Raw genomic sequence first — 266,171 nt, 5'->3', positions numbered from 1 at the left:
GTTCAGTGGGAAAAGTTTCCGTTTTGCAAGATAACTAAGTTCTAGAGATTGGTTACCCATGGACATACTGGATCACAACACTGAACTGAACACTTTAAAAGGGTTAATATAGGAAATCAGTCCTGACTATTCATTGGAAGGACTGATGCTGACGCTGAAGCTCCAATACTTTGGCCACCTGATGCAAAGAACTGACTCACTGGAAAAGACTGTGATGCTGGGCAAGATTGAAGGCAAGAGGAGAAGGGGACGACAGAGGATGGTTGGATGGCATCATCGACTCGATGGACATGAGTGTGAGCAAGCTCCGGGAGTTGATGATGGACAGGGAAGGACAGGGAAGCCTGGTGTGCTGCAGTCCATGGGGTCACACAGAGTGGGACACAACTGACTGAACTGACTGATTGATAGTAAATTTTATGTTGCATGTATTAATATTTTACCACGTTAAAAAAATAAGTATGAGATAAAACCACTCACCAGGTAGGGTCCTTGAGAGGGTGTAATGAAGGGAGTTCTGGCTAAGATCTTAGGGTGCTGTCCTGTACGCAGGAGGGCGGGCTTCATGGGCCGGCCACCTGGGCAGCCACCCAGGGCCCCCGTGCTCAGACTGGCCCCTCACGTGGTTAATGCTGCTGTAGTTGTTCTGAAATTCCTAATAATTTTTGAACAAGAGTTGCCACATTTTCATTTTGCATTGAACCTCAAAATGACATAACTGAGAGTTCTGGCCCTCAGTCAATGAGAAGCTGGTGGTTCTTAGCAAAAAAGACACCGGGAAAGACTTTGTCTTCAACCTTGTTGGGATGAGCTGGGTGAAGGACGTGCCGTGTTCAGGGTGGAGAAGGGTGTGGAGGCCACATGAAGACAGCACCCCTGCCTGGGGGCGGGGGTGGGCAGCAGGCCCACCTGCCAAGGAAGCAGAGAGCCATAGATAGTAGAGGCTGGGAAGGGGCTGGGCCAGATCACCCCGAGATGGGGTCTTGACCCCACGGTGTTGTTCAGTCGCTGAGTCGTGTCTGACTCTGTGACTCTGTGGACTGCAGCACGCCAGGTTCCTCTGACCTTTACTATCTCCTGGAGTGTGCTCAAATTCATGTCCATCGAGTCACTGATGCTATCTAACCAGCTCATCCTCTGTCTCCCCCTTCTCCCCCCGCCCTCAATCTCTCCCAGAATCAAGGTCTTTTCCAATGAGTTGGCTCTTCACATCAGGTGGCCAAAGTATTGGAGCTGATCCCATTCCTTGCTGGTATTTCAAGACTCCCTTGGCGGAATATGACCCCGAGGAACCAGCCTCAGAAACCAGTCACTGCAGGGACGTCTCATCCAGGAGACAGTGTTTATTGAACACCTGCTACGAGCCAGCAGTAAGCACATCATCTGTGAACTTCTGGTTCTCATTACCTCCCGGGGTTAAGGGCTGAGGCGGGAACCGAGGCAGGAACCGAGGCGGAGCAGGGGCAGCAGCGGGGTGCATATTAACTCTGGCTCCACTAGATGGCGCCAAACATAAATGATGATGGACCCAAAGCACTCCCGGGCCTGGGCAAGGCGGTGCGGAGGCCTCCGGAAGCCTGCGAAGCTCACAGCATCACCTTGAAAGTGCACCCATCTCTCCGGGAGGTGGCTCTTTGCTTTTTGCTTTCAGGAGGCAGTAGTGTGAACCATCAGCCTTCGTAGGTTCAAATCCAGACTCTGCCACTTAAAAGTTCCACACATTTTCACAACTTAAAACTTTTATTTATTTCCCTGGCTTAATGTAAGTTTTATAGTCTCATTAGCTTTTCATTACTTTTTTAAAAATTCACAATTTTTAATTGATTAAATCAAAATAGAATAACAATTGAGATCTACAAATGAGACCAATGGATTTCTTTGGGGGCAGGAGGGGAGATAATTTCACTTATTTGGGGTACAAAGTTAGTGTGTTCGCTATCATCAAATCAGTTGCAAGTAGTCACAAGGAAACAGCATTCTTAGCTTTCTGGAGCAGGTGGTGGGCTGGATTTGACCGATTGTTTGCTGACTCTTGATTTTGTGTATTAACTGTGTTAATATAATAGGGAAGGACATTTTTGTATTCTATTACAAGTTAATCACTGAAGGAATGCTGCCTATAAACTTAAGTTATACATCATGGCCCATCTCTGGGGATCCTGCTCTCCCAGTAAAGAGTATTAAGCTAAAATGCCTTTGTTTAGCTCATAGGAAACCTCCTGACCAGGTCCACCTGTGAACGGTGGCAGGAGGGAGAAATTAACAAATCCCCTCTGGAGGCTGACAGAAGCCAAGAAGTGTTTGACTTTACTCCCTTCCCCTTTTGGTATAGGAGGAGTGTGAATTCTAACTCAGGCAAGATGGTTCTTTAGGACACGTGCCTACCATCTTCTTGGTTAGTCGGCTTTTTCAATAAAGTCATTATTCCTTGCTCCCAAAACCTGTCTCTCGGTGTATTGGGCTTGTTGGCCTGTCATGTGACAAGCAGTATGAGCTTAGACTCTGTTTCCTTGGCATTGTTTGCTTTTTCCAATTAAAGGTTTGTTTTCTGATGTCTAGACCTACGTGTGCACTAATTATAAGAAAGTGTTATAAGCAGTGAACTACTGCCGAATGATACACACGGCAGCTGCAGATTTGTGCCCTGTAATAATGATGTTGGTGATTAACAAATTCAGAAGAGTGACAAGCACTAATGCATTTTGCGTGTCATAAATAATGAGTTACTCTCTCAGGAAAAAATGCTAAAAGAAAGGTAAAAAAGAGAGAGAGACTGCAACAGCCCTATGCCCGGACACCTAGAACGTGACAGAGCAGGCTTGTAATTTGTTGCTCCTCTTCACGCTGCCTTCAAGGATATTTTCATGGCTGACAAATGTCTGGGGTACCTGCTGTTTTACTGTGTACGAATTCAACAAATATTTGAGCAACTAGTGTGTGCTATACAGAAGCACATTTTAGAATTCTTTTAAAACTAATCTTCCCAACAACCCTTCAATGTCGGTGCTATTGTCTCCATTTATGAATAAGAAACTGAGGCTCAGACAAGTGACATGACCTACCACAAGCCACAAAGCTAGTGCATTCTGGAGTGAGGATTCAATCTAGACCTGGCTTCAGTTTTAAATTTCTCACTAGCCTGGTTGCCTTTTCCTAACAGATGGAGATTTAAAACTTTTCATGCAAAGTTGGGGACAATGAAGGACAGAAACGGTTTGGACCTAACAGAAGCAGAAGATATTAAGAAGAGGTGGAAAGAATACACAGAAGAACTACACAAAAAAGATCTTCATGACCCAGATAACCACGATGGTGTGGTCACTCACCTAGAGCCAGACATCCTGAAATGTGAAGTCAAGTGGGCCTTAGAAAGCATCACTACGAACAAAGCTAGTGGAGGTGATGGAATTCCAGTTGAACTATTTCAAATTCTAAAAGATGATGCTGTGAAAGTGTTGCACTCAATGTGCCAGCAAATTTGGAAAACTCAGCAGGGGCCACAAGACTGGAAAAAGTCAGTTGTCATTCCAATCCCAGAAAGGCAATGCCAAAGAATGTTCAAACTACCGGATAATTGCACTCATCTCAAATGCTAGCAAAGTAATGCTCAAAATTCTCCAAGCCAGGCTTCAACAGTATGTGAACCATGAACTTCCAGATGTTCAAGCTGGATTTAGAAAAGGCAGAGGAACCAGAGATCAAATTGCCAATATCTGCTGGATCATCAAAATAGCAAGAGAGTTCCAGAAAAACATCTACTTCTGCTTTATTGACTACACCAAACCCTTTGTGTGGATCACAATAAACTGTGGAAAATTCTTCAAGAATGGGAATGCCACAGATCGGAATACCAGACCACCTTACGTGCTTCCTGAGAGATCTGTATGCAGATCAAGAAGCAACAGTTAAAACTGGATGTGGAACAACAGACTGTTTCCCAATTGGGAAAGGAGTATGTCAAGGTTTATATTGTTCCCTTGCTTATTTAACTTATATGCAGAGTATATCATGCAAAATGCCAGGCTGGATGAAGCACAAGCTGGAATCAAGATTTCCGGGAGAAATAGCAATAACCTCAGGTATGCAGATGACACCACCCTATGGCAGAAAGCGAAGAGCAACTAAAGAGCCTCTTGATGAGAGTGAAAGGGGAGAGTGAAAAAGCTGGCTTAAAATTCAACATTCAAAAAACTAAGATCGTGGTATCTTGTCCCATCACTTCATGGCAAATAGATGGAGAAACAATGGAAACAGTGACAGACTTTATTGTTTTAGGCTCCAACATCACTGCAGATGGTGACTGCAGCCATGAAATTAAAAGATGCTTGCTTCTTGGAAGAAAAGCTATGACCAACCTAGACAGCATATTAAAAAGCAGAGACATTACTTTGCCAACAAAGGTCCATCTAGTCAAAGCTATGGTTTTTCCAGTAATCATGTTTGGATGTAAGAGTTGAACCATAAAGAAAACTGAGAGCTGAAGAATTGATACCTTTGAACTGTGGTGTTGGAAAAGACCCTTGAGAGTCCCTTGGACTGCAAGGAGATCAACCCAGTCAATCCTAAAGGATGGAGTATATTCAGTCCTGAATATTCATTGGAAGGACTGATGCTGAAGCTGAAACTCTAATCCCTTGGCCACCTGATGCAAAGAACTGACTCCTTAGAAAAGACCCTGATGCTGGGAAAGACTGAAGGCGGGAGAAGGGGACGCGACAGAGGATGAGATGGTTGGATGGCATCACTGACTGGATGAACATGAGTTTGAGCAAGCTCCAGGAGTTGGTGATGGTCAGGGAAGCCTGGCGTGCTGCAGTCCATGGGGTCACAAAGAGTTGGACATGACTGACCAACTGAACTGAACTGAACAGAACAGGAGTTTTAAAAATCTAGTTTGAGGAATTATACCTGTCCCACGCTCAGGGAACACTTCATAAATGAGGTGACCTTTGAGTAGGTCACTTACTATTACTTGCTGATCGCAACTTGTATGTTATCCCTATGACAAACCCTACATAGTTGGTGCTATGAACAGTCCTAGTTTTACAGATACTGAAGCTGAGCAACAGAGGAGATGAAGAGAGGGACTAGAGCCCAGGGCTCCAGGCATCATACTGCTCTACTTGCCACTATCAGGCTGGATCCCAGGCCCCGATCCCTTGCAGTCTCATTTCTGGGCCCCTGAAGGTTGCAAGACCCCTGGGGATGGTGGCCTGGGTGGTTCCTCGCAGGACATCTCTCAGTTAGTTCAGTCGCTCAGTCGTGTCCAATTCTTTGCAACCCCATGGACTGAAGCACACCAGGCCTCCCTATCCCATAGCCAATTTCCAGAGTTCACTCAAACTCATGTCCATTGAGTCGGTGATGCCATCCAACCGTCTCATTCTCTGTCGTCCCCTTCTCCTCCCGCCTTCAGTCTTTCCCAGCATCAGGGTCTTTTCTAAGGAGTCAGTTCTTCGCATCAGGTGACCAAAGTATTGGAGTTTCAGCTTCAGCATCAGTCCTTCCAATGAATATTCAGGACTGATTTCCTTTAGGATTGACTGGGTTGATCTCCTTGCAGTCCAAGGAACTCTCAAGAATCTTCTCCAACGCTACAGTTCAAAAGCATCCATTCTTCGGCACTCAGCTTTCTTTACAGTCCAACTCTCACATCCGTACATGACTACCAGAAAAACCATAGCCTTGACTAGACGGACCTTTGTCGGCAAAGTAATGTCTCTGCTTTTTAAAATGCTGTCTAGGTTGGTCATAGCTTTTCTTCCAAGAAGCAAGCATCTTTTAATTTCATGGCTGCAGTCACCATCTGCAGTGGTTTTGGAACCCCACCCCAAATAAAGTCTGTCACTGTTTCCATTGTTTCCCCATCTATTTGCCATGAAGTGATGGGACCGGATGCCACGATCTGAGTTTTCTGGATGTTGAGTTTTACGTCAACCCCCGAGCGTAGCGAGCTGTGCAGGTTGGAGGCGCAGCTGCAGAAGAGGGGACAGTCTAACCCCGGAAGCAGTCGCGGCGCCGGCAACGCCGCGTCTCCGGTTGCCAGGGCGCCGCCCCGGAAGTAGAGCGCCACGGGTGGAGGGCCGGTCCGCGCCGGGTAAGCGGGCCGTGTCCTCCGGCGATTGCTGAGTGGGGCTGGAGGCGGGGCCGGGCCGTGGCGCGGGGCCGCCGTGCTCCGGGCTCCCGGGCGCTTCTCAGCGCTCTGCGCCCACAGGTGAGGCTCCGCCACTGGCGCCGCCGCCTCCGGGACCGAGGGTGTGGCCGTGCTGGGTGGGCCAGTGCGCATGCGCGAGCGGTTGTGGGCGCTGGTCTCCGCGGTTTAGATGCTGCCGGCCGGACTCGCTGTTCCTGGGGGAAATCCCGCGCTGACCACTGTGCTCCTTTTCTTCCTCCGAGTTCCTATGACTTGTGCCTCTCGATCCTTGTAATTGCATTCCTCTTATCAGTTATTCCAGAATTTAATTGTGCCTCGGCTTTTTCATTCATTTGCAATCTGTATTGTTTCTGTAGGCGTCTTGCAGGGCACAGTGTACCTGTGGCTAGCGCTCTGGACGGGAGACAGGAGATAAGTGTCCCCCCGCTCCGCTCGCCTCTCTGGGGATCTGAACGTCGGCGTTTCCCCTCTTTTCCCTCCCTGTTTTCCCATCATTAGAGGGGGTGGGGTAGACATAACCCCTTTCCAGTAGCCGATGCATAGGGGGATTCATTCTGGAACTAAAAGTATCTTATTGTTGTAAGCCGTTTGGGGTTTGCAGAGCGGTTTTTCTTAAAGGGAATTTTCAGAACCGTAATTGGGGGCTGGGTTGTGGCGGTACTAAAAAGATTGGCCCTGCCCTGCTCTCAGGGAGTTACATGCGCCGGTCAACACGTGCGAGCAGTGGGAATGAGACTGACCCGGCGACGCAACTGCAACCGGATGCACCGCGCCCATGTGAAGTCGGCGTTTCTATTATGGTTTTATTTCTAGGTGGCTCTTTTTTTTTTTTTTTTTTTCCCAAAAAAGACAAGCTAAAAAGGGATGCACATGTCCTGGGATCCTGGCGGAGCTGGGACTTTATTGAAACTCATAGTGATCAGACTGACTGGAAGAGTGGGATGAGAGCAGGGCAGAGAGTGCGTCCATGGTTCTATAGCTGGAAGAGCGAGATGACTCCCGCGAATGTGGGTTCTGCCCGCAATCTGCTGTTTCTCCTGAGAGGCTGTTCTGGCTTTTGTCCGGGAATAGTCAGTCGTAACTCCAAGAGGTAGAGGCCCCTTGGCAGAGTCCTGTCTTCCTGGGCACAGAGATTCCCCAAGACATTCCACTGTTCAGCGGAAATCAGCTGGACTTCCTCCCGGCCTCCTACTTCTCACCCGGATAAATCTGTAGAAGTGTTTACGGATGACCGTGTCTTGGGTGTCCCCCTGGGAGACTGATGGCCGCTGTAGGGCTAGGCCGCGCCTGCTTCGCTGCTTGGCACTTGTTTGCGTGTGGCAGGAATTCGTGCCTTTTTTTTTTTTTTTTTGGCCTCGCAGGGCCTTTTTGCAGCATGTGGGATCTTCAGCCTTCATGACGGCATTCGGGATCTTTAGTTGTGGCATGTTCGATCTCGTTCTCTGACCAGGGATAGAACGTGGGCCCCCTGCATTGGGAGCACAGAGCCTTAGCCACTGGCCCACCAGGGAAGGCCCTCATGTCTTTTGTTAAGTCATCAAATACTGACTGACAGCCTGCTGTTACCAGACGCTGTTCTGGGTGCTGGGGGTTCGGCAGAGATAAGATGGAGCAGCATTCCTGCTCCCATGGTGACATATATGTATTGAAGACAGGTGGTCGCCAAGGGACCAAACACGTGAACTACACCAGGTCTTTTCAAACTTGAGCACTCAGGAATGCCCTGAGAACTTAAAACACAGATTCCTGGGGCCCACCCCCAGAGATCTGAATGCATTATCCTACTGCGTGTGAGTGGGTTGGGGTGGAGGATTTGTGTTTCTGATAAGCACCAGGTCATGATGCCGATGCTGCGGGCTCACAGATCGTGCTTTGAGTCGGCACCAGATTAAATAGTCGTGTACGCCATGATCGCCATAGAGAAGTGACAACTTGGTAAATGGGGAGGACTGAGATGGGCTTGGGAAGGCTGCTGTGAGGGGTTGGCCTTTGAGAAAGGGCCAGATTTGGGGGACGAGCAAAGGCTTAAGAGTGGACGTCACTTGGTAGGTGAGAGGGCTGGAAAAGGCTGGAGCCTGGAGAGGGAAGGCGGGTGGAAGGATGCTGGGGGACAAGACCTGAGAGGCATGGGGGGGGCTGCAGGTGGACTGCGAGCTTTAATCTCAGCACAGCGGGCGGCTGCTTGCAGGCTCGTGAGCAGAGTGACAAGGTTTGCTTGTGTGTGTAAAAAGATCGGCCTGCTGCTGGGTGAAGGATGGCTGCAGTGGGGTGACAGTGGGACCAAGGAAGCTCGTCATCGGGCCTCCTGTGGGTGTCCCTGATTGTGGGGACACTGGGGAAGTCTCTGAACGTGGAATCTTTTGGGTAGAGTGGGCATGATTTGCCGCTGGCCTGGATTGATGGTCACTTTCTCCTCAGGACTACAGTTGAATTTTGTTGGGCTCTTAAAGCACTTTGAACACATTTCTTTTTTTTTTTTCTTTGGCTGTACCTTATGGCATGTGGGATCTTAGTTTCCTGACCAGGGATCTCACCATGCCCCCTGCATTGGCAGTGTGGCGTCTTAACCAGTGGACTGCTGGGCAAGTCCCTGAATGCATCTCTTGCCTCCTCTGGATTGGGACTGTCCGGGAGAACCTGGTCCCAGGCAGCTCTGTGTCTCTCGTCACCCGTCTGACACAGAGTGGCTGTCAATGCCAAGTGAAACCAGACAGATGAGAAGCTAGACTCTTGGTGGCCCGGACACCCAGGGGTGTCCCTGGGGGAAACCAGTTCTCAAGCTTGAGCACATCCTGCCCACTTGCCCCAGGAGCTGGACCCTTAAATAACCAGCAGCTCTCTGGATTCCGGATGGCCGACATACCTCAGCTGGTGACAGCCCACTCTGACTTCGAGCTGTGTTCAGCATGAGGGCTCTCTCATCAGTCTCTGCTTTTCCTGCTGAGGTTTTTATGGTGCTCAGTTTTGAAAGTAGCTGACCTCGTGGCTTGAAAGTCTGAGGCGTCAGTTCCTATGAACCAGTAGAGAGGTGAGGTGTCAAGTTCATTACACAATACCACTAATCCTGCTTGGCTTTTTTTTTTTTTTTTTTTTTTCTATTTTAGGAGGAAATCTCAGGAAAACAATCTGACAATCAGGTATTTATTTACTTTTCTAAGGAAAAGGATTTCTCAGGTTTGAGGAAATGGCAGCCCACTCCAGTATTCTTGCCTGGAGAATCCCATGGGCAGAGGAGCCTGGTGGGCTAGTCAGTCCATGGGGTCGCAGAGTCGGACACGACTGAGCAACTTCACTTCGCTTCACTGGCTTCTGTACTGCCGGGACTGGGCTGATGGCTCCTTTGTTCTAAGACGATTCCTGAGCCCCCTCACTGGCCGTGGCTGGGTGCTGGGGTGCCGGGGGCCAGCGTGAGGAACTCCGCCCATGGCAAAGTTCATAAGGAAGGAGGCCTGGCATACGCAAAGGCGTGATCAAGCCTCAGGAAACCCCCTGTTCCCGAGCATCTACCCCAAAACCAGAGTCTTATGCTCTCACCTACACCTCTGACTTTACGGGGGGCTCTCCCCCATAACTGTTTCTCTCGGAGAAGGAGTAAACGTGCAGCTTCAAGGCAATAAAAATTCTTGGGCGTGACAAGAGTGTTTCAGCTTACGGACTCCTCTGAAGGTTATCTAGCCCACCTGTATAGGTTCGTCCGGCCACATGTGATTGTTTACAGCCTCCCAATCTGAGAGGCAAGAGATGTTTTAGACTTACTAAAGGCAAATTCTTTTGGGGAGTTGGAAATTATTAGTATAGTGGGTTGGTTAGGAATTATACTGGTGAAGGGTTTTTCATTTGTTGTGCCAATAATTGCTGCTAATTCCCTGCCCTGGGTGTGACAAGGATGTCTTAGGTCAAACCTCTGCTGACAGACTAGCTTGTGTGACAGGATTATCCATACTCCTGCCACTACACACATGATTGTTTACTACCTCTTAACCATAAACAGCACAGAGAGTTTTGGCGTATTTTGAGAGTCTTAATTAGCATAGGGCTTTTCTCATTGTTGAGTCAATGATTGCCGCCAGGCCTCCATATCCTTAGGCACCTGGGACTATATTAATCAATGTATTGGGAATATAGAAAAGGAAATATAGTGGTTTTAAGGTTAGCGATACTAGACTTTTGAGTTAAGGAATTTTCTCTTTTGTTATAGATCACTGTACTTTGTCATAAATCACTGTGTCCTTGCTATGTAAAAATGTAACTTTATCACTATCTTAAGACTAAATAGATCTTAAGGGGAGCATTGGTGAAAGGATTTTCATTTGTTGGGCTGATGTTTGCTGCTAAATCTCCATATTCCCTATCCTTATAATGAATATAACTAACATACAGGAGAAATAAGTATTAGCCTTTAAGCATATAGGAGAAATAAGTATTAACCTTTAAGATTAATCATGTTAACCTTGGGTTAAATAAATTCCTTTCTTGATTGTAACTCACTACACCCTCACCCTATAGGAATGTAACTTTATTTGGAGGGTGGTGCCTGGTTTAAGAAAAAACACCCTTGGAAGAAATAAGTTTTTTGGTTATCAGAAAGAAAGGATCACAGAATGTCAGCAGGTCTCACTCATGGCCAGAAGATGATGTAAAATCCCTAAGATCTCTTTATGTGAAGCACCTGATTTTGATAAAGGTCAGGACGGCTGACCCCCACGTGACTCTGTATTCATCCCTATATGTAGCAAAAGGTATATAAGCAAACCCAAAAATAAAGAAATCGGATCAGTTTCCGGAAAGACTGATTCCCCCATGTCGTTTCTTTCTTGCTCCCCGTTTTTCTGGCTGAATTCCCATCTGGAGCATGGATGCTATTCCACGTAAACCAAGCTATTCAGCCTCTTTTTCTCCACTAATTTTCCTACTACACTCTCTGTTTCTAATCTCTCTATATATCTACAATTAAATATGTATTTTTCCAAGGACGCCGATGCTGTCCCCACCTTCGAATTCCCTGGATCCACCGGGGCTGGACCCCGGCAAGTGGCACCCGGAACAGGCTATTCAAAGGTAAGTTCCCCCAGCAATTGGGTCATCAGCCCTATTGCCACCCCCCTGGAGCAAGTAGGGTTATCAGCCCTATTGCTCTGGACAGCTAGGGTCATCAGCCCTGTTGTTCCCCCAGTGTAGAGTGTTCAGGGACAGATAGGACCCCACTTAGGGTGCTGCGGACCCCCCTGTAGGATAGACAAGGTGGGTAGGAGTGGGAAGTGTTGAAGGGTTTAAGAGAAACCTGGTTTTGTAGAGGCTGAAGGAAACCTGCTTTCTTAGGGTTGAAAAGAAAACCCCCCTTGCAAAGGTAAAACCTTTGTTGAGGCAGACTTTTCTATAAATCTTAATTTTCTGACATGGGTAACAGTGAGTCAAAAGAAAGACAGCTTTTATAAGAGTAATTTTGCAGTCATTAAGTAAGAGAGGAATTAAAGTTAAGAAATCCAATATTCAGTCATTTTTTCATTTGTACCAGACCAGTGTCCTTGGTTTCCGGAAGAAGGACACTGTGAACTTAGATACTTGGGTGAAGCTAAGGAAACAGCTAAAAACTTATTATACTTTACATGGGCCTGTAAATGCTTTTGCTCTGTGGAATAAGATTAGAAATGTTCTGGACCCCCGTCATGAGGCTGTTAGATAGACTATGGGAGAGGCTATAGCGGTGGATGGTAGTGGGGCTCCACCTTCTACGCAGATCATATTTTCTGCCATTGGTGAACAAAAGGAGGGACACTGTACCTCCCAAGGAAGGAGAGGACTTAAAGGACACTGTGGCTGGGCGCCCTGGCGAGCCCCCTCCCCCTCTACGCAAACCTTTAAAAATTTATCCAACATTTTCTGATTTAAGGCGACCACCCCACCTCCGCATATGCCTCCCAGTTCAGTTCAGTTCAGTTCAGTTCAAAAGCCTCCCAGAACATTGCCTAAGGTTGAAAAAGGTAGGGAAAATTTTTTAAAACAAAGGAGCATTTAAAGCAGAGCCTGCTCCTTGCAGAAAACCCCCTCAGGGGGTGCCTCACCCAAGCAAAAAAAAAAAGAGAGAGAAAACGAGAAAAAAAAAAAAGAGAAGGAAAAAAGAAAAGTAATCCTAACAAAAAGGATTCTAAAAATAAGAAGTGTTTCTCTTGTGGCCAAATGAGGCACTTTGTCGGCAGTGTCCTGCTAAACAGAGACAACAAGCCGTGCCAATCAACCCCAGGTAGCTCAGGCCTAGACCTCAGTTCCACCACCGCATCAATATTAACTCCTGTGGCGGTAAATCCGATTCCAATGGTCGTGGCTAGCCCCCTGCCTGAGGACATTCTGGACTTGTGCTAGGGCATAGCTCGATTTCTTTTCAAAGAATATCGGCCTGGTGTAGTAGATTCTGATTATACTGGGAAAATTAAAGTTTTGATCTCGCCGCCTACTAAAACTGTGCAAATTAATAAAGGCCAAAAAATAGCACAGCTTTTGCTTTCAGATAGGAAAAACCTTGACTTCTCAAGCCAGGAGCCCCAGAGGATTTGGATCTAGTAATCTAGCTTTTTGGGTGCAAAAAATTACGGCTTCTAGGCCTTTAACAGATCTTTACTGGCCCAGCTCCTGGCTCACCCATACTACTGAAAATGAGTTTAAAAAGTGGTATGCAGAGTGGAAGTGCTGCAGAGGAAAAGGTGAGGGAGAGTTTAAAACCTTGGAGAGTAGTGAGTTCCCCATTGTGGGAGATATTCAATCAAAGATTGGATGGTTGCTTGTCATCTAAAAAGCTATAGACCAGATTTAGGTTACAAAAGGATAACTGGAGAAGCTTATAAAGATATTGTGCAACACCTCTTTACTTGCTTCTCATATTCAGGTCTGCCAAAAATTTTAAAAACTGATAATGCCCCTTTAAAGCTGCGGAGAGGTTGTTTACTAACTTTAAATGATTTCCAGGGAATTCGAAGGTGGGGACGGCATCGGCGTCCTTGGAAAAATACATATTTAATTGTAGATATATAGAGAGATTAGAAACAGAGAGTGTAGTAGGAAAATTAGTGGAGAAAAAGAGGCTGAATAGCTTGGTTTACGTGGAATAGCATCCATGCTCCAGATGGGAATTCAGCCAGCAAAATGGGGAGCAAGAAAGAAACGACATGGGGGAATCAGTCTTTCCGGAAACTGATCCGATTTCTTTATTTTTGGGTTTGCTTATATACCTTTTGCTACATATAGGGATGAATACAGAGTCACGTGGGGGTCAGCCGTCCTGACCTTTATCAAAATCAGGTGCTTCACATAAAAAGGTCTTAGGGATTTTACATCATCTTCTGGCCATGAGTGAGACCTGCTGACATTCTGTGATCCTTTCTTTCTGATAACCAAAAAACTTATTTCTTCCAAGGGTGTTTTTTCTTAAACCAGGCACCACCCTCCAAATAAAGTTACATTCCTATAGGGTGAGGGTGTAGTGAGTTACAATCAAGAAAGGAATTTATTTAACCCAAGGTTAACATGATTAATCTTAAAGGTTAATACTTATTTCTCCTATATGCTTAAAGGTTAATACTTATTTCTCCTGTATGTTAGTTATATTCATTATAAGGATAGGGAATATGGAGATTTAGCAGCAAACATCAGCCCAACAAATGAAAATCCTTTCACCAGTGCTCCCCTTAAGATCTATTTAGTCTTAAGATAGTGATAAAGTTACATTTTTACATAGCAAGGACACAGTGATTTATAACAAAGTACAGTGATCTATTACAAAAGAGAAAATTCCTTAACTCAAAAGTCTAGTATCGCTAACCTTAAAACCACTATATTTCCTTTTCTATATTCCCAATACATTGATTAATATAGTCCCAGGTGCCTAAGGATATGGAGGCCTGGCGGCAATCATTGACTCAACAATGAGAAAAGCCCTATGCTAATTAAGACTCTCAAAATACGCCAAAACTCTCTGTGCTGTTTATGGTTGAGAGGTAGTAAACAATCATGTGCATAGTGGCAGGAGTATGGATAATCCTGTCACACAAGCTAGTCTGTCAGCAGAGAGGTTTGACCTAAGACATCCTTGTCACACCCAGGGCAGGGAATTAGCAGCAATTATTGGCACAACAAATGAAAAACCCTTCACCAGTATAATTCCTAACCAACCCACTATACTAATAATTTCCAACTCCCCAAAAGAATTTGCCTTTAGTAAGTCTAAAACATCTGTTGCCCCTCAGATTGGGAGGCTGTAAACAATCACATGTGGCCGGACGAACCTATACAGGTGGGCTAGATAACCTTTAGAGGAGTCTGTCAGCTGAAACACTCTTGTCACGCCCAAGAATTTTTATTGCCTTTGAGCTGCACGTTTACTCCTTCTCCAAGAGAAACGGTTATGGGGGAGAGCCTCCCGTAAAGTCAGAGGTGTAGGTGAGAGCATAAAACAGACTCTGGTTTTGGGGTAGATGCTCGGGAACAGGGGGTTTCCTGAGGCTTGATCACGCCTTTGCGTATGCCAGGCCTCCTTCCTCATGACCTTTGCCATGGACGGAGTTCCTCACACTGGCCCCCGGCACTGGGGGACCACCTGCTGCCTTGCGGGTGGTCGATGATGCCTGACAAGGGGGCTGCATGTAAACTGAGGGTTGACATCCCATGTGGGAGGGAGGCTGTGTGCGTTCCCTCTTACTCTCTGAGCCCCACTCTCCTGGCTGTAAGTGGGGACAGTACCTGCCTCCGGACGTCAGGTGAGCTGTAACGGCGTGCCCAGTAGACAAGGATCTGCACAGACTGCCCAGCCCGGAGCCCGGCGTGTCCTGGTCCTTCATGAGTGGTGGCTGTCATTTCAGTGATGACAGAGACATGTCATCACTTCCTGCGCGAGGCGGGCTGGTCTCCGGACCCCAGTGGCGGGAGTGTGCAGGGCCGAATCCGGGGCAGCTTCACGGGGAAACTCTTTCCGCCTGACGCACTTCGATTCAAACTCGGTTGACTGTTCGGAGAACCTGCCGTGTGCCAGGGCCACGCCCGCCTGACCTTGCGGTAATCCCTGCAGTGCCGCCGAGGGGCTGTCACTTTCTTTTTCCATTTATTTTACTGGGGAGGCTGAGGCCCCAAGGACTTGCCAGGATCCGTGGCTCAAGACGTTTCTGTGCAGGAGCGAACCGGGTGTCTGAGCCTCGGGTGTGGAGGGCGCCTCCATCCCGCCTCTCTTCACAAGGTGCCTTTGCATCAGCTTGGTGGTGGAGTCCACGTCGATTTGGTGTATTTCTGAAAAGAGGTTCTTTTAAAGGAGAGGGGGCCTTACTTCTTTCTTTCCCTTCTAACCACGAATGACTGTCTTCTTGCTCAGCACTTTATACCATGCTCTGCTTCCAAAATTCGTATGCATGCAGCTCCTTTTGTGTGTGAATTTCTTCTTCTTTTTCCCCTAGTGTTTAGGATGGTCATGTCTTGTGTTGGTTTCCTAGGCCTGCAGTGTCAAAGTGCCACAAACTGGGCAGCTCCGTGAGGCAGGAGCGTGGAATCAGCGGGGGTGGGGGTTGGCAGAGGTGTGCTCTCTTGAAGGATTCCAGGGGAGGGGGTCCTCGTGGCAGCCAGGTTCCGGGAGCCCCAGGCATCGTGGCAGCATAGCTCTATAACCTCCGCCTCCATCTTCCCACGGCCGCGTTCCCTCTGTGTCTGTCTGTGTGTCCCCTTGTCTTTGCAGGGTGTTGTCTGCCCCATGTGTGTCTGTGTCCAGCTTTCCATCTCGTGAGAGTATGTGGCGTTGGATTAAGGCTGACCTGAATGACCTCATCTTTTTTTGAGAACAGTTATTTATTTGGCTGGAAATTAAGCCCTTGTCAGCCACATGATTTGCAGTTATTTTTTCCCAGCCCGTAAGTTGTCTTTTCATTTTGTTTATGAGTTCCTCTGCTGTACGAAAGTTAATAAGTTGATTAGGTCCCGTTTGTTTATTCTTGCTTTTATTTCTGTTTCCTTGGGAGACTGACCTAAGAAAACCTTGGTACCGTTTACGTCAGGATGTTTTGGCTGTGTTCTCTTCTAGGGGTTTTATGGTGGTGTCTCTCGCATTTAAGTCTTTAAGGTGTTTTACCTTTGTGCATGGTGTGAGAGTGTGTTCTAACTCTGTTGGTTTAATCGTAACTGGCCAGCTTTCCCAGCACCACTTGCTGAAGCGACTGTCTTTTCACCATCGGACATTCTTCCCTCCTTTGTCAAAGATTAATTGGCTGTAGGCTGTGTGGGTTTATTTCCGGGCTCTCTGATCCTTGTATCTGTTTTTGTGCCAATCATTTGTGTATTCGTTTTGTTTTAGGTAAGAACCCGAGGCAAGAGTCAGGGAAACTGAAGAGAAATTGGATGTTCCTGTTGGCTCCATAAATACCTATGGTAGGTCAGGCGTGAGATGTTTCCCTTGGTGACCGCCTGTCCAGGTGGCCGAAGGAAAGGGCAGGGGGCCGGGAGGAAACTGCCCCTCCTTGGCGGCTCCACTTCCTGCTGTAAAGTGAGGATGGGGCTTCCCTGTAGCTCAGATGGTAAAGAATCTGCCTGCACTGTGGGAGACCTGGGTTCGATCCCTGGGTGGGGAAGATCCCCTGGAGAAGGGAATGGCAACCCACTCCAGTATTCTTGCCTGGAGAGTCCCCATGGACAGAGGAACCTGGCGGGCTACGGTGCATGGGGTCGCCAAGAGTCGGACACGAAAGAGCAGGTGACAGTACAGTGCAGTACTCAAGTGAGGGTGGGAGTATTTGCCCCATCCAGCTTCCTGGGTTTGGGGTCGTGCCCCTGGAAGCATCTTCTGCCTGTTTTGTGACTGGAGCACAGTGTGGATATAAAGCGCTGCCTGTGCAACTGCGTTATGTTTCTGCTCTTACTTCTGCGTCATCTCCAAGTGGACGTCTGTGACGGGGGTGAGGTCGCCCAGGAAGGCTGATGTTCAAAGTGCAGGGCGTGGGGTGTGGTGTGGGCCCTGCCTGGCTTCGGGGTTGATTCTCACCCAAATCCTGTGTCTGCAGTTGGACTCTAGGGGGCAGAGTCGGAACAGGATCCCTCAAGGAGGCAGGGCTGTTCAGGGTGAAGTCAGATTACAGGCTGGCCTCCCAAATACTGCAGATTCCTGCCCAGACTACCCCAGTGAAGTGACTGTTGCAAGAAAGCAAGTCAGATGAATGTTTGGCTTCCCTGGGGTATAATAGTTAACTTTATACCATACTACAGACTGTTCTAGGCATTAGCTACTTGTCTGAAACCGTGTTGTTGCTGCTGCTGCTGCTGCTAAGTCGCTTCAGTCTTGTCCAACTCTGTGCGACCCCATAGACGGCAGCCCACGAGGCTCCCCCATCCCTGGCATTCTCCAGGCAAGAACTGGACTGGGTTGCCATTTCCTTCTCCAATGCATGAAAGTGAAGTCTCTCAGTCGTGTCCAACTCTTAGCGACCCCGTGGACTGCAGTCCACCAGGCTCCTCCGTCCATGGGGTTTTCCAGGCAAGAGTACTGGGGTGGGGTGCCATTGCCTTCTCTGTAAAACCGTGGCCTTAATTAAAAAATGTTGCTGCTGCTGCTGAATTGCTTCAGTCATGTCTGATTCTTTGCGACCATATGGACTGCAGCCCGCCAGACTCCTCTGTCCATGGGATTCTCTAGGCAAGAATACTGCAGTGGGTTGCCGTGCCCTCCTCCAGGGGATCTTCCCAACCCAGGGATCGATCCCAGGTCTCCTGCATTGCAGGCAGATTCTTTACCACTGAGCCATCAGGAAAGCCCTAATTTAAAAATACCTTATTGCTAAAAGGCTTCCCTGGTAGCTCAGCTGGTAAAGAATCCGCCTGAGTGCAGGAGACCTGGGTTCAATCCCTAGGTTGGGAAGATCCCCTGGAGAAGGGAACGGCTACCCACTCCAGTATTCTTGACCTGGAGAATTCCATGGACTGTGTAGTCCACGGGTCCCAAAGAGCCGGACACAACTGAGTGACTTTCACCTTACTTCTAAAAAATGTTAATCACCACCTGAGCCTTCAGGGAGTCATGGTAGTAACACCAAAGATCACAGGTCACGGTAGCAAACAGACAATAACGAGGGACTTCTTGGCAGTCCAGTGGTTAAGACTCTGCACTTCCAGTGCAGGGGGCGCAGGTTCAATACCTGGTCAGGGAACTAAGACGCCACGTGCTTCATGGTAGGGTCAAAACAGATAAGTGAAAGGTGATAATGAAGACGTTAGAAATATGATAGGAATGCTGTGACACAGAGACAGGAAGTGAGCAGACGCTGTTGGAAAAATGGTGCTCATAGACTTGCCCCATGCAGGGTTGCCACAAGCCTTTGGTTTGTATAAAAAACAAAACAGTGCCTGCAAATTGCCTGTAGTAGAAAAGCACACCCCGCCCCCCCCAAGTCGGCCTCGACACCGCTGTGCGGGCCAGGCTGGTGGGGTTTGCTCCGGTGCGGACTGAGCTGCCAGCAGGTGGGGGCCTCGCGGAGCTTCTGGCGTCACCCCAAGGCAGTGGCTGCTGACCTTCAAGCGGACCATGGCTGATAGGTTAGCAGCCTCCCGTGGCAGTTACACGACACCTAACGTTTGCAGAGACCGGTTCCGTTTACCCCTCACTTTGACCTTGTGAGCGCTGGCGGCATCCTGAGGAAGCCACGTTCACAGAGGGAAGGGGTGATGGGCTGTGGAAGAAGCAGTGACGTTAGAGTAGGGTCACTCAAGCCACCATCGTGTCCTTTGGTCCTTTCTTACACCGGCTCTTAGGAGCCGCGGCTTCCTCATCCGTAAACAGGGATGACGACGTGATTCCTTCCGTGCCAGGCGCCCTTCTCAGTGCTTGACGCGTGTTCACTCGTTTACTTCTTACTTTCACCTGCGACGCAGGTCAATACTGTCGTCACCCCTGTTTCACAGATGAGGAAACAAGTTCAGAGAAGTCAGGTAACTTGCCCAGCGTCACACAGCGAGTGCGTGGCGGAGCTGGGCCTCGAGCTCCACAGGCTGAGCTTGCCCACAGCCGCGCCCTGCTGGGCGCCCTGCGGAGGGTGTGGCTGCCCCGTGTAGCAGCGCCCCGAGCTGCACCTGGTGGACACTCTCAGAGACTGCCTTCCCGTTTCCTCTCCCAGGCAGCGCATACCCGAGTCCCCACCTCCACATCCCATGCTTTTTTCTGCCTGGTGACGTTGCTCCACATGTGAAGCCATGACAAGGAGGATGTGCATCCTTCATAAAAGGCCCTCGACGTCCATAGGGCCCCAGGGCTTCGAGCCTGGGCTGGGAAAGCCCTTCCCCTCCTGTCTTCAGGAGTGTAACGAGGCAGACTTGGTCTGGTGGGAGCTGGGGGGAGCCTGGAACCCTGGGCTGCTTGAACAGCTCAAAACCCACAAATTCAGAGGTGGAACTAGGTGCAGAAAGGTCCCGTAACTTGCCTAGAGTCCCACGGTGGCACTGCCAGGCCTGGGACCACGGTCGCTCGTTCTCCCTGAAGTGATGGTCTGCCGCGTGCCAGGCATGTGCCAGGCCCTGGGCACGAAGTGGGGACAGAAAAGAGGCGACTCCTGCCCCCCAAGCAGGGACAGAACTGCAGGTGCCGAGGGGCGAGGCAGCTGGTCTGGAGAGTCAGAGAGGCTCTGCGGGAAGTGACACTCACTTCTGCCTGCAGACAAGCTGGCAGTAGCTTAACTGGGCAGAAGGGAGGCCGGAGTGCTGCAGGCAGAGCACGTGCCAAGGTCCTGAGGTAGACGGGAGTCCAGGGTGGCCAGAACAGTGGGTGAGTGAGACGGTGGCGCGTGACGCATCTGGAAAAGCAGGAGAGGAACAGGGCGCTGCACATTTTAGGGGCGGTGGGAGTCACGTTGGTTGTTGAACAGGAGCGATGTGGTCAGACAGACGCTGAGATCACCCACTGTGAAGGGGTGCACTGTGTAGGGCAGGGGGGCTGCAGGGAAAGTATAAGCAGGGCTTGAGGGGCCGGGTGAGGGGTGGTGCACGGATTAGAGCAGGTACTCTCATCTCTGCCCGTCAGAGTCAACTCCAGGGTCCCCTGCCCAGGATACCCGCCCACCCGCTGACCCAGCCCCCACTGCCCAGGCACGGCCCCTCGTGGCACCTGCCACAGCTGCCGTTCAACGTGTGTAGCCTTCATTTCCTGCTTGAGCAGACTCTCAGGCTCAGCACAGCTGGTATTTGGGACTGGGCGGTTTGCTGTGTGGGGGTGAGTAGGCATCCTGCACGTTGTGGGGTGTCAAGCAGCTTCTCTGGTCTCTGCCCATGAGGTGTCAGAGCCTCCCCTGAACCCCGGTTGGTCCTGACGAGCGAGATGCCTTCAGATGTGGCAGGATCCCCCAGGGGTGTGTTGGGGAGACCTCATCCAGGCTGAGAGCCTCTGTCGGGGAGACGGAGCTCGGCGCACAGAGGACTCCTTCGAGCGAGCGGAGGTGAGGCGTGGACATTCATGGCTCTCATGAGGCACTATCTTCCAGGATTATGGCAGGAAAAGTGAAGTGGGTCACTGACATCGAGAAGTCGGTGCTGATAAATAACTTTGAGAAGAGAGGATGGGTCCAAGTGACAGAAAACGAGGACTGGAATTTCTACTGGTGAGTATGGAAGGCAGGCTTCTCTTGCCTCCGAGCCCGTTCACGAGTGTGATGGCGGCGTGTCCCGGGGCAGTGTCCCGCGAAGGCCCCGCCGCGCCGTGTGCCGCCCCCGCTGCACGCACTCCCGTCCCGGGCCCTCTGTGCGCACGAGCAGGCGGCCCTGGGGTAGTGCACGTGCTCGAGTGACATGGCTATCAGGAGGCCCGGGGGGCATCTCAGCCCCACGAGTGTGGTTGCACAGTGTGCGTCTGGGTGAGAAACAGGAGCCCCCGGCCCCAGGGCCGGTGCTGCTCACAGAGGTGCCCTGTTGCCTGGACCTTGGGGTTCCCTCAGGGAAGTTAGCATCCTGTGGGGTGGCGTGGGGGGTGGGGCGGGCTGTGGGAGGGCTCCCTGCTCCCTTTCACTTGGTCATTAGGCCAGCAGGGTGCTGGCAGACTGAGAAATCCCGGAAGGGCCAGTTAGGCTGGAAAGGTAGCATTCCGACACTCAGTCCTGCGGAGTCTTCCCACTTCCTCTGGGTAAGCTCCCCTGTCCTGCTTGGTCCAGGCCTGGGCTGCTCCCTCCCTCGGGACAGCATCCACACACCTGGTGGGTTACTCACCAGAACGCTTCCCCAAGCTGCAGCAGCTCCTGCGTGCAGAGCGTGGGAGTGAGGCTTTGGGGGGACAGTGGGGGGCGGGTGGGGGAGCACGTCACAGCCTGCAGGGGCCTTTCCACCCTGGCTCTCCCCTACCGCCACCCAAGGCTCACTCCCCCTGCCGCTGCCCTGAGAGATGGTCCTCGGCCTCTCTCCAGCCCCTTCCCTTCTCTCCCACTGCCCCCCCCCCCCCCCCCCCCCCCGCCTCACCAGTGCAGCAGGCTGCGCGTTTTCCCCACTGACCCACTGAGAACACTGTCTTTCTTTTGCACTTTTGTACACGCTGTGCTTTCTGCCTCTGCTCAGCCTACCCTCCAGAGACAGCACACCCGGGTGTTAGACATCCAGACCCTGGAGCCCGAGCCATGTGTGGCTTCAGCCCTGGCTCCTTCACCCCACTGTTCACGGAGGCCTTGACCTGTCTTCCCAGGTTCGGTTGTTTGAGGTTTCAGGGAGCACGGAATGTGAGGTGGTGCTGGCATAGGGCAGGAGCCCCACCGGCACCTCCCTCATGCACCAGCGCATGTGCCCTGGAAGCCAGCTCTGCCCCGCAGGCCCTCCCGGGCTACCCTGCTCAGGTGGCAGCAAACGCCATGTCTGTGATTCCCCACCTGTCCCCTGTCGGTGTCCCTGCGAAGCCTGGAACATTGAGGACCCGGCCTGGCTTCTCTCAGCCTCCCCGGCGCGTGGCCGGGCCCCGGGCACAGTGGGCAACCCCCAGCCCCCAAGCTCCGGCAGTGGACGGAGGGATGACATGAGCTATGCTCCCGACAACTCTGAAGTCACCTGCTCTTTAAACCTGATTTGCCCCTGCAGGAGCGGGGCCGGCAGGCAGGGAGGGCGTTTGTGAAGTGGGTCAGCGTCTGTATATGGTTCACCTCTCGGAGGTAAAGTGACGTCATTTATCTAGAACCCTGCTTCACGGGAGCTCTGAAAGGAAGGCTGAGCGCGACAGCTTTTAGTACTTGCTGTCTCGTGTCCCGCTGCCTGGTGCCGTGGACCCAGCGGAACTCAGTGTGTGCTTTCGGCGTCTCATGCCGGGGTGGGGGGTGAGGGGGAGTTTGGTGCTGCCGTCTTCACGCTGAGAAGGGTTTTGGAGTGCTTTTATTTTTTTTAAACTTTTTATTTTGTATCAGAGCATAGCCCATTAACAGTGTTGTGACAGTTTCAGGTGAACAGTGAAGGGACTCAGCCTTATACGTGTATATATACTCAGCCATATACGTGTATCCGTTCTCCCCCAAACTCTCCTCCCATCCAGGCTGAGGATAGCACTGAGCGGGGTGGAGCTCTCCTGAACCCAAGAGTGAGAAGAGGGAAGGGCTGACCAGTTTAATAGGAGCTGGATATTTGGAGATGTTGAGAGCTCATGCTTTAAGCACTGAGTGTCCCGTCAGGTCTTGGAAATCGGTTAGAGAAAATTACTGAAAACAGCTAAATATTAACCGGTCGGGGAAAGGTAATAGAGTAACCAAGCAGATTAAAGTGCAGCCGTTAAAATACTGTGATGATCGTAAAACAGTTTGGGAAACTGAACAACAATAAATGAGAAGAAAAACATATTATGAAATTGTATTTGTATCCTGACAACAGCTGTGCAAAAACACCTTGCACGTGGGCAGGAAGTAGACGGAGCGTGAAACAGGTAAACAGTGGCCGTGCTGGAGGGAGTGCATGGATCATCCATTGCCAGACAGCGAGGAACAAGCGCCAGAAAACCTAGGGGCCTGGGGGCTTCCCTGGCGGTCCAGTGGCTAAGACTCTGTACTCCCAGTGCCAGGGGCCCAGGTTCGATCCCTGGTCAGGGAACTAGATCCCGCACGCCTCAACTAACTGTCCCAGACGCCGCAACGAATGTACGTGTGTCGTGTGTCACAACTAAGACCCAGCGCAGCCAAAGAAATAAATATTAAAAAACAAAACTTAGGGGCTCGAAACAACCACTTTCCGTTAACATGAGTTTGTCGGTTTGGCAGAGCGGTTCTCTTGGTCTCGCCTGCTCCACTGACCCTGCCTGGGCTCACGCAGCATCCGCTGTCACCTGGCGGGTCATCCGGGACCTGGCTGGTCTAGAATGCCCTTGGCCAGGACAACAGGGGCTCCTCTCCACAAAGCTCTCACATCCCTCCAGCCGGCTAGTCTGGGCTTGTGGGGTGTCAGGGACCCAAGAGAGAGGTGGCAGCTCTCAAGGCCATTAAGGGCCAGTCTCAGAAATGGCACGCCATCACTTCTGCCGTTCTTTTTGGCCAAAGAACTGCATTGACGTGAAGTGAAAGTCGCTCAGTTGTGTCCGATTCTTTGTGACCCCATGGACTATACAGTCCGTGGAATTCTCCAGGCCAGAATACTGGAGTGGGTAGCCGTTCCCTTCTCCAGGGGATCTTCCCAACGCAGGGGTCAAACCCAGGTCTCCCACATTGCAAGCAAATTCTTTACCAGCTGAGCCACAAGGGAAGCCCAAGAATACTGGGGTAGGTAGCCTATCCCTTCTCCAGTGGATCTTCCCGACCCACGAATCGAACCGGGGTCTCCTGCATTACAGGTGGATTCTTTACCAACTGAGCTATCAGGGAAACCCAAAGAACTGCATTGGGTTGGCTCAAATTCAAGGGGAAAGTTATTTCACTTCTCCAGAAGGGACTTGATACGAAATGACACAGGATATAGAACAAGGAGGGTGGAGCATTGGGACCCTTTAACAGTCAGGCTACTCAGTAGGTGAATGTTTCCCTTGCTCCTTGCAGAAGTGTCTGTCGCCAGGCCTCAGGAAGGCTTGTACAAGGTGAGCTCAGAGTAGCTTGTCTTACGGGAAAGCAAAAGACGTGGTCAAGGACTACTAGATTCACATTAAGAAGACTCAGAAGGCAACTTAGAGAGTTCCTTCTGCCCAAAATAAGGAGAACTAGAGCTTCAGTAAGAATTAACTGAAACAGATTGAAATTCATGATGCATGTTTGAATCTATGAGTTCATAAACATGCCCCCCAAAAGAACTGAAACCAAACACCATGCCTGCTGCTCAGTCGTATCCAACTCTTTGTGACTCCATGGACTGTAGCCCGCTAGGCTCCTCTGTCCATGGGATTCTCCAGGCAAGAATACTGGAGTGGGTTGCCATTTCCTTCTCCAGGGGATCTTCCTGACCCAGGGATCAAACCTGTGTCTCGCATCTCCTGCACTGGCAGGCAGATTCTTTACCACCCGCCTCATTTGTGACACATTTGAAATGGCCACAGTGGGGAGCTCCCTGGTTTCCTAGTGGTTAGGGCTCAGTGTTTTTCACTACTGTGATCCAGGTCCAGTCTCTGGCCGGGGAACTGAGATCTCGTAAGATATGCTGTGTAGCCTCGCCCCCCTCTACAAATAGCTGTGTTTTTGATACTACTTCCCTCTGGAGGTGGGAGGAGGGTCTTGTCCCCTTCTCCTGACCTTGGGTGGGCTCTGTAATTGCTTTGACGAGTGGGACATGGTCAGTGTGTTCTTTGTCGGGGCCCAGACCTTAAGAAGCCGGCAGCTTCTAGTTCCTGTGTGGGAAGCCCCAGCCGGAGCCTCAAGCTGTCAGATGAGAAGCCTGCCCGTCCCAGGACTGTCGTGTGGGGGAACCGCACCCCCGCAAGGTGCCAGCTGTGGACAAAGCCTGCTCGGGCTCCCAGACCAGCTGGCTGAATCCCCCTGAGTGACCTCAGTGCCGCGTGAGGCAGAGCGCTCAGCCACACCCTGCCCAAATTCTTGACCCCACAGAACCTAGAGATAGCATACCATGGTGGTTATCTTAGGTAGCGAACGTTGGGTCGTTTGTTCTGCAGTGATAGGGGCCCAGAACATAGCTCGTCACACATTCTTGGTCTGGGGGTGGGGGGCAGGGAGCCAGCTCACCGTTTGGAAAACTGATGCAGGAAAAAAGTCACTCAGTCTTCCCTGGAGAAACCCTTCACGGGCTGTCTGAATTGTCCATGAAGGAAAATTTCTCCTCATAGAAACATTCCTGCCAATAAATGAAGGAGGAATGAGAAAGGAGAATTTTCACCATTTTGTAACCCCTCACGAAATAAGGATCTACGTCTGTGCAGGACGGGAGCCGCTGACCACAGGGCGAGAGGGCACTTGCGTGTGACTGATGCAAACACAGGTGTATGTGCCCGAGTGGTGTACGCTGCCGTTTCCAGCTTGGAGAAACGAGTGTAAAGTCCCTCACCACTAATTTCTGTGTTGATTATATGTTGAGATGATAAGATGTGGAACTGTTGTTTGTTGTTCAGTCGTTGAGTCGTGTCCGACTCTGCAGCCCCGCGGACTGCAGCATGTGGCAGGCTTCCCTGTTCTTCACGGTCTCCCAGAGTTTGCCCCATTAAGTCGCTGATGCCATCCAACCATCTCATCGTCTGTCACCCCCTTCTCCTCCTCCTGCCCTCAAACTTTCCCAGCATCAGGGTCTTTTCCAATGAGTCAGATTAGAATTATTCTTGCCTCTTTAACTTCTGTTTTAATGTGCCCACTAGAAAATTCACCGTATGACTCAGCTGCGTGGGTCACATTGTATTTCTCTTGGGTGGAGCTGCTTAGTCACTGACATCCTGAGGGGAAAGGCTCCAGGATGGATGTGCCGGCCTGTGGGAGCGCGTGCTGCCCCGGCCACAGCTCTGCTCCCCGCCCACCTGCAGCTTGTTGGGCCTCCAGGTTTGACCGCCAGTTTATAGAAAGTGCAGGGCCCCGGGGAGCAGAGTAAACAAGGAAGCTGTGAGAACCCCTGCAGAACACGCAGCCAGTGTCTTCAACAAATAAATTGCCTAGAAAAAAAATTTAAGGAAGGTGGGGGAGAAAGTATAGATTTAAAGACGTGAGAGAGAGCAACTAATGAGAAGGCCTGGCTTCTCATTTGCAAAAGCTCTGAAAAGTATTTATCGGACTATCGGGGAGATTTGAACCCTGAATAACAATTGATAGTATTCAGGAATTAAGCTGCTTTTTTTTTTTTTCCTCTCGTTGTGGCAACAGTGTAAAATAGGATATTATATAACATAAAAAGGAGTTCTTGGGGGTCCAGTGGCTAAGACTCCATGTTCCCAATGCAAGGGGGATCCCTGGTCACTTTTAGGTTCGAAGGATTCATTAACAAAAGAAACATTATACACAAACAGTTTCAATATTTAGTAGAGGATTACTTGGCTTAATTTCAATATACAATCATTAAAAGAAGAAAAACAGAAACAGCAGAGGAAAGTAACGGCACGCGCATCTCCAAATTGGACCGACCAACTCCAGGCTTGACCAGCACTGGCACATCCCTTAGTATCTGGAGTCTCAGTTGGGAAAAGGTCCCGGAGGGCGTGCCCACCCCACAGGTGAGACTTCACGTTGCAGTTTGGGCGGCTGATGTTATCAACAGTTTGCGTAAACTTCAGAGATGCAGCTCTGGTTCCACTTTCACAATCCTGTTTGTCTCAAACCTTGTGAGATACAGGATTTTCCTGACCCAAGAGGGCTGGCCAGGCCTCCAGGGGCTCAGGAGAAAATCCAGGGTCCTCTCCCTCTCTTATCCAAAGTGCCGCTTGACTTGCTGGTAGCAGTTGGTGTGCTTGCAGGCAGGCGTGTAATCCAGGCGGGGCGAGGAGTCGGTCAGAGGCCTGCTGTCCGGCTTCTGAAGCCTGAACAAGACTGCTTCCATTTTGACGTCCCTGACAACCGTGAGGGAAGTCCCTGGGGCTTTGGTTTTAAGGGGTCCCTGTCCTTCCTGACTTGGGGTGCAGATATTGAGTCAGTGAATTTCTTTACTTCATAGTCAGAAAGGGTCTGGCTCGTGTAATATCAATAATCAGTGTTACTGTTAACCGAGAAACATTTATTGAGCATCTACTCTGTGCCAGAGAGCACAGCCAGTCAGGGCACAGACTCAGAGCAGCCCCCGCCCCAGACTGTTCAGGTATCGTCTCAGACACACATCCTGCTGCCGTAGGCTGGACCCCTCTGGGCTCCGGTGCCAGCTGGGGACAGGTAAGCTCTGAGGAACATGCTTCCTGGTCAGAGGTTCCTGGGCCTTAATGAGTCCTCCTTCCACGTGGACACACCCTGAGCTTTCGTCCCGCATGTCCCTTCTTCGCTTCTCTTTCAGGATGAGCGTGCAGACCATCCGCAATGTTTTTAGTGTCGAAACTGGCTACCGGCTCTCGGATGATCAAATAGTCAACCATTTCCCGAACCACTATGAGCTGACGCGGAAGGACCTGATGGTGAAAAACATCAAGAGATACAGGAAGGAGCTGGAGAAGGAAGGGAGCCCGCTGGCGGAGAAGGACGAAAGCGGGAAGTACCTCTACCTGGGTTCGTGTCTTTTCCGCCACTTCACCTTTTAAATAAATAGCCATGGCGTTTTTTCCCCCATCGGCACACGGCACGGGGATGGCAGCTGTTGGCTCTGAGGGATGAGTGTGTTTGTGCGAGTTGTGAGCACCTCTTTCTTTCCGAGTGTTTACGGGATACGGAGGAGCAGAGCAGGGGGCAGGGAGGGCTTCAGCTTTGGAATCTTGAGTTTGTGTCACTGCCTTGGAAATGTGCTCAGGAGGGTGGGGGCCACTCCATGGGCTGCAGACTGCCGGGAGCGGTAAATCCTGTGTCTGGGAAGGCCCAGAGAGAGCGGTGTGTCCATGCAGCATCCTGTAAGAGAAACTGGGCTGGCGGAAAGTTTCAGAATCCCTTTGCACACTTGGGGAAAATGATATGTGACATCTCTGGGCCTCAGTGTCCTTGTCTGATAAATGGGAATAATAACAATGCCGAGCTCAGAGGTTGCTGTGGGAATTAAATGGCACAGATTTACAAACTGGCACGCAGCCAAGAGAGAACTCGTTACAGGCAGACCTCGGAGAGATGGTAGGTTCAGTTCAAGAGCACCACGAGAACGCAAATTCCACCGTGGGAATTCACTGGCGGTCCAGTGGTTAGGACTCCATGCTTCCCCTGCCAGGGGCCTGGGTTCAATCCCTGGTCAGGGAACTAAAATCCCACAGGCCGTGCGGTGCCACCAAAAATAAATAAAAAGAACAAAATTATAAAAAATAAATGAAGCGAATATTGCTATAAAGCAAGTCACATGAATTTTTTTGGTTTCCCACTGCATGTAAAAGTTATCATTACACTAAACTGTGGTCTATCGAGTGTGCAGTAGCATTATGTCTTAAGAAAACAATGCACATACCTTCATTTAAAGATACTTTATTACTTAGAAATGCTAACCATCATCTGAACCTTCTGTGAGTTGTCATTCTTTTTTACTGTCGTATTGGCTTGGCCAGAAAGTTCCCTTGGGTTTTTCCGTAAGTCTCAGCCCACCCAGTAACATCAAGATTGCTTATCATAGTTCACCAAACATAATAGCAAACGTAATAATGAAAAAGTTGGCAATAGTGTGAGAATTACCCAAATGTAACACAGAAACACAAAGTGAGCCGATGCTGTTGGAAAAATAGCGCCAACAGACTTGCTCCACGCCGGGTTGCCACAAACCTTCATTTTGTCAAAAAACACATTATCTGTGAAGCCCAATAAAGCAAGACGTACCTGTCTCACATGGATTGAACAGCAGAAGTCCTCGCTGCATCAGATGCTGGGCAGGGGGCGCAGGGTAACGACACAGGCCCTGGAAAGGCAGTGGCGGTGTTTCTCTGCCGTGGCCCCTGTTGGGCTGACTCACCACTGTCCCCTCTCCCATATCCTCAGACTTTGTCCCCGTCACCTACATGCTGCCCGCCGACTACAACCTGTTTGTGGAGGAGTTCCGGAAAAGCCCCTCAAGTACGTGGATTATGAAACCCTGTGGCAAAGCCCAGGGAAAGGGCATCTTCCTGATCAACAAGCTCTCGCAGATCAAAAAGTGGTCCCGGGACAGCAAAACATCTTCGTAAGTGGACGGGCGTCCCGTGCGCGTTGCAGCAGCTGTCTTGTGTCGTTAGGTTTTCGGCCACGGGCTGGTGGGCTGGGCGGGGAATGGGGGGGTGCTTGCTTGCTTTCCCGGGTGTGCAGCAATTGTGCATGTATACACTTGGCGGCAGGGCAAGGCCTTGTGGCCACAGCAGCATCACCAGGCATAGAATCTCACCTGGAGAGAGGTGTGTAAAGCAGGGTAAGGTCACAGGAGCAGGGAGCCTTGCCAGCTGCTCTTTGTTCTGAAAGCTGGGGGGAGACCCGTCCAGTCCTGGTGCTTCTGAGGGGGCGAAGCACGTGCTTAACCCCTGGGTGCCTGGGCTTGCACTCCATCTGACACCCACCGCCTGAGTCAGTTTTGTTGTATGGACTCTTGGGTTTTTCATCCGGGTAAACTGGGGACACAGTGGCACCAGCCTCACGGGGGCGAGTTGGAGATGGACCCTAGCACCAGGCAGTGTGTGCAGCCAGGGTGAGAGAAGACCTGGGCACAGTCAGGTCAGGCCTCCTCCCTGGGTTGGGGGCTCCTTGGAGCAGAGGACCCCAGGAGATTTAGGCTGAGCCTCACTCCTTGACTCTGTGAGGTTCTTCACTGCTGGGGAATGCCTGGACCGTGGGTGCCGTCCTTTAGGGGTGGGCAGTGTCAGGATTTCCCAGGAATGTCAGGGACACCGCCTCGTGTCCTGCATTGAAGTCTGACCGCATGATGCCAGCCCCCGGGGGTTCCTCCATGGATATTGCCCCCAAACCCCAGCCCCTGTTTCCTCCCCACAAACCAGCCTCTCACTTGATGAGAGGCAGCAAGCTTGTCACCAGCCAACTAAAGATCTCTGGTCTTTAAAAATTTATTTTATTGAGGTAAGGCAGATTTATAATGTTAATTTCTACTGTTCAGCGAAGTGATTCAGTTATATATATATATTCTTTTTCATATTCTTTTCCATTATGGTTTATCACAGGATATTGACTACAGGTCCTGTGTACTACAGTAGGACCTTGTTTATCCATTCTGTATGTAATATTGATGCCACTGCTGATGCTAAACTCGCCATCCATCCCTCCCTGACCCCCTCCCCCTTGGCACACTCAGGTCTGTTCCCTGTTAAAGCCCTCTGGTGTTTACATCTAAGCTCAGCCTTCTCTATCGCACCCAGGTTCGTGACTCAGTCCACCAAGGAAGCCTACGTGATCTCTCTGTACATTAACAACCCGTTACTGATCGGCGGCAGGAAGTTTGACCTGCGCTTGTACGTTCTGGTGTCTACGTACCGCCCGCTGCGCTGCTACATGTAAGAGCTGGGGGATTGTTTCCATCCTTAAAACTGTGCTTTGGGAATTCCCTGACAGTCCCCTTCTTAGGACTCAGTGCTTCCACTGCAGGGGACCTGGGTTCGATCCCTGGTCAGGGATTAAGATCCTGCAAGCCACGAGGTGTGGCCAAAAAAAAAGACCAATTTGACGTGACGCCTCCTACTTCCTCAGGACCCTTGCAAGGGTTGTTAGGCTGGTCGTTGGTCAAGTTCCCCGAACTTGCGGTGCGTGGCACATGGTCCATGTTGAGTAAGATGATGACTTTGACAGTAATGTGAATCTTAAAACTAAGAAGCAACTCTTTGCAACCTTGCAAACATACTCAGAGAAAGAAACCAGACACAGAAGGCCACGTGTTGTACAATTCCATTTCTATAACATGCCCAGAATAGGCAGAACTGTAGGAACAGAAAGTAGCTTGGTGTTTGCCCGGCACTGGGATTGGGAAGTGACCGCTGATGGTCACAGGGCTTCCTTTTGGAGTGTGATGGTGATTGTTGCGCAACTCTGAATATACCCAAAACCGTTGAGTTGCACACTTTAAGTGGATGAGTTTTATGGCATATAAATTATATCTTAATAAACCCCTTATATAAAAAGAACCATAAAAATTTTACAAGGCAACTCTTCTGAAAGGTCAAAACAAAAAGTGACTCTTTTTTTTGCAATTTTTTTAATATGTTTATTTATTTTGAACTTTTTATTTTTATTGGGGTATAGCCAATTAATAATGCTGTAATGGTTTCAGGTAAACAGTGAAGGGACTCAGCCATACATATACATGTATCCATTCTCTCCCAAACATCCCTCCCATCCTGGCTACCATATAACATTTGAGCAGAGTCCCCTGTGCTAGACCGTAGGTCCTTACTGATGATCCATTTTAAATATAGCAACGTGTACATGTCCATCTGAAAACCCCTAACTGTCCCTTCCCCCATCCTTCCCCCGAGCCCTGACAATCATAAGTTGGTTCTCTTGAGTCTGTGAGTCTCTTTATGTTTTGTAAGTAAGTTCATTTGTACCATTTCTTTTCAGATTCCACATATAAGGGATGTCATATGATATTTCTCCTCTCTCTGACTTACTTCACTCAGTATGACCATCTCTAGGTACATCCATGTTGGCAGCTCTTTTAAGACAAGAAAGTGTGATATTTTGTTTATGCTTGTCCTCAGAGCATTGAGTTAATCCAAATTCCCACCTAGGTATAAACTTGGATTTTGCCGCTTCTGCACAGTGAAATACACCCCGAGCACCAGTGAGCTGGACAACATGTTTGTCCATCTGACCAATGTCGCCATTCAGAAACACGGGGTAAGTGTTTCTTTTCAACTAAGCTTAAGGAAACGGACTGATTTCATGGGTTTCTTTGTTTTTTCTCTTTGCAGGTCAGGGTGGGTGGGTAGAAGAGTTGGATTCAAGATGCCCTGGCACTGATGAGGGGGAGCCCCAGGTATCCAGTTTGGTTGCCCAAGCCGAGTGCCAGCCTGTGTCAGGGTGGGGCACTTGGAGAAAGAAAATCCCATGTCCAAGCCCTGTCTTTCTAGTTCTGTGACCTTGGGGGTAAGTTAACTGAGTGTCAGGGCCCCAGTCTCTCCAGTTGTGAAAGGAGATAATATTATCACCTTGTGGCAGTTGGGAGGATTATAGGAGAGGATTCAGGCATGGTCATTCACTCACTGAGCACCTCCCTGGGTTGGCCCCATGTTAAGGGCTACACTGTGGGCAGTATTCCCAGGCGGCTCGGGGTAAAGATTCCACCTGCCAATGAAGAAGATGCAAGACAGGCGGGTTTGATCCCTGGGCCCGGAAGATCCCCTGGAGAAGGAAATGGCAGCCCACTCCAGTATTCTTGCCTGGGAAATCCCGTGAACAGAGGAGCCTGGTGGGCTCCAGTCCATGGGGTTGCAGGAGTCAGACACAATTTAGCGACTAAACCCCAACCACCACCACCACCACCACCATCATCTCAACAAAATCCTAAACCTGTAGTTTGCCCACAGAGCTCCGGGTCTTACACAGCCACCAGTTGGCCTTGTCTCTGTACATTTCCCTGATGGCTCAAGCGGTAAAGAATTCGCCTGCAAGGCAGGAGATGCAGGAGATGTGAATCAAATCCTGTGGGTCAGGAAGATTCCCTGGAGGAGAAAATGGCACCCCACTCCAGTATTCTTGCCCGGAGAATCCCATGGACAGAGGAGCCTGGCGGGCTACAGTCCATGGGGTCGAAAAGAGTTGGACATGACTGAGCACACACACGCACAGTGATGGGAAGAAATTCCCTTGATCTCTGCGCTCATGGAGCCCAGAGCCTGCGGGGGAGATAGTTGTCCGGTAATCGTGTGGAGGAATGTGTCACAGTTTGCGTGCTCTGAAGGTAGAGACTCAGAGCTGGAGGAGCTTGGAATGAAGGATCCCAGAGGCCAGCTGGCCAGAGGCTGCTGTGCAGAAGCAGGCTTGAGCAGACACCTGAAGTCTGAGCCAGGAGTTCCCCAGGTGGAGATGCAGAAAGAACATTCTAGCAGAGGGCACAGCCCGTGTGGAAGGAACATTGCAGGAGCTGAAAGCAGTCAAGGCCGCTGGAGCCCCAAGCGAGGGTGCTGGTGAGAGAGGGCCCTGGAGTGGCCAGTGAAGGCTGGGACACCGGGAGCTATACCCAGGCTCTGACCCAGTCCTGGCAAACAAGTCCCAAAGGTCTCATGTCTCTATGAAAGACCCTCCTCTACTTGCATCTTGCTTGAATGGAAGCCTGAATACCCTGGTCTTTTTCTGTCATTGGAGCAGAAAGAGGGTAAATATGGATCGAAAGCAAGCTTTTCCGAGTAACCCCACTGAAGAATTTGGTCAGACCCGCTTGGGCTCAATCCGATGTCCATCACTCACCCGCTGTGTGACCTGGGCAAGTCACCCAGCCTCGCTCTCAAACAGCAGCCCTGGTTTCTACCTTGCTGGTCGTGGAATGATGTGACCATGGCCACCTGTCACTGGGGGTGGCAAGTGGCTTCCACGTGAGGCCGACCCCACGTCACCTGCCCGTCAGGTTTTTCTGAGAGCAGCATCGTTACAAGGTTCACAGTTAGAGGAGAAGGGGTGACGCGGCCAAGATGTCATACTCACAAGAAGGAGAAAGTAATCTTTCAGGTGACACAGCACAGAACTGACGAGCATTTGGGGAACAGCTAAGCAGCAACAGGCCCTTTGTGGCCAAGTTGCACGTTCCCTGAGGTCTGGACGGAGCTGGGGAGTGACGGTGACTGACCTCTTGTCCATTTCATGTCCTAGGACAGTGCACAGTGGTTGACCTACAAAGCCTCCTCGACCTGGGGGTGCCAGACTGAAATTGGGAGGGTGGTCTTATCTGAGGAGCCTTCTCAGGACATCAGTCACTAGGTCACCATTTCCATCAATAAGGGACAGAAATTATTCTTTTTTTTTTTTTCTTTTGGCTGCACCACCTGGCATGTGGGATCTTAGTTCCCTGACCAGGGGTCGAACCTGCATCCCTTGCGTTGGAAGCGCACAGTCTTAACCACTGGACTGCCAGGGAGGTCCCCAGAAACCATTCGTTTAAAATGGCAGAAGAGAGCGGAGGCAGTACAGTCAGTCTGGCGTCTCTCCACGTCCCAGACTCAGCAGTACTTGCCACATTGATCCTAATTGTCAGTGCTTTGCTTTTTAACGTAAAAAGTGCCTACTCCGAGAAACCTCAGTTTCAGCCTTGCGTGGCTCTAGTTTAGCCCTGCAGAGAGGACTGATGTTATATGGAACACAGAAAGGCTGTGAAGCAGTGTGACAGGCTGTCCACCGGGGGCCCCTGGGTGCAGAGTGCCACCCTGCACTCCGTACCAGGATGGCAAGACAGTCTCTGCTCTCGGGAGGCTCAAAATCCAGCCAGAGGGGCCAACTGCAAAGGACTGCCTGTAACTGAAGGTCAGGAGACCTCAGAGCTGCCCTGGGAGTGCCTGCCAGGAGGCTAGATTCATCCTGACTGCTGGAGGGTTTCCCACAGTGGAGGATGAGCAAGAGAAGGAGATCAGAGACCAGGGCCAGGTCCTGAAATGCACAGTCTTGCAAGTTGAGAGGAGAGCAGTGCTGTGAGATCATTCAGATAAAATAACGCTCCTACAGGCCTCCAAACGGACGTGTCCTCGTGTTTTATATATCTGCGCCTATGTCAGTGTTTTGCATAAAGCGTATACTTCATGCCTCTAGAGTTTTTTTTTTTAAGTAAGCACATTTTTCTCGATGGTAAAAAGAATCTGTGACTGGAAAAGGAGAGGTACTTCTGGACAGTTGGCCTAGTTTTTCCTATGATTTCTCTTAGGGATGTTGTTGTTAGTTGTGTCTGACTCTTTTCCACCCTATGGACTGTATAGCCCACCAGGCTCCTCTGTCCGGGGGATTTCCCAAGCAAGAATACTGGAGTATGTAGCCGTTTCCTTCTCCAGGGGGTCTTCCCAGGGACCAAATCCACGTCTCCTGCATTGGAAGGTGGACTCTTTACCCCTGAGCCACCAGGGAAGCCCGATGTGTGATCTAGGGGTGATTTAAAGGACACGGGAGATGGGGAGGATGTATGTAGGTTACACGCAAACACTGTGCCATTTCGTGTAAGGGATTTAGGCATCCAGGGATTTGGGACTCTGAGTGAGCCATGGAACCCATCCCCTGCGGATACCCAGGGATGACTGTATTTTAAGAACACACATCCCAGATCCCCAAGGGGCACAGCCCGCGTGCCTTGTCCCCATGTGCCCGCCCCCCACAGGGGAGGGCCCCAGGAAATGCTCAAGGGTGGGAACAAGCGCTGGGTCCCCTGGGTGCCTTGCCTGTCCCCCACCCCACCCCCTCATTTCCGTGACCAGGAGGACTACAACCACATCCACGGGGGCAAGTGGACCGTGAGCAACCTGCGGCTCTACCTGGAGAGCACCCGAGGCAAGGAGGTGACCGGCAAGCTGTTCGACGAGATCCACTGGATCATCGTGCAGTCCCTGAAGGCCGTGGCGGTGAGCCCTGAGCCCGGGGGTGGGCGGGAGCCCCGGGAGCAGAGGGAGCGGCGAGGCAGCGCAGACCCGGCAGTGGTTTGGGATTGGGCGGTGCTTGTGGCTCTTTTGCTAAAAACACTGGTTTTTACGGCCTTACCTCCTGCAGCCACGGCCTCGGGACCTCCACAGACGGGCCGGGTCCCCTTGACGTCCGTCACCCCTGGCTCTTCTGTGCCCCCTGAGTGGAGAGCGAGCCTTTGTCACAAGCTGAAGCTTTGGAGATAGACTTTTCGGCAGCCTCCTTGTTTTCAGGCCGCCTGCTCTGCTGTTTCATAGCCGTTTAGGGCGGGAGAGAGTCCGCTCTCTTTTTTCACTCATGTCTCCTATCTGTTGGCTGGTTTGCAGTTTTTGCTTTGTTTACTGTCCTAAAGCAGGTGCGCATCTGCTTTCCAAGGAAAAGTAAAGAATACACCTCGGAGCACCAGCACGCAGGCCGCTAGTTCTAGCGTAGAAGCCGGTGGGCAGACTGGAGTAGGCGCCCACTCACTGGGGGTTGAGGGGCCGGGGGCAGAGCTTCACTCCCCGGACTCAGAAACATGGGGAGGCGAGCTCTTAGAGGAAGTGTGATACAGGCTTGGCAGCGAGGTGGATGTGTGTAGAAATACATATGTGCAGTCTTCTCAGTGGAAGAGTAAGGTCTTCCTCGACCCCCTGTTCTTTTTTTTTTTTGGGCCAGGGCATAGGACCTGTGAGATCTTAGTTCTTCAGCCAGGGACTGAACCCAGGCCCATGGCCGTGAAAGCACCGAGTCCTTACCACTGGACCCCCAGAGAATTCCCTCTCTTATTTTTTTAAAGCAAAATATATCTGTTTGTCTGGGCTGGGTGTTAGTTGCATCATGCGAGATCTTTTAGTTGTGGCACATGGGCTCTCGTTCCCTGACTGAGGATCGATCCTGGGCCGCCTGCATTGGAAGCACCGCTGGACCATCAGGGAAGACCCCCAACTCCCATTTTATCTCGGAAAATGGCAGTTTATGCTCTTTCCCCTATGTGTGGAAAGCTTTGTTGAAAGAGCCTAGTAAAATTATGGATGGAAAAATGGCGCTTCTAGTGGACACCCTGGCTTTCCTGTGTCTTGAATCGAGCTGTTCCTGTTTCACCAAGCGCTCTGGAGCCCTGCCAGCTCCTCCAGTCTGCGTCTTGGGCTCACAGGGTGGACTCGACGGGAGAACGCAGGGTCTGGTTGGTCTAGTTAACTGTAAGAGAAAGGCGTCTCAGGGGCCACATTCCAAGTCTCTTACTCCATGGAAGCCACGTCTTGAACTTCAACACTTGGATGGGGTTCACGGTGGGGATGTGTGTGGAGTCCTGGACTCAGATTTCAAGCCAGGCTGTAACACGGGGGATGCGGGCGCCTTAGTGCCTGGTTAAACCAGCTCCCTCCACCTTCTTCCTGGCCGGCTTCAGTTCCCCTGGCTGGCAGAGCTCTGAGAAATCGTTGGCTGTCCAAGAACACCTGTACCCTGGCCCCAGCTGGTCAGCCGTCTTGAGGCCGGCTCCCCTGCCAGGTGCCTCTGAGGGTCTCCTCCTGCACTTTGGGCTCCAGAGCTGAAAAGTTGTGGCATTTCTAAGGCTCTGAGGGTTTGGGGAGCAGCAATTCATTTATTCCATTTTTATTCATTTAGGATGTCTCTTTGTTTTTACCAAGTGTGTTGCCTTCTGGGAATTTAGGGGAGAGATAGGGACAGGGGCGGCTGCAGTACCTTGTGAGAAGGGCGTGGTGCAGGGGCAAGGACCACGCAGGGGGACCCAGACCCAGGACATGGGACATGATGGAGAAGCTGGGAGCCACAGCTTGGGGGCAGGATGCTTGGAGGGCCAGAGACAGCGGGGCTGGGAGATGACAGAGGGTTGTGACTGCCTGTTCTGCAGAGGCATTTTGCGACTGTGGTGTGGGTGGTGTCCAGGTCAGGACACCAGAATTCAGTGTAAATGCAGTGGTTCCACTAGATTTCCATGTGATGATACAGCCCACCCTGCACGCTGGTTTTCCTCCAACAAGTGGGGCTGCACTGGGCTCCCCCCTCCTTAGGTGTTTCCTGTTCTGAATCCAGCGTACTAAGTAGAGTCCACGCACCCACTGCCGCATAAGAAGCCCTCACAGTCCTCACGGTCGTGTCTGTGTTTCTCCCTCGCTGTGCGGTGCAGAGACAACCCCAGGGAGCACCACTGTTTGCTGGCCTTCTCCCAGAGGGTCTTATTCAGGCAGCATGGAGTCTGTGTTGTAAGCAAGCAGCTGGTGGGTTTTTTATACACTTGGAGAATAGTTTATGAAGTGGAATTAAAAACTGAGAAGAGGATCCAAAAATCTTAAGTAAATGGATTTGACTTTTGTCACAGAGAACAGAGGTTCATAAGCTGCATCCCAAGGGGCCCGTGAAGGGACTGGCAGCCTAGTGGGCCCTGTGCGTGTGTGCATGTGTTTGTGCATGTGTGTGTCTGCATGCATGTGTGTATGTGTGTGTGCGTGCATGTATGTCTATGTGTGTATGTGTGTATGCATGTGTGTATGTGTGTGTGTGCGTGTATGTGTCTCTGTGTACGTGTGAGTATATGTGAGTTTGCATGCACGTATGTGTGTGCATGTGTGCATCTCTGTGTATGTGTGCATGTGAGTATATATGTGTATGTGTGTGCATGCATGTGTGTGTTTGTATGTGTATGTGTCTGTGTGTGCATGTATGTGTGTGTATGTCTGCATGTGTGTGTGCACGTGTGTATGTGTATGTATGTATGTGCTTGTATGTCTCTGTACGTGTGAGTATATGTGTGTTTGTATGCACGTGTGTATGTGTATGCGTCTGTACATCTGTGTGTACCTATGCGTGTACCTATGCGTGTATGTGTGTGCATGTGTCTGTGCATGTGTCTGTGTGTGCATGTATGTGTCTGTGTGCGCATGTGAGTATATGTGTGTATGCATGTGTATGTGTGTGTGCATGTGTGCATGTGTTTGTGCATGTGTGTGTCTGCATGCATATGTGTATGTGTGTGTGCATGCATGTGTGTATGTGTGTGCATGCATGTATGTGTGTGCGTGTGAGTATGTGTGTGCATGCATTTGTGCATGTGTTTGTGCGTGTGTGTGCCTGCATGCATGTGTGTGCATGTGTATGCAAGTGTGTGTGTGCACGTGTGTGTACATGTGTTTGTACGTGTGTGTGTGTGTGCATGCATGTGTGTGTGTGTGTGTGTGTGTGTGTCAGGACAGTCTTGTGCCGGTGGGGACCTTCACTGCTGGTTGTTGAACCTCTGATGAATGAGACGCAGTGGTTGCTTCCCGAACGCCCTATCTGAGGTTGAGGGGAGCGTCCACCCTGGAGCCCCACGGGAGGAGCAGGGAGAGGGAGCGGGGCGGGGGAGGGGGAGGCGGAGAGCCACTGGTCTCAGAAGTGAGACCCCCGCGCGGGGCCCTGCTGCCGTGACGCGCCGTGTGTCCACACACCAGGGGTCTCAGCGGGCCCCCCGACCCGGGCTCTAACCGCAGCCCTCTCCCCACAGCCCGTGATGAACAACGACAAGCACTGCTTCGAGTGCTACGGCTACGACATCATCATCGATGACAAGCTGAAGCCCTGGCTCATCGAGGTACCTGTGCCCTGCGACCTCGCGCCTGGCCACCCCACGGCCTCCCTGCGCTCCTGCCCGGCCCCGACTCTGAGGCCCCAGGCCGGGGTGGGCAGAGACGAGGGCGGAAGGATGAGGACAGATGATCAAGTCTGAGGGTTTGCTGATGCCTGAGAAATGTGCACACTGCCGTCAACCACCTCCTGCAAGCCCAGCCCACAGCGCCAGAGCCTGTGGTTCCACTTCGGTTTTGGGGTGTTTTTTTTTTTTTTTGACCATACTGTGGAGCTTGTGGGGATCTTCGTTCCCTGACCAGGGATTGAACCTGTGGAAGCTCGGAGTCCTAACCACTGGACCACCAGGGAATTCCCCAGAAGTACTTTTTTTTTAATTTTATTTTTCTCCCCCTTTCAGATGGGTCCTTCCGGGTGAGTCCAGCTCCGGAGGCCCCAAACATCCTCTTAGGGGACACTGTTCCCGTTCAGGAAGGGAGCTCACAGCCCCAGAAGTCCTGGGAGGCAACAGTGCTCTGTCCAGAGATCAGGAACACCATACTCTGGGGACAAAGGCATAGTCTGGAAGTGGACTTATCAGCCCATCTGAAGGCACAGACAGGGTGTAGTGATGCCTCTTCTGGAAAGGAGGGGGTGCATGTGCCCTTTTCCTGATGACAGCGGTGGTGGGGGAGGGGCTGGCATGTCCATCAAGGCCCAGACACAGAGCCCACCTTGCTGGGTGGTCCTGCTTCGCTCTGCTGCCGGGGAGAGGAGCATGGGGCCACGCGGGCAGTGAGAGGGCAGGCGTCCACTCTGCCCACTCATCTCCTTGTGTGAGCCTTGTGTGACCCACGAGGTGGGTGCAGCTCATGCCCTTTAGCTCAGTTTGTTTCCAGCCAAAACTGAGTCTCCAGAGCAAGTCACCATGAGTGGTCCTTGCAGGGAAAGTGAGGACCTCACGAGTAGCTGCCAGGAGAGCCACGTTATAGGAGAAAGTGGGGTGTGTGTGTGTGTGTGTGTGTGTGTGTGTATGTAGACATATGTACACGTAGAGAGACAGCTGGGCTTCCCAGGTGGCGCTGGTGGTAAAGATCTTGCCTGCCAATGCAGGAGACATAAGAGAGGTGGGTTTGATCCCTGGTTTGGGAAGATACCCTGGAGGAGGGCATGGCTACCCGCTCCAGTATTCTTGCCTGGAGAATCCCACGGACAGAAGAGCCTGGCGGGCTACAATACATGGGATCACAAAGAGTCGGACTGAGGCAGCTTAGCACATCTGCAGAAAAATAGCTAAGTCAGTCTTATCTACAGATATAAAATAATTTACATTTTCTTTTCCTCCATCTTCAGTTCAGTCGCTCAGTCGTATCCGACTCTTTGCAACCCCATGGACTGCAGCCTGCCAGGCTTCCCTATCCATCACCAACACCCTGAGCTTGCTCAAACTCATGTCCGTCAACATGAAGTTTCTCCATCTTATGTGACTTCAGTGGAAGTCAAGTTTTCCTTGATGAACTAGAATCTTAACTGTGAAGGTTATTGCTGAGATAATATAACAGATCTGAACTGTAGCATGTTTGTAATGAGGATCGCAGGATGGCCTGATAAAGCACAGTGGTAATTTCCAGGGCACCCGAGGTCCGCACCGCCCCTGCCACTGTGCACATCAGCTGCCTCGCTGGCAGCACAGACACACGGTCTGACTATTTGGGGGAGGAGCCTGAACGACTTTCAGATTTGCTGCCTCTTCCCTCCCAGGCCTGAGAAAGCAGCCCGCCAAGGTTGTTACAACTGTGCACAAAGTAAGAGTCAATAGGCGCTGACCAAGGGCCCGTGGGATTCTCTGCAGAGTGAACGTCTGTGCCTGGTGACTTTGCTTACCTTCCCAGAGGCCTCTGGGACTAACTTTCCACTTGCTGGATGGACTTCTCCTCTGCTCAGAATGTTGCTTTGCTGGGCAGGCAGCATACGAGTCTACTTCCTTTTACTTCAGACCACGATGCTGCTTGGTCAGGGTCACTGGGTCACCGATTCCAGCAAAGCTCTGGGCAGCTCTCCATGCTGAGGATGGAGCTCACCACACAGGTAGATGCTGAAGTTATCTTTGTGGTGGACGTTGACCTAAGATTTTTATTTGTGTGGTGACTGATTTGTAGGTTCTGTTCCTAATGCTGTCTTTAAATGATTATTATTATTATTATTTTTTTTGGCCGAGCTGCACAGCTTGTGGGATCTTAGTTCCCTGACCTGGGATCCCAGCTGTGAAAGTGCCAGGTCCTAACCACTGGACTGCCAAAGAATCCCCTAAGTTATACTTCACCTAAGGAAATAGATCAGAAAATGCTTCCTGAAGGTGTTAGGTATGACAGTGTAAAGCAACCACCTTACCTGCGCTGTGGGGTGGCCAGTGTTTGCTTCTGCCCTGCTCACCCGTGCTCCAGGGTGGGTAGGTGATCCAGCTGAAGGGCGTGGTCTGTCTCCTCTCTTGCAGGTAAATGCGTCCCCGTCCCTCACCTCCAGCACTGCCAACGACCGAATCCTTAAGTACAATCTGATCAATGACACGCTCAACATCGCGGTCCCTAACGGTGAAATTCCAGACTGTAAATGGAACAAGTCACCCCCAAGGGAAGTCCTCGGCAATTATGAAATCCTGTGAGTTTGTGGGTCTGTGCCACTGGCCGCGTGAATGTCAGATTGGGGCGGCGGGGGGTGGAGGGTGTGCCAGGGCCCAACTAGGATTTTCTAGGCGCATGTGAACTCGCCTTATTGGGTAGAGTATTTTGCCTTTTGATGTTATGGGAAAGATCTTGTTGCCAATGAGTATTGGGGGCTGAACCAGGCCTCTGTCTAGTCTCTGTCTAGTGCATGAGAAATATTAAAGCACTGGCCAGGTGAGCTGTCAGGGCGGAGCTAGTCACTCACCGTGGAGCAGTGACCAGCCACGCCGGGCCCACCCCTGAGACCTGTGTGACACCGGGGAGCTCAGTCTGCACACCTTTGAAAGCATTACTTGCTCAGTCTTTGAGACCCTGTAGACTGTAGGCCACCAGGCTCCTCTGTCCAGGGGATTCTCCAGGCAAGAATACTGGAGTGTTTTACCATTCCCTTCCCCAGGAGATCTTCCTTACGCACCATTTGAACCTGGGTCTCCTGCATTGCAGGGGGTTCTTTACTGCCTGAGCTGCAAGGGAACTCGGTGCACACCTTTTGATGGGGATAATACTGTTGAGAGGAAGGCAGACAGCATTTAGCGCCTGACACCTGTTGTTACAGCTCGTTTCCCCAGCAGCCTTGTGAGGTGAGGGTTGTCACTGGCTCCGTTTTACACATATGGGAACAAAGGCACGGAGGGTTATGTGGCACCCTGATAGTGACATAAAGCGGCGGAAAGTGAGAACCCATCAGAAGGGCAGTGGCTGAGCAGGTCTGACTCGAGCGGGTCTGACTCGTTCTCAAGGTGGAAGGGTGAGTGGACGTTGGAAGGACCGGGGTGGGGCTGTGCTGGGGGCTGCGAGGCGGGGGGAGGAGCTGCAGGAAGGGTGTGCAGTGTGATCCGTGTGACCCGGGCGGTGGTCGCCATGCCCCCTCCCCCAGTGTGGCCGGCATTTCTGCAGGTGGTGGCTGGTCCGAGAGTGGATGGGGCAGGAAGTGTGGGGGGACACTCCGTAGGGGTTGTCACGGGCACCACTGCTGCAGAAGGTGTGGGCTGGGGAAGGGGGCTAAGAAAAGAGGGAAGCAGCGCTCAAGCACAAGGACTGAAGCTGTTAGGGTCGCACTAGCTACTTGTGTAAGGTCTAAACGTACATTGAACAATTTCATTTCTTTAAGTTTTAAAAATGTTTGTATCTGCGTGTGGCTGTGCTGGATCCTCACTGCTGGGCGGGCTCTTCTCCAGCTGCACGTGGGGGCGACTCTCTAGCTGCAGGGTGCTCGGGCTTCGCACCGTGGTGGCTGCTCTTGTGGGGCACAGGCTCCAGGGTGCTCGGGATCCAGTAGTCGTGGCTCATGGGCCCAGTGGTCACAGCTCCCGCGCTCTAGAGCTCAGGCTCCGTGGTTGTGGCCCACGGGCTCACTTGCCCCGCAGCATGTGGGATCTCCCTGGAGCAGGGGTCGAACCCGGGTTCCCGGCATTGGCAGGCAGATTCTCCACCGCTAAGCCACCAGGGAAGCCCCTCACTTCACATTTGAAAACGGTGAAGAAGTAGTTGTGAACTTTAGACCCGTGCACCGATCGCAGGCCCCTGGCGGGTAGCGCCGCTGCTGTGTGGATATCGCAGCCCCAGGAGTGCGGGAGGTGAGTCCATGAGAGCAGCACTCGGGGCCCGGGGAGGGTGGTCACAAGCCTGAAGGGCGACCAGCTGGCTGGTGGGTTGTATCTTCCAGCACATCTGCTATCCAGACGAGGCATAGAGTAGGCAGAGCGTGGAAGTGCCCGGGGTGGGGTGCTCGCCAGGGGAAGGGGCGGGACAGGGAAGCAGCAAGTCTGAGCAGCTGAGGACAGGGAGAGGGCAGGCGGGGGGCTGTTGGACACCATGCTGGGAAGAGAAAGGGCAGAGGTCAAGGGGCAGAGGTCAGGATAAGGCTGGCGGCTGAGGTTTTGCAAGGGATGCGGTCACTGAACATGATGAGGTCGGGTGCCCCCCAGGTGGGGCTGAGCTGGGGTGGAGGTCATCAGAGAGGGCGGTAGGTCAGGGGATCAGGGTCTCATCTGTTTGGTCACTGAGGTCACCAGCAGCAGTGAGCCGAGAGCCTGAATCTTAAGGAATTAGGGTCAGTGACCTGGAGGATTAGAGGTGACCAACATGGCGGGGAAGGCTGGTGGACTCTGCTGACCTGGGAAGGAGGTTTTGGAGAAAAGTTGCGGGGGGAGAGAGGGTTCCCCTGCAGACCCAGGGGCATGGTCTGTGGGAGAGAAGACAGGCCCACTCGAGGGGCGGGAGGGGAAGCCAGGTTCAGAGCAGGAAGGTGACGGGGACCTTCCAGGACAAGGCGGAAGACGGGGGAGGCTCTGTCCATTGCTGCTGAACGACAGAGACTCCTTGGTACAGAGGAAGAGTTTGGGCGTGGGGCCGGGTGGGGGCATGTCCAGAGCCTCCCGGGGTTGGCACTGTGGGCGGCTCAGGGTGACAACCGTGACGCAGGGCCTTGTGGGCTCCATCCTGACAGCCCTGAGACAGGCGAGGGGCCCCCGGGTGAGCCCCTCTTCATCGAGCTGAGGGTGCTGGGGAGGTCGCGGAAGTGGGCTCTAGGCCCTTGGCCCACCATCAACCCGTAGCCCCCTTGAGGGTGTGGGCAGACACCCCGTTTCAGTGAGACGCATGGTCAGAAGCCTCAGTGCTTCCAGTTGGAGAGACAGAAAGGTGACCTTCCTTGCGGTGCATTCGGCCACCGTCTCCCCGGGTGAGGTAGTAAAGAGAGGTCCCACTGCAGAGCCTGTGGTTCTGGGTCCATCCACTCCGGGCTTGCTCCCCAGCGCTTCAGTGACCCGTCAGAGCCTCTGCGGGCTTGCAGCTGAGGTGCTGGGGGATCAGGGAGGATGGGTCTGGGGGAGGGGGGCAGACACACATCACAGGCTCCGTCCTGTCCTGCCATGCCAGGCACTCTGCATTCCACTGGGTGCCCTCAAGAGCCCTTCAGGTGTCCCAGGGGGGGCCAGCTCTCTTGCCCGTGGTCACAACCCTGGTGTGCACCCTGGACATAGACACTCTTGTTGCCGCCCCAGCTCCCCGCCCCGGCCTCGGAGCTGCAGGGCTGGTAACTTTGCGTCTGCTCCATCCAGGGCCCAGCTCAGAAGATGCTGGTCTGCTTTTACGCTCTTCTAAAAATGACTGTTCTGACCCCTGTGAGTGGATCCTGCCTGTGAAAAGCCCCGGAGAGCAGCCCACCAGCCCAGGAGGGGCCTGAGAAGGGCCATCTGGTCTCTGACCCTCCTCCACGCTCGCCCCGTCGGTGGGCACACCACCCCCAGGAGTCACCCATCCCAAATGGCAGCTGCTCACCAAGTGCTCACTTCTGTTTGTTTTTAAGCTGCACAGACCACCACCAATGCCCAGGGAAACAGGAAACCCACCTGTGTGTCTCCCCTCTGCTTATTCAGCAGGTTCTTACTGCACACACGCTCCCCACGAGAGGAGTGCTGGGGATGAGCCAGACAGAGAGGGTGGTCACTCCAGCCCTTTGGTCAGTAAGGTAGACACGACACAGGCAAATAGAGTGATTACGTATGAACAGGAGTCCCTGGCAGGAAGAGGGGCCAGTACACCTGGGAGACCCCCACACACACAGGCGGAACCACCAGCATCCCTGGGGAGTCCTCTGTCCAGCATCGTCTCTCCTTAGGGAGACAGGAAGGGGAGGGACCCACAGGTTGTGGTCTGACCTCCCCGTGTCTGGCAGAGGGAAACCCCATTGTGTTTGCCACGAAGATGACACTCAGCGGACTGGCCTCCCTTCTCCCCACCCTCCCCTTTCACCCCCAGTGCGGAAAATGCATCCTTCATCCTCAGAAATATCTAACCCAGCCCACCCTCAACCCACACATGGTGATTCTGGGAATAAGCTTTAATGGAAACACACCCTCTTTCAGAGGTCAGCAGAACGTAGTTGATACAACATCGCTGAGCATCTTAGTACCTTTTGCATTTGATGTGGACATCTTGGTGGGTACTCAGCCAGGGTGTGGTCAGCAGTGACACCTATACACACATTAGAACAGTGGACAGAAGCTTCACACTCTGAGCCTCAGGTTAAAAAGTTCCAAATTAAGAATCCTAAGTGAAGTTAAGTTGCTCAGTCATGTCCGACTCTTTGTGACCCCAGGGACTGTAGCCTGCCAAGCTCCTCCATCCATGGGATTTTCCAGGCAAGAATGCTGGAGTGGGTTGCCATTTCCTTCTCCAAGAATCTGAAGTCCTGGGTTTCATTTAACCCTACCTTTGCCACGTACCAGCTGTGTGACCATAGAGCACTGAATAAACCTCTCTGAGCCCCAGTTTCCTCCAAGAGGAAGTGGGACTCATGATGCCTACAGATCTGAGTCAGGAGGGTGGTGGGAGCCCTGGGAGGGATAGGAGACCCTGTCCATGGAGGTGCACAGTGCCAGGGCCCGAAACACCTGTTGTGGGTTTCACCCCTCTCGTGGGGGCCCCACCCCAGCGAGAAAAGGTCACCAGATGCCTTATGGTCAGGGTCGCTGAGGTTCTAGCTTCTTTCTGGTTTAGAAGCGCCAGCTGTACGTTGTCCCTGGGCCGTCCTTTAGCACTGCGCAAGCCCGATGCAGGAGCGTTGATCGGGAGGGGTGGGTAGGTCATAGCTGGTGGAGGTGAAACTGGCCTCTCCCTGTCCTGGCTGCCGCCTCTGGGCTGGTCACTCACACCCTGTGCCCTGTCTGGACCGGGGTTAGTCATCCTCGCCCCACAGATGCTGAGCGAGGTGCTGAGTGTAATGTATTTTCAGACATCGCTTGTCTCCCTGGCTACCCTGGTATGTCATGCCTTTCCCTGAGGCCATTGCCAGACTGTCTGGTGGCCTGTATGAAAACATCAACTGCAGGGTGTGGGACCTGTCCGCAATGACAGTTTAACAAGGTTGTGCCTGTGTGTTTTGTGGCCTGGGATGGCCCTTGATGGGCTGCCAAGGCCACCTGCTGGGCAGGCGGGTTTGGAGGCCCGTGGGCTGCTTCTTAACCCTGGAGATGGCCCTCTGTCTCTAGGTATGACGAGGAGCTGGCGCAGGGCGATGGGGCTGACCGAGAGCTGAGAAGTCGGCCAGGCCAGTCGCTGGGGCCCAAAGGGAGCCGATTGAGAGATGCCGGGAGGACCGTCCTCACCACCTGGAAGTGACCACCGCCAAAAGCGAGACTTACAGCCCGGACCCGGTCAAAGCCTGTCACTGCGCCCAACCCTTGCCGAAGACACCTATTTTGGAATTTCCTTTTTCTACACCTTTTTTTTCCTTTCCTAAACCCTGTAAATAAATAAAGGCACTTCTTTGAAAGGTTAAGAAGTCTGTTGTTGGGGGAACGTCCCTGTTTCTCCGTCACTCCCACCCTCACCATACTTTGGCTCCAGGCTATCAGGATTTTTCCCACACCAAGCAATTCTGCTGTGGCCCCAGATGTCCTACCCTGTCCTACCCTTGGAGGCAGGGGTTCCCCAACTTCCAGGGTCTAATGCCTGATGATCTGAGGTGGATCTGATGTAATAATAATAGAAATAAAGTGCACAATAAACATAATGCCCTTGAGTTAACCCGAAACCACCCCTCACCCCCCAGTCCATGGAAAAACTGTCTTCCATGAAAGGGGTCCCTGGTGCCAAAAAGGGTGGGTACCACTGTCCTGCGGTTCACTCTGTTCGGACACCTGGAGATGGAGTCAGATCCCACAGGTAAGGTCTCAGCCCCACAAGACTGCCCACCACATTCACAACTTCAGGCACCAATCGCAAGTCCCGTTGTTAACTTCTTCCTACGAACTGGCTACAAGTCGGAGGTTCCCACAACCCTATCCTTGGGTTCAATTAATTTGTGAATGGGGCTTGCAAAATTCAGAGGAACAGTTTACTTACTCCATTACCAGTTTACATAAAGGATACAACTCAGGAAAAGCCAGAGGGCAGAGATGCACAGGGCAACATGTGGATGAAGGGGCCCCGAGCTCCCATGCTCACTCGGAGCATCACCCTCCCAACGTGTCCATGTGCTCGGCAGCCTGGAAGCTGTTCCAATTCCATAGTCTGGGGATGTTTATGGAAGCCTCATTATATGGGCATGCCTGCGTGCATGCTAAGTCTCTTCAGTCATGTCTGACTCTTGGCAACCCTATCAACTGTTAGCCCCCAGGCTCCTCTGCCCATGAGATTCTCCAGGCAAGAATACTGGAGTGAGTTGCCATGCCTTCCTTCAGGGGATCTTCCTGAAGCAGGGATCAACCCTGCGTCTCATGTCTCCTGCATTGGCAGGCAAGTTCTTTACCACTTGCACCACCTGGGAAGCCCCAGTACATGGCAATGATTAATTAAATCACTGGCCATTGGCGACTGACTCCATCTCCAGCCTCCTCTCTTCCTCGGAGGTTGAGGGGTACGCTTTGGTTCCCCAGGCAGCCAGTTCACATCCAAGGCCATCCAGGAGCCCCAGCCACCAGTCATTAGCACAAACTCTGGTTTGCTTGAAAGGGACTTGTTAGGAATAACAAAAGATACTCATCTCACCTTTCTGCTCTGTAGCAGTTTCAGGAACTGGAAACAAAACTAAATATAACAGAAAGATGTCCCTGTAGCTCTTAGAAAGAAAATTACAAAGGTTTTCTATGCTGGGAAAGGGGATGGAGACCAAATACATATTTCCTAAAAATCACAGTATCACGATCTATTTCATTAGGGCTGAATAACTAATTCACGAATGTATAAGACGAGGCCTTTGGACAGAAAGGAACAGCTTCAGAATGTGATTTAGTTTATTATAAGGTAGGTCACATTTTTTAAATTTGGCACTAAGTTCAAACCCAAACCTGAATATCTTACTGCTGCTGTAAAGCAAAAGTATTTAATCTGACAACTACTTCGATTTCATTCCTTTCAACTCGACTGTGATCTAGAGGAAAACAGGCAAGTAGAAATATTAACACCTCAGCATTTATCATTACAAAGGCCCTTGTCTCAGTGCTCTGAGGAGATGCACTGGGTTTTGCAGGTGAGTCTGTCGGTCAGATAAGCCCAGACAATTCCTGCCATGTGGCTTCTATGACATCAGCCTCCGGGCTTGCCGCAGACGCAGAGGTAAGCACTGTTGGCAAGTCATTATCGGCAGGATAAGCTCTTGATATGATGTGTTTACAGCAAGCCAGCCTGGACTCCAGTGACCTACAGAAAAATACAGGGAGGCAACCCACGTACCTCTGTAGAGCGATCGATGCGTCTGAATCACCCTGGGGGTGTTCTCTTACAAGAACATTTTATTGTCACGTTTAACATCTGTTCACTAATGCTTCACTCATTGTCCTGAGTTTCTCTTTCAACTCCCCACCTATGTTCCATTACAATGTTAGGCATAAGATTTTCTTGTTATGTAATTGTGCCAAGGACATAGAAGATAGAGGTCTTCTTCCCTGGTGGTTCAGTGGATAGGAATCCGCCTGCCAATGCTGGGGACACAGGTTCGATTCCTGGTTCAGGAAGATCCCACGTGCCACGGGGCAGCTACTGAAGCCTGTGTGCCCTAGGGCCCTCGCCCTGCAATAAGAGAAGCCACTGTAATGAGAGACCCAGGCACTGCAACGGCAGATAGCCCCCTCTCGCTGCAACTAGAGAAAGCCGAAGAGCACCAATGAAGACCTAGCGCAGCCAAAAATAAAATAATTTTTAAAAAGAATATAAAGCATGGGTCTAGTTCAATATGTGTGCTGTGTGCTCACTCGCTCAGTCATGTCCGACTCTTTGCAACGTCATGGACGACTATACGTAGCCCGCCAGTCTCCTTTGTGGGATTCTCCAGGCAAGAATACTGGAGCAGGTTGCCATTTCCTCCTCCAGCGGATCTTCCCTACCCAGGGATCAAACCTGCGTCTCCTGCATCCCCCACGTGGCAGGCAGATTCTTCACCACCAAGCCACCAGGGAAGCCCCTGCTGCTGCTGCTAAGTCTCCTCAGTCGTGTCCGACTGTGCGACCCCATAGACAGCAGCCCACCAGGCTCCCCCGTCCCTGGGATTCTCCAGGCAAGAACACTGGAGTGGGTTGCCATTTCCTTCTCCAATGCATGAAAGGAAAAGTGAAAGTGAAGTTGCTCAGTCGTGTCCGACTCTTTGAGATCCCATGGACTGCAGCCTACCAGGCTCCTCCCTCCATCCATGGGATTTTCCAGGCAAGAGGCCTGGAGTGGGGTGCCATTGCCTTCTCCTATTTTAATACAAAATGAGTGAAATGTAGTACAAAATTCAAATAAATTGCAATTTGTAGGAATTTGTCTGCTGTGTTCACGTTAAGCCTGAAATGGTCCCAGCTTATTGATCAACGTACTTTGTGTATTCCCTGACATTCAGGCCTGGTGTGGATAGTGGGTGTGGCTTTGAGCCTCTGAGTCAGACCTGGGCTTGAGGCCTGGCTCTGCCATTTATTAGATTGTTCCTTGGAACAAACTGACAGTGACTCCTTGGACCTTGGCTTCCTAGCGGATAAAAAGAGGATTGATTTTATTTGCCTCAGAAATAAGAAGTGCTACCGCCCACCCCAGCTGGTTCTTGCTCCAGCTCTGACAGTGTTTTCTTCCCCAGGAGGGGGCCTGATCCTTCAAGCAGCTGGTGGCTTCCCCCCTCCGCTTCTGATCACAGCTTTTCCACCTACCAGTTCTTCCAATCCAGGTTCTCTGTTATGCAGCCTGGTTTTGGAAAGGGTGGAGTCCCCGGCTGGGAATGTGCCCGCAGCCTGAGCGTGGGGGAAGTTGAATCACGGAGGGGAGAAGTCAGCAAGCCCGTGACCAGGTTGCTAAGCGAGAGCGAATGCCTGTTAAATATATTTATATCAAATATTGACGGTGACATGAGTGATGTCATGTTCTAGAGCAGATGTTTCCTCTGGATACTTCCAGTACACGCGCAGGGAGGAAGTACGTGGTGTCCGAAGCAGGCCTTCAGAAACCGTCGGGCTGTAAACAGACTGTGAGGTCACTGGGCCCGGGCCTCCAGCCATGGTGTTCCCCTTTGCAATCGTCTGGGTTAACAATTTCTGTTTTTTTATCAGCTCCCATTACTTTTTTCCATTTGATAAGGTTGAGGGGTGAAGGACAGGTCCCAAAGTCTGAAGGCCGGAGCATCTGATCAATTTCAGGATGATTCTATTCGATTTTTCCCAGAGGAAACTCATCATTTGCCTGTTTCTTGCATGGGCTGCTCCCGCAGTATTTTTCAGCAGGTGCTCAAGCCCAAAATGAAGGAGTCCTCCCACCTGTCCCCCGCTCCCAGCGTAGCAGTCCCCAGGCCTGGTGGCAGACTCCTCAATGGACCTCCCGCCTGGACCACTGCTCAAGCCCCACTGAACTGGGCCCTGAGCCCCCTCCCATACAATCGGGCTGCACCCTCCAGCCCAAAGGATTTTCCTGACCTGTGGCCATTTCCCCCAGCACAGGGCGGTTCTTCAGTGTACCCCACAAAGCCTCCCGTGCTTGGAAGAACCTGGAGGCCCTCCATACATTCTGTTCACCAGCCCCAAACTCCCCTGACTTGTCTCCACTGGGGTCAGCCTTCTTCCAGGACACTGGCAGGGTGCGTTCTCCCTCCAGGTCCGTTTTCCAGCTCAGCGGCCTCTCTAGCCAGCCAGAGGAGGTGCTTCCCCGTCTCCCCAGCCTCAGGCCATCAGCCTCCTGTGGTCCAGGGAGGCGGGTGATCATCTGCTGCAGGGACCCTGCCCTGCGGCCAGTGCCCACAGGGTGTCCTTTTGTGGCACTTACCAGGAGCTGTGTCCAAGTGGGGTGCCCTGGGACGTTTCAGGATCCCTGCAGGGCAACAGGAACACCATCAGATTTTGCTTCCTGTTTCTCATTAGGCAGACTAGGTGCTTCTATGGACACAATCACCGATGTAGGTTGGGGGTGACTCTCTTGCCTAAAGGACAGTTAAGGCACTGACCTGGCATTTTTGTTGATACAAGCCCAGGTGCCCCCGGGGCTGTCCTGGTTCGGGTGTCCCATTGGACACTCAGTCCCTTTGGGAACTGAGTCTTTGGAGGTTCCGCCTCCTGAATTTGGCCCCTTCTGTCACCACTGCTCCCATTTATTCCACCGTGCCTCTTCCCTCCGACTGCTGCCAGCGCCTCCCCGCTCCCCCACCCCAAGAGCTGCCTTTCTGATGTTTCAGATGCAGCTGGGGCTCCTCCACGGGTGAGGGTGGGCTGCAGAGAAGTGACTTCAAGGGCTCCCTCCTGCCAAGGGTCTCTGTTGTGGCCAAGCACACCAGACAGCTCATGCCTCGGGATCCAATTCCCATTCCGGCTGGAAGGGTGAGCCGGGCTGTCACAGGGCTCCAGGTGGGCCTCCTACCTGCCCAGCCCCAGAGTGAGGGTTGTGGTTCCCCATTCACCTTATGTCCCGAGCCTCAGGCCTGACAGCAGAGGGTGTGGGGCTAGAAAAGACACCATAAAAGGGGCCCACAGGCACTTCCCGGGTGGTCCAGGGGCTGAGACTCCATGCTCCCAGTGCAGGGGGCCTGGGTTCCCTCTCTGGTCAGGGGACCAGACCCCACATGCCATGACTGATCGTTCATGTGCCGCGATGAAGCTCGAAGATCCCACGTGCTGCAACAAAGACCTGGAGCCGCCAAACATATAAGTAAAGAAAGGAGGGGCTCCACAGGGGCGCCTGGGGCTGGAGAGACCTGGAGCACTGAGTTTTGTCTGCTGACATTGTCCCCGAGGAAGAAAAATCAGCCCCGAGAGCCAGGAGCGGGCCTGGCCCTCAGAGCTCGGTGTTCTGCAGAACGTAAACGATCACACAGATGGGCAGCTTCAGACCAGGCCACTGTGTGACCCATCATCTAGAGAGAGCCCGTCCACCACTGCATCTGAACCCAAACAGTAGCATCCACATCACCCAAGCCGAAGGATGACCACGCTTCCCTACCCTCTCCTGGCGACAGAACTGACTTCCCCCAATCACCGTTCTCACCTGTCCTGAGCTCCCCGCCTGTACCACCACCATAGACGAGGTTTACTGAGACACCTCGTCACAGAATCACCTGCCCTTCCTCAGAGCAGCCAATCCAGGGCAAAGCCTACCTCCCCAGACCCACCTGTCAGCCAGCCACACCCTCCCTCCCACAAGCCCTGACATCCCAGGCCATTCTCCTAGGAAACAAGTAATTCACATGCCTGTCCCCCATGGGGCCATTGTTCCTGGTCTTTGAAGAACATAAGACTATGAGAATATTTAATGATTTAATGGGGGATTTCAGTAGTTTTGATGTGAGTGAGTGACTGAAGTCGCTCAATCATGTCCGACTCTTTGCGACCCCATGGCTGTAGCCTACCAGGTTCCTCCATCCATGGGATTTTCCAGGCAAGAATACTGGAGTGGGTTGCCATTTACTTCTCCAAGATATCTTCCTGACGCAGGGATTGAACCCGGGTCACCTGCATTGTAGGCAGCCGCTTTACCATCAGAGGCACCGGGGAAGTCCCAGTTTAGACGTAGCTGGTTTTTAAGAAAGATAGGCTCCTTCCCCAAGGCTGGCAGAAGCCCTGTTCAGTCTTGGAAACAGATAAACACATTTTTCTCTTTAGATGGTGCCGCAGGCACTGTGAGTCGGGAGGACCCCTCCCCCACCACCGCACCAGTTTAGGAAGGAAGCTGGCCTCCGGTGTCCCTGCACAGGAATGCAGCCACCTCCCTTACTGGCAGGTAAGGGGAGGGGAAACCCAGGTAGGCCCAGGTGCAGCTGGGGACAGCAGTATAGTTCTTCAACTTTTCCAAATTACATTTCCCACAGAGCCTTAAGGGCCTACTAAATTAAAAACAAACAGCAGCAAGGACAAAAAGCCAGCCCCTAACTTGAGAGACACAGAGTGCTTGCTGCCCAGTCCTTCCTGGTGGGAGGAGGTAACTCCCCAAGGTCACACAGCCAGGGAAGGGCAGAGGCTCGCTGGGATCCGGTGCCCGTGACTTCTTATCCAGCTCTTCACAATGCCCCGTGTTGTCTCCTGTGGAAAAGGCAGGGGAATACCAGGTCACTGTGGGATTCAGGGGTTGAAATTGGAGGCTATAAAATCAACAGACACTGGTTGTCACTTTCCATTCAGAAGGCTTGGGGGGACTTCCCTGGTGGTCCAGACGCTAAGACGCCTCGCTTCCAGTGCAGGGGGCCCAGATTCGATTTGTGGTCGGGGAATTAGATCCCATATGCTGCAACTAAAGACCTTGCACAGTCAAATAAATAAATAAAAGTAAACAAGAAAAAAAAAGTTTGGGGAAATTGGAAGGTGAGCCAAGGAGAGTGCAGGGGGGAACAGCATGGACAGACTCTGGTATCAGAAGACCCGCGCCCGCTCCCTCCTCAGCTGCTTGCTTGCTGTGTGACTCTGAGTTTTGCTTTCTCATCTGCATGGTGGAAATTAAAATCTCAGCCCCATCTAGCTCACAAAGCCATCGGAAGAAGGGAAGATGAGGATTGCAAAATTGCCAAATCCGTGTTGCTGTCGTTCAGACTCAATTGTTGTCGGGTCTGACTCTGCGACCCCATGGACTGTAGCACACCAGGCTCCTCTGTCCTCCACTATCTCCCAGAGTTTGCTCAAATTCATGGCAGCATTAGTTAACAGTTTTTGCTGTCACTTTAGTTTCAAGACCTGGGGCCTGCCCTCTAGGAGTTCACAGACTGTTTCTTTAAGAACAATGAAAGAGCCAGCTTAGGCTCAGTGCCAGAGAAGTGCCCCAGTGGGCGGGGTGACCTGGCTCATTTCCTTGAGGTGTCTTTTTTCTTTGGAGAAAGATCTTTAATTGCTTTGCACAGCAGTAGAAAGTATGTATTATACATTGCATATATGAAGTCTCAGTCAATAAGACATGTCCAGCTCTTTGACAGCCCCATGGACTGGAGCCCTCCAGGCTCCTCTGACCATGTAATTTCCCAGGCAAGAATACTGGAGTGGGTTGCCATTTCCTACTCCATCCTTGAGGTGTCTTGAAGAATGAGTGGACACTGGATGGTTGGGGAGAGGGGGGGCAGGGGGATAATGAAAGATGGTTTCAGAAAAAAGGATTCAGGGCCAAATTATGAAGGATCTTGGATGCCAGGCTCAAGAATTTGGCACTAGGGAGCCACTGAATGTTTTTGAGGAGCAGTGTGACAAGGGAGAGGTTCTTAGAGATGTGACTCTAAGGGGTGGTTCAGAAGATGATCGAGGTGGGAAGAGGCTGCAGGGAAGCACGGAAGGGAAGAGCTGAGGCTCTGGACTAAAGAGAATATGCGGGGTGGGAGGACTGAAGAAAGAGGTGGCTTCATTGGGCAATTGGTCTTGAGAGCCAGGAGCAATTCTCAGTTGACCAGCAGGGGGCATGTGTGTAAAAGGGGTTTGAACCTTTAAAGCAGAATTGAGTAAACTTTGCCAAGTTATGTTAACTATTTTTCCAAGAGCTGTTCAGTGAGGTCATATCATTCATGGCTACGAAATAATACTGTTTCCATGTAACAGCTGTGTATCGAGAAAGTCACTGGTTTGCTTCAGTTCCTGAATCTTGTACTCAGAATAAGAATGAAAATAATTCTGGACTTCCCAGATGGTCCAGTGGCTAAGACTCCACTCTCCTACTGCAGGGGACCCAGTTTGATCTCTGGTCATGGAACTAGATCCCACATGCTGCAACTAAGACCCAGCGCAGCCAAATAGATATAAATAAATAAACATTTTTTAAGAAGAAAATGATTCTACCAGACTTATAGGCAAACTCTTCTCATACACAATCTTCCCCCAGGCAGAAATGTCTCCACTGCACCCAGAATTCCCCTGCTTTTCCACTGTTGCTCAGTCGCTAGGTCGTGTCCAACTCTATGACCCCATGTAACATGCCAGGCTTCCCTGTCCTTCACTGTCTCCCAGACTTTGCTCAAACTTATGTCCATTGAGTTGCTTTTCCATTAACCAGGGATGGAACCCCAGTCTTCTGCATTGCAGTCAGATTCTTTATGGACTGAGCTACCAGGGAAGAAACTTTCCATTAAGTCACCCAATATTGAAGGAGCATTAGTGGTTTGACAGCACCGGGTGCTGGGTCACACCGCTGAGCAAGACAGGGAAGTAAGTCCTTGCCCTGCAGAGTCCAGTTTGAGAGAGATGAAAAAGGAACATTCTCAGAGGTGGGTGAGCTCAAAGGGCAGGCTGCTCCGGTGGACCCTCGGAGGGTCCACGAAGAGCCTGGAAAGAGCTGACTGTGGCCCGGCAGGGGTTTTGGATGGGTCGGAGGCAGTGGTTGAGAAAGCTGGCTCTCTGGGTTGTGTCTGAATAGAGATGCTCAGGATTACAGGGACAATATGATCTGCTGGGGGGATGGGAGGGCTGGTTGCAGGGCACAAGTGATTTCTCCTGGTCTGGAAGGAGCTCAATCCCCAAAGTGGGTCTTGGTGACACGTCCAGGCTGCTCAGGTCAGGCTGGGCCCCTCACCCCAAGCTGGCCCAGTGGAAACCCTTGAAGATGTGTTTCAGCAAGAACCATGAGGGACTTCCCTGGTGGTCCAGTGGCTAAGAAGCCATGCCTGATACAGGGGGCCCGGGTTCAAACCCTGGTCAGGGAACTAGATTCCTGAATGCTGTAAATAAAAGATCTTTTCCTGCAACGAAGGTCCTGCACGAGGCAAAGAAAGAGCCCACGTGCCACAACTAAGGCCGGCGCAGCAGAATCAGTGAGTTGTTTTTTTTTAAAAGAAGAACCAAGAGCTTCAGAGCCTGAAACTGGGGGTTGTCTGGTCACTTTCTTCCCTTAGTCTTGACATTTCAGTTCTTCCTTTGATTGCACGAAACACCACTTGTCTCCTTCCTGTGACTCCACTGCTATTTTTAGTCAGCTACACACAGTTGGCCGCAGTTCTAAGAATTTTAACCTGTACAAGTTCACTCATGGTACAGTCTGGAGAACAGATGAGAGAAGGGTCATCCAGACAATAGCTGGTAGTGTTTGGGAGAGAAAAGAGGTATTTGGAAGGAACGTTGGCAGGACCTGGTGGGGAGGATGGGTGAGGAGGCAATGTGAGAACTCAGGTTTCTGGAAGGAGGTACCGTTTATGCAGGGCTGAAGGGAAGATGATGACTTTAGTTTTGGAGATGTTGAGCTTGAGGAATCTCAGGGACACTCCAGCGGGATGTCAGGGTGGCCCTCAAGGATCTGCAGTTGCGCTGTGACATAGATTCAAGGACCCATGGCACGCAGCTGGGAAGGGATGCTCCCAGAAATTGTCCAAGGCTGGGGACCCCAAGGAGCAACAAGAAGAGGGTGGGAAGGAGCAGGCAGAGCAAGGCCTCTCATGGAAGGCTCAGCATCTCAGGGAAGCCAGGTTGCAGGAATGAGTGACCAGAGCTTCACGTGATCCTTGAGCTCAGTCTCGAGAGGGGCTCTGGGACTTCACAAGCAGGGTCTGTGATGGGCCTGGTGACAGCAGGGCCAAAGTGCGGTAGGGAAATCTGAGGGGAAGTGGATCAGCCGTGAAGGCAAGTCTTCCAAACAGGGGGGTTAGGGAGAGAAGTGAGAGAGGGTGGCTTCGAAGGGCTGTGCCCCCAGCTGAAGACGATTACTTTTATAGGCTTCCTTCCTTCCTTCCCCCATTGCGCCCATTGGGTGCTCACTGTGTAACTTGGCTGTTTGAGGTCTTGGGGACACTTTGCTAAACAAGATGGGTCAGTCCTGGTTATCACGGAACATAAAATCCAGTCGTTGTGAGAGGAGAAAGCATCTTTCTTGAATAGTTTTATTGAGGTCTAATTTACATACCAGGGCTTCCTCGGTGACTCAGAGGTAAAGAATCCACCTGCTAATGCAGAAGACCCGTGTTCCATCCCTGAGTCAGGAGGAGCCCCCGGAGAAGGAAATTGCAACCCACTCCAGTATTCTTGCCTGGAGCATCCCTTGAACAGAAGAGCCTGGCAGGCTAGTCCATGGGGTTGCAGAGTCAGACACGACTTAGCGACTAAACAACAATAACAACAGTTTACACATTATGTACTTGTGTTTAGTCATTCAGTCGTGTCCGACTCTTTGTGTCCCCATGGATTGTAGCCCACCAGGCTCCTCTGTCCATGGGATTCTCCAGGCAAGAATACTGGAGTGGGTTGCCATTCCTTCCTTCAGGGGATCTTCCTGACCCAGGGATCGAAGCCACGTCTCCCGCACACTCATTTTAAGTGTATAATTCAATGATCTCTAGCAAATTTACAGAGTTGTGCAGCGATCATCAGAATCCAGTTTAACAACATCTCCATCACCGCTGACAAGACCTCTCAGGCCCATTGGCGATAACTCCTTACTTGTACTTCTGGCTTCCAGCAACCACTGATCTATTTTCTGTTGCTACAGACTTGTCTTTTTTGAACATTTAATATAAATGGAATCTTATAATATGTGGGATTTTGGTTGGTTTGTTTGCTTCCTCTTGTTTCTTCCCCTTAGCATCACATGTTTGAGGTCCATGCATGCTGCAGTGTATCTCAGCATTTCATTTCTTTTTATTCATGAACGATATTTCATTGTATGACTAGATACGCCACATTCTATTTACCCATTACCAAGTAGATGACGTTCGAGTTGCTTTCACTTCTTAGTCACTGTGAGTAATGATGCTGTGACCATTTGTGTGTAAGTTTTTATACGGATAAGTGTTTTCGTTTCTCTTGAGTGGATATGTAGGCTGCTAAGTCATAGGTGTGTGTGTGTGTGTGTGTGTGTGTGTGTGTGTTAGTTGTTCAGTTGTGTCTGACTCTTTGTGACCCCATGGACTGTAGCCTGCCTGGCTCCTCTGTTCATGAAATTTTCCAGCCAAGAATACTGGAGTGGGTATCTTCTCCAGCGGATCTTCCAGACTCAGGGATCAAACTCAGGTCTCCCAAATTGCAGGCAAATTCTTTACCATCTGAGCCACCAGGAAAGCCCAGGCCATAGGTAAATGTATGTTTAACTTTTTGGGAAACTGCCAAACTATTTTCCAAAGCAATCGCACCATTTTACAATCCTACCAGTGGTGTGTGAGGGTTCCAGTTTCTCCACATCCTGAATAACACATATTATTTCTCTTTTTAGTTATAGCCATCCTGTGGATGTAATGTGGGGTCTCATTGTGGCTTTGATTTGCCTTTCCCTGATGACTAATGATGTTGAGCATCTTTTCATGTGCTGATGGACCAACCATTCCTCTGTTTTCTTGGTAGAAACAGTTTTAAACAGGTGAATTTTCCATTCCTCCTAGGAGATTGGACTTTTCTGATTCTGTGGTAAGAAAGTTCTGTTGACTCTTCCATGAAAATTTCTCTGATTCTCTTGTCTATGCTGGTCTTCCTTTTCTCTTAAATTTTAAAGCAAAAGTCAGAGCATATCTGAGGCTTCAGGCCCTCCCAGAAAACTTTCCCTGTAACTTAAAATAAACTCAAGCTCCAGTCTCATTTCCCACCATGCTCTCCCTTCTGCCCTTTTGCAGGAGCTGTAGTGACCTTTGAGGATTTCACATTCATCCCTGCCTCCGGGCCTTTGCACTGGCAGGCCCCTCACCTGGAATTCCCTTCCCCTTGATCTCCATGGGGCCTGTTCCATCTGATCATGTGGAGCATTTTCTCAGAGAAACTTTCCTGATTATCAGTCTCTTATCATCTTTTTTGACTTTTTTCAAAGCACTGATTACTAGGCAAAGTTATCTTAGGTATTTCCTTGCTTTTTCACTTTCTCCATCACAAAACTATCAGCTCTGCAAGGGCAAAATAGCCCTGGCCCGATCGGTATGGCACATAGAGAATACCATGGGAAGAGGAGTCTAGAGGGCTATAGTCCATGTGGTCACAGAGTCTGGCACAACTGAGCATGCACACCCATTTCTGGAGAAGTCACTCCAGGGCCTGGGGAGGGGAGAGAGCAGGGTGCCTATGCCAGACGGGCACGGCTGGTGGGGAGAGGACAGGCCAGGCTCCAGGGCACTGACAGCGTATCCTCTGTTCACGGGCTGAGTTGTGAGTGTCCCTCCCCGCAGAGGGGCTTGTCATCTCATTCAGCACAGTACCCAGAACAGTGGCCAGTGGTGCTAATAAGTCTTTGACTTCAAAGTCTGACTCTGGAATCTGAGTCTGGGGACGGAGGGGAGCCCCTGCCCACTGACTGGCTGCGTGACTGTGGGTCTGCTCCTTCCCGTCCCTGAGTCTGTTTCCTTGTCTTCATAGCGTGCCTGCTGGCATGAGGGTGAAGGCCATCCTTCCTTGTCAGGTGGAAAGAGGCCGTGCCTGAGCTTGTGCACCTGGGCCTGGCGGCCCTGGTGGCTGTCGGGCTATTCTTAGCAGTGATGATGCTCACACAGCTTTGTTCTTGGATCTGCTGCCTCTGTTCCCACTGTCCCCAAGGGCAGCAGGCTCCAGACCCTACCCGTGGGCTTGAGGAGAAGAGCTGGAGTGCAGGGAATGTGGGTGAGTGCCAGGGGAGGCTGACTGGGCAGAGGCTGGGGTTCGATGAAAGCTGAGTCACAGCCTTAAAAACTGACAGCATGCCTCCAGGTGAGTGAGCCCAAACAGAAAGGCTTTGAGAAGGCCAGGAAACCAGAGAACGGCTGAATGGAAAATTTTAATGAACAGCCGCCCAGGAATCCCTTCAGCCTGGAAGTACCTTTGGAACACCAGCCCCAGCACCTGGAAAGACCTGTCCCTTGGCTGGAGTGGGTTTCCTACTTGCAGATACAGTAGGAAACCTCTGGGCATCCTTCTTCCCCAGCCATTCAGGCCCTGTCCCAGCCTCGCAGCTCTGCCTGGGGACCACGGTGCTGGCCCTACAATCTGAAATTCTCTCCTCCCTGTCCCCACCCATCGAAATCCTGCCCATTCCTGAGACCCAGTTAAAGCTCCATATCCTTGAGGCTTTAAATCATCTTCTGGTTCGGTGCCTGCCACTGTCATCTGCCTGCCCTCGATTTTTCAGTTCACGTTTAACTCACTCTCACCTCTCTCTCCTCTCAGTAAATCATCCTGCCCTTTTCCCCCAGCTTGAGTATAAGTCTGATGGCCTCAAACATTTTCATATAACTCCTCACATGTTTATCCAAATTTCTCATAGATGCTTTTTCTGATCTCAGAGTTCAATGACACCAAAGCCTGTAAATACAAAACAATTCCTTACTGGGGGAAAAAAAAATCACCATTCCTTAATATTTCCTCAAATGAGAGCTTGTTCTTGCTGTTCCGTCACTCAGTTGTGTCCGACTCTGTGACCCCATGGTCTGCAGCACACCAGGCTCCTCTGTTCTTCACTGTCTCCCGGAGTTGGCTCAAATTCATGTCCATCGAGTCAGTGATGCTATCCAATCATCTCATCCTCTGTCATCCACTTCTCCTCCTGCCCTCAATCTCTCCCAGCATCAGGGCCTTTCCCAGTGAGTCATGTCTTCACATCAGGTGGCCAAAGTATTAGAGCTTCAGCTTCAGCATCAGTCTTTCTAATGAATACTCAGGGTTGATTTCCTTTAGGATTGACTGGTTTGATTTCCTTGCTGTCCAAGGGACTCTGAAGAAGTACTTCTCCAGCACGGTAGTTCAAAAGCATCAATTCTTCAGTACTCAGCCTTCTTTATGATCCAACTCTCACATCCGTACATGACTACTTGGAAAACCATAGCTTTGACTAGATGGACCTTTGTCAGCAAAATATCTCTGCTTTTTAATACATTGTCTCAGTTTGTCATAGTTTTACTCCCAAGGAGCAAACGTCTTTTAATTTCATGGCTGCAGTCACCATCTGCAGTGATTCTGGAGCCCAAGAAGATAAAATCTGTCACTGTTTCCACTTTTCCCCTTCTGTGTGCCATGAAGCAATGGGACTGGGTGCAATGATCTCAGTTTTTTGAATGTTGAGTTTTAAGCCAGCTTAAGCCTATGACCTTGACCAAGTCATCTTACCCCCCTGAGCCTCAGTTTCCCCAAGTGCAAAGTGGAGCTGGTTTAAGGAAGCAGGAGTTCTCATATATAAAGCACCATCACGGGGCTGTCCCCATGGAAAGGGGTCCTTTGGGTGGCAGCTGTGATTGGTACTGGGGGCTGGGAGAAGTCAGAGCCAGTTCAGCCCCTCGGGTCTTCCCCAGGCACCCCGCAGGTGGTGTGTCCCAGCAGGTGCTGAGTGAAGACTGCCTGAATGAGGGTGCGATAGCAGTCTCCCAGGCCTGGTCCCCGGGAGGGCCTGGCTCAGGGTGCCTGCTGTCTGGGCACCTAACAAGAAAGGTGTGACCTGTAATTAGCAGGGCTGGGCTTGGCGGGCTGGCTGTCCCCAGGGCCCACATGATACTTCCATCAGCCTCAATGAGTGCTCGGGCGAAATCTGAAACCCGAGCCACGGGCTGGAACCAGTTACACAGAGAACACAGTTGTCACAACAGGAAGGGTGTGTTCAGAGGGACAGTGGGAGGAGCCTTGGCTCTGCTGTCTTACACCCCAGGCCAACCAGGAGGTGCCAGGACCCACATACTCAGAGGACGACTCCCAGGAGCAGGCCCTTGGCTGGATACCCCTGACCTTGGTCTTGAACTGTTGGGAGGGACGTTTCCCTCCTGCCTCTAAGGATCTGCCTGTGCTCCACCACCTCAGGCTGACAACCCTGCACCCGCGGCTCCCATGATTTGCCCTTCAGACATGTCCTTCCAAGCCCTGCCATGCCCATCTTTCAGAGTCTGCTGAAATGCTGCTTTTTTTGGGAGCCCTCCGGTACCCCCAGGGCATTGCTTGGACCCTTCAAGGTCATTGTTCACAGGCTCCCCCCTCTGGCGCCCACTAGCATGAGTTGCTGGAAAGTGGAGAAATTTTTATTTTTCATTCATGCCCAGCTCGGTACCTGGTATCACATGTCTGCTGTGTCGGAGGGAGAGAAAGACTTCATGTAGGGAAGGAAGGAGTCAGAAAGCCCAGGTTTGAGAAGGTCTCTGGCCCTGATAAGTGGAAAACCTCCAGCAGCTCACCTGGCTTCCCTGGGCCTCTGCCTCCTCATCTTAGGAAGACTCTCTTGCTCATTCTTCAGGGTCTTTCGGCTTTGATGTTCAGTGGTCTGCAAAGCAGCCTCCTCCTGCCAATCTCTCCCACCCACCCCACTCCTTGCCCAATACTGCACTTCAGTGTGAAATCATTGCCCCTCTGCCTGTTACCCGGCTGACCACACATTCTGAGCTGCTGTCCATCAGTCATTCTCCTAGAGAAGAAAAGGAACAGTCCTTCATCACACACTCCTGCCTCGTGGCATACACGGCTCCAGCTCAGAGAGCTCAAAACCTATCCAGGATCTACTCTGGCAAGCTCTGGTGTGGACTGACCATTTTCTGCCCAGACCCAGAGAAAGTAGGTGACCACAGGCAGTCCACTGGGCATAGAAACTGGTTGAACTTGACCTGGAGGTGGCCTCTCCCACCCCCTGCCCCCAGTGGGGCTGTCTGGATTGGAGCGTGGGTTTCTGGCGGGTCTCAGAATTTGTTGGAGGCTCCCACCGAGTGAGAAGGGTAGACAGGAGGTGAGGCAGGGGCAGGAACAGGGCCCAGGGAGGAGCAGAGGGCCGTGGGAGTGGGAACAGGGCAGCAGGGTGGGGTGGCCTGTGATCTGGGGGGATGGTGCCCGCATTCCTTCATGGGTGATAATGCCAGTGGGCCTGGCACTCACCTGGGCAGGAAGTCCGCCTTCCCTGTGTCGTGTCCACTCTTAGGGGCAGCACCCGTGGCTCTGCTCCTTGTGGGGCAGGGAGTGCTGAAGAGAGAGAGGGAGCTGGCATGTCCACTGGGGCCTGCCAGGCTCCTCCCTCCCCTTTACAGATGAGGATGTGCCTGACCTGACCGTGTGGCCTGATGCCAGCAGCATCATTGGTCGGGCAAGTGCCTCTGTTGCACTGGGCACCGTGCAAATCTTTTTCATCTATTAAGATGTTTAATTCCTCTACCCCTCCCACCCCACTGTTTCTCTGTCCAGACGAGGACACTGAGGCCGGGAAGTGAGGTGGCATGCCCAAACCTGTAAACCTAAACCTGCTTTAAAAAAAAAAAAAGAAAAGAAAGAAAAAATGCTGCAAAAACAAAGCAGAAAAGAACCATGAACCCCTGAGCCTTTGACTGAGTCCTAGGCTTGATTAATTGGTGGGGGTGGGGGGTGGAATCCTTTTTTAGCAAAAGATAAAACTGGACCCGTGGTGCTCAGACCTCTCCTCTTTCCCTCTACCATGAGGAAGGGACTGGGACCCAATTAAAGGTTTAACCAGAGTTGGGGTGGGAGCCCGACTGCAGTGCGACTTCTTGTACCATTGCCGTGACTGTGACATAGAGTCATGCACAATCCCAAGGCCTGGCTGGGGAGGGAGCCCAAGGCCAGCCCGCCTGGAGGTGCCCATGCAGATGCAGACACCTCCAAGGCAGGGCCCTGTCAAGTCAGGCACAGACACCCGGATGAAGGTCACATCTGGTCAGCAGAACCTTTGGTGATAGCTGGTCTGGGAGCCAAGAACAGCCCTTGATGGCTCCTCACTGTCTCCACCTGTGATTTCAAACCCTCTTTATGTTTTTAGTGGTGGGGGTCTTTCCATAACATCCTATATGTAAGCAATAGCAGCATTTTATTGCTGTACATTTATTTTATAAGTATTGGTACAACTTCTTGTATAAGTTCCAGTTTGTAACATTTAGGTATTTGTTACAAAATTAACCAACAAGAGCAATGTCACTTCAAATACAAAGAATTATGTATTGATTGATTGATTGGACTGTGCCTGGTCTTAGCTGCAGCACACTGGATCTTCTGTCTTTGTTGTGGTGTGCAGGATCTAGTTCCTTGACCAGGGATGGAACCTGGGCTCCTTGCATTGGAAGCCCAGAGTCTTAGCCACTGGACTACCAAGGAAGTCCCACAAATGTCACTTTTTTTTTTAATGAATATGCATTTTGAGACTGCTCCGGTTTTTTTAAAAGTTAGCTTCAGTATCTAGTTTTATTTTGTATCAAGGAAATCTGGATTCACATTAGTAGATAAGCATGATAACATCATAAACAAAATCTTATTTTACAATCACAGGGTGACTTTCAGTTTATCTGATTCAGGAGCCTGAAAGACATAAGATGATACTTTGCATTCAGAATGGCATCACTGTGGTGTTCGGGACCTCATCCTCCTGAAATGCAGGGACTCAAGGAAGGAGTCCTTGAGGGAGTTCAAATCTTTATCACATGATAAAAAATACTTTACAATGTATCACATATGAAGTCTGGGCAGGACAGGTCTTCGGTCAGAGTTTCAAAACACCCAACTTGAAAGTATTGGTTTCATTGTTGATACTTTCTCCACTTTGGCATTGATGGCAACAATGTAACCCTATCCACTTAGAAAAAGTTAGAGTTATCAGTCAGCATCCAGAATAGTGCTTCAGACTACATGAGGCAGAAGAATCAACTGAGGAACTTGTGGGAAATGTGGTGATCCCAGTGCAGAGCATCCTGGAGATGCCCACTTTGGGAAATGCTGTCCAGATGATGCTGACCATATGCTGCTGACTTTGGAAGGGAGTGGTTTCCAGGCCCGGGTGTCTTGCCCAATGGTGCTGACTTGAGTGTGGTAGGTATGAGGGAAGCCCTGTACTTGCTGGTACAGCTTTATGTAAGCAGATGTGTGCAGGCCAGCATGGAGCAAAACTATTCAAAGAAAGAAAGGCTGGGGTAGTTGCCTCCTAGTCAATGGCACATTTATAAGGAATTCAGATCTTTATACAACTTGGCAAGGAGCACTTCATTCCAAGATGTATCCAGAGACGTATTCCTGTGGCCCCAACAGTTAACACTCTGATGTCTCCTGAGTATTACCAGTTGGTGCACAGTACCTGTTCTCGTTTTGTTTTGTTTTTTAATCACTTTTTTAAAATTGTTTGCAGTAAGGTTGGCTTAAGGGATCTAAGTTCCCAGGTCGGGGATCAAACCTTCAGCCCCTGCAGTGGAAGCGCAGTCTTAACCACTGGACCACCAAGGAAGACCCAATCACATCTTTTTTTTCCTTCCTGGGCTCAAACCATTTTAGCCAGGGGCTTTGGGAGAGGGTCCAAACGCTGGGAGGAGGATGAAATCTGAAGCCCTCCTCTAGGCCATCTGCTCAACTTCTCAGCTGCTGAAAGGCCAATCACAAATGTTTAAAAAGAATACTTTTACAAACTGCAAAGAGGTCCTTGTAAAACCCTTAACAGCCACTGGCTGTACCAGCTATGTCCTAAGAACATCATAGCAGTGACCTCAAGAATCCTGGCAATTTCTCTAAACATCAGACTCTGTGATTATGCCCATTTTACAGCTGAGAAAACTGAGACCTGGAGTGGCAAAACAGATTGCCAGAACTGCATGGCTACTCGCAGCTCAGCTGCATGCTCCAGCCAAGAAGAACCCGCCTGTCTCCCTGGACAGCAGGACCTCTTGTCTCTGGGCCTTTGCTCATCCTTTCCATTCACCTTGGCTCACTTAAATATCACTGCCTTCAATATGGCAGGGCTTCCCCAGTGGCTCAGTAGTAAAGAATCTGTCTGCAATACAGGAGACACAGGGAAATGGCAACCCATTTATAGTATTCTTGCCTGGGAAATCCCATGGACAGAGGAATCTTGTGGGCTACAGTCCAAGGGGTCGCAAAGAGTTGGACATGAGTGAGTGCCTGAACACTCACACACTCAATATGGTGACCCTCTGGGGATCACTTGGAGGCCTTTTCTAGGTTTGATATCCTTGCTGAGTCTTCCTGGAAGCAAGACAGGACTCAAATCCATCCCACCCTGAATCCACAATCCACCCTATCCCCTGTCCTGCACATTCTCTAAATATTGTAATTATCAATCAAATAAGTATCTATAACAGATTTTGAATTTTTTCTTGGAAGATGTACCTGTACCACTGTACAATAACTATGGATATTTTAATTTTTTGGAGACTGTTTTATTCTGTGTGAAACTATTTTTTAAATTATTTTATTCATTTGATTGGGCACAGTGGTAGGGAATCCATCTGCCAATGCAGGGGGCCCAAGAGATGCAGTTTGGATCCCTGGGCCAAGAAGATCCTCTGGAGGAGGGCTTGGCAATGCCCTCCAGTATTCTTGCCTGGAAAATCCAATGGACAGAGGAGCCTGGTGGGATTGCGAAGTCCATGGGATTGCGAAGAGTCAGACACAGCTCAAGCAACTGAGCACCATTTATTTGACTGCACTGGATCTTAGTTGCAACACATGGGATTTAGTTCCCTGACCAGGGATTGAACCTGGGTCCCCTGCATTAGCCACTGAACCACCAGGGAAGTCCCTGTAAAAGTATGTTTTAACTTGGGCTGCCTGTTTATCCCAGCTGTTTAGTGGGAAATGGCTAATAAAGGACCCGTCAGCCTTTGCCCCAGACTTAGGTAATGAGCACGTTTTTCGAGAAGGGGGGAGCAAAATGATGGTGACAGAGCGCATCTACATTAACTGATCAGATATCAAGCACCCACACCTGCCCATCCAGAGCGGCTCCCCTCGCTTTCACCTGATTTGCCCCATTTACTCCTCACCCTGTGTGGTGGTGGGCCCTGTCATCGCCCACATGTTAAAAACTGAGACACAGAGGTACAGAGAATGGCAGTGACTTGCTCAAGGAGCAGAGGCAGGATGGAGCTTCAGGGCTGTTTGGATCTGATAGTAGGGGGCTGGATGCAACATTGTGACACTTCTGTAGGGGTCAGAGTTGGAATGTTCACAGCATGGAAAGGGAAGCTCTCTTGGGAAAAATCATCTGATAAGCTCTGGGGACAGAGGTGAGACTCAAAGACCTGATCAAACTGCTGGGGAAAGAAATGATAGGAATTTTGTTTTTGTCTTTAGAAGAAAGGAGAGAGAAGAGAAGGGAGCCAGAGGCCAGAGGCCTGCCTTGGTCAGGTGGCCAGGTAGTGGGCTCAGGGTCAAGAGGCCAAAAGGGCTCAAGAGGTGTCTTGTGTTGCCAGGCAGCGCCAGGCTTGATGCCTCCCTGTGGGGTCCGGGCTGCAGGAACCCCTGCTGGCCTTCCCAGTGCTTGGTGTGATGAGGGACTGTGTGAGTGTGTACAGTTGGAGACGGGATGATGGCAAGGACCAGCAGGCACCTGGAAAAGAGCGGGAGGCTGGAGGGAGGGGTGATGGGGACTTGATCAGAAACCATGGCAATGACTTTAGATCCTCACAGGAAAAGCGGGGCAAACCGCAATTTACCCAGTTCTCAGAGGCCTGGGAGACCTCAGGTGATGACTGGGTTCTGTGCACACGATCCAGAGGTATTCTGGGTGGCAGAGTGGCCCCTGTGGGCGGAGTCCTGGAGAATGGCCGGGGCTTCTTGACAGTAGCTGGATCTGGCACAGCCTTTCTTTCCCTCTTTCTCAATGATTATTATCACAACCACATTGTAACCAAACAAATACTTTAGAAAGGGAAAAAACCCCACTCTGTTTCTGTCCACTAGAAGAGACTCTTGTGTAAACACAGTACAGTTTTAAGAGTCCCTGCCATTTCTTATCCGGCTTTTCCTTTTAACATTTTAGTTTAAGCATTTTTCCATATTGCAGCACCATCGTCCGAATTTCAAGGCGGTTGATTTGGAATCAGTACAGGCCTGGGGTACGGCTGACCCTGCTTCTGCCGTTTATTTACTGTTTACCCCGGGTCGCCGCCCTCCTAGGAAGTTACTTGGCCTTGGATCCCCAAACCTTCGCGTGAGCTCTGTACACGCGCGCGCGACCACACACCGCTCTCTGTCCTGCTTTTAAAAACTAAGCCGGCTCAAGTGAATCTAAGAAGCCCTGATGACACTGGCGTCTGTGAGTGCCATCGGAAAGGAAACTTTCAGAAAGACTACCTTCCTTGAATTCCCATTAAGCGCGGTGCCACCCTCCCTCGGCCCCCATCTAAGCGCGTCCACAAAGCTGAAACACTCCTGGATCCTGGGAGAAAGTCTCACGGACCCACAGTTTTGGAGCGACTCAGGGAAGTGACCCCAACCGCCCTCTCGTCAGCTAAGTAGGCACGCCCCTCCTTTGATGGACAGGCGAACTCACCAATGAAGCCCAGGGGAGGTCCCTTTGGCTCGCTAGGGGGCGTGCCGCCTTGGCTCCCCTCCGGCCCATTCAGGGGAGCCGAAGGTGCCGTTTGGGCGGGGCCCGACGCTCAGCAGCCAATGGGAAGAGCACAGCGGAGGTTGGGGGGCGAGGCGTTTGGGGCTGGCGGCAGGAGCGGCCGCGGCTGGGTTAGGGCAGGGCCCGGGCTGCGCGGCCGGAGCGAGGGCGGGAGCCGTGGCCGGAGCCGGAGCCGGGGCTTGGAGACGCAGTCGCGGTAGGAGCGGGGCGCGCCGAGTGTCGGGAGACGAGCGGCGGCCCAGGTGAGGGACGCGCCGCGACGGTTGGGGCTCTGCGGGATGTGTGGGTGGGGGGACGGACGCGGGGCGCTTGTTGGCAGCGGGGCCCGCGCCCTGTCAGGCCGCGGCCGCGCTCCGCGCCTGAGGGCAGCCTCTGGGGCCGCGTCGCCCGCGCGCGAACTTCCTGTAGCTGAGGGAGCCGGGGGCGGGGTAGGGGTGTTGAGGGGCGCCCGGGGGCGAGTCGCTGAGGGAGCTGGGGGTGGGGGACCGGTGTTGAGCGGCGCCCGAGGGCCGAGGGGAGCGCCAGAGGGGACGTAGAGGGGCCTCCGGAGGGCGCGCGGGGGCCGGGTTTCGAGGTGGGGTGCGGGGTCTGGGCGGGGAGCGGGGGGCGCCACAGGGGAGCGGACGAGTCCTCCTCGGCTCGGCTGAGACAGAAGTTGCGGAGCGGGACCCGTGGAGGTAAAAGTGCTGCTGCCCTAGCGGGATGGAAGACTCTCTGAGGGACTTAGCGAGGGGTGCGGGGGTTCCCTGGGCGGGGGGGCGGTGGGGAGCGCAGGAGGAGGCGGCGGGCCGGTCGGCGTCACTTAGAAGGCAGGGCCCGGTCCTCGGGTGTCCTGGAGGGGAGGGGCGGCCAGAGCAGGCGGGACACTTATGCGGATGCGCTGGTTTGGGGCGCTTTGAAGACCGTCCTCCATTTCCTTCCTCCCCACCCTCCCTGTCCCTCACCGGCTCTACATGGGGTGGGCGGGGGTGCGGCGTGGGGAGCAAGCCCTTCCTTGTGAGCAGGTCCTAGGGCTGGGGGACAGGCAGGAGAGAGGCTGGGGGTGTTTGCCCCGTTGGCCCAAGGGGTCTTCCCAAATTGTGCTTTTTAGAAACGGGAGCTCCCTCCCTCCTCTGGAGTTTCCAGCCGTTGGGGCATCCGGAGAGGCCTGGGATTGGAGAGGTAGTGATTTCTGCCGCTCCGTTTCAGTGGCTCTTTGAGTTTCAGCTTCCACCGGAGGGGGTTGGCTTTCTTTTCAGACGGAGTTGGTCAGGGGGAGCGAGCTGTGCTGTCTCCTCGGGTCCCACACAGCTGCAGCCTTTGAGGGTTAGGCGCCTGAGGGAAGATGGCCTTCAGGTGTGGTCTGTGCGCCATTCCTGGGTCTTCCCTTTCTCTCCTTTACCCCAGTTGTCCTGTATTTCTGTGGTTAAGGAGGGTTGGCTACTCTGAGGCTCCACGGCTACTCATTACGCTGTTTACTAAACACTCCCTGGCTGTCCTGATGAAAATCAGGAGGCCAGCTCAGAGATTTTAAACCTGGGCTACAAGCGGTGAGCTCACACCAGTTTTTCCCTTTCTCTGCTGTTCCTTGGTCCCCAGTATTCCCAATATGCTGAAGGATGGGCAGGTTGGCGCCCCGGGCGAGGGAACCAAGCAGGTGGTCCCTGTTGAATGCTGGCCTTCCCCTTCCTGTCTGAAATTTCTTATTCCGCTTAAATCACCAGCCTGCCGCAGCATCCCCATAAAGTCATTGAAGGGGAACCACTACAACTGGGATTTCTCTTGAGTCATGTGGGAAACAATAATCTGTGTGCACTTACTTCTAGAGTTTCACAGTCTCCTCGATGAGGTTATGTTAGTTGAGATATGAGATCACTACATCAAAAACTTTTCTGTGCTGTGTTTTTCTCTTGACAATCATCTGAGAGCTTTAAAGAAACTGGCCACGAGGCTGATGATATTTATTATGTGGGAAAGGAACGAGCACAGAAGAACAGAGAGATTAGGTCTGTACTCCGAATTCACTTTTTGGGAGAAGAATGATAACTCATTTGAATGGAAATGTCATTCTTAACTCACACTATTGGGGAACTGGAACTTTATTATTTTTAGCCTCAAGTATGTAAGATATAGGTCATAAGATTTAAATAATCTAAAAGTATGTATAAAAGCAATATCTGGGTTTTGAACACAGCTTGTTGCTGATACATATAGCTGGCTTTCCCCAGTCTTGGATGCCCAGTCCAGATTTCTGATGGCCAGGCAGTTTCTGGGGAGGGAGCTGAGGGGTATTTGTCTTTAAATTTTCTCATTTGTTTATCCACTTGGAAATCTGTTCGGACAAGGGCCTCATGCTCAGGTTTCCTTCCTCTGACTGGGTCATGGTTGATTCCAGGATGTTATGGAATTATCAAAAAGATGGCATAGATTTCTTAATAATAGTAAGAGCAGCTTGTGTTTAGAGATCATGATATCTGTTACCAAATGCTCTCTGGCCACCCTCACCTGGACCTCTCATCTGACTCGGGCCTGCCTTATCTGCCATCGGATTGTGCTGGTGACTTTGTGAAGGCCACCCTCTAGATTATTTTTGTAATGACCACATTCGTGTGAATGATGGTGCTGGCATTTTTTTTTTCCAATTAAAATTGTTTGGAAGTGCAGCTGCATGCCTGAAGGCACCAGGGCAGTGCCTTCCTTAGGAAGTCAGCTTGCATTCCATGCGTAGAGACCTTTCTTTATGGCCCTGGCTGGGATCTTTCACATACCTGAAGGCATGTCAGTGCCTGAAACCTGGTTGCTGATGGGCTCAGTTCTGGCCCTGGGATGGCTGAGTAGGAATTCCTTCAGATTTTTATATTCAAACGATTGTGCTCTGCCAACTGGAGATGATCTTTAAAGAAGAACTCAAAGCATTCTGTGCAATGCAACATTCCTGGCATACATGTAGTTCCAAAGGTAACTATTTCAGGGACAATGGCCATCTAAGAGCACAAGCTTTAGTATTTTGATTAAAGACACAACATGACAAAAATGCCTTACTTTAATATATTATCTTGCATTTATTCCCATGATTGTATGTTTATCTGTTTGCTTGGTAAAACAGAGCATCGTGGATTCTAGTTTTCTTGTTTCCTAGAATAAAAGCTTTAGTTTCAATATTAAAATGTCATTTGAGAGTGTCCTGACATTAGGCACTGAAAGAACAAGATATGAAAGTGTAGAAATGAATAAAATGCTGTGTCAGTGATCAAAGGCCTCAGCAAGAAGCCTTAGGAAAATGAAGGGAGGGAAATTTTGCTATAACTTTAGAAAGAACATATGCAGTGGTTTGTGTAATATTAATGTGCTCTATGGCTGTATGAGATTTATGTGACTTTTTCCTTCCCTTGAATGTGGGATTGTAGAGTGTAGATGGAGACTAGGAGCCCTGGGCTCGGTCCAGTGTCTTCCTGACTAATCCTGAGCCGAGGACAGCCACATACCTTAGGGTCTCAGTTTTCATGTTTGTAAAAGGAGAGCCTGAGAGGTTCTTAACTGTTTGAGAAACTGATAACAAGTACAGGCCTCTTCCCAGAAAGCACACCTGTGGACAGCATCGGAGGCCTGGACCTCAGATTAGGAACTCCTGGATCATCTCACCTCTAAGTGCCCTCTCACCTCTGATATTCTATAATCCTATTTTCCTGGTCATCTTTGAGCTAATAATAATAATGCCTCGTATTTATGGAAGACACTCCAGAGCATTTTCATCTCTCTCTTGTTTTTTTAGTCCCCCAAACATTTCTGAGTGGTGTGGGTGGTGATGGATACTCCTTCTTAGGATAGGAGTATTCTTCTCCCTTCGAGAGAGGGGTACCAGGCCTGGCCACCACTTTAGTAGGATTACATAGCCAGCAGCCTGTCCTGGGACCAGAGTCAGGGCTCCTGATTGCCAGCCTGGGGTTTTTCCATTAGGTTTAGCTTCCTTGGTGGTTGTCATTATGAGTTATGTTTGGCAGTGTAAATATCTCAGAGTGTGTCACTTACAGAGGAAATATTTGTTCATCTGCTGAAAGGACTGTTTTTTTTGTTTTTTGTTTTTTGTCTGAATTTGGATCACTAAACACCTTTCTTGACTGTCAAAAGGTTGGTTATTATGTTTTTGTTATTTTTTTTATGCCATACTTTTCACTGGGAAATGTTTGTAGGACTTGAGTGTTTTGAGCATACTTGTTTAATGTTTATTGATTAAAGAGTACATTGAAATGATTACTTTCCAGTTGCATGGCACTTGAGAAACTTGTGAAATAAATAATTAAAAGAAAATTCCTAACATTTGACTTGTTCTGGTAAATCTGTCCTCACAGATGAGACTTTTACTGCAGCCTGAGAGGCACCTCCCTGAGCCCAGAGCCACTGGGTGGGTGGGTGGAGGTGGGGTGGGGAGGGTGTTTGAGAGTCAGGTGTGGATTGTGCCAAGCACCATGACTATCCACAGGGCTTCCTGTGGCCCTCTGGTCAGATTCTGAATAGTTTAGGGACTTTTTTTTTTTTTTCAGTTTATTAACAGAGTACAGAGTATCAGCTACGTAAAGAAGTTGTGTATGCAAAAGTATACCAAAGTTTAAAGCCTCACAGATATTAAGTGGTTTATTACTGATGAAAAGACTCTTCATAGTGAAGATGTGTTGAAGAATCAGACTTGGAGGAACTAGGATGGTCTACAGCACATATCTCTGAAATGTAGTATACATATGTGTTCTGGTATGTCTGATACCTGTAAGGAGACTGGACAACTCTCCAGGCATGGAAAAGGGTTATTTGCTCATTTCACAGTGCATTTCTTTAGAATACTGGAGAGACTGAGGCAGACCTGCACAGCCTCACTGAAGTCCAACATAGCCTGATGTCATGTGTCAGCTTCCTGGGAATTGCTCACAAGAGGCAGTGGTGAGGTGAGGCTGTCAGAGGGCAAGGCTGGTGATGAAAGGTAAACTCCAGGCAGCTGCTACTGGGCAGAGGTGGCATCCAGTTGACTAGACTGCCTGCCGTGAACTCTGCTAGTGTTTATGGGCCCTCCTCTGACCTGGGTCGGGAAGATCCCCTGGAGAAGGAAATGGCAACCAGCTCCAGTATTCTTGCTTGGAAAATCCCATGGACAGAGGAGCCTGCCAAGTTACAGTCCACAGGGTCACGAAGAGTTGGACACAACTGAGCACACGCATGCTATGATGCACACACACCATGGCCAGGAAACTTGCATCTGTTGGCTCTCTTCTTCCAGAGGCCGGTCTGTGATTTAAATATTGATATAGTAGCAGAGTTGTTAGTAGTGAGCTGGGGAACTCCATTTCCTGAGCTGTTTGAAGGGAGTGCGCACTGATGAGGGGAAGTGTGCAGGGTGGGTTGAAGGGAGCCTTCCTGGCTGCTGTGTGTGTAGTGCCCCTGATGCTTGGCTCTACTCACAGTTCTAGGATACTGAGATTCAGCTGACTGTTAGGAGGTGAGCTTAGAGGCCATCCCATCTTTGTGACAGTAGCAGATGGGAGTAAGTGCAAAGGAAGGGCAGACAGGAGGGTGGGTCTGACTGCCTTCAGGACGCTGCAGAGAGCTGACCTTCAGGGAGGTGGCCTGGCAGTGGTTTTACTCTCCAGGCGGATGATGACTAGAAGGAGAGTCCCAGGCAGAGGTATGGAGTTGTAAAGAATGTGAGAGTGTGAGAGGGGCCCCCGAGGGTGGGCAGGCTTCATACTGCGTGACCTGCCTTGTAGGCCAGGCAAGGATTTGGGCCTCCTTCTGGAGGATGGAGGAGCCGTTTTGGGGTAGCAGACACAGCAGGTTGAAGCTCTGCACAGGAGTGAGACGTCAGGCAAGATGTCAGGGATGCAGATGGGCAAGGGGTGTTTCAAGTGGCTCATTTTAACAAAGTCACTTATGTCCTGGGAGGCTCACGGATTTCCGTGGAAATTCTTAGGAAGCAGTGCTAATCTCTAATGAGAGGGGCTTCCACAGTGGGATTGGCATCAGTCTTGACTCAATTTCTTTGCCTGTATTTACATTGGTAATACAGCAGCTGCCTGGGTTCTGCTTCTCTTTTCATATGGTTTATGCTCACAGATCCACACAGTTAGTGTGTATCTTTCACTGCCAGTTCCCACACACACACACACAAAAGTAATATTGCAGTAGATATAGCAGGTAGCATGGCTTCAGAGCCACACAGCCCTGAGTTTGAGTTCCAGCTCCACTACTAGGCAATTTCCTTGGCCAAATGCTTCAATATCTCCCAAACCAGGGTACTGACAGCCCCTCCTCATATGACATGAAGAGGGTAATGTGTGAGAATGGACTGTAGACCCTGAGCTCAGCACCTGTGCCTGGTCTGTGGTGCCAACTCAGTAACATTGATATCCCTTGAAGTGCAGTGCCTACTGAGTGAATTGGCTAATTAAGAGAAAATACACCTTTACAGGTCTCAAACTGATGTTACACTATCCAATTCTACTGAAAATCCTAAAATGCAGTATTCTTTTCTCAGCCTAAGTCTATTCAGTATACTCAGACCTTTCCTTGGTGACTCAGGGTCACAGGGATGCTGTTGGGGCGGTTGATGTGGACTAGGCTTCCAACCCTGTTTGGAATACCCTCCCATCCTGCCACTGACAAGGCCTGTCTTGTCTGTTCTCCTCCTCTAAGCTTCTCTCTGATTCTGTCCCCTTGGTTGGGATGAAGGCCTGAAGGCGATCTCTCCCTGGATTTTGAGGGCAGCCCTGCCACACAGAGGCCTTGTTCCCATCTGGGCTGGTGATTCTGTGCTTGAATTGAGCATTACATAGGCTATTAGAAAGCCTGACCCTGACCTTTGGTGTTGTGACTAGCTTTAGTGACTCAGAGTTGGAAGGGACCCTGTTTGATGGTGACAATAGCTCATACTCAGGTAATGAAAAATATAAAGACTTGAAAAAGCAAATTGTAAAGCAATAGGTACACTCATCACACGTGTAAAATATTAAAACAATATACAGTGACTATAGTTAAGGTTGTAGAATAATGGAAAGTTTCTTCTTGATTTCCGCACTGTTAACATTGCCTTTTTACTTTAAAAATTAATATTTAAGCAATAGGTTGACTCCATAATTAAATAAATAAACAGCTTGGTTGCATAGCCATTTTCAGTTTACCAGGAATCTTCCCATAGTCCTCGTTTTGTTTTCAAAACAGCCTTGTTGGTCTGCTCCCCTCTTCATTTCCAGAGGAGGATAAGAGGGAGGTATGGAGGGTCAGTGGTTTTGCCTGAGGCTGGCCAGCCAGGACCCCATGTGGGCCTCAGCCTGAGTCCATAGTTCTTAGACAGCCCAGTTATGGGGGTCTCTGCTGCAGCCTGCAGGGTGGTCTTTAACATAGAGAATAAACTGTGGCTAGTGCTTTGAAGTTTCCTACTGAATACATGAAATTTTATTATTGTAAAGTGATACCCAAGCCATAGTTTGTGAACATTTTCATATTTTAAACAATGCTTGTGTTCCATGGTACCCAATTATGTTGTCGCCAACTAAGTGTGCCAAGTGTGAGCTGTGATCTTCAGAAGAACCACAGAGCAGGCTCTGCAGCCCATGTGGACCTCCGGGCCTGCTGTCGGTGGGTTCTGTAGCTGGCTGATTGCTGGAGGAGGGAGCGGGCCTGTCTGGGTGCTGTTTAGCTGAGACGTGACGATGTTTTAATTAATGAAGTGATTGTGCCCTCCACACCAGCGAAGGTGTCATCAATTAAGGAGCCTGGCAGCCAGTGAGGAGGGCAGTGCAGAGGCTGGGCATTGCCATCTGGGACAGGCCTCTGGCTCTGGGGGCTCTTGGGGGACCCTACAGGAAGCTTTACGCTCCTGCTCATTCAGTTTTTGCTACAGATGGAGTTAACTCCACTTTACACAAGAGTAAACCAAAGCTCTGAGAGATGAAGTGACCTTCACGGGGTCACCGGCAGAGCTGGCCCTCGGCCTGACTCTGAAGCCACACTTATCTGCTGTCTTGAATAGGTGCATTCTGAGTCACTTGTCCTCAAATATGAAAAAAATCTGTAAGTTAATCTTCCTTCCCCACCTCTCGGAAACACAGAAAAGAGGCAAGTTATGTAGTCTTTTGTTTAAGACAGGATCTCTGCCTGCAACTAACTTGATAAAGATAATGCAAGAGTTTGCACTAATGTATGCAGTGGGGAGATACGGCATAAAGGCAGAGGCTTTTGAACAGGGACTGAGCTGGGACTTCAGAGCTCCTGGCTTCGGTGGGAGTGTTCCTGCTCATCTTCCACTAGCTGCTTTCTGAAAGGTGCTGTATGAGATTGAAAAAGCGCTCACTTAGGGGAGAAGAAATTACATTTCTGTCAAGCGTCCGTTTGCACTACACTGCATAAAATTGCAGAAGAGCATCACGTTTCATTGGCATGACAGCATAGGAAGATCATCTGTACAGGTAAATTACAGCAGATGTTTGTTTTTATGCTTGTAAATATCAGTCACTTTTATGTCAAAAGACTTCCTTTGCTTTCTGGTCTTTTAAAAATTGAAGGCACAACACAGAAAATAGAGTTCTTTTGAATAAAGAACTCTTTGTGTTCTACTTTCCATATGCTTTGCGCTATAAAGTTATCTTAGAAGCAGTAGCTGCACCTACTAACTGACTGCTTTGTTCCCAGCTTCAGAAGAGGCTGGAGAGCTGTGTTGCCCCTGTCTGTCCTCACAGAGACACTCGAGACTCCCAGGTTGCCAGTTTGGACGTGAGGGTACTGCAGGCAGTGAGACCGTGTGCTGAGCCCAAGGTCCCCAGGGTTGTAGGCAGGGGAGAGAGTTTGAAGCCTGCACTGGCTACATTGTGTTGAGGGTGAGAAAGATTCCTGGTAAACTGAAATTTTACCAGTGGTAAAGAATCCACCTGCAATGCAGGAGATGCAGATTGATTCCTGGGTTGGGAAGATCCCCTGAGGAGGAAATGGCAACCTACTCTAGTGTTTCTTGCTCAGAAAATCCCATGGGCAGAGGAGCCTGGCAGGCTACAGTCCGTAGAGTCGAGAAGAGTAGGACATGACTGAGCGCACACACCCGCCACCTGGCTACCTGTCCCTGTCTCTCCTCCTCAGTCTACACTGTTACAGTTGTGTTATTCAGATCCCCTTAAATATTTTATCAAATATTCTTCCATGTTATTATCATTGTTCTTAAAAAGATTTTTAATGGTTGTGTAAGCCTGTTGATGTAATGAGATTAAAACATTCCCCTGATAATGGACATTTTATGTTATTTCCACTGTTATTTTTTTGCTTTATTGTAGGTGCATTTGCAGTTGACAATTTCATTTTTCTTTTTTCATTTGTATAATTAGTTCCTGGGTATAAATTCCCAGAACTAGAATTCTTGGATTAAAGGATATGAACATCTTAGAGTTTTCTGAAAGCCTGCTCTGTCACTTCTGGGTTTATATTTCTGATTTTTAAGAGAAAAAAATTGAGATTTCTTTTTCCTCTTTAAATTACTTTGGCCTTTAGAACTTTCAAGTATCTGTGAGATAAACTTTTGTGAGGTTTTCTTAAATGAGTCATATTTCCTCCCAAGTTTCTGGATAAAATTTTACTTGAATGAGATATTTTACTTCATAAGCAAGAAGAAGTCTTTGAAAAAGTCCTTACTACTTTCTTTATTAATCACCTGAGCTAACGTTCTACATTCCCTTAGTGGTAAACATTTGTGATTGCATTCTTTCATCAATTCAGTTGTCATGATGCTCTGAACCAGGGTCTGACTGAGAACTTGTTTTCTTTTCCTCACTTGTAATATGCATATTGGGAAAGACCATGCAATTGGGAAAATTGTTTCTGCTGATGTCATCTCCACCAGGACAGCCTAGGGGATCTCGCCATCCTTTGCATTTCTCTGTAGCTCTGAGGGACATTCCTATCTCTGCCATTACTAGAGGCAAACATTCCAGAGAAGTACTGGGACATTCATACTGTTGGTGTTTACTCTTTTTCTTTTCTTCCTTTCTTTTTGGCTTGTTTGTTTTTCCGTTCTGAAGTCACCTTGTCCTTTACCGTGGATTGGCTTACCTTTTCACATTCCACTGTTCTTAGGTGTTCACCTGCAGTTTGAGCGGAGTCCTGTTTTCTTTCCTGGTGGCTCATTTCTCAGGGTCTGCAAAGGAAAAACTGCTTAGCAAGGTCAGGAGGGCCCTGGGTGGGGAGCAGTGGCCAGACCTCAGCCCTCACCCTCGGGTCTCCGCCCCTGGATGCCTGCTGCTCGCCTCTATTGCACCCGAAGGAGGCTGTTTCCTCTTTAGTTCTCTGGCCTTATCCTGGACAAAAACTCCTCTCTTCTTGGTTCCTCTTATCCTTGCTAAGAAAGTCTGATGTTCACAACACATCAAAACATCACTACATATTAAGGCAGAAATAAGAGGAAATAATCACAAACTACACAGAAGCATGGCAGGAGCTTTGTTTCTTAGGCACAAGTGAGTTTTTGATGCCAGTGCTGGGGGCCTGACTGTATTGGCTCAGCTAGTGCTGCCTAGCTTCCTGCTTCCCTTTGTCACCTGTTTATTCAGTCAGTAAACCCAAATTTTAGAGTAATGCTTTGTTCTGTGCTTGGTCGTCTGCGTTTTTATTACACACATGGAAATTGTACTTTGCCCTGGTTTCCACAGATGCCTAAACATGTCTGGTGGCTGTTGCCTGGTCAGCTGGCTGAGCTGTGGTTTGTGTGTAAGGTGAAGATGCTGGTAGTGGCTGGATGGAAGCCCTAAGGCTTCCTGTGGCTTCTCAACCAAGCTAGATGGTAACCACTAAGCTCCAGAGGTACACGGTCATACTTCCCTTTGTCCTTTCCGCATTTCCTGTTTTATTTCCTGAGAAAGCTCTGCCCAACTGCCCCAGCTTGGCAGGGTGTGGCCTGGAATGGAATGGGGTGACTATTTCAGGACATGGACCTTTGAACCACGAGGCATGATTCCTCAGCAGCCCTTAGCCCCAGCTTTATTCTGGGTTGGACAGGTTGCACATTATTCCATCAAGTTTCTTCTGCTTTTTAGAACCGGGGCAGGTGACTGGAGCCCAGAGTTAGGCTTTACCTGATAGTCTCACAGAAAAGGGGCCTTGAAGTGGGGCCAGAGCTGGTAGTCTGGCCATGCAGAGGTTGTGGAAAAAAAATTTGATTGGATGATTGGAGTGCTGCAGTATGCCTCCTTTTATGAAAATGTAGTGAAGTGGTTACTACAGTAAATTCCAGACTTTTGTTATTTTGCTCTTTAGATTTCTTTCTTTCTTGGTCTTGCAGGTATAGGTCTGAAGTTGCTTAGTTGGGATTGGACTGGGCTGTCTCATTACCTCCCTTTAAAGCTCAGACAATTTTGTTTCCATAATTGGAATAAATTCCAGAATTGCTCTTTTGGACCTGTGCTAGTTTGTCTACAACTTCCACTAAGAACTTGCAGGTTCGTGAAGTTTAGAAATAGTTACAATGGCATGCCCTCTTAACTTATAAGTAAAAAGGCAGGGGGAAAAAAACCCAAACCTTTAAATCCTTGCCTTATAAAAACTTAATGTTAGTGGTGTGACTGGAAGAGGGGGAGGCCCACTGTCAGCGGCAAACTGTCAGCACCCCTGCCCCGCCCCGAACTCCTGGGGAGTGGGTAAGAGGAAGGAGCTTTCCCTCCTTGGGGTGGAGGTGGAAGATTCCAGTATCCAGAGTCTGTAAAGTGCTGCTTCTGGGCCCTCTGCAGGCTCCTGCTGTTGATGGGGGCCTGACTTTTCATCTCAGGTTGTTCTCTGCTGTAGGAGGGCCTTCTTGGAGCAGTGGGTCAAGCCCTGCTGAGTAATGGTCATGGGCCAGCCCAGTGTTCTGTGCTGCAGGTGTAGTCGCGAGTTTATTGCCTGGGCTTGAATCCCAGTTCTGCAGTTTATTGTGGGTCCTTGGGAAGTTCTGGATCTTTCTGTGCCTCAGTTACCTCACTTCTAAAGTGGGCACAATGAGAGGATTGTTGTAAGGGCAGGATGAATAAGTATGTGCCGTATACTTGCCTGGGACAGTGTTGCACTTTGAGAGCCCCATTTAGTGTGGCCATTGCGTGCCTCTAAGCCTCCCAACTGTCCTGCCACGTGACTCTTTGATTCTGACTTTGCAGTTGAGGAAAGAGGCTCACAGAAGCTTAGTAAGTCCTCAGACCCAGATCTGCCTTAAAGTTCTCTCTTCAGTGCATTGGTGGCTCCCCACAGGGAACTGGGTTCCCCAGGGCATTAGAGGATGATTACAAAGGACTATACCCACCAGGTGTACTTTGTAGATGTATTTTTTTTTTAACTGCCCTTGTACACACACAAAGACACACAGACACACAAAACATTTATATGTTACTGTATAAAAATGATGCTATTATTATGATTAATAAAATAACAATTCATTTTAAAGCTTGAATTTATTGTAGTCTTTTGTCATCTTGATTTCCTGAATCATTGAATCAAAAAGTACTATCGTTTAGGAATCTCAGGACCTTGTTAGTCTTAAAACAAAGCATCCTTTTGTGGGGAGAATTCAGTAACTGTCTGTTGTTGCCCTTTTCTTGCCCTGTATTTTCGCATGTGTCCTTCTGTATTTCTGGCATCTGGATGCCTCCTCAAGGACCACTGGGCTTAAAACTAAACATTCAGAAAGCAAAGATCATGGCATCTGGTCCTATCAGTTCATGGCAGATAGATGGGGAAACAGTGGAAACAGTGATAGACGTTATTTTCTTGGGCTCCAATATCACTGCAGATGGTGACTGCAGCCATGAAAGTAAAAGACACTTGCTCCTTGGAAGAAAAGCTATGATCAATATAGACAGCATAGTAAAAAGCAGAGACATTACTTTGCTGACAAAGGTCCGTCTAGTAATAACTATGGTTTTTCCAGTAGTCATGTATGGATGTGAGAGTTGGACTATAAAGAAGGCTGAGTGCTGAAGAATTGATGCTTTTGAACCGTGGTGTTGGAGAAGACTCTTGAGAGTCCCTTGGACTGCAGGGAGATCCAACCAGTCCATCCTAAAGGAAATCAGTCCTGAATATTCATTGGAAGGACTGATGCTGAAGCTGAAGCTCCAATCCTTTGGCCACCTGATGCCAAGAGCCAACTCTTAGAAAAGACCCTGATGCTGGGAAAGATTGAAGGCGGGAGGTGAAGGGGACGACAGAGGATGAGATGGTTGGATGGCATCACCGACTCAATGGACATGAGTTTGAGTGAACTCTGGGAGTTGGTGATGGTCAGAGAAGCCTGGCATGTTGCAGCCCATGGGGTCGCAAAGAGTCGGATGTGACTGAGCGACTGAACAGCATATGTATATATATAAATAATTCAATGAATTCCTGCTCCCTCCTCTGAGGCTCTAGTTTGCAGAATACAATCCTGAACCCAAACTGCGGACTTAAAGGCTAGGGCCTGCCCCCGGTGAAGCTGCCTATTGCATGGTGGCCACCTTGAGAGGCCTTTTCTCTTCTAGGAGAGCCCTCCTCTTTGTTAGATTTTGCTCTGTAATTTTACTGCCCTACTCACCTAACCTTGGTCATTAGTGTTCTGATACATGTGCTTGAAACTCAGCACTGTGTGTTTTGACCTGTATTTGGGTCTCAGATCTCCTTCAGAATTTCATGAAAATAGATTCCATGCCACCTCTCCACCCTACTAAGGGGCTCAAACATTTTTTGCATGCAATTCCAAGAGATTCCTAAGTCCCCATTCATTTTTTGAACAAATAGTTGAATTTCTATCATGTGCAAGGCACAGTTCTAGGCTCTGGGGCCATAGAAGGAACTCAGTAGACCAGGCCTTACATTTTACTTGGGGGAGACAGAACATGGTTAGACAACTCGTGTCCCATACAGAGGGAAGGCTGGCCTTGGGGGCTGGAGCCTCCAGGCCTCATCCCCCCTGCTTAGCGGTAGGCTCTTTGCCTATCTCCCAGTTCCCTTTCACCCTCCTGAACTGGTTTTTGAGGTTATCATCATTGTCATAAAGATTTTAGAAGATTTAATGTTTATTGAGGCTTATTTTTTGCCAATACTATACCTTTCCATGCATGATTATACTTATTCTTGTGACAACTTTGTTTTGAGGTGGAAAACTGGCCTTAAAAGAGGTTAAGTGACAGGTCTCATAGCTAGGAAGGGTGATGCTTATGATCAATGTGCAGTTTAGGGTTGCGGAATTCATCAGAAATGGCAACCAAAAATTTAATGTGACCATTTTGCCCTGGACATGTCCATTCTCTGACTGGTTCCTTTAGAGGTCAGATATTTAATTTTTACCTGACTGTCACGTCAAATTGCCTTGCTCAGGATGGAAACATGAGTAGAACATGCTTTCAGGCCTCTACATGGTGGCCGTTATAGACAGTTGGAGTTACCAGATATATATATAGAGAGAGTTGTTTTCTTGTTTCAATTTTTAAGGCACTACCCAATGAACAGACTAACTTCCTGAAAAGTTGCTTTGAGAAAAACTTTGTATCCTCTGCAGAGGGTGGAATAAAACAAGGTTTGTGCTCTTAACTCAGCTCCTGACATAACAGAATCATTATTCTGACTGGAAATTTGCAAGCTGCCATTGCCCTGGCATTAGCAGCTGTTAGTTCCTTAAATATTTGCATTTAATAACTTCATATCTCAGCTTTCTTCTACAGCTTGCTGCAACTTCATGTCATACAAAGAACTGCACCTTTGCAGTTATTTTGAAACAGGACTAAGTGCTAGGGTGAAGTTTCTCTATAGCCATCTCATGTCATGGAGGAGCAGCTGGACTGTGGGTCTGGCTCAGTGTTACTTAAATGCTGCAGTGTCCAGCCATTCTTCTGGGATTTTTGGGTTCGCAGAAGCCCCGAGGCTCGGAGGGGAAAGTTGTCCCTTTGTTATTTGACCAAGGGGTGCTTGTTGGAAGTCTAGTCCTGAGAAAGTCCAGAAGATATTCTAAGTGGAGCTTCCAGTCTAAAGGGTGAGGCAGGTTTGGAGGAGTCTAGGTTTGCAAGCCCAATAGAATGGAGATTAGGGAATGAGGGGTTAGGGTGGTGGACAAGAGAGAACCTGTAGGATTTCTGAGCAGGATGGGATGGAGAAGGCAGCTGTTGTGGCTTCTTTCCTTGGCTTCTCTTCTCAACCATGCACAGGGACAGAGGCCCTGGAATTCCCTGTTCCAGTAACCCCAGCATGATTTTGAGATGTGTTTGGGCCTCTTCCCTGGCTGTGTTCCACAGAGGGTGGACTGTGCCATCATGGACACACGCCTCAGGCTGAGACGTGGCCAGACGGTGGCTGTGTCCAGGGCGTGTACGTGTTGATGGGGCTGGGGTGCCCCACAAGTACACCAGGGGTCCTTGTGGTACAGGCCCCTCACTGTTGTGGATCCGCTGTGTATTTGGCCTCTGTAAATGATGAAGTCCTTGCTTAGTTACTGAGTGTGCTTGTCCCACACCATCTCTGCTGCTTATGGCCACGTGCAGAGCTTGAAGTTGTCCCTCCCTGTCTGACAGCTGGGACTTGGGGAGGTGGGTTCAATATCAGGCCTGTTTCCTACTCAGCTGTTCTTAGCATTAATCCAGCCACACCAGAGGAGGACTGCTTGCGCTGTGCCATTTACACAAACCCTGCTTCTCGGGCTTAGCTGATGGAGGTCTTTGGGATTTTGTTAGCATTCTGGCACAGTATCAGAAGGATTCCAGTCTACATCACGGTCTGTTTTAGAGCTCACATTTTATTTCCTCTCTAGCCTGGAAGATTCAGTAAACAACTTAATACTGTCATATAGAACTTTAACTTGCAGCATAGCACAGATAAATCTGGCTTGGGGGTAAATAGCTCTTCTAGAAACAAGTCAGTTCACTTCAGCAGCAGCAAAGCAGTGTTTACAAGAACCTTTCCGGGCACATTCTTCTTGTACCTTCTTGTCCTCTGGGAGGGGAGGGACACCGTGTCTCAGTCACTTGTCCAGCCGCGGTGTCGCCCTGTGACCGTCCCAGGGCTGCTGGGGCTGAAGTGCCCCTCGGGTTGGAGATGGAGGTGAGCGTGGGACCTGCCCGAGGACTGTGGAGCCTTCAGTGTGTCCCCAGCTCAGAGAGTCACTAGAGCTGGTCTGAAACTGTGTCCTCACCAAAGAGAGAAAAATAAAGATTTGGTAGTTTTTCTGTGTTAAGGTTAGCAACTGTCTTTTCTTGGCAAGGAGTCTTTTGGTATAAGATTGTGACCTTTGTATCTCTTAGTCTGAAAATGTCTTTTCTTTTGGTGGTGGTGATATGAGCTGGTAGTTTTTTAAAGAGTACACTTACTTGACAAAATAAAGTTAGCAGCCTTCTGTAACTTGCCTCCAAAAGTCTATAAAGGATTTTGGTATAACTCGGACAATCAGTTGCACGTATGTAAAGTATATAGTGTGATAGGTTTGACACATGAGCACACACATGCAAGATAATGAACATGTCTATCAACCCCCAAAGTTTCCCTGAGCCCCTATAGCCCCTCCTGCCTGCCCCTCACTACTCCCAGGTGGATGTTGGTCTGCTTTCTGTCACTATAGATTAGCTTGCACTTTCTACAATTTTATATAAGTAGAATCATACGCTGTATCCTTTTTTTTCAGTCTGGTTTCTTACACTTATAAATTATTTTGAGATTCATCCCTGTCATAACATATATCAATATTTCATTTTTAATCCAGTGTATAGATATGCCACACTTTGTTTATTCATTCACCTATTTTTCTTTTTTTAGTATATTAAAAAAAGTCACTTTCTTTTTTAAAATTTTAATTTGTGTATTTTGGGCTGCCCTGGGTCTGCATTGCTTGGCATAGGCTTCCTCTATTGTGGCAAGCAGGGGCTTCTCTTTTGTTGCGATGCATGGGCTTCTCATTGCGGTGGCCTCTCGCTATGGAGCCGGCCCTTGGTATGCAGGCTTCAGTAGTTGCGGCGCATGAGCTGAGTGGTGGCCAACGGGCTTAGCTGCTCCGTGGTATGTGGGATTTTCCCAGACCAGGGACTGAGCCCATGTCCCTGCATTGGCAGGTGGATTCTTATATACAGAGCCAGCAGGAAAGTCCCTCATTCACCTACTGATGGACCTTTGGGCTGTTTGTAGTTAGGGCTATTACAAATAAAGCTGTTATGAACATTTGTGTATCCAGACATGCTTTCATAGCTCTTGGGTACATACTAGAATGGTACACCTTGATGATGGCGATGTTGGTTTAACTTTTTAAAACACTGCCTAAATATTCTCTATTTCTAAAGTGAGTGAGAATTCCAGTTCCTCCATGTCTTTGTCAATACACGATATGGTCATCTTTTTAATTTTTGCCATTTTAATAGGTCTGTAGTAGTGTCTCACTGTGGTTTTAATTTGCATTTCCCTGATGACTAGTGATGTTGAGCATCTTTTCAAGTGTTTGTTTGCTGTCTGAATATCTTGCTTGGTGAACTGCCTATTCAAATCAATTGCCCATTTAAAAAGTTGGGTTGCTTATTTTATTAATTAGTTTTGAGATTTCTTTTGTATATTCTGGATACAAGTCCTTGTGAAATTTATGATTTACAAATATTTTGTCTCAGTCTGTAGCTTGTCTTGTTTTCATTCTCTTGGCAGTGTTTTTTGAAGAGCAGAAGTTAAAAAAAAATTAATAAAGTCTGTTCTTCTATGGTTTGTGCATTTTTGGTTGGTGTCATAGCTAAAATCTTTGCCTAACCAAGGTCACATGTTTTCTTATAGAGGTTTTGTAGTTTTAGTTTTTACATTCAAGTCTATGATCCATTTTGAGTATTTTTGTGTGTATGGAATAAGGTATGCTGCTGGTGCTAAGTCACCTCAGTCGTGTCCAGCTCTGTGCAATGCCACAGACGGCAGCCCACCAGGCTCCCCCGTCCCTGGGATTCTCCAGGCAAGAACACTGGAGTGGGTTGCCATTTTAAGGTATGGATGAAGTTAATTTTTTTGCCCATGGATGTCCAGTTGTTTCAGTACTACTTACTTGTTGAAAATTCCTCCAAATTTGGCGGGGGCTTAGTTTTTAGTCAGTGAAATCCAAAAGTCTGAGAGTTGGGGCTGTAGGCACACAGATCTTGTCCCTTTCATGACTGTTTCCTGTTCTCATCAGGTTTCATGTAGCCTGGCTTTCTCTTTATTTTGTGTGTGTCTTAAGCCCCTTGATGGCAGAGGTGCTGTCGCTGGGCAGTGTGTGAGTAAGGGGCTGGGAGATGCCTGCCGTGATCCTGTGTGGTCTCATCCTCAACTCTGGGCCTTCCAGAGGTCTGGGCACAAAGCCTGAAAGATCTTCCTGGTGGGTGAGTTCCAGGCAATGCCTCTTTTCCAGAGGTGTGGAGGCCTGCCAGGTATAGGGAGGTGCAGGGACAATGCGCCTTCTGTGCCTGGGAGGGTGGGGATGCACCCAGGCTGGGGTGTGGCTGCCGTTGAGGAAGTTGGGGGCGGAGGGGGGGTTGGTGAGGGGGCATTCTCATCTGTGTGGCCTGGCAGCAGTGTGACCTGTCATCAGCCTGAGAAAACATGGCTCCATTCTGGGCTCCTGGTTCCCCCTCAGCCTAGCTTTATGACTGTCTGTGAGGGAATGGGTATTCATTCTTCTTTTCTCTTCAGTCACACAGCGGTCCGAGAGGCCCCCACTTTTGTACCGCTACCCAGCAGCTTCACAGGGGGCAGTACAATTTCTGTCTGCTCTTTGGCCTGCGTGCGGTTCTCTTGGCTCGTACACTGCTGGTCGCACTGGTACTAGCAGTTAGTGCATCACCTGCACCTAAAAGCAGTGGAGCCTTTCCTCTGCTCTGAGCCCTTTTCCTGTATTATCCACCTAGTCCTCATAGCAGTGCTATGCAGTGGCTACATTTTACAGATGAGGAAACTAAGGTACAGAGAAGGCCAGATGTCAGAAGTCTTTTGGATGTGCTTTCCATTATTCAGTGTTGGAGAAGGGATTTCATTTAACATTGGTCATTAACTCTCATTAAACAAAATAGAGATAGTGGTTTATGGGGCTCTTTCTTCTAAGTCTTCATTTCCTTAGCAGTGTGGAGCAGTTGAACCATTTGATCAGATTAAGATTCTTTAGTGGCTCCCAATAAACTCCAAACTTGTGATCTGGCCCCTGCTCACCTCCTCAGCCTCATCTCTTGCCACATTGAACTTCTGCGGGTTTCCCTCCTCACCTGTATCTTCCACAAGCCCTGTTACATTGGCTATACATGCCCTTTCTTCCCACTGTGCCTACTGAACTTCTACTTATCCTTCAAAACCCAGTTCTAGTTTTACCCCCTTCTCCTCGATTTAAGGCGTCCTATCCCTGGGCCTGCAGACTGCAAGGTCCACACTTGCACCAGTGCGTCTCAGGTCTGGTATGATTGGCCTACTGTCTGCTGGTTTCCCACCGGGCCAGGTGAGGTGGAGGGCAGGGACTGCCTTGTACCTTGGAATTCACTGTTCTTAGCTTGGTAGTTGGTAAAGAATCCACCTGCAATGCAAGAGACCCCCTGCAGTGCAGGAGATGTGGGTTTAATCCGTAGGTAGGGAATATCTCTTGGAAAATGGCAGTTGGCACACACCCCAGTATTCTTAACCTGGGAAATCCTTTGCACAGAGGAGCCTGGCAGGCTGCAGTCCATTGGGTCACAAGAGTTAGACATGACTTAGTGACTAAACCACCACCACCAACAGCTTGGTAATGGCATATAATAGAAGGCAAACATTTGTGGAATGAATGAATGTGACATGGATGATATGAGGACCCTCAGTTCTCAGGCCTGTTAGTTTGTCATCATCCATCCCTGCAAGTGCCCAGGGCAGCCTTCATGGGGGAAATGATGTTGATGCATTTAAAAAGCATTATTCAGTGATTCCTTTCAATCCTGAATGAGGCTTACATAGATCTTTTTCCCCCTTCTCTGAGAATGAGTTCTTCTATTGTGTTAAAAATGCATATACGATTTCTTTGACCATCTTTTAAGTGCTCGCTGTGCTTGTGCATGCTGTCGCTTCAGTCATGTCTGACCCTTTGCAACCCTATGGACTGTAGCCCGCCAGGCTCCTCTGTCCATGGGATTCTCCAGGCAAGAACACTGGAGGGTGCTGCTGTGCCCTCCTCCAGGGGAGCTTCCCGACCCAGGGACTGAACCCGCGTCTCCTGCATCTCTTGCATTGGCAGGTGGATTCTTTACAACTAGCACCACCTGGAAAACCCATCTTCTAGATCATAAATTTGACCATCTTTTAGATCATAAATTTAAGTTTCTATATTTTCACAAATGGGTGTGATGCCATTGTAATTTTTGTAGTAAACTCAGTAAATAATTTTTGAAATTTTCTTGGCAGTGTTGGGGCCAGCAAGGATTGATTAGAATGGATCAAGTTTAATCTGATGTCTCTTTCTGAAGGGGAAAGAAGTTTGGCAAGAAATGTTAACTGTGTTTAAGTACAGAGAGCTGCTTAGAGATGTTCTGCTGCATTTCACTGTAGTCCACATGCCCGTGACTGTGAGTTTTACCCCTGAGTTGCTTTAGTTCAAGGACTTTTAGACTTTTGGCTGATGGACTCTGAAGCTGGACTCCCCTGGGTTGTTCAGATATGAACTTTTGAATTAGTTCCAGCTCATTGCATAATGTATTTTTTGCTTTAATTACTAGGAGGCAGGATAATCGGCTTCTCCTGTCTACTTTCATAATGCTATGTGTGGTGGGGGGAAGGAGATAAGAGAACAGAAGGTTAAATTATATCTTTGTGAACAAGGGTTTCAGTTTTATTTGGTGACAGTCCGTTCCTGCTCAGCACACATCTGACTTCCGAACATGGTGCCAGTGTGTGTAGTCTTTCCTCCTGAACTCAGAATGGGCGGTCTTGAACCACCATGGTGGGTGGCCAGGGATGTCCCTGAGGGGAAGAGCCATCTGAGTTTAGGGGTGTTGTCTAGGGGCTTGAGATAGAATTCTCTTCCATGGAGAGCTAACCAGCTTGAATGCTGACAGTAGAGATCAATGTTCCAGCCCCTGCCACATGGGAGATACTTCACATGCCTTATATCCAGCCCTTACCACAGTGCTTCCAGGCTAATACTATTGTCTCCTCTTTATACATAAAGGAAACCGGTCCAGAGGTAACTAAGATACTCACTCAGTATTATGCCTCTAGCAAGTGCAAAGCCAAGGTTTGAAGCCAGGTCTGTCTTGGTCTTTCCCCTGTAACATGGGGCTGGTGAGTGAGCTCCTTAGCCTCTTCTCTCAGTGTCCAGCTGCAGAGAACAGTTAGGACAGCTGGGGATGTGAGCATGTGGTCTCTGCTCCTGTGTCCGACTCGGTGCTGTGAGATGCGTGGCTCTGTCCTGGTCTGCTGGGGGGCAGAGATGTGGACGTGCCCCAGCCAGGGGAAGTGTTTTCTTAAGCAAGTGTGACGAGTGGTAGACTCTACAGTCAGGGTGGTATGAGGGGACAGTGCTGTGGATGCAGCCAGCAGATGGTAGTCAGGGGAGGCTTCATGGAGGCAGTGGAGATGTCTGTATCTCTATGTGTAGAGGTCTGTATAATTTCCATACAGTAAAATTCATTAGAAATTTAGGGACTTTATAGGCATTGGGAATCAATGAAGTTTTTTAATCAGAAGAGTGGGATAAGATCAGACCTGGGTTTCAGGAATGTTTTCTAGAAAAGGGTAGAGTTTGGATGTAGAGAGGCATATCTTCGATCCAGTCACAACTGCCCCTTCTTAGGGTGTTTGCTCTTGTGGTTCCCACTTCCTTCCAGTTATAGCACCAAAACCACCTCCTCCCTGTGCTTTCCCTTATTCCTCAGTCTGAATTTTTTCCCTGTCCTGCGGTCTGTTGTATGTCTGACGTGCTCCCACATGGGCCTCCGTCCGTCTCTAGTAGACCATCACCCAGGCCATGACCTGTTTACTACTCTCTCCTCTCGAACAGCGCCGGGCCTTGCCAGGCCCTGATGAACAGGGTGGGCTGTGAGATCTCAGGTGGGTTGGAGCTGGTCTGGTGGTAGCATGGCTGGAAAGGGGAGAGGGGCTTTCTTTTCATTCTTTTCAACTTTGGTTAACCAGATGAATCCTGCCCTTGACTATACTTGTGGATGTTCCAGTTGGGTGGCCACTGCTCTTTCCTAAACAGCTGGGATGTTTGCCAGAAGTGCTGACCACTTCTGTGGCTGAGCTTTGTGGCTTAGGCAGCGGCATCATTTTGTTTAGTTTGGATCGCTTTTCCTTTCCCATTGAGCAAGTTTTCTTTTGCTAGCTATCATTGCCCTCTTTTAAGTCTCCCAGTGAAGCTCCTGGTCTCCCTTTCCATGTTTCTCCCTTGTCTGATGCTCGTTTTTTTTCTATGTTAACTCTGGGGAAAGGGAAATCAACTTGGGGTTGTTTGACCAACGCTATGTAGAGCAAGGTAATTGTGGATTTTGAAATTAAAGTTTGAGCTTCCTGATTCTGGGCTTTTGCGGTGTGCCAGACTCTAGGCTTAGCCAAGATGACCTTGATCTGTCCTTTGTGTGGGTGGTGTGAGGGTGAGGACAGATGTCTAGTGGCTCTTTATGAACCCACAATGAACAGGAACCCTGCAGTCGGCATGGGAGGACATGGTGGGCCTGGAGGCAGGTAAATGGCTCCAAGTGGAGATAGGGCTGTGGAGCCTGTGGTGAGAATGTGGGTTTACTCAGTCATTATTTCAAGGTCTTTTCCAGACGTGACCCCTTCTTTCAGCATGTGCTGTAATGGAGAGGCGGGGGTTGACACCACCTGAGGCTGGATGGCAGGCGTGAGGAGGGGGGCGTGGCGTGAGAGGGGTCGCTGTTCTCTCTGTTAGCAAGTGTTTCAACAGGCCCTTCTGAGCGGCTGGCTGAGGGGTGGTGTGTGTGATCGGATGGGGGTGCTGGTTGGTAACGGGTAACCCTACTGAGCCCTGGAGCTGGGTCTGGGTGTAGAAGGAAGGGAAGCCAGGGGTGCATGGGAGGCTGGGACCACCACAGAGCCCCTGAGCACACCCATCTGCTGGCTGTAGTGGATAGGATATAGAGCCCAACAGAAGCAGCCTGGGGGAGCCAACCAGTCTCTCGGGGTGAGCACCCCGTCCTGCGAGGTACGCAGCTGCAGGGAAGGGTCTCTGTGGTCATGTCATCCCTGCACACTTCCTGATTTCATTTTTTATAGGAAGCATCTGGCTTTCCTGATCTTTGGCTATCAAACAGAACAAACAAACCAATAGATATCCATCTCTAGGATTTAATTTAGAATAAGAAAGATTTAAGTATGGGCCCCATTTCTGTTTTTCAGCCACTCCCTCACCCCCCTGCTTTTGGGGGGCAAGCACTTGCCTCTTTTGGTGTAGCTAGTCATAACAGCTTGACTTCTGTATCCCATCGTTATGAAATTGGTGGGAGGAGACCATCTGTTTCTCCATAATGGGGAGGTGTTCAGCACTTCCCCAGGCTAAGTGAATCTTGTAGCAGGCAGATAAGCCAATGCTTTGTAATCTTTTGGCATAGGTGAAGTGAGACAAATTTAATTTCCATTTCCTTCTGGTTGGCTTTGCTCGTTGTCCCCAGATGTCCTGAAGCACCAAATAAAGGGAATGTTTCCCACTTGGAGCCGTCGTTGCGCCAGGCATAGCTCACCAGCTGTCCTGGTCCCCACACCATGCTTCTGTCCCTGGCAGACGGGCTTCATGTTGTCTCCAGGCTCAGTCTGGGGAGGTGGGTGAGTGCCTGGGGAGCAGGGTTCTGTTAGGTTAACATAGCAATGTCAGAGCACCTTCAGGAAAGCCTGGACCTTTTTCTTTGACTCATTTTACTTTCTGGCCACACCGCGCAGCTTGTGAGAGCCTGGTTTTCCGACCAGGGATTGAACCTGGGCCCACCAAGTGAAAGCACCAAGTCCTAATCACTGGACTGCTAGGGAATTTCCTGGGGCTTTTTCTTTTAGATTGGAAATTGAGAATTCTGAATTAGGTATTTTTATTAATTTGCCCGACCTTGAAGCAAGTTATATAGCTGTTTTGTTTCCACTGATGGCAAGGAAGAATGTTTTTAATGCCATGCTAAGTGAGGTGCCTCTTAGCATGTGCGTAGCTCCTTCAGCCAACTGTTACGCTAATTTATTCTATACAAGGCAGTGCTGTCCCCAGTACTTGACATGACCCTTGACCAGTGGTCACTTAGCCTTTGTCTCATGGGACTGGGACTGGCTAGCAGTCAGCTCACTGAAAAAGTTAGATAAAGCAAGAATCGTTAAAAACATAAACAGTTTAGGCATTTTATTTCTAACTTAAAAAAATTATATTTCATGTGCTAATCTTTCATTGACCCTTTCTTTTACTTTGAATCCGCTGATCTGAATTGTCAGTTGTTTTCTTCCATAAACCATGCCTGTTATTTGTGTTTGATATTCAGTTTTTGCCTGAGAAGGATTCAGAACTTAGATGCATGAAGCAACTTGAGTTGCTCAATCCTAGATTTTACAAGTTTTCACCCAATCCTTTACTCGTCTTACCTGTCTTAACACAAACCTATAATTTAGTTACGATCTTTAAAGTTTTTAAAAATCTTAGCAACTGTATACTTATTTCATATTATATAGTTAATGGTGAATGTAGGGGAGTGTGTGTGTGTGTATATATATATATAATATATATATTATATTATATTTGAAAAGACCCTGATGCTCATTTGAAAAGACCCTGATGCTGGGAAAGACTGAAGGCAGGAGAAGGGGACAACAGAGGATGAGATGGTTGGATGGCATCACCGATTCAATGGACATGAGTTTGAGTAAACTCCAGGAATTGGTGATGGACAGGGAGGCCTGGCGTGCTGCAGTCCATGGGGTCACAAAGAGTCGGATATGACTGAGCGACTGAACTGGTATATATATAATACACACACACACACACACACACATACATTCACTATACACTTCCATATATGTTGGGTAAGATGTTACAGAAAACCCAAACAAACTCTTTGGCCAACCCAATGTTTACAAGTACATATGCATTTATGTGTGCCATTGGCATGAATGTGTTTGGGGACAAACACTTGTTTAACACACAGGGCAACATATAGTTCTGTTTGCCCCATGTGGCCACAGTGCCAAGGAAGTCTTTTAGTAAGTTAGACAGGGATTCTGATCTCAGGAAGCCTCCAGCCTCATGGGGGAGGTTTCTGTACTTCAGAATCTGTAGCACAAGCTAGAAAGTGGCAGATGCCTTCAGAGAGAGTGGGTACTCCCAGCAGAAAGGGATGAGAAAATTCGTGGAGAAGCAGTATTTGACCTGGGCCATTTCTTTCTGTCTTCAGTTGAATATTTTTCTGTAAATAGAGGTATAAACAGATGTGACTATCACTGGGCCTTGGGCAGTGATAAGAACATCTGAAGTGTTTTTGAGGTTTCTGTGTCTATCCTTTGTGGAATCACTTGCTATTTCTCCTAAGTGACAAAGTGTCGTCATACCCCTGTTGTAGGGGGTTGGTCAGGAGGGATGGCATTCCGGTCACAGTTCTGTGGGCCTAAGCTAACCTGAGCGTATAAAAGCACTGCCTTGGGAGACATTGGGTGGGGCGGCCTCACAGACTCGGTGAGTCCCTGCAGAGGAGTCAGGGGAGGGATGGTTGTTTCCAAGGGGTGGGGGATTCTGCAAAGCCCAGTTACAATGCCATCACCAGAGGAGAAGGAATGGGTGCTGGGCATGGAGCAGCCTGTTTGGAAATGCTTTGTGGAGTGCCCATGGAATGGATAACACATTAACCAAGGACCAGGAGGCAGCCCGGTGGCAAGTGCACTTCTGTATTATCTCACATGAGTCTACCTGAGCTTCTAGAGGCTAAAAAACATAACACATCCTCCAAAGAAACTCAAGAAATAGGTGGTTCTCATGAATCCAAGAAATGCTGCCAAACGGCCGCCTGCAACTTACTGTCCGGGTGAGCAGAGCAGCCGTCCTGAGTTCTGTCCTGCGGGGATGGATAAGCTTAAGTGAGGAGAAGCGGCATCATCTAGGGGCAAGGAGCCCAGCCGTGTGGTCAGCCAGCCGGGCAGAGGGCGGACCCTTGGCTCTTCCGCCAACGTGCTGTGGACCTTGTGCTCCTCTTTGTGGTGTGCAACCACAGCTGTTTGCAATATTCTTGATGAGATTTCTCAGAGTTACAGGTTATTGCATTTGTTACCCTACGCTCATGCCAAGAGAAACAAAAAGATGTATACACAGAAAGATGGTAATAAACCTCCCGCCCCAACTCTCTGAGATGAACCAGCATTGACCCTTACAGTGCTGTGGGGCCTCCACAGCTTCCCCCAGGCTCTCACACACACCAGCGTGTATTTTAGTAAAAGGAAGAAGGCTGCGGGCATCACTCAGCAACTTGCTGTTTTCACTTCCCTTTGGCTTTCACGCTCCTGATTTTAAACTCTGAGAACAAAAATCTAACGAAGTGCTCTGCGTGTGGCAGGTGTTCATTGTTGAGTGAAGCAATGAACGCGGTGCTCTGGGTATCTCTCCAGGTCAGTAGTTTCTGGAAGTTAGGCCAGATTAAGTTGCTTCAGCCTTTCTGTAGGACATACTTCCTCACCAGCAGTGTATAAGGACACCCTTTCCTGGGGATTTCCATCAGCACTAGATGGGTTTTTTTTTTTTTTTGCTAATCTGATGGGTAAAAATCATATCCTATTGTTATTTATTTGGCTGCATTGAGCCAATTGCGGAATCTTAGTTCCCAACTCGATAGTGAAAGCAAATGCTGCTCCCACTGATATTTTAATTTATACTTTCCTAAGTACTAGTGAAGTTGAGCTTCAGTTCGGTCGCTCAGTCGTGTCCGACTCTTTGCAACCCCGTGGACTGCGGCACGCCAGGCCTCCCTGTCCATCACCAACTCCTGGAGTTTACCCAAACTCATCATGTTCATTGAGTTGGTGATGCCATCCAACCATCTCATCCTCTGTCATCGCCTTCTCCCCCAGCCTCAATCTTTGCCAGCATCAGGATCTTTTCCAATGAGTCAGTTCTTTGCATCAGGTGGCCAAAGTATTGGAGTTTCAGCTTCAACATCAGTCCTTCCAGTGAATATTCAGGACTGATTTCCTTGAGAATGGACTAGTTGGATCTCCTTGCAGTCCAAGGGACTCTCAAGAATCTTATCCAACACCACGGTTCAAAAGCATCAATTCTTTGGTGCTCAGCTTTCTATATAGTCCAACTGTCACATCCATACATGACTACTGGAAAAACCATAGTTTTGACATGTTTGTTGGCCATCAATATTTATTCTGTGAATTCTATATCGGTGTTCCCTCCCCCAACCTTGCATTGAACTGTTTTTCTTTTCAGTTTTTAGGAGCTTTTTTTATATTGGGCTGTAAATCCTTTGTTGTTTGTATTGCAGATACAACAGCCCCCCCCCCCCCGCAATTGTGTCTTTAATTTGTGTCTTTTTCCATAAAATTTAAAGATTTTTATGTAGTCAAATATGTCTAGGGCTTCCCAGGTGGCTCAATGGTAAAGAATCCGCCTGCCAGTGCAGGAGATGCAGGTTCAATACTTGATCTGGGAAGATCCCCTAGGGAAGGAAATGGCAGTCCACTCTAGTGTTCTTGCCTGGAGAATCCCATGGACAGAGGATCCTGGTGTGCTACTATCCATGGAGTTGCAAAAGAGTCGGACACCACTTAGTGACTAAACAACAACAAAATATGTCTAAATCTTTATAGCGTTTAGGTTTCCTCTTCCATCCATGATCTACAGAAAACTATAGACCTATCCTCTGTATGTGTGCATATATATATTTATATATATATATCTACAACATTTCTAAATATATTTCTAAATAAAAAGTAACTTGAACATAGTAGTGTACTAAAAGACTAATTCTCCATGACCAAGCAAGGTATATTCCAGAAGTACAAGGGGCATCACATGAAGAATTTTGTTGGCTGGAGGAAGTTCTTGCCCAGGGTATATCCTAGCCCTGCCATATACTCACTCTGACTCTGGCCAGATTGTTTAACCTCCCTGAGCTTCAGTTTCCTCATCTGTAAAATTAGCAGGACAAGAACGCCATCACACAGAGTTGATATCAGGACTGGATGGAATAATACATGCAAAGTGGTTAAAGCAGGGCTTGGTACATAGTGCTCAGTTAATGTCATGGATCACAATTTACTATGCAAAAAGAAAACTTATGTTGACTGTATCAGCAGATGCTTGAAAAGCATATTATAAAAGTCTACAGCTAATCCTTGTACAAATCTAAGTGGTCATAGAAGGAGTGCAGAAATATTTACCAGAACCCAGCAGCCAGCAAGTTAAGTGGCCAGTTCATTAAGCTCCAGGTGTGACAGGGAGGCCTGTGTGCAGCACTCTCCCCCACATCTGTGAATCCCCAGATGATGCTGTGGACCTGACAGGCTCGTGGGCAGAGGGGCCGCAGGAGCAGTGTCAGCCAGCCTGAGCTGGCCCTGTGTTTCTCTTCCTCTCTGTCTGCAGCATGTGATCACCTGTCCCTAAGGCCTGCCTTTCCCATTGCACCATGGGTGTGGCTTCTGGTCTCACTCTGCAGGAGCCAGGAATAAATTCCTGAGATTCGAGTGGGGAAGAGGATTGTAAAAGTAATAAGCCACCTCACAGTGGCCAGGGGAGCAGCTGTAATGGAGGAGCCCTGGGAGCCAAGGGTCACGGCTAGGACGCTGAAGGCCAGCACCGATGGGTGAGCCCGCCGGGTGCCTTCTCTCTGCACAGAATTAGCCCAGTCATAATTCTTGAACTTCCTTGTCCTCTTCTGCACTCAATAAATAAATGGACCAGTGTGCTAAAAGTAAGAGAGGGAGGGAAGGCCTCCTGAACCCTGGAGGGCTTCGGTGAGATTAGCCAACCTTCCTGATTGGCTCGGAAAGCCTTGGTGCGAGGGGTGAGTCTCAGCATTGGTCTGATCTTAACCTGGCATTTGTTGAACACTTGTGTTTTTTTCCTTGTCTTTCTTATGACACTTTTCTTCAGATTCTTTATCATCTGAGCCACCAGCGAAGCCCACTTCTAGTTTAGGAAGATTTTATTAGATGACTTAAAATTCATGTAAACAGTGGGTGATGGGTATGTAAGTTCTGAAATGTAATTATAAAAACCTTGAAATCAGTCTCCCAGATTGAAACCATTATGTTCCACAGGGAGGCTCTTATTTGGGGCTTCCTGCCAAGGGCAAAGGTATTCCAGGATATTTGATCATTCTCTTGCTCTTTTAAAAAGAGAACACTTAAACACATATATCAGTCAGTCAGTTCAGTCACTCAGTCATGTCCGACTCTTTGCGACCCCATGGACTGCAGCATGCCAGGCCGCCCTGTCCATCACCAACTCCCAGAGCTTACTAGGGAGCTCTATTTCTAGTCCATACCTGGTTAATACAGCACAAGAATAGGCAACCTTCCATTCCTCTCTTCTGCTTTTAAATAGAATTATTTTAGCTTTATCTTCCTGATGAGTAAATCACAAGAAAGAGGGCTTTGATGGAAAGGATCTCTGTATCCCTTGAGAGCACTTAACTTTGTGGTGGGCGTATGTTGGGAGCTTAATAAATGTTAATAATTGAGCATTGGTACTGGGCTTGAGAAAGTGTGTAAGTCCATCTCACTCAGGTTTGGACCTGTGAGAGAGTCAGAGTGTGACCAATACCGCACCTTTGTAACAGGCCCAGTGGATGTGGTGACCTAGCTCATACACAGTGCTTGCCAGTGGACTTGCTAATCCTCCCTGACTGCCGTGCCAGGCTTTGGCACAGCCTCCATGGAGGGCAGGGTCTGCAGAGCCGGCATGCTTGCTCTGGAGGCCACCTTGCGTCGGTGTTGGGTGGAGAGAAGAGAAGCGGGAGGTGCTGACCTTCTTTCCTGCAGTTGAGCAGACTGGCACCGAGTGAAATGAGCTCGTGATGCCATGGCTGGCAGGTGGTGAGTTGGGGTTTGTTCTCGGCTGCAAGTGGAGGCTTGGCATTCACACCTGACCTGCGTGTGCCCAAGGTCCAGGCTGCCATTTCTCTCATGGATTTTTCTCCCCTTCTTTTGATAGGTGCTGTGCCCCTAGGTGCTCAGCGCTGTCCTCGGTGCCAAGGAAACAGGGCTGTGAGGCAGGTCGGGGAAGGATGGGGGGACAGGCACAGCCCTCAGATTGGATGGAGTACAACAGCCTGCTTCCACAGCAGCTCGAAGAGGGGAGTACCCACCCCACTGGGAAGGGGGCTGTGCCTGGCGCTGGTGTGGGGCCTGTCAGACCTGCTGGAGCCCAGGCATGTGGCCCAAGAGCTTGCGCTCGAGCCCTGTAGAACTGACAGATGTGTAAAGTCGAAGGTATATTTGGAAAGTTTCTAGTTTAAGAAAATGTTAAAAAAAGAAATGGGGAAAGCCTCTGCAGACTTTTTCTTAATGTGGCATTAAAGGGTGGAGCCTCAGTGGAGGGCGGCGAGGGGAGCTGCGCGCTGTGCACTTCAGAGCACTGGGGAAGTTTTGCCCAGGATGTTGTAAGAGCCCTCAGGGACGGGGTAAACAGAAGGAATGGAGTTGCTCCGGACGAATTGATTGCCTCATCGATGGGAAGCATGCAGGTCCGATCCGTTTTCAAACAGTTGTTACTGAGAACAAGCACAACCATTTTAGATTGTCATCTTTTTTAGAGCTTATTTTAAAAACATCGGTGCTGGTGTTCTCTGTCTTTCAGTGACTTTGTTGCAGGGCATTTTGGACAGGAGTCTGTCACGTAGATTGTTCTTTGGGCTGACATACAAAGCGCATGACATGTTTGCTCCTGTATGAAGGCAGACGTCCGGCTGCTCTACCAAAGGTGCTTGTTTTGGCATTGCCCGCAGCCACAAAAGTCGTCTTAAATCTGGCTCAGAATGCACGAAACCCCCACGTACTGTTCATAGTTTGAAAATCCAGGTCTGTGCTTTTGTTTCTGGAACTGCGTCCAGTTTCAAATGTAGGACCATGCTGTTATAAAGAAGCACAGACAAAGCTGTTTAAAAGCATGAATGAGCTCTCACAGGCTTGGTTGTTCCAGGCATGGTCTCCTGGCCAGAATGACCAAAGGTAGAATACTGCTCTGCTGCGCCCACACCCCCTCGTTGAGGGCGGCACCTTCAGGTCTCCTGGTGCTCAGTTCTGAAGGCAGTTCAGCCCTTCTCAAGAAACATATAAACTGCTGTTTTTTAAAAGGGAATATTATATAGTAGTGTGTAATACCTCCTCCTTCTCTTGCTTTCAGCTTAGTGGTAACCTGCAGCCCCTCAGAGATTGCTGTATGAATGAAGAGAGGCGCTGTTGGGGGCGGCCTGGCAGGGAGAGGACGTGGGGACCTGGGGGAAGCTTAAGGAGACTGGGTCGATGCCTGGCTAGCATGGCCCTGGGTGGAGTGGGGAGAGCAGGCAGGGCAGCCTCGCCGTGAGGAGGTCTCTTCTGGCTTTCAGCAGTTCATGATCACAGGCAAGGCTCCGTGTCCAGCAGCATGCTGCCACCGACCACCTGGTGTGGAGGGGTCCTTGCTTTGGGTCTGACTGGTGATTTTCACATTGTTAGACTGGCTGATGAGTTTGGGGGAAGAACATGCTGAGGTGAGGTGCTGTCTTCTTCGCGTCCTGTCAGGGTAGGGTGATATCAGCATGGCATGTAATTGCAGAGGTTCACCTCGCAGGCTTAGTCTCTTATTCCTTGATTTTATACATGTTTTGCGTGGCTCTGGGCTTCCCTGGTGGCTCAGACGGTAAAGAATCTGCCTGCAAGCAGGAGACCCAGGTTTGATCCCTGGGTTGGGATGACCCCCAGGAGAAGGAAATGGCAACCCACTTCAGAATTCTTGTCTGGAGAATTCCATGGACAGAGGAGCCTGGCAGGCTACAGTCCATGGGGCCTCAGAGAGTCTGACGCGGCTGAGCAACTAACACTGTCACTTTATGTGTCTCTGCCTCCCCACTGGGTCGCTAGTTCTTTCAGGCTAGGAAGCCTGCTCTGCTTGCTTTGTGCCCCTTCCCTGCATGGGGATGCATGCTGTGGCCCTACCAGGTCGTGTGAAGACATATTTGAGTTGCATGCTTCTGTGAGCCTGTAACATTTTTCATAATCACAGATGAACTAGAAGGTTGACCATGTGCTGATAATTGTTGAAACTGGGGGTTGTTGTTCTAATCTCTCTTTCTTATATGTTTAACATTTTGCATAAAAAATAAAGAGAAAAACATTTCCAGTCTACTGATATAATGAATCCCAGATTGTTTGAATAGTGTAGGTGTTGTGATGTTGGTTGTTGCCAGAGTTGTCCAGGTTTGTTACTCGTCTTAAATGTTTGGTTCTTCCTCAGGGGAGCCCAACCTGGCACTCTGTGATGACCTAGAGAGGTAGGATAGGGGGAGGGGAGGGAGGCTCCTGAGGGAGGTGATGTATGTGTAATTATGGCCGATTTGTGTTGTTGTATGGCAGAAACCAACATTGCAAAGCAATTTTCCTCCGATTACAGTTTGTTGCTCTACGATGATGTGTTGGTTTCTGCTATACAGCAACACAAGTGCAGAGTGACCCCTGCCAGACTGAGCAGCTCGTTTTCTCCCTGTGGCTCCTGCCAGGTTGCCTGCAGCGTGTCCTTGAGCCATGCTGGACTGGACACTCTCAGGTACTCAGCCCTGTCGGCCTCTTGGCAAGGTCCCCTCACTTTATCTTCCTTCATCAGACCTGAACCAGCCTGTCCATATCCATACCTCGTTCCTTGTGGTCATTGTGAATTTGTGTCCATTTGGGTTGCTGTGGCATTGATTCACTGACTTTCCAAGTCACTGATTTACTGGTTGCCTGCTATCTGAACTTCCTGGGGGTCGACCTGTGCTACTGCTGCCCAAGTACGCACCTCCTTTGCTTCAGCCCTACCCTTGGAGAGGCCCCCTTGACCCTCCCCTGACTTAGATCCTCTGGAGCTTCCAGATCAGGAGGTGGTCTCCATGGCTACCATTGCTAAACACATAGGTACGCCTTATCTCCTCAATCTTCCCAAGCCCTGAGGAGGTTACTGAGGCTGTCTTCATGTTACAGGTAGAGGAACAGGAAGCTTACAGACTTGCCAAGGTCTGCATCTGCTCACCTCTGCCCCTCTCTGTTGCCTGACCCCACTCAGTGCTGCTTTTCCCATGCAGAAGCCTAGGGAGGGCCCTCTAGGGGACCAGCCTCTAATGTTACCTGGTCTGTGTCTTCACACATGCCAGAGTATGACTGGGCACATGGTGCTAAAAGACTCTTTAGTATAGTAGCTTCGATTTTAAATGGTGGAAGTAGAATAAAAACATGAAATTTGTAAAACAAGACACATTTTTGAGTTTGTAGTTGGTATTATATTTAAAATCATATTTCAGACTGAGAATGGAAGCTTTTAGAGGTTAGAGACCATGTCTATTAAGTTGAATTTACATAACATTCAATAATGCCTATAAGCTTTAGATTCATTCACTTATTAAACACTTAATGTCTTATTATTATGTGCCAAATTGAAGTATAGTATTGGAAATCTTGAACAGGCATTCAGATGTTTCTTGTTTTTGGCCCATGGAGCTCTTGGTCTTTTCCATCTTTCCTGTGATCTGATCCCTAACACAGGTCCACAATGGGGAAGGACAAAGAAGGCAATGATAGCATTCTGGAGTGCTTAGGATCACAACTTCATTTATTTACATATTTATACCCCCCTCGTTTCACAAAGGATTTAGTAAGGTCAGGATTGGCTGAGGCAGTTGGCTGTAGATGGTGGGCATCTTGTTTCTTTGGTTATAATACAATGGTTTGATGGCTGCAGCACCCTTTGTTTACTGATATGACAGGTTGTATTTTAGTTCACATACCCCTGATGAAAGGTGCTGGCCAGTGAGGTTGGGGGCTGTCCTCCAGTGCCCTGTGCACTCCCTTGGGGAAGAGGAAGCCAGAGCCAGCGGTAAGACTTGCTTACCTGACTCGGCTGCGGGGGTGGGGGTGGGGGGCGTCCCCCTCCTGGGGAGTCTTCCAGCGCCTCCTCCCAGCCTCCCCTGCTTCACGCCTTAGGTGTGGAGGCCCAATGGCGTGGGCCACTTGCCACACTGTGTGGTTCCCTGGGAGCTTTGGCTGTCCACCATGCTGTCCTCTAAGCAGCTTAAGGAAAAGTGTGATGAATTATGTAGCTTGCGACTTCCAGAGTCTAGCATAGAGGGTATCCATATAAATAAGCAAGTGGTAAAATCACACCAATAAGCCTCCAATAAAACATTGTCACAGTGTCTCTAACTCCATTCCTGAAAATACCCCCAAACTCGCCATAAACTTTGCTCGCCTCTCTTGAATTCAGACCATCTTCTTTGGGTAGTTGCCCAGAGAAGGCTCAAGGTGTTCCTGGGACTGGGGGACAGTGGGGGAGGCCGCGTGACAGCTTAGCCACCGAGATGGTGTGTTAGAGGTCCAGGTGTTGCTTCTCACGGCATTTTATAAAATGCATAAGGAAAGATATTTGTATGTTTTTCCCTATCACATTGGTGCTTTGAAGTTTTTCTTAATTGGGCTGTTTGCTTTAATTAGTCAGGTTTCATATTTTCTTTCTTTTTTCTCTTTCTTTCTTTTCTTTTTTTTTTAAAACCTTTGGTTAAGTGCCAGAGAAGCAAAGAAGCTTATATAAAAGGTTTTAGTTTTTTTTTTTTACTTCACCAAAGGTAGAACTGGTACTTAGTTCAGCTTGTCCTGGCACCTTCTTTGATAGAGAATGTTAGAAATTTGGCTTGATTTATTCCTTTTTATGTACATAGGTGAGAAGAGTAAAGGTGAAATGGCTCTATTTACATCTTGGTTCATGAACAATACGAAAGGCTGACTAGTAGGATTTGAACATAGCCACTACCCTCTCCCCAACCAAATCAAACCAAACCAAAAAAGACAAAAAAAAAGATTGGACTGTTTTTACATAACCTATTTATGAGCATGGTACAGTTCTAGAACTTAAGATTTATTTATCATTTGAAAAAAAGAGAAAACTGAATACCTGTAATTATCGCATTAGATTTTACTTGTTCACTGACTGTCAAACAGCCGTTGACACTTGTCACAAGTGCTGCCGTTCCTGAATTGCTGACTGGTGTGATCACATTTTTATTGCAGTGATGACAGAGAGAACCGAGCTAACCTGGTTGGAAAGTGGACTATTTGGGCCCCTCAGAGTCATTTGTGCGTGTTAGAGGATCAGTTATCCTAAGGATCGAGACCTAATGAAATACACTGAGTGTTGCCATTACACAGAACTTACTTTAGCCTCTGCACCTGAGGACCTTGCCGTGCAATCCCTGGCGAATGCCAGTCGCCATTGCACAGCTGATGCGGATGCTGGGAGCAGGAGGAACTTTCCAGTTCCGCAGTGGGCTCCGTCCCTCCTCTTTCTTCCTCCTCTCCTGTCGTGTCTTCTCCCTTCCTTATTCTTCCCTCTGCCTTTTCTCTTTATGGAGATACTATTTTACATACAACTGCATGCCCTTATTTAGAGGCTGTGACAGATGGGTACACCTGTGCAACCACTGTCCTTATCAGGACATAGGACATTTCCATCACTTCAGGGAGTCCCCTGTGCAGGCAGCACTCCAGCCCTCAGTCCCAGGCACACACTGACCTGTCACCCTAGGTGAGTTTGCCTGGTTTACAGTTTCATATGCGACACACAGTATGTACCTTTCGCATCTGGTTTCTCGCTCACCGTGGTATTTTTGTGGTTCATTCACATTGCATCTGTCGATGGCTCTTGCCTGTTAAATGCCAAGGAGTTTTCCACTGCGTGTTGATGGTGCTGCGCACCGTCCGGTCCTGATGTCCTGTATGGAGAAGTGCGGCAGAGAAATCAGGGCTCCGGAGGGGTACACACATAGGCTGTCTGTAATCCCCCCTCCTCCCAACTTTCCCCAGCACTGTAGGAAGGCTGAGAGGAAGAGCCAGAAGACAAATGGAGTTCCGCGTAGGGGAGGAGGCTGGGGGGAGGGCGAGTGTCACCTTTTCACACTCAGAGCCTTGAGTCTTGCTAGTCCGTGAGTGCTGGGCTTCTCAGAATGCTTTTCTGGTTACCTTCGGCTTGTGGCAGCCAGTGTGATCTTGGTACTTGTCTTTCTAGAGATAGGGGGATGGGCATTCCTAGTAGTTTAAGGCCTTGTGACCAGCAAGACTGCTCTAGGTCTTCTGCATGACTTCCGCCATCCCTGCTGGCACTCGGCCAAGGCCAAGTTCAGAGACATATGAGCTGGGAAGCCCATCTGGTCTCACCACAGCCTCAGCCTGGGAGTTGTCTAGCTGCTGTGGTGCTCTGTCCTGGCTCAGCTGTTAGCTCTAACCCAGTTGGGAGGAATGAAGCACAGACTTGTATTTGCACTGCTCTATCAACAACCCAATTACTGTGCCTGTAACCTTAACAGTCACCTTGTGAGAGGCAGTGGGTACTTAGGCCTCAGGGGAAAGCACCATGCGGCAGGGAGAGGGGGCGGCTGGAGGGGAGAGGGGTGATGGCTGAAGGGTATGAGGTTTCTCTTTGAGGTGATGAAACTGTCCTAAGCCACGGGGGATGGTAGCCATACCTGTGAATATACTGAAACCCACTGAGTTGTATGCTTTAAATGGCTGAATGGTATGGTATCCGAATTATGTCTCGGATACCATTTTTCAAAGTATGGTATTAGAGCCAGGACAGACCAGCTGATGAATGGGGGCAAACTGACATCACAGAAATTTTCTTCTTTTGGCATATAATGTGACCTGTTGGTAAATATCCTAGTTTCCTTCACAGCTCTAGTTCCATGGGGTGGGGTAGGGGTGTGTGTATGAGTGTGGTCGGAAGGGGATGGACTTCAAATTTTCAGGTAAACCTGAGTTTGAATCCCCATCTGGCTGTTGTTAGCTGGGTGGCCCTGGGCAAGTTGATTAACTTCTCTGTGGTGGTTTCCTCTCTATAAAAGGGGACTAGAGGTACCTATGGAGAAGGCAATGGCACCCCACTCCAGTGTTCTTGCCTGGAGAATCCCAGGGATGGGGGAGCCTGGTGGGCTGCCATCTGTGGGGTCGCACAGAGTCGGACACGACTGAGCGACTGTGCAGCAGCGGCAGAGGTACATATGCTATGGAGCCTTTTTAAAGAGCTTGGCAGGCGCCGCCGTTTTCAGCATGCATACAGCAAAGGTATCAGGTGGAAGAGGTAGCGTGGTCAGATGTCCTGATGTCTGTGAGCTGTGCTCAGTTAATGACTGTTCACTTGAATCCCCCTGCTGATGTCGTTGTTCACAATGGCAGAGGTCAGCTAATTTGCTCAACTCTCTGCTTCTGAATTTTTTTCTGCTTTAATCCACATGGTTTGAGTAGGTTGATGATAAGCTCTTGGATAACCCACTCATGTTCCCTGCTTCATGAACCCTTCCCACTGGGTCGCTGCTCCCTTCACACTGATCCCTCAGCCCTTGAGGCACGCTGGTTCCAGCATTTATCAGCTCATGCCATTTTAGTTATTTATACTTCTTTCCTGCCCATACACTGTGAGCAATGCAGGGCAGGGACCTCGGCTTTTCAGTTATGGGGCCCCGAGGCCCTAAGCACTGTGCCTGGCACTAATATTTGTTGAATGAATGCCCAATGGTTTTAAGTCTGGTGACAAACCAGATTGGAACTGGAAATACCTGTTCAGGCACCATGTGCTGGAGGTTAGCAGTGGGTTTTCCTGGAGCAGTGTTTCTGTCCCAGCACCAGTTCAAAGAGCTGCCAGTGGGCCGGGAGAGCTTCCCTCCTGCCAGGAAGCTGCTGGTGCGGGGTGGCCGGACCTGTGGGGAGGGAGAGAGTGCCCTGGCCACACTGGAGAGCTGGTCTTATCACCTCATAGTCCTGCTGCTATCTGTGTTCTTACTCGGTTCCTATAAAATTTGCATTAAGCAGCAGCTGTAGTGGGGACCCAGTTCTGATCCTTTGGGGAAGCCGAGATGGAGAGGCAGTGTGTGCAGTGGGTAGCAAATGGACTCTGGAGGCTGACCCCTGAGATTCATTCCTGTCCTGCCATGTGTCAGCTCCAGGGCACAGGGTATGTAGCATAAGCTCTCTGTGCCTCAGTTATCTCACCTGGAAAATGGAGGAGGTAAAATGAGGCAGAAGGAGAAAAGGGTGACAGAGGATGAGATGGTTGGATGGCATCACTGATTCAATGGACATGAAACTTCGGGAAACTCCGGGAGATGGTGAAGGACAGGGAAGCCTGGCATGCTGCAGTCCATGGGGTCACAGAGAGTCGGACACGACTGGGCAACTGAACAACAACAACAACGTTTGCCCTCATAGGATTGCTCTCATGATTAACCATACATAAAGTAAGCACTATATAAATGTTTATTGAGCAGCCAGTGTTTGTTGGATTTACAAAAATAAAGAGGATGAGGCTTTTAAATTTTGCTATGATTGCCCCTCTAACCAAGAGTGCTACATGGGGCTCTGGGACAAAGAAGAGAATTCTGTCATGCTACTTGATAGCAAGGCAAGGTACACAGTTGGCTTGCTTTGCTGAAATTCAGGTGTTTACTGCTTGTTAGCGGAAGAAAATATCCCCAGAAAAGGGCTTTGGTGACCAGGGTTTTATGCTGCCTAAACTTAGTTGCACATGCTCTGAAAGAACTGCCATTAGTTTTAGAAAGCCTATCTTGGTGTGGTCAAGTATGCTGAAATCATTTCTAGAAACATCTTTCATCTTGCTCAGCCTTGTCCAGCCTTCATGTCCGTCACTGGAGAAAATTATCTTTGGGGCATTAAACCCTCAGTTCCTGATGCTGCCTGACCCCCAGCAAACCCCACAATGAAGTGGCCAGCCTCCCTGCAGACCAGAGGATGCTGCTCTGGTGTGCATACCTTTGTAAGGGTGCAATTGGCCTAACTCAGCTGGCTGCAGAGCACAGTGAAATCTGTGCTGGGCTGACTTCTGAGAAATGGAGTATTTCCTGCTGTATCAGTAAACGAGATGGCACATAACTGTCAACTTTTAGGCTATGAATTTTTTAAGTCAATGCTTCTCTTTTGTTGTTGTTGTGTGGGGACGGTGAGGGGAAGGTGGTATAGTTTTCTGAGTAGTGTGAATTATTATCGTATGTCAAATAATTGAGGCTATTGTTGATACTGTCTTTGTTTTATTGGTGTTTTTCCATTAAGGACTTTCTAAACATGAGATTTTGGGAAGGGATTTTTAACCAATTTTGTTCTGTGTTATAAGGTCAGACTAGATGTCTGTTTTTAACTTAACAATTTTGAATGAAAATGGGTAGTAATGTATATCCACTTAGCATAATTTTCCCTTGTATATTCTTTGGTCAATTACATATTTTCTGAGAAAATATTTTAGGGACACTGAGCCCTTGAAGAGGTGGCAAGAATACACAGAACTATACAAAAAAGATCTTCACGACCAAGATAATCACGATGGTGTGATCACTCACCTAGAGCCAGACATCCTGGAATGTGAAGTCAAGTGGGCCTTAGAAAGCATCACTATGAACAAAGTTAGTGGAGGTAATGGAATTCCAGTTGAGCTGTTTCAAATCTGAAAGATGATGCTGTGAAAGTGCTGCACTCAATATGCCAACAAATTTGGAAAACTCAGCAGTGGCCACAGGATTGGAAACGGTCAGTTTTCATTGCAATCCCAAAGAAAGGCAATGCCAAAGAATGCTCAAACTACCGCACAATTGCACTCATCTCACACGCTAGTAAAGTAACGCTCAAAATTCTCCAAGCCAGGCTTCAGCAATACATGAACCGTGAACTTCCTGATGTTCAAGCTGATTTTCGAAAAGGCAGAGGAACCAGAGATCAAATTGCCAACATCTTCTGGATCATGGAAAAAGGAAGAGAGTTCCAGAAAAACATCTATTTCTGCTTTCTTTACTATGCCAAAGCCTTTGATGGTGTGGATCACAATAAACTGGAAAATTCTGAAAGAGATGGGAATATCAGACCTCCTGACCTGCCTCTTGAGAAACCTATATGCAGGTCAGGAAGCAACAGTTAGAACTGGACATGGAACAACAGACTGGTTTGAAATAGGAAAAGGAGTACGTCAAGGCTGTATATTGTCACCCTGCTTATTTAACTTCTGTGCAGAGTACATCATGAGAAACGCTGGGCTGGAAGAAGCACAAGCTGGAATCAAGATTGCAGGGAGAAATATCAATAATCTGAAATATTCAGATGATACCACCCTTATGGCAGAAAGTGAAGAGGAACTCAAAAGCCTCTTGATGAAAGTGAAAGAGGAGAGTGAAAAAGTTGGCTTAAAGCTCAACATTCAGAAAACAAAGATCATGGCATCCGGTCCCATCACTTCATGGCAAATAGATGGGGAAACAGTGGAAACAGTGTCTGACTTTATTTTGGGGGGCTCTAAAATCACAGCAGATGGTGATTGCAGCCATGAAATTAAAAGACGCTTACTCCTTGAAAGGAAAGTTATGACCAACCTAGATAGTATATTGAAAAGCAGAGACATTACTTTGCCAACAAAGGTCCATCTAGTCAAGGCTATGGTTTTTCCAGTGGTCATGTATGGATGTGAGAGTTGGACTGTGAAGAAAACTGAGTGCCGAAGAATTGATGCTTTTGAACTGTGGTGTTGGAGAAGACTCTTGAGAGTCCCTTGGACTGCAAGGAGATCCAACCAGTCCATTCTGAAGGAGATCAGCCCTGGGATTTCTTTGGAAGGAATGATGCTAAAGCTGAAACTCCAGTACTTTGGCCACCTCATGGGAAGAGTTGACTCATTGGAGAAGACTCTGCTGCTGGGAGGGATTGGGGGCAGGAGGAGAAGGGGACGACCGAGGATGAGATGGCTGGATGGCATCACTGACTCGATGGACGCGAGTCTGAGTGAACTCCGGGAGTTGGTGATGGACAGGGAGGCCTGGCGTGCTGCGATTCATGCGGTTGCAAAGAGTCGGACACGACTGAGCGACTGAACTGAACTGAACTGAGCCCTTGAAGGATTTGTTTTTGTCTCTCTTTTTTTTTTTTACTTTGAATCTTCTCTTTCCTGCAGTGTTTATATTTTTGATGTTGTTGCATAAGTTTTTAAAAACACTTTTTATTCAGGTATAAATATATATGTACACGTGAAAGTGCACAAATTATAAGTGTGTATACCAATGGATTTTCACAAGTCATCACACCCATAACAGCTCAAAAATCAGAGCGTTGCTCAGAGTGTTCCTGGAGACCTCTTCCTTTCCCCTCTGCCTTGTCACTCAGCAGAGTCATGCCGCCTCTTTATCTAACAAGAATTATACAGGATGTTCTTGTGGGCACATACATTTTTAATTGAGACAGGACCTCTTCCTTCCCAACTCAAGTTATATTTTTCTTTTCTTCCTTCACTTTCAGTTCTTTGTAAAACTCTCAGAAGTAAGGTGCTTTGCGATTGATGTTGACCTCTAGGGAATTACACTTGCGTGTCTGAGTGCCCTGGTTCCTGGGATGCTGCTGAGGTCGGGCCCCTGCCTGTGCGCAGCCTGAGCCTGAGCCTGCTCCCTGCATGGCCCTCTGTCACACTGCCTTGCCTCAACGCGCGGGGAGGCACAGAGAGAAGTGGCGTTCTACATGTAGGGGAAATGGAAGACTATGCCATGCGCATAAATCCCTGTCAGGTTAACTCATGGCTCCTGAGATACGGAGTGGGTCTTTTTGCCCTCGTAAGTGGAAGGATCCTGAATACAGGAAGAGATTCCAAGACGATCACATACAGTGTAAGTTAGTTCGTACGCAAGTTGAATTGAGGTGGCGGGGGGGTGATATGACTTTTGTTCTCAGTCTCTCTGATTTTCCGTGAATACCGAGATTTCTGTTTGTCTACTTTCTGGAAAAAAAAAAAAAAGGAAGCTCTGCTGTGATGGTGCTAGCAGGCTGGCAGCAGAGGTCTGGGAACCTGGTGCCTGTAGGGTGAATGCAGCAGCAAAGGGGAATGGCCTTATCGCGGCTGCAAGGAGTCAGCAGCCAACAGGAAATGATGAAATGTGCTGGGAGAATTCTGCTGGGAGCCGAGGTCAGACATACCAGCAGGGTCGGGAGGAGGCAGGTACGGAAGCGGATCTGCAAAGTTAGGCAGTTGAAGCTGCTGCCTTCGACAGGAAACTGTGAGTGTGCTATTTAGAACCTGCTTTTCCTTTAAGAGAGACCTTTTGAAAGTAAAATTTTCATTGATCTTTTTTTTTTTAATCTGAGTGATTGATGTACCAGAACTCTTACGTTTTAAGCACACCTTGTTTAGAGCTTCTTAATGGAAATGCTTACGCAGTTCAATATCAGCTGAAGGGTGTGGAGTGTTCTATCCAAAACATTTTTAGAAAATGTCAGAGTAAATGTTTGATTTTCTTGATGAATACGTTTTGACTGAAACTAAATGAAGGTCTATGCTTTATAATTTCTACTCTGGTTTTAGAACATATGTGGATGCTTCATTTCAAAATAGATTAAATAATAATTAAAGAGTAAATTTAAAACTTTTGCATGTTTTAGAAAGCTTGCATACCTCTAGCTGTATGTTTTTCTTACTGAGTAACTGAATGAATTACTTGAGTTAGCTATTAATAAAGGGTTGGTTTTTTCCCCCCTACTGTCAGGCATTATGTTTATCACATGCTGCCATTTCCTTTCTTAACAGCCAAATCTAATCTGCAAACATGTAACTGGGACGTGTGAGAGAAAATGAACAAACTAGCTTTTCCATTTGACTGTAATTGCTGTTTCATGACCATCTTTTCCAGAATCCCAGTATCAGCTTGCAGCTTGCTCCAAGGCCCCTCCTCCATCTTTCTCCTCATCAGTTCTTATTTTTCTTCTCAGCTGGACCCTATGCCCTTGTCCCCATCCATTGCTATCACTGGACACTTTGTTTTTGTTTTTATTGGATAGTAAAATGTAAAACTTTTATGGTTTCAATACCTGAGCAGCTTTACATACATATTTGTTTCTTATCTTGGAAGTCATATTCTGGAATTAAAACTTATTGACCCCCTCTCTCTTTCCTTTGTTTATGCAGTACTGTAATTCTAGTTAGAAGATTTCTTTTTTTTAATTCCTGATACCTAAGTGATTCATCACTAAGTGAATGTATTTATTGGGTTACCTATTGCTGTGAACATTAGAAAGGTGTCCTCTATTCTCCAAAAAGTGCCATGTTAGTACAGTCTGTGCCGCACAGAGGAGCATGTCTTCTTGTTAGGTCATTCCTAGTGTGAGGTATGTATTTCTAATACTTTCAGTATTGTGTATTTCCCATTTTCTAGAATCTTCCCTCACCCAACATATATTTCTCTCAGACCTTAATCAGGTTTCACCCTTGCTCTTAGAATATCTCCTCAAAACCCTTCTGTCTTCATCATGTGATATCTTACCTAATTCTAGGTGAATTTTAATGCTGTTCTTATGAAAATAATAAACAAGTATCCTAGCTTCAAAATGAAGCATGTCTTAGAGGCCTGAGATTCATGCTAGTAGTAAAAATGAGCTCCCCTCCCGTACATTGTTAGTCTTCTGTTTTGCTCACCCATATAATTCTATTATTTAGGAGGTGGCATAATTTAAAAGTGGGAACATGATCTTTAGAGTTGTAATGAAGTCATTACAGTCAGGCCCCTTTATTTTTTTAAACAAGGAATTAAGACCAAGAGGTGAAATGCCCTGCTGACTTGTTCCAGGTCACTTGGCTTGTTGGTGGCTGAGTGAGTCTGGACCCCAGGTCTCCTGATTTCTGGGCCATTGGCTTTTCCTTTATCTGCTTTCTCCGTATATTATCTCAAGATAAATTGGCCAACGCTGGCTTTTTTCCTCTGATGAGTCTATTTTCAAGTACTCAGCTTTTACTCAACAATTTCCCTGAGTACCATTTGGCATAGGTGCACAAGGCATTACCTCAAGCACAGTGTGGACGTTATTCCCTCTGAGAGATTTTCCTTAAAAACAAAGAGTTCTCTATTTTATAAAGTTTTCTTCCTCTCCCCTAAACTAGGTGTTACTCAGTTGATACTGTTATAAGAAAACCTCATTATATGATTATCTGCTAGATGAGAAATCCAAACTTAATAAAATCACAATTAATTTAAAGAAATTGACTGAAGTACATGACTTTTCTTTGAAAAGAGGATCCTTCAGGATGTGAAAGGAGAACCCTGAACTCTAGGGGAGCTTTATGGCCCCTAGGAAGGAATACTGACAGCTCTGTCTTGCTGCCTCTCAGCCTGGAGTAACTGGGTTTTGGAATAGATATACTTTAAAACAATACATTAAACCATAAGTAAAGGGGGGTAATGATTGAATTTATAAAGATGAAATTTACCCACAACCTTCCAGAAACATTTAAAAATAGTCTCTCCTAAATATTGAATTTGGATCCCCTGAAATTCAAGTATGGGAATTAGATGCAAATAGAGGCATGCTGAGAACAGTGTGTGGCTGTTCTCAGCCCTTGATGTGGCTCCCACTCTGCCCAGAGTCACCTTAAGATGCCTTGGAGAGGTTACAGAATAGCACTTATTTGTATTTTCTGAAGTATTTAGAGTATATGTTATGGAGAATTTCTGAAACAAATACACTACAGGGAAATAGGCATTTTCATAAATATTTTAACTGTACTTGAAATGGTAGTCAATAGCTTTATACCTATCTTACTTTATAAGACCTGGGAATGAAGTAAGTTACATGAGCAATGTTTTTCTGTACTAGGTCAGGGCTGTGTCTCCCTCGTGGTTCTGGTAGCCATCTTTTTGTCATTGTCCTGAAGAAGCTGTGGCTTTCAGTTGCTGAACCAGATGACCACACTGTGGGGGGTTAAAGAAAGGGTGAAGCCTGCTTCAGGGAGTGGTTTGGTTCACTTCTCCCATAATTTAGTTACCTTTCTTCCCCACTTAGCATTTTATATGTACTGTTACATTTTAGTACATATTAAATATAGAATATCTTAAATGGCTTCCTTTTCTTAATATGTAATTGACCTTCTTGATATGTGTGTGTATATATATATATATATATATATAAAATTATACATGTATATAAACATATAATTAATATATAATGGTCCTGGTCAGTAATAAGTAATATTTGACATTCCTTCTTGCCTCTAACTATTGCCTACAGTAGTGTAAATTCCAATTCTGCTTGTGAAGTTTAAAGACATGGAAGGGAATATGGGATGCTGGCTTTGCCGCAGGCTGAGGAGGGCTTTAAAGGCAGCCCCTGAGGCTGTTCTTGGCCCAGAAGTCCCAGATAGTGTGTGAGGTTGGGTTGTCTGGGCCATCTTCACTTCTCTGCTTGAGGCTTCTCTTCAGACCTGCTTCTAGCTGTGGCCTTAGAATCTCCTCTGAGGCTTTGAAGAAACTTCTGGTAGCCCAAGTAGATCCCAGGCACTAGAGGCAGGTGAAGACGACTGTATGTGTGTTGGGGGTGGGGATGGATAGTATCAGTGGAAAATATGGGCCATTAATTTGAATGAATGAGTGAATGAATGAAAGGGTTGCAGTGGTCTCCTTCCCATAGAGATTGAAGGCACTGGAGTTGTGTTTCACTGAGCTGGTCTAAATGCGTTTGCACCTCAGTTCTGCCTTGATGTCAAGTGACAGACTAGGTGTCTAGCATCTCCAACAGCCCTGGGAATCTGGCCTAATTTTTTGTTTTCCCTCATTATACTGTCATACATGAATCATAAGACATGAATCTCAATGTAGACTCACAAGCTTAATATTCTATTTTTGGATAACTTAAAGAATCTAACAGAAGGTGTCCTGAATTTGAAATGTGTGCCCGTGGCCATCACAATAGTATGTGATTAAAATTTCTTACTGTTAATGTGAAGGCTGTGCTACACATTTCATACCATCTTGTTTCCCACTGAGATTTGTTCTGCAGCAGTCCTTGAAGGAGATCAGGGAGAATGATTTTGCAGGAAAATGCTTATCTGACAAGATGTTATTGATGAAATTAACAGGGCTAAAATGTTGAGCTTACCAATTTGGAATTCCCTTTGATTCTCGCATTCCTAACACATTAGTAGTGCTTGTTTAGCAAACTCAATGAAGCCCAGGGCACTATGGAGACAATGAAGTGATCTCTCTGTGGTTCTTTTCTGTTATCAGCTGACACAAAAGGGAAACATAGCACAGGGCACAATGGATTGATGACCGAGTATCTGTTGACCTGGAAAATAGAACATTTTGTTAATTTAGCAATTGAGGGTGTTCAGTTCAGTTCACTTTATTCTTGAGATCGACCCTTATTATGCAGGAAGAATGTTACACATCAAGACCATGAGGCCGTGCAGAGGAGTCTCAGGACCACTTTTTTTTTCTGAGGCAAAAATCATTGCATATTTAATGTTAACTTCTAAGGCATTAATTTATCTTGGGCACATCCAGTAGACTTCTAAGGCTGAAGCGTTTGAATTTGGGATGGGCAAAGGTTGTCGTAATGATGAAAAGTCATGATGTGAGGCTTATGTAACTCTGCTTGTTCAGCACCTGACTACTTTTGTTAACAGCTGTGCAGGTGCCTGAGCCAGCTCTCTGCTTACTTCCAGCTTCCGTTAGGTCACTACCTGGAGGGACAGTCCATCCGAGTCCTGGCTGGCTGGATCACTTGTTTCAGGCATGCATGTGTTCAGCTGACCTGCTTGGCAGAGTTTGTTGTGTGCTCAGTTTGTGTCAGACATGGTGCTGGTAGGCCCTGGGATCTGTGACGGTTCAGACTGAGTTCTTGCCCCCAAGAGGCCCCATCCAGACAGGTAAAGAGACTTCTAAACTCCAGGGTGAGGAGTCTCCTCACAGTGGTGCCTTATCTGCTCTGAAGAATGGGGGAGGTCAGGGAAAACCTCAGTTTGGTGGTGTGTTTTAAGAAAAAGATTTGTCAGGCAGATGAGAGAGGCAGAGGGAAATACATACTCAAAGGCAAGGAGGTCTGAGAGAACACGCTGTGTTCAGGAGTTGGATGTGGCTGATGGTAGTATGTACACAGCAGGCTCCAGGTATCTCAGGTTTATCAGGCCCGGGCCAGTGTTTTCCATCCTAACCCCGTTCTTCTAAATTTTCTTTTTCTCTTTGTGGCATCACCAGCTACCCTGCCTCCAAAATCAAGAATTTTTTTTTAAGCGTTCTCCTTCCTTTTTTTTTCTTTTGAACTTTTTATTTTGTATTGGAGCTTCCTTGGTGGCTCAGACAGTAATGAATCTGCCTGCAATGCAGGAGACCCAAGCTCCATCCCTGGGCTGGGAAGATCCCCTGGAGAAGGGCATGGCAACCCACTCCAGTATTCTTGCCTGGGAAATGCCATAGACTAAGGAGCCTGGTGGGCTACAGTCCATGGGATCACAAAGAGTCAGGCACCATTCAGCGACTAACACTTTCAACATAGCTGATTAACCATGTTGTGATAGTTTCAGGTGAACAGCAAAGGGACTCAGCCATCCGTCTACTTGTATCCCCATTCTCAAAATCAGCCGCTTTTAATTCTTGTTCCCCTCTGCCCCCAATTCACAGGTTGCCATCACCCTGGAGGCCCCCATACTGGTGCTGTGCCAGGCCCAGGACAAATGTCATTTGATCCGCACAACTGCTAAGGCAGATTGGATTCCATTTTACAAATGAGCAATGCCAGCTTCATCTATTCTTCCCTTTGTCCTTCTCCAGTCTCCAACCTCTAGGAGCAGCACTGTCCAATATGGTAGTTGGTAATCATGTGTGGCTATTTATATTAAAATGAATTAAAAGTAAATACAAAAAAGTCAGTCCCCCAGTTGCACCAGCTGCATTTTAAGCCCTCAGTTGCTAGTGGCTGCTGTACTGGACGGCCCAGCTCTACACGCTTGATGATCTGTTCTCTGCTTTCTGTCATAGGGAACTTTCTTTCACGGGCTTTTGGTCAGGTCCCTCCTCATAACTTTTCAGATTCCCAGTGTGACCTTCAAGCCCCTGGGCCTAGTGGTGCCTATCTTGCCACGTATTCAGCTCCTCCCTGTTTGCTCCCCTGCCGTCACATTCTCCATTCTTTCATAGCTTTTAACCTCTCTCTCTCTCTCCAGAATACCGCTCACTGTCTGCATTCTCCTGCACATTCAGACCTAGCTCAGGCACCCTTCACTGGCTTTCTTCAGGTGAATCTCCTTCTCATTACACTCCGGTCCTTGTGGCCACCCCCCGTGTGTGCCCCTGTGAGAGCGCAGATGGTCCTTATCATGCGCTGCTGTCGTTTGTCTATCACCCTGCGGCGGGTGGAGTGGCTAAGCTTTGGGGACAGATAGACTCAGTTTCAAAACTAACCATTTACTTGCCGTGTGGCTCTGAGCAAGATATTTAACCTCTCTGACTCTTGGTTTTTTCTTCTGTACAATAAAGATTATGATGCTTTCTTGCCTGTGAAATGAAACCACATGCGCAGAGCCCCCAGCACGGTCCTTAACGCGACAGCCCTTAAGTCATAGTTGAGGCTGTCCATCCAGACGGTTATCATTAGTGTCCATCCACCTTGCTAAAACTGTATCCTCTACTAATAATGTTTTCATTCTTCTTTTCTAATTCTTATACTGTTTTCTTACTTTTCTTGTTGTTTTGGCTAGTCCTCCAGTACAGTTTGAATAGAAGTACACCTGAAGAGATGTGGCCCTTTCTTATTCCTGTGCCTTCTGTTTGCTACAGTTCTTCTCTGTGTGCATGCGTGTGTGTGTGCCTGCCCTTTTAAAATTAATGGATGGCTGCGTTGGGTCTTCATTGCTGCATGTGGGCTTTCTCTAGTGGCGTCGAGTCGGGGCTCCTCTGATTGCAGGCTTCTCACTGCAGTGGCTTCTCTTGTTGGGGAGCATCAGCTCTAGTGTGCACAGGTTCAGTAGCTGTGGCTCGTGGGCTTAGTTGCTCTGCAGCATGTGGGATCCTCCTGAACCAGGGATCAAACCTGTGTTCCCTGCATTAGCAGGTGAACTCTTAATCTCTGGACCACCAGGGAAGTCCTGTGATCACTGATCTTTGATGTTACTATTGCTGAAAGATTATGAGTCACTGAAGGCTCAGATAATGGTTAGTATTTTTTAGCAATAAAGGACTTTAAGATTAAGGAACATTGTTTTTTAGACATGATGCTATATATGCACACTTAATACACTACAGGGTAAACATAACTTTTACGTGCACTGGGAAGCCCAAAACTTTGTGTGACTTACTTTATTGCAGTGTTTGCTTTATTGCAATGGTCTGGAGCCAAACTTGCAAGATCTCTGAGGTATGCCTGCATAGTAATTAGGCATTTTATCATAAACAGAAGTTCCATTCATCTTTCTGCTTTGTAAACTGGTAACTGGAAGTGTTTTATTAGGCAGATAACATCATAAAAATATGTGTATATACATATATAAATGGCTTAACATTGCAGATTTTTGTTTTACATTCCTAGAGTTTTCAGTGACACAGCTGAGGAATGGGCATGTATGTCCCGCTTGCTCAAGTGATATCTGCCCCCACTGGGTGGGGCAAGGCCAGCAAGATCCAGGGACCGGAGGAGTTGTACTAGGGACAGGCAGCAGGGAGGGACATTTGCTGAGTGCTACATGTGGGCAGGCACTCACACATAAGGTGGTATTTAAATTTCTCCTTACTTCCTCCTGAAGTAGATCAGCCATGTTTATCCTCATTTCCAGGTGAGAAGAATGAGGCTTAGAAGTTAAAGCTTGCACCTGTCATAGCAACCACTGCTAGTAGAAGCCCTGCTCTCTCTTTCCCCATGTAAGGGAAACTTTATTTAACACATTAGCTTCAGATTGTTGCTGGATAAGTGGGTTCCCTGCTCTTTTTTCCAAATTACTGGATAGTCCTTCAGGTTATGCTGCTGCTGCTGCTGCTGCTAAGTCGCTTCAGTCGTGTCCGACTCTGTGCGACCCCATAGACGGCAGCCCACCAGGCTCCCCCGTCCCTGGGATTCTCCAGGCAAGAACACTGGAGTGGGTTGCCATTTCCTTCTCCAGTGTATGAAAGTGAGAAGTGAAAGTGAACTCGCTCAGTTGTGTCTGACTCCTAGCGACCCCATGGACTACAGCCCACCAGGCTCCTCTGTCCATGGGATTTTCCAGGCAAGAGTACTGGAGTGGGGTGTCATTGCCTTCTCCGTCAGGTTATGGGAACTTTTTAAAAAATAAAATCATCATCAAGTTAGAATTCAGTTGTCAGCTTATCACTTGAGGTCCACACTGGCCCTGTGTCTTTCCTTCCTTAGAACAGAATGCTTTGGCTCCAGCTTGTACGTTTGAACGAAAAAAATAGTGTCTTGAGAAAGTGTCCCCATAGTTAAGATGCATAGATAGCTACAAAATTAAAACTAAACCCTTTTGTGGTTACATGACTTTTTTTTTTTTTAACTTCACAGGCACATATTTACAGCACGGCTTGAGAAGTACTTGAACAGTTCATTTCCTGACAGAGCTCTGATGGGTGTGAAGTGGTTTCCTAGCCTTCCCATGACAAGCTCTTTTCAGGAGGTGCTACTTTTTAAGGCTGACGGGTAGACAGAGCAGAAGTCACTCTTCTTGCAGCGTAAGAGTGACTCAGGCTGGGGGCCAGATGGCATGCCCATCAGCACCCTGGCCCTTATAAATTCTCTTTCCTCTTTCCTTAAAAGCCATAGCCAGTTCCCAGAGCTTGCCATCAGGATCTGTGTGAGCCTCCGCTGTACTGGTTTAGCCCGGCTTCTCTTTGCCATGTAGGTCCCTCTCCTAGAATGCCCCTCCTTGCTTCTCCAGCTGATGAACTCCCACTGAAGTGTCAGCCCCATGTGCCCATTATGGGCCCTCCTGTTCCCGTAGCGTGTTCTCCCCCAGGCCTTGGAGGAGGAGGTTCAAGTGTCCTTCAAGCTTCCCTTGGGAAGGAGAATGCCTCAGTGATGGCACCTGGCTTGTTTGATTGAGGATGGCCCATGGTCACCATCACCCTGGAGGCCCCCATACTGGCGCTGTGCCAGGCCCAGGACAAATGCCATTTGATCTGCACAACTGCTAAAGCAGATTGGGTTCCTTTTTTCCATTTTGCAAATGAGCAATGCCAATCACAGACCTCTTAGAGTTTTTTGCCTGAGGTGACGAAGCCATCAAGGGACCCACCCCTGTGTGTGAAGCATCACCAATGCAGATTTCAGAGGCTAGTTTTCAGTACTAGACGTATGCATCCAGGGGTGCCGTGTTCTTTGGTGGTATTCTCTCACTGTGTCTAGTTTGCAGGGTGGGTGAGTGTCACCCCTTCAGCCGAGCTGCAGCCCCTCTAGAGTGCTCAGCGCTCAGTCAGACTTTGAGGGAGGGAGGAGCCTCCAAAAGTGCCGCTGCACAGGAAAAGAGGCCAAGGAACTACCCACAGAGGCCCTTTGTGTGACAGGAAGTCTGCTTCTAAAAGGGGCCGCCTCAGAGTGGAGGGCTTGACCGAAGCTGAAGTGCTTGACCTGGGGCCACTGTGACTCATGCGTGTTGTTAATAATGTCCTTTGTCGAATCTTGGGGACCTGCTTTAACAGAGCTCGGAGGGCACCCCCATAAGTGCCCGCTCTCAGTGGTCAGCATTTCTCTCCCCTTCTTTCCCTATCACATCTGCCCGAGTTGAATACCCCTATTTTCTTGTCTGAACAAAGGACAACCTCCTGACCCATTCTGTACTTTTTCCTTCCACTTTTGCCAGAAGAATCTTTCTGTCTCATCTGACTTTTCTTCTTTAGTGTTTAAGTATGTCTCTTGAGGTGGAAACCTTGCAGCTCAAGGAAGAAGCACCCGACTGGCCCGGAGCTTCTCACTGAGAAAAGGGCTGTTCGGCAAGTTAGGCAAAAAGCTCCGTAGCTGTCTCTGGCGGTGCTCCTCAAAGACTGGCACAGGGGAGGTGGAGCTGCACAGAGAATTTCAAGGAAGAAAGAGGACATGAGGTGCCTGGATCCAGAGCGCAGTTCCCTGTAACTTTGTCATACTTGTCTCTTGTGTCTGTTACCGTCTGCCGCTTGTCAGGTGCTCTGTTAGGCCGTGAGGATACCCTGGAGTGAGTGGGGGAGGTCATGGCAGCGATGGGCCAGTGCATCCTCTTGTGCTTGCTCCCCACCCCTGACCACCAGCCGGACATGAGAGAGGAGCAGCGAGTTTCCAGGAAGGTGTGTGGGTGTGTGTGGGGGTGTGTGTGTGTGTGTGATGCCACTTGTGTGAAGGCATTCTAAGATTAGGTTAGGTAGGAATCACTCTGTTTCAGTCTTCGGCAGGCAGCTTTCCGTGCTGCGGTGTCACTGGGGCTGCTTGGTGGCAGATCAATGAGCACCTGTCCTTTGGAGGTGTAAAGCCAGTCTTTGTTGAGTGGGACTGCCTGGATGATCATCCTAGGATGCTTACATTTTGGGGACAGAAGAAGCCACATCTGTTGAATGAGTTTAATCATGGATGATAGCTACTTTCCTGAGATTCTAGTAACCGTGGGTTGTCCCCGCTTTCCATTTGGAATGGTTGAAACCAGAACTGCAAAGACCTTTACCCTTTAGCACATCCCCACATTGTGGAGAAGTGTCAGGAGGGTGAGTGGGACAGATCTGTGAATGACTCCAGCCTCCTCCCCGTTCATGTGAGGAAACCTGGGGTGAGTTACTGTGAGTGAGTTTTTCTTTGTGTGAAGTCATGACCCATGCCCTTGAAATGTTAAACTAGCTTTATTACATGAAGGAAGAATGTTGTTTCCCTTTTGCTAATCCAGATATGCATTAGCAAGTGCATATGCATCTTAAAATGTACACACTGAAATCATGTTACAGAAATAAGGAGCACACAACTTCATCTCCAGAGTCTCCTCCAAACCTTGTCGTCCCCGACATGGTTACTTTCTGGTCAGACATCCAGTCATTTAGCAAATATTTGAGTGTCTAGTTCATGCTAAGCACTGGAGTTACAAAGAAGAAAATATATAATCCTTGCCTTTAACATTTGTGTGCACTAAAGGCCTGTGCACTATTTTACTTTTTGCTTATGCCCAATTTCGGATATAAAGTGGTTCCCTTGCTCATCTTTTATAATGGCTGTGCAGTGTCCACTCTGTCAAGTCACTGATGTCTCAGTTTGTGAGCATTTGACTTGTTCTCCAGTCTTTGCTGTTATAAATATTACTGGGATGAACATTTTGTTCAAGTTCTTTTTCCTTTGAATTTATTTGCTTGGGTCATATTCCCCAGAGTGGGCCCACAGGGTCAGAGGTTAGTAACTGTCATCTGCCTTGTTCTGTTTCCAGATTTTTCCATGAAGTCTGTCAGCAATGTTAGAGTTCATTCCTATTTTTCTGTGGCCCCGCTGGGGTTATCATTTTAATTTTCTCAAGTTATTTCCATTTTTAAAAGCAGTTGTTTTTGTTTGTGTATTTCTGGCTGTGCTAGGTCTTCGTTGCCGCACGCGGGCTTCTTCAGTTGCGGTGAGTGGGAGCTACTCTCGTGGTGATGCCCGGGCGTCTCACTGAAGTGGCTTCTCTTGTGGACCATGGGCTCCAGAGCCCGGGCTCAGCTGTTGTGATGCACAGGCTTAGTTGCCCCGTGGCATGTGGAATCTTCCAGCACCAGGGTTTGAACCTATGTCCCCTGCATTGACAGGCAGATTCTCAACCATTGAATCACCAGGAAAGTCCAGTTATTTCTGTTTTTAAAGGAAGGTTGTACTCTTCCCCCATGTGTTAATTTGTAGATTTAGCTAGGTTAAGCTACAGTAACAAGCTAACCCTGAAATCTCAGAGGTTCACATAACAAAATGTTTGCTCTGCAGGTCACTTGTGGGGCATTGGGGCGCAAGTCTATACAGTCCCCCTGGGGCCAGGCAGACTCAGCCGTCTGCTCTCCTGTAGCTGCAGTGCAGGCTTCCTCAGCGGATGACGGCGAGACAGGAGAAGGTTGGGGGCTTTGCACGGCTTTTCACTAGCCACGTGGCCTGGTTTAGCAGAGAGGGCTTCTCTGTGCACTCCTGTCTGTGCCCCAGCTGTCTTCTGTCCTGGATATTCATCTTTGACAACTTCTTTGTGCAGTAGAATTGAATCCTCAGTCTTCATATCAGTCTTTATTAATAGTATACTTTAGGTAATAAGATTATCAGTTGTGTCAAGTTCATTTTTCTTTGCTTTCCACATTATAATTTATTGTGCAAAGGTTTAAATAATAAGTTTGGGGCACATCCATGTTTTTCTTTGATGTCTTTTGTTCTTATACATGACAAATTTTCTAAAAGCCAAAAAATAAGCTCTTTTCTTTGAGTTGTCTAAAGTAGATTTTTATTTAGCTCCATAAGACACTTCACGCTCATCCAAGTATATAGTGTCAAGTTTTAGTATGTGGAACCATCATATCCTGCTGGTGGGGATAGATGGAAAAACTGCTTGGAAAACAGTCTAGCTGACTGTTGGGAACAATTCATTTTGGGAAAACAGTTCCTCAAAAGGTTAAACATAGAGTTATTGTATGACCTGGCGATTCCACACCTAGGCACCTGAAACAAATGAAAACATAGGTCCACACAAAGACTTGAACCCAAATTCTCCCAGCAGCATCATTCATAATAGCCAAAAAAGTGGACACCACTTCTTCTGCACCCACTGACTGGTGACTCAGCTTCTTCAGACAGACCCAAATTGTGGTATGTCTATACAATGGAATATTACTTAGCAATGAAAGGGAATGAGTTACTGATATGTGCTCTACCATGGCTGAAAACATCATGCCAAGTGAAAGAGGCAAGGCATAAAAGAACACATATGACCACAAAAGATCGTGTTGCATGATTCTATTTATATGAGATGGAATAGTCCAGAATAGTCTGATCCATGGAGACAGAAGCAGATTAGTGGTTGCCAGGCACTGAAGGAGAGAAGAGGGGGAGCAGAATTTCTTTTGGGGGTGACAGAATTGGCCATGGTCATGATACACAATGCCAAACACACTAAAAATCCCTGTATCTATGTCGAATGGGTGAATCGTGTATGAACTATGTCTCAATAAAGGTATTGAAAAAATGGCAGAGTTTAAGTTACTTAAACCATCAACCCTCACACAGCCCCTCCTGGCAAATAGTACTATTCCTTTGTCCTTTCTTGAGATGTGTTCAGATATTTTTCATTCACAGAAACAAAAACTTTTTTGAACCTCCTAAACTGTGACATGCAGGATCAAGCACAGAACCCCACAGTAAGAGAGGAGCCGGAGGAGGGAGGTGGGGGCTGCCGGCTTGAAGGGGAGCGACGGGAACTGGGATCTGCATCTCCAGGCCACCTTGGTCTCCCCGTCCTGAGTGCAGGGCTCCATTCTGGTGACACCACTTTTGCTGATCCCGCTGACTGTGGCGACTCAGCTTCTAAGTCTGTAGAAGGACAAGTGGATATTAAAGAGAGTGTGAACAGTTGCTGGAGCACCGCAGGCTCTGCTCTGACCTTCACTCTTGCCGACTGTAGTGGCTTATTCAGCAGTAGACACGTAGCGCTCCTCTGCCCTGTGCAGACGCCGAGATGAAGATGACGTGGACTTGCCTTGAGCGGATCACAGTCTATTTACTTTGCCATGGGTTTCTTTCCTTTTGCTGCATAGAGTGTAAAAATCTATTTTTGGAATAAAACGCTGTCCTAATTGCCGAGTAGTTAAGAAGGAATTTGAGGTTTTACTCCAACTTTATTTTCATTTAGTTGTAGTTTTTGTTCTTTAATGGCTGTGTAATAATTGTAATAGATAACATTTGTTAGGCTGATTGTAATCATTGTCCAGGGAGCTGCTCTGTAGAGGGCTGCACTTGTGCAGTGGGCCAGGGAAAACTCCAACTTTAGACAGCTAGTAATTGAGTCTGGTGCCAGGTGGAGCGTTCTAAATTCACCAGTTTGTCAAAGGCCTGGGATATCCCACTTAAATACAGGCCCCCCAAAATCAGAGACTTTATCTTTCTTGTATGATTTCCTGAACCCAAACATAGTAGGTGCTCAAGATATGTTACTTTGCAAATAAATGAATGACCAGAGGGACCAACCACAGGATGCAGGGATACTGTTTGTGTGGTGATTTCTGACCATCCTTTCATTATCTGAGAGCTAGGCAGGGCAGGCAATGTGTCTATTTTAGGAAACCCAGGCTGGCTGGGAAGTGACCTGTGCAGGTAAACGCCAGAGCATGCGCTAGAACCCAGGTCTCCTGGTTCTGTCATCTCTCTGCAGCCCAGTCCCACCCCAATCTTAAAAGCATGGGTGTATTTCTCTCAAAATATTTCCCTGTGGGGGTGTGTCCCATTCCCACTGTGGGGTTGGCCCCTTTTAGGAACTTTGGGGGAGGGAGTAGATTTGAAAATGTGTCACTTTTGTCCTTTGAAAGTAACTTTTTCTATTTTTAAACCTATGGAGCATCAACTCAGTATTTAGTTTAGGGAGATCTTCAGCCCAAGTCTGCGCGTTCCCAGGGTGCTTGCCAACCAGAGGTCTAAAAAATATCACAGCAAAAATCAGTCCCAGGCACGAACCTGTCAGCTGACATGTTTCTGTTACATGAGAAAAATTATTTGGGGGAACATGTCTAAATTCTGTTTGCTCCATCTCCTCCTTAAGTCACGTGGGTGGACAGAGCATTGATGGGCTGGGCTGAAGCCAGGTGACTTGGTGTCTCATCCTGCATTCACTGTCAATTCTCTGTAACCTAACAGTTATTACCCAGAACATGAAAAGCCATCAGAAAATGACCATGGGGCTGGGCCACCACTTGTTTCCTTTCAGCTATTAGGATGTAAAAGATACAGGGGCAAAACGTTGTTATCTTAATGGTATTTAGTATTTTTTAATACTAATTTCTCGCATAGAAAGTCTGTCACCTTTGCTGACCTTTAAGACTCAGCTAATGTAGCACCTCCTCTCTCCCCTTCTCTACCCTCCACCTGGTGGTCCCATCTCATTTCTGGAGCCCCTGTTTTGGATTATGCATAGATACAGAGGGCAGAGTCCTTCCCCTGTGGAATTCCAGATAAAGTAGGAGACAGACCTCTGTGAGGCTGCACAGGTGGTGCGTGGTGGGAGTGCTGACTCGACCAGCCTGTCTGGAGGAAATGGCTGACCCTAAAGGGCCCTGGCAAGTTGCCCAGTGGCCTGTTTGGGGCCATGCATGTTGATACACCCTCTACGTGGTTTGGTCTTTAACACACAGTACAGCTTGGTGAGACTTTCCCAAGAGAAAGAACTTCCCTGACTGCTTCTGAAGCCTACTGTGCATGCCATCAAACGTCTTGTTTTAAGATTTGAGTTCATTTCCTGTAAGATAATCAGAAAGGAAAGGTCAAGCCTTTTAACATCTCCTTGCAAATCCCAAAGGTGGAGGCATTATTAAGCATTTTCTGCATCTAGGACTTTCTTTTCTTCTTCAGGTTCATTGTAAAAATAAACAGACACACCTTTCTCTGGATCTACAGAACCATCATCATTTTCATTCTCAGACCTTAGGAATTCACTGCTGAGTATTGTCTAGTCATATCTTCTGCCTCTTCCTGAGTCCAGAAAGCAATTTAGAAACTAAACCTCACCTGCAGATCCAGAGTGAGTGCTTTCAGAAGATTTTCTCCAAACTTAACCTGAAGTGACTGGTATGCTTCAGAAACATTTTGCATTCTGCTCAGTTTAAGTGGCCTTGGTTTTTAGGATTGTCGGCTTGAATCAAGCATTCAGCAAGAGGATTTTGTTTTGCTCTGTGCACATGTGGGTAAGGGTGGTAAGGAAGTGAGCTTGCGAAGTCTGCTGTGCAGAGCAGACGGCTATTCTTACTCTGAAGTCATCATGTGGAAGGCTGAGAGCCTCCTGGAGATGAGGGTGCAGGACTGCTTGGTGGGGAGGAGAAGCTGCCTTGGCTCCCATCTGCATAGCTGCTTTCCCAGATGTGGGGTGCTGGGCTCTCCTGCTTCTCAGAACCACGGCTCCACAGAAGGGGCTCGGGGCACACATCTGTGCTCCTTGTCCACAGTGGGTCTTGAGAAAGTCTGGGTCAGGGGTAGCTGAGCTCAGCGACACACAGGACATGATTGCTGCTGGGTGCAGGTTTGTTGAACGCTTGAGCCTGGGAGTCAGGAAGTCTGGGTGGATAGAAGTTGAAAGAATGAGGACATTTTGTTTCATCCTCAGTATTCTTTCAAAATTCACGTGTCATTGTTTCTCCTGCTGTCTGTGTGGTCTCAGCCACCATCATTTCTCCCTGAGAAACACTTCAGTAGCTGTTTCACTGTTTCTTGGACACGCCAGAAAGGCCTTCTGTGCCATCATGGGTGAGCTTCCTTTTGGCATTGACCTTTCCCCTGGAGCTCCTCATGGCTCTTCCTTCCCATTTGATCTCAGATGTCACCTTTTCAGGGAGATCGGCTCCTTTCTGCTGCCCGCCTCATCCTTCCTTGCTTTATTTCTCTGCATAGCTGCTACTGTGTGATTCATTTTCTCTGTCAGTCCTCTTCACTAGAGCATAAACTCTGTGAGGGTGGAGAGATTTTTGCCTGCTCCAGCTCCTTTTAGAGTCCCCAGCACTTTATGTGATTATAGATTAGAAAGAATGGAAAGTAAAAGCAGTAGGGTGGATAGATTATCAATGTAGCCCCAATGGATATATGCTAATTTAATTAAAACTAACCTCCTTTTGTTACTTTGATTTATTTATTTTTTAAAAAAGTCATCTTTCTTCATTTCTTATTTTGAAACGAAATGCGTAGTACTTGTTTTCACTAGAAACTTTGAGCCAATGCCAGCCCCGTCCACCCTTTGCCTGTATACCCAGGCTGCACTTTGCATGTTAGAGTCTACACAGAACTTACAGATCACCTACTGCATGAACTAGGAAATCTAAGGCCCAAGGGGTCATGTGCTGAGACCAAGGCCATTGTGTTCCATCTCATTAGATTTGCAACCAGAGCCAGGGAAAGGAATCAACATTTATGTTTGCCACATGAGAAACAGGTACTTTTTGCATTCTCTAAGCTAATCATCGCTGAGAAGTCTGCAGGGTGTGCATCGTCACCCTTCTTTGATTTATGAATGGAAAACCAGAGGCGCAGAGCAGTAATGTGATTTGCTAGGTGTGCGCGACTAGACAGACCTAGATGGGTGGGCCAGCTGTGTTGCTAGCTGAGAGACAGGGTGCCCCCTCCTGGCTGTGGCGGGGCGCCTGAGAGCCGCTCCGTGCCTGGCGCGCGTCTGCTGCTACTGGTCAGTCTCCCGTGTCTCCATTGGCTCAGTGTGTCCTGCCTTCTTGGCCTGAGCACGTTCTCAAGTTGACCTTTGTCTCTTTGGGCAACACTTTCCATGGCTCAGAGCCCGGGTGTGTTTGGGTGATTCTTTTGGGCTTTTGGAATTAAACCAAACTGAAATCGTAGTGATAATTATGGGACTTGATTAATAATTTGTGTTGCAAAAGATTAATAATTTGTGTTGCAAAAGATTTTAAAAGTGTTCCCTAAACAAAGAAAAATATAAGGGATCACCTAAGTACAGTTACTCCATTGAAGCTGTTTACCAACCGGTGCAAAGCTGTTTCACAGACAAGTTTTTCTGGTGCTCTGGCTACAGACAGAGTTGTTGGTGCATAGGCAGTATGTCCAAGACAGGTCTTTGGGCCTGTGAAGGGGTGGCATTTTGCCTAGGAGAACAGTTATTTTCGTGGGAGAAGAAGAGAAGAGATAGCGTGAATAGGGCTGGGAAAGGGGGAACAGGGAGGAACTTGGTCTTGATTAATGAGAAAGATGGCACAGACGTGCCAGGACTCCACTTTCCTGAGAGATCATTCATCCCCTGACTGCAGTTCTTCCTTCAGTGATTGTCACCTGTTACCGCAGGTACTGTGATAGGCACCGGGGTGCCCACGGGGTTAACATTCTGGTTGTGGAGAATGAGTTATAGCAGCCCAGTGATAGCCTCTGTGGGGGAGTTATACCAGGACAGTGGGAGGCAGAGGGTCATTGTGCGGTTGAGGAGAGGACGCTCCTTGCAGGATGAGTAGGAGTGGATGGGAAGGGCGGTCTGAGGGAGCCCGAGACCTGCGGGCTTATTCTGTGTGTAGGCCCAAGAGGGTGCCCTGTGTGGCGCTGCCACGTGAAAAGGTGTGTGCGTGTAGTTAGAGGACGTGCAGCGGAGAGGGGGGCCAGAAGAGGAGGGTAGAGTGTTCATGCAGGCTGAGCAAGGGAGAAGGCGGTCACACACACAAAATGCCTCGGAAGGCTGTCCATCAATGATGGAAACTGTGCTGAGGCTCTTTGCCACATTAACTAGTACTTGAGCACTGAGTGTCGCGTACTCTGGGGCTTTGGCTATTTTTGAATTAGTTTGACTTTTATGAAAAGCCTCAAAGCAGTTCTCTCTGCATGAATGTACATTTCCATACCCACATCGAACTTTAGAACCTATAGGGTCCTATTCATATCAAGTTGCTAGTAAAATTAGAGAAAAATCTCAAAGCTGCTTTTCACTTTCTTTGTCTCACGTTTCTCCAATGGGGAAAAAGCCTGGAAGACTGTCAAAGAACTGGCTGTTCTCATAAGTATTTGAGGAGAACAGTGTGAGTCATTGTAGCTCTTTGCTGGTATTTTAGTATCCGGTTTATTTTTAAACAGTTCTGTGCAACCAGAGTTTCTTCCCTGGTTTCTGTTACCATGGCTCCATAATATTTCCTCAAATCTGCTTGCTCATACTTTCACACACTTTAGTATTAAATTTACAATTCCTTGGGATCAGAACGACTTATTCATGATATCCAAGAATGTTTCTCCAACTGCAGGAGCATTTTCTCCCAAATTGGAAAAGTTAGCTGTTTCCCCCACTACAGATGTTGGGGAGAGAGGAGGTTTGGTTCTGTGGAGGACAGTGCAGTGAGTGTGGTGGGTGGAGATGATTAGGGGGCTCCCATCAGCTGTCCAAGCAGGGGACTGGGGTGGCATCCCCCCCAAGGTGAGGGGACCTAAAGGGTAGACAGGCTGCCACCTTGCTTGGGAAGTGATGGCCCTGGACATTCAGCAGACTTGGTTCTCTGTAAGCAAGAAGGTGTGTGTGCTCTCTCACTCTTACTTGTTTGTTCATGTACTTTCAGGCTTGAGTGAAGCTTTCACTTTGGGAAGGGCTCTTGTTTTAAGATGCTGCAGTCAGAAGGAAAACAGTGCTGGTCTGGCAGTCAGTGGCAAAGTTTGCCTTGCCCTCTCTTCCGGCCATTCGGGACTGTTCGAGGGAATACTTTTCTGTGTTTTGTTGCTTTGAGAAATGTGTGTTTCTTAAAGGACTGTACAGGATCTAGAGAAAGTCTGAGAGCAATATGGAATTGTATAAGTAGTTTGTTTCCAGTCTCTAGTAACAGACTAGGTTCTGGGCCTATGCCTGGGGCTTGTTGTAGGGGATTCATCTGGCCAAACATTCTCAAATTCTGCTATAAATATAACTGTTGACTCAACGACAGAGCAATTCCTAATACTTGAGAATTTAAAGTGTGGTATTACTGACTGGACCTTTGGTTACTAACACAACTGCTTCCACTGATTCAGAGAGAACCCTTTTGAACAACAAAAACGAAATAAAAACCGCTTCTGGGTGTTCTAGAGGCTGCCCAGGAGGCTCCAGGTGGGAAGGTCTTCCAACTGAGTGACTGTACAAGCTGGCCATTGTGGAATAATTGACTTAAAGAATCACTGAAAAATTTTTGCTTTCAGCTCGAGAAACATTTGTAGTTAATAATCTGAGTGACTAGTCTTTTTCTCTGTGTCATCCAAGAGATGTCACTACACGGCTTCATGAAAGAAATTGCTCACAACAGTATATAAATTGTTAAAATCAGACAGATCTTACAGAGGTGGGGGTGGGAGGCAGGGCTGGCTGAGAGGGAATCGTCAGGGAAGCTCTTCTGCGGATCTCTGGGCAGAGACTCCTGTGGTGTTGGCGAGCTAGCCAGGCACTCACTTCAAGGAAGAGCAGCATTCTAAGGAGAAGGAGTGGCAGTTACAAAAGCACTGTGGTAGAGATGAGCCTAGTGTGTTCGAGAAGCAGTGGGAAGATAATTTGGCTGAGGCAGAGCAGGGTCAGCCAGGGAGGGAGGTCAGCCAGAGGGGCAGGCAAGGCCAGATCACGACGGGACTGTGGCCAAGCTGAGGGCTTAGGGTTGAGCTCTGAGTGTGAGGGCTTTGGAGCAGGGAAGTGACGTGATTTAAGTATTTTGAAAGGTGGTCCTGAGGAGACTAGAAATTGAAAGTGAGGATGGATTTTCTGTTCTACCTGATATTGGGGTGACTTGGAAACACATTAAACTTTTGTTTTCATTTTGTCGTTGACATTTTAGAGTAATTAGTATCACCTGCCTTCCTAGGGATTTGGGATTCTGTCAGGTTTTCTGGGCTCTTTGTGAAGAGAGCTATTGTGTAAATAAGTGCACTCAGGTTGTTAATAATAATTATAATAAAATTATCTCTGTGTGATCCTGTCAATTAAAGCACGTAGTTAATAGTGTGTAAAATAGTTCTCAGCATAGCCAGCAGCTGGAAGATTACAAGTTATGAGAAACTCATCAAGCTAAACCACACGGGGATTTCTGTATAGAAGTGTGACACCAGTTCCTCCTTCTCGCCTCACTGTTCCTGTCTCATGGTGTGCACCCGTCTTGCTGTCTAACCCTTGGAGCCTGGGTGGCCTGTGCCCCCTGTCTACCCCCATCTCTCCCAACTCCACCTTTCCCCAGGGATTCTTCTGTCTAGAACACCCTGCCCCTGTGCGTGTACACCCGCCTGCTTCCCACAGCTCCTAGGGTTCAGCTTGGCATCCCCAGGCTGGGAAAGTGCCTGCTCTGGACATCTATTCCTGCCTTCCTCAGCACCATGATGGAGAGCAGCTGTTTCCACCCTGGACTGAGATAGTTCATCCGTGTAACAATCCCAAAGAGTAATCGGAAGTATTGGTTTTATTTTCTAGATGAGGAAACTGAGACTCAGAGAGGTTAAGAAACTTGCCCATAGTTATGTTGCTAGTGTGCCACAGGGATTCATTCATTGTTCATTCATTCTCTCATTACTGCCTTGTCATGCTGGGCACTGTCCCCACCTCGGGAATTCATCCATGAGTGAGGCAGGTGTGGGCTGTGTGTTTATCTCCCTCCCCAGCCACCTGAGCTCTTGAGCAAGCACGCTTCCAGAGCAGGGCTCCTCCACAGGTGCTCGGTGAGTGCACAATGAATGAGTGAGTGCCAACAGCCTGCCCTTATTGGAACCTTGGTTGGAGTGCTATGCTATCAAGCCCCCCATCTTTTGTTTTGTTCAGTCATGCTCACATTCCTAACCTCTCTTCTCCTTCATCTTCCATCGCCCGTGTCGTAGGAAGAAGCGTGGCCTGGTGCAAGGGCAGGCTCTGGGGCTCCTGGCCTGGGTTTGAATCCCAGCTCTACTAATTCCACTGGAGCAGGGGGCATGGCAACCCACCCCAGTATTCTTGCCTGGAGAATTCCATGGACCGAGGAACCTGGCGGGCTATAGTCCCTGGGGTCACAAAGAGTTGGACACGACTGAGTGACTAACACTTTCACTTTTCTGCTGCTTCCTAGCTCTGTGGCCTTGATCAAGTTATTGAAGCACTTTTGTGCCTTATTTCTTCATCTGTAAAATGAGGGTGATAGTAGGTTCCTGGTAGTGCTGTTCCGAGAATGAATGGTGCCTAGCACCTAGAAAGTGCTCAATAAATATTGACTTGTTAATTCTGCTGTCTGCTGAGGACAGAGACTGTGTCACATACCACTCTGAAGGCAAGTGTGAACACCTCACCACTCTCACTGGGGTCTGCAAGTTGATTAGGGCTTGTAAACGTGGGCTGAGGGAAGAAAAGATGGGAGACAGTACTGGACTATCCAGGTTAGAGTTCCACCCTCGGTGATACACGTGTGATGGCCGTGGGGTACGTGGATGCTGACCAGGTGAGACCCTTGTGAGGGGCAGGCCTGCCTGAACCATGGCCAGCTTTTGGCCCCTTTTTTTTCCCTGGTCTTCTCCCCTGCTGTCCTAGGCTTGACAGGTTTCCTGTTTTGCCCTACTTGGCGTCTCCCTTCTACCCATGTTGGTCCCTATCAGACTTGATGTTTGAGTCCAGTAAATTAATATATCAGCTCGTGTGTTGCCAGTGCCCCTATTAGCCACAGTGACTGATAACTGAAATGGCTCCTCATCACCTACCTACTTTTTGCCGAAATGCTGCATCTGCTGCAGCCATAGTAGTGAGGTTTCTCAGTTTATTACTTTCATTTGCTTAATATTTTCATTCTTTTAATTAAGGAAGCACATGTAAATACATTTAAATCATAAAGAATATACCAGGAGCTTGAATGTTAGTTCAAATTAAAGTATTCAAACTTGTCTAACATCTTATTAGTAATCATCAGACTATACGTTTAACATCTATCTCTAAAATTAGGGACATCAGTAAGAAATAAAGTGCAGGTACTTCAAGGTTAGATTTACTTTTGTTTTTTTAATTTTTATTTTATATTGGAGTATAATCAATTTACAATGTTGTGTTTCAGGTGTATAGTAAAGTACTTCAGTTATACATATATCTTTTCTTCTTTCTTTTCTAGAACCTTTCCCCATGTAAATTATTACAGAGTATTGAGTAGAGGTCTCTACTCTACAGTAGGCCTTTTTTGATTATTTGATGTATAGTAGGAGAAGGCAATGGCATCCCACTCCAGTACTCTTGCCTGGAAAATCCCATGAATGGAGGAGCCTGGTAGGCTGCAGTCCATGGGGTCACTAAGAGTCGGACACAACTGAGCGACTTCCCTTTCACTTTTCACTTTCATGCATTGGAGAAGGAAATGGCAACCCACTCCAGTGTTCTTGCCTGGAGAATCCCAGGGATGGGGGAGCCTGGTGGGCTGCCATCTCTGGGGTCACACAGAGTCAGACACAACTGAAGCGACTTAGCAGCAGTGTGTGTATGTTCGGAGAAGGCAATGACACCCCACTCCAGTACTCTTGCCTGGAAAATCCCATGGATGGAGGAGCCTGGTGTGCTGCAGTCCATGGGGTCACTAAGAGTCGAACACAACTGAGCGACTTCACTTTCACTTTTCACTTTCATGCTCTGGAAAAGGAAATGGCAACCCACTCCAGTGTTCTTGCCTGGAGAATCCCAGTGACGGGGGAGCCTGGTGGGCTGCCATCTATGGGGTGACAGAGAGTCAGGCACGACTAAAGCGACTTAGCAGCAGCAGCAGTGTGTGTATGTTAATCCCAACCTCCTACTTAATTGCTATCCTTCCCTTTCTCCTTTGGTAATCAGAAGTTTGTTTTCTAAGTCTGTGAGTCTGTTTGTTTTGTAAATAAATTCATTTGTATCATTTTTAAGATTCTACATATAAGTGATATCATATGATGTTTGTATTTCTCTGACTTGACTTCACTTAGAATGATAAATTTACTTTTGAACCTGAACTGTCAGAAACTTTCATTTTATAGTTCTTAAATTTTCCCATTGGCTCAAACCAGATAGAAAAACTGGATGACCCAAATCATGGAGGTGTTTTTTGTTTTTGTCAGCATGCTGTTCATTCTTCTCTCTCTCTCTCTCTTTTTTTTTTTTTTTAAACTTTTTGGCCACACCATGTGGTATACGGAATCTTAGTTCCCCAACCAGGGATCAATCAAACCTGCGCCCCTTGCAGTGAAAGTGCAGAGTCTTAACCGCTGGACCACCAGGAAAGTCTTAGCAGTGAAGGTTATTGCAAATGACCTTACTCTTAGGATGACTTGGCTTGAGTCCACTCAAATTCTCTTATCATCTCTTGCCAGTAGGAGGCTCTTCTAAAACATTTTAAACTCAGAGAAATCTAAGAGTTGGCTTCATCTTGCACTCTTTAATTGAAGGTAGTGGGATATTGAGAAAATGCCCAAGGTCCCACAGCTGTTTGTGTGGCAAATTTGGAGGGAATCTTCCAAATTTTGGCTGTGAGAGCCCTTCATGAGAGTGAAAAATGACTTCTGAATCATCAAAAAGTAAATACGATCAGTGTAGCTTTATTGGGTTTGTTTATTTGGTTTGTTTATTTGAGGTATATGAATGTCTAATGTGTATTTTTGTTTAAATATTGGCATTCCCGTCAATGTATACCCAGTGATACCCTAAACTAGACAGATGAACCACTCGCATCACTGCCTGTTAAGGGGAATTAATTGTGTACAGGCATTGACAACCTCCCTCTAGGTGAAAGGACATCAGCCCACCAGGATATCCAGGTGTGGATAGCTGTGTCCGGGAAAGATTGAATGGAGTGAGTCCTGAACATTCTGAAAATGTGTACATCGAAGGAATTTCATATTTGTTTGGTTGTGCCAGGTCTTTGTTGTGGCACATGGCGTCTTTGATCTTTCCTGTGGGATGTGTGGTCTTTAGTTGGGGTGTGTGGAATCTAGTTCCCTGATCAGGAATTGAACCTGGGCCCCCAGCATTGGGAGCTAGGAGTCTTAGCCACTGGACCACCAGGGAAGTCCCTCTCATAAATGTTTGTTTACTGGAAGCTTTTAAAATCAAACAAAGAACCCCAGGAAGTCTGATCTCTGTATTTACCAAGTGAGAAATTAGAAGCTGTGATGAGGCTCCCCTGTCCCCCCTATAGCTGAAGTCTCCTTTTTATAGGCGCTTTTCTTTTCCCTTTTCTGTTTCTTATTCAAGTGTAATATTGTCAGTGCTATTTCATCTTCTAAAATGTGCTCAGATTCATCGTGTGAAACAAGCAAGTCCCCAAAGGCCATGGTGTGTTTTAGAGTCTTTTTTTCTCCTATGCCTCTCAAGGTATCTTTCTTGAGTGTGTAATCTCCCCTGTACATGTAGATTGTGGATGTCGGATCGAACTCTTGCCTTTTAAACTGCATTTGAGAGGTTCACCAAATATCGTTATAATGCGTGAGCCCAGAGCCCCCGGTGAAGTAACAGGACAGAGTGGGAAGCTGTGTGTACTGTGACCTTCCCCAGTCTTGGTGCTGACTGGGAAAGACCCAGACCCCCAAGGCTACTGACGGTGGGGGCTGGGTGAGATGTGGGCCAAGACGTGATGTCACGTAGCTGTTAGGAGCGACGGGAAGACAGCACGGACAACAGGGGAAATGCTCATTATGCAACTGAAAAAAGCCAACCGCAGGATGCTTGTTGCTGTGATTGCAGCACAGACAGACTGTAGATGGCAGAGGAAAGGGCTGAGTGATGAGAATGCAGCTGGCGGAGCTGAGCCCCACTGACAGGGGCCCGCGCTGGTTTTGACAGCCCTGCGGTAGCCGAAGGAATAGACGTTTGGACTCGAAACTGTCACAGGTCCAGCAGTATAAGGTGAGTCAAATGAGCTACGCTCTGGGAGCCAGGCGTCACAGCCGGGTGGGAACGCACCTGCTTCGGAACTGATGCCGTGCTGCGCAAAAGCAGTGCCACGTCTGACAGTGGGAATAGCGTCCCTGTCTAGAAAATTTCTCTCTCACCTCACCCAATAGGATTGTTTTCTGGCAGAAAAAGAGGCCCTGTAGTGTTGACTAGACAAAATGAGACGCTCCCAAGTTTCAGGAGGTGGTTTTCACGGCAACACCAAGCTCTGTCTGTGAGAGAGGCTGACAGCCTTCTTAATCTCTGGAAGTACTTTTGAGTGTGTTTGGCCCACTCTGCACACCCCACCCCACCCTGTACGTGCTTCTGGAGGACCTTCCCCACCCCATCTGGGCGTGGGGCTTGCTGAGCCGTGCCCTTGGTGTGTTTCCCTCAGAGGGAGCTGTTTTCCATGGTTGAGGTACGCGCACTACACAATGTTCCGGAGGTATAAGTCACTTTATTTGCTGATCTCTATCTCTTCCTTTGAGGAATGTTCAGTTTTCCAGATGAAATCATTGGAAACAAAATAGGCTGTGCTGCACGTTTGAGCCATTAAAAAAGAAGTGTTCGTGCTTTGTCAGCTGTGTAAAGCAGTGTCTCACCTCAGGTCTTACTCTCTGAGCAGCCCCCGTGTGGGAGGTGGCTTGAGGGCTAAAGAAAAGCAGGCAGCCCCATCCTTTCTTAGGAAGAACTGACTGGACATACAGGGAGAGCATGAACTGAGGCTGGAGGCCAGAGGGTTCCCAGCAGCTTGTGGGCCCTGCTGGTGGTCAGCCCCCAGGGCTGAGCAGAAGGGCTTCCTGTGTGGCTGGTGGTAGACAGCCCGGTCCTGAGCCACACAGCCCCCACTGTGGTTGCTAAACCAGTTGTGGTTTAGTTTAACGTGTGCAGTAGTGTTTATAGAAGAATTCTAACCACTGGAGCCAAAACATCTTCACATAAATGCCCCAATTATTTCCCATCTGTGAATCTTCAGTCTGTATGAATCAAAATTGCCCAGACTTTTCACTTCAACTTTTCTCATCCTGAATCCATCTGCTAAGTCACTTCAGTTGTGTCCGACTCTGTGCGACCCCATAGACAGCAGCCCACCAGGCTCCACCATCCCTGGGATTCTCCAGGCAAGAACTCTGGAGTGGGTTGCCATTTCCTTCTTCAGTGCATGAAACTGAAAAGTGAAAGTGAAGTCGCTCAGTCGTGTCCGACTCTTGGTGACGCCATGGACTGCAGCCTACCAGGCTCCTCCATCCATGGGATTTTCCAGGCAAGAGTACTGGAGTGGGGTGCCATTTTCTAGCAAGTTTTTATTGAGTGACTGCTTTGTGATCTTCTGACTTGAGTTTTGGAAAGAGTCACTGTGTTGAGAATAAACTGAAAGGTAGGGCAAGGCAGGACACCATGGGGAGATGACTGCAGTCGTGCAGCGGAGAGGTGCTTCTGGCAGGCAGAGCTGTTGGGGTTTCAAGAGGGGCTGGCTGGTCGGTCCTTTTTCGAAGCTGTGGTGCAGTCACGTGGTGCAGAGGGCCACACCTTCATTCCTGGACAGGCCACTGACAAAACAAAGTGAGGTATTTTCATTAATGGTTTTTGTATCCTAAAAATATTATGTGGTGATAGTCAAAATTTTCAATTAGTTTAGAAGGTGATGAGGTAAAATATGGAAGTTTACTCCCCACTGCCACAAGTTTGAGACCCACTGGGACTTTCTGCACATTGACATACTTTGGGGGTTTTTTTGGCTGCACTGGGTCTTAGCACTGGTGTATGGGATCTAGTTCCCTTACCAGGGACCGAACCTGGGCACCTTGCATCGGGAGCGCGGAGTCTTAACCTCTGGACCACCAGGGAAGTCCCCCGATTGTGTTTTAATACCAGTGGGGTCAGACTGTATCTCTGGTGTCACACTTGATTCCACTTGATATGCAGGAACACTGTTGCATCCTTCATCCACGGCTGTACACACAGTCCCCTGCCCTTTCTCCTCTGGCTGCCTGTGTTCCACTCCAGGGCTGTATTAGCACTTTCGATTCTTGATGCACAGTGAGGTGGCTTTCGATATCTTATTCTTCCTGCTATTAAAATCAGTACCACCGTGAATACCTACCTACCTTTGACCTTTGGGTGAGTTTATCTGTAGGAAAAGTTTTAGAAGAACTAGTTGGATCAAAGGCTAGGTGTTTCTTTTTTGTCATACATGTTGAGAGATAGCGCAGGTAAGGACAGGTATGGAAGGCCATGCATATGGGTGCTTGCTTTTCAGTAGTGCATCTTACAGCTACTTGAGGCTTGAATTTTTATCAGTTAGCAGATAGAAGATCTGAGTTGCCACGCAGCTCCGTTCCTCCCTGGAGTCCTTAGGGACACCTCAGGCAAGTCTGTGGGCTCCTGCCCTGCTGGGGCTGCTGCTAGGACCTTTGTTCCCAGGGGCCGCCCTCTGCTGGAAAGGCCCCTCCCCTGTCCTTTACACACTTTACACCCACTTGCTCTCCACCTTGGGTCCTCAGAGAGGCATGACCATTCTGCCTCCGCAAGAGCTTCCTCCACTCTCTTACAGCACCTCATTTATCTCTGTTCTAGCCCTGTTCACACTCGCAGCTGTTTTTACCTTACTGTGTGTCAGTCTGCCCTACTCAGACACCAGGCCTGCGTGTGCAGGGACTGTGTCAGTCCTGCGCATTGCTCCATCTGTGGGACTCTGAGTGACTGGCACATAGTAAGTTCTCAAACATCGGTGTGTAGAATGAATGGGAGATCCACTCCTTACTGAAGGAATGATTCTCCCCTCACTCTGGGCCAGATAGTGGCTTAGAAGAAATTGTAGGTACTCCATTAATCAATGAAGAATCTCCCACCCTGGACAAGGAGGGAGGAACAAACCCTAGACCCCGCATATGTTCACAGCCAAGCCTGCAGGGCAGCACAGGCCAGGCTAGGGTTGTGTGTGGGCAGCAGCGAGGATGCCTCCCCTCTTCTCTGCCTTCTGAAGTCACTGAGGATTAGAGGTGGCTTCTCCAGGGCCGACTTTGAGGGTAGATGAAGTGCTAATGGTAAAGAACCTGCCTGCCAATGTGGGAGACATGAGTCATGGGTTCAATCTCTGGGTCGGGAAGATCCCCTGGAGGAGGGCACTCTAGTATTCTTGCCTGGAGAATCCCATGGACAGAGGAGCCTGGTGGGTTACAGTCCATGGGGTCGCAAAGAGTCAGACACGACTGAGTGATTTAGCACGCACGCGCAAGCTACATGCGCCTTTTCTCAGAATGTTCTTGCTTTATAGTAATAGCCTTTTGACCTAATGAGCTGTTCTTTTTCTTTTTCTTGGAACAAATTAAGGGCATTAAGGGGGAGCTGAATGTACTTATGTAATGTGTACCATTACTTACCTGATATCTTTTATCAGGCCCAGATGGGAGGAGAGAAGTTATGCCAGCTCCCAGGTTGGACCAAGGGCACACTTGGCTGCCTCTGTTAACCTTTGAGATTCTGCCCCCCGTTTTAGGAATGGCTCTGACTAGGGGCTTGCCAGGTGGCGCTAGTGATAAAGAACCCGTCTGCTAAGAGACATAAGAGATGCGGATTCAATCCCTGGCTTGGGAAGATCCCTGGAGGAGGGTGTGGCACCCACTCCAGTTCCCTTGCATGGAGAATCTCATGGACAGAGGAGCCTGGTGAGCCATGGCCCATAGGGTCGCAAAAAGTCAGACATGACTAAAGCAACTTAGTACGTACTGACTCAAAGTGTTTACATCCATCAGCAGCTGAAGTCACCGGAACCCAGAGATCTGGGAACTTTTTCCCCCACCTCAGTCATGCCTGGATCCCTGAAGAAAGTCTCTTAGAATGTATTCAGCAGTCATCTTCTGAGTGCCTGCTGTGTACCCAGGTTACACATGGGGGACCACGGATGTGTTTATCAGTAGTGGGAGGAGAAGGGCCGATGACTTGTACATCTTTACCTTAGGATTTTCTTGTTCTCAAGTCTCAATTTGTTTTTTCTACACTTTTGATGGGAAGAGAAGGTTCCAGGACAGCTCAGTTCAGTCACTTAGTCATGTCCAACTCTTTGCGACCCCATGGATTGCAGCACACCAGGTTTCCCTGTTTATCACCAATTCCTGGAGCTTGCTCAAACTCTTGTCCATCAAGTTGGTGATGCCATCCAACCATCTCATCCTCTGTCGACCCCCTTCTCCCGCCTTCAATCCTTCCCAGCATCAGGGTCTTTTCCACTGAGTCAGCTCTTCGCATCAGGTGGCCAAAGTATTGGAGCTTCAGCATCAGTCCTTCCAATGAATATTCAGGGTTGATTTCCTTTGGGATTGACTGGTTTGATCTCCTTGCAGTCCAAGGGACTCTCAATGGTCTCCAGCACCACAATTCGAACGTATCACTTCTTTGGTGCTCAGCCTTCTTTATGGTCCAAGTCTCACATCCATACATTACTACTGGAAAAATCATAACTTTTATTATGTGGACCTTTGTCAGCAAAGCGATGTCTCTGCTTTTTAATATGCTGGCATTTCACAGGCACTTAATCAATCTTGGGCAGAACTAATCTTCTGTTAGTGTCTAAGCCAGGACTGAACCCAGGCAAAAAATGACTTCCTGAAAGTGAACTTTTCAGGTGTCAAGTTACTTCTCTGCCCAGAGCAAGCACCGCTCTCCCCTGCACCTGCTCCCTGGGGCTGGCCAGGCAGCTTAGCCAGTGGCTTGATTTGGCCACTTTGAGACTCGCCTGAGCCAGAGCTCGATATTCCCTGAGAAGCCTGAAACAGAGACCAGCTGCTCTGGTTAGAAAACTCTCTGCTGCTGCAGTCACGGGCCAGGGTGCTTCTAGGAGAGCCTTGGCTCAGAGCATGGGATCCCACTGGAAGCAGATGCTGTGAGGTGCAGCACCAGGGCCCTGGCCTGCGAAGCCTGCCCAGCCATTGCGATATCCAGGGTCAGGAGGACACGCTGCCTCTGTGACTGTGAAGCAGAGGTCCTGCCAGCGTGCGGCCAAGTAGAGTGAATGTGTGGCACTCGGGCCACTCTGCCTGCTTACGGAGTCATGCGTGTGGGGTGCTTGGCCGCAAGGCACCATAACTTGCTCTTGAGAATAGGGGGCTGTGTTCAAGTTTAAAAGCTGGAAATCCATCAGATTAAACCTTTTAATCCACAATTAGATCTTAGGTTATAAGACACCTAATTTATTTAAAATTGAGATTGTTTCTAGAAAACATCTTAGTATGATAGAGAATAGTACTTCGTAAGCAGACACAGTTGGTGTCCTGCTTGGGTGATCATGGACCAGTTACCTAGCCTCCCTTAACCTCAGTTTTATCAGCTATAAAGTATAGATGAAAGTTATTATACCTGCTATCTAATAATAATCGCATTGTGACTTAGTACGTGTCACTTACTGGGGACCATGCACTGTTCTCCCAGTATGTCTGGCCGTGTTGGACCCTCACAGTAATTCTGTGATACGAGTTCCATTATTGTCTCTTGTTGACAAGATAGGCCATTGAGGCACAGAGTTAGGTGCCTTGCCCACTGTCGCCTGGCTAATGAGTAGCATGTCTGGGCCTGGAACAGTCTTGCCCTGTAAGTGTAACAGTGTAGGTCACTCTGCCTTCTCCCTCCCACGCCTCAGCTGTCTCCTGACTGGTAGGAGCGTTTCGGATCTCTGGCTGTGAGGTCTCAATGCAGGGTGCTGTGAAGGAGGCTGGAGTCTCACTCTGTCACTAAGAAGTCAGGGGATCTCGTGGGGCTGGGAATGGGTCATTCCATCAGTGTGATTTGTGCTTGTGAATGTAGCGGGAGTCCTTCAACTTCTTCCTTCTAGCAGGGGAAATTATCACCCCATTGCCCTCACTTGGATTTAGATCATTGAATCATTGCTCAGGGACGATCACTTTCGCTTGTTTGTCTTTACTCCTTCTAGCTGACCCTCACACAGACTGTATCAGAATAAACTGGTCTGAATCCAGGGCCTCAGTGGCTGAGATGAGCCAGTCGTGGGAAGAGGGAAACAGCTCCCAACACAGGCAAAGCCTGGCGGGAACTGGAGAGTGGAGTCAGGTGTCAGAGATGGATTATTTCCACTCACGTTTTGCCCCAGGTCCTCGTCGTGTGGGATGAGTAGGACAGGCTGGAACAGGGCGAGCCCAGAGATGCAGTGACTCTGCTTTTGCCTGTTCTCCTCACAGGGTCTCTGCCCCTTTCTCCAAGGGATGAGGCGTGAAGGTTATCAGCCTATTGATTTAAGTATGCAGACGTTCAGAAAGCTTTTTGAAGTCTTCAGTAAGATGTTGCAAAGGTTTACTTGTTAATGTGAAATACATACCACACATATAACATGCACATGTATGTCAGCGCCGAGTTTGGAATGTGTTGACTTTCTTCCACCTGAAGGAGACACTGTGGACTGCTGCATTGAAGGCAGTCGTGGAAATGGAAGCTGTGAAATGGAGACAGCTTGCTTCTTTACACTGGGAATTTAAAACCTGCAATGTTGTGTTTTTTGTTTTATAGGTGTGTCCCCAGATTTTGAGCATCTGAAGCGGACCTCTAAGCACTCCCTGCTGCTCCTCACCCTTTGGAGAGATGTCTGTCACTTACGATGATTCTGTTGGAGTCGAAGTGTCCAGCGACAGCTTCTGGGAGGTAATGCAAACGATTTCTTCTGGATGAATGCAGAGACCAAGCCAGTGGTGCCTGACACCCCCTCTTTATTGACTGGGGCTAGGGTGATGAGATGAACATACACTAAAACCAGCCAGACCTCTGATCTAAGTGGCAGTGAGCATGGCCTAGCTCTCTGTGAGGATGGTAAACTTACCTTGCTAGAAAAGTTTGATAACAGAAGAGGTTCGAGGTGTTCATTAAGGTCTAATCAGTGTGTCCATTCTCACAGCTTCCTTTCCACGCTCAACCCTGTTGTGACTTGAAATGACATATGCTGGTTACCAGGCTTGGTCTCAGTAGTGGTGTCACTCTTGAGTTTCATAGAAAAATGGGTGGTGGCGATGTGATGCCAGGTTGGCCACGCAGACAAGTGGCCCACAGGCTGAACAAATGCCCTTGGACTTCTGGGAGCATCTTCTCGTCTGTCTGTGCCTGCGAATTCCTTTCCTAATCAGATTATGTTGTGGCTTGGGTTTTTTGTTTGTTTTTTAGTGGAGACCATTCTTCCTGAGTCCCACTTATTTCTTTGTTGTTGTTTTGTCGCTCGGTTGTGTCCGACTCTTTGCGACCCCATGGCTCGCCAGGCTCCTCTGTCCATGGGATTTCCCAGGCAACAGTATTGGAGTGAGTTGCCATTTCCTTCTCCAGGGTATCTTCCTGACCCAGGGATCTTCCCCACATCTCCTGCACTGGCAGGCAGATTCTTTACTGCTGAGCCACTGGGCGCTTACTTCTTACCTGCTGGATAAAACAGAGTCCATGAAATCTTGTTTCTGTGGCTACTTGGGCTTCCCAGGTAGCTCAGTGGTAAAGAATCCGGTTTCCAGTGCAGGAGATGCGAGTTTGATTCTTGGGTGGGGAAGATCCCCTGGAAAAGGAAATGGCAACTCACTCCAATATTCTTGCCTGGGAAATCCCATGGACAGAGGAGCCTGGGTGGGCTACAGTCTGTGGGGTCACAAAAGAGTTGGACATGACTTAGCAACTAAACGTGTGTCAAAATCCCTGGAACCATCCCAGCAGCTGTGGGCTTAGTGGAAACAGCACTGGCTTTGTAGTTGGAAAGCTCTGGGTTCTGATCCCAGCTGTGCCATTACTAGCCATCTGTGTGACCTTGGGTAAGTTGCTTGACTGATCTAAAGGTGAAGGGTGAAGGTGAAGTCGCTCAGTTGTGTCCGACTCTTTGCGACCCCTTGAACTGCAGCCCACCAGGCTCCTCCATCCATGGGATTCTCCAGGCAAGAATACTGGAGTGGGTTGCCATTTCCTTCTCCAGGGGATCTTCCCGACTCAGGGATCGAACCCAGGTCTCCCGCATTGGAGGCAGACGCTTAGTGTTTTCAGCTCTAAGAGGGATGATGGTAGTCGTCTTCAAGGGAGGCTGCCACCATGAAACAAGAATGGCGACATCGGAGCCCTGTGATGCTTTCCTGAGACAAAAGGCCCAAGTGCTGCAGAGCCCTATGATGGAGCCTGTGGTTTGTTGGAGACAAACATGGAGTTCTGTGAACTTAGATTAATTAGGTGTGTGATTTTGTCTAACATCAAATGCTATCAATATTACAGTCTTAACACAGACAAGTGATCACAGGAGCCCAGCTCAAACTTCTCTGAACGCTTTTCTTCTCTGTGTATTGGGGGAAAGGTCATCATTGCCTTTTAGCTGACTACTTTATTTTATTAGAAGTCAGTGTTTATTGAGCACCTATTGTGTGCTAGGCCCCGTGAGTTCCCATGGGAAGTATGACCGCCTGAGTCCCTGTTCCTCAGCAACTTCCTGGTGGGGATCTGGGCTGGAGCTCAGTCTCGGTAGCCAGAGAGGCACGTGGGATCTGGGAAACACCTCAGCAAAGGCAGCAACAGAGCTATGGGCACACCCCAGCCGCTCAGCAGCGGCAGCCGCTCGGCCTGGTCGGGAGCACTCGCACGGCATGCAGGAGGGTTGGTGGTGCGGCTGGATCAGAACAGGCGGCTCTGAGATGCAGGTGGAGGTGCCTCGGGGATGTGACTGGGATTCAGGACCTGCACGGCCCATAGGCAGGTCTGGGTTCCCAGACAGTTGGGCCCTGGAGCCCGTGGCCTGGCCAGCATCATGGAAGCCCTCGGGGACCCTGTGCTGACTGCAGAGCCTCCCTGTGAGCTCCTGTGAAGCCAGCCTTTAGAAATGCAGGTCCTCATCCATCTCAATGCTGATCTGAAACTATTGGCAGAATCCTTTACAGTCATGGGGAAACCTCCTGTTTGGGAACTGTGGTAACAGTGCCATTGGCCTCAGTCAGCGCCGGCCTGGAGCGCGGTGGCAGTACAGGGAGGCTAGCGCATATAAAAGGCCTCTTGAGGGATGGACCTGGAGAGGCCAGGGACAGGTTCAGACACAGGCTTTGGGACCAAATGGCCTGGGTGTGACTCCTGCCTTGTCAATTATTCTGTCTGTGTGTGTGTGTAGCTTTAGGCAAGCTACTACTTTTTCTTATCCTCAAATTTCCCAATCTGTAAAATGGGGATAATAACAGTAGCCACATCCTAGCATTGTGAGAGTTAGGGAATGAAAGTAAAAGTGAAAGTCACTCAGTCATGTCTGACTGTTTGTGACCCCATGGACTATACAGTCCATGGAATTCTCCAGGCCAGAATACTGGAGTGGGTAGCTGTTCCCTTCTCCAGCGGATCCTCCCAACCCCAGGATCCAACCTTGGTCTCCTGCATTGCAGGCAGATTCTTTACCACCTGAGCCACCAGGGAAGCCCGAGTTAGGGAATGAATACGTGTAAAGTGAACTGGACATGGAGCAACAGACTGGTTTCAAATAGGAAAGGGAGTCCGTCAAGGCTGTCTATTGTCACCCTGCTTATTTATATGCAGAGTACATCCTGAGAAACGCTGGGCTGGAAGAAACACAAGCTGGAATCAAGACTGCCAGGAGAAATATCAATAACCTCAGATATGCAGATAACACCACCCTTATGGCAGAAAGTGAAGAGGAACTCAAAAGCCTCTTGATGAAAGTGAAAGAGGAGAGTGAAAAAGTTGGCTTAAAGCTCAACATTCAGAAAACAAAGATCATGGCATCCGGTCCCATCACTTCATGGCAAATAGATGGGGAAACAGTGGAGACAGTGTCAGACTTTATTTTGGGGGACTCCAAAATCACTGCAGATGGTGATTGCAGCCATGAAATTAAAAGACGCTTACTCCTTGAAAGAAAAGTTATGACCAACCTAGATAGCATATTCAAATGCAGAGACATTACTTTGCCGACTAAGGTCCATCTAGTCAAGGCTATGGTTTTTCCAGTAGTCATGTATGGATGTGAGAGTTGGATGTGAAGAAGGCTGAATGCCGAAGAATTGATGCTTTTGAACTGTGGTGTTGGAGAAGATTCTTGAGAGTCCCTTGGACTATAAGGAGATCCAACCAATCCATTCTGAAGGAGATAGCCCTGGGATTTCTTTGGAAGGAATGATGCTGAAGCTGAAACTCCAGTACTTTGGCCACCTCATGTGAAGAGTTGACTCATTGGAAAAGACTCTGATGCTGGGAGGGATTGGGGGCAGGAGGAGAAGGGGACGACAGAGGATGAGATGGCTGGATGGCATCACTGACTCGATGGGCGTGAGTCTGAGTGAACTCCGGGAGTTGGTGATGGACAGGGAGGCCTGGCGTGCTGCGATTCACGGGGTCGCAAAGAGTCAGACACAACTGAGCGACTGAACTGAACTGAAAGTGGTGTCAGGCATCAAAACAGGTGCCGGCTGGGAGCTCTGTCCCTCTGATGCGGGGGTGGGGGTCATCACACACACACAACGTATAATCTGTTCCTGTAGGGGTGTTGGTCAGCACTGTCTTTATAACCCAGTTGATGTCAGAAACTTCAGAAACTTAAGTAGCTAAATATAGTTCTATTATAGAAGTCTTCAGCTGCTTGTTAAAAAAATAAAATGTAGGTGAAAGTTGCAGTGTGTATTGTCAGCATATATTAAGTCAAGTGGCTTGAACCAGCACTGTCACTGATGTAAACCCCTAGGCTCCCTGTTGACTGCAGTGTCAGTAGACGAGAACATCTTTGTCCCAGGGATACAAAGGCAGATGGGTTTATTTTCCAGACAGGCTCTGCTCGTCTGGCGGCACTGTCCCTGACAGCGCTCTTCAGCTCGCACAGAGCAGCAGTGCCTCTCCCCGCTCCCGCCCACCTTGACGGTCGTGCCCTGAGTGGAGTTGTGATTGCTCAACCGAACCAGCTCTGAGCGACCCAAGTGCATGCCCCCAGCTGCACGTCTCCAGGCTGCCGGCAAGGTCCCTCTTTCCTGTGGAAGGCCACTTCTCACTGGTGTGACCCCACAGGACTGTTGTACAAATCTAAGGAAAGCACTGAAGTCTCGAGGTGGAAAGCCTTTTGTGCCTGATTTTACCCCCTTCCACTACAAGGTGCTAATAACTGAACAACCCAGCACATAGCTGGGTCATGCTGGCTCCTTTTGCATGCTGGCTGTGTGCCTGCACAGGAGGGACGTGGCCCTTCCCTGCAGGAGCCTGTGGCTGTGACATTCGGAAGCAAGCTCCCTGAGGCAGGAGAGACAGGGATCATTGTGCCAGGCGCTGTAGAATTTGCTGGGGCACACGGGGGCCAGTGGGGCTCCGCCTGGAGGAGGGGGCAGGAAAGGTGGCATGGGAGATGGGCAGGGTCAGTGCTGAGCACTCAGATGTTCACCAGATGGACGAATGAACAAGGGGCGCTCTTGGGAGGAGGAGGGATTACTCACAGGGACATATCAGGCAGTTAGTAGTTAGTTGGGACACTTTCTGTATCTCCAACACTGCAACACTGTAGGAAATGATTCAGAAGTGAGGAGGGTGGGGGGCTGATCCCCACAGTGGAGGAGCTGGAGGAGAAAGGACGGTGGCTTCCATGGAGAGCGAGGGCAGTGAGGTCAAGCTGCAGCTCTGCCCTCGGTGTCATGGCGTTCAGAGAGGGGCCCGCTGCTGGCCTCACCAGAGAAGGTGTGTGGGGCAGGTGGGGCTGGGAGCCAGAGGAGGGACAGCATTCTAGGCCAGAGCAGCATCTGCAGATTGCAGTGAGCATGGTCATGCAGAGGCTGAGGGTCTTGACTTCTTTGGAGCCAAGGGCCTGTTTGGGGGCTGAGCAGTCATGTGGGTACAGATAGGTTGAGGCTGAGTGGAGGTGGTTCCCCAAGAGGGTGACTCCATTAGCTGCCAATTGGCTGGAGTTGGAGCCTGGTCCATCCTGTCCACAGGCTTCCCAGCGGGGCATGGGTGGGTCAGTTGCTTCTGGCAAGTCCTCTAGCTCCCTCAGGGAACCTGCAGGCGTGCCCCCGCGTCTCCAGTTCCAGGCCCTGCCTTGGGTCCCCTCTCCAGCTCTGGAGGCTGGGGCACAGGAAGAGCCGAGGCTGCGGGCCAGGGCGCTTTCCCAGTGCCATCGGGGAAGCCTGGCTGCCCTCTGCCCTGGCAGGTTCTGGGAACATGACAGCGGGTTTGGGCCAGGCCTCAGTCTCTGAGGGCTCCTGAGGGCCAGGCTAGGAGAGCACACTGCTGATTCCTGAGTCCCAGCCCTGCAGCTGGCTCACATCCCTGAAGAGGAGCCCTGTTCAGCTGTGAGCAGTGGTGCCGTTAGAGCTCAGGCCTCCCCGGATGACACCAGGCTGGGGCTGGCCTGTGAGCACGCTCTATGGGCACAGGGAGCCTTGGAGAAGAGTATTTTGGAGATGAAGAGAACATAAATGTCTTGCTGTAGAGCATTAGCCCCAAGGAGTTGCCACACGACTAGTGTTTGCCGGCTGCTTCAGAGAAGGTTCTCTCTGCAGTTCCTCTCAGACTTCAGCACTGTGGACTTGGCACAGCACATGAGAACATCTCCTCGGGCATCACAGTTTTGTCTGGAAAGCCGTCCGTGTAGGATGGGATGCCGTTCCCATCCTTGGAGACCAGTTTTGTAAGTAACATTTAGAAGATGCTGCTGCCCCAGGTTCATGGACTCCGTAAAGCCTGATTTGGCATCTACCACAATCCAGGCCCTGGGCTAAGTCCTGGGGTCCCAAAATGAGTGCACAGTCTTGGGACCCCAGAGCCAACATTCGCCGTGGCGGGCAGTCCCAGGCGGCAGCATGGGTGCTGTGAGTGGAAGTGGAAGGGGGTGAAAGTGATGTCTCCTTGCCTCTGGGCAGCAGTGGTCCTTCCATGTGTCCTCTGCCTCCTCCTGCCCACACACACAGATCTGGGGGGCCCACCCTGCACAGAAGCCCTACTGCAGGGGTGTCGGCCTCCTTCTTGTCCCGCAGTGCTCGGACAGAGCACCCAGCAGGCTGCTGGCTTGCCTTTATTTCACCACAGTTTCCAAATAGATCCATCGATTCCTTCTTACAAGCAAGCCCTGGTATCTGTTGAGCCATGACCAAGGCTTAGGGCACCAGCCTCCCCGTCCCACCGGATGTTCCACCTGTTGTCCTCCCTGCAGCCAAGACAACCCATCAGAAAAGCAACCCTGCGTGATTCTTGCCCTGTGTGGGAAGCTTCACTTTTCTGCATTGCCTTCAAAGTGAAACCATGAGTTTTGTGTGGCTAGGACTTGAGCACGTGCTGGGAGCTGCTGGACGCCAGGAGCTCTGCCCCGGGCTCTAGCCACACTGAACAGTGACTTTTGCCACCCCCTGCACCCCACACCTGGGTGTGTGCACACCGCCAGGCCATCGAGCTGTGTGCACGTAAGCTATGTGTTTCTGGTCTGTGTGCTTCTGTGAGTTCTAACTCAGGGTGAAGAGTTTAGTGAAAACGAGTGATAGGGGCTGGCACTGTTGCACACTTGCTCTGTGCCAGGCCCCTGCCCTGCTTTCCGTGGGCGCTCGCAGTCCTCACCACTGCCTCTGCAATTGTAAGCTCCACTTTACAGGGGGGTAAACTGAGGCCCAGGTGGGGATTGTGCCAGCTGGGGGCTCAAGCTGCTGCTCTCTAGAATGCACTCCTGCCTCTGCTTGCAGCCGCCTGGGAGCCAGAAGAGACATGTTCACTTGCAGAGATGCCACATACTCAAATGCCTCTGCTTCGGCGTGAAGTCGCCCCTTGTCTGGGTTCAGCCCTGGCGCCAACATTCATTGCTGTAAAACCCTGAGGGCTCAGAGGAAAGAGACGACCTGCTCAGAGTCCTAGGAGGAACACCCTGCTCAGAGTCTTAGGAGGAACACGGCGTTGCTAATCCCTGCTTCCCAGGGAGGACGTGAGGACTAGAGATAGCGTCTGCAGGGCCAGGGGCCAAATGACTCCCGAGCCCAACTGGTCCTAATGTGTCTCCTCTTCACGTGTGAACATCACACCTGTGGAGACAGGTGAAGGCAGACAAATCAGGTGGTCTTTCCTCCGCTCACTGCAGGCTTGTACCTCCCCTGTCTAAACACCATTGTTCTAAACACCCGGTAAAGAATCACTCCATTTTTTCCTGGAAAGAATTGACCAGTCAAGATTTTTTGCCAACAAGCTTATCCTCTGAAGATTAATTTTTATTTTCTCACTTGATTTCAGTGATGGCAAAAGTAACTTGTGTAAGCCCTGTGGGAAGAAAACATTTTCTATTTCTACTCAGTAACAAACAGAAATGCATGCTTTTAGAACTGGAGAAGTCCTGAGAGCTCAAGCAGCCTGTGGTGGCTTAGCCCCATTGAGACATCTTTATACAAAAGTGTAGTGTGGGTGCAGTGAGCTTAGTGCTGAGGGACCCAGGTACAGAGGTGGGGTGAAGGAGCTGTGTCCTTTGGGGCAGGGTTTTTTGTGTTTTTTAAACAGGAGTCATGAAAGGTGGACCGAGGGCCCGGGGAGGGTGGGCCACTGAGGAAGCAGAAGTTGAGGAGGGGAGGCATGCAAGGGGGTGCTACCTGGAGGAGCTGCTGTTCTCACTTTTCCAGTCTGACAATTTCTACGCTAGATCATTTGGCTTTTCACCCTGGGTGTTCTTTCACTGCTGGAGTTTCTGCCAGAAGCAGCTTGGGCTTCAGCGAGCCCTTACTTACGGAGCTGGAACCGATCTCACTGTCTGGGTTGGCAGCAGCTCTCACAGCAAGGAGGTGCCACTCATACAGTGCCTGCTGGAGTGCGGGGGGAATGGAAGAGGGCAGTGAGCTGTCACCAGGCAGCCAAGTGCTCCTGCCACTTCACAGGTGCTTGGCTGAAGGAGTGTGTGTGCACAAACACACGTGCTGGGGAGACAGTGGTCCGTGCAGGGTCTTTGGGGCAATGGCTCACAGGTGGGGCATGTTCTGTGCTCAGGCAAGTCCCCAGGCATCGCTGGGCCTTTATCCTGACATCTGAGCAATGTTTCCTGGAGGGGCAGAGTACAGTGAGCCTGGCCGGCCAGTCTTGAGGAGTTGAGATCTGAAACAAACTTTGTTTAAACACCTTTCCTCTCTACGTTATTTTGTTCTGTCTTTCAGTTATATATGCAAATTGGAATCTCTCAGTTTCCCCTTCATCCATTTTTCAGTTTGTCATTTTGAGCATTTAGATTAAAGGATGATAATGCAGTCATCTTTAACGTTGTTGAAGTTCAGGGTTTGTGCTGTAACACAGAACAGCTAAAGGTGCCCTGCAGGGTAATGAGCCTCATCTTCTTCACCCTCCTACTTGAGTACAAATTCCAGGAACAGGACGTGAGTCTGGGAAATGTTGGGGGTGAGAACTGAAAACCAGGAGTTGGGCCAGAGTGAGGCCCAAGGCAGAGACAGGACCCATGTGGGTCAGAGTTGAGCCAGAGCACACAGGTCGGGCTCGAGGAGGCTGGAAACGGTGCTGTTAATGAACAGCAGCAGTGGCAGGCCAGCAAGGAGCCTCCATGTCTGACCCTCTCGGGGCCCTGCCAGGTGAACTGCGTTAATATCCTATTTTGAGAAAAGGAGCCTGGTCAGGTTTAGGGTAGCGCGGAGGTGAGGAGCTCCAAGACCTTCTGTTCCAGGGCAGAGTGAGTTGGGAGCCCAGATTGAGGGGGAGCTGGAGGCAGGTTGGAGAACTGGGGGTGGGATCCTGTAGAAATGAGGGCACCCAGAGACGGTTTGAGCGCAAGGCACAGAGCTCACGGTCCTCCAAGGACACCCCTCACTCTTTGGTGTTTACAAGCACGTGCCACAGATCTTACGGCCTTAAGATCAGCTGTGACCTCCTGTTAGGAAAGAGAGATTCAGACTAGGGGCTGGGGTAGACTGAAGAAGGGTGCCTGAGAAAGAGGCGCTGCTGGTGTGAACAGATGTGACGTCTGCTGAGTACTCTGCAGATATGAGTGGGAAGCATGGCACAGCAGGGCCGCTCCCGGAGCAGCCCCCCAGCTGCCTGGACTCCAGGAACTTAGAAACTGACCTGGGCCTGAATCTGACTGGAAGCCGGAGGAGTGCTGTGAAAGAACCGCAAGGCTCTTCTGCTGGTCTGTGCTTGGCAGAATTAGTTGTTCATTTGTCATCTGTGGAGTGTGTATCTGATGATGTGTTCTGAGAGCTGATTTTTAGCTTTCATGGGGAGAGCTCAAGAACTCATTGGATTGAGAAAAATGAATAAAGGAGCATGACTTACTGCATTGCCTGTGCCTCTCGCTGGGCGCTCAGCAGCTTCTCAGTCCCCTCATGTCTACACAGAATGGAACCTCCGCTCCCAGCACCATTCAGGCATTGAAAACACGTTAGAGTGTGCCCTCTATGCTCCTGGCATGGTGGAGGGAGTAGAATAAAGGCACAGTCCTGCCTGCAAACCCCCCGTGTTGCCACATTTTGCACGTGACAGCAGACATCGCTGCGAGAGTAACAGAGATGGGACCTTCCCGGAGGGGGTGGCATGGCATGGAGCTCATGCCCTGTGGGCCTCAACCTCAAGCCTTCAAAAAGCAGCCTTGCCCCAGAGGTCCCTTCTGCTCTTACCTCAGACTTCGCCCTCCTCCAGGCAGCCCTGACCACCTAGAGTGTTCCTTCCAGAAGTGGCCACCATCTGTAATTGTTACTTGACCACTGCATTCCTGGTCCTTGGCATGGTGGTTGGCACACAGTAGGTGTTCACCCCATATTTGTGACTGGCAAGAGGGTATTGCCAGACCCTCAATCATTGAGTAATGAGTGCTCCAAGAGGTAGCCAGCCAGCTGGCAGCATTGACAGACTATTCAATTAGAAATCCTGGAATTGTGATGGTCCCTCAGAGATCATCTGATCTGTCTCCTCTCTTCCTGTTGTGTCTGAATGGACAACTTGAAGAAATGGCCAGGATTTATTGTGTGATGGCTCCCCCCATCTAAAAGCACAGGTACAGCTGAAGGGGCAGAAATGCAGGCAGAAAGACCCAGTCATTTCTGTCAGGGCAGGGCCAGTTCTTTGTGGCTCCCCTAGTGAGAGGAGGTGGAAGGAAAGTGGCCTCATCAGAGAGGGCCAGGACCTGATGAATTCAAACAAGACAGCCAAGGCCCACTCAGCCCAACTCTGCAGGCCTGTAATTAAGGAATTCCTGAAGGCTTGTCTTTCAAGGTGGCTGAGAAAATCCTGGAGCCTTGCGCATCCTGGAGCAGCTTCAGGTGAAGCATTTGTCTCCGACTTTGTGCTCTTGCCTGGAGGGCCACCATCAGCAGCTTTTCTTCCTTGTCCAGTCAGCTTGGCACAGCTGGCTCACTCTTGGACCTGCCTCTCCAGGGTGTAGAGAGGGCAGTTGTCTTCGGTCTGCAGGGTCACTGGTTAAAGGGCATAAGCATTCTGAGGATAAAATCAAGGTCGTCTGTGGCCTTTCCTGGAACCTGCAGGGCTGGTTGGAAGCAGACATATCACCTATGATTTACCTGGTAAGCCTGGGCTCTGCACCCTCTCTCGCCTCAGCCTAGGGAAGTTTCTGGAAGGTGGGATCTGCCTCCTTTCGACCGCATGGCTATGAGTGACTTTGCTTCTTCAAACCTGTTTCCTTTTCTGTAAAATCTCACTACCTGGGACCGTCACAGGATTACATGAGGTGACATGTGGAGCTGTGAGCTCGCTGCCCAGCAGAGTATAGGTGTGCTCTATTATGATGCCGCCGCTGATGGGAAACCTCTGTGCGGGCCCGTTACCACGGGGCCTGCAGTCCAGCTGGCCAGGGAGCTCCGCATGCACCATTGTGACCTGTGTGGGGCAGGCTGCAGCTGCAGAGCATGGGGACAGTGTTGGGAAGGGCCCGCGTGGCCCCCACGTGGGTCAGCCAGCAGGACCCCGTGGCGGGGAGTTGGTGTCGCCTGTCTGCGGGGGCAGGCGACCTTGTCCCTGGGATTTTCCAGGCAAGAATAACTGGAGTGGGTTGCTGTTTCCTTCTGCAGTGTATGCTTAGTGACTTAATTACTGCCTGGCTGTCCCAGGCTTGCCCCAGGCTGTTTTTCCACCAGTGTATTCAGAAGGGGTCCTGTGTGCCCAGCTCCACCCCGCACTGGGCATTTCCTGCTCTCTCGGTGTGCCTATCTGTTGAGGTAAAGAACTGTCTTGCTGCTCTCAGGGGCATTCCTCCAAGTCCCACGAGCATGAGCATCTCGCTCAGGCCATTAGTCCTGCGGACTTCCACGTCTCTCTGAAGTTACCACTTCACACCTTTGCCCATCTCCCCCAGGGGCCTCTCTTTCATGTTGTATTAATATATAGAATTTCCTGGGATATTCCAGATTTTAGTCCCTTGTCAACATTGACTACTTGCCAACTAGTAGTCAGCATTTGTGGAGAAGGCAATGGCACCCCACTCCAGTACTCTTGCCTGGAAAATCCCATGGACGGAGGAGCCTGGTAGGCTGCAGTCCATGGGGTCGCTGAGTCAGACACGACTGAGCAACTTCACTTTCACTTTTCGCTTTCATGCACTGGAGAAGAAAATGGCAACCCACTCCAGTGTTCTTGCCTGGAGAATCCCAGGGACGGGGGAGCCTGGTGGGCTGCCGTCTATGGGGTCACAAAGAGTTGGACATGACTGAAGCGACTTAGCAGCAGCAGCAGCAGTCAGCATTTAAATCTGTTAACTTTGTCCATGTTGTTGGTTTCAGAACAGAAATCCTTAATTTGTGTGTGTGTGTGTATACTTACGGCTTTTACTTCTGAAATTTTGCTTAAGGGATCCTCTGCTGCCCTAAGTCACGAGGGTGTTTGTCTCCATTTTCTTCTAGTCTCTCTCTGGTTTAACATTTCACATTTTTATTGAGTGCCGAGACCCAGTGAGTGGAAGACAAATGTCCATACTGTTAGGGCACAGTCAGAAGGTGTGTGGGGTTGTGTCCTGTGGGCTCTGGTCTGCACACAGGCAGAGGGGCTGGCTAGGGGAGGGCAGGGTGGCCCGGGGCACGTGTTGTGCATCAAGTCAGCAGTGAGATGGCCAAAAGCTTCCTTGGGCTCCTGGGGACGCCCAGACTCCACCGGGATTCTTTGTGGTATTGAGCCACGGGCGTGAAGGTTCGAGTCTCAACGCTGAGGCAGCACAGGGTGGGAGAGCATGAGCTTTGGGGTGTTCTGCCCCATTCTCTTCTCACTCGGGCCACTGGATTCACCCTGGAGCTTTGGTTGTAATCAGGTAATTTGTCTGGGAAATGGGCTTAATGGTCACCAACCAAAGAGAAGGGTAAAAGGAGCAAAGTGGAAGATGTCTGTGACAGGACCCTATAGGTCCCCTGACCTGTCGGCCCATGATTCCCATGGTAACTGAGCCGACACTGGGGGTGGATAGGTGGCAGGAGCTGTGCACCGCGTTCACGTTCCCGTGCATCCACTTGGGATCCTGGGGGCTCTCACTGACCTGCTTCCAAATCCTCCAGCCTCCCTGTTTCCTTTGGCGCCCGTGTTCCACAGAAAGGAGCTGGCCAAGGTAAACCAGCTGTGAAGTAAGAGAAGCAAGCCTTCTCCAGTGTCCTTGTGAGAGTCAGCTCCAGACTGTTTACACCCAGAGGAGGCATGAGGAACTGGTGCAACCTGTTTGAACCACCCTTCCCAGCACCCCTGTAATTACAAGCCCGTTGGGTTTCAGGCAGAGTCCACCGTCTCTGCTCTGATCCCCGATTATGCAGATGTTTCTGTCAACTCCAGCCTCAGACTCAGTTTAGCTGACCCAAATAAACCAAGGCTCATCTGACGCTGGGTTCTCAGGCCTGGGGGCTGAGGAGAGCCAGACACACAGGCAGCCCAGAGCCCCATTGGGGGCCTGTGGGTAGGAAGGGTAGAGTGGCTGAGATGCACTTAGGACAGCGGGCAGGTCGGGTTTCCGGGGAGCCCCAGGCAGGACCAGGCGGTTGGGTGGAGGGAGGCGGGAGCGTGGTTTCTGGGGAGCTCTGGTCAGGAGGGGTTCTGCTCCTTCGGCCTGGTAAGTCCAGCCTGTGGGAACCACCACCCGCAGTGCCCGGGAGCCGAGTCCTGCTGCCTCTGTCCGCCCCCACCTGCCTCCTGGAGGACAGCCTGGTTCCTTTCTCCTGCTTTCCTGCTCTGGTCCCCACTGCTGTGCCCCGGAGTCAGCAGGCTACTCAGACCTACCCTCCAGGGCTTCCCCCTCCCGCACCCCAGCGTTCCCTGAGCACAGCACCCCTCAGGATGATGGCCCGACCCTCAAGATTTTTCACTGTCTGACTGACCCCATCTCCCAGGCATCCCACTGCACCCAGCCCCCTGCTGAGTCCCTAGTCGTCCCCCTGCATTCTGTGTCCCACGTGCAGGTTCTAATGAACTCTCAGGGCCAGGTCTCCATGCTGTCAGACCATCTTCATTGCCCTCTTCTGTGTGGTCTGTGGAGGTGGAGACGGTGATACCTGATGAATGTCCCTGTGTGTGGACTAAAGTGATAGCCTGTCTCCAGCCCACATGCAGCCTTTGCCTTGAGCAGAGGCAGATGTCGCAGGAGTGTCTGGGCGCCCATTGTCATGAACACTCCCCTGTCCCCTTGGCCCCAGCAGTGCCAGCACTTAAACCTGAAACGCATGCTTTCATAAACATCCTCCTCATTCCTTGCTGCTTTTCAGATTTCTAGAGTTGTCATTTAAAGATGTGCGATATGTGCCAATGTGAAGGGCTATACCTATGTGTACCTTGTTAAGAAATATCTTTTCCTTTTCCCTAAAGCTTTTACCAAGGGTTTTGAAAAGCAAAGAGTTGGACAGGTTTCTGGGAGCCAATGTGTTTTAATATTGATTGCCAATTTGAATATTGTTGGTAACAGTGAGATGAAAACCAGGTCTGCATCATAGCTTCATGTCGGCTGTCAAGTCTGTGGCGAGCTGTCACTGTCTTAGCTCTTTTTGCCACCAGTTCAGCAATACCAAGTTTGTGTTTTGTTGGTTATGTTTTTCATCCCGCTGTAAATTTCAAAATGACAGCAAGGCCCTATTTTAAGGGAAGTGAACATGTGAAGTCACTTCTGACTGGTTGTAAAATGCTTGCTTTCTCCTTCCTAAAAAGGGCCACTAAAGGATGGAGTTGGAAACTCAGGTTCAGCTTCTGTGTCTTGGTGAGCTGCTGTTCCCCAGGATTCTGGTTCCTATGGGAGTGGAGCCATCTCAGCCTATCCAGAGCTCTGGCCTCAAAGACAGCTTTTCCTGAAGGGGCCACAGTTCCCTGCTCTCCCGATGCCCGTCTCCGTGTGTTCTTTTTGCAAGGTCTTCCTGCCGCTCCACTGTAGCCTCTTCCTTACCTGACTATCTCAGCACGAGATGGAGGAACTCAGGTTGTTTGAACTGTTCATAAGTCAGAAGTGCACAGCAGAGAGAGGACTGTGCCCTTTTCGGTGGAAGTCGGTACTAGCCTTCCATGTTCTCTAGGAACTTCCAGATCGACCCTAAACAGAGATGAAATATGAGAGTGCTCAGCCAGGCAGAGACTTTTAGAAATTGCAAAACTGGAAAAAAGGTGACTATGGTTTTTAAAGACAGTGGGAAGAAAGGGTTGCAAATACAGTAGATTATTTTCCTGTCGTGTTTCCTCAAGGGCCTCAGGATCAGCTACATGGCGTCCTTTCTATGCAGCAGCTGTGGGAATGAGACACAGGAACACTTCAATGTTTCACTCCACATTAGCCACTAATATTTTCTCAATTACTCTTCTGTTATTTATAATTTAGATAATCTAACTCTCCTCTCATATGTGAGAAAAAGAAGTCAAGCCTCACCTTGGCCCTTGTCAAAGCTGATAGAGTCTGAGCTTTGCCATCGAGCCCTGACCTGGAAGCATGTGGAAAACTCTCAGCAGCAGCCCAGCCTCTGGGCAACTTCCTTGAGCCTTGGTGTCCTCATCTTAACATGGGGACAGTTATTGCTGCTCATTAAGGCAGAGGCAGTATTTGGCGTGTGAAATACCTCCTGTGGTGCCTGACATGTGGTGGGTGCAGTAGGTGGGAAATAGTATTTGTTGCTCTAATTGCAAAGTAATAATAATCCAGCATATGGTGACATCAAGGCAGTAGACAACCTGCTGCTGCTGCTGCTAAGTCGCTTCAGTCGTGTCCGACTCTGTGCGACCCCATAGACAGCAGCCCACCAGGCTCCTCTGTCTCTGGGATTCTCCAGGCAAGAATACTGAACCTGATAATTCCAGTAATGCTCCAAAGGTCTTTAGCCAGGGGTCTGTAATGTTAATTATAAAATTACTTTAATTGGAGCTACTAAAAATTTGTTTCTATTGTTGTTTTTCATCTTTCTAGTTAGACATTCCCTACTTTGGGAAGCTGTCCCTGTCCCTCAGTCTGTGAGATCCCCCTTGGGTGCCCTCAGCCCCTCACTTTCCTCCCGCACAACCCTTCTCACGCTGGTCTGCTTCCCTCCCTTGGCCCATGGGCCGTGCAGAAGCTCCGAATCTCGGTTTTGTCTGCTCCTGCCAGTGGTAGCTTGTCATCTAACAATGCAGGGGGCCTTTGAAGTGGGAGGGGAGCAAGCACTCAAAAGCCGGCCGGCGTGGAGGTCTGGCGCTCACAGCGTGGCTCTGTCTCCTAGGTCGGGAACTACAAGCGGACGGTGCGGCGGATTGACGATGGCCACCGCCTGTGCACCGACCTCATGAACTGCCTGCACGAGCGGGCACGCATTGAGAAGGCGTACGCGCAGCAGCTCACCGAATGGGCCCGGCGCTGGAGGCAGCTTGTGGACAAGGGTAGGGAGGCCACCATGGGGCGTCTGGGGCAAACCGTCCACCCTCTCTGAGCCAGTTTCCTCTCTTGGAAGATCAGGGCAGGAGTTTGTCTCACAGTCTGGGAGCTGTGATTTTCTCCCAGCAGCACAGGCCAAGTGAGCTTTCCTACCCTTTCCTGGGGACACAGGACTCCTGTCCTCCAGCGGCATCCGAGCCTCCCGTGGCAGTCCTTGTCAGCAGAGGACATGCCGCGCTTGCTGAGTTAGCTCAGAGCGGCTCCATCGAGGCCCAGACTCTAGTAGCCTCCTGACCAGTCAAGGGCCTTGCTGCTCAGCACCATGGTTTCTGGCACCAAGACTGCATATTTGTAAGTTCGGCCAAGTAGCCAGTCAGGCAAGACTCAGTGGTGACATCCGGCAAAGTTGAACTGGTCTCCTACATCGCAGACAGATTCTTTACCAACTGAGCCACCAGGGAAACCCATTATACGATGCAGGTTTTACCTCCCTTCTGTCTCTCGCAAAACACTCAGACGATTCTAGAGCTCAGTGAGAGCACTATGGATGTGTGGATGGTATTCAGAACGCACTTCCCAGCAGTAGAGGGGAGCTTTATTGACTACAGGATTTCCTGGGAAAGAAGTGGGTTTGTGGGCATTTCTCAGGGTGGGTTTGGAGGGGCTGACCAGGGGAAGCTAGGCCAGGATGAGGGGCCCCCAGGCATCAGGGGTCTAGACTCACTCCGTGTCTTTCCCCGGATGCTGACATGGGCAACCTGGGGAGCAGAGAATAGCACCCTGGTGCAGAGTTGGGTGGCCGTGCGTGGGTGAGGCGTGGCTGGAGCGGGCCGGCTCCTCCAGGAAGCAGTGGCTGTCATTATTTTATTTCCACCTGCCTGAGTCCCTCTCTCAGGATCCAGCTGTCAGCAGCGTCCATATTGCTTACTCAGAGCCTGAGGTTCACAAAGCACTCTTTATTTCCGCCTTTGTGGGTCCTGGTCCCCTCGGCAGGACCAGGAGCTGCTCATCTTGTAGACGTGAGAAGCCAGAGGTCCTGAGGGGCTAGCAGTTACTCACGCACACACACCATATGTCTCTTGTCATTATCCACTCCAGCAGTCATTGTCCTCTGGGAGCACCCTGAGGGCAGGCCCTGTGTCCTCCTGTTCCATCCTCAGCTTCTGTCACAGCCCATCTCTCTGTCACCTCAGGCCAACTACATCCTCAGCAAAGTGACAGGTCAGATTAGGAGTTTCCTTCCTGAGAACAGTGACTGAGGTGACCCAGGCAACCCTCCCTGCTGTCTGGAGAGCTCCATCCAGGCCAGAGCCAGCCAGATTCCTGTCTCCTCCTCTCCTTCCCCAGCCTGGGGCTTCCATTCTGCTGAGGGGCCCAGGCCTTCATTCCACAAGCTGTTTCCAGGGCCCAGCTCCTCGTGGAGGGAATGGGCCTCAGGGGAACGTGTGGTCCCACACAGGGGAAGCCAGGAGCCAGCAGGAGCCCGAGGGGTGAGCTCAGACTGGCCTGGCAGAGAGGTCAGTTCACTTCAGAATGCCCTCCTTCAAAGGCCAGCCTCAAGCAAATCAAAACTTCCAAGATGAAGAAACTTCATCTTGGCGTTTTTCAAGAGCTCAGTGTCTTTACAAAAAGGAAATCTGTGTAATCCCCCAGTTTCCCTAACAAAAGAAAACAGATCCAGCTTCAGTTCCTTATTCTCTTCTTGATCCCAGGAACTGAAAAAGGAACAGCACTAAGAAAAATATCTGAAACAGCCAAAAGGAAGCCTCCCAGCCAGGCAGGCAGACTGCCAGCCTCAAACCCCATCCTAAGTGCCGAGGTGGGCTCACAGAGGGAATCCCCTCCCAGGGCCTGTCTGGGCCCCACAGTGCCAAGTGACCCACCAGCTTCTCTTCTGTGCCAGGGCCCCAGTACGGGACGGTGGAGAAGGCCTGGGTGGCCGTCATGACCGAGGCGGAGAAGGTGAGTGAGCTGCACCTGGAGGTGAAGGCCTCGCTGATGAATGAGGACTTCGAGAAGATCAAGAACTGGCAGAAGGACGCCTTCCACAAGCAGATGATGGGAGGCTTCAAGGAGACCAAGGAAGCTGAGGACGGCTTTCGGAAGGCACAGAAGCCCTGGGCCAAGAAGCTGAAAGAGGTGCATCTGCCCCAGGGTCCTGCCCCGCCCGCAGGCACCCCTCCCACCCGCTGCCTGCTTTCCCTGGACAGTCCTCCTGCCCTCCCGGGAGTTGCTGCCACTGCCTAGGCACAGGGGGCCTGCTGAGTGCCTCATGTGCCGTTTTTACAGAACCCTTATCCACCCATTTTCCTGTCCTGGGAGCAGGGTGAGACCCACACACACAGCCTAGAACTCAAAACTGAAGCACTTCCCCCCGCCCCCACCCCGCTCCCACCCCCATGTCTTGAGCTTTCTGGTCTGTCAGAATAGTAAGTCCTAGTTGCCAAAGGTTATCTGAGGTGAAACCGTTGAGGAATAGTGCTTTTTAAGCAAGCTTCCTAAAACCCAGATTCCCAGGCCCTACCTCTAGAGATAGTGGTCAGGAGGTCAGAAGTGGGGCCTATTCACACTCAGTTTTAGTAATCTCCCAAGTGATGCTGTGCCTGCTGGTCTGTGGACTACATTTTGAATAGCACGGTTTTAGAAGAGCTGTTGGTGGCATGCAGAAATGCTCTCAACCACTAACAAGGCCACTCCAAACCCTGAACTTTTAAATGGTTCTTTCTCTTATATGAGTTTTTCTCTCAAATTTGCAATGATGCTAATACTCATTATTTTACAAGTAGCAAATGGAAATCATCAAGCCTCACCCAGCCTTGGTTCTCCAGAGACTGTCATAACTACACCCCAGCCCTTAGCATAGGCAGACCTGGAGCCTGGGCCACCCCATTGCTAAGGGTGCCCCCTACTTCCTGCCAGTCCCGTCCCCATCACGGACTTTTCTCAGGAACCGCAGTGCCTCCCTCCCTCTCAGAGTCACCCTGAGCAGACTTCCGTCTCCGGATTGTGACAGCAGGCTTTCCTTGTCTACTCCGTGTCTTGTCTATTTTGCCACATCCCCAGTCTCTTCTTTCTTGTCTCTGGTCCCATTTGTGATGATGGACTGCCTCATGAGGCTCTGGTTACAAACTCAGCTTTCTGCTCTAGAATGAAATCTGTGACTTTGGCTCAGTTAAGAAGCATCTATTAAATTACACACACACACACACACACACACCCCCATATCTATAGATATGTGTGTGTATTCATGTAAAATAGTCGTTAAAAATATGGAATGTGGCCTATAACCCTTTCTCCCAACGTTACACTTCTCTTGTGTTAGGTTTCCAGCTGCTGAGCCAGCTCTTCCCTCAGACCCACACTTCCATCACAGTCTCGCTGCAGGTCACCTGTGTGGCTTTCTCCAGCTGTTCTACGTACAGCTATAGCCCAGACCCACCAGTGCACCTGCCTCTCTTCCCTGCTTGCTTCTCCTCCTCGGCGCTTGTCAGCCACTCCCTTACTCTGTTTCCTCTTTCTTGCAGCTGCCTCCCCCAGCTAGACGGTGAGCTGCGTGAAAGCTAGGTTCTTTGTCGAGCACTGTACTCCTTCTGCCTAGACGGTGTCTAACAACAAAGCAGGCACCCCGTCAGTATTTGCTGAAAGAACTCCTCTGTTTTAACGTGCTGTGATTATGCTGGACACACAGCTTTGCACCTGATCTTCCCTGTCCTCTTAAGAGTACAGGCACTGCCCACAGTCTGTGTAACCTTGAGCGAGGATTTTGACCTTTAAATGTGGTGTTTGGGAACTCCTTCTCCCTGTAGGTTGAAGCAGCGAAGAAGGCCTACCATGCAGCATGCAAGGAGGAGAAGCTGGCGATATCCCGCGAGAACAACAGCAGAGCCGACCCATCCCTCAACCCTGAGCAGCTTAAGAAACTGCAAGACAGAGTAGAGAAGTGCAAACAGGATGTTCTTAAGGTAAATCGTGCGGGGTTTTTTGCATGTTGAGAGCACGTGCCTCACCTGTCCACGTGTCCGGCATGTGACGAGCCTTTGTCACTCACTGCTCAGTCAGATCCATGGACAGATGGCTGCATCAGTGAGATCACCCGTCACCTCACCACAGCCCTGAGTGCCGCCTCAGGACAGGGCGGCACTGAGCACTGGGCAGGCAGAGGTGTGACTCCTGTGCGTGGCGGGCAGGGTGCGGGGTGGCCGGGGTGGCCGCAGGCAGGAGGCGGGAAGGACCAGTTCGTGAATGTCAACAGCAGGGAGCTGATGGGCGAGCTGGTATAGAGGGCTGTGAGGACCGGTGGGCTTGACAGTCAGGCCAAGTAAGGGCTTGGGACATTGCTGACAGAGAGCTGCTGGAAAAAGCTTTAAGAGCCTGGGAAGGGAGGGCAGATGTGAGCAAGGGTTCCGGAGCCCTTAGCTCCCAGCTTGGCCCCTGGCCCCACTCCCATCCTGTGCCCTCTTCCAAGGGCTGGTGGTGGCTGGAGGCTGTCACCATTGAGGGCCTGCCCTGCTGCAGTGTCCACAGAAGGAAGTCCCAGCCTGGTTTTGGAGAGAGAGGTGAAGTTAGAGATGAGCTGAGCACTGAGCTTCAGGACTAGGGCATGATGCCCAGAGGGGAAGCAGGGGTCCTGAGCCTCAGAAGAGCTGCTGAGGGAAATAGGGGAATTAGGCAGCTGCACGTCTCTTTTGTGGTGGAGGAAATGGAGGAAGCTCAGAGCGGCCACCCAGCGGTGTGACCATGAGAAAGCTGTGCCCTCTACGAAGCTCCTCACTGCTGCCCCCAAGTGGGGGCAGAGACCCTGCTCCAGAAGCAGCAGGGCCGGGCCTGAGGCCTGCAAAAGCTCAAGGAGGGCCACTCCCTGCTCAGAAGGCCCCGTATTGTCGTCAGCAACAGAAGAGCAGAGAGCAAAGGCTACCCCCCGATCCATGGTCAAAGCCCCTTTCAGGGTCTTGAGAGTGAGAACGACTGATAAATGGGTGACCCCAGCCCCACCATCCCTCCCTCCACCGTAGGAAGCTTCATCACGCTGATGGTCCCCTTCACTGTCAAAAGTCATATGCTGGGGGGGGCGGGCAGGGAAGACTGTGTGGGTTTCTGACCCCATGCACATCCCTGCAAGGGAAACATGCTAACTTTAGACTTGTCACACTGTCCCTAAACACCCTCGAGAAAAGGCTACACCTATGTTCGTAGTTTGTTTCTGGTAAAATCCGCTCTTGAGGACAGTTGGGAAGGAATAACTGTGTGTCGGGGGGTGTCATCAGGGAGGAAGGTGGTGTCGTGGGCTGGAGGAAAGGGAACCAGGACTGTCTGAATGTCTTGGTGCAGCTCAGTGCCCATTGTCTGTCACCTTAAGTATCAGGATACTGTGAAGTAGAAGTATTCTGTTTGCTGAAAAGGAAAGTGAGGCTCCCAGAAAATGCACAGCACAGGTCTCCGTGGAGCTCAGAGCCCTGTGGTCCTGCCTTAAAGGCAACTGGGGAGCCCCTGCTGCTGTGGGCAAGACCCGGGGCACAGTCCTTCCCCATGCGAGAGGGGCATGGTCACTGGCTCTGAGGGACTGCCTCTTCCCCAGTGGCTGCCTTCTGGGTCTTATTCCAGCTGAGAGACCCGGCAGATGCCAGGAGTATGGTTGTGTTTCAGAAGTGGAGGGGCTGGAACTTGAACTTGGAGTTCTGTCAGACTCTGGAGCTTGTGCTCTTCAGGTTTTGGAATCTAGGGGGGATAGGGGACTGAGACACTTTTGCCAAGGGTGCCTTTGGAGGTAGAGAGGGCCTCAGGATGAGCCTGGGAGGCCTGGCTGTGTGGGGGTTGGGGAGGACTGTTCACAGTCCAGCCTGGGGGAGAGGGGGATGTCCTTCAGGAGCCATGTGGGGTCTGAGTCCTCTAGGCAGAAACTAAGGTGCAGAGCAGACAGACTGGGGTGCTTCTTGGGTGCAGGGTCACCCACAGTGGCAGGCTTCATGTTGTCACCCGAGGAGTAGTCTAGCTGTGATGGATTTGGACCTGGTGGAGGGAGATGATACCCCAGAGGTGGGCAGGGTGGTGCAGAGCCAGGCTCGCTCGCTCTCGGGCAGAGGGGAGCGGGCTGAGTGGAAATGAGTCTTCATTCGCATGCCTGGCCCCTGTTGTAGAGCAAAGAGAAGTACGAGAAGTCCCTGAAGGAGCTGGGCCAGAGCACGCCACAGTACATGGAGAGCATGGAGCAGGTGTTCGAGCAGTGCCAGCAGTTCGAGGAGAAGCGCCTGCGCTTCTTCCGGGAAGTCCTGCTGGAGGTGCAGAAGCACCTGGATCTGTCGAACATGGCCAGGTGAGTGTCCTTTGCCGGGGAGCTCGGGGTTGCTGCTCTCCAGACTGTGGGGAGGGGTGGGGGTGGTCTCAGAGCCCGCCTGCGACCCTGTGGGGTCCTGCCATCCAGGACGGCTGCTTGCTGGCCCAAGTCTGATGGCCTCCTGCCACGCTCTGCCAGCTCCGGGTGCAGAGCTCTGCGTCTGGGCAGGGAGGGAGGGCCGCAGCTTGGACTGGCTACAGTGACACATTTGAAATCAACCCGGGGGCAAGTCCAGTAGTCCCCAGCTGGTGCACCCAGGCCGGGGGTGGCCTTAGTGTGAGGACCTTCACAAGCTCCTTCCCATCCAGAGCAGCTGCCTGCCAGGCTGCTGCTGGACTTCCAGGGCCTCGGGGCCTTGGGCAGCACAGTCCGCGAGCCTCACTGCTGAATGGAGACATAAGGCCATGATATTTCTTCCCCGCTTTCCTCATCTTTGGTCCCATGACACCTTCATCGGGGCAGAGGTCTGTGCTAACCCTGGGCCTCAACGTGCCATCCACACAGCCGAGCCGTTTAGAAATGACCTACAAGTCAGAGCTTGTTGTCAGCAGGGAATTACCTTCTTTTTGTCTCCTAATATTGAAAAATAAGAAAAGAAAAGCATTCAGTTGTTCAGCTGCTGTGCCAACAATTAATGAGTCGTTACGAGTGTCTGTGCAGTCGGTGACATTATTCCCCATCTCAGTGATGAGGAAGTGGAGGCTAGGCCTGGTTTGGTCACTTGCCCAAGGCTGCCCTGCAGGCAGAGGCGGGGTGGGGCTACCTGGCTCCTCTGTGCGGAGTAACTGCCTTGCCTCACTTAGTCCTCCAAGCCACCCTGAGGAGCAGATGGTCTAATAGTGTCCTAGGGCCGCCATCGTAAAATGCTGATACCTGGGCAGCCTACAACAGCAGAAATTTATTCTCTCGCAGTTCTGAAACCAAGGTGTCAGCGGGCCTCGCTCCCTCTGGCGGCTCTGGTCTAGGGGAGGGTCCTTCCCTGACTTGCAGACGCATCCCTCCAGGCACACAGCCATCTTCTGGGTCTTCACATCGTCCCCTCTCTGTCCCTGTGTCCCAGTTTCCCCCTTTTTATAAAAAGATGGGTTTTTAAATTTACAGATTACCTCTGTAAAGACCCCATTTCCCAACAAGCTCTCATCCTGAGACCCCTGGGGTGACACCAGCAGTATCTTTTTTGGAGGACATGGCTCACCCCATAACAGGTGGGTTGTGCACACTGGACAGAGTGGGCACAGACCCCAAGAGGGGGAATGACTCCCGGCCACACAGACCAGAAGCGAGAGCTCCGAGACCCAGCGTGGTGGTCCTGTCCCTCACGGGCAGCTTCCTAGGGAGGCGAGCTGCTCCGGGCTGTGGAGCAGAAGCAGGAGTTCCCCCAGCTGACCGACGGCATGTGCAGCCCCCACAGCACTGGCCAATCTTCACTTGCTGGATGTAAACCTACCAGCTTTTTTGAAGGGGTGAGGAGCGACTTTCCTGACACTCAGTTGTGGACCTGGTGAAATGGAACCACCGCAGACTGGGGCCCTTGTGGCCTAGATGCCAGCACCTTTTATATTATCTGACGTAGAACAAAGCCAGGTTATTGCCTCCTGGTTTGATTTGTCAGAACCTGAAGCTGTGGCTTCTACGCCACGGCTGTCATTTTTCCCCTTCTGTGTGCATCACGGCCAGATGACTGTCCAGCGCACCAGGGCAGGCGTCTGATCTGCACTGTGACACCGACCGTGATATGGCTGCAGGCCTTGATGCCGACTCTGGGCAGGCCCTGGCCAAGGCTGACTGGTGGCCTTCCAAAAGAGTCATGCTTTTCTCTCTGATTTAGCTACAAAAACGTTTACCGTGACCTGGAGCAGAGCATCAAAGCCGCTGACGCAGTGGAGGACCTGAGGTGGTTCAGAGCCAATCACGGGCCAGGCATGTCCATGAACTGGCCCCAGTTTGAGGTAGGAGGACCCGCTGGCCTGGGTGGGACCTGGGCCCACAGCGCCGAGTACTGCACTTTCTCCTTCCAGCTCAGAGTTGGCCTGTGCCCTGTTGACATGGCAGCGTTTGCACACGGCCACCTTAGAGACCAAGCAGATGTTTAGTGTTCCAAGGGGCTTTGGGCACTGGTGAGGGGCCTTCTGAATCTCTGGCAAAGGTGCAGTTATGTTCTTTGTGAGAACTGTGACGGTCCCCTGTTGACCCTCGGCATTCCCTTTGTGGAGAGGCCCTGGTGGCCCCTGCTCAGCCCTGCAGGATGGCCAGGGAAGGAGTGGCCACAGTGCTCCAGGCCTGGAGTGCCGGGGACACCAGCTCAGAAGCCGCTGGCCCAGGGTGGGAGCAGGCACGGTCTCAGAGTGTGTTCTTACACAGAGGGTCCTTTTCTTATTTCCTTACATAAACTCAGTCAGCTTTGGTGCGGGATTAGCTTTCTTTTCTCATTTTCATGGGTCCAAGCTATCCAGTGTTTTTATACACAAATTCAAGGTTCTAGAGCCCTCAGGACTCTTCCAGTCTGCCAATTGGGTTCCCAGTACATGGGCCCCTGAAGGTCACAGAGAAGGCAGTGGACACAGTCCTAGGACCCTTCCCTCTGGGGGACAGGGCTCTCCCTACATCATGGTAAATCAGGGGCTGGGGAAGCTCCACAGGGCCACCGCAGCTGCCTTCCCCAGGAGGGGCTGAGGCAACCCTTCTGCGCTGGGCTCCAGCCACCTGGCTTCCTCTGACTCATCACGGCCAGAGCCCAGGCTGCGCTCAGACCTGCCTCACCACCTCCTCACTGTGGGATGCTGAGCAGGTCCTTTGCCCTGGTTGTGCCTCAGTTGCCCCATGTGTAATATGGGGATGACGGTGGTACCCATCTTCTCTGTGGCTGGGGCTTCAGTGGCCTGGTCCATACTGGGTCTTGTCCCAGGGCCCCCCACACAGAACTTCGTCTAGCCCCATCGTAGCTTGGCATCTTTTCAGCCCTCATACCAGTGCCTTTTTTCTGGAGCTTCTCAAGAAAGCTTTTCCACGTGATGATGTGGGTCCCTACAACTGAGCCCTCCCCCTGCCCCCAACAGGGGCCAAGAGCAGAGTGGAAGTGGTTCTGGAGGAAAATGCACAGCCCCACTTCTCCTCCCCCTGGTGAAGGTACTGGTGTGCACCCCTGGGTTCTAGAGACCCGTTGTGATATGCACCCCTCCAAGCCTTGATTCCCTTAGGACTGCAGGTCCCTACCCAGGAATAGAATGGTCTGGAAAGGAACACTTGACGGGCAGTCTTGCTGTCATGGGTATCCTGACCAGGGCCCGTGGTGGCTCTTCTCTGTGGGCCCCTTGAGCTGGGAACGCATGCCTGCATGTGGCACACGCCTGCAGCTCTCACAGGGCTCTACTGGACTTTCTCTAATGGAATGATTTGTTTTTATTTTCCATGCCACAAGGATGAAGTAAGTTCCTATTTTATGGTTAACTTATTGAATTCCAAACCTCCTGCGGTGTGGTCAGCCCCTGTGGGTCTGTGTGTGGCATCCACGGCCTGGTCTGACAGCATGTGCTGGTTAAAGAACCAAGGCCGCAGTGTGGCCCGGGCTGTGGTTGTCCACGTTAACAGCAGGCCCTTCCCTTCACGGTCGGCCAGCTATTGATCACACTGGCCCTTGGAAGCGACCCTGTCAGGACAGATTTATATTCAGAAGGTCGCTATGGGGACTCTGAATTCCAATCGAGTTCTCAGTCAGCTTATTTCAGTTAAGAAAATAGGTGACCTCAGTTTGGGATTGGGGGCCTAAGTCTGCCACCAACTGTATGTGGGCAAGTCACTTTTCTTTCTGGGCCTCGGTTTCCTCAAGTGACAAATTGGCAGTTAGACTTGATGTTTCTAAGGTGGCTTCTGTAACTACATGTGAGCACAGCTGTGGGCTCGGTCATCCCAAATATTAATTCAGATAAAGTGATTTGATAATGGGTAAAGTTGGCCGGGGGGGAGAATTCATCACATGTGTACACACACGTGCTGTTCTCCCCGTTTCCAGAACAGTTGATGAAAGCCTGTTCACATGCTGGGAACAGTGAGCCTTCAGAGACATAAGCTGTGTGCTTTGTTGCCCCACACACTGTTCAGGTGGGAGAGGACAGCCCTGCCTGGGCGAGTGCCACTCCTCAGGGTCCCCAGGGTGCGGGAGCCCCTGCACCTGTATCTGTGTGCACCCAGGGCCCGCTTCCCGAGTCACAGGCTGGCTCAGGTCCTGCACCCAGCTCTTTTGCCTCACTGGGAACGTCAGTCAAGAGATGGATGGGAGGGTCTTTAGCACTGCATGCCAGCCCCTCAGAGGGACTCTGTCTGCTTTGGAAGCATGAGGAAACTTGGCAAGGCCTGGGGGTCTGGAGGCTGAGTGCCACAGGGCTGGGGTGGGATTGGATGGGGAGGACACCTGGGACTGGAATGCAGGACCCCTGAGTGTTGGCCCCAGTGTTCTCACCAGCTGTCTGCCCCTGGAGGCTGGGCCCCCAAGGAGTGCCCACCTTGTGTAGCGAGGAGGGCCAGTGGTGGGCATCACGGGCCTGGGGTCGCTGGGAGGCAGGGAGAGCAGACACAGTGCAGCGAGCCGCCACACTACGTGGGGCCAGCCAGCAGCTCGTGGCTGTGGCGTTAGGCTCGTGTGGCCTCAGACAAATGAACTTCCTGACTCGTCTCCCCCGGTGCCTGTTGCTCAGGAGTGGTCTGTGGACCTGAATCGAACTCTCAGCCGGAAAGAGAAGAAGAAGAATGCTGATGGTGTGACCCTCATGGGCATCAACCAGACTGGTGACCAGGCTTCGCAGAACAAGCCCAGCAGGTGGGCACTGGGCACCTCCGTCCCTGGCAAGGCCCCGAGTCCTCTGCCAGGGCTGGAACGCCCCTACCCAGGGAGACTCCCCAAAGGGGCCCTGCAGGGAACCCCGGGGCATCTTTCCAGATGCTCTGCTGGGCAGCAGCCAAGGGCCTCTCTTGGGAGAATCTTCATTTCACTCAGTGCCAGAGCTGCAGAAAGATCCGGAGAAGGAGCCTTTGCCACAGTGCACTTTGGGCCCCTTGTGATGGAAAGAACTGATGCAGGGTGCTGTCCACTGCACGTACCCAGCAGTGCACACGGGCAGGTGGAGGTGACTGGGGGCGTCCTTCATGTGGAGTCAGGGACCTTGGCCAGGTTTGTACTTACTTTCCTGTGCCGTAGGCAGGTGCCTGATTCGAGGGTGGGGCACTCATTGTCCAGTGCCCCCTTCTTCAAATTACCCCTGCTGAGAGCGTTGGTTATTCTGAGTTTGGATCGAACAGGTGGCACTGGGGTCCTCAACTCAAGGAGGGTCAGAGTTCCTAGCAGATGAGCATTACTGTCCTCCTCAGAGCCGAGGCCACCCCCGGGGCCCCAAGGCCTCCACGCCCTGCTGAGTTTTAACACACCTCAGGCTGCAGGCCTCCTGGGGAGGGTCGGCACGGTTCCAGGGGCCTTCTGTGTTCCTGTGCACTGAAGCCCCCACCCGCGCTCCCTGGGTTGATGTGGCTGCTCGTCACTCAGCTGCTGTGCCAGTGCCTGGGCAGGTGGGCTTGGCTAAGTGACTGCAGGATATGAGCGCGTGCCAGGGGTCAGGCAGCACCTAGGGGCGGGGGTAGGGTGGTCCATACCAGCCAGGGCTGCTGCACACATTCAGCTGCCCAGCACCAACCCCCTGTCAGAAGGTCAGCTGGAGAGAGGTGCCAAGGAGGGATTAGGGTCTGGGGGTCTCAGACATGTGGCCCAGATGCAGGCAGCAGGCAGGCATAGGCCCACTGCCCCTGGCCAGGCCTGAAACCTGTGTGGCAGTGGCTGGCCACTGGGGGGGTCCCTCTGGTGGCATCTGAGGCGTGTCCTCTCCTCCCCTCCCCACCCTGGCTAAGCCACCCACCCAGCACTTCGCATGCCAGCTCCATGCTGACTGACTAGGAGACAAGAAGTGGTGCTGGCCCGGGCAGCCCTGGCCTGCGGCCTAGTGGCCAGGCCTGCCTGCTCAGTGTCCACAGCGGGGTCCCCAGGCTTTCCGGGCCTGTCTTATCTCGTTACCATCTTGTTCTATGCTCAGTACCTGTAGTCACTGCATTTCATCACCGGGCTGTCTTCGCTCAGGCTAGGCTGCAGTCAGAGTTCTCTTTGGTCCCCTCTGGGCCTGGCACACAGTAGGCAGTTAGCAGACGGGGTTTTCTCTGTCTCTGGAGCACAGAAGGGGTCCTTCCTTTCTTCCTAGAAAGGATTATTCAACAGGCTTTGGTTCTGATTTTGGAAGTTGCAGACCCAGAAAACCCAGGAAGGAGGCTGTTGGATCCTTTTGTCATCAGAAGGAGAGGGCGCTAGGGGCTGTGGGGTCTGGAGAGCCCCAGGCTGAGCCCCACAGGCTGTCGGCCTGCTGGCCCTCCGCAGAGGGCCAGGTGGAGGACTGCAGAGAGAAGCCCTGAGCCCAGACGCACCTGTGCTCCAGCAACAGCCTGCACACATGCAGGGCTCCTGTTTAGGACAGACTGCGTTTAGACACACGGAGGGAAAATGCAAGTCTTGTTCTTTCTTAGACGCTTTAAGCGCATTCAAGAGCCAAAGTGTTGCTAAATGTTTCACTGAAACGTTCTTTCTGCTCCAACAACATACTCCTCCCATTTGACAGGGAGCTGGCTTGTCCCTTAAATCCTGGCCCTGTGATCTTGCAGCTGGGAGCACCCAAGACCGTGGGGGCTGCCGAGTTGGGGTCCCCTGAAAGCTCTCTCTCTCCCCATAGTGACCTTAGTGTCCCGGGCAACCCCGAACGGTCAGCGCAGTCACTGTCCAGCTACAATCCCTTCGAGGATGAGGACGACACGGGGAGCACCGTCAGTGAGAAGGAAGACATTAAGACCAAAAAGTTGGTGAACAAACATTTCCCTCTGACTTCCGTCTCGCTCGCGCTCTCTCTCCTCTCTCTCTGTCCAAGGTCTCGCCCCCTCGGCACTCAGGGCAATGCATGAGGCCTGCAGGAGGCAGCCCGGCTGGTGGATGGTCTCTGGCTTCTCGATTTCTCAGGGAGGGAGGCACCAGTTAACAGTCTGTGGTTGCTTTTTCTCTGCCCTGTGTTAACCCTCGTCAAGGTCCAGCCTATGAGCACAGGAACACGGGTGCTGCTGAGGGGCCCGCGCTCTGCAGAAGGAGTGCCAGCCCAGCCCAAGGGCTCCCCGGTCTCCCCAGGTGGGGTCTGAGGCTCTGAGCAGGGCCTCAGGCCTCTGCCAGCCCCACGCTCAGGACCACTGGGTCAACCCTTTCTTGCAGCGTGAGCAGCTACGAGAAGACCCAGAGCTACCCCACGGACTGGTCAGACGATGAGTCTAACAACCCATTCTCCTCCACGGATGCCAACGGGGACTCTAATCCCTTTGACGAGGACACCCCCTCGGGGACGGAAGTGCGGGTCCGGGCCCTTTACGACTATGAAGGGCAGGAGCACGACGAGCTGAGCTTCAAGGCTGGTAGGTGGGCGCCCAGCTGGCTTCTGGGGCCACTGCTTCCAGCCTGTCCGTCTGTCCGGCTACGCTGGGTCTTCGTTGTTATGCACAGGCCTCTCTGTTGGCAGCAAGCGGGGGCTGCTCTGTGGTGGCTTCTCTTGTCGCGCGGTGTAGGCTCCAAGTGTGCAGGCTTCAGCACCTGCGACTTCCAGGCTCTGGAGCCTGGGCTCAGTAGTTGTGGTACAGGGGCTTAGGTGCTCCACGGCATGTGGAGTCTGCCCGAACTTAGGATCTAACCCGTGTCCCCGGCACTGGCAGGTGGATTCTTACCCGCTGCACCAGCAGGGAGGTCCCAGCCTGCTTTCTTTAGGTCTAGTTCCATTTGTGTGTTCCCCATACCATCCCACCTTCCATTCAAACATGGCAGATGCTCAACACCAAAGGTTAGAAGACAGCGAGGTGCCCCGTGCCTTTGCCCAAGATGCTACCCTAGCCAGGCTAAGGCCTGTGCATAAAAGACACAGATCCAGGCCATCCGGCTACCCCGCAGGCTCCCTGGAAACAGTGCCTGCGTGTCCCCAGGGGAACCTTTCTCCAGAGGCCCACAGTGGGCAGAGGGGCCCCCAGCACAGTGGCAGCATCCCCGTGGCCCCCAGAGCCTCTTCTCGGGGCTTTGCCTTCTACCCTTCCCTGCAGCCCTGCCACCAACACAGTAGCCAACTTTGTTGCCAGTAGCTGAAACCCAGGTTTTATGAAACAGCCTGGATCCTGATCATATGAGCTCTGTGTGTGGAAATTTTCTGTCCTGGTTTCTATTTAATGCCAGCTGCACCCTTTGTCTGAAGAGCGCTGTCTTAGAGCCTATCCCCAGAGGTTTGGTCAGCCCGACTCTAGACAGGCTGGAAGGGAGCCAGGGTTCTTCCTTCCGCCTTGCCCCTCCTCAGAGCCACCCCAGATCCAGCATCACCCCTAGCCCTCCACTGCAGGGGCTGCTGAGCCCTGACTCGGCCAGCGCAGGCTGAAGTGTGCCCTGCACTCCCCATCTCTGGGGCAGACCCTGCGTCCGACCTCCTGCCCACCCTGGCTGAGAGCTGTGTCTGACGGCGGCTTTCTCTCAGCTCTCAGAAAGTAGCCAGCTACCCACTCCACCCCAGAGCTGGTCATAGGTGACTCTGGCTGCTTGTGGGAAGTTCTCATGTGTCTTTAAACACCTTTGTCAGTTTGGTTTTTTTGGGGGGAGGGGACATGCCTTGTGCCTCTCAGGCTCTCAATTGCCCAGTTCAGTGCAGTTCAGTCGTTCAGTCATGTCCGACTCTTTGCGACCCCATGAATCGCAGCACGCCAGGCCTCCCTGTCCATCACCAACTCCTGGAGTTCACTCAGACTCACGTCCATCGAGTCGGTGATGCCATCTAGCCATCTCATCCTCGGTCGTCCCCTTTTCCTCCTGCCCCCAATCCCTCCCAGCATCAGAGTCTTTTCCAGTGAGTCAACTCTTTGCATGAGGTGGCCAAAGTACTGGAGTTTCAGCCTTAGCATCATTCCTTCCAAAGAAATCCCAGGGTTGATCTCCTTCAGAATGGACTGGTTGGATCTCCTTGCAGTCCAAGGGACTCTCAAGAGTCTTCTCCAACACCACAGTTCAAAAGCATCAATTCTTTGGTGCTCAGCCTTCTTCACAGTCCAACTCTCACATCCATACATGACTACTGGAAAAACCATAGCCTTGACTAGATGGACCTTAGTCGGCAAAGTAATGTCTCTGCTTTTGAATATGCTGTCTAGGTTGGTCGTAACTTTTCTTCCAAGGAGTAAGCGTCTTTTAATTTCATGGCTGCAATCACCATCTGCAGTGATTTTGGAGCCCCCAAAAATAAAGTCTGATGCTGTCTCCACTGTTCCCCCATCTATTTGCCATGAAGTGATGGGACCAGATGCCATGATCTTTGTTTTCTGAATGTTGAGCTTTAAGCCAACTTTTTCACTCTCCACTTTTACTTTCATCAAGAGGCTTTTTAGTTCCTTTGCTTTCTGCCATAAGGGTAGTGTCATCTGCATATCTGAGATTATTGATATTTCTCCCTGCAATCTTGATTCCAGCTTGTGTTTCTTCCAGTCCAGCGTTTCTCTTGATGTACTCTGCATAGAAGTTAAATAAGCAGGGTGACAATATACAGCTTTGATGTACTCCTTTTCCTATTTGAAACCAGTCTGTTGTTCCATGTCCGGTTCTAACTGTTGCTTCCTGACCTGCATACAGATTTCTCAAGAGGCAGGTTAATTGCCCAACCAGGGATCAAACCCATGCCCCCCTGTAATGGAAGCATGGACTCCTCACCGCTGGACCAGCAGGCAACTCCCTTGGGTTTCCCTACGTTCTTGACTGGGGTTGTTTCCCCCCTGCTTTGTTTACTTTGTTTGTTGATTGATTGACTTTTAATTTTTTATTCTTTCTGAATTTTTTTTTTTTTAAGTTGGGCCCTGTTGTGTGGCTTGCAGGCTTGTAGTTCCCCTGTGAGGGATTGAACCTGGGCCCCAGCAGTGAAAGCACCGAGTCCTAAACACTGGACTCCCAGGGAGTTCCCTCTAAATCTTATCTTTTGGACTTGTCAGCAATTTTATAGATTTAAAATGTCTCATTATCAAAAGGAAACTGAAGTGAATCTTTCTAATCACCAGTTTACATTTTTACGATTTGGCAGGTTCCAGTTAGTTTTGTCTGTTTTCTGTGTAATTTTCTTCCCCCCACCCCCCTGAGGTCACGTTAGTTCCCAGCCACACCACTTCCTCCCGTCTCGAGTGTGCCCTGGCTGCTCCCCGCTTCTCTGCACCTGCGGAGCCTAGGGTCTCCACCTGGTGAGCTTCCCACCACATGCCCCCCTCTCAGAGCTGCTGCCCGTCTGCTCCTGAGAGGCTCGCCCTGCGAGGCCAGATGAGAAAGAGATACCAGGCTTCCGTGTCGGCCCTGCTGGAGCACAGGAAGCCCCCAGGGTGGGAGGAGAGGGGGTTTCCCACTCTTGATGCCCACCCTGCAGCCTCCTGCATCGCAGGAGCAGCGGTGCTGACGAAGTGGGTCCCCAGCAGCGGGCAGAGAGCCGTCTCTCGTGAGAGTCAGGGAGGGCAGCACGGGGACCAGGTGCTCGCCGCGCGCTGGCGCCTACCTGGGTCCTTCCCTGCTTTCGCCCCTAGTCCTCACAGCGCCGCTCAGTCTCCCAGCAGCTCTGGGACCCCCGGGTGTGGCCCCGCAGGCCTCTGAGTCGGTGCCGCTGTGCACAGAATGAGGAGTCGGGGGAATGGTGCTAAATAAGACATAACTGCCGGAGGAAACCGGTGCAGCTAAGCCTGAAAAGTGGGCCAAACACCAATGAGAAACACAAAGCTGCAAACTGACCAATAAAGACACCTCCGCAGGCCCGTCTTCCGCCAGTTCTCAGAGCTGTCCCTGCGGGCTGGGCACCAGGCCACTCCTTACGGTCCCCTGGCTCTGGGCTGCTCTGGCCACCCTGAACAGGAGAAGGCCAGGCCTGATCACACCTGTGGTCCTTGTCCTGTCTCCTTGAGAGCCTGTGTCCTTGAGAGCCCAGGCTCCTTCTGTCCCTCTCTCATCTCCGTATCCCCTCCACCTCCCAGGGCCTTGGTGCGAAGTAGAGGCTCCTCCTTGCTTGAGTAAACAGAGGCTCAGTCAGACTGCAGTGGCACCCAAAGCTGCGGGGAGAGTCCAGGACCATGCCAGCACGCTCTGGGTGCTGGAAAAGCTTGGTTTCTTCAAGTCAGAGGACAGATGCTCTGAGCTCGGTGCTGGGAAGAGAAGAACGGGCCCCCACGCCTCCCACAGCTGCAGTCTAGACACAGACTAAAGGAAGGCATGGAGACCACGGCAGCAGTGCTAGAGGAGATTCGAGAAGACCGTGTGGGCCAGGCCAGGGGGAAGGGCTGCGGGGGTGGCACAGACCCTGTGGGACGGGGCCTCGGACCTGCCTGGAGCAGTCAGAGGGCAAAATCCTGCAGTCTCTGCAGGAGCTTCTCGGGCAACTGAGACCGGCATGCTTGAGGGGCACTGTATGAGAGATGGGGGTCTTTAATCTCTCAGAGCCACCCCCCACTGGATACACAACTTCAGACGCGACTTAGTAGAGAAAGAGCCAGGCCCTCATCCCGCCAGGAGAATGCCTGCGCCTCCCACCCACATTAGAGACCCTCAGTGGGCCCAGGGTGAGGGCTCACCAAGACTGCTCCCTTTTTGTCTTGCAGGGGACGAGCTGACCAAGATAGAGGATGAAGACGAGCAGGGCTGGTGCAAGGGGCGCTTGGACAGCGGACAGGTCGGCCTGTACCCCGCGAATTACGTCGAAGCGGTCCAGTGACGGGCCGGTGGGCTGGCTGGCGGAGGGACGGAGCGGAGGTCCAGCAGCTCTGTTAGCCGTTGGCCCCAGGCAGCGGCCCCTCCAGCCAGCCGTGTGGGCATCCACTCCTCTTCCTGCAAAAGATGATGGTTCCATTGCTCTTGGCTTTATGGTGTCTCTTGAAGGCAGACAAGCTGGTCATTTCACCTGGAACTCGGCCCCCTTTCCACAGTGCAGATGGAGAGAGCCGATCACAGGAAGCTGCAGGACAACAGGAATCACCGCCCCCCCCCTCCCCACCCCCCACGCTGTGTGTTGGCTTATTATGGATCCGTGTATTCTTGACCTTGTCTGTCCTCCTCTCCTCCACATTGATGGTAACGGTGGGATCCACTAATCCTTGCTCCACTGATTCCTTTCTATGACAAGCCCCGTCACCTGCTAAAACTTAAATGAACAAACTTACATGCCATTTTCTGAGTGAACACTTTTAGGTGTTTAATTTAAAGGCTGTGTACAGTTACTTTTTTATATTCCCATTCTTGCATTCATTTATACTTAAATTATGACATAGGTCGATGTCCCCCAGTAGTCTTGAGGCAGTGTCTGTTTCCATGCTGTTCTGTGAATCACCCATGCCACTGCCTGGGGCGAGAGCCAGCAGCCTGGACAGACCATGTTTGAGGCAAGAGATTGCAGTGGAAAGATGGGAACACGTGGTTGGGTTTCCAAGGTGAATGGTCTCTGCATTTGGGGTGTCCAAATGTGAGTTTTGCAAATAACCTTATGTAGTCCTCTCTAAAGTCGCCATATTTAAAATCTATTTTCACTCTGTTTGTGCTGAAAGCTTTACTCTTGCAAATTAACAATTTTATCAGTGATTTTTGAAAGGTTAAAATGTAAGACTAATGTTTCAAGTGAATGCATCTAAAGTTAAGATGCTCTATATTAGACTGTCACGTCTTGGTGTATATCTGTATATACTATTTGATATTCAGAGAATCTAAAGAGCTCGTCTACTGTGTTCATGAGATTGAACGGCTTTTGACAGTGGCTTCAATTTGTAAACTGCTTGAAGACCATCCGGGTGTAGGCCTGGCTGGTTGGCTGGGCCCAGCGGAGCCTGCTGTCGGGAAGTCTTTCCTCGCTGGCAAGCTGGGAGCCCAGTGTCCTCAGCCCAGCTAGCCTTCGTCCTCTGTAGCAGACACTGTACAAAACTCCCGCGTCTTTGCAGGCAGCTGCAGATCTCACTGTCATCCGCGTTCCTCGTGAGCAAAGAAAAGCTGGGTCTCACCCCACAGCACAAGGGTCTCTTCTGAGCACTCTGCAGCCATCAGGGAGCCGACGGGCTGGGGCAGGAAGCTGCCCTGTAACCACGGGGCCGGCGAGGGAGGGCAAACCTTTACTCTGTGTGACTCGGACATGGGAGAAATGGCTGCCGCCATCACAAGCTATGCATTTTACTCAGTGTTCCCAGTGAGCTCGATAGCTCGCTTGAAAGTGGGTGTGTGTCTGTCTGTCCTGAGGATGCGTGTCTATCTGTCCTGGAAACTTACCAGCAGAATCCTCATTCCTTTGCTACAGATGTACCAAAAATTGTCAAGTCTTTTCAGTTTAGGAGTTTCTTTAAACGTATAGTATTTTAGAAAAAAAATCAATAAACAGTTGATCTCGTGATTATGACCATCTCTGTGCCATGCGTGTGCCTCCCACTCACACCAGCTGGTGGACGTGTCTTCACCAGCGTCTGGAGCCAGGCAAGACCCCAGGTGCAAGAGCATTGCCCAGGGCCCATGTCCCCGCCCCACTGTCCCTGCCAAGCTAGAGGCCAGGGAGTCGAGGCACCTCAGGGTGCTTCCCTCCCTCCAACCTGCTTCTCTGTGGCCTTGGTGCCTCCAGCATGGGCAGCAGGCTGGCACTTCCCTCCCCCTCCCCGGGGCCCAGACAGCAAGACCAGACCAGAGACCACTCATGGCCCCAGCTGCTTCGAAAACGTCCTGAGCACCTGCTGTGTGTCAGGCCCACTTCACTGGCATCATGTGCAAAGGACTGCCCAGCTCCAAACACGCTGCAAGTGAGGTGGGCCCTGCTCTCTGCTTCTGAGGAGGCGCTGAGCCCATCGAGGCTGCCCACTGCCCCTGGCAGTCACCAGCTTCCAGTTGCAGCCCCAGGCAGCCTCTGTGAGACAACCAGGGTCAGGGCAGGCTCCCAGTCCCATGGCCTGAGCTGGGCCGGCCAGTCCTGGGCACTCTGTGAGCTCATGTACTGCGGTGCCAGCCCACTGGGGGGGCTGGAGTCCCCACTTTACAGAAGACACCCCGTCTGGAAACAAGTCCAGCGCCCTGCCCAAGGTCCTACGACAGAACCGTAGTTCAAACCTGCGTCTGCAGGATTCTTGAGGGCGAGCCCGTTCTTGCTCCCTCCATTGGTGGATAAAGACCAGGGTGGCTGAGCAGGAGGAACCCTCAAGAGCTGGGGTGAAACAACCTCTTTTCTCTGCTTCCTGTGCCCCCTAGAGCTCCTGCAAGGAATCCTGAGGGGCCCTCAGGGTGAGCTGGAAACCTTCACCCACCCCTGGGCCTCGTCCTCTCCAAGCCATAGCGATGCCTGCCTCCCATGAAGGTTAGACTCAGAGTCACAGGCTACAGGTGCCTGGCACCACGTCCCCTGACACCAGTCAGGACCCCCTGGCATCCTTGGCTGTCCCTCCCTCACCCTCCATGCTGGGCCACCAGGTCCCCTTTGCCTCTGTCTTCCCCAGCCCCATTGCCACTGCCCTTTCTCCCCCCTAGACCATGGCTGCATCCACGCCACCCCCAGGGGACCCTCAGCAGCCCACCCCAGTCCCCTCAGCACATGGGGGGTGGTATTTCATCTCTCCAAGCCCCCCTGGTCATGCTCAGAGGGCAAATGATCTCGACCTAGTGAGCCAGGCAGCTGCCCCCTGTGCCCCTTACCAGCTCTTTCCCCAGACGCCTGCAGGTCTGTGCCCCTCTCAGGGGATTTCCCTCAGCTGGGCCGGCCGGGACCCCTGGGCTGACTTGTCTCTGGAGGGAGTGAGCAGAAGGCATGGGGGGCGGGGCACAGCACCTTAATGGACAGACCTGGGGCTGCCTTGCGGGGGAGACTGAGGGGAACAAGCTGCTGAGGTCTGACGCCCATACCCCACCAGGCAGGGCCACTGCCAAGCACAGGGCCAGAGGATCCAGGCTGACTCCGCACTCCTGGGGGACAGGCAGCTTCTCAGCCTGCTTTCGCAACCAGCCTTGGGCTAAACACAAATCAGCTACACGCCAGGCCCTGTGCTGAGCACCCCTCCCTGCAAAGGACCATAGAAACCTCCTCACGACGATGAGCCCCATTTTATAGACCAGAGAGCTTGAGTGGCTTTCATCACACCACACAGCAAGTCAGGGGCAGACGTGGGGTCCAAACTCCAGTGCCCGGCTCCAAAGGGCGCTTGTTCTCAAACATCCAGAGGGCTTGTTACAGCCTAGCTTGCCGGGCCACATTCCAGAGTTTCTGAGGCCCAGAGTCTGCATATCTAACAAGTCCCCAGGGGATGCTGACCTGGGGCCACACTCTGAGCAAGACAGCTGCCCTAAGTACCCGTATCCGTGTGTTCCAGTGACTTGTTCATACAACCAGCAGATGCTCCTAAGCCAGCTCTAGGCCACGGGAGCTGGGCCCTGGGGACCTAGAGATCAATCAGCCACAGTCCGGGCCAAGGAGGCAGGGACAGTATGGACAAAGGGAGCCAGGGAGGGGACTTCCCTGGTGTTCCAGCGGTTAAGGATCTGCCTTGCAATGCAGCGGACGTCAGTTTGACCCCTGGTTGGGGAACTAAGGGCTTCCCGGGTGGCTCAGCTGGTAAAGACTCTGCCTGCAATGTGAGAGACCTGGGTTCGATCCTGGATTGGGAAGATCCCCTGAAGAAGGGAAAGGCTACCCACTTCAGTATCCTGGCCTGGAGAATTCCAGGGACTGTATAATCCATGGGATTGCAAAGTCGGACACGACTGAGCAATTTTCACTTTCACTTTGCGGAATTAAGATCCCATATACAACGGGGCCACTAAGCACATGTACCACAACTGCTGAGCCCAAGAACCACAACTGGAAGATCCGTGCGCCCCAATGGAAGATCCCCATGATGCAACTAAGACCCAACGCAGCCAAATAAACAAATAAGGAATCTTTTTTTTATGTTAAAAATTGTTCTAAAAAAGAGAGCAATCCCAGGGAGCAAGGGACACCAGGCCAGCGTGACCGCCCATCCCTGGCAAGGGGCAGGGAGGGCTCGGTGGCAGCCGGGTAGTAGAGAGAGAAGTGCCCCCCAGGGTTGATGGGCACCTTGCGTCCGCAGGCAACTCCCTTCATATCTCTGACCCTCAGTTTCCTTGTCTGGAAAGTGGGGAAATGGTTCCCATCTTTTCTTTTTCATCATCAGCTGGGGTCAACAGTGTGAAAGGGCTTGTTAAAACACACAGATATAAGGCTCCACTTTATGAAAGTGGTCTCACCCCCAAATACATCCCAACTCAAGCGGATAATAACCAAAGTATACAGACCCCTGATGGAGATGCCAGATCCTCCCCAACCAGACGCTGGGCACGAATGCTTCCTCCAAGCCATATATTCATTCATATATGAAACTGTATATAAGAAGGCTGGACTTCCCACCCCAAAATCTGATAAAATATTTTTTTCTTCTCTGAAACTTAAAGTCTTACAAAGGTGAAAAGTTGAAGCCAGTGGTCAAGAGCATGGACTGTGAGGTCATATTCCCTGCACTCAAACTTGACTCTGATTGTGGGACCTTAATTAGTTATGTTACCTTGAACAAAATACTTAATTTCTCTGAGCCTTGGTTTGCTCGCCAATAAATGACAATAGTATTCTGGGGTTTTTTGGTTATTTAAAAGGGTAATAGTAAACATTTGTATTTCACTCTATGCCAGAACTTGTTCTAAACTTTTTGACATCTATTAACATTTAACACAGCAACACTCTGAACTACGTAAATATTGTTATTCCTGTTTTCATAGGTGAGGAACCTGAAGTACAGAGAGGTTGGCTAACTCGCCCAAGGTGCAACAGCTACCAAGGCTCAGACGTGGGTGGTGCAGTGCCGTCTCTTCCCACTAGGTGGCGCTGTTGGACTACGAGAGCGCCGGCCTCGGCCGGTGAAGGCGTGCCTGCCCCCAGGGTCGCTCATCTGCAGTTACCTAGCAGGATGCGAGTCATCCCGAATCAGAGCCACCGGACCTGAGAGGACCCCCTGTGTACTCTGGACACCACGTTGTCACTGCTGGCGTCAAGTTCATTGGTTCAGGGATGGCGCCTTACCTTCTCTCTAGCCCCAGTGCTTGCGGAACTAAAAACCGAAAAGAAATCAATCTTGAACCATCCAATAAAACCCAGAGTAAGCTGTTTTAGACTTCTTTGAATCCTCTGTGGGAAAGGCTAAGAAATGAATGAAGGAAGGAACAGATGAACTGCATAAATAACATCATTCTCTGGAGATTTCCCAGGTGATAGCTCAGTTGGTAAAGAATCAGCCTGCAATGCGGGAGACCTGGGTTCGAACCCTGGGTTGAGAAGATCCGCTGGAGAATGGATAGGCTACCCACTCCACTATTCTGGCCTGGAGCCAAGAGTTGGACACGAATGAGTGACTTTTAAGATTCCGCATTCCCAATGCAGGGAGCCTACATTCAAGCCCTGGTCAGGGAACCAGATCCCACGTGCCGCAACTAAGACCCAGCACAGTCAAACACATAAATAAATACTTTTAAAATTAGAGTAATAATAATAACATCACTATCTGAAGAAAGGATAACTAACACCCTGGCTTGGTGAGCAGGCTACAGCTGTGACACGCAGTGCGGCAACTGAAGGCCACAGAAACCCGAGTGCCTGGCCCAGAGGCCTGAGAACAGACAGCCCCCAGCTCGTGGCATTGGATCAACAAGGGGCAGCTGACTGCAAGCGAACCATGTGCAGCTTATCAGCCACTTGCCCGTCAAGATAGCCAGGCTGCTTCTGCCCCTCTACAATGTTTAAAATAACAATGTTGTCGTTGTAAAAGGAGGAAAGGTTCAGATGAAACTTTGGAAACTAAGCAAAAGCATCCAGAGAAACATTCAAGTCCTAACATGCAGAGGCAATACTGCTGATGTTCTGGACTTTTTTCTGGGTTTTTTCTGTACGTGCACACATGCACCTGTTTCATTGCCCTTACCCTTAATGTGTGTGTGCTTTACAGAAGTGGGGTCATACTCTAAATGTGGTTTGGTACCCTGCTTCAACCTTTCAATATTTGATCATGAACTTTCCTCATGTCCCTAAATATACTTCCACTAAAAGCTTGTTTGGGGATCTTCCCAATGGCTCAGCAGGTGAAGAATCCACTTGCAATGCAGGAGACCCAGGAGACGTGGGTTCAGTCCCTGGGTCGGGAAGATCCCCTGGAGGAGGAAGTGGCAACCCTCTCCAGTATTCTTGCCTGGAGAATCCCATGGACAGAGCAGCCTGGTGGGCTACGGTCCGTGGGTCACAGAGTCAGACAGAACTGAGCGACTAACACAAGCGTGCTTCATGGCTGCGTGAGAGTTCTGTGTTGTCCTTCAGTCGCTCAGTCGAGTCTGACTCTCGGTGACCCCGTGGACTGCAGCACGCCAGGTTTCTCTGTCCTTCACCATCTCCCGGAGCTTTCTCAAACTCATGGCCGTCGAGTCAGTGGTGCCATCCAGCCATCTCGTCCTCTGTCATCCCCTCTCCTGCCTTCAGTCTTTCCCAGCATCAGGATAGTTTCCAATGAATCAGCTATTCGCTTCAGGTGGCCAAAGTATTGGAGTTTCAGCTTCAGCATCAGTCCTGCCAATGAATATTCAGGGTTGACTTCCTTTAGGATTTAGGATTGACTGGTTTGATCTCCCTGAAGTCCAAAGGACTCTCAAGAGTCTTCTCTCAGCACCACAGTTCAAAAGCCTCAATTTTTCGGCTCTCAGCCTTCTTTATTTCATGTATTATAAGTCCCATATCGCTGAGCACTTCTTTCCCTTTTTTTCCCCATTTTTTAAGGTATAATTTACATACAGTAAAATGCACCCTGTCTAGTGTATAATTTGACAAATTCATCTAGTCATGTAACCATCACCAATCAAGATGTAGAACTGTCCCCTCACCCCTCAGATTTCTCCCCGCTCCACTGTAATCAACCCCTCCTTGTATTTCCAGCCCCTGGAAACCACTGATGTTTTATTTACATAGTTTTGACTTTTCCAGAATCTCATATGAATAGAATCATACAACATATAGCCTTTTGAGATTGTCTTATCTTTCATTTCACATAATTCATCTGAAATCCATCTACATAGTTACATGGATCAATACTTTATTTCTACTTATTGTGAGTAGTTTTCATTGAGTGAAGAATGTACCATGGTTTGTCAGTCCAACTGAAGGATATTTGGCTATTTCTCTAGTCTCTGATGATTACAAATAAATGTGTTATAAATGTTCACGTATAGGTTTGCAAGCATAGGTTTTTGTGTTAACATAAATTTTCATTTCACTTTTCAATTATTTTTTTATAATTTTGTAATGTTATAAATATTATAGTAATGAGGCTGTATATTGTCACCATGCTTATTTAACTTATATGCAGAATACATCATGTGAAATGCTGGGCTGGATTAAGCACATCTCAGATGTGCAGATGACACCAACCCTTATGGCAGAAAGTGAAGAGGAACTGAAGAGCCTCTTGATGAAAGTGAAAGAGGAAAGTGGAAAAGATGGCTTAAAACTCAACACTCAGAAAACTAAGATCATGGCATCTGGTTCCATCACTTCATGGCAAATAGATGGAGAAGCAATGGAAACAGTGTCAGACTTTATTTTCTTGGGCTCCAAAATCACTGCAGATGGTGATTGCAGCCATGAAATTAAAAGATGCTTACTCCTTGGAAGGAAAGTTATGACCAACCCAGACAGCATATTCAAAAGCAGAGACATTACTTTGCCAACAAAGGTCCATCTAGTCAAAGCCATGGTTTTTCCAGTGGTCATGTATGGATGTGAGAGTTGGACTATAAAGAGAGCTGAGCACTGAAGAACTGATGCTTTTAAACTGTGGTGTTGGAGAAGACTCTTGAGAGTCCCTTGGATAGCAAAGAGATCCAACCAGTCCATCCTAAAGGAGTTCAGTCCTGAATATTCATTGGAAGGACTGATGTTGAAGCTGAAACTCCAATATTTTGGCCACCTGATGTGAAGAACTGACTCATTGGAAAAGACCCTGATGCTGGGAAAGACTGAAGGCAGGAGGAAAAGGGGAGGGCAGAGGAAAAGGGGAGGGCAGAGGATGAGATGGTTGGATGGCATCACTGACTCAATGGACATGAATTTGAGTAAGCTTCAGGAGTTGGTGATTGACAGGGAAGCCTGGCGTGCTACAGTCCATGGGGGTCACAAAGAGTCAGACACGACTGAGTGACTGAACTGATTGAGGATTTCAAATCGTCTAACCCATTAAAGGAGGTAATGGCATCAGCTTAAATTTCTATTTAAAAAATAATAATCAATCAAGGGGAATCCCCTGGCAATCTATTCGATAGGACTCTGTGCTTCTACTGAAGAGAGCACAGTTTCCATCCCTGGTGTGGGAACTAAGATCCTGTAAGCTGTGCAGTGTGGCCAAAAAAACCCCAAAAGGACACTTCTGTGAATTTCCAAAAGTGTGAAATCGAGAAGGACCCTACAGGGTCCTCCTGGGTACAAAAGCCCCTCCGTTCCTGAGTTCCAAAGACCAGACTCAAGCATCTGCTCATTAAGGAGATGAGGGAAAGCAGAAACACAGGAGAAAGAGTCAAAAAACTAACCCATCAATAAAGCAGAGACTAGTTCCTCCTCACAACAATTATCATAACAATCTGACGCATAGCTTTGAGTTGTTCTGCAGAAACTAAGACCCCGCCCCTCTCCCCACCCCAGCTGGAGGATGTTGATGACATGCTGACCCCAGACTGGTTGGAGGGAGAAGGTTCCTGAAACCTCACCCTGTTAACTTAGCACCAACCAATCAGAAGGAAGCCCATGAGCTGAAACCCTCAGCTGAATATTATCTTTAAAACATATTCCCTGTTGCTCTACGTACGACACAGGGAGCTAAACCCAGTGCTCTGTGACAACCTAGAGGGGTGGGATGGGGCGGTGGGTGGGAAGGAGGTTCAAGAGGGAGGGAAACATTTGTATACCTATGACTGATTCATGTCGATGTATGGCAGAAACTAACACAATATTGTAAAGCAATGACCCCCCCAATTAAAAATAAATGAGTTTATTAATTAAAAAAAAATCATTCCCTGAAAGCCATTGAAGAGTCTAGGTCTTTGAGCATGAGCTGCCCATTCTCCTTGCTTGGTGCCTGCAATAAAGGCTGTGCTTTCCTTCACCACAATCCAGTGTCAGTTTGCCCTGGCAGGCAAGCAGACTAGAGTCTCTTCAATAACAAGTGCACTGCCTGAGCATATAGAGGTTGGTGGAAATCAGATAAGGCTGCTCATGATTCCGTGAAGTCATTTTCAAAAGTATCTGACTTGTACAGAAATGGCATGTCTAAGAGTTAGTGTTCGCTTTGTAAAGAAAAAATACACTGCCTGCCATTCCAGTTCTACAAGGTTCAAGCCAGTACCCACTGTAGTCACCCACTGACAGTGCACTGGGGGGAATTCAGAATGGAGACAAGCAGAAAGCATTTGCTTTGGATACTGGCCCCTAGATAGTTAAGATACACAACTCGGGAAAGATTTCAGAGACTGCAGATTCTCGTGTCTTCCCATAAAAAGAAAAGTGCTAAAATCATCAATTTGAGATGTCTGTTATTTGTGATTTGCAATGATCTTTGGATGTTCAATGACCACTTTTTCTGGAAAAAAAAAAAAAATCATATATATCCAGGCTCCTCCCTTACCTCTTTGAAACAGTACCTCAAGGCAATGTGAGAGGTCGTCTCCTGGGCTACCGTCCTCAGTAAGGCACTGAACAAACACCACTCACAGCTCTTATGTTGTGCCTTTGTAAGTCAGCAATTTGTTCTCAGCACAAACTAAAGTCCACTGAGGCAATGATAAGGTCTATGCTTCTTCTCACTTTGTGATCCATCCTATGACTGTCTAAGCTTGTCTAGTTTTTCCTAGAGGGGCACTGGGCTTTCAGCAAGGTCCTGTTCAACTGAATAAACTAAATATTGGGTTGGCCAAAAAGCCTGCATGCACACTCATTCATGCCTGACTCTGCAACCCCAGGGACTGAACCCGCATCTTTTGTGTCTCCTGCATTGAGCAGGCAGATTCTTTACCAACTGTGCCACTTGGGAAGATGAAGTTGAAGTGTAAGTCATTCAGCCATGTCCAGCTCTTTGTGAGCCCATGGACTGTAGCCTGCCAGTCTCCTCTGTCCATGGGATTCTCCAGGCAAGAACACTAGAGTGCATAGCCATTCCCTTCTCCAGAGGATCTTCCTGACCCAGGAATCAAACCTGTATCTCTTGTGTCTCCTGCACTGAGCAGGCAGATTCTTTACCAACTACACCACCTGGAAAGCCCCTGGCCTAAAAGATCATTGGGGTTTTTCTGTAAGATGTTACCTGGCTACAGGTAATGTGGCTGTTATATTCAGTTCAGTTCAGTCGCTCAGTCGTGTCCAAATCTTTGCGACCCCATGAGTCGCAGCACGCCAGGCCTCCTTGTCCATCACCAACTCCCAGAGTTCACTCAGACTCACATCCATCAAGTCAGTGATGCCATCCAGCCATCTCATCCTCTGTCCCCTTCTCCTCCTGCCCCCAATCCCTCCCAGCATCAGAGTCTTTTCCAATGAGTCAACTCTTCGCATGAGGTGGCCAAAGTACTGGAGTTTCAGCTTTAGCATCATTCCCTCCAAAGAAATCCCAGGGCTGACCTCCTTCAGAATGGACTGGTTGGATCTCCTTGCAGTCCAAGGGACTCTCAAGAGTCTTCTCCAACACCACAGTTCAAAAGCATCAATTCTTCGGTGCTCAGCTTTCTTCACAGTCCAACTCTCACATCCATACATGACCACTGGAAAAACCACAGCCTTGACTAGACGGACCTTTGTTGGCAAAGTAATGTCTCTGCTTTTCAATATGCTGTTTAGGTTGGTCATAACTTTTCTTCCAAGGAGTAAGGGTCTTAATTTCATGGCTGCAGTCACCTGTGAGTGAACCAGATGTGAACATCTAGTATACCATGGCATACCAGGCTCTCTTCATAAGAGGCAGAGAGCAAGGACAGTACCTAGAAGGCAGTGTGGGCCTGTCTATTGCCTGGGCCCTTCTATCTTTCTCAGATCTGAAGCAATGAATTTCTGCCTAGACTCCTTTGAGAGCAGGAGGACTTCCTATCCGCTTCAGGATCTGGGATTACTGAATTTGGCTTCTACCCCTGGCAGCCATGGCTCTTTGCCTATAGCCCAAGGGAAACTGAATTTGATGCTTTTGCTCTCTGGGAGAGAAGGAAGTGGGTGGGCTTCTACATCCATGCACCGAGAGTTGGGTGCTTGCCCAACAAGGGGTATTTTTCCGTCTCTCTTGTCTCCATATTTCTTGGGAAGAAAGACTTCTGATGGAGGTTTTATAGAAAAGACCTTGTGGATGAAGACAGTAAGCTCTCTGTTTCTGAGGCCCCTAGCTATTCTAAGGAGAAGGCAATGGCAGCCCACTCCAGTACTCTTGCCTGGAAAATCCCATGGATAGGAGAGCCTGGTAGGCTGCAGTCCATGGGGTCGCAAAGAGTCAGACACGACTGAGAGGCTTCACTTTCACTTTTCACTTTCATGGATTGGAGAAGGAAATGGCAACCCACTCCAGTGTTCTTGCCTGGAGAATCCCAGGGATGGGGGAGCCTGGTGGGCTGCCGTCTATGGGGTCGCACAGAGTTGGACACGACTGAAGCGACTTAGCAGCAGCAGCAGCAGCAGCTATTCTAAACTGACATGCTAGTCCACGCTTGGCCCCAAAGAATTCATTAAAATTTTAACTGATTTCCTTTTGCCCGCTTGTATGCCAGCCACCTCTTTCCCCTGTTCTTCGCCAAAGGTGACAGAGTTCTGTGTTCCACCTGTCTTGGGGAGGTGCGTCTCTCTTTGGGATTCTGTTTACTTGGTTGCTTTGCAACCCCAGTTCTCTGATGGGCTCAAGTTATAATTTTAAACGTTATCCAGCCATTTCTCATTATTATGCTGAATCACAATCTTCTCAGCTTTCTACATTCTAAGCCTTTTCCACCCATCCTTACTGAATATATTCTATGTGTCAGGCTTTGTTTTAGGTGCTGGGGATAGAAAGATAGACACAATACATCTGATCTCAAAAACTTATATTCAGTTGAGAGGAGTATGACATATTATGGCATTAGGTGTAATAAGTTCTATGAAAAACAGTTAAGCAGATGAGAAAAAAACACTGATGGTTTTTTTTTTTCCCTTAGTCCTTTTATGCCTCAGTTAGTGTAGATACTATCTATATTTCATTGTACATTTTTTTCTTCTCAGAGTAGACAATACCCTGAATCTGATACATAACTTGATAAGAAGTTATTCTCATCAGAAAGGGTATTCTCTGTCGGGTCAAACCAGTACCTAAGGACACAAAGTACAGGAGCTATAGCAATGTTGTTGTTGTTTAATCATTAAGTTGTGTCTGACCCTTTGTGACCCCACAGACTGTAGCCCACCAGGTTCCTCGGTACATGGGATTCTCCAGGTAAGAATCCTGGAGTGGGTTGCCATTTTCTCCTCCAGGAGATCTTCCCGACCCAGGATCAAACTTGTCTCCTGCATTGACAGGCAGATTCTTTACCACTGAGCCACCAGGGAAATAATACTTTGATTCAATACAAGGAAGAACTTTCAGTCAGAGCTGAAACTTACTGCAAAAGTAACTTACTGTTCTGGAAGGTGATATATTTCCCTTCCTTGGAATACTTTCAGCCCTGCAAGCTTCCAACTTCCCTAAGGGTATCTAACCAGACCGGCTGAGAGAACACACCTCACGGCGCCTCAAAAGCAGAAAGACAACTGCCCAAGCCTTTCCCTGGGTTCACTGGGAAGGTGCTTTCCTGCACTGCCCAGCACTGATTCCCCAGCCCTCACCCCATGGTTGGAGCAGCCCAGCTTCACAGAAGTGATCTGATCAAGATCGCAAAGCTGGGAGGGAGCTGGCTGAACTGGGCCTGGACTCCAAAACCTGTTATCCTTGTCCTGACCCAGGAGCAACACTTACCTAGTGGCTCCAACCCACTAAGCCAAAGAGGTGCCCTTCTCCAAGCGTTTAAACCCTCCAGGTAGTAATGTCAGCCAAAGGGTAGGGAAGAGCCAGCTTCTCTTCTTGGCTGCTTTCATCACATAAGACCAGTAAGCGTCTTTTGCCTCAGAATTGTTATCTCTCACTGATTTACCCTGACACGGAATAATGAACTGGTTCAAAATCAGGAAGGGAGTACAGCAAGGCTGGATATTGTCACTCTGCTTATTCATCTTATATCCAGAGTTCAGTTCAGTTGCTCAGTCGTGTCCAACTTTTTGGGACACCATGTACTACACAGCACACCAGGCTTCCCTGTCCATCACCAACTCCTGGAGCTTGCTCAAACTCATGTCCATCGAGTTGGTGATGCCATCCCACCATCTCAGCCTCTGTCCTCCCCTTCTCCTCCTGCCTTCAGTCTTTCCCGGCATTAGGGTCTTTTCCAGTGAGTCAGTTCTTCACATCAGGTGGCCAAAGTACTGGAGTTTCAGCTTCAGCATCAGTCCTTCCAATGAATACTCAGGATTGATTTCCTTTAAGAGGGACTAGTTTGATCTCCTTGTAGTACAAGGGACTCTCAAAAGTCTTCTCCAACACCACAGTTCAAAAGCATCAATTCTTTGGCACTCAGCTTTCTTTACATTCCAACTCTCACATCCATGCATGACTATACATACATGGCTGGAAAATATATATTTATATATATATATATAAATAATATATAATATATATATTTATATATATAAATATATCCAGCCATATATATTTATTTATTTTGCCCCAAGATAAAGCTGAGGCCTGGGTGGGAAGCGTCCTGTGGAGAAACTGGTACTGATACTTTAAGAAAACCAGTCAGTTTCGCCCCAGGACGCTTCCCACCCAGGCCTCAGCTTTAGCCTGGGGCAAAATAAATATATTAAAAGGCGACTAGAGAAAATCCTGCCCTCGGGCAATGAGAAACGGAAGACAGGCCCTCGCCCTGCAAGTTTTCTCTTTTGCCACTTGGAGTGGCAGGTTCTGCCGCCCGACTGTGGCCGAGGAAGGACTGCGTCATCCGAGGCAGTGGTGCCTCGGACAGCCGTGAGCGCGCGCATAAACCTGACCCAGGTCCACCTGCGACAAGCACCGCCCAGAGCAAAACCCAGGGAAGGGCCTAGGGGCGCCCGAGCTTCTCTACGCATGCGCATGCCGCGCTGGGGCGGGATTTGAGCGAGCAACGCGAGGAGCGCGTGCGCTGCGGCGGTGGGCGGGGCCAGGGCGGGGCCGTCGAGAGGCGGGGGTCTGATCTTCCCCGGCAGCCCCGCCCCTCGATCGGCGTCTACCCCCGGGAGGCTGCAACCGCTGCAGCTCTGCCCTTTCCCGGTTGGCGGGGCCAGCTGCGCCCCGGTTCTTGGGTGATCATGGGGGACCCCAGCAAGCAAGACATCCTGACCATCTTCAAGCGCCTCCGCTCGGTGCCCACCAACAAGGTAACGGCCGCCAGGAGTGTTCAGGCTCGCCTGGCATCCCTGCGGGATCCCGCGGACGGCCCCTACGGCGCCAGTGGCCGCGGCCGCGGGGAGGAGGAGCCGGCCCGGCCTGTGTGACACGTCGCACTGTGCGGCCGCAAAGGCTGGGCCTGGCCTGGGTCCGGTCGGTGCGCTGCCCTCCCCGCTTCAGCAAGGGAGGGGCGGGGGAGGGGGCGCACGCCAATGTCCAAGGCTGGGTAGACACCTGGGAAGTCCTGGGGGCGGGAGGCGGGAGCATCTGGGGGTCCCAGGGGCGTACGGGGCCTGGGAGCTTACGGGGAGGCAGAGGGGGCTTTGAGGGGGCAGCAGAGTGGACACTTGTGTTCCTGAGAGAACTAGGGGCGACCTGAGAGAGGAATGGAGGGGAGGGGGGCGTACATGGGGCTCCCGCGATTGGGGGCGGACCCCGCAGGGCACCTGTGACCCAGCCAGGAAGTATGCACCGGGTCAGAAACTCCAGCTGGTAGCGCTGGGCAAGCTGAACATGCCCCCTCCCCACCTTCGAGCTCACCTCTGAGTCTCCCCAGAGGCGCCAGTTGGAGGCTGGTTGGTGCCCTGTGTCCTTTGGTGGGAGCCTCAATCTCCGTGTCTCATGAAGCTGCTAAGTAGTTGCTGCTAAGTGACTTGGAGCTCTCTTGCTAAGAAAGCCCCGCAGAGACTCTTTCCCTTCTTTCCCTTTGGGTCTCCTTGGAGATAGGAGTTTTCCTTTTTTTCTTCATCTCATGGGCTGTTTCCCACCCCTATGACTCTTAGCACTTTTTGCGACTGGCTACAGATGGGATGACGCATCAGGCTAAATGATACCCACGGTGAGGATCACAGGTTGGCGTGGAACCTGGCCAGTGCAAAGGCCGGTCATGTCAGCATGGACTCTCCCCTCTTCTCCGTGACTGTTCTACCTGGCCCCCACTGCCACCTCCAAAGTGAACAGCTGTTAACCAGCATGGTCATGAGCCTCGACAGGATGGCACAGAAAGTCCCAGAGTTTTACAACATGTAGATGTCTTTCAGTCCAGGTGGAGGGGAGCCAGTATTTTTATAGCCTTAGAGAAATACGAAAGGAAGCCATTTATTGGAGGTGATATCTGACGAATGTTAGAGAGACCAGAGGAGAAAGGCTCCAGGAATTCTCCAGTGCCGATTTCTTTGCTGTTTTCTTGATTTTCAAATTTCCGTGAATCTGTTTATAAAGAGTGGTTGCTGTAAGCTAGACAAGATAAGGGTCTAGCAGCGTAGAAACCATGTATTTCTGTCTGGTTTATCTCAGAAACACAACATATGTTCTCATTGACTGAACTCATCAACAGGAAGGTGCCCCTTTTAAATAAGAAGTCAGTGTTTTTATACCAAGAATGCTTTTGAAGGACATGTGTGGGCTTGCCTATAAATTGTTGTCCAGACCCTGTGACTTCCTGTCACTTTGGGCAGATTACTTGACCACTTTGTGCCTTTTTTCCCTCATCTGAAAATGGGGCGTGAGCCGAGTCTAATTTAGAGTTATTGTGAGGATTAAATGAGAAAATCCAAGAAAAACACCTAGAGTAGTACCTGGATATACTGGCCATTGATACATATCAGCTATTTTTGTTATTATTATTTTAATTATGAACAACACACCTGTAAAAAAAAGTGTATATTCTGTAGTAGGGCTAATAAAAGCATTGAGCAAAAATAGTTTGTGGTAGTGTTCCACGGTGTGGTACTACATTCCTTGACTAAGACTTTTTATTTATTAGACTGTTAGTAATAAACCATTGGGCTTCCCTTGTGGCTCAGCTGGTAAAGAATGTGCCTGCTATGTGGGAGACCTGGGTTCAATCCCTGGGTTGGGAAGATCCCCTGGAGGAGGGCATGGCAACCCACTCTAGTGTTCTTGCCTGGAGAAGCCCATGGACAGAGGAGCCGGGCGGGCTAAGGTCCATCAGGTTGCACAGAGTTGAGCACAACTGGAGCGACTTAGCATGCACACACGCACAATAAACCTTTACCTAAGCCAAGATGAAAACTAGTTATAATGATGTGGAAGAATTAATCAGCATTTTTAAAACGAGAAGGTTAAAAAGAGCTCTAAGACACATGACACAGGAAAGGTACTTAAAAACACTTTGGTTTATTTTTAGACTGCGGCATCCTACTGCTCCCTCTCTGTGTATGGTGAATATTTACTCTGGATCAAAGGTTTACCTCAAAGGGTCAGTTTTCTAGTTTGTGAAATCCTTCCCATCTCAGCTGTTCCTTGATGTTACATTGATGGTTTGAGTTATTCATTCAACAAATACCGGTTAAGCACCTGCAGTGTGCCGGGCACTGCAAAGCACTGAGGATGCGCCGGTGGGAAGGGGACAGGTTGCCGCCTTTTTGGAGCTAGTGGTCCTGTGTCTAGAGGACAGCTCAAGGGCTGCCTGGTCTGGAGAGAGGCAGCGCAGTGAAGGGGTGAAGGGTGTGCTCGAGGGCAGACGGCCTGTCTGGGCTCTCATCCCTCTGACACTACTTCCTAGCTGTGACGCTTCACTTCGTACTTCCTAAGTCTTCTCTAACATGGGGATGAAGAGTGGCTTTATAATCTTTGCAGGTAACTTGAAACATGCAAAGTGAACACTGAGGGCTCTTGTTGGAAAAGTATTAAGAATTTCAAGATGGCACAGCAGAGCACTAACCACTCATGGGCCCTTCTGCGTGCCATGAGGGCCCCGTGTGAGTGAATGCATGGACCACACACACGCCTAGAAGCTGGCCCTGATGGGGATAAGAAAAGTGCCTTCTTATATGGTTGTTAGAAAGATTCTGTTGACCAGCAACAATGCCTGGCATGGAACATATTAGCTGTGATTTCTATAGTAATTATTATTTTCACACAAGACAAAACAAACTGCTAGTGTAAAATTATTTTTATTACCATAAGAGCTGATATTTTGCTTAGAAAACCATATCTCCACTTTGGTTTGTCATTGTTGTTCAGTTGCTAAGTCGTGTCCAGCTCTTTGTGACCCATGGGTTGCAGCACGCCAGGCTTCCCTGTCCTCCACCATCTCCCAGAGTTTGCTCAAATTCATGTCCACTGAGTCAGTAGTGCCATTCAGCTGTCTCATCCTGTCGTCCCCTTCTCCTCCTGCCTTCAATCTTTCCCAGAATCAGGGTCTTTTCCAGTGAGTTGGCTCTTTGCATCAGGTGGCCAAAGTATTGGAGCTTCAGCTTTAGCATCGAGTCCTTCCAATGAATATTCAGGATTGATTTCCTTTAGGATTGACCGGTCTGATCTCCTTGCTGTCCAAAGGACTCTCAAGAGTTTTCTCCAAGACCACAATTCAAAAGCATCGATTCTTTGGCATTTTGGTTTACAGTTGCATATCAAAGCACAGTGGAGTCCCTGTTCCAGCAGGAGAACCAAGGCAGCACTTGTGAGAGTCAGGCTGGGATTTCTAGCTGCCCTCTGACCTTAGCCTCCACAGGTCACGGTCTTGGCTCAGGAGCTCTTCAACCACCTGTGTTTGCATTTAGTCCGTGCTTTGTATCAGGCTCAACGCTCAGAGCTCAGCTCAAGCGAGTAAGGCCCCAGCCCTCATGGAGCTACATTCTTAGTTGGTAGCTCAGGAAGATGCTGAGGCCGCTTGTTAAAAACCCTGATGCTGTCTTTTCACAGCCAGCCTTGTAGCCACCTCGGGAGTGATTCTCGGACTTGCCTGCTCTGGGCTGTGTGCTCCCAGCCCCTGCATCTCCCTGCACAGGGCCATTTTCCTGCCCAGGCCTTTGCCACCTACTGCCCTTTTAGACTCTATCCTTGATGTCCCACATGCCACTTGTACCCTGTCTAGAAAACTTTGCATCCTATCCTTGCTTTCTGAGGTTCAGCATTATCACTAGTGTTGTCTTTCCTGCTAGGACTCCTAGACTGCTGTGAGCTCCACAGGCCACCTTTGCATGTCACTCCGTGTGTGCCAGGGGCTTCCCGATAGTGGCAGCTGTTGGCTGAGTGAATGAGGAATTACAGTGGCCTCTCACAGGGGGATGGCACCTTTGGCAGAGTCAGTCCCACTATGTGGCAGCCCACTAGAAGGGATTCCTTACTCTAATGGCTGGTACCCCGGGGCGTCTTCATTTTCATGTCCCGGGTGGTCCTGGTGGTAAGGAATCCACCTGCCAATGCTGGAGACACAAGAGACTTGAGTTTGATCCCTGGGTCGGGAAGATCCCCTGGAGGAGGGCCTGGCAACCCACTCTAGTATTCCTGCCTGGAGAATCTCCATGGACAGAAGAGCCTGGCGGGCTCCAGTCCATGGGATCGCAAAGAGTCGGACATGACTGAAGTGGCTTAACATGCATGCCTTTCTCCTACATTGGTGGCCTGTTGGGGGGAAGGGGGTGGGACTCAGCAAGTGTTTGTGGAATCAGTGCCACCATCCATTTCTTAATACGTCAGGCTCTGCCACGGCGTCTGGCATACAGCAGGCAATCAACAAACACCGAAGTGAGTGACCGGTGTCTCTCATGTCAACTGTCACCCCTCTGCCACTATTCCCATAGGCTTCATGTGAACCTGTCACCGTGAAGGGCTTTGGAAAATCCACATGTGTTTTCACGCTTGTATTGCCCTCAAGAGGCCAGAAGCCAGATCTCTCTTCATGGTTAAAGTTGGAACAACCTTCACAGAGGGGGCTCTGCCTGAAAAGCATATCTGAACTTTGGGATCTTTTAAAAAAACCTCCTATTCATGGAATTTTTACTATTCTGTTGTTCTGGTTTTAATTCATTACAAATATTAATTCCATGACAAGCACTGTATATTTTAGAATACTTTTATGTCTCATTATTACATGAAGAATGTTTGACTCCAGTCAGTGTTGAGGGGGCTGGCGATAATTTTTGAGCTGGTGCTATTTTTTTACAAATTGTTCATTTGATTAATATATTTACTGAATGCTTAGTGTGGGTACGTCACTATTTTTCAGGCTCTGTGGGAGATAAAAAAACTACACAGAAAACATTGATTGAGCTCTCACCACGTCTGGGCTCTGTGCTGATGAGGGAGGAGGGGTCCCCAGGACCCCGTAGGAGTGCCAGGCACCCTCTGTGCAGGAGGGGGCATGCTGCGTGGGCAGGAGCTGTGTGTCTGTTATAAAAGTGGCCTGCAGAGAGTGGAGGGGGCAGAGGTCGTGAAGGACACAGCGTTCCACGCAGCGATAACTCTCCATATCAGTATCCTCTGCAGAACTCAGCATCTTAAAACAACAAACACAACTCGTCTCACACAGCTTTTGAAGGCCAGGAATCTTTGGGGAGAGGGGGCTCAGCTGGCGAAAATATGGGTTTCTTTTTTTCTTTCCTGGAAAACAGATCTATTATTAGTGGAATTCTTAACAGTCCTGTTGTTCCGACTCTAATTAATCAGTAGTACTAATTTCCATGACAAGCACGGTGTCTGTGCTCCTGTTATCAGATGAAGATTGGCGACTTGCGTCATCGTTGAGGCTGGAGGTTCAGGGCCTCTCATGAGGCTGCAGCCACCGAAGGCTGGGGCTTCTACTCCAAGCTCACCCACGCGGTGGTCAGCCGGCCTCCACTTCCCACTGGCTGTCGGACTGAAGGCCTCGGTTCCTCCCCACGTGGGTCTCTCCACTAGGCTGCCCAGTGACCTCCAGACATGGCAGCTGCTGTCCCCCAGAGCCAGGGATCCAGGGGAGAGGGAGCCAGAGAGAGAAAGGAAGCCGCAGGGCCTTTTAAGACCGAACCCGGAAATGACGCACCAGCACGTCTGCCGTATCATTGGTCACACAAGGCTCCTGGGCAGAGTGAGGCTGGAGATTACATGAGGGTTTAGGACCAGGATTTGGAATTCCCTGGTGGCTCAGATGGTAAAGCTGCTGCTGCTGCTGCTGCTGCTAAGTCGCTTCAGTCGTGTCCGACTCTGTGCGACCCCATAGACGGCAGCCCACCAGGCTCCCCGATCCCTGGGATTCTCCAGGCAAGAACTGGAGTGGGTTGCCATTTCCTTCTCCAATGCATGAAAGTGAAAAGTGAAAGTGAAGTTTCTCAGTCGTGTCTGACTCCTAGCAACCCCATGGACTGCAGCCCACCAGGCTCTTCTATCCATGGAATTTTCCAGGAAAGAGTACTGGAGTGGGGTGCCATTGCCCTCTCCGAGACGGTAAAGCATCTGCCCGCACGGTAAAACATCTGCCCACAATGCGAGAGACCTGGGTTCGATCCCTGGGTCGGAAAGATCTGGAGAAATGAAGTGAAGTGAAAGTCGCTCAGTTGTGTCCGACGTACTCTTTGCGATCCCATGGACTATACGGTCCATGGAATTCTCTAATCCAGAACACTGGAGTGGGTAGCCTGTCCCCTCTCCAGGGGATCTCCCCAACTCAGGGATCGAACCCAAGTCTCCCGCATGGCAAATGGATTCTTTACCAGCTGAGCCACAAGGGAAGCCCCACCCTGGAGAAGGAAATGGCAACCCACTCCAGTACTCTTGCCTAGAAAATTCCATGGATGGAGGGGGCTGGTGGGCTACAGTCCATAGGGTCGCAAAGAGTCGGACACAACTGAGCGACTTTGCTTCACTTAGGACCAGGAGCGCAGGATCCCAGGGGCATCTTGGAGTCTGGCTACCACGCTGTCCGCCTCCTCTGGTTGAGGAGGAAAGAAACATGCGTGAACACCTGCCATCTAGGGGAGAGCCACTGCCCAGGAGACTGTAAGGCGTTGGGCGTTTCCAGCAGGATATTCCTGTCTAGTGCTTGTTCACGTGACGGGGGAGGAGCCCTGTTGATGCTTCATGCATGTGTCGCATTTGAGATGATAAACACACCTGAGTTCACTACACATACCGCCGAGTGTTATAATAACCTGTATGTGTTCTTCAACTCTTTGTGACCCAATGGACCATATTCCACCAGGCTCCTCTGTCCATGGGATTTTCCCAGCAAGAAATACCGGAATTGCCATTTCCTCCTCCAGGGGATCTTCCCGACCCAGAGGTGGAATTCGTGTCTCCTGCGTCTCCTGCACTACAGGTGGATGGTTTACCACTGAGCCACCAGGGACGTGTTATAATAGATATACAATAATATGTAATTAATTATGTAACTAATGCATTGTATTAATATTTCTATTTATATAATATGTGTAATATAATAATATCATCATAAACGAAGTAGAAATTTGAGCCTTTTAAAAAAAATCGAGGTGAGATTTTTTTCTAGTAGTCAGTTTGTTTATTCATTTATTTTTGGCTGTATCGCACCACTTGTGGGGTCTTAGTTCCGTGAACATGGCTTGAACCTAGGGCCCAGCAGTGAAAGCGTTGAGTCCTTGTCACTGTACCACCAAGGAATTCCCTCTAATAATCAGTTTAAATTGTGAGGCTTAAGCAGTTTTCAAGCCACATCCTGTTATTGTCCTATAGGATGGCTGATCTGGCAAATAAGAATCAATTGGTGACTGAGTTTTGAACTTTTCTTTCAGGTGTGTTTCGACTGTGGTGCCAAGAACCCCAGCTGGGCCAGCATCACCTACGGGGTATTCCTGTGCATCGACTGCTCAGGGGGCCACCGGTCCCTGGGCGTCCACCTGAGTTTCATCCGGTAAGGGGGCCTCTCTCCTGGGGGCGGGGGTGAGTACAATGTCCCATGGGTCTCTCTCCCCTTTTCCTTTACGTTTGCTTTGCCGTCAAGTAACAAGAGAGGTAGGTCGAGTCATGGAGATTTAAGTCTATCGGTAACTGAGTAAACTGGGAACATGAGTAATTTTCTATTCAGCTGCTGTTCTGTAGAGCCCGGCCCAAGAGCCGAGGCAGTGGTGTTGAAGACACAGTCGGGATCTAGGGTCTGAGGCAGGGTCCCCGGGTCTAGGGTCCTTTTCCTTTGTTGTTGTGTTCAGTCGCTCAGTTGTGTCTGATTCTGTGACCCCACGGACTGCAGCACACCAGGCCTCCCTGTCCTTCACCATCTCCTGGAGTTTGCTCAAGCTCATCTCCATTGAGTCGGTGATGCCATCCAATCGTCTCATCCTCTGTCGCCCCCTTTTCCTTTTTTACCTTCTGATAATTACCAGCACATGGGAGTCTTGCTCTGACCCCTCCTGGGTGACAGGGGGTTCTGTCTGTCCATCACTGCTTCAGCTATAGTTACTTAAGTCAGGGGGACCCTCGGAGCTGGGTTTCGCCTCTAGCATAATCCAACAGCTCAGGCTCCCAAGGACATTAATAGAGCTGGAGGGAATGATTGTTGTATGAAAGATGTGTGCAGTGTGAAGCCTTTTTTCTTAACCTGCACATATGTGTTGTCTGGGCTCCTCTAGGGATTACCTGTCTCTACTCTGACCCTCTGTGGGGCCTTTGTGGGTACTAAAGATACCCCACATTCCAGTGGGAAGCTGGATGTGCCCTTGTGTGAAGTTAAATACAGTGAGATAAGGATCCCCAGGCAGGCTCCGGGCTTGTAAGCCAAACAGGACGTGCACTCAAGTAGTCCTTGCCTCTGCAGGGCACCCCTGTGGCTCAGATCTCCCCATGGCTGGCCTCCCCTAGTCAGTTCACCTGTTTCCCTGCCTGTTAGGACTTAAGGACTACATTGATCCTACAACATGATTACCACAAAGAGTATTTGTTCCCGTAGACTAACCTATTAATATTATAATTTTTTACTATATTAACCTAGAAAGCTTTCTTTGTATGCTCTCATGAATTCTTTTTCTCAGAATCAGTTTATAAGAGCTGCTGCTGCTGCTGCTAAATCACTTCAGTCGTGTCCAACCCTGTGTGACCCCATAGACAGCAGCCCACCAGGCTCCTCTGTCCCTGGGATTCTCCAGGCAAGAACACTGAAGTGGGTTGCCATTGCCTTCTCCAATGCATGAGAGTGAAAAGTGAAAGTGAAGTCGCTCAGTCGTGTCCGCCTCTTCGAGACCCCATGGACTGTATCCAACCAGGCTCCTCCGTCCATGGGAGCAGAATGCGTTAAATATTATAGCTGTTTTAACTCCATAGGCAATGATTTAGGGAAGGGAATTCTCTTGTGTGTTCTTCTTATACTTTCTTTTTCCTTAGATGCAGGATATTTTTTAACACACTCTCCGGTCCTCGTATCTTTTTCAAATGTGGAGGGATGTGGTTGCCACGGCAAGTGTATCTGCGTGTACTTTTCCCCCCCAGGTCGACTGTCACCAGGTAACACATGGTGACCCACTCTGCCCAGAGCTCCAGATGCCCAGACTCTGTGTGCCAGTGGCTCTCCTCCTCTCTGCTCGGCCCCACCCACCAGAGCGGGCCCTCCCTTTTCCCCACCACACAGCGCACTGCCAGTTTAAACCATCCCAGGAAACGAGGTGGCTTTCTGACGTGTCCCCAGCTGAGGGAAGGGCTGACTGAGAGCCTGACGAGACTGGACAGCAGGGTCTCTTTGGGCTGTTGCAGGTTTAATCACCACCCTTGGAAAAGTTAGATAAATATAACCGGGTGAATCACGATGCTTGTACATGATTCAAAAACGTTAAGGGAAAAAAAATCTCTGTACGTATAACTGAGGGCAGCAGTCGAGGATTTGGGCAGGAGAAAGTCAAGGATGATAAGGGTATTTACGGATTTTTTTTTCAGGGGTGGAGGGCTGCTCTTTAAACATTTTTCGTTGATTTAAAAAAAAAAATTACAAACATTAGTTCATTGGGAAAAAATAATCCAAACAGGCCTAGAGTAGGAAGTGAAAGTCCTTCCTCTAGAACTCCCGTCCCTCTTTTTTCTCTCCCACTGCGAACCGGCCACACATCACATGCGTGCGCGCGCGCGCGCACACACACACACACACACACACACACACACACAGTCTCATTTCCTGGGCATGAACATATTAACAGTTTGGTGTGGGTGGAATGTTTATTTAATAAGAGCTATGTTTTGGGTTTTTTTAAAGTAGAATTTCAAGTCAATAAGTTTGCAAAGGAAAAAATCATGAACTCTGGCTTTTGCCAAGCAAAAAGGGAAAGGGAGGGTAGGCATCTGCGGAATTGGCCGACTGCGCTGGGAGCCGCCAGCAGCATGGACCTGGTGTGGCCCCGCCCCCTCCCCACCCCCCACCCCAGGCCCAGAGCTCTGCCCCCAGGGCCTGTGACACCAAGCCTCCCCGAGCTCCTCTCTGGCTCTGTTTCTTCTCTAGTTCACCATTAAGTGTTTCACAAGCCATGGGAGGTGCAGGGGGTCTCAGCCTCACGTCATCGTAGTTGGGCTGGGGCTACAAATACAACGTAAATAGTAAGGTGGTCTATACAGAGCACTGATAGAAACAGCGTCTCCTTCTGCTTGGAAAATTAGGCAAAGTTTAAACAGAAGGTAGCAGTCGCAGCGAACTTCAAAGGCCTGGTGCGACTTTGATAACGGAGAGACAAGGAGGGCAGCACTCGGACAGTAAGAAAAAGTCCAGAGGGAATTCTCTGGTGGTCCAGCGGCTAAGACTCTGTGCTCCGAGTGCAGGGGGCCCAGGTTCAACCCCTGGTCGGGGAACTGGATCCCACAGGTCGCAGCTAAGAGGCTTCCCTGGTGGCTCGGTGGTAAAGAATCGGCCTGCAATGCAGGAGACATGGGCTTGATCCCAGGGCCAGGAAGACCCTCTGGAGAAGGGAAATGGCAACCCACCGCGGTATTCTTGCCTGGGAAGTCCCATGGACAGGAGAGCCTGACCAGCTGCAGTTCATGGGGTCGCAAGAGTCGGACGTGAGTTAGCGACTAAATCACCACCACTGCCACTGCAACTAAGACCCGTAGCAGCCAAATAAATAAGCAAAAGAAAAGGTGTAGAGACGGAAAAAAGTGAAATGTCTGGTAGCTATTTTTTAATGCATAGGAAGATGAGACATTAGATTCAGAGGGGAAGGTCTCTGTGACCTTGGCACGGTCTTGATTGACTGCCAGGCTGGGAGCTGAAACGTTATACTCCTGAGGCCCAGGAGGGGTGCACTTGGGAGGGGAAGACTGACGTGGGCCTGGGCACAGTGGGTGCCCCGAGGTTCACGAGGCAGTGCTGGGTGGGCCCTGAGAGTGAGGACGCCGGAGCTTGGCTGCCGGGGGTCTGAATCCTGCTGCCATCCCTTACTAGCTCCGGGTGTGCTCCTTACCTCTCTGTGTCTCCGTCTTCTTCCCTTGAAAGTGGAGACGAGAAGGCTTATACTCTTCCTAGGGCTTTGGCAGGAGTGAGCGAACGAACTCGCATGGATCCTGGCACGTGGCAAGCCGCCAGCTTGTTGACAGTGATCAGATCTGAATTATCTGGGTGCCGGCTTAGTGGACGCAAGAGGAGAACCTTTTTATGTTAGCTTAGAAATGCAACATCTCCTGTGACCTTGAATTAGCCCATCAAGCCAGTTATAAACAAATGGCTGCCTGAAAGCCGTTGCTGGGCTTGTCTGTGAGAGTCTAGATTACTAGTTATGGTGTAATTTACTCCACTTAAAATTGTTGATTACATGATAACTTTGTCATGTTTATTTGTGAGATTCGTTCTGATTTCATAAGTTTCTGAAATCCATTTAAATGCTCTACTTACAAAAAAAAAATACTGGTTACAGCAGCCATCAGTGAAGCTAATTCACGCAGTTTTTAAGGCAGTTATGTGTTGACATATAAGGATTACAGAAGTTGTGGGAAACCTGTTTTTCCATTGACCTAATTTGGTAACAGAAGCTATTTTGTTAAAGTGACACTAATTCTCCAACTTCTCTTGCTTTCCTTTTTATTAGCACTGTCATGGACCCTTGCCTTTTCCACTTCTCTTAATCTAAATTAAAGGTGAGATACAACCTACAGGGAGTCACCTCCTCCTATAGGAATGGGAACTGACAAACAGTTCGAGTGGCCTCTTAAGGTTGACTATATTCAGAGTCCAGTACCATCAACATTTTATTTTGAAATTCCAATGTTGGCAGAGAAAATCTCTGTCAGGTCAGTTTCAACACAATCAGTTCTTCCTTTTATTTCTAAGAAATATAGATACAGAAATATTTGGCTTGAGGACTTCCCTGGTGGTTCAGTGGTTAAAACTCCGAGTTTCGAGTGCAAGGGGTGCAGGTTTGATTCCTGGTCCAAAAACTAAGATCCTACATGCTATGAGGTATGGCCAAAAATAGATAAATAAAATACAAATACCTTTGTATAAAAAAAATGAAATACTTGGTATGTTTTTTTTTAAGATAGTTTATGATTAAAAGTTGTGAGGTAGGTTAGCAAATCTGAGTACTTACAGCCTCAATTTTAGGACTTTTAAAAATATTTAAAGCAAGGTACCTAGTATGTGCCTGTGCTAGGAGTTGAGAGAAAAATATGGGGTGTTCCTGTCCCCTGGAGCTTGCTGCTTGTAACAGTGCGACAGAGTCACCACAGTGATGCTGGTGGTGCTGGTGATGGTGGTGATGGTGATGGTGCTGGTGATGGTGCTGGTGGTGCTGGTGATGGTGGTGATGGTGCTGGTGATGGTGCTGGTGGTGCTGGTGGTGGTGATGATGGTGGTGCTAGTGGTGATGGTGGTGATGGTGGTACTGGTGATGCTGGTGATGCTGGTGATGGTGATGGTGGTGGTAATCGTGATGCTGGTGATGGTGGTGGTGATGTGGTAGTAATGGTGATGGTGGTGATGGTGATGGTGGTTGTGATGATGGTGGTGATGGTGGTGGCAATGGTGATGGTGGTGCTGGTGATGATGGTGCTGGTGGTGATGATGATGGTGGTGCTGGTGGTGATGGTGGTACTGGTGGTGATGGTGCTGGTGGTGCTGGTGATGGTGCTGGTGGTGGTGGTGGTGCTGGTGGTGATGGTGGTGATGGTGGTGATGGTGGTGATAGTGGTGGTGATGGTGCTGGTGGTGATGATGGTGGTGATGGTGATGGTGGTGGTGGTGGTGATGGTGCTGGTGGTGGTGGTGGTGCTGGTGGTGATGGTGGTGATGGTGCTGGTGATGGTGCTGGTGGTGATGATGGTGGTGATGGTGATGGTGGTGGTGGTGGTGCTGGTGGTGATGGTGATGGTGATGGTGGTGGTGATGGTGCTGGTGGTGATGGTGGTAGTGATGGTGATGGTGATGCTGGTGCTGGTGGTGATGATGATGGTGGTGCTAGTGGTGATGGTGGTAGTGATGGTGATGCTGGTGGTGATGGTGGTGCTGGTGATGCTGGTGGTGATGGTGATGATGATGATGGTGGTGACAGTGATGCTATGACTATAATGATGGTGGCGATGAGAATTTTAGCCATATGGTATTGACTGTGAGCCAGCACCTTTCCAATATTAGCTCATTTAATTTCATTTAAGAGTGAAATAGATACTACTATAATTATCCCTATTTTACAGACGAGGAAAGTAAGATGCAGAGAGGTTAAGTGATTTCCCCAAGGCCATGCAGCTCGTAGTTACAGAGTAGAGATTTGCACTTTGAAGCTCCCTCCAGAGATTGTGCTGTTGACTGCCACCTTGTGTCCCAAGAGGTGGGGATGGCACCTAACTCAGCCTGGGGAAATTCATGAAAATGTGGTGACTAAGCAAGGTCTTTCAGAGAAAGAATTTCAGAACAATATACATAATTTAATCACCTTGCTTGGTATTCAGATTCCAAAGAAAGATTTTTTTTTGTCTTTTATAAGAAATCTGTTGCTTATAAAGTAGGGTTTAATTTTTTACTTTTCATATATTACCATGAAGTCAGTTTGTCCTATGTATATTTAATAATAATATGTATTAGTATTAATCTTAAGGTAGCTATTGGCCTCAAAATAACGTCCTAATATTTACAAAAGTTAAACAATACCAACAGGCAGAGAAACAGGAAAGGCAGCATAAGAGGATATTTTTTGATGAATATGGAGCTTCTTTTCTTTCTACCTTGCCCATTAGTAAAGGATGGAGGTTCAACCTATACCCATTTCAAAATGCCCACGTTCCTTACCAGTTAGTGTGGGAAAAGCTAGTGTTGAATGTAGGGACAGCCTTGTTTTTTGCTCTGTGTTTATGCTCTAAACAGCCTTGTTTTGTCTATGGATTCAATGGAAAGATTTCTAATATTGTCTACAGAGATCGCTTGGTAAATTTTTATAGTTAGGGACTATGGTTACTGCTTTTGCCTTGCTCTTAGATTATAAACAAGTCGGGTACAAGGCATGGTGGCGATAGAAAGCACACAGTTTTCACTTCAGCAACATTAAATCCTGGGTTTTCTCCCCTCCCTGATGGTGGTGATGTTCAGTGGGTCCCTTCTACTTGATAAGACTCCAGGCTGCTGTTAAGGGTCAAACTGGACAAATCAATAGCTGACCTGGAAAAACTCCAAATGGTACATCGCTTTTCGGAGCCTTGGCTTCTAGGAAGGGTGAGACGGTCCAGGAGCAGCTTGTACCGACTGTCATTCCTGGGAGCCCCAGCATCCCAGAAGCATGTGTCACTGTTAACGGAAACTTAGACTTCTTCAGGATCCTGCAGGTTGAGGAAATCTTATTCTCAAGAGTCGAGTGGCTTGATTCTGGGGACGAACAGTATTAACATTTCAAAATACTTTTTTCCATTTAGATCTACAGAGTTGGATTCTAACTGGTCTTGGTTTCAATTGCGATGCATGCAAGTTGGAGGAAATGCGAATGCAGTAAGTTCATCTTAGATTTCTCGTTTTCTTCTTGTACACATGTGTGTTGCACTCGTAAAGAAGTTCAGCGTTTGCATGTAAGAGTGCAGGAGGCACTGCTGGACGATGGGAAGACGTGGTGGGCTTATGAGCTGGGTGACCCAGATGGCTTGTTTATCCAGAGATCTCTTAGAAGCCTGATAAACAAGAAGCCCCGGGCTAGGATACAGTGATGGACAGATGACTGAGACGCCTCCCTTACTGGCAGAGACAGAGAGCAAGTAAAGAAGTAAATAACCAAGAAGGCAACAGGTGGCAGTGCTTGGAAGAAAAAGGAAACAGGAGTGATGGTGCAGAGGAACTGGGAGGCTTCTTTGTGATAATACAGTTTTTTAATATCTGCGGGTGTCTTTTGTACTTGGATGGAATGGTTCGAGGTTCTTTTATCTATCTCAATTTTATTTATTAAATCTACAAATTAAAAAAGCCATTTTCCAAATCTTCAAATATAGCATGTAAATATCATGTGTCAATTTATAAACTTAGTAATTTCTCTGTAAAAATAGCTTTTGAAGTGTTCGATTAACTTATAATAAAAGAGCAAATTTCCTTAACCCCATTTACAAACCTAGCTAAGGATCCTCAACCATTTTAAATTTCATTTTCAAATTCAATATATCTGATTTCTAAAACACTAAACTGGCAGCCTTACAAATCTAGCCAGCAAAATCTCCCTTTATATAAAATACCATTATATGTTTATAGCAGTATGCCAAAATGATATAGGTTGAGTAAATAGAATTCCTTGAGACATACCATTAAATGTTCAAAGTATTAGAAATCAGTGAATAAAAATAAATGTATATGCATTTTTTTTTTTAGAAAGGGACTTCCCTGGTGGTCCAGCAGCTAAGACTCCTTGCTCCTAATGCTGGGGTCCCAGGTTTGATCACGGGTCTGGGAACTAGATCCCACATGCCCTAGTGAAGCTCCCATGTGCGGCAACTAAGACCTGGTGTAGCCAAGTAAATAAATAAAAATAAATACTCAAAGTATTAGAAATCAAATTGGTGTCCATTTCGAGTACAATTTATATCGAGCTTCAATTAAATATTCAAAATTAAAATAGTCAATCTAAAAGAATAATTTTCAAAATACCGGTTTCCTTTGGATCAGTGTCTCGGCCTTTTTCTTCATTACTGTTCCCTAAGCAGAAAAATGAGATTTAAATTCATCAGTTAGCTTGTTTTAAATTTAAATTGGATTTAGTTTTCCCTAGTGAGAGAAATTAAATACCAAGGACTATGATTTTTGACAGGTAGGGGTGATCTTTGGAAGGCTACAAAGTATGGTAATAACTAAGTCTTTTTTTTTCACTTTCCAAGAAACATTCCCCTGTTGAGAGTGTAAGCCTTCAGTATTTCAAGCATGTGATTAGAAAACCATGCCCATGTTCATTATGTCTACAAACTTGTTCTTCACGTTAATACTGTGGGTTCGATAGTCTCTGTCCTGTTTCCAAACCTTCGTAAGGTTGTAGGGTCCCTGCCCAGCTCCAGAGAGCAGTTTCCTGTCTCAGCCAGCTGACGTGGGGGAGTGGAGGGGGCAGGTCAGTCGGTGGTCGCTAAGCTCGAGCAGAAGCTTGGGTTTGAATGCCAGCTCTGCGCCTTGCTAGCCTGTGTGACGCTGGGCAGCTTGTTGGACCTCTCTGCTTCTGGCTCATCTGTAAACAGCATGTGTCTGAGAGTGTGCCCATGAGGGTTTGATGTGATGGCATCCACCAAGAACTTGGACAGGACCCGGTACCTGTGGGCGCCCAGTGCCGTTACTTGTCCCGCTGAACTCACAAAAGGATCACTCGCACAGGCTTTTAAAACACCTGCTTTAATTAAGCTGTGCATGCTGTAATTCATGTCTGCACAGAGATCCTTCAGAGGTGCTGCAAGCAGAGTGCTCTAACTGTCTAAGTACCTGCTTCAGCACCTTGTCTGTGCTGTGGTCTCCACCGATGAGGAAATAGTGCTCAACAAGGAGAGGGTTAGCTTGGCTTTTACTTAACTGGTTTATCAGACATTCCCACTCAGGCAGCCCCCGTGGTTAGGATTCCGAGTGCTTCCTGCTATGGCCCAGGTTTGGTCCCTGGTTCGGGAACTGAGATCCTGCAAGCCACACGGCAGAGCCTAAACTCATAAATAAATCATCTCATATAGATGCAAAGAAAAGAAAAGAAAGTTCCAATTTAGTAGGACTCTACGCTAAAGGTCGATCGCACAAGTTAGACGCAGTCCTGAGTTGAAAGTGTGCGCTCAGATAACTTTCAGAGCGATGGAGGTGCCCGAGTGCAGCATCGAGGGCCCAGTTATTTCATTCTGCGAGGCACGTCTCGTGTCTGCTTTTACCAGAATATTAATGTTACGTCTGTGGAAGGTATTACTCCTTCTACAAGGAAAAATGTTATAAAACTCTTTGACGGTTTAAATTATTTTGGTTTTCACTAGTATTTTCAAAATGGCCCTTCATGGCGTGCAGTAATGGTTTTGGTCACCCTGTTGGATTTAGCGCAGCCCTGCCGTTAACCCGAGTCCTTTCCTCCGCAGTCTTCCTTTTTCCATCAGCACGGGTGTGACACCAATGACACCAACGCCAAGTACAACAGCCGTGCCGCCCAGCTCTACAGGGAGAGGATCAAGGGGCTGGCCTCCCAGGCCACCCGGAAGCACGGCACTGACGTAAGCACGGGGGCGGGGCTCCATCCTCCGAACGTTCGTTTCAACAGAAAAGGTCCTTTATATCCCAAACCGTAAAACTTCCTGGCCAGATTCTCTTACAAGGAAACAGCATGGAGCGGGTTGTCATCATTCACCGTCCTGCTCTGAAACGTTGCCGTGAATACTACTCAACAGTCCTGAAGCGTCACTTTTATTTGTCAGCTGATCAACACTGACCTCGTTTTACATGCTCTTTGTTGAAAGACACCTCTTTCAGGGAATTCCCTGGCTTTCCATTGTTCTTTATATCTATTTCTAATAATAAAAATGTGCCAATAGACTTAGGAAGAAAATAATCCATAAAGTGAAAAGTTGAAAGTTTTTTAACATTATAAGAATTAAATGTTCAAGATATAACATATTTATAAAAAAGAGCTAGCTGTATCATGTGACCTAACGTTTTTATATTATGACTAAATACATATGTTCATTATCTTCCCTTCCATCATGCCCCCTTTCCAGTATTTCCTAACTCTAATAATTGGCATCACCATCATCTGCCAGGTTGCCTAAGTCAGAAACGTGGGCGTCATTCTTAATTATTACCACCTTGTCGAGCTTCCCTTGTGGCTCAGCTGGTAAAGAATCTGCCCACCATGCGGGAGATCTGGGTTTGATCCTTGGGTTGGGAAGATCCCCTAGAGAAAGGAAAGGCCACCCCCTCCAGTATTCTGGCCTGGAGAATTCCATGGACTGTATAGGCCATGGGGTCGCAAAGAGTTGGATACGACTGAGCGACTTCCACTTCACTTCCATTAGTTGAGACGTCACCTTCCATTGCAGGGGAGGGCGTGGGTTCAATCCCTGGTTGGGGAGTTAAGATCCCACATGCCTTGACCAAACGTGAAACAGAAGCAATATCGTATCAGATTAGATACTTTAAAAATGGTCCACATTAAAAAAAAATTTCTTAAAAAAATGAAGATACCTTCTTCAGTGGATATTGTTGACATATTGACTCTGAGCCCGTGGCCAAGGGCACTGTGGCTTGAGCTGAGTGAAGCTCATCTAACTGTGTCTCTGTGCTTAGTTACACGAGGTGGCACTTAGCACTGAGATCGGGGCCGTCGTAAATGACATACGCTAATGTAAGGCGCAAAAACGTGTCCGTCAGCAGACCGTAACAAGCACCCGTGCTTGCAACAGGAGCTGAAACATCGCACCGTGGACGACACGTTCTCTGCATTTCTGCACGTGTTCAGGCAGGGCAGCAGATCTAGGGTCACAAGTTAGTTGCAGAGTAGGCGAATTCACAAACGTGGAATCCACAAAGCGTGGAACGTGCACCTGGACGTGAAGTCCTTGATCTTCCCCTTTCAGAAGTGGCTCGGGGAACTGCCTTTTGTCTTCCACAGGGCTTGGCAGCACAAGTTACTAGATCAATGCGTTGCTAAAATGTGCTCGGGAGCCCTGACTTTATAATAGTGGAAAGTACAGATCTTTAGCGACAGGCCTCTGGAAAGGGAGGGAACTGTATTAAATAACCCTAAGCAGGTGAAGCGCTGAGCAGTGCGTGTGTTCTGTTCCAGCTCTGGCTTGATAGCTGTGTGGTCCCTCCTTCGTCCCCGCCGCCGAAGGAGGAAGATTTTTTTGCCTCTCATGCTTCTCCTGAGGTATGTGTTATGCTTTGCATAGTTTTAAAGTGTGCTCCTCTGACATGAATTTTAAAGGGCATGTATTTCAAGTGTTTCAGTTAGGACAGAGTCTAAACTGCTGTAACCAACAGCTCTGAGACAGTCACTTACAGGAGAAATAAATTTCCCAGCAGTAGTTCAGGGTCATCCAGGGCTGCTCATCTCACCCCTGTGTTGCTCCCATCTCAGGGTCCAGAGTGGCCACTCCAGTTCATGACCTTTCCTGGCCGGTGGGAGGAGGACAGACGTCCACATCCAGGGAAGCAGTGCCCCGGCCTTTTACAGTCTTAGAGGTAGCATTGCTTCTGCTCACATCCTGCTGTCTAGAATTCAGTCCCATGCCCTGTACCCAGCTTCCTGGGAGGCAGAAGTCTTACCAGGGGCCTGCCCAGTGCATTTCAGAGCTTTGCAATTGACAAAGAACAAAGACAGTTTGAAGAACTTCCCTGGCTGTCCAGTGGTTATAACTCTGCGCTTCCCATGGGGGCAGTGGAAGTTTGATCCCTGGTCAAGGAACTAAGATCCCACAAGCTGCACAGTGTAACCGAAAGAAAGAATGAAGACATTTGTTTAAACCCAGATTTGAAAAGGGATTTGAATCTCATTGCCCCTGTTAGCTGTGTACATAGAACATCTCTCAAGGCTATTGCGAGAATGAACATGTGATGGAGAACTAACTGTAGGTCTGTGTGTACGTGTGGGTTGGTGTACACACACAGGGTATATGGCCTAGCTCTGTCCACTGTGAGGCCTAGAGACAGAGACGCCACAGGGCGACAGGCACACCCAGCACCCACACCCTCATTTCCAAATGCTGTTCTCCAATAAAAGGAACCAGGGCTACCTTTGGAGAGGCAGCTGATCCTAGGATTGGACTTGCACGGGCAACCAGAGGTGCTGGAAGTAAGGGAGCGCTAGGAGGCCAGGGCGGGGGATTGGACAAGGACATGGCTGAAGGTGGTCAGAGCTGGATCCGTTTGAACAACAAAAGAAATAATGATAGTACTGGGCTATAACACAAAGAATTGGCCAGTATCCATGAGTCTGTTACTGGTGTAAATGGATGATTGCATAAAGGAATGGCGGGAAGGGACAGTCTTCTTCCTTACAGAAAATTCCAAATCGTGCGTATACTTTCCACCGATCAGGACGTGGGGCTTAACCCACCCCCCTGGCATGTGGACCGGACTTAGTGACTCACTTTTTTTGAAGTTTGTTTTTTATGACTTTCCTTGCTTTGCTGGTAACTACTTTTCTCCCCTGGCTTCAGGTGAGCACCACAGGCTGGGCGTCAGCACAGCCAGAACCTTCTTTAACTCCAAGGAACGTGGACACACCTCCAGCGAGCAGTGAAGGTAAGACTGAGACTCGCGGAACTCCTAGAAAATGAGGCCCCTGCATCTACCAGGAAAGATGCCCATGGTCCATTATAAAACGGGGAGAGAGGATTACTGAACATGGAGTATGTATGACCTCACTTTTGTGAAAAGTAGCCAGATCACACATGCAGTTAACACTGGAAAATGAAATTGCTGAGGATTTTAACTTTCAACTTGATACAGTTTTGAAGTGACTGAACTTTTATCATGAGTAAATGTTACTTTTATAATCAGAAAAGTGACTTTTATAATCAGAAAAGTGAAAGTGAAAGTCGCTCAGTCACGTCCCACTCTTTACAACCCCATGGACTATACAGTCCATGAAATCCTCCAGACCAGAGTACTGGAGTGGGTAGCCATTCCCTTCTCCAGGGAATCTTCCCAACCCAGGGATCGAACCCAGGTCTCCTGCGTTGCAGGCAGATTCTTTACCAGCTGAGCCACACAGGAAGCCCAAGAATGCTGGAGTGGGTAGCCTAACCCTTCTCCAGCAGATCTTCCCAACCCAGGAATCGAACTGGAGTCTCCTGCATTGCAGGCAGATTCTTTACTAACTGAGCTATCTTATAATCAAGAAACAAGATTCCAGTTTAGAAAACTATGGGCTTCCCCGGTGGCTCAGCAGTAAAGAATCCACCTGCAGTGCAGGAGACGTGGGAGACGTGGGTTCGATCCCAGGATCAAGAAGATCCCTGGAGGAGAAAATGGCAGCCCATTTCAGTATTCTTGACTGGAGAATCTGGTGGACAGAGGAGCCTGGTGGATTAGTCTATGGAGTCGCAAAGAGCTGGGCATGACTGACGCAACTGAGCACATGTGTACACGTTCTGGCAATAGTTGATGTCTAATAATTCACATTTGGTGATTTTATTTTAGGATATATTTATTGTAAATCTACTTACATCACTTGCTTAGGTTTAAAAAAACCACCCCTGGATGAAAACACCGACATTTTCTGTTTTAAAATTGAGCATTTTTTGTTAGCCAGAAAATCAGTGTAAATTAACAACAACAAGGTATCATTTTTCACCTAATCAGTGAACTGCTGGCGGGTGGGCCCCTCAGTCATGCTGGCCTGTGAGAGTCAAGCCTGGAACTGCTTGAAGGAACTTAGAGTAACAGGAAGGACTAAAGAGTCAGCAACCTCGAGATCAGGTGATGGTCCTGAGAAGCCTTAATGGAATTCCTAACCAGGATCAGTTTTTTAGATCAGCTAGAAAACTCAGCAGATTTCTTGGCAACTGAATATTTAGGTTTTCTATCACTGATGTGATTCACATTAGACTTGCCAAATGTTGACATCTGTTGGGGTATAGTACACATATGTACTAGGTATCTCAGAACAGTTTACTTTAAAACACCAGACCATAAAGTAGGATTCCAGATTATAATGAAGAGGGAGACCACTAACAAAGCAACTGGACACAAAATACACTTCTATTTTAATGGACTTTTAAATTAAAATTCTTAAAGTGATAAAATGTGGAGCTAAAAAGAAAAGACAGTTATTGATCTACCTGGATAAGATTTGTAGTACTGAACAAGTTGGATGTGTAAATATTCAAAAGGACATTTGATGAATCTGTTTTCTGCACTGATATCAATATTTTTAACTTTCAGGGGTACCAGAGCAAGGACCAAGTGTGGAAGGTCTTAATGTACCAACAAAGGCTGCTATAGGAGGTATGTGTTACCCTGTAGTCTGATTTAGAGGTTAATTAAGAAAAAAATGAATCCTGTCTGTACATTCTGCCTAGAACTTACAATGTAATGAGATTGATTTAAACAAAAAATGCTGTTTTGTTTTGGTCAGCTTGGTGACTGTGAAACGCATTAGCCTCTGTACCTGGTGAAGGTTGCTCTAGATGCTTTTTGATTTGCTGGTTTATGTCCCAGCATAGGCAGAGGGCAGAACAGCCATGTCATTCCTAGTCACCCAAGAACTCTTAGCATTTTCTTCCTTCTGATTTTATTGTAGGTGAACTTAATCTCTAATTTTTCATTATCAGGGAAATGTAATCTGAAATTAGTGCATATCACACTGCATCAATTGGAAAGCAACAGCTTTGGTGAAGAATAACCAAACTATTAGAAATGTTCCAGGTATTTCCATCATGCATTAATAGACGTGTGGGAAGCTGGAAGCAGGTTATATGACTACTCCAGGGCATATCTAAAAGAAAGTGAAGAAAAGAAGGATTTCCGTGAATGTCTTTCTTTATACCCCAAATGTAATGATGCTATTCTCCCATTAAGGACTGAAAACTTTTAATCTTGGTGGGTTTGTGCTATCTTTTCCTGTTAAGTCACAGTCTCATCTTTGTAAGAAAAAAGAAAATAAGATCTTATTCTTACTGGGTCTCTTACACATAATTCTAAAAACAGAGTATGTAATCTATGATTAAAATTTACCCAGAAAACAATTTTTAAGAAACTTTATCTAAAAGCATCATATATTTTTGTGCAATTTAGTAAGCAATGCTACCAAAATAATAGAATGTTTTCTATTTCTGATTGGTTAGTATGACAAAATCTGTACATAAATCAGGGTGGAAAAGCACTTCCCTGGCTGCTTTAGTTGTATACATAATGACTGGCTAACTTTATATTTTAAAACAATTTTGAAAGTGTTTGAAGAGTAGAGATTACTAGGAGAGTTTGTTCTAATATACAAAATACTCCTGAAGAAAGTGGTGAATGAGGCAAGCTCAGGCTATTTATTTCTCTGCAATATGGTGTTCCTTCCCCCCCCCCCTCAAAAAATATATATACTCTCTGAGTTTGGATGCAATCTGAAAATACTGAGAACTCTATTTTGATGAATCTCTGTTCATCTGAAATACATTGAGGTACTTGAGTCTCTGGATGACAAACTAATGTGGAAAATGTTATAGTCTCTTAAATAATAAAATGCAGTATCTTAGAATTTTTTTTAAAATACACTAAAAATAGGAAAAATATGTATTTCCAGTGGTCTGACTTTCTACTTTTTGTCTTTTGACAGAGGTTTCTTCTATCATAAAAAAGAAACCAAATCAAGCTAAAAGAGGTGTAAGTATTATGTGTAAACTGTCTGCTGATTTAGCTCTAAAAGGGCTTATGGGCTTGAGGAAGCCACTTTTGACATTTTTATTTCTATTGTTTTTGAGCCATAGTCTGATAAATGTGGCTCTGGTAAATAGTTCGTTTTGTTCAATGGAGTGATGTTATACGCGGTGACTGTTTTCTGCAGTGTTTCACATTTCTCTGTCGGCGATACAGCTCTGAAAACAAATCAGCCGAGGCTCCCTGGGATCTCTGTCACGCAGCGAGGCTGGGAGGGTTGTCAGCAGCTGGACGTTCAGCTTCTGAGGTTCCATTCAGAGCCCCCGCCCTGGACGCAGGGCTGAGATCTGAATCCTGACCTCGTCACTTGCCAGCTGTGTGATCTTGGTCAAGTCTCTTTCCTAACAAGAGCTCAGGTCCTCCTCCGTCACCTGGAGATGATGACCGTGCCGGCCTCACAGAGGCGTGAGGACTAAGTAATAACCCTCAATAACTGTCAGCTGTCATTGCAAATGTTTTCAAACAGTTTGGGTAAAATGTAATCTTCTACTGTTTCCTCCAGCTTGGGGCCAAAAAAGGAGGTTTGGGAGCCCAGAAACTATCAAATACATGTTTTAATGAAATTGAAAAGCAAGCCCAAGCTGTCGATAAAATGAATGCACAGGAAGACCTTCTGTCCCGGGCAGCACCTAAGGAAGAATCCATGTAAGTGTGGTCAAATCATAATACGATTCTAGTGACTACAGTTATTAACTGGGCTTCCCAAGGTGGCACTAGGGGTAAAGAACCCACCTGCCAACGCAGGAGACGCAAGAGACCGGGGTTCGATCCCTGGGTCGGGAAGATCCCCTGGAGGAGGGCATGGCAACCCACTCCAGTATTCTTGCCTGGAGAATATCCCATGGACAGAGGAGCCTGGTGGGCCACAGTCCATGGGGTCGCAAAGAGTCAGACAGGACTGAGGCGACTTAGCATGCATGTAACAGGCAAAGCTATTAACTAAATGACTCTGAGATTTGCTTTCCAAATGCCATATATTTTTACATTTGTGTGTGAGGAGGGAAATGCAAAATTTGGTTTTATGAGAGTTAATACCACATGGACGTGTAGATGAGAAGGAGAGAGACAGTATTTATGGAGGGCAGCCACCGTTTCCAGTTGAAATTGTGTGGACAGGATTTGGGTGGGGTCAATAAGAAGGGAAAGACAGAGATGTGTCAGGAGGCACTGCCACAGGAAAGATGCTCAGCGTTAGGGAAATGCAAGTCAAAGCCACAGGGAGACACCTCACCCTCAGGGAGCTGTGATCAAGAAGACGGCAAACAAGTGTTGGTGAGAATTAAGAAACTGGAGCCCTCGTGCTTTGCTGGTGGCAAAGTTACCATATGACCCAGCAGTCCCACTCCACAGTATATTCTCAGAGAAAGTAATGTATATGCCCACAAAGCCACACAAAAACTTGTACACATGTTCATAGCAGTATTAATCCCTGTAGCTGAAAAGCAGAAACAACCTCGATCTCCACGAACTAGTGAACAGATGGACAAAATGTGTGTGTCCACACAGCAGAATATTATTTAGCCCCGAAAAGGGATAAAGTACTGATACATGGTGTAGCATGCACAAATCTTGAAAAATTTGTGCTGAGAAAGACACTGGCCACAAAAGACCACATATTTTATGACTGCTTAGATGTGGACTGTCCAAATCAGGCAGATCAAGAGACAGAAGCAGACTGGTGGTTTCCAGGGCCAAGGGCAGAGGGGAGAGCAGGGTGGACTGTGGGTGGGTGGGATTTCTTCTGAGATGATGAAAATGTTCTGGAATTAGAGGTGATGGTGACAGCCTTGTGAATATGTTAAACTGAATTGTGCATTTTAAAAAGGTGAATTTTATATGTGAATTTTATCTCAGTAATGAAAATGGTGTTTATAATATGAAGCCCCATTGGACCTGGAGACTAAATTCTAATTGTACGGTGGAAGGTTTTGGGTATGGTGGTACTTAGTATGGAGGTACTAAGCCTGAATCTTGAAGAGGTCTCAGAGTCAGACTTGCGGGTGGTGGCAGAGAGAGGGAGAAAGGAAGAGCCTAGGAGGATGAGGAAGAGGGAATCCAGCGAGTGGCTCCGGGGTCCTGCCTGGGCTGGAGACATGGGAGTGATGGCGTGGGTCACCCTGAAGTCAGACCAGCCGGCGGTTTTGCATCTCATCTGCGGAGAGTGCCATGAAGCAGGGGTGGGTTTTGGAAAGTGTGTTTGGTTGTGATATCCAGGGCAGAAAGAATGGGGGGAGAACTGGAAGCCAGGAGGCCAGACCAGAGACTTGTTTTAAGTAGCTCCTTAAGGTTCTTGAGAGGATGTCATTGTGTTGAAAACAGAAGGGACACGCGACTGTCTGGAAAGGACTGGTGACTGGGCATAAGGGTCCAGGACCATAAGGAGAGAAGAGACGGAAGGCATCTTGGATTCCTGTTTTGTGCCACGCATGTGTTTTATTTATATGGTGTTTTCTCTTGTTGTCATGTGTATCTCTTGTGTGTGTGTGTTAGTCACTCGGTCATGTCTGAGTCTTAGCCCACGAGGTGGGTTCCTCTGTCCGTGGGGACTCTCCAGGCAAGAACACTGGAGTGGGTTGCCATGCCCTCCTCCAGGGAATCTTCCCAACCCAGGGATTGAACCTGGGTCTCCCACATTGCAGGCAGATTCGTTACGATCTGAGCCACCAGGGAAGCCCTTATCTCTTTTAGCATGGCTTCATTACTACAGGCTGTATAATGAAGAAAACACTGGTACTTACTTTACAAGATTGTTAGGGGATTCATTTAGTTTATGCTCATTAGAGTGCATCAGACAGTGCCTGGCGCGTAATAGGTGCTCAGTCAGTGTGAAGGTGAAGTCGCTCAGTCGAGTCCGACTCTTTGCGACCCCGTGGACTGTAACCTACTAGACTTCTTTGTCCATGGGATTCTCCAGGCAAGAATACTGAAGTGGATTGCCATTTCCGTCAGGGTAGTTTCTTGCTATTCACGCTCACAGTTTGCTCAGTGGGCTTCCTATGATAAGCCTGGAGCATCTGAAATGGGTGGTTACTCATTATCATTTAATTCACAGCACCTAGGGGGCAGCACTAAACTGTTATTTAGGTTAAATATTTGCAATGTCAGGGGCTTCCCTGGTGGCTCAGATGGTAAGGAGTCCGCCTGCAATGCGTGAGACCTGGGTTCAGTCTCTGGGTTGGGAAGATTCGCTGGAGAAGGGCGTGACAACCCATTCTTGCCTGGAGAATCCCCCTAGCGGGCTACAGTCCACGGGATCGCAAAGAGTCGGACACGACGGAGCGACTAAGCTCACAGCACACAAAGGTGGCTCAGAGGTAAAGAACCTGCCTGCCACAGTAGGAGGCACAGGAAACTTGGGTTTGATCCCTGGGTCAGAAAGATCCCCTGGAGGAGGAAATGGCAGTATTCCATGGTCAGAGGAGACTCACGGGCTACACAGTCCATGGGGTTGCAAAGAGTCGGACATGACAGTTGGTTGTGATCCACACAGCCCAAAGCTTTAGCATAGTCAATGAAGCAGAAGTAGATGTTTTTCTGGAATTCTCTTGCTTTTTCTATGATCCAGTGGATGTTAGCAATTTGATCTCTGGTTCCTCTGCCTTTTCTAAATCCAGCTTAAACATCTGGAAGTTCTCAATTCACGTACTGTTGAAGTCTGGCTTGGAGAATTTTGAGCATTACTTCGCTAGCATGTGAGATGAGTGCAATTGTGTGGTAGTTTGAGCATTCTTTGGCATTGCCTTTCTTTGGGATTGGAATGAAAACGGACCTTTTCCAGTCCTGTGGCCACTGCTGAGTTTTCCAAATTCACTGGCATACTGAGTGATTTGAGATGCTCTGTATAAGACTCACTGTAAGCTCTCACAGACTTCACTTTGATGTCTCTGACTTAGCTAGCTTTCTTGACACTGAGAAAGGGGGAAGGTTCAATTTGAGTGTGTTTAGGAGTGGACTCCGTGCAGATCACTCGTGCATGAGGTTTTCCCAGAGAACCAGTAAAATCCTCACCTGATCAGAACAGGAGACGGGGAATCAGAAAGCAGCAATCCCCTCCCTGCAGGTCAGGGGGACAGAGACTAGTGCGTTAATATTAGAGACAGCACCAGCCTTAATCAGGACTGCTCGATACAGCTGAATGCAAACATGCAGATTGTGGGGTGTTTATGAACTGGACTCGGGAACCCAGCGAATCCCTTTGTTCAGAAGAGCTGCACTCCAGGCCCTGCCCACCGCCCTGCTGCTCAGACGCATCACAGCTCAGTTTCACCAAACCAGTGCTGTGCCAGCTGTGAGAAAGTACCCAGGCTTTGTTTATTTATTTACTTTTTAATATTTACTTATTTATTTGGGGCTTCCCTGGTGGCTCAGAGGTAAAGAATCTGCCTGCAATGCAGGAGATACAGGTTCAATCCCTGGGTCTGAAAGATCCCCTGGAGAAGGAAACGGCAACCCACTCCAGTATTTTGCCTGGAGAATCCCATGGACAGAGGAGCCTGGTGGGCTACAGTCCATGGGGTCACAAAACAGTTGGACACGACTTAGGGGCTAAACAACAATGTATTTATTTGTCTGCACTGGGTCTTAGCTGTGGCACGTGGGATCTTAGTTCCTCAACCAGAGAGCGGACCCAGGTCCCCTGCATTAGGAGGGCACAGTCCTGGCCCCTGGACCACCAGGGAAGCCCCCAAGAGTGCCCACGCTTTATGCTAGTCTTCTGCAGCTCCATTTCTTAAAATGGCCGTACATAAAGTTAGTTCAGTCAGCTGTCAGGAGCAGTGTCGATTCCTGTCTGTTCTAACTAAACTATCCGTGCAGCAGCCGCATCCTTACCGGGCATTTCGTCCTCAAAGAGGTCTGTGCGCACAGCTGGTAGGAGAGTAAGAGGAGCCAGGAGCTGCCCTGAGTCCTGAGGTCGTGGCCGGCCCTCCTCCCTGCCCGTCCTGGAAGGGCTTCTGTAGGTCTGAGACGCGCGGAGTCCCAGCTTCTTGCTGTATTAGTGCTTCCAGAGCCTGCCTGGTAAAGTGCACGCTTTTAATGAGCAACAGCACCAGCTCCCCGGCAGGTCCCCCAAAAGGGAAAGCTTCCCCATCTCGTACTCTCCTGAAATTCTTCATCCCAATCCATTCATCTCCAGAAGACTCTGTTACCACAGTTATAGCTTTTTGTGATTTTAAACAGATCTACTGTTTTCTCCCCAAAATTATACTTGAAAGAAGATTGCTTATTTTCCTCCTTCAGGTACAATTTGGCGGGGGGGGGGGGAGGGGGTGGGGGTGGGGTGGGAACAGCAGATGTATTACCATTACCTGATCTGAAGGAATAACTAAAGAAAACAAGTGGCCCCTGTAAAACAAAATAGAGGGACTTCCCTGGTGGTCCAGTAGTTAAGACTCCAAGTTGCCAATGAAAGGGACCTGAGATCGACCCCTGGTCAGAGAACTAGATCTCACATGCCGCAACTAAGAATCCACATGTCGCGACTGAAGACCTGTGTGCCGCTACTAAGACCTGGCACCGCCAAATTAAATATAAAGAGAATGAAGGCATCCATTTCTTTAATGCCAGGGTGTGATAAACTCCAGGCATACAAAGCAATGTTCTTGCTGTAAAGAAATGTTTAGTGGGAGAAGCATATATATAAGCAACAACAAGAAACCGAAATCCTGCTTGACTCATTAAGAAGGGAAACAGCAAAAGCAAGATTATTTTCTCCCAGTAAGAAATTCTGTTATCACTTCCTTTCACTACAGAGAAGTGTATTTATATTATTAGGGAGTTTATATAGTACCTTTCTCATGAGGAATTTGTGACATTTTATAAAATTTTCTGAAATGGACGGTATCTTAGAAATCTTGATAATATAGGTATATCATTTTTTCAAGTCCCTGAAATTTTGTTGCTATTTACTAATATGATAATATACTCTTGTGAATATAGGCCTGGTTTTCTTCATAAGAAATTAAGTATCTATAGCATTTTTGGAAGCCTAAGAGTAAGGGACAGTGTCTCATTCATCTCCCCTCCCTCCCCCGCACTGGGTGCTTTATTTGTCGCAAGTATTTGTAGATAGGTGATGAGCATCTGACTGGTGGTGCAGAGGAAACTGTTGGCTGAGGAATGGCAGCTCCATTGTGAATTCTCTCAGAGGCTGGTTCCGTAAAGAGACCTTATGGGGAACTTCCTTAATGGTGCAGTGGCTGAGACTCCGTGTTCTTAATGCTAGGCAGCCTCGGTTCGATCCCTGGTCAGGGAACTAGATCCCACATGCCACGATTGGAGAGCCTGTGTGCCACAGCTAAGACCCATTGCAGCCAAATAAATATTTTTTTAAGAGAGAGAGAGAAACCCTAGGGGAAATTTTCTCGTAAACTGAAGAATCCTTTTGCAATGCAGTAATCCCTTCTTAATGTATCTGTTAAGTCAAATATATTTATATATATGAAAAGTGAAAGTGTTAGTCACTCAGTCATGTCCAACTCTTTGTGACCAGATGGACTGTAGCCCGCCAGGCTCCTCTGTCCATGGAATTCTCCAGGCAAGAATATTGGAGTCATTCCCTATATATTTGGACTTCTCTGGTAGCTCAGCTAGTAGAGAATCTGCCTGCAATTTGGGAGACTCGGGTTTGATCCCTGGGTCGGAAAGATCCCCTGGAGAACAGATGGGCTACCCACTCCAGTATTCTTGAGCTTCCCTGGTGGTTCAGATGGTAAAGAATCTGCCTGCAATGCTGGAGACCTGGGTTTGATCCCTGGGTTGGGAAGATCCCCTGGAGGAGGGCATGGCAACCCACTCCAGTATCCTTGACTGGAGAATCCCATGGACAGAGGAGTCTGATGGGCTACAGTTCATGGACTCAGAAAGAGTCGGACTTGACTGAGCGACTAAGCCCAACACAACACACACACACACATACACACACACATATATATATATAATCTTAAACCAGAACAAACCAGTGAGACTAATCTCATACTTTTGTTACATAATGTGGATGTATAAAGTGAAAGTGAAAGTGAAGTCGCTCAGTCGTGTCGGACTCTTTGTGACCCCATGGACTGTAGCCCACCAGGCTCCTCCGTCCATGGAGTTTTCCAGGCAAGAATACTGGAGTGGGTTGCCATTTCCTTCTCCAGGGGATCTTCCCGACCCAGGAATTGAACCCACATCTCCTGCATTGCAGGCAGACACTTTAACCTCTGAGCCACCAGGGACGTATAGTAAAAAAAAAAAAAAAAAAAATCTGCATTTTACTCTCCTTTATAGAAGTAATTTAAGTATATATTATGTTGTGACATATTATGATACAGTAAGTAATGTAAAGCTAGAACAGTAATTAGATTCAGCAGCAACCATAAATTAGCTGTAAACTCATGCAGCTCGGAGAAGGCAATGGCAACCCACTCCAGTATTCTTGGCTAAAGAATTGCGTGGACAGAGGAGCCTGGTGGGCTGCTGTCCATGGGGTTGCACAGAGTCAGACACGACTGAAGCGACTTAGTAGCAGCAGTAGCAGCATGCACCTTTTCTTGAGCATCTACTCAAAAGAGATCTTTTCCCAAAAAACGCCAGCTTGCCTTTATAATCATGAATCATGGAAAGCCGCAGCAAGCTAAAAGCGTGTGACATGTTTAGCGTTCTCGGTATTTTAACTTAAGAGCACAGAATCAGCGCTAAGTTAAGGAGCATTCGGTTTTTCTGGCAGTGTGTCATCACTACGATTAGCCTATAAAGATCTTGAAATTCAGATGAAGAAAGATGAGAAGATGAATATGAGTGGCAAGAAAAAGGCAGAATCAGAGAGACTTGGCATGGGATTCGGAAATAGCAGAAGGTAAGACTCTGCTTTCTTGGATTTCCTAATTTAAGCTAGTTTGCTGATCACACGTGGACTCTCCTTGTTAATTTCCACTTCAGAAACGTCTTCTCCTTGTTCGCTTCCTTCATTTGCTGTGCTCTAATACAGTCAGCCCTCAGCGCTCTCTATCTAGGGGTTCTGCCTTTGCAGACTCAACCAATCTGGGATTTGAATATATCAGGATAGGGAGAATTCCAGAAAGTTCCAGGAAACAAAACAAATTTTTTCTGTGCACACCATACTTAAGGACAACAATTTACATCGTTTTTACATTGTATTTACAATTATTTATGTAGCATTTCCATGGGATCAGCAAAGAGACAGGACTTAGCAACTAGACAACAGATGTAGCACTTACGTTGAATTTGGTGTCATTAGTAACTAGAAATGATTTAAAATACAAAGGAATAGTAAGGATTTTTTGGGGGGTGAAGTAGAGAAGGATAGCTTCCTTACTTTGCCAAGCAAAGGAGGACACATCGGACCTCTGCCTTGAAAAATTATGTGTCCCTGAGGATTGTTTTTGTTGGCTGGGGTAATGGAACCAGTCCTCCTCAGATACCAAGAGACAACCGTGTTTACTACAGTGCAAAAAATTCCAAATTTGATTATTAGATAAAATGAAATAGGTCTGATTGTCATTAAATGGATGCCATAAACATAACTTTCATATGTGACTGTATTTTCTATAATTAGTTACAGTCCCCACTAAGGTCCGGTATTTTCTATTGCTTGTACCACAAAAATATTTTTCAATTGTTCATGTTTGTAACCCCCCAAATAAAGTACATTTTTGATGAGAGTATAAATTAAAGTCATTCTTTGGTGAACACATGTATTTTCATGAACTAATATTATTCTTTTTCCATCTTATTCTCTATTTTCTCAAGTGGTATTTCACATTCCGTGACTTCAGACATGCAGACCATTGAACAGGAAACGCCAATCACAGCAAAACCGAGAAAAAAGTATGGTGATGACAGTGATGACTCATACTTTACATCCAGCTCCAGGTAACCTGTTAAAAATCATCCTGAAAGTATTGTTTTGAAAAGCTCAATACAGACTTACTAGTTTCTGGGTTTTTTTTTTACATTAGGAACAAATACAAATAAGTTTACTTCGTTGTTTTTAAAAGCTTCGGCTGGAATCAAGGATGTCCTTTGGGAAAAGATTGGGGTCCCCTTCTTTAGTGGATGATATTTGCTAATATTGAAATGTTTGAAAATAAAATCAGCAGCCAGGAATTAAAATCAGAGGTGGGAAAGTTGTATTTATCTAAAATGTGAAATTGGCGAAATATACAAAATATGGAAAACCCCAAAGATATCTCTTGTCGTTTAGTCTTACTCCAACAGTTGGAATATTTCCCAGCTGTGCCTTTAGCAGATTCTTTTGTTTTCATACCACCGGCTTCTGGAGTCGCCCATTGGCAGGATATAAAATTTTAAATGAATGCTATTTGTGTGTCTTTATGTATGAATGAAAAGCACTGTTGCCGTCTGAGGGGTTCCCAGGATAAAGCCTAGGCCCCATCCTTCAAGCCCTCACCCTCCAACAAGGACAGGTTACCCAACTCCAGTGTGAAGCCGACCGTGGAGAGGTCGTGGTTCAGGTTCAAGCCACCCGCAGAGACCGAGAACAAGTTTAACTTGAATTGACTCACTCTGTGCGGTTCTTCCAAGAACCTGATCAGCACCAGGGAGGGGGAGGCCTGCTGAGCAGCCACCAAGTAAACCTGGGGTGTCAGGAAGTGGGCACCGGCTGGGATGCCGGGCAGCCTGGACTTGAGTCCTGGCCCTGCCACTTAATGACTGTGATCTTGGCTGCCCTGTCCAACCTCCCTGTGCCACCGCCTCGTATCTGTAAGGTCGGGACACCAGTAGTGTCAGCCTCTCAGGCAGCGTGAGGGTTTAATGAATGAATGCACGTGGGGCATTGTGGCCTAACTACTATTTATGTCATGTTTAGCTGTTGTTTTTATATAGAAACTCAGTTCAAAAGTCACGTGACTCAGTCTGAATGCTTAATTACTATTGTTGTATCCTTAAGTTAACCATGTGGAGGGCCACCTTCAGGTGTGGGGTTTGGGAAGGTCGACCGTGTGCCCGTCAGTGTGGGCAGTCCTTAGAGGAGGCACCCTCACTCACATCTCAGAGGGCATCACTGTCGACTGGCAATTACACAGGGGCTTCCTTCATAGAGCTCAGTCAGTAAAGCATCTGTCTGCAATGCAGGAGACCTGGGCTCAATTCCTGGGTCAGGAAGATCCCCTGGAAGGAAGTGGCAACCCACTCCAGTATTCTTGCTTGGAGAACCCCATGGACAAAGGAGACTGGCGGGCTACAGTCCATGGGGTCACAAGAGTTGGCCATGACTTAGTGAGTAAACCACCACCACCAGAAGCAGTTCCATATGCATAACAGATAGAAATGTATGTTAACTAATTAGGCTCTAATTCTGAAATTCTGTATTTTCCTATCAAAGTTCACAGGTAAGGACTTGTAATACAGAGAACTGTCTTCAAATCATTCACCTAGCATCACTGCAGATTGCTTCAAGTCCAGATTTTTACCAGAAAAAAAGTAGTTTAGAGGTGTTCCCCGTCAGTGCTCTCAGAGACAGGGTGGTTTTATGTTTGCCTCTCAGGCTTCCCAGATAGTTCAGTTGGTAAAGAACCGCCTGCAGTGCAGGAGACCCCGGTTCAATTCCTGGGTCTGGAAGACCAGCTGGAAAAGGGATAGGCTACCCACTCCAATATTCTTGGGCTTCCCTTGTGGCTCAGCTGGTAAAGAATCCGCCTGCAATGTGGGAGACCTGGGTTCAATCCCTGGGTTGGGAAGATCCCCTGGAGGAGGGAAAGGCTACCCACTCCAGCATCCTGGCCTAGAGAGTTCCATGGACTGCATAGTCCGTGGGGTCACAAAGAGTCGGACACGACTGAGTGACTTTCACTTTTCCCGTGAGCAACCTGTATTTCAGGTTAATTGGCGGTCACTCCCAAATCATGCCTTTTTAAAATAATTAGTTAATTAATTTGGCAGTGCCAGGTCTTAGTTGCAGCCTGCAGGATCTTTTATTAATAGGTGTGGCATGCGGGATCTAGTTCCCGGAGCAGGGCTCGAACCCAGGCCCCCTGCATTGGGAGTGCGGAGCCTTAGCCACTGGACCGCCAGGGAAGCCCCCCAAATCATGCCTTTTAAAATACTTAAATACATTTTCTACAAGATAGAATTAAACCTCTAGCTTGATTTGAAGGCGGCCTACGTGTCAGGTCACTTTAGATGAGAGAGTACGTCTGTGTCGGGGAAACTCCCGGTGGTGCAGAGTCTACGCTCACCCACCTGGCTTCTCCACAAAAGCCTGTTTGATTCTTTCACTGCTCATTACAGCTCCTGCAGAGAGCATAGGGTTTCCAGCTCCACCAGTGGTGCGGAGTTGGAAGGAGAGGCAGCTGTGACTGAGGATGCGCCCCGGGAAGCTGTTGGGGAGCTTCGCCCACCCCAGGCCACTGCCCGGCTCCTTCCTGGGGGGCTCCGTCCGCCAGGAGTTTCAGGAATCCCGTCGGCCTCTCTCTGTGAAAGCTTAGTCCTAAGAGTCAGCCCGAAAGGCCTCCGTTTCTACGGAACAATTATTTATGGTTTGGAACCGGGGAGCAGATGGTGTTTTTATATTGACCACACTGGCTGGATTCCCGCCAGAGACCTCGGCGTGCTGTTTGTCTTTACCTGCAGCTTGTCTGATGGGAACGTCAATGCTGGTCCTCCTTGGTCGTGATCACTGCGGGTAGAACAATCCTTACTTTGGCAGATGAAGTCGGGTAAACATGGCCTCTGGGAAAGCGGGCGTTTCCATGAGGAGCTCTCACTGCTTCCAAATTATTCATTAGCCCATTAGAACTTGAATACTATTGAATTATGAAAGAGTGCTGTTTCTATTAAAAATGAGACCAGCCGTATCTTTGGGCTTTTTTTTCTTTTGAGTTCCATTATTTCCAGGATATAAACAATGTAATTATATACTGAGTACAAAATAATGAAACTAGAACAATTTGTTCAGCCTTACAAAGCCAGCGTAGCCTTCAGTGGAAGAGGCAGCTGTCTACAGCTGTAAATCCTAAATTGAGTAAGGATACAACCAATGTCTCCTGCATCGGCAGGTTCTTTACCTCTAGTGCCCCCAGGGAATCCTACGTAAGGAATGTTTTCAGATTGAGTGAAACCAGAGTGAGAGGGAGAAAACATAAGTGAAAAGCATTAAGAATTGGGATCTAGAAGTCAAAACATTAAAAAAATTCAATAGACGTAATTTCCTGACAATCCAGTGGTTGGGACTCAGCGCTTTCACTGCCATGGCCCTGGGTTCAGTCCTTGGCCGGGGAACTGAGATCCTGTAAGTCACGTGGCCAAAAAAAAAAAGTCACTAAGGCCTTGGGGATCCGAGGGTACTTGTATTTCTGAGGAAGGGCAGGTGCTTCACAGCCATCATTGGGTTCTGCCACCCCGTCCTCCCCCAGCAAGTTGCTACCTGCTTCCCTCACTGTGCACTGGGTCAGAGCTCAGGGAGCCTCACTGGTGAACCGTGGGAAGAGCCCCCACCACCCCTGACCCCCATCCCCTCCCTAGCTTGGAGAACACAGCAGAACGTGGTCTAGTGGCTGATCAGCAGGGAGCTAGCAGAATGGCTTTCTCTCTCCTTCTGATTCTTGTATTATCCAGCCATTTAAAAAAAAAAGTCTGATGCCCGTATATTCCAGGATAAGCACTTGGGCTTACATGGTTGAATATTTCCTTAGAGTGACACCAACCCCGAGTCCCAGTACCTAAGACTTGTGAAGGGCCTGGAAGTTCTACCCACCGCCATTCAGTCCTCACCCCCAACCCCAAGCCCAGAGCCTCTGGGGGACCATGCAGCCCCTCGGCATTCCTCGCCCTTCAGTCCGAGGGCCATTCCCCGAGAAACACTGCCTTGGGCATCCACTTTGTCTCCCTGGGTTTCTGAGCTCAGATCGGGTTTCTGGGCTCAGATCAGGTTTCTGAGCCCAGATCGGCCAGTCCCATCCAGGCGGGGGCTGAGCGTGTCTCCTCCCTCAGCCAGAGCCTGGCCCCTCATAGATGCTTATTGAAAGTGAAGTTGCTCAGTTATGTTCTACTCTTTGCAACCCCATGGACTATAGCCTACCAAGCTTCTCCATCCATGGGGTGGAGAATACTAGAGTGGGTTGCCATCTCCTTCTCCAGGGGATCTTCCCCACCCAGGGATCGAACACAGGTCTCCGGCGTTGCAGGCAGATGCTTTACCCTCTGAGCCACCGTCCCTAAAGATGCTTACTAAGTAGTTTTAAATTCCTGACTGGATCAGTCTTCATTCTTTCACTGGGACCCTCACAAATATGTCCTCAAACGTTTGGAGGGCTTCCCTGGTGGCCCAGAGGTTAAAGCGTCTGCCTGGAACGCGGGAGGCTCAGGTTCGATCCCTGGGTCGGGAAGATCCCCTGGAGAAGGAAATGGCAACCCACTCCAGTACTCTTGCCTGGAGAATCCCATGGAGGGAGGAGCCTGGTAGGCTACAGTCCAGGGGGGTCACAAAGAGTCAGACACGACTGAGCAATTTCACTTTTCCAGGTGAGGAGGGGTTGGTTGTTCCTGTTCCTCCGAGCAGAGCCTGCTCAGCTTCTAGCTGAAATCCAGATACGCTTTGAACACGGCAGGTTTTCCTTCCTCGAGGGAGAAGGCTGGTGTAACAAGATTTGTTGTTAATGACTTCCTTGCCAGAGAACGCGGAAACCACGTTTGGAAATTCTGCTTTTTTTTCAATCACTCATACAAGGCCATACCATCTGCTTCAAACAGCAGATTTATCCACCCTCCTTTTGTTGTTGTTGTTGGTTTGTTTGTTTCCTGCAAGGAAAAAAGAGTCCATTCCATTTTATTCCACCGCTACACCCCCCCCATCTCAGCTCATCTCTGGATGACTCCTTACGCCCTCGGAGTTTGGCCCTCACCCGTCTCCTGCGTGCTTCTGTTCTTACCCTCCGGAAACATCTTGGCAACATCTCTAAAGTCTCTGCATCCTCCTCCATCCTCCTTCCTTTCCTGAGACCTAAGCATTAGAATCTGAGTCTCGCTTCTGAACTTCTGGAACCACCTTTAAGAGGAGTGCGGGTCCGGCTGGGTTTTTTTTCCATCCTAAGCTGTCACGAATTTGGAGATGGCCCAGTCACTTCTGAGTACATCTCTGGCACACTCACCTCACCGGTCTATTTCTGTCCTGTCCCAGGCAAAGCCTGCTGCTCCCCGTCACAGGTCTTTCTCCCCCGACATAGGACCTGAATCTGCCGTTGAGTTTTGCTCTCTGAGCCACTCCCTGCTCAATGATGATCAGCTAACGAAAGTGTAAACTGACCCAGCAGGCCAGTGTCCCCCCTGAGATGCTTACCAAGTCCACTTCCGGCTCCAGCCTGAAAGAGCATCTGTGGGATGGTCCAGTGATCAACAGTCGTAGCTCTGCACCTGACTCCAGAATGAAGCCAGTTAGCATCACTTACACTGACTGGTGGTTTCTGTTAGGAGTGATGTCTTATCCAGGGCTAACATGGCAGGGTTACCAACAAGGGACTCCTAGAATGGTGTCAGTTCTCCAGGTCCTGAAGCATTGATGGTGGTTTAGTTGCTAAGTCATGTCCAACTCTTTGCAACCCCATGGACTATAGCCCGCCAGGCTCCTCTTTCCATGGGGTTTTCCAGGCAAGAATACTGGAGTGGGTCACTGTTTCCTTCTCCAGGGGATCTTCTCCACCCAGGGATTGAACCTGGGTCTCCTGCATTGCAGGCAGATTCTTTACCGCCTGAGCCATCAGGGAAGCCCTCCTGAAGCATCATTCATGACCAGCCTATAGCTGGGTAACCCTCAAGGGTGTCCTGTGCTGTTGGGATAGGCTAGGTTATGCCACAGTGATAAATACTCCCCCCAGATCTTAAGGGCTTAGCGCAGGGATGGTTTATTTCTTTGTTCACTAAAGGCAGCTAAGGATATAGATTATCTATCCTTCTGGTGGCACCTTGATTGTCCAGGTGGATGGTGGTGTCACCTGCCTGAAGCTACAGCCCCTGGAAAACACAACCTCTTCCACTCGGGAGGGAAGAGAGGACTGAGCACCCGAAAGGCCTTGGGAGTGATTCGCCTCGTGTCCGATCCTGTTGCACACGGCCGCCCCCAGCTTCAGGGGGGTCTGGGAAGTGCAGTGCCCATGTACCTGATGTGAGTGGACATCAGTAAGGTCCTCCAAAGCCTCTCTTTTGCTCTCTCCCATACAGGTTCTTTGACGAGCCCATGGAGTTAAGGAGCAGTTCTTTCTCTAGCTGGGATGACAGTTCAGATTCCTATTGGAAGAAAGAGACCATCAAAGACACTGACCCAATTCCGAAAAACACAGGCTATACGGACAGGTACAGACCCCAGAGGGGTGGGACTGTAAACTGTGACTCCACACGCGTCTCCAGGGACATTCTCTAACCCTAGTAAATGAATGTGTTGTACTATTTCAAGAATATTCTTTGTATCCTGGTCTGTCTCCTGAACTTACAGCTTTGCCTTTCCCAGAAGCTCGTATCCTGGAGTCGAGCAGTAACTGGCTTTGTTAGACAGACTTCTTGAACGTTCCGTAGCTCAGACACGACTGAAGCGACTTAGCAGCAGCAGCAGCAGTGTGGTTGAGACTTGTGTTTTGCTGTGTTCATCCCTCTTTATCGTTGAGTCTGTTTATCCATTTACCTGTCAAAGAACTGTCTCCAGCTTCTGGTGATCGTGAATGAAGGGCTGAATAACGTGTCGTCCAAACCAGGGAACTGCTGGGAGTGTAGGGGGACAGTCCCAGCACGTTGTGACAGTAAGTGTGACCTGGAATTGTCCTCGGTGACTGGGATATACCGCCGCCCTGCTCACTTGTATCCTGTGTAGCGTGGAACAGTGCTTTACGTGCGTCACAGCGTATTCAGTATTTACTGATTGATCCGTGGAACTGAAGTCAAATTACAGGCCTATATTAAGTAGCAGAATTCCTTCAAATGTCGTGTGGTTTGGATATTTATTCTTTTTTTTTTCTAAATAGAATTTATAGGCTTTTTAAAGTGGCCTAAAATCCCTTTACAGAATTACTGCTGTTGCCTTTTTAAAAAGTGAAATGGCATGTGCTTAGATGATAAATGAGAAATACATTTGCCTTACCTCCAGTTAGCTTAACCTGCCTTAGCTGTTTTTGCTCTTTGTGCTGAGCACACTTCAGGTTATTAACGAGTCGCTCTGCTGGATGCTGGGTCCCCAGAACTTACTCTTCTTATTACAAATGATGAAGAGTTTGTACCCTCTGACCGGCGTCTACCCATTTCCCCCACCTCCTTGGAAACCACTCTTCTAGTTTCTGTTTCTTTGAATTCAACCTTTTAAAAAAAATTTTAGATTCTACCCACAAGTGAGGACATGCAGTATCTGCCTTTCTCTGTCTGACTTCGTGTGATGTCCCCCAGGTTCATGCTTATTGTCATAAGTGGCAGGATTTCCTTCTGTTTCATAGCAGAATATTATCCCATTGTGTGTGTGGGATCATATTTCCTCTATCCATTCACCCACTGACAGATATGCAGATTGTTTCCACAACTTGACTGCTGTGGAAACCTTGGCCGTGAACATGGGCTGCAGAGATCTCTTCACGCTACCAACTTGGTTTCCTTCAGATTTGTACCCAGAAGTGGGAGCAGATGGCAGTTCTGTTTTAAACTTTCTGATGAACTTCTGTGCTGTTTTCCGTGTGGCTGTGCTAATTTCCTTTCCCACCATCGGTGTACCAAGTCTCCGTGTTCTCCAATCTTTACCAACGCTTATCTCGTATCTTCTTGACAATGGCCATTCTAACAGGTGTGAGGTTTTGATTTGCCTTTCCCTGACGATTAGAGATGTTGACCACCTTTCCGTATACCTGTTGGCATTAAACTTCCCTCTTAGTATTGCTTTTGCTGTATGCCATAAGCGTTTCCATTTTCATTTGTTTCAAGATATTCTTTCCTTCTTTTATTTTTAATTGAAGCACTGTTGATTTATGATGTGGTGTTAGTTTCTGCTGTACACCAAAGTGATTCAGATATATAGATATATATATAGTTGTTGTTGTTGAGTCACTCAGTTGTGTCTGACTCTTTGTGACCCCATGGGGGTCTGCAGCACGTCAGGCCTCCCTGTCCATCACCAACTCCCGGAGCTTGCTCAAACTCATGTCCATTGAGTTGGTGATGCCATCCAATCATCTCATCCTCTGTCGTCCCCTTCTCCTCCTGCCTTCAATCTTTCCTAGCATCAGGGTCTTTTCCAATGAGTCAGTTCTTCGCATCAGGTGGCCAAAGTATTGGAGCTTCAGCTTCAGCATCAGTCCTTCCAGTGAACATTCAAAGGATGATTTCTTTTAGGATTGACTGGTTTGATCTCCTTTCAGTCCAAGGGACACTCCAACTCAACAGTTCAAAAGCATCAGTTCTTCAGCGCACAGCTTTAATTCTCACATCCACATGTGAGTGCTGGAAAAACCATAGCCTTTGACTATATGGACCTTTGTTAGTAAAGTAAGGTCTCTGCTTTTTAATATGCTGTCTAGTTTGGTCTTAGCTTTTCTTCCAAGAAGCAAGTGTCTTTTAATTTCATGACTGCAGTCACCATCCGCAGTGATTTTATAGCCCAAGAAAATAAAGTCTGTCACTGTTTCCATTGTTTCCCATCTATTTGCCCATGAAGTAATGGGACCGGATGCCATGACCTTCATCTTTTGAATGTTGAGTTTAAGCCAGCTTTTTCACTCTCCTCTTTCACTTTCATCAAGAGGCTGTTTAGTTCCTCTTCACCTTCTGCCCTAAGGGTGGTGTCATCTGCATATCTGAGGTTTTTTATTTTTTCCCCCCAGCAGTCTTGATTCCAGCTTGTGCTTGAAGCTAGAAGGTTGATCAGCTTCCCTAAAGAAATTATTTTGAATTCTTTGTCAGGCAGTTATATGGTGTCAGTTACTAGAAAATTACTGTTTCCTCTTGTGGTATCACGTTTCGTGTTCCTCGGGCTTCCCTGGTGGCTCAGAGGTTAAAGCGTCTGACTCCAATGCGGGAAACCCGGGTTCGATCCCTGGGTCGGGAAGATCCCCTGGAGAAGGAAATGGCAACCCACTCCAGTATTCTTGCCTGGAGAATCCCATGGACAGAGGAGCTTGGTAGGCCACAGTCCACGGGGTCACAAAGAGTCGGACGTGACTGAGTGACTTCACTTTCACTTTGGAGTCGTGTTGCTGTCTTTGCATTTGAAGGAGGAATCACCTCCTCTAGTCTTTCCTGCTCAGCTTTCGATGAGAAATGCCATCAACTGTCAGCCCTGCTGGAGACGCTAGGGTGTTCTCAGGCCTTTTCTATGGATGCACTCTCTCCTCCCTGCTTACCCCTTTTGGGGGTTGAAGTCTTAAGATGGCCTGTCTTCTCTCCGTCCCACACACAGGGATGAGAGCCTCCTGCTTGCTTCCCCTAGGATGGTGCCCTGGGAAGCTGAAGTCAGTGCACTTTTCTGCCAGCCCCAGAGTCAGGCTGGCCCTCTGCACGTGCTCACCGGCTGTCTGCACAGGCTCGCACTTACCAGGGCGTGTGCAGGAGGGAGGGTTCATGGGTCAGCCCTGGCGGCCCCGTGGCCCACTGAGGGCTCTGCAGGCAAAGTGCACGCAGTGCTTTGTGAGCAGGCCTGCCCATGGAGCCCAGGAAGTGGTTAGTAGAATCCGCATGCCTTTGATGAGTTCTCAGCCCTGGCAGCCCCTCCCAGCGCCTCAGCCAGGTAGATCCCCTCAGTGTTCCGGGTGGATGAGAAAGCCCTTGGAAACGAGGCACCCTGCCACCCGCCTCATGCCTTTCCCTCTGGGAGAGATGGCAGGCCGAGTGGACCTCGCTTGGCCCCGAGCAGCGCTGCCTGGGAGGAGGAATAGCGTGAGCAGAGTGAAGCTCTTCCTCTTACCTCTTCAGTGCAGCCAGTCTTGGATTCTTTTTGCTCCAACAGCGTGTTGGAGCCTCTCTGCTGGACTCCTGGACTCCCACAAAGGCATGCTCATCTGTGGGTGATTGTCAGAACCGGTATTCTCAGGAATTCCCTGGTGATCCAGTGGTTAGGAGTCTTTGCTTTCATTGCTGAGGGTGTGGGTTTAATCCCGGTTGGGGAACTAGATCTCGCATGCTGCAGCTAAGACCTGGTGCAGCCAAGTAAATAAAAACAAAAATCAACCAAATGACACACACACACACACACACACAGGCACGCACGCAGGCACGCACGCACGCACGCACGCATGCACGCACGCACACACCAATGTTCTCTGGGGGATAATGTGAAAAACTCCTGCTCCACCGCCTTGCTGATGTCATTCCCGCCTTGGCTGTTTCTAACTGTAGACCTACCGCTCGCCGCAAGCCAGACTATGAGCCAGCTGAAAATACAGATGAGGCCCAGAAGAAGTTTGGCAACGTCAAAGCCATTTCCTCAGATATGTACTTTGGAAGGCAAGCCAAAGCTGATGTAAGTGTCCAGAGTGGTTCTGTGTGGTCCCCACAGAGCAGAAAGCAAGCCAGGGACACGGAAAGAGTGGGAGGAGGTGCCGAGTACTAAGTGAGGTGGGCTGAGGCTGCAAAGTTCCCCTGTCCCCAGGGCAGGACTCGAGCCCACGTCTTTCTGCCCAGTGGTCCCACTTGGCTGCTCCAGCTGGAAGAGTGATAGGAAGGGAGGGCCTGTGTTGCATCTTCCTCTTATTCCTTTCCCAGTGTTTTGAAGAGCCATCCATCCAATATCTTCTGAATAAATTTCAGGAATTTTTGATACACCTGTAATTTCCTTAGTAATTTTCTTAACCATAGCTAAATGAAGTACATAGCTGTTTCTTGAAGGTAGGTATATTTATTTTCAGAAGAGAGATTGTTGCCTCTTTTCTCAGAGATGTTAATGAGCTTATCTCAGTGGAGTCTGGCTAAACAGTAAGACTCAAATGGAAATGGGGAACCTGAAAGGTCCCTTCTCCTTGTGAAGTAGTCGTGTGCTTACACGAAATTCTTAGCGATGCGGGTTATCACTAGGCTTCTTGCACAATGCAGAGAATTATTTCCTGAGGTGTACTGAGTTTATGTTGTAGCAGTAGAAATCCCACCAGCGTTCTGAGAGTATTTAGACCTGCCACCTGGTTGTTCTGCACCCCCTAGACACGGCCTTGTCTTAAAGTGGACAGCACTCAAGTTCAGTTAGCAAGTAACAGAAGGCCGTCGAGAGAGAGGCTCGTGGAGCGGCCTTTCGTGGCAGCTGGGTGGCGGCAGCACCGCGACAGAGCCGTCACTGCCACCCTCCCTCTGGGCTCCCCCCACTGACTGACCTTTGGGCGTTGATCTGTCTGCTTGTGACTGCAGAACCTGAGCGCCGTGATAGCTCCTCAGTGATCCTTTCTGCAGAATTGCTCATGATTTTGTAGCCTGATTTTCCTTTTCTTGCTGCTCTCCTGTAGTACGAAGCCAGGGCTCGGCTGGAGAGGCTTTCGGCAAGTTCTTCCATCAGCTCAGCTGACCTGTTCGATGAGCAGAGGAAGCAGACGGCAGGTAACAGGCCGGGCAGGCAGGTGGGCGACGAAGCTAGTCCCCACCACGCCTCCGTCTTCTCTGCGCAGGACTTCTCACCTTTCCAAGACTGTTGGCAGCTGGTGTTCGACGCTCCCAGGGCTTCCCAGGGGGCGCAGTTGTAAAGAACCTGCCTGCCGATGTAGGAGATGCAGGAGATGTCATGGGTTCGATCCCTGGGTCAGGAAAATCCCCTGGAGTGGGTCCAATCCACTCCAGTATTCTCGCCTGGGAAATCTCATGGACAGAGGAGCCTGGCAGGCTGCGGGAGTCGCAGGGAGTCAGACGAGACTGAGGGGCGGAGCACACACACCCACATGGCCCCTGTAAGTCAGGCAGAGTGGAAGTTATTGTTCCAGGCTTTGCATGTGAAGAAATCAGGTCATGACATTTAAGCAACCTCCCCAAAGTTACCTGCAGTTTCAGGAAGTTGTCTTCCTGAAGTGTTGTCATCGCAGCAGGGGGTGTGGGGGCGTGGGGGGGTTTCCTAGCATAGTGTGAACATGAGATCTAGTTTGTATGGTGTTACAGCCTTGGAGGGGACAGCCCTGGGCTCTTGTGTGACATGACCCACTCCCTAACTGTGAATCCTGGAGTATCAGGTTGCCTTTGGCCTCAGTCTCCTCCTCTGTAAAGTGGGTGGGTAATACTCACCTCACAAGCATGTACTGGGGCATAAATGGGGCACTGGGACAGATCTCAGTGGGATCCCCCTGGGATCTGGACATGGCAGGCCCCCAGGGGCCCCTCCCAGGCCCCAGGAGTAGGCAGGGTAGATGGAACAGGTGACTCCACCAGCCTCTGCCTTCCCTGGAGACAGACGGGGCTTTGGAACCAGGGAGGTAGAGAGGAGTGTCCAGACCCGGATGAGGAGATGTCTGGGCACCCCAGGTAGTGAGCCTCAGCACATAGGCCTGACACGGACATTGAGAACCACGCGCCTCTGCTTGGGCCTCTGACTCTGAGGCCTGCTCTAGTCCCGCTCAGTCAGGCCTTGGGGGCAGGGAAAGGGCCAGTGTCCCTCTTGAGTCACAGCCAACCTTCCAGGAGCAGGGTCCTCTGAGGTCCTTTCAGGAGCCCATTCGTCAGCAGGAACGCCCAGGGGAGGGGGCTCTCCGAGGCCTTCGGGGCCCAGCACTGCCTGCACCCTCGTTTCCAGCCCTGAAGGAGCTGGGAGAGGTCAGGGAGGGACCCACACGGGCGGCCCTGCAGCCACAGAGAACCCCAGAGAAAAACAGCCTCAGCAGAGAAGCCCGGGGGGAGACCCCAGTGCCTCAGGCCTTCTGTGATGGGGTTTGGGGGGGCGTCTCAAGAGCCACCGTGGCCCTCGGGGTGCAGCGGGCACTGCCAGGCTGCTGTGCTGTGGCAAGAGGGGAGAGAGAGGGTTCTAGCTGTCCCCCAAGTCCACCCCCCAAGCACCGACCCGGAGACAGGCAGAGCAGGACCGCCCTCTGGCCTCCAGCAGGAGAAGCTGTGTTCTCATCTGTGAACTTCCCACGTCCCAGCCTCTCTTCCTGGCAACTTCCTTGTGTGACCGCCCCACCCGCCACCCCCCGGCAGAGGGGTGCTCGGCAGGCCTGTGGGTTAGGCCTGCCTCCTTGTGGGCGCCCTGGCACAGAGGCAGGGCAGCCAGAGAACCTATCAGGTTTGAAAAGCACCCCCAGCTGTATGTGTTTTTGTAATTGGAGTTACTGGAAGTCTCACTCTGAAACATTGTTTGTTAAAAAAAAAAAAAAGCCTTCAGAGATCAAATGAGCAGCCTTTTTCAGTTGCTGAAGGCAGGCTGCGGCCAGCCTATGTTTACCTTCCTGTCCCCTTTCAGAGAACAAAGGTCTATTAATTTTCTTGGCCCTGGTGGGTCCAAGACAACTCTCGTCCTGAGGACTTGCAGTCCCCATGGGGGTGCCCTGGTTATGCAAGGCTGCCCAGGGACCCCAGCTCCCCCCCAGCGGCCAAGGGCCTACTCCCCTCTCCATTCCAGACCCCCCAGATGGTTCAGACCACGACTCCCCTCTCATCTCCGCATCTCTCGTCAGATGCCTTTAATAACTGCTCTAAATGGGAGTGCACTGAACAACTCTCATTAAATATTTACCCCTTTATTTAGAGTGCATTTCAACAAAGAGCAAAAGCTGGTTTGAAGAGCGTGTTCTGTGTTCCTTGTCTTAGACTGTTTCCCCATCTGTGAAGTATCGGCACACGGGGTGGATCACAGTCACCTTTATAATCTCTTCGGAGTTCAGGGGAAGACAGTTCCAGATTGGAAATGCCTCCTGGTGAAGCAAAAATACTTCCTGGGGGTGTGGCTTAACCCTGGCATTTGCAGGGGCGCCAGTCCCTTCCAGGATCTTGGAGGGACTGGGTGGGGAACACACATAACCAGCCACCACGATCACTCTAGAGCAGGGTCAGCCGGGGCCTGCCATCCCCGGGCACTGCCTCGGAGGTCGCCACTCAGTGCACCGATGACAGAGCGGAGGTAGCTTTGTGAGAGCAGCACTGGAACAAAAGAAACTGCAAACCCAGCTTGGCCCTCTAGGGCATTTCTTTCCAGAAATGATTGCGATCATCTGAGTCTGAACAGGGCCCCCGTGGGACTGCCAGGGCACTGCGGACGCCTGTGTCCGGGCTCTGTGCGCACTTGCCCGGTGTCACCGGGGGACCCTCAGCGTGTTTTGTTGTTTCCCCAGATCTTGAGGCTCCTGCGAGGCCCCTCAGCCACCCTCCCCTGTCCTGGCTCTCGCTCGCCGAGCCCAGGAACCTGGCCTCTTGGGGTTTGCCAGCCTCCAAAGCACGGACCTCAGTCAGCCATCAGGTGGTTTTACTTGGTGACTTGCTGAACATGTGTGTCACACATCACAGCTGTGTGGTGGGGTCACCGGCCAGTTCAGCTGCACAAACTGGAGTTGCACCAGCCTGAGTGAAGGGAAGTCTGTGCACCCAAGGGGCTCTGGTTCCAGCTTAAACCTCCCACCGCAGCCTGCCTTCCCCTTTAAACGCTGCTGAGTTGAAAGCTTGTAAGTGGAGGCGCTGGTGCCGAGGTCACCTCCACTGACCTCTGGGTGTCACGGAGCAGCTATGACTCGGGCCCTTTGCGCTCCAGGTCTCGCATGAGCTCTTTGTTTCTCCTAAGATTCATCCCACAGGCTGGCAGCCCTACCACGCTGGGCGGAACCCAAGGCCCGCCCCTGGGCTAGGCTGCTGCCCTGTCATTGGCAAGTGAAGTGAGTGCAAGTTGCTCAGTCGTGTCCGGCTCTTTGCGACCCCACGGACTATACAGGCCATGGAATTCTCCAGGCCAGAATACTGGAGTGGGTAGCCTTTCCCTTCTCCAGGGGATCTTCCCAACCCAGGGATCGTACCCAGGTCTCCCGCATTGCGGGCAGATTCTTTACCAGCTGAGCCACATGGGAAGACATCAGCAAAGGGCTACCAAATTTTTAAAAATCACCTGGAGGCAGAGAGGGGGAGGCAGCTGCCCCTGAGCCCCTCCCCCAGTGGTCAGTGTGGGAACAGTGCTGTGGGAAACACAGGGTCTCTCCCGGTGGCCCCTGTGCTGGAAGGTAAACATGTGTCTTCCGTTTTGTTTCTGGCAAGAGACCTGGCTTCTACTGCTTAAGGGGCGGGCGGGTGTAGATGGGTCTCATGTGGCGCCAAGGGCAGCTGGGCTGGCTCCCTGGGGGACCCCAGGTTTGGGGTCACTCAGTCTCTGAGCCCTTCCAGTGCCCGATCACAACTGAGTGGCAAGAGCATGCCACCAAAGCCTACCTGTTGGCTCGGAGACCCCTGATGGCTGATGACTCGGACGCACGCCACGCGTGCATGTCTGTGCTGGGACAAACCAGAACCTAGGCAGCAGAGATACCCAGCTGGCCCGGGCCTCGGTGAAGGTGAGGGTCAGCCTCTGCCTGGGAGCTGGCCATCAGGAGCCTTGCCCGTCTGGCCGCTTCCCCGGATGAGCCTCCTTTTGTTGCTCTGAGACAGGCTTCCTCCTGCTCCTTGAGGGGTGGGTGGGAGGGGGGCAGCCCTGGCCACAGACAGAGCAGCTCTCTGTCCCACCAGTAACCCCAGAGCAAGCAGACGGTCTCCTCCCTTGAGTAGATGGGAATCCCTCTGATTGGCCAGGTCTGGGTCACGTGTCCACACATGGTTTCGGGGGGAGGGGGCGGGGATCAGGGGAGAGACCTCCCAAAGAAGGGAGGAGGGCTTTCACCAGAAGGGGGAACTGATGCTGAGCCCAAGAAACCTACTGATGTCCGCCCATCTGCCACGTACTGAGTCCTTGCCTGTCAGGTCTTGTGTTAACTGCCTGGAGGAAACGGGGGCCCAGAGAGGGTAAGAAATCTCTCCAAAGACACACAGCTTGGAAGTGTCAGTGCCAGTATTTGAGCCCTGATGGTCCTGAGACCTAATGCCACATCCTGTCTCACTGTGGGGTCTTGCAGCTGGTTCATGGTGGGGCTGGCACTGAAACCCACCCCCGGGTCCTGTCCCTTAACCACAGCTGCTGCCCATGGGCATTGGAGGGGGGGGTGCATCCCCCAAGCTCTCCAGTCCCTGGAGGCTGGCTGCGCCGTTGCTACAGTGGAGTGACGAGTGACAAGCCAGCATCTGCTCTGTGTGCAGGAAGCTACAACCTCACCAGCGTGCTGCCCACAGCTCCCGACATGGCCCAGTTCAAGCAGGGAGTGAGGTCGGTCGCCGGAAAGCTCTCCGTCTTTGCTAACGGAGTCATGACTTCCATTCAGGTCAGTGAGATGGGGACGACAGTAACTGAGTTTGATGGTGGGTTCGTAGTTTTGAAAATGAGATTTGGACCACGCTTTAATTGCCAGAGAATTAGATTTTATATTCTCGATTTATGTGTTTGCTACAGTGTAACCCAGGACATCATGAAAACCGGAACTTATAATTTCATATTTGTTTAAATTTTCTAGTTTATGACTCCAGAGGAATTGTTACAGGAATTGTCATGATCATTACTACTTTTCTCTTATGTTAAAAAACAAAAATATTAAGAACAAAGTTAAAAATTGCCCATAACCCCACCTCCCAAGGAAAACGTTCATTAATATTTTGGTTTATCCTAATTCTAGATTTCTGTGCACACCTGTTTAAAAATGTTAAAGGATTATATTGTATGTGTGATTTTATATCCTCGTTTTCTTCCTGATGTTTTGTTATGAGCCGTTCCATGTAATTCAAAATTCTTTGGAAGCTATTCAGTACATTCTGTTGAGCAAAAATGTGTGTAATTTAACTATTCCCCAAGTTGAGTATTTAGATTGTGTGAGGCGAGGGTGGAACACACTTGTGTATAACACTTTAAGGCCGGCTCTGATTATCTGAAGGCTATTCCATGAACCTTCCTGCTTACATCAAGTTATTTTAGGATGCTTATGAATGGGAAACGCAGCCACAGAGGGCAGGACCTGATAGACGTGAACTCTGATGCCTCTAAGTGGAGGTCTTCCAGGTTGGGGAGACACCCCCACTGTGGAGGCTTCCTCCGCCCTGGGCCAGCGGCTCTTGTCGGCCCAAGCTTTCGTTAGAATTCCCAGAGCTCTTTCATGTCCCTTAGGTCAGCCGAGCCCACATCAGTCCTTCCACAGAGGTGACCTCCCTCTTTGTAGGTGATCATCCCCATTTTGCAGATGGAGAAACAGAGGCACAGAGGTTAAGCTGCTCCTGGTGAGACCACTCAGCTGACCCAGAATTTCGGGGTTCGGACTCCACGTGTGTTCCTCTGTCCCCCGTCATACCTGCCTCCCGGAGGGCTCACCGCGCCCCTCACGGCCCCTCCCGCCGCCCAGGGGCTCCGGTTCCCGCTTCCTCGGCTGCAGGCTCCCGTCACTGAGGCATCTGTTTCGCTGATGCTGAGAAAGCGGAACCGATGCTGACCCTGGTGAACTCCCGTGTTGGTTCTCTCTGCAGGATCGCTACGGTTCTTAACACTGATGTTTTCGGTGAGTGTTTCCTGGAGACATTCCTCTTTTCGTGCACCAGTGACCACATCGCGGGCTGCAGTGAAGACCAGCTGGCTTTGCGCAGATTGTTTTGCTACTTTTTCCCGTGGTATATATACGTATTCATGTCTGATCTTTAATATTTCTTTTTAGAAATTCTCATTTTTGATGTTGTAGAAGCTTCATTGTAATTTCGGTTTTGTGTTACTTCTGTCTGGCATATCCACGCACATCCCTGCTTTATTTCCTTGGACTCTTTGGTTCTAACAGCTGGAGGTCCGGAGTCAAGGGCTCCTCGGCCTCTCTTCACTGGGGGAGGGGAGGGTGTCTCAGAGCAGTGAGACTCATGGCTAAAGGCTGCCCGGATCAGCTGAAATGAGAAGGGCCTGGAGAAGCAAAACTTACAACACATACTTCATTAAAAAGGGAACAAAGAATAAAAATAAAAGACCAAAAATAGCTGGTGTCTAATTTGATAGATTAATTCATCGATACTTCCACATCTTAAGGTAATTTCAAAATAATGTCTAAAGACATCTGTCCCTTGGAAATTGTTTGTTTTATATGGTCTATAGATTTAAAAAATAATTTTCAGTGAGTGCTTTTAACAGCCCAAGCTTCTGCATTGCCAAGCAAATTAATCTTTTGACAAGGTGTCACCGTTTGAATTTATGAGAAATAGAAGATGAGAACTCCCTAAGTGCATTTATAAATCGATATGGTGTACAGAAGTAAGAAATGAATAAGGTGAGAAGATACACCCACAGAAAATATTTCAGTTTATGGGGAAACAGTAGTTGTAATTGGATAGTTTTCTTAATATTTTTTATCTTAATCTTGGTTTTCAAAAAATGACAGAATGTGTACAAATGAATGAAAAATAATTTGGCTGTGTTTTAGACAGCATTAGAATATATTGTTCAGCACAGTAAAATATATTCGAAATTTGATGAACCAGATATGTGGTTTCAACTGAGTATTTTGTGAATTTTTCTTAAAAGCTCAAATTTGTAGACTTCTGAATATAATAAACAGTTGCAACAGATTGTGTTCCCTACTTTTTTCTTTACAGAAGTTTTGTGATGAGTCTAGAGTTAGGGCTCGTGGTATACCATTAGTGTGCATTTGATTAGGATGTAATTCCAGATGGATCTGTTTTTCTTTGTGGGTCTGGGGCTTCCTTGGTGGCTCAGATGGTATAGAATCTGCCTGCAATGTGGGAGACCTGGGTTCGATCCCTGGGTTGGGAAGATCCCCTGGAGAAGGGAATGACTACCCACTCCAGTAGTCTGGCCTGAAGATTTCCATAGACAGAGGAGCCTGGTGGGCTACAGTCCATGGGGTCGCAGAGTCGGACACGACTGAGCAGCTTTCACGTTCTTGACTTTCTTGACTTGACTGGGGCCCAAGGTGTGCCTTCCCTGCACTGGGGTATTGCCCAGAGTGCAGGAGCAAGGCAGGAGCCTTTGTTGAAAGCGAGGGTGTGCAGAGTGGCGCTTTCAAGCCCAAGGCGCCGCCCTAACCCAGTCCCACAGCCAGGGAGGCTGAAACAAGAGTGTGCTTCTCACGCTCCTGAAAGCGAGACGTGCAGGATCAAGGTGGCATCATGGGTGGGCTTGTAGACGGCTGCCCCCACCCCTGCTCTGCTGTCTCTATGGGATCTGGGCCCCTTTAAGCTTAATTGCCTCCTTAAAGGCCCCACCTCCAAATGCAGTCGTGTTAAACTCTAGGGAGGCACAGTTCAGTCCGTAACAGTTCATGAGATGCTCCCACACTGGGTGAACCCTCTCCAGGCCAGGGCCAGGGCTCAAACCACCTCCAGAAGACCCTCCAAGCAGGTTATGGTCCCATTTTACAGAGGAGGCGAATGAGACTTAGCAGAAGGGCCTCCCTCGACTCTGGCCGTGCTTCTCGCTGTCACTGAATCTCTGCACGTGGAAGGGCCTGGGACTGCAGGGCCAGGCTGGAGGAGCCCCATCTGGTGGGCTCACCCCACCTCACCCCAGCATGTCTGTGTGTCTGTGGGTGTGTGCGTCTGTGTGTGTGTGCGCGAGAGACAGACTTTAATTTGTGTTTCTGGTCCACTTACCCTTGAGACTTGGTGTTTTGTTTTGGAATCAGTTTGCACGAGTGCTTCAAATAGTAAAGATGTGAGTTAATAATTGTTCTAACAAATCACATTTGGGATCTATTGATTAAAAAAAAATGGTGCTATGACGACCCAGGGACCTGGAGGAAACTGGCCAAGACCGGTCTGAAGGGTTAAGCAGTGGGGCTTTGGAAAAAATGTTTATTATGCTTTCGCTCCTGAGAGCAAAGCCGGTGAGGACCAGGTATTTCTGTGAAACTGGGAAAGCAAAGCAGGGAGTGTGGGGAGGGGAAGTGGGGAGTGTTTTACCAGGACAAGTTCTCTTTGAAAATGCAGTACTTTTTGATCACCTCGAGAGCTATTGGGAATATAGGTAAATGGATGTAGACAGTGAGACCACGGGGCTAGGGGGCGGGGGGTGCTGGGTGATGCTGGGGGCCGAGCAGAGCCGACCTGAAGGCCTTAGATGGATGCCAGGACTTGGGCTGAAACCTGCCCCCCACAACTCGCACACGGGCAGTTTGAGGGTCTAGGACGCCTGTGTCCTTCTCACCTCTGGATGCTCAGCCTGAACACCTAGTGCAAATATGACCCCTCCCCCGAAATCCTGGGGCAGCACCTCGGGATCCTGGGGTCTCCTTGCTGGCCCCTTCCATCTGTCAGTGCCTCTGCCTGGACCTCCACTCTGCAGGATACTTCTCTGACCTGGGTGGGCCTCCTGGGTGCTGGCCAGGGAGCCCCTCACTCCCACCTCCCGCCCACCCGCCTCAGGTCGCTTCCCTTCTCAATGACCCTGACCTCCCTTCTAAAAATTGCAGGGACTTCCCTGGTGGTCTGATGGCTAAGACTGCACTCCCAATGCAGGGGACCCGGGTTGGATCCCTGGTCGGGGAACTAGATCCCGTGTGCCACCGCAGACTGAAGATCCTGGGTGCCACAGCCAAGACTGGGTGCAGCCAAATAAATGTTTTTTGTTAAAAAAAATAGAACTTGCAGCCCACCGCCAGGCGCTTCTGTGCCCCAGTCCTGCGCTCCTTTTGCTTTTCCCCAGGGTCCTGCCCGAGGCCCCACCCAGCTCCTGCTTCAGTGTCTTCTGTCATCCCACAGGTGCTTCTGTGCTCAGGGTGTAGGGTCACTGACCTCCCTCCCAGACCCGAAAACCGCCCTGCTCTCCTGGTGGTGCAGCTCAGACACCCTTGTTTGTACTGAGTCACGTGATCCATTTACGAAGGCACCTGTGCTTTCTCCCGTCGCCTCCATCCCAGGCCCGTTTTCCTCTATTTGTAGTTCTTATCATCTGCTTGCCAGGTCCTTTGTCTCACGAAAACAAGAGCGCAGTGACGGGAACCCCAGCTGTGGGCCTGGCACAGACAGATAGATGGACAGACAGAAGGAGACACCAGGGTCCCCCTGTGCAGGTCCCTCTCCAGGAACTGGGGCGTCAGGTCCTGGTCCCTCTCCAGGAACCGAGGTGTGGGGTCCTGGAGCCCTTCTGCCTGCTGAGTGTCCCAGCTTCACCCTGAGGCTCTGGTGCCCCCTCCCTGCACCTGGTCACCCCCTCCTACCCCATCCCACCCTGCCGCATGCCCCAGACTTGACCTTGGTCCCCTGAGCCCCCAGCGCCTCTCTCACAGCCTCTGATTGTCCTACCTGCTGGTGAGCTGTGCCCGTGTCTCACCACACACCTCGGGCGTGGGCTCTGGCCTCCCTAGGGGCTGTACCCCGGGCAGGTGCGGGTGGCCTGGAAAGGCCTGGAAGAGAGACAGAGCTAGGGCCTGCAAGGGGCCCTGAGTCCAGGACTCAGAGAAGCAGAAAGGAGCTGTGGAAGGTGTGGACTTGGAGGACAGGAGCCCCTCTGCGTGAGGGGGCAGCTGGAGGAGGGGTCCCCAGGCTTCAGAGTCCCCCCGGCTGGAGACAGCAGCCATGCGTGGGGCTCAGGCACCCGGTCATCACTGCTGGGCATTTGAGTCCAGCTCTGGAGGTTCCTGTGAAATATCCAGGACCCCTTTCCCTCAAACAGATCCCCTCAAGACCCCACACGTGCAGGCAGCCTCCTCCCTGGCCTCCCCACCTCACCCCCTCCTGGTCCTCCAAGGACCACTGGGGCCTTGGGGAGAGCGGCACCTGCCAGGCCCCTGCCCAGTGACTCAGGCCACCCCGTGGCCCCCACCTTCCGCATTCGAAGAGCCTGTGGGCCTGCAGAGGCTTCTTCCCGGGTGTTCCCCCCAACATGGCCTCCCACCCTGAGGCCCCACTGTCTCCAGTTTCAGGGGGATGCTGCAGCCCGGGATCCCTCCTGTGCAGCCACCACACGCAGAGGGGCTCCTGTCCGCCCAGCCCCCAGCCTCCACAGCTGCTTTCTGTTCCTCTGAGTCCTGGACGCAGAGTGGCCCGCAGACCCCACAGGTCTCCTCCCCGTCAGCCCCTTGTGGGCCCCAGGGCTTCCAGGCTCGTCTCTCCTCCGGGCCTTTCCCCAGCGGTCGCTTCTGCCAGGAAGGAGCCCTCACGGGTGGTGGTTGAGAGCTAGTTCAGGGCTACGGGGGGCGATGACAGTCTCACGGCGTCTTCGTGCAAGTGGGGAGAGGAGGGGGCTTCCCTGGTGGCCCAGTGGCTAGGACTGCGCGCTCCCAGCGCAGGAGGCCTGGCTTTAATCCCTGCCCCAGGAACTTAAATCCCACACGCTGCAACTAAAGATCCAGGGCAGACAAATAATGTTGTTTTTTGTTTTTGTTTTTTTTTTTAATTTTAAGTAAAAGAGCAAATCATCTCACAGGGGATGAAGGGAACCATGGGAAGGGCAGGAGGTGCCTAGTGGGGCCCCCGGCACACCGGAGACCTGGGGCTTGGGCCTTCGGGTGAGGCAGGGTGAGGCCCCCTGCAGGCAGGCTTTCACAGAGAGAGCACAGAGGCAGGCCGTGTCAGCTCACACAGGTAAACGGAGGGGTGCCAGCCTGGGGCCCCACGTTCGGGGCGGCCTCGCTGTAGCGGTCTCTCTGAAGCGCCTGCCTGTACTCTCAACACACCCCCGTACAACCATCCTCCAGCAGGCTCCCTGCGGTTGTCCCGTCCCCGTCCCAGCCTCTGTCCTGCTCGTCTCAGGCTTCAGAGGGGAGGCCGTGAGAAGCCCAACCTGGCTTCAGTGTAGTCAGTGCAGGGGAAGAACAATTCTTTTTCCTTCTACCCTCCTAGGTTCGCTGGCCGGGGCCCTGTAAGATTAGACTGACTAAAGGCAGGTTAACATGAGAAAGACAAACACAAGAGAGTTCACATGTACCTTGCGCACACACGTGGGAGCCGGCATGGTTAGAACCGGGGCTTCTATAGCAGCTTAACAAAAGAACACTAAATCCTCAGAGACGTGACAAGACAAAGGAAGGGGAGGGCTTCCCTGGTGGTCCAGTGGTTTCAAATCCACCCACCAGTGCGAGGGACACGGGTTCGATCCCTGGTCGTGGAAGATGCCTCACACCTTGGGGCAACTAAGCCCGTTGGCCGCAGCTATGGAGCTTATGCGCTAGAGCCTGGGAACGACGACTCCTGAGTCCTCACGCCACAGCGCCTGAAGCCTGCACGCCCTTTCATGCCCACGCTCTGAAATGAGGAGTCACCAGAAAGAAAAGCCTGAACGAGCATCACAACTGAGAGTAGCTGCCACTCGACCCAACTGAAGCCCATGCAGAGCAGCAAAGACCCAGTGCAGTCGGACCTGCTGCTGCTGAGTCGCTTCAGTCGTGTCCGACTCTCTGCGACCCCATAGACGGCAGCCCACCAGGCTCCGCCGTCCCCGGGATTCTCCAGGCAAGAACACTGGAGTGGGGTGCCGTTTCCTTCTCCAATGCGTGAAAGTGGAAAGTCAAAGTGAAGTCACTCAGTCGTGTCCGACCCTCAGCGACCCCATGGACTGCAGCCCACCAGGCTCCTCTGTCCATGGGATTTTCCAGGCAAGAGTACTGGAGTGGGGTGCCAAAATCATAAATAACATTTAAAAAAAAAAAAGGAAGGGGAGTCGGGCTTTCAAGGGTAGCAAACTGGGAAGGTAAATACACAGAGAAACTAATGAAGCAAGTAAGGCTAGTTGCACAGCTCCATCGTGGCCCAGAGAGCTCCCATCTTCTCTTCAGCCATAAAACTCTCTCCAGGAGAGGGGATTCCTGGCAGCCCTCCCTTTTCAGATGTTTCTGCTTTTACCCAGATGAAGGAGGTTCTGGGAAGGCATCCGTCTGCATCTGTTGGTTCTCATTTGCCTCCAGCTCAGAGTCATCCTTATGCCAAAGTGGTGTGCTCTGGTCCCGTGCGCATGGCAGAGGGAGGCTGGAGATGGCCTAAGGCCCGCTGGACAGGGCTGCACGCTCCCTCTCTGCAGGGTCTGGGGCTGAACCTGTTTCCAGGCCCATTCAGGCTGTTGGTGGAATGGCTTCCTTGTGGTTATAGGCCCAAATCCCTGCTTTCTTGCCGGCTGTCAGCTGGTGCTATTCTCTGCAACCCGAGGCCTTGGGTCGTTGCACAGGGTGCCTCCATCAGAGCTGACTCCAGCTGCAGCGAGTCCAACGCTTCTCGTTCCCGGGAACTCTCTGACTTCCTCATATCTCCTGCCTCCAGTCAAAGAAAGTTCTCTGCTCTTAAGGGCTCATAGGATAGACTGGGCCTGTGGGGATAATGTAGGAAAATCTCTCTTCCTACTTTAAGGTTCGTAACCTTAATTACAGGCTTCCCAGGTGGGGCTAGTGGTAAAGAGCCTGCCTGCCAATGCAGAAGACAGAAGAGACGCATGTTTGATCCCTGGGTCGGGAAGATTCCCTGGAGGAGGGCATGGCAACCCACTCCAGTATTCTTGCCTGGGAAATCCCATGGACAGAGGAGGCTGGCGGGCTGCAGTCCGTGGGGTTGCACAGTCAGACATGGCTTAGCACACACGCATGCCTCTCTTTTACATATGAGCGGACAGCTAAGGCTCACCAGACATTCGAGGAAAGCATGTCATATGAAAAATGAACACCAAGAACACAGTCATGAACAGGATAATTAAGAGGGAAGCAACTGTGCTGGAGATTTTTTTAGGAAAAAAATGTTTATGACTAGAATCTTCAGAGAGAAAAAGATATTGCACCTGTTAAACGCTGAGTTCTAGAAAAAGGAAACCAGCGGAGAATAAGAAAGCAAATAACAGTACAAATTAAAGTCCATTTTGGAACTTCCCTGGTGGTCCTGTGATGAAGATTCCGCACTCCCCGTGCAGGGAACCTGCGTTCGATCCCTGGTCAGGGAACTAGATCCCACCTGCGCCACTAGGAGCTCACCTTCCACGAGCAAAATGATGCTGAGTGCTGCAACAAAGACCCGGCGCAGTGAAATGAAACAAGCACCTGTAAAGTCAGTGCTAAACAGTAAGTTCAAGAGAAGGGTAGGAAAAGACAACCAAATCTCCCCGAAAGCCAAGAGTCAGGGGAAAGTAGGAGATAGAAGATCAAGGACAGGAGAGGAAAAACTCGGGGGCTCTCACCCTCTGAGTGAGTGAGTTTCATTCAGGAAGAAGGAGGGAAGGAAAGAAACTGTCAAAGAAAGAACTCAAGAAAATCCCTGTGAAATGAAGCATGTGAACGTGTGAGCAGGTGTTGGGTACACACTCCCCCACCTCTGCCCCAGGAGCGAAGCACTTTACACACAGGACCTTACTTTACCTCAGTCCTTCGGAAGAGGCCCTGGCGAGGAGCCTGGGGGGCTGCAGTCCCTGGGGTCGCAAAGACTCGGACACGGCTGAGAGACAGCACAGCAATGTCAAACGAGTACCTCGTCTCCTCAGGTTATACGGTATGGTAAATGTTATGGATACAGCTACTCCAGAAATTCTGTTATGCAAATTCCTAAAAATTGGCCATGGCCTGGTAAAACGTTATCAGTCATAATTGTAGTTGTTATCTGCAAGTGTAGTATGTCACGGCAGTAACCAAGCTTCTTTGTCAATTGCATTTTAATCAGTTTTTTTTTTTTTAATTTTTTACTTGTTTATTTTTTTGGCCGCACTGGGTCTTCGTTGCTGCGAGGCCTTTTCTCTAGGCTCAGCGAGGGGCTCCTCTCTAGTCGCGGTGTGTGCTCCTTTCGTTGCAGCGGCTTCTCTCGTTGCATAGCATGGGCTCTAGAGCCCAGGCTCAATAACTATGGCACATGGGCTTAGTTGCTCCCCATCATATGGGCTCTTCCTAGGTCAGGAATTCGAACCCATGTCTCCTGCATTGGCAGGCAGATTCTTTACCCCTGAGCCACTAGGGAAGCCCTATAATCAGGTTTTGAATATGTCTTCTTAAATCTTTTGTCGTCATAGACAGTTATGGTTTTATTCTGATGCCTTCCTTTGTGAAAATGCTTCCTCTTCAAAAAGATTTACAGAAAGGACTTTTGGATAGTATTTTGACTTTCAGGCCATAATGCTAAATGGGTGAGAAATTAAAGAATTCTACTGGGAAACCTGATGGCTTCATAAAATCGTTCACAAAAAGGATTAGTTACATAGGACCGAGTGAACTGGTAAACATGGTTATAATCTTTATGGTTTCTAGCCTGGAAAACTACTGGTCTACATCTGTGTTTTCCAGGTATAAAGAAATCTTCCCCTCAAACTAACCGTGACTTACAATAATTTGGTAAATTATACCTTTGTAAGCAGAATTAAAATATCTATCTTGTCTTTTGATCTGCTCCCTCCAAACATTGGAAACTCACAGGTTCCCAGCAGCTCTATCAGATAAAATATTTATCAGGAAAACTACCTCCAAACAGGGCTTCCCCAATAGGCTCAGTGGTAAAGAGTCCTCCTGTCAATTCAGGAGACCCGGGTTTGATCCCTGGTCCAGGAAGATCCTCTGGAGAAGGAAATGGCAACCCACTCCAGTATTCTTGCCTGGGAAATCCCACAGACAGAGGAACGTGGCAGGCTACAGTCCACTGTGTTGCAAAAGAGTCAGACACAACTTAGTGACTAAACAAGGACAGAAATGTCAAGGTGTTTAGATGACCTTGGAAAGGGAGGGATTCACCTAGACAAGCCCTTGGCATGACTCTCCTAGCCAAGTTCAGTCTGAGACGCCTTACAAAAGTTTCAACAAAGCAAAAATAAATAAAAAATAAACTTATATGATCTATTATATAAGTCATCAGGTCAAATTTATTGAGACCAAAGTTATTTTTCAAATCAATCTTAATTTGGTTATATTTCGGAGAAGGCAATGGCAACCCTCTCCAGTACTCTTGCCTGGAAAATCCCATGGACGGAGGAGCCTGGTGGGCTGCAGTCCATGGGGTTGCTAAGAGTCGGACACCACTGAGCAGCTTCACTCTCGCTTTTCACTTTCATGCTTTGGAGAAGGAAATGGCAACCCACTCCAGTGTTCTTGCCTGGAGAATCCCAGAGACAGGGGAGCCTGGTTGGTTGCCGTCTATGGGGTCGCAGAGAGTCAGACACGACTGAAGCGACTTAGCAGCAGCAGCAGCAGGGTAATTTTAGAGAAAAAAGATTATATTTCAATGACTGTTAAGGCCCACCTTTGTTAATGGAAGTGGAAGTGAAATTCACTCAGTCATGTCTGACTCTTTGTGACCCCATGGACTATACAGTCCATGGAATCCTCCAGGCCAGAATACTGGAGTGGGTAGCTGTTCCCTTCTCCGGGGCTCTTCCCAACCCAGGGATTGCAGGCTGATTTTTTTACCAGCTGGGCCACCGGGGAAGCCCATCCTTTGTTAATGGAGGTCTGTATATACTAAGTCTCACTTCCTGGATAGTTCCTTGCTGTTACATTACCTTAATATAAAGTTTAACTGGATTATTAAAAGGACACTCAAAGTTTCTAAAACTTATCTCAGTAATACATCTTTGGGTGAAGATCAGATGTCCCATGACCAGCAACCAGGGGATTATATATACTGGAAAAGACATAATTGAAAGGACTGTCTCCAACCTAGAAGGAAGGCTCCTTATCAGGTACTGTTAACTACTCATGCACTGCGAAACCGAAAGGACTTGACTGTTAGGTTAACTCCCACTTACAAAGGGCCTCCACACTGGACTGGTCTATAGAGAGGCTGTCTAACCTCAAACTCACCTTCAAACAATGCCCAAGGGCTTCCCTGGTGACTCAGTGGTAAAGAGTTTGTCTGCCCGTGCGGGAGACACAGGTTCGATTCCTGATCCCGAAAGATTCCACATGCCATGGAGCAACTAAACCCACAAACCACAGCTGCTGGCTGGCGCTCTAGAACCGGCAGCCACAGCTGCTGAGTCCACGAGCGCTAGGGCCCCTGTCACCAGAGAAGCTGCCGCAAGGAGGGGACCGCACACCGCAGCTAGAGAAAAACCCAAGTGCGGCAGCAAAGGCCCAGCGCAACCAGTAAATAAATAAAATCATTAAAAACCAGTGCTCAGACAGGAGAAACTGCATTCACAGTAGGGAGCGCAGACGTCGGAGTAGACAGCTAACCTAAAATCTCACACGGCCGTGTATCATGCTTTATTGACTTCTTGGACCTTTGCATATGAATGAATGTTTTTCTATCACGAGCGTGATCCTATACAAGTTTTAAAAATCAATCCAATTGCTGTGTTTGTGGCCAATTACCTGTGTCTAGTACTTCTGAATTACCTCGGTGGGTTTCTCCACTCCAACGGTATTACTGGGTGGTCCTTAGAAAATTTATTCTAAAAGAAAGAAATTATAGTCCTGTTTAGGCTACTATTGGTATCTTAAATGGGATCCCCTCAAATTGCCAACTAATAATGCCTGCTCTGACCCTGGCCATAAATATGAATTTTCCTGTAAAGTTACTCAAGCTTAATCAGAGCAACAAGCCACATTTCAGCCAAGGAATAAAACTTCCTACAATTAGAAGATAGATTTAGGTGGTTAACACTAGGCTATGGTCATTTAAGTTGTTTTGGGTTTTCTTTTTAATATTTATTTATTTGGCTGCACCAGGTCTTAGTATAGGCACAAGGATCTTTGTCGTGGTGCCCAGGCTTCACTTTAGTTGTGGCACGTGGCATTTGTTGCCCCACGGTATATGGGATCTTAATTCCCCGATCAGGGATTGAACCCACGTTCTCTGCATAGTAAGGATTCTTAACCACTGGACCCCCAGGGAAGCCCCAGTCATTTAAGTTTTAAGGCTCTCCCTGTATCTCGGGAACAATTAAATCATGCCTAGTAACTCTAGAAAAGTGGATTGGGAGCCTTACGGACAGTGCCAATGTATAATTTCCCTGAAAGGTGAGGATTTGTACAGAACAGATGTAGTCCAACGACGTGAGGATATACTGGGCTGCACCTAAAGGAAGTTCTCGGCTTAATTCTTACTTATGACATTAATAATACTGCTAGCTATATTATTTGTATTTTGCCTGTTTGACAAGATTGTTGTTTCTTGCATTACCAAATGTGTGACTAAGTCTCTGACAAAAGTATATAGCTTTACATGAGATCAAAGATTGTAATAGTGTAATTCTAGATATAGGAAGATGTAACAAGAGTAACCTTCACAAGATGAGCAGAAACTTTCTGCAGAAAAATAAATGTGCTTGGGCTAAGATGTTTTTCTAAAAGCATGATTTCAAATAGTCATTTAATTGTACATTAATAAAGAAAGAAGTAAGCTATGGGTTATGATTTATTTATATAATGGGATATTTCAACCATTTAATGGATTTAATGACTTGTTATTTTGGAACCTATTGTATGATACTGTCAGATAGATGAAATATACAGGCTCTATATATTTAGCATGATGTACAATTGGTGTAATTATGGTTAATTAATTTTTGTTCTCTTTGTGTAAAAAAATTATGTGTTTAAGGCCTTCCCTGGTGGTCCAGTGGCTAAGACTCTGCACTCCCAATGCAGGGGCCCCCATTTGATCCTTGTTCAGGGAACTAGATCCCACATGTCAGAACTACGAGTTTGCATGCCTCAATTAAAGACCACACGCCACAAGGAAGATTGAAGATCCCACGTGCTGCAACTAAGACCTAGTTAGGCTCTATTGCAACAAAATCATTAATTAATTAAAAATTAAAAATGTCTGATAAGTTCTTGATTGCATGTACTCCCCTTTCACCAAAGTCACTTATATACTGACCTCCCCACTGCCTCTTTGAAACAGTTTCTCAGAGCTATCCAAAATGCTGTCCCCCTAGGCTAGAGTCCTCATTTTGTCCCCAATAAAATGTAACTCTTGGGGCTTGCCTGGTGGTCCTGTGGCTAAGACTCTGCACTCCCAATGAGAGGGCCCAGGTTTGAGCCCTGCTCAGAGAACTATATCCCATGTGCTGCAACTGAAACCTGGAATAGCCAAATAAATAAACATTTTTTAAAAAAAGAATATAGGGTATAAATGTAAAACAAACAAACATTTAACTCTCAACGCTCACGTTGTGTATGTGTGTATGTGTGTGTGTGTTTCCAGTCAACAACCTCTGGGAAGGACTGGGGTCTCTGGGGACTCAAAGTCACAAAGTCCTGTCCCTGGGGCCCCATGCTTGACAGCCCTTGAAAAGACACACCTGCGCTGAAGTTAATTGGATGCAGGGGTTTTTCTTTCTGTCTTGAGCTGCCCAGAGCAGGAGCCAGGGCACCACCTGCAGAGATTCCCCAGGCCCTTCAGTTCAGTTCAGTCGGTCAGTCGTGTCCAACTCTTTGTGACCCCAAGGACTGCAGCACGCCAGGCTTCTCTGTCCATCACCAACTCCCGGCGTTTACTCAAACTCATGTCCATCGAGTTGATGATGCCATCCAACCGTCTCATCCTCTGTTGTCCCCTTCTCCATTCACCTTCCCAGGCTCTGGCAGGCGAGAAACAAACTCAAGGACAAGAAAGAGCCCTAGCGTCCAGGATGCGGCCAGACTGAGTCCAGCTGTACTTGGCTCCCCAACAGAGGCCTGGCTTCTGTTCTCTGGTGACCAGCCTGATGGACGGGCCCTTCCCCCATGGGTCTTCCCTAGAAGACCCCACATCAGCACAGCTCTAGCTATCAGAGCGGGGAGGGCCACGGGTGCTGGAAGGAACACTGCACTCTCCCTGGACCCAACACCCCCAAACTGAATTCCACCAAAGACACAACCAAGCCAAAGAGCTGGTGAAGGAAGGATGTATTATTCATCTTTGCAACAAGTAAGGAGAACCCAGGATCTCTCCCAAAGCAGTGTCTCCTCAAACAGCAAAACTGGGGGAAGTTTTAAGCTAAGTTGCAGAGACATATTCATGAAGTGGGTTTGGTGGGTATATGCATATTCATGGAGGGGCTTGAGCAAAGAGTTCAGCCTAGAATTGGGACAAAGGTCAACAGAGTCCAAGCTTTAACAGAGTCAGAAAAAGTCAACATCATCATTCCTTAGGTTCCGGTTGATCTGGTAGTTGATTGTTTGAGGGTGATTGGATCCACAGCTTAAGAAAGTGTTTCAGGCTAATCTTTATATTGAAACAGAACTTATTACTTTTATACAACTGACCTATTATTCCCTTTGCTCCTGTTGCCTCTGTGGGCCTCCCTGGCGGCTCAGAAGGTAAAGAATCTGCCTACAGTGCAGGAGATCTGGGTTGGATCACTGGGTTGGGAAGATCCCCTGAAGAAGGGAATGGCTACCCACTCCAGTTCCCTCCAGTATTCTTGCCTGGAGAATTCCATGGACAGAGGAGCCTGGAGGGTTACAGTCCCTGGGATCTCAAAGAGTGGGACATGACTGAGCAACAAACACTACTTTCCTTTTTTCTTTTCTCCTATTGTTACTTCTGTCTGATGAAGGTCATTTATTCCTGCTTTATTTTGTTAGTTCCCTTACGGAGCCAACTTTCACTTTAAGACTATCGTTACTGGGACCTGATCAAGGGCAAGCACTGCAGCCAAGCTTAGATCACAAAACAGCTCACGCCTAAAATGGTTTCTCTTCTGCCAGGGAAGCCAGGCCTGGTTCTCTTTCTCTGGGAACCCTCTACCCTGCGGCTCACAGAGCCTCCCAAGTTCCTCCAGGTTTGAGTACTGAATGGATAGGGATCCCGGGGACCTTTATGCAGAACCACAGAGGGTCACTGTGAGGACTCTGGGGTTTGTGCAGACAGATTGCTGCATGTGAACACAGGCAGCGCGAGCGGAGGACAGAGTTTGAGACAGGGCTTGGTGGGGCTGTGGGCTGGGGACTGGGGGTGTTGGAAAGAGAAAGAGGAAACTGGAGGAGTGCTGGGTGGCATCTCACTTTGTGAATCTCCTGTGAAACCAACAGTATTCACCAAAGTCTTTGTTTTGTTAATGGGGTTGGGGAGGAAGATTGCGATGAATGCTAAGTGACCTGCTTGTGGGGTGAGTGAGAACAGAGGATGTCATGAGGGTCCTGTTAGACCCCACGGAAGGGGTGGGCAGTGAAACCTCAGCACCAGCAGCATTTCCTCCCCGGGTTGCCCTCCTCGCAGCTCCTTCCTCTTTGATCACAGCTGGCTTGTTCACTAGGTAGGAGTAGGATGGCCAAAGGCCCCGAACACTGCATCTCCTTCTCCAGGACTGGCTCCAGGCTGGAATAAACTCCCAGGAAAGGGCTCTGATTGGCTTTTCTCTGGTCAGGACCCAGCCCTCTTGACAATCAGGGGCAGCTTGAGGGTAGTCCCATAAGAACTAGGGCTCAGATGCGAACCAGAGGGTCTGATGGGAGGGGTACATGACACAGCTAGTAAATGGTGGAGCTGGGATTAGAACCCAGGTCTTGGGGTGCCAAAGCCTGGGCCTGACGCCTTGCACCAGGGGCTCATCTTTATAGCCTCCCTCTTGCAGTGCTGCACACCTTCATGAAAGATTGTAAGGCTCTGAAGGCAGAGACCATGTTTCTCCCATCGCCAGAGCACAGCATTTCTCCACGTTGAGTCTGGGCAGATCGCTGGTTGCTTATCCAGGGATTTGGGTGGGGGTGGGGGGAGTTTGTGCTGATAGAAAAGAGAGCAATGAATTCATTTGTTACATAAATTTCACAAATGTGTGATGCTGGGTTGTTGGTACTCCTAACCCCAGTACCTTAGAATGAGACTGTAATACGAGACAGGGTGTTGAACAAGGTAATTAAGTTAAATGAAGCCATGGGGTGCACCCTAATCCAGTATGACCAGTGTCCTTACAAGAAGAGGAGATTAGGACTCAAAGAGGAGATTCAGTTCAGTTCAGTCGCTCAGTCGTATCCAACTCTTTGCGACCCCATGGACTGCAGCATGCCAGGTCTCCCTGTCCAACACCAACTCCCGGAGTTTACTCAGACTCATGTCCATTGTGTCCGTGATGCCATCCAACCTTCTCATCTTCTGTCATCCCCTTCTCTTCCCACCTTCAATCTTTCCCAGCATCAGGGTCTTTTCCAATGAGTCAGTTCTTCGCATCAGGTGGCCCAGATTAGGACATAGTTAGACACAATGATGACTCTCCCCATGTTCTTTCTTCTTTTAAAATTATTTATTTACTTTTGGCTGCACTGGGCCTCAGGCTTTCTCCATTTGCGGTGATCAGGGGCTACTCTCTACCTGCGGGTACACGGGCTTCTCGCTGCCCTGGCTTCTCTTGTTGTAGAGTGCAGGCACTAGGGCGCATGGGCTCCGTAGATGGGCTTGGTTGCCCTGCTCCATGTGGAGTCTTCCCGGATCAGGCATCAAACCCATGTGCCCTGCGTTGGCAGGTGATTCTTAACCACTGGACCACCAGAGAGGTCCTCCCCATTTCTTAACCATCATCACGACCTCAAAGGTTGCACACGAGCCACGAGGACAGTCCAAGGCAGATCACCTCGGGTGACACATTTTCATATCATTTGCCTCTTAGAGTTCACATGTGTTAAATTTGCGTTTTCTTTGTTACTATGGTATTGCATTATAGCCCCCAACTCAGAGCTGGAATACATGACTCAAAGCGACTCATTAAGTGTGGGGCTTAATGAGTGTGGGGCTGCAAGGAGATATGTAAACGTGCAGAATGATGTTGTAAACATAAATATGGGAGCAGGTGGTGGTGGTGGTTTAGTCGCTAAGTTGTGTTCGACTCTTGCAACCCGTGTGGACTGTAGCCCGCCAGGCTCCTTTGTCCATGGGATTCTCCAGGCAAGAATACTGGAGTGGGCTGCCATTTCCTTCTCCAGGGGATCTTCCCAACCCAGGAATCAAACCTGGGTCTCCTGCATCGCTGGCAGGTTCTTTACCCACTGAACTATGAGGGAAGCCTTCACGGGAGCAGGAGAGCAGCGCAGATGCAGAGAGTGTATCTGCCTGTTCCCGACCAGCGACTCTGCAGGTGTGATGTTGCCACGAAGAAGCTGGAAAAGGAAGCGCAAGGAGGCATGGCCCTGAGGGCCTGACTCGGTTCTGGTGGCTCCATCTAGCCCTGGCTCCCGTGCAGGGACTGGTGCCCCTTTGCCAGTCAGTGGGGCGGGAGCTCCTTTCCAGAGAGAACACCGCAGCTTCACTAGGTAAAACCACAGGTTATTTCTGGAACAAGAGAAATAATTCTTTCAAGCAGAACACCGACTTTTGTGTTTTTGGCATACCACTCAGCGTGTTGGAACTTCTCTGACCAGGGATCGTGACCCCAGCAGTGGAAGCAGAGTCTCAACCACTGGACCACCAGGGAAGCCCCAGAATGTTTAATTTTGACACTAAAGGCAGGAAAGGTCTCCAAACCATAGAGACACCATTCAACATTCCCTTCCAGGAAGAAAAGAGAAGCCGGTCACACTGCTGCTGAGAAGGTGGGAAGACCTGTCTGCTTTAGGTTCAATTGTCCCCACCCACCTCAAAAGCGGTACGTTGAATTCCTAACCCCAGTACTTTAGTATGAGATTGCAATGCGAGACAGGGTGTTGAACGAGGTGCTTATGTTAAATGAAGTCATGGGGTGCACCCTAATCCAGTATGACCTGGTGTCCTTACAAGAAGAGGAGATCAGGACACAGACAGGCACAGAGGGAGACCAGAAGGGTGGCTGTCTGCCAGCCAAGGAGAGAGGCCTCAGAAGAAACCACCCTTGCCAACACACTGATCTTCAACTCCTGGCCTCTAGCACTGTAAGAATATAAATTTCTGGGACTTCCCTGCTGATCCAGTGGTTAAGAACCTGCTTTCCAATGCAGGGGACACGGGTTCAATCCCTGGCCCAGGAACTAAGATCCCAGATGTCACGGGACAACTGAGCGAGCGTGCCGTAAGTACTGAGCCCGCTGCACCACAGCTAGAGAAGCCCGTGTGCAGCAAGGAAATATCACTCACGCCACCAAGACTCCACGCAGCCGAAAATAAGCGAGTCTTTAAAAAAAAAAAAAACACATAAATTTCTGTTGTTTAAGCTGACTGTTTTATGGTATCTTGCTTAGGCAGCCCCAGGACATGAGTATTCTGCCCAAGATATTGTGTTCAGAAAGTACAAGATGCAGTTGGCAGGGTGCCTTGATCAAAAGACCAGGTTGGCAGTCAGAGAATAGAAGCTGAATACCAGCATGTGAGCAGGTTTCATACCAGGATGAAGCCCACATGAGGAGACTAGTCGCTGTTATTGATGTTTGAACAAAACCATGGATGTCTCTCTCCAGGCAATCTGTGCCTGAGGAAGAATGCTCAATCATTCTTTGTCCTGTTTATCAGCGAAAATCCAAGCTTGAGAGAAGAGAGGCTGTGTGGTATTGTGTGTGTGTGTGTGTGTGTGTGTGTAACCACCCCATCACCCCATTGCTTTTTGAACACGGAGAGGAAAAGCGTGTTGATGTCAGTTCTGAGAGAACACCAACATATGCGCGGCATCCATGCGATAGCAGAGTTTGTCCGCAAATGCCTCTCCGCCCTTTCCATCACTCAGAGACCTATTGGGGGTCAACAGAGTGTTCCTCGCTTTGATTTGGTGAAGAATGAGATGGGGAACATTATGAATGAAATCTAATTCAGTTCTCAGCTTAGTAAAGAGAGAAAAAAAAAATATATGCTGAGGTTGCTAACATCTCCAGTGTGGAAAAAAGTCTACTCCCCATGAAACTGCAAAGAAGGAAAAAGACATCTGTGTTAGTTTCGCTGTTCCACCTCAAACTGCAAAGTTATGCCCACAGTGCATACGTGCTTAGTTAGGCTGGAAGAGGCACTAAATTTGTACAACCAGGTATTTTGAGAGAGACCACAGTCACATACATTTCACTGCAGAATATTGTTAGGATTGTTCTCTTTTAGTAGTATCGTTGTTAATCTCTTACTCTGCTCAGTTCATAACTTTTGACAGGTACGTATATATGTATAGAGAAAAACACAGCATCTATAGTCCTACTTTCTGTGGTTTTGAAACAGCAGGGAAAGGGCCAGGGCACAACCTTCAAAAGAATGGCGTGGCCCAAGGACATGACATAAACTGATGTAGAACCAGATAGGCCCAAGATGGCAGATGAGCCAACTTCCACCAGACCCTGAGTGTCATTATCTATTTATTGCGACACACTGTTGCGGTTCAGTTACGAAATCACATCCGACTCTTTGTGACCCCATGAACTGCAGCACGTCACGCTTCCCTGTCCTTCACCGCCTCCTGGAGTTTGCTCAGCTCATGTCCACTGAGTCAGTGATGCCATCCAACCATCTCATCTTCTGTTGCCCGCTTCTCCTCCTGCCCTCAATCTTTTTCGGCATCAGGGTCTTTCCCAGTGAGTCGGCTCTTCTCATCAGGTAGCCAATGTACTGGAGCTTCATCTTCAGCGTCAATCCTTCCAATGAATATTCAGGGTTGATTTCCTTTAAAATTGACTGGTTTGATCTCCTTGCAGTCCAAGGGACTCTCAAGAGTCTTCTCCAGCACCACAGTTCGAAGGCATCAATTCTTCAGCACTCAGCCTTCTTTATGGTCCAACTCTCATATCCATATATGACTACTGGAAAAACCATAGCTTTGACTATATGGACCTCTGTTGGCAAAGTAATGGCTCTGCTTTTGAATATGCTGTCTAGCTTTGTCATAGCTTTCCTTCCAAGGAGTAAGCGTCTATTAGTTTCGTGGCTGCAGTCACCATCCACAGTGATTTTGGATTTATTTGCCCAAGCAAATAAAATCTGCCACTGTTTCCACTTTTTTCCCATCTATTTGCCATGAAACGATGAGACCAGTTGTCATGATCTTTGTTTTTTGAATGTTGAGTTTTAAACAAGCTTTTTCACTGTCCTCCTTCACCTCATCAAGAGGCTCTTTAATTCCTCTTCACCTTCCGTCATTAGAGTGGTATCAGCTGCATGTTTGAGGCTGTTGATGTTACTCCTGGCAATATTGATCCCAGCTTGTGAGTCTTCTAGCCCAGCATTTTGCATAATGTACTCTGTATATAAGTTAAATAAGCAGGGTGGCAATATACAGCCGGGACTTATTCCTTTCCTGAGTTTGAACCAGTCTGTTGTTCTATGTCCAGTTCTAACTGTTGCTTCTTGTCCTGCATACAAGTTTCTCAGGGGACAGCTAAGGTGGTCTGATATTCCCATCTCTTTAAGAGTTTTTTCCACACATTAGCAAACTCAATACACACCCACAGGCACTATGACAGCTCCAAGGCCAATCCTAAGGGTCAAAAAGTGGGTGATGGTCCAATTCTGAGAAATTCCCACCCCTTTCATAAGTATATGGAACTCTACTACTTATTAGCCTATGAAATTATTCTATAAAATTACCCACTCCTATAAAAACTGACAGGCTTCCCAAGTGGCTCAGTGGTAAAGAACCCACCTACCAAGCAGAAGGTGCAATTTTGACCCCTGCAGGAAGATCCCCTGGAGAAGGAAATAGCAACCCACTCCAGTATTCTTGCCTGGGAAATCCTATGGACAGGGGAGCCTGGCCGGCTACCGTCCATGGGGGTTGCGGAAGAGTCAGACACGACTTACCACCTAAATAACAACTCAATTAGCCTATGAAATTACCCATTCCTGTAAAAACTGACAACCCCCATATCTTGTGGCTGCCCTCATCTTCTGGGATGGCCCACCCTCTGTCTGCGGAGTGTTTCTCGCTAAATAAATCCACTTCTTACCTGTTGCTTTGCTTCTCACTGAATTTTCTGCAATGAAACATCAAGAACCTGAACTTCATTAGGGCCAGAGACCAGCTGTGATCTCAGCTAGAAGACCGTGAGTTCGAGCCCCAATCTGAGTTGCACAGTTTCGGCTTCAGGGACTCACTGGGGCTTGTGGAAATGTAATCCCGTGGATAAGGGGAACTAGTGCAATAGACACAAAATAAATATGCATTTCAGCTCACATTTAGCAAAGCCTCCCTTCCTGCGTGCCACACACTGCCTTACACACCTTCCGTTTCACACTCTAAGCCTTACGCTGAGTTCTGAGGCAGATACTCTTATCTGGATTTCCGGGACAGGAGGCAAAGGCTACAGAGGTACACGGTGAAGTGGGGACCCAGGACAGCACCCTGCCCGCCGGCTCCACCAGCACGAGTGAGATCTCTTCCTTTTGTTTATTGAGCCAAGGATTAAATCAATGACGCATCGAGAACTATCTCTAAATATACTGTCAGAATTTGCAGAAATCTTCTCTGAAGCCAAATGCCAGCAGAGAGACACTTGCCAGAGACCTCCCAGGTCCAGAGGGTAATATGTCACCAGTATAGCCTCTGGGGACTCACTGCAGCATCCTGGGGAAAGGTCCCCAGTTTCTGAGCCCAGATATGACCTGAATGCCCAGATGGCCGTGTATGAAATGTTCACACAGAGGGCCCCGTGTGAAATGTACAGGGCAGGTCATCAAGGAGGGCAAGGAGGAGACTCTCAGGGGCGGGGCTGATGCTGCTGTCCACAGGCAGAGTTCCTTCTTCCTGGGGGAATCCCGGTTTGGCTCTTCAGGCCTTTTGATTGGTAGGATCAGCCCCACCCACATTATACAGGATAATCTCCTTTATAGAAAGTCAACTGATCACTGCCATTAATCACGTCTGCCAAGTACTCTTGCCTGGCAGATCCCATGAGCAGAGGACCCTGGTGGGCTGCAGTCCATGGAATCACTAAGAGTCGGACACGGCTGAGTGACTTCACTTTTACTTTTCACTTTCATGCATTGGAGAAGGCAATGGCAACCCACTCCAGTGTTCTTGCCTGGAGAATCCCAGGGACAGGGGAGCCTGGTGGCCTGCCGTCTCTGGGGTCGCACAGTCGGACACGACTGAAGCAACTTAGCAGCAGCAGCAGCAGCAGCAAATACCTTCACAGCAGCACCTGGATTAGTATTTGATCAGATAACTGGGTTCTATAGCCTGGCCACGTGGGCATAAAACTGACCACCATGGTCGCAATCAACCCCAATGGCCTACGTGTGCTCAGATGCTCAGTCCTGTCCAATTCTTTGTGACCCCATCCTCTCTCCATGGGATGCTCCCATAAAACCAGCACCAGAAAGCCTCCTTGGGCGCCTCCGCAGTGGCTGTCTCCCACCGTGAGGTCCTCTCAATCTCCCATCAGCATTGCCTGTTTTGTTCTTTCTTGTGTGTCTAGCTCTTCTCACTCAGTACTGTCCTGGTGGGCTTTGTCCACACTGCTGTGCTGACGCTGTGATTTGCTCATTAGCAGCGCTGTCTGCCCTTCCCTTCTGTGGATACACCACAGGCGTGTATCCATTCTCTTGCTGCGACTTCGGGGTGGTTTCTGATTTAGGGTTATTATGAACGAAGCTGCTATGAACATTCAGGTACAAGATTTGGGGGGAACACCTGTGCACTTTGAGTTGTATGTGCTTAGGGGAGGAATTGGTAGGAAGTGTGTCTTCGGAAGATATTGTCAAAAGGTTTTCCAAAGAGGCTGTCACCAAAAGCACACGCACCAGCAGTGGGTCACATTCCCTCCTCAGTCTCACCAGCAGTTTCAGGAGCCCTGCTGATGGGTGAACAGTGCTACGATGTGGCAGCTGGCCTTTAATCTCATTCCCTGGTGACTAACGCTTCTGCGTGTCTACGCTGTTATTACTGACCATTTCCAGACCCTCTTCTGTGAAGTCATTCATTCCTGTTTGGATCCTCTTTATCATATTAATGTATAGGAATTTCCTATATATTCTAGATATAAACCTTTGTTATAAATTTATACTTCAAATGTTTGTGGGTTACCTTTTTCTCTTTCTTGTGTACTCAATTGTTCAGCCATGTCCAACTCTTTGTGACCCCATGGGCTATACATAGCCTACCAAATTCTTCTGTCCATGGGATTTCCCAGACAAGAATACTGGAGCGGGTTTCTATTTCCTCCTCTAGGGGATATTCCTGACCAAGGGATCTTGCACCTCCTGCCTTGACCGGTGGATTCTTTACCACTAACACCACCTGGGAAGCTCCTTTCTCTCTCTTAAGGAACAGAGAACACTAAAATTCTTAGTTTTAGTCTTGCCTAACCTATCAATCATTTCCTTTATGGTCAGCACTTTTGGTATCCCCTTTAAGAAGGTTTTTACATAACCCACTGAAAATATTTCCTTGTTTTCTTTTAGAAGCTTTGTTTGTCTTTCTCACTGTTTGATTCTCAGTACCCTGAAAAATGATATTTATGTATTGTGTGGGTGTTACCAAATTCATGTCTGGTTGCTCCTTGCTCAGTAATCCAATACTGGGGACTGCTTTAGTGGTCCAACAGACAAGAATCCATTTACCAAGGCAGGGGACATGGGTTCAATCCCTGGTCAAGGAAGATCCTGCATGCTTTGGAACAACTGAAGTCCATGCATAGAGCCTGTACTCTACACCAATAAGAAGCCTTCGCGTTGCAATGAAGCATAGCCTAAGCCTGTTACAACTAGAGAAACCCTGAGCACAGCAGTGAAGACCCATCATAGCCAAAAAGAGAAATAAATAAATGAAAAAAAAATTAAATTCTGTATTTTTTTTAAAAAAAGAATCCAATCCTGAGAGACAAGTGTTAGGTAAAAGGAAAGGCAGCTTTATCGAGGAACCTCGCAATCCGGGGTAGAAGGTGGACTCATGCCCCAAAGAACCAACTTCTCGTTGCTGATCAAGGGACAAGTTTGTAAAGAGGAATTTCTGGGGTGCTTAGGTGGGGGAGGGGGGTGGCTATTTTCAGAACAGCACAGTCAGCTCTGACAATCATCTTGAAACCAGCTATGTGGTGGTCTGACCAGCATCATCTTGATTGTTTTAAGTACAGTTGATCTCCGGTTCCAAGGTCGGTTTGTTCCCGTTTCCTTGAGGCTAGCTCCCTGAACCGTGTGCGAGGGAACACGCTCTGTCTTCGCTATAATCTGGTCATCATGTAGCTAACTCCTTCCACTTGGTGAGGGTTTCAGTACCTGCAAAACAGCTCAAAGGACACAGCTCAGAACATTATCTATAGTTCTTGAAGGGGAACTAAAGCTCCTTGACTTTGTTTAAAGACTAACATTATTATTTTGCCTTGTTTGACTATTTCCCTTTGCTTCTGTGCTTTTCTCCTTTTTCTGATTAAATGTATTATTTGACTAAAATTTTTCTACATACAAAAGGCAGGCAGAGGACATGAAGGCAGGGGCTGGATTCGGGGAGGGGGCGTTCTGTGCTGGGGAGGCACCCTAGGGTCTTGTTCCATTACATTGAGGATGGGATAGAAATTCAGTTAGATCCATATGGATACCCCACTGACTCAACACCACTTATTAAAGATGTGTATTATTGTGATATGGCTGGCACTGCTTGGGCTGTGCACTCACCTTCCTACTAAAAGCTCACCTTGCCTATGGTCCACTATTGTCCCCATTCTGCAGGGGGGAAGACTGAGGCTCAGGAACCCAGGGACCTGGCCGCGGCACACAGGTAGTGCTCACACAGCAGAGCCGGAATTCAAATACAGACAGATCCAACTGTAAGGCTGTTTTGAAGGCAAATGGTGGCGATGGTGATTGATGATGGTGATGACAATGCTGAGCCTTTGGGGTGACTTTACAGTTCAGAGCAT

At 49.3% G+C, this 266,171-nt stretch overlaps 3 protein-coding genes across 6 annotated transcripts; all 3 read left to right on the top strand.

Annotated features, from left to right (window-relative positions):
• Positions 1 to 6,090: 6,090 nt before the first annotated feature.
• On the top strand, positions 6,091 to 47,186 carry TTLL1 (TTL family tubulin polyglutamylase complex subunit L1). The gene is made up of 11 exons (XM_068971324.1): positions 6,091 to 6,214; positions 16,476 to 16,549; positions 20,638 to 20,754; positions 27,500 to 27,708; positions 29,104 to 29,284; positions 30,462 to 30,596; positions 31,827 to 31,935; positions 35,487 to 35,630; positions 39,173 to 39,259; positions 41,726 to 41,889; positions 46,949 to 47,186. The coding sequence occupies exons 3-11, from the start codon at positions 20,642 to 20,644 to the stop codon at positions 47,076 to 47,078; spliced, it is 1,272 nt and encodes a 423-aa protein (XP_068827425.1). The 5' UTR covers positions 6,091 to 6,214; positions 16,476 to 16,549; positions 20,638 to 20,641; the 3' UTR covers positions 47,079 to 47,186.
• A 22,009-nt stretch (positions 47,187 to 69,195) lies between these two features.
• Positions 69,196 to 178,971, top strand: PACSIN2 (protein kinase C and casein kinase substrate in neurons 2). Of its 4 annotated transcripts, XM_068969883.1 has the most exons (12): positions 69,196 to 69,307; positions 142,969 to 143,100; positions 159,051 to 159,207; positions 161,106 to 161,341; positions 163,009 to 163,164; positions 165,337 to 165,512; positions 167,362 to 167,482; positions 168,952 to 168,957; positions 170,225 to 170,346; positions 172,292 to 172,414; positions 172,816 to 173,012; positions 177,240 to 178,971. In XM_068969883.1, exons 2-12 carry the CDS (start codon positions 143,041 to 143,043, stop codon positions 177,350 to 177,352), a joined length of 1,467 nt encoding a protein of 488 aa, XP_068825984.1. In that variant the 5' UTR covers positions 69,196 to 69,307; positions 142,969 to 143,040; the 3' UTR covers positions 177,353 to 178,971. The 4 variants fall into 4 exon arrangements, with proteins under 4 accessions (XP_068825984.1, XP_068825982.1, XP_068825983.1 ...); XM_068969881.1 differs by lacking the exon at positions 168,952 to 168,957; XM_068969882.1 differs by lacking the exons at positions 69,196 to 69,307; positions 168,952 to 168,957 and adding an exon at positions 111,157 to 111,226.
• Positions 178,972 to 192,039: 13,068 nt separating this feature from the next.
• ARFGAP3 (ARF GTPase activating protein 3) lies at positions 192,040 to 243,079 on the top strand. The gene is made up of 16 exons (XM_068970566.1): positions 192,040 to 192,133; positions 199,637 to 199,755; positions 206,709 to 206,781; positions 209,358 to 209,489; positions 211,058 to 211,141; positions 212,433 to 212,517; positions 214,162 to 214,224; positions 215,546 to 215,592; positions 216,149 to 216,291; positions 223,352 to 223,480; positions 224,395 to 224,517; positions 230,821 to 230,952; positions 234,961 to 235,084; positions 236,055 to 236,145; positions 240,790 to 240,911; positions 242,098 to 243,079. Exons 1-16 carry the CDS (start codon positions 192,065 to 192,067, stop codon positions 242,113 to 242,115), a joined length of 1,554 nt encoding a protein of 517 aa, XP_068826667.1. The 5' UTR covers positions 192,040 to 192,064; the 3' UTR covers positions 242,116 to 243,079.
• The last annotated feature ends 23,092 nt before the right edge of the window (positions 243,080 to 266,171 follow it).

Source organism: Capricornis sumatraensis, chromosome 4 (assembly GCF_032405125.1).
Source record: "Capricornis sumatraensis isolate serow.1 chromosome 4, serow.2, whole genome shotgun sequence".
Taxonomy (NCBI): domain Eukaryota; kingdom Metazoa; phylum Chordata; class Mammalia; order Artiodactyla; family Bovidae; genus Capricornis; species Capricornis sumatraensis.
This window is presented reverse-complemented; position numbering and strand designations above follow the sequence as displayed.

What these genes read in the sequence shown, in the direction of transcription:
- TTLL1 (XM_068971324.1), top strand. Translation starts at nt 20,642, where the DNA reads ATGGCAGGAAAAGTGAAGTGGGTCACTGACATCGAGAAGTCGGTGCTG. An exon ending in CGCCCGCTGCGCTGCTACAT is followed by an intron (nt 30,597 to 31,826) that starts GTAAGAGCTGGG and finishes ATTCCCACCTAG; the next exon opens with GTATAAACTTGGATTTTGCC. An exon ending in TCGCCATTCAGAAACACGGG is followed by an intron (nt 31,936 to 35,486) that starts GTAAGTGTTTCT and finishes TTCCGTGACCAG; the next exon opens with GAGGACTACAACCACATCCA.
- PACSIN2 (XM_068969883.1), top strand. Translation starts at nt 143,041, where the DNA reads ATGTCTGTCACTTACGATGATTCTGTTGGAGTCGAAGTGTCCAGCGAC. An exon ending in GAAGACATTAAGACCAAAAA is followed by an intron (nt 172,415 to 172,815) that starts GTTGGTGAACAA and finishes CCTTTCTTGCAG; the next exon opens with CGTGAGCAGCTACGAGAAGA. An exon ending in CGAGCTGAGCTTCAAGGCTG is followed by an intron (nt 173,013 to 177,239) that starts GTAGGTGGGCGC and finishes TTTGTCTTGCAG; the next exon opens with GGGACGAGCTGACCAAGATA.
- ARFGAP3 (XM_068970566.1), top strand. Translation starts at nt 192,065, where the DNA reads ATGGGGGACCCCAGCAAGCAAGACATCCTGACCATCTTCAAGCGCCTC. An exon ending in CCCGGAAGCACGGCACTGAC is followed by an intron (nt 209,490 to 211,057) that starts GTAAGCACGGGG and finishes GTTCTGTTCCAG; the next exon opens with CTCTGGCTTGATAGCTGTGT. An exon ending in GAAGGCAAGCCAAAGCTGAT is followed by an intron (nt 235,085 to 236,054) that starts GTAAGTGTCCAG and finishes GCTCTCCTGTAG; the next exon opens with TACGAAGCCAGGGCTCGGCT.